Source organism: Malaclemys terrapin, chromosome 4 (assembly GCF_027887155.1).
Source record: "Malaclemys terrapin pileata isolate rMalTer1 chromosome 4, rMalTer1.hap1, whole genome shotgun sequence".
Taxonomy (NCBI): domain Eukaryota; kingdom Metazoa; phylum Chordata; order Testudines; family Emydidae; genus Malaclemys; species Malaclemys terrapin.
The window spans coordinates 146,201,108-146,488,855 of record NC_071508.1 but is presented as its reverse complement, the minus strand read 5'-3'; the positions used below and the strand labels follow the sequence as shown (position 1 = coordinate 146,488,855).

Genomic DNA, 287,748 nt, shown 5'->3' with positions numbered 1-287,748 from the left:
CAATACTTTATCGCTGTCTTCCCTCCAGTTGCTTTGAATGGATTATTTTAATATGCACAGTGCTCCTCAGCCATTCCCATAAATAAACCTGGGTAATTAGGGGTCATGGGGGAGCCTACATGCTCTGGATCTGTAAATACCCTGTCTTGCACGGAGACCCAGTCTTGCTCATTCTCATTTCTTCAGCTGTGCAAAAATTCCCCGCAGTCTCCCTCCTTGCTCAGTGCCCCAGGCGGCGTGTTACTTGCCCTACCAATCCTCAGACTGCTCTTCCAGCCTGCAGTGGTGCTGGTGCCTTGGGACACAGAGAAAGGTTTGTGTGTGCACTGATTTCTATGCCGTAGCCTGCTCTGCCACTCTCGAGACCCAGCCCTTTGCCAGGCACCCGCAGCTCCCATTGACATCCGTGGGAGCGGCTGCTCGGCCCCTCTTAGGATCAGGCCCCAAGTGTGAACTGTGGAAAGCTCTTCCCACCTCTTCCCTATATGTCTTTGATTATTTATTTATGCTGTTGGCCATAGACCCCCCCACAACGCCTGCTCTGCGCAGTGCCGATGGGGCAGCAGGGTGAGCCGCCTGCAGCGTCTCTCTGTGCCCATAGCGCTGCAGCCTGCTCTGTCTCTTGACTGGCCTGGTCCAAAGGCCATTAAAGTCGATGGAAAGCTCCCAGGAGCTTCTCTGGACTTTAGTTCAGGTTCTGTGTGTCCCGTTGACTCCATTTCCCACGTACTGGGCTTTGAGAGGAAAAGGTGGCTTTGATTCAGTGGCTAGATTTGGAGGGCAGCGCATCCCCTCAACTTTCGGTGAACATTCTTCTTGGCCCTGTTTGTTTCTCCTGTGCTGGCCACCCCATGCATTCCTGGCAGAACCCCCCGGAGCAGCATCCCATGTATTGGAGTTCCATAGGCAGGGCATTTGATCCAAGCAATGGTGTTCCCAGGCATCTGTGGTTCTGAGGTTATTCTGCATAGAGTCAGAATAAGTCACTATTTTGCCATTAAGAACATGGTGATGACATTCCTCCACCTTGTATGAGCGTGGCATTTTATGGCCACTTGTGTAAGGATTAGCAGGACTTGAACTCAGGCCTACAGAGTTCCTAGGCAGCCCCACACTGGCACCAGTTGCAACTTGGCTACTCCCTGTGACCCACAGTCTGCAATGGTCGCACACCCCAGGATGTTCTGCCTTGAGTGATCTGACTGACAGGGGTTTTAACAATCACTGATTGGTGCCTAGACTCTATAGAAGACCATGGGGAGTACCAGGAGGTGTCCAGGCAACAGTGTAGATCCTTAGCTAGCGTCCACACCTGTCCTGCTTCTTTGTTCCTAAACTCTTTGCTCTGACTTGGATTCTGACTCCTGATTGACCCTCTGGACCTCCAACCTCCAATACCTGATACCTGGTATTGACCCTTGGCCCGATTCCTGACTCTGTCTCAGACCCTTGGCCTAGCTCCTGACTCAGGCTTGACTCTGATACCGGCTCTGACGCCTGGCTTCAGTTCCCGGATCTTAAGCTCCTGCCGCTAGTCCTGCCTGCCTTTGCCCAGGACTCTGGCCTCTGACCCTAGGGTTGTCATAGGAGCTGTAAGTACCCATCTTGAATGTCAATCATATCCTGAGCCAACCCAGCTTGTGTCCAACTAGAACAAACTACTAGTGTAGCTAATACAACAATTATGTAATACATAGTCAAAAAGTATATGAAGGTGGTGTTACTGGAACATGCGTGGACCCTGGTGACCTGAATGTTAGCCCATGGCATCCAATGCAAACAACACTAGGTAAGTAGCCATTCATTCCTTGGGTTTGCAGGCTTTGCTATCATTCAAATGTTTGCATGTTGATTTCCTCATGAAAGAACAATAATCATGAAAGACATTGATCACTGGGAGAGGGGGTCTAGACCGAGCTCAGAGTGTGGGCAATAAGATGTGCAAATGAAATCTAGCTCAACCCTCTGCCTCAACCCTCTGCCTCCTCTGCCAAGGTATTTTTTACTTGCAATTTTTAGGGCTGGAGGTTTTTTTTCCTTCTTCTTTGTTTAAATGTTCATATTCTGTAATAACAGTTCTGCCGGTGTCTAGGAGACAGGTTTCCACTTTCCCGGAGACCAATGGATTGTTCATTACAAGAAGCAGATTGAATGCTTGGGGGTTGGGGGTGGGGGATAATGAAAAAACGCTATATGATTTCTTGCTTCAGATGTGCTCTTAGGTTATACCTGCCCATTGTGGAAGGGACTGATGAGGTAAGATTAGGAGGTTTGCAGAAATCCTTCTAAATTGGAAGGGAGACTTAATTATGGTTTATTGGCATGATAAGTTCTTAGGAAAACATCCTGTAGGGAAACTATTTTAAATCACAGGGCTATAATAGAATCACTCTGGGAAGTCACTGGAACGCAGTAGTTTTGTGGAAACCACAATGTCATGATCTTACAATGATTTAGAAAAAGACAGTAGTTCATTCAGACTCTGATTATAGATATTCTGTACCAATTATGGGCAAGCATGACTCCTCTGTGATGTTTACGGTACACGCAGCATTAGAGAGTCATTCAGGCTACAATTTCTGGAGGAAGAAAGATCAAAGCTATTGCCACTCCAACATTTCACTGCAGTACTGGCTTTTCAGTAGGTCAGATTGGCCTGTCACTGCTCTATAGTTCCACCTATTGCAAAGTCAGAGAATCATAGACTTTAAGGTCAGAAGGGACCATTATGATCATCTAGTCTGACGTCCTGCACAACGCAGGTCACAGAATCTCACCCACCCACTCCTGTAACAAACCCCTAACCTATGTCTGAGTTATGGAAGTCCTCAAATCGTGGTTTAAAGACTTCAAGGTGCAGAGAATCCTCCAGCAAGTGACCCGTGCCCCACGCTGCAGAGGAAGGCGAAAAAACCCCAGGGCCTCTGCCAATCTGCCCTGGAGGAAAATTCCTTCCCGACCCCAAATATGGTGATCAGCTGAACGCTGAGCATGTGGGCAAAACTCACTAGCCAGACACCCAGGAAAGAATTCTCTGTAGTAACTCAGATCCCACCCCATCTAACATCCCATCACAGGCCATTGGGCATATTTACCGCTAATCGTCAAACACAAATTAATTGCCAAAATTAGGCTATCCCATCAGACCATCCCCTCCATAAACTTATCAAGCTTAGTCTTGAAGCCAGATATGTCTTTTGCCCCCACTGCTCCCCTTGGAAGGCTGTTCCAGAACTTCACGCCTCTGATGGTTAGAAACCTTTATCTAATTTCAAGTCCAAACTTCCTGATGGCCGGTTTATATCCATTTGTTCTTGTGTCCACATTGGTACTAAGCTTAAATAATTCCTCTCCCTCCCTGGTATTTATTCCTCTGATATATTTATAGAGAGCAATCATATCTCCCCTCAGCCTTCTTTTGGGTAGGCTACACAAGCCAATCTCTTTGAGTCTCCCTTCATAAGACAGGTTTTCCATTTCTCGGATCATCCTAGTAACCCTTCTCTGTACCTGTTCTGAATCACTTTCTTTTAGACAGCTATGAACCTAACAGAAATGAACCCACTTAGGGGGATCAATAGGTTTTGGACACACAAGCTTCAGCACAGACTTCTACCACTTGAGCAAAAGGGGTAGCTGGCATCAGCAGCAGTAGGCTGTTATCTAGAACAAGGATGCAATGCACAGTTTACAACAATGCTGTTTGTTGCTGGGAAAGTTCTCAACTGCTTTGCACCGTGGGTCATTATTTGCACCAGTGTAAAATGCTACCAAACTGGAATTCTCTACTCACTTGCTCAAGTGGTTGCACTTTGCACTTATGTGAGTGAGTGCACAGGGAAAGTGCAAACCGGTGGAGAATCAGGGGCTCTAGACAGATTATTTTTTTAACTGATACTAAAACTATATTGATCTCACGCACTTTTTAAGGCCCAGACAAGAGCTCATGTCACAGCTCTCTCAGCCCAAGCGAGTGACTGGAACCCCAGAGTCTCCTTGGCCTGCAAACCTGTAGCAAAGTCAAACATTTAAGCTGCATCCTTTTCTTTGACTGGAGTTTGACCATGCTCTGTGGGGGTGGAGTCAGATCCTTTGCTATGTTCTCAGCTAGTTACCAGCCAGTGTCACCGAGCATTCATGAGCTGTAACTTCTGCTGGAGCAGGCTGTGTTTGTTCCAATAGGTTCTTTAAAAGGTGGTCGCTGGGGTAAGATTGTGCCTTTTGGCACCGACCTGAACAAGGGATTGTGCATCAACACACATATAGCCCTGGGAGACCTTGTGACTTCAGCCCACCCCTTGTCCCCAGCATTCCCCTCGTGCTAACCTCCTGCAGCGGGGCAGTAATCTGCTACAGCCCTTTGCAGGGTGCACTGAATATTCCCCCGCTCCCATCCAGCCACTTCCACCTGTCTTCATTGCACATCTTGTGACCTCTGGTGTTCTTCTGAAGGCCTCAGCTGCAGGAATCACATGGTTAGGCGACAATCAAAGTTGTCATCTAAAGACGTTTCTAGCTCTCCTGGTTTCTAAGAGAAGCTTGAAAATGTGACAGCGCACCTTCATTTCCTCCTGCCCACAGGAAAGGCAGAGCACTTGCTGGATGTTCTTTGCTCCATGGGTAAGGTGGAACCAACTTGGCAAAACACTTGATTAACCCAGCCTTTGTAAGCAGGGCCGGCTCCAGGGTTTTGGCCGCCCCAAGCAGCCAAAAAAAAAAAAAAAAAGTCGCGATTGCGATCTGCGGTGGCAATTTGGCGGGAGGTCCTTCACACCGAACGGGAGTGAGGGACCATCCGCCGAATTGCCACCGAATACCTGGACGTGCCGCCCCTCTCCGGAGCGGCCACCCCAAGCACCTGCTTGCCAGGTTGGTGCCTGGAGCCGGCCCTGTTTGTAAGGACTGAGTGACGGGGTCAAGACAGGTCGGACCAGGTTTGGGCTGAGTAATGATGAGTCACATTGAGTATGTCCATGCTGCAATAAAAGATGTGCAGCAGCGTGGCTGCGGCTGGTCCGGGTCAGTGGGTTTGGGCTGCAGGGCTCTAAAATGGCCGTGTAGATGCTCAGGCTGGAGCTTGGGCTCTGAGACCCCACAAAGGAGGAGGGTCTCTGAGCCTGGATGTGTACACTCCTGATTTAGAGCCCCGCCAGCCTGAATCAGCTGACCGGGCTCCGAGACAGGGTCCTGCAGGCTTTTGATTGCATCTTCTTCCCGCCACCTCCGTGGCTGGCTCTTTGGCGGCACGGTGAGGTGTTACCCCAAGGGGAGTAAGGTAACGCTTCAGGGAGAAAATACTTGAGAAATGGTAGGGGGAAAGAGAGAAAAGGAAAGCCCCTTTTCTCAGAAAAGCAAATTCAGCTCTCTTCCGTGTCTGTCACCAGTGGATTTAGCTCACAATAAGGGTGTCCCTCCCTAGCTGTGGGATGTAATAAAAATGAAGAAAAGACAAGGTAATATGGTGCAAACAAAGGTAAGTGTATTAAGGGTAAAGGTACAGAAAACTGGAAAAAATGGGGGGAAGAAACACAAACTTAACCTTACAGTGATTCAGTGACTGGCTTTAGGAGCTTGAAGCTCAGACCCACAAAACCTCCCGTGGCATTTAGAAAAACAATAAATGAAACGCCAATACAGAAACCTTTCCTACGATTTAGGCGCAGTGGACACAGCGTACAGGTGCGAAGCCCAGGACCTTCTACCCTCCGGCTGATTTAGAGCCTTCGAGGAGGACTACTGGGGAGTCCCAATGACTGTTGGATTTCGTCGCAGGCGGGGAGACCCTCTGGGATGATGGACACCAGGAAAGCAGGACCCTCCACAGGTAAGATGAATTCAGTTCGCTGTGGCGGGGATAGTGATGAGAGGCCTCTCCTTCCTCAACCTCGCTGCGGGATAGATGGTACTCTTCTCTCTAGCTCTGGAGCGTTAGGAAGACCCGAACCGTGCACGTGCTGCCGCTGGAATGGACAGCCCCGCGCAGGCGCTGAGCAAGTTCTTATATAGACTTTGAGGCGGGAAAAGTTCTCAGGGAATAGAGTGTTCGGGGTTGGTTTTGGCAGGAAAAATTGGTTCAGTCTGGTTTGAGCCAGGGAAATCCAGTGTCTCTAACAGTAAACAACTCTGCTTACAAAGATGGAGTCCGAGGGTCACCGATGATATACTCCATATTGGATTTCATTAAAGCCAGTCATTTACATAACCTTTACCTTAGACACACTATTAAAACAGCTAATTAAACACATTTAAACAGTACCAACACAATATTTCTTACTAACAGAGGCATGACAGCACGAGCTCCTCTGTAATCAAACTGCGGGACCACCCGAGTAGTAGTGTTCTGAGCCAAGCCATAGCTGCACCCTTTGGAAAGCTGGATCGGGACCTAGATAGTGTGATGGTGGGGAGAGGCTCGAGGTCCAGGAGCAAGCCCGGGGCTGGGAGCTGGGAGACACACAGCTGAGTGGCGCCATGCAGCGCTGGTCTCTCAGCATGGTTAATGAAGCTCTGCCTGCTTGCTGCTCCGCCGATTGCTAATGAAACAGTGGGCATGCAAGGCGGCTGCTGCAGCTGGGGAGGGGGCATACCGGGCGCTGGTCACTGAGTGGAGTCAGAGGACTTTGGCAGCTGGGAAGAGGGCCGCATGGAGATGGCAGAAAGCGGAGCGCAAGGACCTACAAACTAGGGCTGGCTCTGGCAGGAAGGGCCTCTGGGCTCTTTGTTCTGTAGCACAGGTTTTCCTAGGCTGCACGCTCCCATGGAACGAGGCTGGTTCTAAGCACGGCAGGGCTTCATGTACCACATGACACAGGCAGCCCCATTCCATGACTGCTTCCGCCTCTCACCCCTTCGGCGGCTCCTGACCTGCTTCCTTCCTGCCAGATCACCCCTACCCCCTGCCCCAGTCTGGCAAGGTGGAGAACTGTAAACCAGCTGCATGCGGCTCACGATGCACAGTCTGGCCACCCCTGTACTGTGGGCAGGGCTACCCAGCATTCTGGAGCTGACGGGCATGGAGGTCTGGGGTTTGGGCTAGAGCGGTTGGGCTGAACTGCAGCTTCAGAGCACCGTGTCTACAGCTATTTTTAGAGCAATGGGGCAAGTCCCCCCAGCCCGAGTCTGGCGCCCCCAGGCTGGGCTGCTCCCTCCGTAACGATGTGCAGACGTCCCCTACGGGGCTCCAAAGCAGCAGCAGGACTTCCCTGAATAACGCGACAGCCAGAGGGCAGGATTAAATGGCCCTTTGCACGAATGGCCTTACTCAATGAGCGTACGCGTTGGTGCCCCAGGCTGTTGCCTTGAGCTGCCATTGTGGTGGGGCTGCCTCGTGCGCTGGGGTTGGCCCCACCGGTCCACGCTGTGCTGGGATAAGCCTTTGAGTTCCCATTCATCAACCATTCCTTAGCACCAAAGGCTCTGGACTGCGTGGGAGGTCCCTTAGGTGTTTCACCTCTGGTACTTGGGTGATGGACTGCAGAGGGGTAGGGAGGAGCTGCTGGGAAGACAGAAAGCAGGTGCCCAGCACTGCTGTTGGTAGCGTTGTTGCTGGTGGTAAGAAGTATATAGCCCTTGGCTGTGTGGTCCCTACCTGACTGCTATGACAACTGCCCCAAATCAGGTTGCAGTGGCGGAGGGAACACTGGCCTCCAAGTCAGGAGTTCCAAAAGCTTTTGGTTTTAGGGTCTTGAGATGCAGATAAGATAGATGAGGGTGAGTGCTACAGTTCAAGGCAACGGTGAATCTTTTCCTCCTCTACCACCCAGCAAGTGCACTCGCTCCTGCTCCCAGCGCTCACCTTTCTTGGGGGACACTAGTATCTCTCTCCCTCCTGACTTGGGGTTTTCCCAGGCTGCACAGTTCCCTGCCTACACTGAGAGTTGCCCCGCATGTCAGACTGCCTAAGCAGGGCTCCTTTGCCTTCTCCTCAGAGGGCTGTAAACCGCATAATTGCCCACAATTAAGTTAATGCCCGTCTCTTTCTAAGCAAGCACATTTATGCTTTAGGTAAAAGCAGTACAGAGGAAACATTAAATACAATGAAAGAACCTACAGTCATACGGGCATGCTAATGATCTTACCAGAGATCACCCCAACTCCACCAAGGGTTCTGGTAGGAGTCAGTCCTACCAACCCCACATAGGGATTTTCCTGTGGTTACAAGTTCATAACAGCCTTAGACTCTATGAGTTACTCATTGATGCAGTGTGGGCATTCTGACCCTGGGGATAGGGAATTTGTAGACAAAGCGCCAACTTCCAAAAGCTGAGTTCTTGCATAACTGGAGGGGGGGGGACAGTTACATCCCCCTAACCCCAGAGACTTCCTGGGAAACCCACTTACCTTTAAAAGTTCCCACTGTTCAAATAGTCCCGAGAGGCTCATCCCACCTCCCTAGGTTGGTGTTCGTTACGCCGCCCAGAGAAGTTCCGTACAATCCCATAATAACACACACACACACACACATTTGCATTTTTAATACAATGAGCTCTAAGATACTGAAACTGAATTCAGTCAGGTTTGGCCAGGACATTGCAGGACATTGCCACCCCCGGCACAGCAAGACTCTCTGAAGAGGTAGCTGATTCTTTCCTCTCGTTTTGTTCAATGGCATGTGATGTGGCACTGGGTAACTGAGGCACCTATTTTTTTTTTCCTGTTGCCTCTTTATGGGCTAGATCATGACCTCGCCTCCCAGTGTCACGTGGGGCAGAAGGAGTGAGCACTTCCACCCCCTACCCTCCTACAAGGCAGCCTCTCTGCTGCGAGCCTTAGGGGAGAAAGTCGGGGCTGCATGCCCGGCACTTCCCACCCACCCCCCTGGCTGCAGGTGGGGTGGGGAATAGACAAACAGGGGAGGGCAGCTGGCAGAGCCTTGGCTCCAACCCCCCAGCGGGCACGTAAGTGCAATTGGTGGGGCCATGAGTCAGAGCAGCTGAGAATGTGTGACGGAGGTGCTCTTTATTCTGGGGGCTTCTCCTGGGTTGATGTGGCCCCGTGCCTCCCCTTACCCAGAGCTGGGCCTAAGGGATCAGCAAAGCCATATGGGAGAAGCAATCTTCCTGCTGATAGGGCTTTCATGCGAAGATTCCTGGGATTTGGATTCCCCCCCTGAAGCCATCAGTAGACCCAGGGCCGCTGAGAGCAGGTTCGGGCCCCAGTGAAAAATTTTTTTCAGCCCCCCCAGCAAGGGCGGACCGGCTAAACAGGGCCGATGAGAGGGGGGGAAGCCGGGCCCCGGTAATTTGTACCAGCTTCCCGCCCCTCTCGTCGGCCCTGAGTAGACCCCGAGGGATGCAAGACAAGGCGTTCGGTGACGGCGATGAGCCTAGGTAGGCAGCGCGGTGTGGTAGCTCTGATTCAGGAGTCCAAGTGCGCGCGGGGTGGGAGTGAAACGGAGGCCACTGGAATTCCACTCCGCTCCCCTCCCCCGGCACGTCTCACTGCAGGGGAAGCTGCGCGCAGGAATCTCATTCCCAACCGGCTCTCCCTGAGCAGAGGGGCATCCGTCTCCTGTGTCATCACCAAGCACGCACGGCAGAAAAGAAAACAACGGATGCCCAGATGCTTATTTCAATTAGAGTGACTCGAAGCACAGAGTTTTCTACCATTCGGTCACGCCGGGGCCCGTTGGGAGGGGCCCTGCAGAAGTACAAAGGACTGGTGGGGATTTGCATGCATGGGGGATTTCTCGCCATCAGCAGAATGGCAACAGTGGGTTCCTGATTTGTAGCAGCTCTGGGGTTCTCAACCCTTTTTTGCTGGGACCCGCTTTGAAAATATTTCAGGCTGTGGCAACACTCCCCCCCCCCCCCCAAAAAGTGATGACCCCCCCCCCATACCTTGCCACCTTTATTTCTGCACTGCTGCTGGGGGTGGTGCTGCCTTCAGAGCTGGGTGCCTGGGCAGCAGCTTCTGTTCTCCAGCCATCCAGCTCTGAAGTGCTTGGGCTGACATCCGGAGCCCCAGCATGCACGGGGGCCAACAGACGGAGCCCCAGCATGCACGGGGGCTAACGGACAGAGCCCCAGTATGCGCGGGAGCTGACAGCTCGCGACTCCCTCCCCCATAATAACCTCGCCACCCCCTGAGGGGTCTCAACCCCCAGTTTGAGAACCCCTGGTGTAGCTGCATTTGCCTTTCTTGCCTGGTTTACTTTGCACCAGCAGCGTTCCTCTGACGACTGATCCCCCTGCATGTTCCCTTCCCCTTTTTAGGCCTTGGCTCCGCTGACTTGCAAGGTACTGGCCAACCCCTTGTTGCCTCTTTGGCCCAAGCCAGTAGCCAATATCTAAAACCTTTCTGGGTTGATATAACGGACCATCTGCCAACATGTGATACCTGGCTACTTCGTCCTCCCTACTCCTGTCATGCTCCTATGCCAGGGCTGCAAGGGGGTGACAACTCTGCCCCAGGGATGTGTAATTGGGCAGAGCAAAGCATCTTCTGCAGCACTGAGCAAATTAGAGTGTCAATCAGGGAAATGTTTTAAGCTCTTCTCTCTCCGCATTTAAACAGCACCTGAAATGGAAGTCTTCCTGCGACAGTAAATTCCAGGGGCATATTTCTAGCGTCTGCGTACTTATGGTAGACATTTATCATCACTTGTTGAGTCCCTGTTCTGTTCATTCCCTCTGAAGCACTCGGCATTGGCCACTGTCGGAAAACAGGATACTGGGCTAGACGGACCTTTGGTCTGACCCAGTAGGGCCGTTCTTATATTGTGGAAACACCATGTTTTGTTCTGAGAGGAAAGAAATAATGTAAGAATGACCCTACTGGGTCAGACCAAAGGTCCATCTAGCCCAGTATCCTGTCTTCCGACAGTGGCCAGTGCCAGGTTCCCCAGAGGGAATGAACAGAACAGGGAATCATCAAGAGATCCATCCCCTATTGCTCATTCCCAGCTTCTGGCAAACAGGCTAGGTACACCATTCCTGCCCATCCTGGCTAATAGCCATTGATGGACCTATCCTCCATGAACTTATCTAGTTCTTTTTTGAACCTTGTTATGGTCTTGGCCTTCACAACATCCTCTGGCAAGGAGTTCCATAGGTTGACTGTGCACAAAAATGCACAATCACTAACACCTAGCACTACTATCAAGCAGCCTTTTGTAAATAGAACACAACTTAAGGTAGCTGGGCCCCTCACAATAGTTAAAACAAAGCTCTACTTTTCAAGTACCGGTCTCTTCTTAAAGAAAAGATTCTGATCAATCCTATGTCCTATTGCAATCAGGGCTGGTGAGTTTGTGAAGGGTTAGTTTGGCCACTTAAGTTCTTGCTGCATCCTCAGGATTGTGACCTATGTAAGCAAATCACTTTGCTGCACGAGCTGTGGTAGAACAGAGGCATAAGTGGGTTACAATGCTCGCAAGGTACGTGCATGTAAAAAAGAATCAATGCATACTTGGTACCTTTCGCATACGTGATTCCTTCTGCTTCAGAGTAAATCTATGCTTGGCAGCTCCACATTTCGTGGGGGTTAGCTACAGGGCATACACAGGCTTGGCTCAGACACAGGTTTGATACAGGAGTAGGTGGGTGACATTCTGTGGCCTGCATTGTGCAGGAGGTCAGACTAGATGATCATAATGGTCCCTTCTGACCTAAAAATTTATGAGTCTATCCTCCATAATCAAGTAATGACAACTCATAGCACGATGAACCGCTATCTGAAGGTCAGTGAACATATCCATGGTCCAGAATACTTACCTATTGGAGAAACCAATGCAGCTAAGGGAGAACAATCAGGATTCCTTCCTAGTTTCTACATCAGCAAGAGAACTGAGCTCCAACTTCAGAATTTCTCCCTGCTGATGCATGAAATGGAAAATGACAGGCTTGGCCTTTGGTGGTGCAAGTGAGTTTGCAGGGCTGGCTGGCTGGCTGGCAGAAGAAAACTCTTGACTTGTAGCAGAAAGTTTGATCTGGAAGTTGAAGGGAGACAATAACTCTGGAACCCCCGCAATGCCATGTTTATTGAACAATTGCTCTTTAATGCCTTGCCATGTCTCCTTATGCAGCAGAATCCTCCACAGATGTATTGTTAAGACCACCCAACTTGTTGTTACTATAGATTTTTTTGTTTGTTTTTGTTTTTTTAGTTATTAAACACCAACAAAGTTCTGCACACAATGCAGGGGTAGACACAGCGCCCCCTGTTGGCGCTCACAAGGAATCCCGGGCTCACACAGCTCTCTGGATGAGGAGCAAATGGTTCCTCTCGGAATGTAAGGGTGTTTTTAATAGTCATGTGTGTAGCAGAGGGTGCTGGCCCTTTAAAGGAGGTGCTGGGTCCAGCACAGGACACAGATGTCGTCAGATTGCTTTTTGACAGACAGTGTAACCAAGTGGTTAGAGCAGTGGACATCAGACTCAGGAGTTCTGTTCCTGTCTTGGCCACCACTCTCCTGGATGACTTTAGGCAAGTCGCTTTCCCCTCTGTGCCTCTGTTTTCCCATCTGTGAAATGGGGATAATGACACTGACCTCCTTTGCAAAGCACTGGCTAATGGAAGTTGCTAGCTAAGAAGAAACTTTTTTTTTAGTTCTACAGTTTTCATTTGGCCCTCCTCTGCCTGGTGCTGATTGGCTGTTTGTGCCAATCCCTTCCTGTCCCCTTCCTCACAGTGCCTTCAGCTTAGGTGCAGGGCTGCAGGCAATCTAATGAGCACAGCTGGCTCGGAGCAGACTGCCTGATTGGTGGGAGGAGTCAGCAGGCCGCAGCTGCTGGAAGCATTTGGCCATGATGGTGTGTTTGGCCCTACTTGTTCCTAGGCCTGCCTCACTCCAGGTAACCCAGCTCTGACTCTCTGCTTTAACTGTGGCACCTGGCCTCTGACCCTGGGCTCCTTTTCCTGGCAACTGGCTCTTGCTCCAACCACGAGGCACAACTGCCCCTGTCCCAGTCTCTGACACACGGCACCTGCCCTGCATGTCTCTTTGCTCTTTTCCACGGCCCCCCTCTCTCCTCCTCTGTCTAGCTAGTCCCCCATGCGAAGGAGAACCCCACCCCCCAAAAAATATGGTGGCATAGCCTGAGGTTTGCCAACCCATCCCTCTGTTGTCTCCCTCTTTCCTGTCCTAGTCTTGTCTTCTTAGTCTGAACTCTTTGGCCTGGGGACTGTCATTCTGTTTGTACAGCCCCTAGCACAAGGGGGCTCTGATAGCAGTCAGAGGTGTTGCTCTGGGGGGGGAGAGCCAAATCCTGAGAGGGTATTGAGAGTTCCTGGCAGAGGAAACGGCCCCAGGGGAAGATCTGGCAGCCAAACCTGCTACTAGCTTCATTGCTGAGGGCCCCAGGGCCGGGGCCTGCAGGAGAGGGAGGGTGTGAGCTCTCTTCTGAGAGAAGGCCCCAGTTGGGGGTGTCGCTGGTAATGCCCGAGGGCGGCGTAAAGATTGTCAGACCCTCAAGGCAGGGCCGTGACCCACAAAAAAGCCTGGGTGGTGGTTTGGGGCCTTTGTTTACTCCAGCGAGGGGTGGAGGGTTTGGTTTAGCCAGAGCGCTAAACTCCCCAGCTATCAGGGGGAAACCGAGGCACCGCCAAAGCTGCCTGACGGAAAGGCAAGGTGCTGTGACAGCGTGCAGTGATGTTTCTTGCTCCGATGGGCTAACGCTGGTGGGCTCTGAGGAAGGAGTGAGGCTTGTCAGTGCCCGTAGCCATCCCGTAGCACTAAGAGTCGTGCTGTTGATTGAGCACTGGTTGTCAGGCTGCTGATCTTATGCTTCTCAAATGAGAGAGAAACTAGTGAGGTACGAGTTCCCGTAGGCATGCGCCAGCCACACAAATGGCTCAGGCTGCAGGGGGAGGTAGTTAAACCCATAGCACCTGCTGAGCAGGACAGCAATTGACACCCGGTGCTTCTAATTATCTTTAGTTCTGTACAGATCCCTTTCCTATAATTAACCGCAGTTTTTACATTCCAGAGGGGTGCGGTGTGATTTCTCCAGGCAGATGAACCTCCTATTCATTTGCTAGATACTCAAAGCTATTTCCTGCCTAAGAAAAGAGACTTGTTGTTAATTTTGATCACAGTCAATGGGCGTGTGTGAGTCTCAGGTAATTAACGAGGATCGAATCCTTTTCTCTCCAGAGGAGCATTAAGTTCATGTTTCTAAATCCTTCCCTAAAATCTAGAAATATGAAACCTCTGACGATGGCTGCGTTATGCATGTCCATGAAAATAGCACAGGTCTGCGCCATGCATTGCGCGTTCTGAGCTCGCTCCAAATCATTGCTCTCAAGCCTCGAGCTCTGTAACCCAGCAACCTGGATTTATTGGCAGTTCTAAGCCAACCTGGGAGGCATCAAGGGACCTGTGATGTGTAAAACACCAACAGGCAGGTTGGCCTTGCTATAGATCATTGGCGCTGTGCTGTGCTCTGGGTTTATGGGGCTAATGTGGATCCTGTTAATGGGAAGTCAAATCCACCTTGACCCTTTGACGGCCGTCTAGCAGAAGGATTGAGGAACCCAAGCAAGATGCGTTTTAAACACGCTGGAACGATGCTGGTTCTGGTGGGACCCAACTGAGAGTATCAGTTCAGGACAAATTGCTTAAAACAAGGCAGTTACAGCACAAGGCTGGGGGTTTTTTACCTCTAAGGCAATCCAAACCAGCCAAAGAGGACTTTGGTCTCACCCACTGGCTAACCACAAGTCACACAAGCAATTCCCTTAGACACTCCAGTTTCCCAGTATCACCACCAGTGCCACTCAATATGGGGACAAATGGTTGTGAAAACCAATGCCCCAGTAAAAGAAAAAAGGTTCTCTCGATCCCAAAGGACCAAACTCCAGACCCAGGTCAATATAGAAATCAGATCTTACCCACAAATCACGGTGTTGCCAATCCTTTAGAATCTAAAATCTAAAGGTTTATTCATAAAAGGAAAAAGATATGGATGAGAGCTAGAATTGGTTAAATGGAATCAATTACATACAGTAATGGCAAAGTTCTTGGTTCAGGCTTGTAGCAGTGATAGAATAAACGGCAGGTTCAAATCAAGTCTCTGGAGTACATCCACAGCTGGGATGGGTCCTCAGTCCTTTGTATAGAGCTTCTGTTTGTAGCAAACTCCCTCCAGAGGTATGAAGCAGGATTGAAGACAAGATGGAGCAGAGGCATCAGCCTTTTATAGTCTTTTCCAGGTGTAAGAACGCCTCTTTGTTCTTACTGTGGAAAATTACAGCAAAATGGAGTCTGGAGTCACATGGACAAGTCCCTGCATATTTTGCTGAGTCTCAAGGCATATCTGCCTTCTCTCAATGGGTCAGTTGTATAGCTGATGGTCCTTAATGGGCCATCAAGCAGGCTAGGCAGAGCTAACACCAACTTGTCTGGGGTGTCACCCAGAAGCATAGCATAAGTTTGAAATACAGACAGTATAGAGCCAATATTCATAACTTCAACTACAAAAATGACACATGCATACAGACAGCATAATCATAACCAGCAACCCATAACCTGGTCTTAGACACCTCATATGACCCCCTTTACATAAGATTTGGTGCCACTACAGGACCTTGGTTGCAACCATGTTCTATATGGTCCCAGTTCAAGTCAATAACGTGACACACACTGGCTACAGTGTTACTCTGGTTAATCTTCTGTGCTGTAGAAATGCCCTGTTTTCAAATATTGCCTCACGAGGTTGGTTGTGTTATCGGAGTGGCGCTTGTGTTTTGCTCTGTTGCTTCTGGAGAGGGCCTTGCTTGGGACAAGCCCTGGCTTCGCTGTGCATGCACGGAAGTGCCGCTGTCGAAGCAGGTCACAGCACGAGAGGGGAAGGGTTTGGCTCTGTGCGTTTGTTTTTTGATCCTTGGAACATGCCAGATGTCGATGGGGTAACTCGGGATGCTTAAGCAAACATTCTTGTCTCTCTGCCAGCCCTGCCTAAGCCAAAGGCTTCCTGCACTGTGTAGCAAAGGAAAGTCACTTCCGGTCCGTGCCATCAGTGCCTTGAATGGACATCAGTCTCCTCTGCTTTCTCTTCAGAGGCAAGTCAGCTGGGATCTCCCTGCTTGTTCAGTGTGTACCGCTTAGCAAAGCGTGGAAAGAATATTCACTTCACTGTAGTCACAAAACCTATTGGTCCTAATGTACACCCACTTTACAGCCCTCTGGCAGTGCAAAGGGGCTTAGTATATGGTGGTGCTGGAATTAGGGGTGCTGCCACACCCCTTGGCTTGAAGTAGTAACACCAGCACTCCCACTATAAAAAGTGTTCCAGCACCCCTGTTAGTACAAGGGTTTCTCCAGAATAAGTGTCCCCACATGAGGCGCTACACCTTTATAACTAGTGATGCTGGGAAATGTCCCCCCGTAGACTCAGGCTCGCTGTATTGAGCGTCGCGAATTATCTTCGTGGTTGTCTTTTCAAGGAGTACAGAAAGGCAACAGCTTTATCTTCTCGGTTTGAGACCAGAATGACAGCATTTCGCCGTTGCACTGGACACTTCACACCCCTTGGCTCATCTCTTTTCAGGCTTGTTTGTTTTAACTGGGGAATCCAATTATTTCATCATTTTTAAAATCGCAAAACATCTGTGACCGCTTCTTGTGTGTTAATGGCAGAGGCTTTCGGTCTCCAATGGCGAAGGCCTTTGGGAAATGACCAGGAGTGCTGTAAACACCACAAGAGCTATTTAGCCATGGGGGGGGGGGTGGCTTTTGTACATAATTCACCGGTTATTCAGCCACAGATGAGCTGCTTTGGAAGCTTCTGTGTCTCTGAAATCTTGATTCTATCGTTCTTTGTATATCAAAGGGCCAGTTCCCTCCCCAAAGGGGGTTGTTTAGTATCAAGTATCAGGGGGTAGCCGTGTTAGTCTGTGTCCACAAAAACAACAAGGAGTCCGGTGGCACCTTAAAGACTAACAGATTTATTGGGGCATAAGCTTTCGTGGGTAAAAAACCTCACTGGTGCATCTGAAGAAGTGAGATTTTTTTACCCACGAAAGCTGGTGCCCCAATAAATCTGTTAGTCTTTAAGGTGCCACCGGACTCCTTGTTGTTTCAGTCTAGTATGTTGCTAATTATTCCTGTAACAGCAGGGCTCTGAGGCCTCACCCAGGTTAGGGTTGTGCTAGGGACAATACCGATCGACTGAATGATGACTGCTGCCTCAAAGAGCGGACAGCCTAGAGGCAAGACACAAGAAGCGGGTGACACCCCCACAGGTGGGGAAGGGAAGCCAGGGTAATGGCAGTGAGTGTGTTTTTGCAGAGGTTAGCTGTGTGCAAGAATTCATAGTTGTAATAAAGTCACCAGTAGCAGAAATACCAGCTCAGGCCCTGCCGCACCTCCAGGCAATATGAGTAAAGCCCCCAAACCAGACTGGGGGAGGGGCAGTAGTGATACAGAGCCTGAATCAGCATGTGCTTAAATGCTTTGCTTAACTTTAAGCACATTTTTAAGTCCCATTGACATCACCAGCAATACTCACCTGCTTAAAGTTAGGTACCTGCTTGAGAACTTTGCTGAATCGGACCCTTTATCTCTCATCCCCAGCGCGGGAGAGCAGAGAGATGTGGTGGAGTAGTAAACTAAGTATGGGGGATCTGGAGGAGAAAGAGAGTCTAGAGAAGCTATTCCAGACATTGGAGGTGGCACAAAATAGCTTCAGTTTTGCAACTGGGAATTTGATTTTAAAATCTGGGTGAAAAACATTAAACCCGTAGACTCATAGCAGGGCAGGGCTGGAAGGGACCCGTCGTCAGTTCCAGCTCCCTGCACTGAGGCAGGACTCTGTAAACCTAGACCATCCCTGACAGGTGTTTGTCCCACCTGTTCTGAAAACCCTCCGATTCCACAACTTCCCTTGAAAGCCTGTTCCAGAGTTAACTACCCTTAAGGTTAGAAAGTTTTCCTAATATCTAACCTAAATCTCCCTTGCTGCAGATTACTCCCATTACTACTTGTCCTACCTTCAGTGGACATGGAGAACAACTGATCGGTCCTCTTTATAACAGGCCTTAACGTATTGTAAGACTTTTTATCAAGTCCCTCCTCAGTCTTGGTCCAGGTTTTTAAATCTTTCCTCACGGGTCAGGTTTTCTGCATCTTTTTATCACTCTTGCTGCAGGCTTCTGGACTCTCTCTCCCATTTGTCCACATCGTCCCTAAAGAGCAGCGCCCAGAATTGGACACAGGACTCAGCCGAGGCCTCAGTGGTACCAAGTAGTTCCCATGTCTGACCTACAACACTCCTGTTAATACACCCCAGAATGACATTAACCTTGATCTCAGCTGCATCACGTTGTGGACTCGTACTCAATTTGTGATCTGCTATAACCCCCAGATCCTGTTTGGCATTACAGCCACCTAGACAGTTATTCACCATGTTGTAGTTGTGCATTTGACACTTTTCCTTCCTACGTGAAGTACTTTTCACTTGTCTTTATTGCGTTTCACCTTGTTGATTTCAGACCAATTCTCTCATTTGTTAAGGTCCCCCTAGATATGCCCTCCCAGTTTGACAACAAACCACTAATAACCGCTCTCTGAGTACGGTCTTTCAATCAGTTGTGCACCTACGTTGTGGTAACTTCATCTAGCCCACGTGTCCTTAGTACGCTTATGAGACTATCGTGTGGAACCACATCCGAGCCTTACTAAAACGGATATATCCTGTCTACTGCTTCCCCCATGCGCTGCGTGATGCATGATGCTCTGTGCCCTGTCACTTGTTAACTGTACCAGATTCCTAGGTATGATTTATTTGCGGTCTGAGCCCTTTTTGATCATCTGCCCACAGCTTCTCCATGTGGGTAGGTCCATAGCGCTGGGCTCATTTCTGACTACAGCTCTTTGTGTCTCCCGCTTTCCGAAATAGCAGCTGGGCTAGTGGCTACCAATGCTGGAGGTAGACCTGACATAGACAGCCCCATCCTTGCCTCTGCTGCTTGTGGACCAACCCTTTTGCACGTAACTTTTTTGAGGTGGGGAGAAGAGTCTAAACTGGAGATGGATCTAAAGAGAAAGGAAATACTGGCGCTAGCAGGGTTGTAGTTTGGCAGTAAAACCTGCCCCTGATCAGAGGTCAGAATGTGACCAGCCGTTACATGGGCTCCTTACCCCGATCCGTCTTCTCCAGGTGAGTCTGATGAGAGTCCACTTCATTTTAGCTGAAGCTCAATTTTGTGAACTGTTACAGGTTAAAGGAAGGATTGAGCGAGGAGGCTGAGAATACCGAACCCATCCCTTGGTTAGAACCGCCTCCTCTTTTACTTTTCGAGTCCTCACTGGCCTTTGTACCAAAGATACAGATTTCACACTGCGTCACAACAGGGTGATATATAGCTATCAATGGATTACCTGCAGAAGAGCAAACTAATCCCATCTCCCCAAATCAATATTGTTAGGGGCATGAAAGGTGATCTCGGGGAAGATTTTATGGTATGTGTGGAGCAGTCACATGCCTTAACTAGCATCAAAAGCCACTGGCTAATCGGCAGGGGGAATGTCTTGGAAAATTACTGTTGTGCCAAAATTGTCTTGAATGTTCACAAAAATAGTATCGGGGGGTAGCCGTGCTAGTCTGTATCCACAAAAACAACAAGGAGTCCGGTGGTACCTTAAAGACTAACCTTTATTTGGGCATAAGCTTTCGTACCCTAATCCCTTCCCTGCCCAAAAACGATTGAAGTGGGAACTTCTTCCAGCAACTTTAATCTGCCAAGCATCTGTATTTGTCCGTTATTCCATGATATTCATTTCCACTGGAGGAGAAGTTATTGTGGAGATGGGAATTATAGGCAATATGGGCCCTGGCTCTTTAAAATGAGGCTCAATGGAGAGGTTGAACTGGCTTCTGATTTACACTTTAAGGCAGGGGACAGCAAGCATTTAATTAGCACCGCTATGGATTTCAGATAGGAGAGGGGAGTCCTTCTGGGTCTGGGGGGGGGGCAAGCTACTGCTGACAGTCCCTGAGCATGTGGGTGCTGCTCTGAAAGATCTGTTGTGGCAATAAAATGTGTGAAAGGATGGGAAATAAAATATCCCCACACACCCAGATAACCTGGTCACAGAGGGGAACTGTCCTCAGAAATACGGACTAACATGGGGAGAAGGGGTGGAGACACATGCTTGTGTGATGTTAGGATTTAAAGGGGTAGCTTATAATTTTAGGGGGGTTCCTGGTGCTGCATGCAGGCTAAGGCGCTCTGGAGGGACGTGTGCGATCTGGATCTTTCAGCAGTCAGTCGGCAAAGAGCCAGCCTAGAACGAGAAGGGATGAGTTGTAGCTCTCTGCCTTAGGGAGCAGCCTGCTTTGTCTCTCTCTGTTTTTGGTTCTGGTGTGCTAACGTTCTGGATTTTAAGAAAGTGAGTCGTGTTACACTGCAACCTTCCAGCAAAAGCATTTTGTTTGTTTTTATTAAACATCTCTGTATGCCATGTACATAACCTGGGACCAGGGCCGGCGCTTCCACTAGGCAACCCTAGGCGGTCGCCTAGGGCGGCAGGATTTGGGGGGCGGCATTTTGCAGTCCTCGGCGGAAATTCGGTGGCAGGGGGTCCTTCCACTCTGGGTCTTAGGCGGAAATTCGGCGGCGGGTCCTTCACTCGCTCCGGGACCCACTGCCAAAGTGCCTCGAAGACGCAGAGCGGCAGGACCCCCACCGCCGAATGCTCAGAGGAGGAGCGCTGCCCCCTAAGGCGGCAAAAACCCTGGCGCCGCTCCTGCCTGGGACAAACTTTAATTGCCAAAATGCTAATGCAGACTAGGGCTCCTGTGGCTAGCAAGGTCCCACGTGGCCAGATTAGTGTAGCCTGGATAATTAGAGGTGGATGCACTTCATTTCAGAGGGGTCGGATTTCTAAAAGTCAGGTGCAGCTAACCTCATGTGAGCAGATGTGCAATGAAAATACTGATCCAAGCGACAAGCCTTTCCTTCTCCATCATGTTACACAGACTGGTCCAGATCCCCGGCTGGGGTAAGTCAGCATATCGACATCGTGGTCCATTATGCCTAAGACTTGGTTTGCTTTCATGCTGTTTGCTCTGTTTGGGGATCTTAAAGTGTCTCTGAACAGCATTGTGATCTTGGGCTGGTGTTTGGGGAAATTCCCAGTCTCTTATTCAAAGTGAACCAAAACCTTTGGCCTCTAGGGAGATGAGTAGAGGGGTTTGGTGCCAGGGCGGCAGCTGGCATGATGCCCAGGGAACAAGAGATAGTCACGGAGGAGAATAGAGTTTAGGGAGATTAAGGTAACTGGGGTGGTTGCAATTAATTCAGTGAGAACCAAACTCTCACGATATTGAAACATAAGTGAGAAAATGGGCTACTTTCTTCTACTCTAAGGGCAGGGAAACAAGCATACGGATGAGGAGACAGGAGGCTTTAAAGAAGCAGCCGCTACTGGAACTCTGGAAAGAGAACCATCACGTAGAAGCACCTTAGCAAAGAGTAGCAGAGCTTGGATGAGTGTGGAGTCTCCATAGCACTCAAGAAAGGAGACCACCTTGAAATGGGTTAACCAGATGCAGCGGATGCACCTTCAGGGCACTGAAGAGAGCAACAAAGAGGCAGGCCCAGAGGGTGGGCCAGGTTGATTCATGGAAAATGAACAGAGACCTGATCAACTGGAGAGAAGTGAGAGGGAGATCAACTCATGGGACAGCCGTTCCTCACCGTAAGCCTGGGGAAAACCAGGGGTGGCCACCTAGGCAGAGTAGCTGTTCAGGCTGGGATCCAGAGTGGGAGAAATTCCAGCTGGAGGAAGAGAGGCTGCAGCTGGAGGAACAGAGAAACCTGGTTGGAGAATGAGTAGGAGAGTTCAGCACATGAGAAATGCTGAACTGTAGCTGTGGCTAGTATCCCAGCTATAACATGTGCTTTGGAGCTGGTAGGTAGAAGTTACTTCAGTTACAGCCCATCTCTACATCTAGTTTGGAGCTGCTGGTTTTAAGACCGTCTAAAATGATGCCAGTGCTCGTGACAGGAAATCTGGAGCTGCCGTTTATTTCAGGTGATCAAAGCTGGCTTGGTGCACAGCCTGGCCTCTCTTCCTCCCCTCTGACACCACTCGCTCACAGGAGAAACAGAAAACACCTCTTCCTTTGTTCTTTGAGACGATAGTTACAATCCACGCAGATGGATTTTATTTTGTGTTCAGTAATTCGATCCATTTGGTCTCAGGATGTGGCCAAGAAGGGTGAGCCAAAGAATGCAAGTTTAAAGCAACTCAATGTTATGCTGTGTTTCTAGCTGAGTTTGGGGGTTTGGCTGAGACACGCAGTTTCCATGGCAATGGAGATTTTTGTTGTAGCAACAGAGTCCTTATGCAATGGCCTCTCAAACACAAGGTCCTCGGGTGAGTTCTGGCTGGAGACATGAGTAGGACTGGCTCAGAGGGCGTAATGAGCCCTGGAGGGACGAGGTTCAAAGCTGACTTAGGTCATAAGTGAAGGCTAGATGGTGCAATCCCCACGTGGCTGAGGAGTGCCATGGCCGCTCTCCCATTGGAAAGCACCCGGTCTGTTCCCGTACGCAAGGCAAGGTATTGAGGTGTGTCACTCCCATTCAGCTCAGTGGGAGTTAGACACCTAAAGATCTTGGCGGATCTTGGCCTAAATGCTCATTGGGGTGAATAAAGGCCGCACAGTCTGACCCCAAGTGAGTCTGATCCCCATAAAGTCCATTCCCACAAAGCCTCCACGCTCCTCAGCACTCAACTCGGTCTCGGCTTAGAAAAGTTACTGCTGCACTACAACCAGGGCCAGATGGAGGGGTGTTGGCAGAGCCGTGGGGCAGGCCCACGCTGGATTTAGCTCTGGCTATCGGCCGTAGAGTGTCCGTCTCATTTTCACCAGCATTCGCGCTCCTGAAAATTACTTCCATGTTAGATGAAAAACGGCAATGGGAATGTTGAGCGGCAGTAGAACAGCTGGATGGCAGATGTGCTAGGAATGTCACTCAGCCGTTCTGAACACGGTTGCTGTTTTCTTATCCGCCCACCTTGTTTGCTTGACTCTGCTTATCATCACATTCTTACAGGGTGAGGAATCTGAGGCGGGGACTGTCTCTTACGATGTGTGTACAGCTCCTAGCACAATGGGGTCCCGATTTGGGCCTCTCTGTGAGCTGCTGAGTCTTCCCTGAACTAGAGCCTGGTCAAGCCCCATGCAGTGACAAGTCATTCCTGTGCAGGGCACCAGCCAATCCTGGTCTGGTGACTCAGGCAGGTGTAGAAGCTTCACAAGAGATACAGCAGCTCAATCTCAACATCACTTCCTGGCTTGAAACTCTCCCCTGTCTGCGAACAGTGACAGAGTCCACAGGCCTCAGCCCCCTCCGGGCCTGACCTTGCTCCAGCCTTCTGCCCAGACCTTCTGTTGCCTGCTCTGACCTCTGGCTCCAGTTCTGGGCCCGGCTGTCGCTGCACTGACTACTACGTCTGGCTGCCACAGCCCCAACCACTTGGCTTGACCCTCCCCGTCTTGGTTTCTGAGCCTGGTTGCCAGTGCAACACACACTAATAACCTCCGCAACAAAAGGCGTGAGCCTTAGAAATACTGTACAGGTCATTTCTAGTATCTGGCTCGCTGTGGATGGTTCTGGTATCCCAATGACAGGGAAAATCCTACTGCTGCTTCCCAGCAGGATATGCAGGGCTATCCTCAGCTGATGCTACCGTACTTCCCCACCACCCCAAATCCTCTCGACACCCATGAGAGCTTTGGGATCTGGGTAGAGATGAAATAGGGTCCTTGCTCAGCCTATGAATGCACAAGAGAGGTCGGGAATGAAATGATTATTTTCAGGGAAGGCGTCTCGTTAAATAGAAAAATGTCTGTCGGTGCAACTTAAACACTGTCCGCGTGGCACCACTGCTAAATCCTAACAAACAGCGGAAAGTAGCTCCACTCGGATTTACGTTGTCATTAAATGAAGCCATTTTGAAATCTGTTCTACATGGTGCAGCTTTCCTTGTCCTGCATTCTTCCTCTGAAATGGGCTGTTTTCTACTCCGTGCAAGTGACTTGGCTTTTGCCTAAGGCAGCCAATATGACATAAGATCTTCACTGGAATAAATTTAGGGGGAAAACAAAGGGACTGAAAAGCAGAACGCTGGTAATGTTTCCCCTCTGATCATTCGTGCTCTAATATCAAAGTAGACGATGTAGGCAGGAGACAGAGGGGTGAGGCTATTGCATTTGAGATTATCATTTCTATGACTTATTTCCAATGCAATGTCAGGTCTGACGGGGTCACGCTGGAGGAAACCCAGTGTCTTCATTATTATTGTAACTGGGGTCAGGCCGTTCCTGGAACATGTCTGGGAACAATCCAGAGAGTTTCCAAAAAAACTGACCTCTTCTGGTGGGCTTTGGAGTTGGTGGCATGCAATATTTACCGTGTCCTGCGAGGAAAAAGTTAACCCCCTCTTCCTAATTTTACCACAGCAGAGTGAAATGTTCCCTCAGAGTCATTCGGCAATATACGTCTTGTAAACATCAAATTTCTGCTTTATTACATGTGATGTCAGCCTGTCTATTCAGATAAGGGCCAATCCTGTCCCCATTGAAGTCAATAGGAGCTTTGCTATTGACTTCAGTGTGCATAAAATCAGGCCTCTAGTCTAAAACGTTTCTAATAGATCAAAGGGGGATTCCCCCAGGATGCCAAAGGGGAGCGTCTGGTGCACATGTTAAACTTAGAGAATAAGAAGATGGAAATGTTAAAGGGCCAGTCCTCATGCCTGTCTCTCTATCACATAGCTTCCTGCTTTTGTTGAGTCTCCACCTGCCCCCCGCACACTGCATTCATGGGTAAAATGAAATTCAGGGAACACATTGCAGCCAGAGATCCCATAGGTCTCCTGGGAAACCATTGCACATAAAACAATGTTGGGGTGTGCGCGTGTGTGTGTTAACGCTGCGTGAATGTGCCAGCGGGCGTTGTGAGATTGAAGGTCTCTTTAGTCACACTGAAGACCTACAACATGGACAGGAGTGCAAAATTACTCATGCTGCCTAGCCATATACCTCAGCTTGGAGACACCACTTCTGTGTGCAATAGAGAAGGTTCTGTCTGTGTGTTTTATTCAAGGGTACGTCTATACTTACCTCCGGGTCTGGCAGTAAGCAGTCGATCTTCTGGGATCGATTTATCGCGTCTTGTCTAGACGCGATAAATCGATCCCGGATCGATCCTGGAAGTGCTCGCCGTCGACGCCGGTACTCCTGCTCCGCGAGAGGAGTATGCAGAGTCGACGGGGGAGCCTGCCTGCCGCGTGTAAGTTCGAACTAAGATAGTTCGACTTCAGCTACGTGAATAACGTAGCTGAAGTTGCGTATCTTAGTTCGAAGTGGGGGGTTAGTGTGGACCAGCCCTCAGTGTTTTTTGTCCAATCAGAACCAGACTGAAGCACTTTACTCCTCAATTAATCCCATGGAAATGAATAGAAGTACTTGAGGGTTGAAATACTACTTATCTAGATTGCAAGCTTTTGGGAGCACGGCCCATCTCAGTTGGGGGGGGTGTGTGCAGTGCCTAGCACATTGGGCTCCAATATCTGAGTGGGGCTTCTAGGTGCTTTGTAGTACAAACAGTTAATACCAACTCCCCAGCCCAACTATTAAATTATGAAAGCGTCAGTTAAGCTCGCCATCTGTTTTACCTAATCCACTAAAGTTTGCAGAAAGCTTTGTATGGAATCACTCAATTGAAAAACAGTTGGTGAAATAGGTGGTGCTAAGAAGATCTATAAGAAGGAAGGCAATTGTAGCTTCCATTCTACTACCTTAAGTAACATCCTAACTAGAAATAGAACAGTAAAGGAACACCTCTTTTGGGTTTAGTATTGTACAGTAAGCCCCTCTCTTCACATAATGCACAGTCAACCTGTGGAACTCCTTGCCAGAGGATATTGTGAAGGCCAAGACTATAGCAGGGTTCAAAAAAGAACTAGATAAGTTCATGGAGGATAGGTTCATCAATGTCTATTAGCCAGAATGGGCAGGGATGGTGTCCCTAGCCTCTGTTTGCCCGAAGCTGGGAATGGGCAACAGGGGATGGATCACTTGATGATTACCTGTTCTGTTCATTCCCTCTGGGGCACCTGGCATTGGGCACTGTCGGAAGACAGGATACTGGGCTAGATGGACCTTTGGTCTGACCCAATATGGACGTTTTTATGTTCTTATGTCAATGTCATAATCCTTCATCTACCACCAGGAATACTTTATGGTTTCAATGAGAACATACAGTGCTTTGCTAACCAGTGAGGGAGGTGGGTAATGCTAAGGAAAAGCACTAAATTCCTAAGTCCAATTCAGAACAGCTAAATCCAGTGGCTGTCTTCATTGTTCTCAGGGGATGCAACTCGATCTCAGACCCTCAGCTGGTGTAAATTGAAGTAACCCTGTGGATTTGGGCCAGAGTGTACATTATAAAAACAGATCGGGATTAGCCGTGTCATTCAATTCCTTCATTTTTAAGCAAAATCAGAAAAGTAGCCCTGAGCTCTCTAACACAAGCTCTCCTGGTATGTCGAAAGTGAAATTCTTTATACCCCAAAGGAATTAATCAAATCAACTGCTGTTTCCCCTAAATCAGACTACAAACCATTGTCCTTTTGCACCGAGGACAAACTGAAGCAGTACGCTTCCCATTTAATGCCACAAGTATCACAGTTGCTGTGACGCGACCTCACCATTACAGCTGAGGACCCTTTAATCCCTTGTCTAGGCATGTAAAACCACAGGACTCATAGGAATGCATGTGATGTTTCCGGGAGCCTTTGAGACGAAAAGAACATGTGGTAGATCACTAGAGCAGGAACCCCTTGAAGAGAAATGGAGTTAGTTAAGGAAACAGTGCATGGCTTTGTGCGTGAAGAATCTAAAAACGCTTATAATGTGCCATTCGGAAGACAGTTGAGGTGATTGTTTTCAGTGTGAGACCGTACCGCTTGGAGGGAACGGGCCCGTGGGCCCAACATCATCATACTGGTGGTTTTCTGACAAGTTCAAAGGGGGGATGGGAACCGTGGGAAAAAGCAACCTCTGTTTTTCTTATTAATGTTTAAGCCTTTGCTGCTGATAAGCAGCTTTCAAATTTTGCAAACACAGATGGCTTTGTGTGTGGGTGGGTGGGTGGGTGGGTGGGGAATATTCAAGGGTGGAAAGGGGTTTTTTTGTTTGTTTTCTTTTCAGAATGCATCCACTGTCTTTGTGGAGTGGACCATTTTAGTGCTGTAAATCCCTCAAAGTAGACTTTATTTTACTTTTTACTCTGACCGGACTTGGCCTGTCTGTAGGCTGCCGAGAGTAGGTCAAGCAGAGGTCGTATTCACGTTCATAGGGCCAAAAGCTGGTCAAACTGACTGGAATCAGAATGACTGGATCTTGCAGCATTTTTTATTCCAAGCAAGTCATCCTAAACCCTTCCAAACCAAAGGGTAAATTTGGGCTTGTCTACCCCTACCCACCGAATCAGCGGGCAGCGATCAATCCAGCGGGAGTCGATTTATCGCATCTAGTATAGATCCGATAACTCGACCGCTGAGGGCTCTCCCGTCGCCTCCGGTACTCCACCAGAACAAGAAGCGCAAGCAGAGTCAATGGGAGAGCGTCAGCTGTCAACTTACCGCAGTGAAGACACCGCGGTAAGTAGATCGACCCCGCATGGTATTGTAGACAAGCCCTGTAATGCTAGTGGCACCCTTTCTAGAGTGTAAATGTGACGGTGTGGAGCAGACTGCTTTGGCCACTGGGTTGCTATGCCACAGGCTGATGGTTCAAGGCTGCATGAAGATATCTAAAGTTGGTGCTCAGCTATCTTGAGGATGGCCACTGTACAAAACCCTGAAGAGAAACACTTCCCATGGGAGTTAGGTGCCTAAATAACTTTTGAGAATCTAGGCCTTAGGGCCAGATTCTTAAAGGTATTTGGGTGCCTGAAGATGCAGATAGGCACCCAGTGGAATTTTTCAAGAGCACCTAGGCTCCTAACTCCCATTGGCTTCAGTGAGAGTTAAGTGCCTCTCTCTGAATGTTTCCCTTAGTTAGGGCCTGTTCCAACTCCTGTTTGGTGTGGAGGTGTGGGCCAGAGATTGCCTGCAGGTAGAATACAGATAACCTCTCCCGTGTATTTTATGGAAGTAATTGGCTACGAAGAAGCTGCACCGACTGAAATGTGCTCTTTCAGCTCCTGTGTAATTAAACTGTCACATGTCTGTCCACTTGCCTGCCTGCAGCCTCGTTCAGGAGAATACAGCCGAACTGTACTTCCATCGGCACATTGTTTGGGTAAGGGCCCAACTGAAGACCCATGGGAGCCCTTCCACTGACCTTAACAAGCTTTCGATCAGGCCATAGGTGCGAATTCAGCCTGTGGCCTCCAGCTGTATTTGACCTTTGGTGGTTGCCATTAGAGGAAGTGATGCTTGTGGTCCAGCAGTTATGAAATGATAAAGCACCTGTGATGTTTTGGAGAGCACCCAGACCAGTAAGGCGGTCTGTCTCCACCTGCCCTGAACTTTGGGGTGTGTTGGTGCCGTGCGGTTATGCTTCAGAACCCTGTCACCAGCAGCTAGCCCCCAAGCATACAGTCTCATCCTGGCTCTCACAACCCTAGTTACTCCGTGCACGGTAACACCAGCTGCCCTTCCAGTCTCGCGTCTCCCCAGAGTTGGAAAGTACCAGATGCTCGAGCCGTTCCCTCTGATTCGTCATCTCCGAAAGCATAAAACCAGCCCCTGCCCCACCAGTTATCATTCCTCTTGGCACCCACACTCCATGCAGCTTGCGCACCAGAGACCTGCTTGGGGTAAAAATAAACAAAGTTTATTTACTAGAAAAACTCCAGATTCAAAGATGAAATTGTAAAGGAAAGCAAACACATCCAAGTGACCCAGAAAATACACAGCAAGGTGCAACCTCAGGCTTCATGCTTCCATATGAGATCAAATCTCTTTTCTTCTACAAGTTACCTATTGCCTTTGAACCGTTTCCCAGCATACCCTGTAGCTCTAGTGGGGAATTCAGTGTTTCACAGACAGCTTCCCGCCTAGAGGCTGTCCCTCAGGTTCTGGAGGAAAACCTCTGATTCCAGCCTCCTTTTCAAAAGATTTTTTTTCCTTTTGCTCTTCCTATGTTATTCAGAGCGGGGGAAATCCCCTCTGAACTTGAGAGCCAGGATGTCTCAGTGTCTTTCCATTAACTCTAATTATTGTCTTTTCCTGGGCGTGGACAATGGATGGTTACTTGGAGCCTGTTCCTGTGTAAACACATGGTTTTGTGAGGTGTCCCTCCCTGCTAGGAGGTGTAGCTAAAATTGTACCACAGATCGGGCAGTTTCCTATATACGTAGATTCATAGCCACAGTCTGTATACATATCTCTGCGTCCGACGAAGTGGGCATTCACCCACGAAAGCTCATGCTCCAATACATCTGTTAGTCTTTAAGGTGCCACAGGACTCTTTGTTGCTTTTTACAGATCCAGACTAACACGGCTCCCCCTCTGGAACATATCTCAGCATGACCATCAAGCTCAGAACATTACAAGCTGTCATAAAATACCATACTCAATATACTCTTATAGTACAGTAATATACAGTATGCAATCCATTTAACTGCTCATTTTGGGGGTTTAAACCTTCTATTCTCCCCTTGGGGGGTGTCTGGACCCTGGGTCCAAAGAAAGAATTAGATATGTTCATGGAGGACTGGTTCATCCATGGCTATTAGCCAAGATGGTCAGGGATGCAACCCCATGCTCTGGGTGTCTATAAGCCTCTGAGTGCTAGAAGTTGGGATTGGACAACAATAGGCCTGCTCTGTTTATTCCCTCTGAAGCGCCTGGCATGGCACCGTCGGAAGACAGGACACGGGGCTAGATAGACCATTGGCCTGACCCAGTATGGCCATCCTTATGTTCTAACTGTAGATAGTTTTCTGTTAGCTGCACGAGTTGCCAGCATTCATTGTGGGAGCAGGTTGTTCTGTGCTTGGTTTTAATAGTGGTGAAAAACTGAATTTTAACAATGTGCCTTGTATGAAAAATCAAAGGGGACACCTGGGAAAAAAGGCCCCATCTCTCACCTGTTGCCTGACCAAATTGTTTGTTTAAGCAGCTCTCTTAATAAAGCAACTTCCTCTGTTCAAAGCTGTGAACAAGCGTTAGCTGCTGCCTTCACCGGCCGATTTTCTGAGCTCACTGCTTTGGAAAGCCTTGGGCCTGAACAGGACCCTATAAAACCAGACCGAATGCTAAAGCACGTCAGCTTCCAGAATTTACCACCGCAATAAACTCAACAGCCAATAAGTGGTGGTGAGAAAGTTAAAAGGGGCAGGCAATGGTTGTGTGTTTGGAAGGCGCAACTCCTAATCTGCTCTGGGTAGCCCAGAAAACACTGTCCCATGTCAGACTGACAGCTTGGCTTATGCTGCTAAGGAGGAGGAGGCCGTTTTACTGTAATTACATCATAAAACCTAGACCGGGGCGCATCCCCTGGCAGGCTAGCGTGCTTCAGAACAAATGGAGAAGGACAAGGTGAGTTACATACAACCTCAGTTACCTCTAAAGTGATCCTAAAGCTCCTGTCTGGGGCTTCCAGGAATTTGAAGCAGTGAAAGTGTTAACTCAGTGGGGGAGTAATTTTGCCCAAAGCAATTAGAGGATGAAGCATCTAGCCCGGGACACCAGATCGGAGCGTCTGGAGCGGCCTGCAGCTGGCTATTAGCCAAGATGGGCAGGGATGGTGTCCCTAGCCTCTATTTGCCAGAAGCTGGGAATGAGCGACAGGGGATGGATCACTTGACGATTCCCTGTTCTGTTCATGCCCTCTGGGGCCCCTGGCATTGGGGCACTGTCGGAAGACAAGATACTGAGCTAGATGGTCCTTTAGTCTGACCCAATATGGCCGTTCTTATGTTCGATTCAGGTGCTGTGGCTTGGTGGTATCTCTCCGGTGAGATCCTGCATCACACTCCTAGATCAGATCACCCCAGCACTTTGGGGACATGTGGTGTTAAGCCATGGAGTTCAGAGCCTGATCTGAGTCATCTCTAATCGGAAGGGCGTGTCTGTGTCTGTCTCAGCCGCTCGGCATATGTGCCTGACTTCAGACCTCTTTCTCTCGCTCTGCTGACCTGAGATGTGAAGTTAGCTGCTGAATAGGGAAGGGAAGTCGGGCTGGATCCTGGTACCCACGCTGCTCTCTTTGCACTGCTCTGCAAAGCACAAAGGGAGTGAAAAGCACCCGCATCACATCTGGCGTGGGGAAGTCCCTGGTGAGCGTAGAGCTGGTTTGGTCAGCTCCTATGCCACCCTTTCCTCAGCCCCCAGTGCAGGGTGCTTCGGGGCAGAGCGTGCTGGGGAGGGGGCCTGGCCAGAGAATGCACAATGCTGAAGCTCTCCCCAGCCTCTCCTCTGTTTTGCCAGAAGCAAGGGATGGATCACTTGATGATGACCTGTTCCGTTCATTCCCTCTGGGGGCACCTGGCATTGGCCACTGTCGGAAGACAGGATACTGGGCTAGATGGACCTTTGGCCTGACCCAGTCTGGCCGTTCTTGTGTTCAGCTGGCAGGCAGCTCCTTGACATATAAAACCAGCTCCAGGGTCAGGGAGCTGCTCCTGGCTCTTCGCTGGCTGGAGACCAACAGACAGGGATCAGCAGATGATCAGGGCCCTGTTGCCATATCCACTTCTCACTCCCCCAGCCCCCAAATGCCAGGGAGATAAAGAACATTGCATCTATAGAAAGATGTGGCTTGAGGTGTACTGGGGCTTTAGCCACACAGCTCCTGCTGATCTTAACAGGATCTGGGTGGCTAAATCCCCTCGCTGGCTTGGACAGTCTCAGCTGTGAGATCTCTAAATCCCGTCACTGTTTACAGGTAGCATTTCAGTGACCCCGTGCAACAGGAGACAATTAAGACTCACTCGGCCCCTCTGTCCCATTCAGAGATCTATGCTGGGGGTTTATGAACGCTATAGGGGTCAGGGCTAAATTAACTCATGTCTAGGGTTACCATATTCTGTGCCTCCAAATGGAGGACACTCCACGGCCCCCGCCCACACCCCCGCCCCAACCCCGCCCCCTCCCCAAAGTCTCCGCCCCCTCCCTGCTTCCCGCGAACATTTGATTCGCGGGAAGCCTGAAGCAGGTAAGGGGGGTGTGGGGGGAGGCGCGGCCCAGGCTGGCCCCCCGGCGTTTCCAGCCTGGGTCGGCTCGGGCCCTGAGGTGCCGGCCCTGGCCCCCGGCCGACCACCCCCGGCCCGCCCAGCACTGCCGGCCCCCGGCGGCCCGGCGCACCCCCCGGCTCCCCGCCCTGCAGGCCCGGCTCCCTGGCTCCCCACGGGCTCGGCTCCCCAGGTGACCGGCTCCCCGCCGGCCCGGCTGACCGGCTCCCCGCGGGCCCGGCTCCCCGGCTGACCGGCTCCCCGCGGGCCCGGCTCCCCGGCTGACCGGCTCCCAGCCCGGACCCCGGCCCGGCACCATGCCCCCGGCCCCGCACCGGCCCCGCACCGCCGGCCCGGCCGAGCACCGCCGGCCCAGCCGAGCACCACCGAGCCCTCCCGATTTTCCCGGACATGCCCGGCTTTTGGGGATTTCCCCCCGGACGGGGATTTGAGCCCCCAAAAGCCGGACATGTCCGGGAAAATCCGGACGTATGGTAACCCTACTCATGTCCTCTTCAATTTGACCATTTAAAGTTTAAACAGCCTGCCCTTTGTTAGGACGGCTGTTTGGTAATAGACACCGGGGACCAAATTCAAGCCTGTTTCAACTCCTTTGACTTCACTGAAGTTGCATCAGGAATTTGGCCCAAAGTCCATACGAGATTGAGCTGTTCTTCGACTCACTTCTTTACAGGTAAAAAGCTTTTGTCTTTCTCTTTTGTTGGTGGGTCAGAATATTAGTAAGAACTAATTGAGCCATACAGGCACTGACTGGGAATAAACCATTCCGCAGGGTGAGGGGGGACCGCAGGGGTCATCTAGTCTAACCCCCTGCCAAGATGCAGGATTTGTTGTGTCTAAACCATCCCAGACAGAGGGCTCCAGCCTCCTTTTGAAAACCTCCAGTGAAGGAGCTTCCACAACCTCCCGAGGCGTCTGTTCCAGTGTCCTACTGCTCTTACAGTCTTTTCCTGAGATAGAATCTAAATCTGCCGCGCTGCAGTTGGAACCCGTTGCCTCCTGTCCTGCCCTCTGTGGCAAGAGAGAACAACTTTTCTCCATCTTTTTTATGGCAGCCTTTCAAGTATTTGAAGACTGCTATCATGCCCCCCCTTGGTCTCCTCTTTTCCAAACTAAACCTACCCAGTTCCTTCAGCCTTTGCTCACAGGGCTTGTATTCCATCCCTCTGATCATCTTTGTCACTTGCCTCTGGATCCTTTCCAGTTTCTTCACATCCTTTCTGTACAGCAGTGCCCAAAATTGGACACAATACTCCAGCTGAGGCCTAACCTGTGTCCAGCAGAGCGGTACTCTCCCCTCCTGTGACTTGCCTGCTCTGCCTCTGTTAATACAGCGCCCAATTGCATTTGTAATTAATTTATTTTTTTGCAGCAACATCACATTTGAAAGTATAAAACTAAGCAGGATTTGCACTTACTGGGCAAGCAGTTTAGATGGTATAAATTGGGCTGGCTTGATTGAAGTCAGCGGAGCTAGCCCCACTTCTGACTCTTTTCCTCCAGTCCATGATTAGACTTCTGCAGACTCCCAAAGAATAAAGAGCTTGCTACCGTCAGAGTAATGGCCCACGTTCCGAGTGTAAATCTAGCCCAATGCAGATAACAATGGTAGTGGGTTTCTTTTCTCTCACTTGTCTCAAAACGTAAACAAGAGTCTTAATAAAAGCCGACTTGGCCTATTCTTAAGCAGCCAGGGACCTGAGGCTTAATGTGCGGCTCACTTATGCTTACTCAAGCATAATGCCAGTGTCACTCGTGGTATGTTGTTCAGAATCCAAGCACAGCCATTCATTCATTGCTGCTAACTTTGTCTCTCATTCATCAGCGATGAGCCTTTTATTCGGGCTCCCTGCTGGTTTTCGTGACTTCTGAATTGGTTACAGAAAACAAACAGATTCTTCTGCTGCAAAACATGTAGATTCCTGGCATTGCACGTGGCTAAATGCAAAGGGCCAAAGTCTGCCTCGGTGTAAACTTGAGTAAGCCCACTGGGGCGGGAGAGATTGCACTGGGTGGAAATAAGGACAGAATTTGCCCCAAACAATAAAATGTCATGCTATATTTAGCTTGATTTGTATGTTAAATTAGCATGGTACTCATGGCATACACGCTACCTGACTCCATTCCCTTATGGTGTAGAGGTCAGGTGTTTTCACCATTGTGTCCTAGGTTCAATTCCCAGTCAGGGAATGTTTACCTTTCTGCAGATGTGCTTTTGGTGGACAAATAGTACAGAGACTGGTACTATATGGAGAGATGACCCGGCTCCATGGAACCTGGAATTATCCTTTAGATTGCTGTAGTGCCTGGGGAACCATTCAAGGGTCAGGCAAGGGTGTTGCCCTACAGAGGTTACAGTCTAAGAGTATGTCTACACTACCGGCCGGATCGGCAGGTAGCAATCGATCCAGCGGGGATCGATTTATCGCATCTAGTCTAGACGCGATAAATCGACCCCCGAGCACTCTCCCATCGACTCCTGTACTCCAGCGCTGCGAGAGGCGCAGGCAGTCAACGGGGGAGCGGCAGCAGTCGACTCACCGTGGTGAAAACACCACGGTAAGTCGATCTAAGTACGTTGACTTCAGCTACGTTATTCACGTAGCTGAAGTTGCATAACTTAGATCGACCCTCCCCCTAGTGTAGACCAGGGCTAAGTTTATTTCAAGACACAACAGGGGGAGGACAAGGTAACAGTGAAAAGAGCAAGTTATCAACTGTGCCAAAGCAGGAACTATAGAGAAAACTCCGACTCCTGGCAAGAGAACTTTGGCTGTATATGTGAAAATCACAGTTCAGCACCATTGGGATGCTGCATTGTAGGGTCATTTCAGTCCTTTCCTTTATCTTTAAAGGGAAGTCATTAATACTGCAAACGTGTAACATAACAAGGGCTTCAGAGAGACAGTGCCATCACTTGATATGGGGCCACTCTCTGCAGAAACATAAGTTATCTTTGTAAATATCTGCAATCTTCCTGGTGAAACATTCTCCAGATTCTGTCTGGTTTGAGTCTGCCCCCATTGTTCTTGCCTAGCTTGAAGCCCCTCATTGCAGCTCGTTGCATGTTAGGCAGGGTAGCGGTTGAAGAACACAGTAGACAGCATGTGAGAGTGGTGCCTGGGTGATAAGGTCCAAGGCAGAGGTTGTTTGCAGGCTCCCTGATGTACTGGAATTGCTTGCCCACCCTGGGATTTACTCAGTGCCACTAACTGCTTATTGGCAACAGACCCTGAAATGCCAGCAATGCACAATGCCAGAATTCTTGTCCCAATAGGTTAGAGGCAATCAGTAAAATCTTTGCCTTGATACTTCTCCCCCGCTGATCATTTCCATTGGGGAAATTCCCACTAGCTGGTTGGCGGTCACTAAAACAGTGTGAAGTTCTGTTAATTGACGGGTGAGTTCATACCTATCAATCTCAATGGGTGGTACCTCAACCCATAGCAAGGTTTCACTCTGATGATAACAAAAGATAGTGCTCTGCACCTGGGCAAAAGGGGTGGTAGAACCTTCTATGGAATTGTTGCATAGCAAATAGCAGCCCCAGGGCTTGCTAGAGAAAGGAGGATTGGAAGAGGTAGAGTTCTTGGTTTTGTTTTTTCAGATCTCCAACCCCAACCTGCAGCTGCATAATAAGGATACTGACAGTTTACAGAAGATCAGCTTCATGGGGGATCTGCCAGGGAGTTTAACTGATGGAGCTGTGACGGAGCAGGGAGCAGGGCAGATTTGACCTGGGAATGTTGCAGGGGGATTGCAGTGGGGATGGGGGACTTCCCTTGAAGGAAGCTACCTGAGCTGTAACCTGAGCCAGGAATGGGGGTGGGGAGAATTAACACCTTCTGCCCGGGAGACTGAACAAAGGAGAGGAGGAGCTGGGGGGAGCAGGAAGAGAGGAGCTGCAGGAGGAGTTTTGGTTTTTAGTTTCAGGTTGGGCTGGGTGGTGCAACGCAGGGAACCCCAAGCTGGGGTCTAAGCTCCCTGAACCTCCCAGAGGGACCTAATTGAGGGGGTCTGGTCGTACCTACACGCTCTGCTTGAGACTGTGTTCCTGTCCTTGAATAAACCTTCTGCTTTACTGGCTGGTTGAGAGTCGCAGTGAATCTCAGGAAGAGAGGTGCAGGGCCCTGACTCCCCCACGCTCCGCAACAGGAGCCAACTTGGGGAGACAACAGCAATGGAGCAGTCAATCGGAAGCTATGGCATTACATTCTTTTCGCAACCCAGCCCAGGCCAGCACTTGTAGCTGCCAAATAGAGGGGCCTGCTCTTGCAAAATGCATAGCAAACAACCCAAAAAAACAAAAATGTCTAGTTTAATGCTTAGTCCTGCCACGAGTGCAGGGGACGGGACTAGATGACCTCTCGAGGACCCTTCCAGTCCTGTGATTCTATGTCTTGTAAGCCAGTGTAAAATGTGTGCCTGTCATCACCCTGATTATCCAACGTGGGTGTTGTAGCTGGAGCTCATCAGCATTTTGGCCAAAAAATGGGGTGTAGGTGGGAAATAACAAACTTGTGAATTTTTTTTAACCCTCTCTCGTTGTATCATAGCTCTTGTTCCCATCCTTCATATGTCCAGGCTTTCTGCTCTGTGGGGGATGGGCCGTGACTTCCTATGGGCATTTGGGGCACAACTGACATTTCCAAAATCTATTTAAATGACTCACCCCCAACAGGGGCTGCCATCCTAACAAGCACTAGCAGTGCTGGCTCCAGGCACCAGCGAAGGAAGCAGGTGCCTGGGGTGGCCAATAGAAAGGGGCGGCACTCCGTCCATTATTGGGGCGGCATGTCCAGGTCTTCGGCGGCAATTCAGCGGCGGGTCTTTCACTCCCTCTCTTCCTCTTCGGCGGCAGCTCAATCAGGTTTCCCCCCACACACACCCCTTCACCGCTTGGGGCGACAAAAAAGCTGGAGCCGGCCCTGAGTACTAGTTAGAATAGCTTGTCCCGTTTTGTTTCTCAACCATCCTCTAGTACAGGATATTTAGCAATGTCTTTAAATTAAAAGCTTTATACTTATGCTTTCCCTCTGCGGTATAATTCATAGACTCATAGATTCTAGGACTGGAAGGGACCTCGAGAGGTCATCGAGTCCAGTCCCCTGCCCGCATGGCAGGACCAAATACTGTCTAGACCATCCCTGATAGACATTTATCTAACCTACTCTTAAATATCTCCAGAGATGGAGATTCCACAACCTCCCTAGGCAATTTATTCCAGTGTTTAACCACCCTGACAGTTACGAACTTTTTCCTAATGTCCAATCTAGACCTTCCTTGCTGCAGTTTAAGCCCATTGCTTCTTGTTCTATCCTTAGAGGCTAAGGTGGACAAGTTTTCTCCCTCCTCCTTATGACACCCTTTTAGATACCTGAAAACTGCTATCATGTCCCCTCTCAGTCTTCTCTTTCCAAACTAAACAAACCCAATTCTTTCACCCTTCCTTCATAGGTCATGTTCTCAAGACCTTTAATCATTCTTGTTGCTCTTCTCTGGACCCTCTCCAATTTCTCCACATCTTTCTTGAAATGCGGTGCCCAGAGTTGGACACAATACTCCAATTGAGGCCTAACCAGCACAGAGTAGAGTGGAAGAATGACTTCTCGTGTCTTGCTCACAACACACCTGTTAATGCATCCCATGTTTGCTTTTTTTGCAACAGCATCACACTGTTGACTCATATTTAGCTTGTGGTCCACTATAACCCCTAGATCCCTTTCTGCCGTACTCCTTCCTAGACAGTCTCTTCCCATTCTGTATGTGTGAAACTGATTTTTTCTTCCTAAGTGGAGCACTTTGCATTTGTCTTTGTTAAACTTCATCCTGTTTACCTCAGACCATTTCTCCAATTTGTCCAGATCATTTTGAATTATGACCCTGTCCTCCAAAGCAGTTGCAATCCCTCCCAGTTTGGTATCATCTGCAAACTTAATAAGCGTACTTTCTATGCCAATATCTAAGTCGTTAATGAAGATATTGAACAGAGCCAGTCCCAAAACACATCCCTGCGGAACCCCACTTGTTATGCCTTTCCAGCAGGATTGGGAACCATTAATAACAACTCTCTGAGTAAGGTTATCCAGCCAGTTATGTACCCACCATATAGTAGCCCCATCTAAATTGTATTTGCCTAGTTTATCAATAAGAATATCATGCGAGACTGTATCAAATGCCTTACTAAAGTCTAGGTATACCACATCCACAGCTTCTCCCTTATCCACAAGGCTCATTATCCTATCAAAGAAAGTTATCAGATTGGTTTGACACGATTTGTTCTTTACAAATCCATGCTGGCTATTCCCTATCACCTTACCACCTTCCAAGTGTTTGCAGATGATTTCCTTAATTACTTGCTCCATTATCTTCCCTGGTACAGAAGTTAAACTAACTGGTCTGTAGTTTCCTGGGTTATTTTTATTTCCCTTTTTATAGATGGGCACTATATTTGCCCTTTTCCAGTCTTCTGGAATCTCTCCCGTCTCCCATGATTTTCCAAAGATAATAGCTAGAGGCTCAGATACCTCCTCTATTAGCTCCTTGAGTATTCTAGGATGCATTTCATCAGGCCCTGGTGACTTGCAGGCATCTAACTTTTCTAAGTGATTTTTAACTTGTTCTTTTTTTATTTTATCTGCTAACCCTACCCCCTTCCCATTAGCATTCACTATGTTAGGCATTCCTTCAGACTTCTCGGTGAAGACCGAAACAAAGAAGTCATTAAGCATCTCTGCCATTTTCAAGTTTCCGGTTACTGTTTCTCCCTCTTCACTGAGCAGTGGGCCTACCCTGTCTTTGGTCTTCCTCTTGGTTCTAATGTATTGATAAAATCTTCTTGTTTCCCTTTATTCCCGTAGCTAGTTTGAGCTCATTTTGTGCCTTTGCCTTTCTAATCTTGCCCCTGTATTCCTGTGTTGTTTGCCTATATTCATCCTTTGTAATCTGTCCTAGTTTCCATTTTTTATATGACTCCTTTTTATTTTTTAGATCATGCAAGATCTCCTGGTTAAGCCAAGGTGGTCTTTTGCCACATTTTCTATCTTTCCTAACCAGTGGAATAGCTTGTTTTTGGGCCCTTAATAGTGTCCCTTTGAAAAACTGCCAACTCTCCTCAGTTGTTTTTCCCCTCAGTCTTGATTGTAGTATAGGTTATGCATAATGTTGGAAGCATAAAATATTCCATATCCATTTTTTGTCTATATTGAAGGACACGAGATGTCTTTTAAAGGGGGGGCAGTGGACCAGAACCTCAGTTGGTGTAAGCCAGTATAACTCTGTTGACTTCACTGGGTCTCTGTTGATTTACATCAGCTGAGGATCTGACCCAGTGTGTGGTGAATTTTTGCAAAGAAGGCTTTTTAATCGGACTGTCTGCTGCAATCGATGGACTGAAATCCAGTAGGGTGGCCAGCACTGCCAAATCAAGGAGCTGGCCGGCTCCGACAGCTCTCGTGAATACAAAGCACTCATCTTTTCTAAAATGCTGAAGAGACATTCCATCAACTTGACCTGCTGCCACACAATGCTAGAAAGTTAATGGTCTCAGAGAAGATTTTGTCTTTCCCGGGCATTTTGCACTGCAGCTTATAAGTGTCACCATCTAGCGAGGGTTTCCTTGGTGTGGTGGTAATGGCAGATGGAAATGACTTTGCCCCTTTGCTGGGAGAACAGCTTGGTCAAAGGCCAGTACTTCTCCTGTCCCTGCATCCATCTGCAAAGACCTCAAGAGGCTCTGTACACACAAGGGTTCCTAGGCCAATGGACAGCTTTCCTTTGGTGACCCTCTGCACATTTTTCAAAACGTTCAGCATGTGCAAAATGTTTGCTCAGCCAAGACCTCCTTTTCAAGGCTCCCTCGTAAGTCATTGCACTTGATAAACTAAAGATAAATGTGCCACTTATTGAAATACTCTGGAGCCTGCTGGACTTTGATCATGCAGTCTGCCTGAAGAGTTGTTTATTTTCCTGTTTGTTTAATGTGCGTCAGTGGGGAGGGTTCTGCTGCCTCCCATCACCACAATCAAAGCCTCAGTCTAATCTCTCTGGAGGTCTGTTTCTGACTCGCAAGAAAAATGGCTGTCGTGCAAGCCAAGGGGAGGAATGAAACTCCCCTTCTCCTTCTGCATGAACATGCGTTCAGGACATCACGCCTGACCTGGCTAAGTCAGATAATGATGTGTGAGGTCAAAATTGTGACTTGACAGCTTTCCATCAGGGTGGTGAGACTACAGTATTGAGGGCCCTATAATATCATGTCAAGGGGACTTATTTTTCCGAGGGAAGGAAGCTTATTTTTGCATATCTTGGCGTCTCCATTCTATTCCTTTTGAAATCAATTAGAATATGGATTGGTCGCACACGGTCCTCTTCACTGGTCAGCCCATCTTTTTACCATTTAGGCCTCCAAATTGACAAAGCACATGCTAAGTTAGATAGCATGAATCTTTCAACCCAGAAGCACCTGCATTTACTTACAGAGACCTTCCTTTCTCAGACCTTACTCTGGAAGGCAATGTTCTAGGTGGAACAGGTGCTCTGAAGATACTGGATGACACAGCTCAGTAACTACTTAGAGGACAGAGCTCTTGAAGAGGCTGTGTGAGTGTTTCGTGCATGTGCACCGCCTCAAAAAGGGCCCACCAGGAGAAAAAGCTGCAGGAGAGTGACTCGCTCAAGGGAAAATAATTATGAAAGACAAAGCAAAAGGGAATATTCTCAAATGTATCCCTTTGACTTGCCCATCCAGCCCAGTTTCCCATAGATGAAGGGGGGGGATGAGTCACCCACTGGTCAGCGTGTTACAGGTCCCCGCTGTGCCCGATCCCCAGAGGATATGAATCTGTTACAGCCACCAGCTATAGCACCTTAGCAGTCTGAACTGCTTCAAGCTTGGGAGGTTCCTGGTTCAGTCCCCAGTGTGTCTGCCAAGATGGTGTCCATCACATATGCATGCATGCCTGGGGAAGAGCGGGAGAAAGTGTAGATTAGAACCCGTGAAAGAGCTGAGGCTCAAAGGGCTTAGAAAGAAGGGCCAAACCAAAGCCCCAGCACTTGAGCTGCAGTTTTCCAGTGGTCTCTGTATTTTAATGGGCTGAACCGAATCCTCTGAATGTGAACTACCCTGAGTTTTGGAGTGTTTGAACCCTGGATCATGGTTTTTGCAGTCTGGGCCCATTCTAATTGGAATCATTCATGTAACGCAGGTGAGAACTACGTTGCTATGGTTTAGGTTTGATGTGATGGGGTGTTGGCATTTTCCTTTCCAGAGTGGGCTGGATTGGCAAATAAATGGGACCTACTTGAAAAGGAATATACCCTTTTGCTTTGCCTATGTCTTTCACAACTGTATTTCTCTTTGGTAATTCTTTCTCCACTGAAACCAAGTACTAATGCCCTGGGAGACTTACTTCCCCCTGAAAACGACTCAAAATATCAAATAAATTCAGATGGAATCTTCAGTTTTCAACCTCTCCATTCTCTGTTGTATGGATTAACCCCTGTTCCCCCACTATCTTTTCTTATCTACTGCAGGATCTACTGCATTTCAATGCAGAGTGGAACCTCGTGGTCTGATGTTCAGAGCAACGGGCATGAAGTCAGTGAGAGCTGTGGGTACTCATCAGCTTTGAAAATCTTGCCACCAGTTCTTTGAACAGAAACTGAATGGGATTTAAATTCTTTAGCTAAGGATATTCCTAGAGCTGGCCAAAATCTTTCACACAATATATTTTTTTATCCAAAAATTGGTCTTTTTTTTTTCCCTAAAACAAATCTTTTCATGGAAAAAATGTGGACATTATTGAAATTATATTTCCATTCCATTTATTATTATTATTATTATTTATTTGTATTATTATATGTAGGAGCCACCATCATGGATCAGGACCCATTATTCTAGGCACTGAACAGACACACAAAAAGACAGCACATTTGAATCAATAATTTTACTGAAATAACTTTCCAACTCATTCTTGAACTGGGAAAGCTGACTTTCTGGTTAACATTTTGTTTTGGCCAATTGAAATTTTTAATAATGTATTGTGAAAAGCAGAAGAGGGAGCCATTTTAAACCCTAGAAAGTAGAAACAACTTCAGAAACTCTTGCAAAATTAAACCAGCTCTAGATATTCATGGGACAGATTTCTGCCAGCAAGGAGTTCCACAGTTGAAGGTGTGCAGCAGCCCAATATGTATCTCCAACAGATTCCAAGTTTTAGATTAAATAGTAGAGAGCAAGATGGTAAGGGACATCCTGGTACATAATTACACAATAAGATGTACGAAGCCAAAACTTCCCACCATTTTAAAATACAACCCAGGATTTTAATAATATACTCCGACTCAAAAAAACCTCACTTGCCTCCAGATTATGATTCAGATAATCTGCTAAAATGCCATGGAGTAAGTGAGGTCTCTAGAGACTTGATGCTCTACTCATGCTGGTTAACTCCATCTACTCTAATGAAATTACTCCTTCAGTACAACAATGCGAGGGGGCGTTGGGTCCTTAGCTGGAAGAGCATCTCATGAACTTTCTGCTGCTCTGGTAAAAAATAGAGGTGGTTGGGGCCTTTCAGATGTAATATTTTTCTGTCAGAAAATAATAATTTGTGGTAAATTGCTGGGGGGGAGGGGGTGTTTAGTGAAATTTTGTTTAGGAGAAAAAAATGGAACAGAGCATTCTGATAACATGGTCATCTTCGGGAATGGAGAGGAGTTCTTTTGTTTTCTCCATTTTTGACTGCTAGAAGCTGAGACTGGATGACGGAACAGATGGCTCAATAATTGTCCTGTTCTGGTCAATACCTCTAAAGCAGGGGTTCTCAAACTGGGGGTCAGGACCCCTCAAGGGGTCACGAGGTTATATGAGGGTTGCGAGCTGTCAGCCTGCACCCCAAACCCGGCTTTGCATCCATCATTTTATAATGGTGTTAAATTAAAAACACTTTTTTATATATTTATAAGGGAGGTCACACTCAGAGGCTGGCTATGTGAAAGGGGTCACCAGGACAAAAGTTTGAGAACCACTGCTCTAAAGCATCTGGCACCGGCCACTGTCAGAAGGCAGGATACTGGGCTATATGGTCCTTTGGCCTGACCCAGTATGGCCCTTCTTAGGAAATGACCATTAACAGTTTCAAAAATTAAATCGTGTTTTTTCATGTTGAAATCAGAATAAAACACTTTGATTAACCTGAATCCATTTAAAAAAAAAACTTCATTGTGTGGGAACTTTTTTTCCTTTCCATTTCAGGAAGGGAAATTCTAAACCATGGAATTTCCTGCAAAACAGAAAATCTGCCCAAGTCTAATGAGTAATGTCTTGCAGTCTTCCAGAGGGGATTGCATAAACCATGGACATCAGTTCTCCTCATGAGACCAGCTCTCCCACACAGAGTCCCTAGTAATAGCTAACCCCATTACATCTCCCCTCTTGTGAGTGATGCTTTCTCCGTGTCTTTCATTTTGGGCTGAGTTTGGTTCCAGTTGACTAGCCTTTATAGCTGTGGGTTGGCAAGAGGAGGCAAATAAGAGCAAGAGAAATGTGTGGAAATTTGTAATGACAAGGGTGTGGTGTAACAAACTGAAAGGACGCCCCCGGTGTACCGAGAACTGAGCCAGAGGGCCAGATTCGGATCTCTTGTTATGCTGGAGCAAATCTGGAATAACTTCATCAGTGTGGATGGAGTTACTGCTGATTTTGCTCCAGTGTCAGGGAGATCAGAATCTGGCCCAGAATATTGTACTGGGCCGGTTGTTTGGCCAAACTTACAGGAAGATTAAGTATTAAGAGGGGAGGACAGCAAGCACAGTCACTTCGTGTTCTCAGTTTTCCAGAAACAACAACAGAACCAAACCCACTCTCTTTTTCTCCAGAAGAGCTTGTCTGTCATTGGAGCAGGCCGGGAATGAGGCCTGGAATGGAAAACGCTGCCCAGTGCACAGAGGGAATCCAGGCACAGCTGTGTGGTCAACGCACGCCCCAACCCAGCTCACACCATTCTGCTCCCACGGACGCAGACAGGAAAACTCACCATGCCCAGATGATGAAGCTCCCTGCAGGAAACTGCTGTGGGGTTTCAAGCTGTTGGAAACCTCTTGGGCTTGGTTCTCCCTCCCCCCCCCTTTTTAGGGGGGGGGGGTCATGCTAGTTTTGGGCACTCTCAAAGTAACCAACAAGCTGGAGCCTGGGGTGGAGGGACAGGGCTTCCTTCCAACCCAGCCTTTTAGGCACACAGTACCATGAAACAAAGAGTATGATGGGAGTTATGCTAGCATAAAACTGGGGTAAACGTGTTGGGGAAACCAAGCCCAAAGCCTTCCACAGCCCTAGATGTCTCATTCCCAAAGTGCTAGTAGATGACTTAGATCAGAGGTCCCCAACCTAGGGGGAAATGGGGGAATGTTTGGGGGGGTGTACAGCGGGACCCAGGCCAGCCCCCACAGGGGGTGGGAGGGAGCGCCACCCAGCCCAGCTCCACCACCCAGGCACGGCTCCACTCCGCCCCCAGCCCAGCTCTGGCTGCAGCTGTGCTCCACTCCATCCCCTGCTCCGCCCCCAGCCCAACTCTGCCCCCAGGCCAGCTCCACCTCTAGCCCCAGTCCTGCCCCCAGCTCTGCCTTCAGCCCAAGCATCTCTGCTGAGCCAACTTTGCAATAATGGAGGGGGAGCATGGACAGACTCCGTTACTGTAAGGGGTGGGGCGCAACAGGAAAAGTTTGGGCGCCACTGACTTAGGTCCTATTTTTCCATCCAGGGCTGCAGATTTTGATGCTTATAATTGAAAACAAAGTAAGCAAGAGCACGATAGCCTGGACCAGCGTTTCTCAAACTGGGTCCTGGGGATCCGTGAGGGTACTCCAAGGGGTCAGCCAGCCCCACTGATCAACTCCCCTCCCTCCCAGTGCCTCCTGCAGGCTGGGAGAAACTGGGACAGGGGGCGCTTGGGGGAGGGGGCAGAATCATGTCTGGGGCCATCAGCCCCACTGATCAACTCCTCCCCCTCCCTCCAAGTGCCTCCCTATGCCAGGGAACAACTGTTCAGCAGCATGCCGGAGGTGCTGGGGGGGAGGGGGAGGAGCGGGGATGGGGTGCGCTCGGGGGAGGGGGTGGAAAGAGGCAGGGAAGAGAAGGGGCAGGGGTGGAGTGGGGGCTGGAAGAGGGAGGGTGGGGCCTTGGGGGAAAGGGTGGATTGGGGGTGGGGCCTGGGGCTGAGTGGGAGGCTTGGGGGTCCGCAGAAAATTTTAAAATCAAAATGGGGGACCTTGGCAGGAACGGCTCCAGACACCAGCCGAGCAAGCTTGTGCTTGGAGCGGCAGATTTCAAAGGGCGGCATTCCATCTAATCCTTTTTTTTTTTTTTTTTTTGGTTTGGTTTTGTTTTGTGCTTCGCCGCTTTGGCTGCCCCTGCAGGTTTTTTCTTTTTGGTTTACTGCTCCTGCCGCCCTGTGGGGGCGGAGGAGGGGAGCGCCCTGCAGCAAGCCTCGCAGGGCAGCTCGCGTCCTTCCCTGCCTGCCGACCGGAGCGGCGCGGAGCCCTCCCAGCAGGCAGCACAGCGGGAGGGGCCGCGTGGCAAGCACCCGTTTAAGGAAGCCTGGCCGCCCACCTTCTCTCTCCCCCCTCCCCACTAGCCAGGGTGCACAATCCGCTGCCCGGGGTCTGCAGGGCCGGGAGTCCCCCTGCACCCACGCTCCCACTGCCCCGCAGGTATTTTTTGTTTGGTTTTATTTTTTCTTTCCTTCGCCGCTCCGGCAGGCGGACCAGTTTGTTCCTGTCCCCCCTCGCACCAGGTTTGTTCCCCCCTCTCCCCCCTTTGCTGCTCTGGCAGCTGGTTTGTTCTCCCCCGTCCCCTCTTTCACCGCTCCAGCCGGGGGCAGGTTTGTTTTCCTCCTCCCCCCCTCCCACCTTGCTGCTTTGGGCGGCAAAAAAGCCAGAGCCGACCCTGGACCTTGGGTTGCTAAAGTTTGAGAACCGCTGGTCTAGGCCAACTAACTGCACAAGTGGTTTTATCCAGGGTATGGTCCTGTAAGGAAAACACCTCCGTCAGTACTACAAGGGGATGTTCGTTGGGACAGAAAGGTGGCACATTCCAAACCAATAGAAGGAAATACTTTTTTCAATCAGTGCATAATTAGATTGTATATAATTGCCACAGGACACTGCTGAAGTCAAGAATTTAGTAAAATCCAAAGAGGGATTAGACTTTTAAATGGATAACAAGCCTAGAGTTGTTCTAATTAACACCAAAGAGCAAAACATTTTGGAAGGGAAATAGACACTCCTGCTTCAGGGTTTAAACCAATCTCGAACTATTTGGGATTAGGATGAGGCCTCCATAGGAGCAGGCTATTGTAGAGTTTCTTGCACCTTTCTCTGAAGCATCAGGTGCTGGCTGCTTTTGGGGACTGGATACTAGATTAGATTGGCCACAGGTTTGATGCAGTCTAGCCATTCCTGTCTTCCTATGTGGACCTGCGTTAGCAATTCAGTTCAGTGAGACTTGTTTGGCGTGACGGGTTATACGAGTATTGCCAACGTATGGAAAAGAGGACTGGTATTGTGCCTTCTTTTACAATCCGTCTGTTACTTTCCTAGACTTCACTGATTCGCCCGTTTTCCTCCCCTGGCTCTGAAATGCTGCCTCTGTTATAGTTTTTCCCTGAAAAAGGATGACAGCTTTCAGCAGGGCTGTTAAAGAACTACACTCTGAAGTCCTGTTCTCATGATGTAAAGTATTTCTTTTGATTAGATTCAAGTTTGCTGCCTTCAGATAAAATCAGTTGCCCCTTTGCAACTCACCTTCTCTAAGCTATTCGTTATTTTGTATTCCCTAGAGTATGGCCTCTCTTAACTTCTTTGTCCCTGGACAGTCTTTAACCCAGCGCAGTGTGTGTTTCATCATAAAGTGCAATGGTGAAATAAGCTGGCTTTCCCAACCAGACCATAGCGCTAAAATATTTGAGCTTTCCTATGGTTGAAATATTAACAATTGTGGCCCAATTCAATGAGCAAATTGTAGTAATTCATGTCCTGTGCTAACTTCTTTATGTTGTTCAAGTAAAGTTGTTACATCTCCGAGCCTCTCAACCCAACGCGAGGAGACCTTATTCCAATTCTCTCTGATCAGTAGCTGAAATGATACTGTTCCTCTTGCCAACCCATTTATTTTTAAACTAATTAAGGGCCTTAATTATTCACCATTCCTGCATTCACTCATGAAGGATGGCCACATCGGCAGAATACTGAATATTCAGAGCTACTTACTTCCAACAAATGTGGGCATTCTCAAACAGGTTTGTAAATGCAAAAGGAGAACTAGAGGGGTAATTTGTAAGAAATAACTCGTTAGAATCGGGTTAGATGATTCTTGGCTTTTTTCCCTCATCTGTTCTTCAATTGGCTGCAAAGAGATGATGCTTTTCTCAGCCATATCAATTATCTGATACGATTTGCCAGACAATTTCTGTGACTATCTCTTGGTCTGCAGATTGTTCACGAACGGTTAGTGACTATTCGATATTTGAGAGTCAGGCTGCTTTGAACGGACACGTAAGCTTCGCTTTTCAACAGTGGCTAGTCACTTTTAGCTGCCCATAAAGGGGCCTGACTTTCAGAAATTGCCAAGGGAGTGGGGCATAGGTGGCCTGGCCTAGCAGTCACGGCTGGGCTGGTGTCACCAAGTGAAAGACAGGCATGAGGTGGTAAGTCAGTGAGCAAAGATCAGAGTAATCGCTAGAATCAAAAGGTGAGAGCCAGCGTCCGAGTCAGGCTGGGCTCAGAGACTGGAGATCAAGGGATGTGAAGTCTGAAGTCTCAGCAAGCCAGAAGTCTGTGAGGCTGCCCAGACAACTTCCTGAGGTACCATCCAGGGCTAAGTAGTGAGCATGGGCCAACCAGAAGACAACAGGGTGCTCTCATGCTGGACCCTTGGCTGGCACTTCCTGCAGCACCTAATCATTCCTACTGCTCTTAGAATGTGGCTCTGCATGTCCTCCTAGAGGTGACGTGGGTTCTAGTCCCGTGGAGCCTTACATCACCACCCCCTGCAGGGGTGCCCTGCCTCTGGGCTGCTGCCAGGCCTGGTTGTCCAGATGGGCTTGGTGAAATCTTCTTAACAAGTCAGGGGCATGGAAATGGACAGCAGGTTCCCAGGAATACTCTTCAGGACCGCAGCCCTGGCAATCCATGAGGTAGTGTAGTCTCCCGCTCTGCAGTTTAGAGCCGAGAACAGCGTGGAATATATATTCCTCATGCGCTTGAACCTGGACTGATGGGTGTGGCTGTTGGGGACTGCTCGGGAAAGAGGTCTTCCATGTGAGGCTTCAAGAGGGACACATGGAAAATAGGGTATGTCTTAAGGGACTGAGGGAGCTGCAATTTGAAGGTGCTGGGGTTGATTTGCTGACAAATCCAGAAGAACATCCAAGGAACTGGAGGTCTACCTTGCGGGATAGCCTGTTCGTACAGAAGTGTTTTGCTGCAGACCAGACCTCATGGACCACTGTGACAGCTGGGCCTTCCTGGCATTGACGGTCCATGTACCACTTGTAGTCTTTTTTTGGCATCTTTGAGGTGGTCCTTAAGCTTCTGGGTATGATGAATTTATTGGATCCAGTCTCTGGCTGCTGGATTCGGGGAGGCTGCTGGCAAGGCTCGGTGGACCTTGTAATTTGCAAAAAAGGGACTCTGTCCAGTGGAGGCATGGTTGGTGGTGTTGTATGAGAACTCTGCATAAAGCAGGAGGGAGAACTAGTTCAGATAGTTGACAAAGCCCCTTAAGTATTGTTCTAGTACGTGGTTCACTCTCTCTGTCTGCTCATCTGTCTGGAGCTGGTGTGCAGAGGAGATAAAAGAGCAAACATTCAGTAACTGGAGTGTTTCACACCAAAAGCATTAGACAAACTGCAGGCCTCGGTCCAAGGTGCCAGGGGTACTAGATTGCCAAGTAGCTTGGCATGGAGCATCCTGGTGCACATACAAAGGTCACGAGTTAACTTAGTCCTGGACTTCAGCTTGCATATAGGGCCACCAAAAAAACAGAAGACCATGCAGAAAGTCTTAAGGTGGCCAAAATGGCCCTCCAATGGAGTGTCACAAAAGAGGTGAAGCATTTCTAGCCGGGGGCACCCCAGTGGAATGTGTATGTGCCCATTGAGGTTTGTGACTCTGTCCTGACTGGAGCATTGCATTTGGATTCTGGTTCTCATTTGCTCAGGCTCTTTCATCACCTCCTGGACTATGGGGCCACACTGTGAGGTGGATTGGATTTGATCAGGCAGGTCTTGGAAGTTGCAAGGTTTTGGGAGATTGGGTGGTGCTTGGTTAGATTCTTCACCCTCTTGGTAGTATTCCTCTTTTGGATAAGGCATCAGCTTTCCTTTCCTGATTCCCAGTTGATAGGTGATGAGGAAGTTGTACTGAGAGAAGAATAATGCCCACTGGTGCTGTGTTTTCAAGGCTTGAAGCTCATGCAGATATTCCAGGTTCTTATGGTCTGAAAAGACATGCACCTGGTGTCTAGCCCCCCCTGACTCCCCCCAGAGGTGATAGTGTCACTCTTTGAAGGCTGGTTTAATCACGAGCAGCTCTTTATCTAATATCTCACAATTCCATTCTGCAGGGGTGAGTTTTTGGGAGTAGTATGCTCAGGGGTGATTTGTAGGGCTCGGGCAGCTTCAGCATCTATGAAATTATCCTCAGCCCCTGAATCCATTAGGGCCCTCTCTGGGGGAATTGGCTTACATGACCATATGTGTACTTGGAAGTGTGGGGAGGACCCAGATGTCCTGGATCGGGTTTCCCTCAAGGGCTATGGGGTTGTTTCGGAGCATGATGCCCTGGAGGTACCCAGGCTGGCCCCCCATATGTCCTGGGCTCATTCATTTCCTGATCCTTTGCTGGTTGAGGTCTATGATGGGCAAGAGGCGAGGCACATCATGGTGCTTCTCAATAAAAGCATAAGTTATTGAACTGTCACCGTTCCTTCTCTTCCAGGGTCAAGCATCAGTGGGCCAGATCAACCTGCATTGGTCTGTGGTTAGGCCCTAGGGTTTTCAGCATGGGGTGTGGGCAAGGTTACCCTCTTCTCCTCCTTTTGCTCACGTAACTGATTGTCAATATGGAGGGAGAAGTCCATAAAAGCATCCAAGCTGGCTAGGATCTCAACGCAGGCTAGCTCGTCCTTTACCTCCTCGCTAAATCCACGCCAAAATTGGTGCAATTGGGCCATCTCATTCCACTAAATGTCAGCCATGAGTTGCCGGAACCGGGCCGAGTATGAGGCAGCTGGTCCTCACCCTTCCTTTGTGGTGCGGCTTGAGTGCATTTCTTAGCACCTCTAAATCAATACTTCAAATAGACTAGAATAAAAATGTCTTTTGAAAAATGTGAGTGAGCTCTGTGCTGTTAACAAGAAGGGACTAATCTAGCTTTCTCAGGCACCTCTCAGTGCCTATCAAAGCAGACCTGCTGTTTATCCCAAGAGGCCCATCCGTGTAAGACTGCACTGGGGTCTAGCAAAGACTTGGCCGAGAGCCCTGAAGTCGCTTTTACTTGTGACTAGCATCCGGTTTAACTCCAGGATCCTGATTTCTTATTTACCCTAAGGCTGCCCCATTACACCACTCCAAAGCTGAAAGTCTACTGTATTCATACATTAACCTAATGTCCTACCTTTGGTTGTTCTCCCCTGGTCCTAATCTGATCTCTCCCTAATGTTACAACAGTGTTACTGCACCAGCCTCAGTGGACTTGCACCTGGTTTACAGCAGGCCCTCTCTGATAGCATCTGACAAGCACAGCCATTAAAGCCTGGGTTTAGTTTTGCACGTGCACGGTAATAAACAAGAAAAGCAAAGATGTCTGGTTCAGAGGGGTGACATTTCAATGTATCCGGTAAGGCTAAACAGACATTAAATATCTCCACGGGTGGGCTGCCGAATGATCACTTCCCAGCCCATCCGTTACCTGGAACGAGATAAGAGTATCGGTGAGGAACACTATTAATCAGTCGGCTTGGTGGTCTAATGGCAGCCCGACTTGTTATCATGAACGGCGTCAGAATTCGGGATATGCTCTCAGCAGGGACTGGGAATGCCTTGGAAATGTTGTTTTGGGCCAGGTCTACACTAGAAACGCTGGCTGGTGCACCATGTCCCTTAGGGGTGTGTTATGGCCACACCTCTATACTGGCAAAAACCTATCAGAGAGGCAGTTATTTTGGCATGAAAACGCTTTGGTTGGTGTAGTTTATTTCACGTGGGGAACCACTCTAAGCACATCTCCAGTATAGCTTTACTAGCCAATCTTTTCCAGTGCAGAGAAGCCTTTAGCCTTCAGGGAAACAGCACCATCCACCCTTTTGTCCTGACCCTCGGGTTGACCATTAACACTCATTCAGTCTTCCTTAGCTGGAATGAGGACTGGCTCAATGTAGGAGGAGGCTAGAGAAGCAGGGGGACAATGTCTGTTAGCTTCCCAAAGGCCTGATAGGCTCTTAAGGGAGTTGGGAGGGAGGGGAACATTACTTACCAGTGTTAATCAGTTGTTGGCCAATGCCTTAGTTTGCATTAGGCTTATGACGCCATTCCCATCTGGTGGCGTGTATAGGTGGAGCCCATGCTCCCTTTATATTGGGGCTACATCCTATGCTTAGGTGCCTACCAAATTCACAGTCCATTTTGGTCAATTTCACGGTCAGCAAATTTTAAAAATCATAAATCCAGATATTTAAATCTGAAATGTCACGGTGTTGTAACTGTAGGGGTCCTGACCCAAAAAGCAGTTGTAGAGGGGTCACAGGGTTATTGTAGGAGAGGTTGCGGTACTGCTACCCTTACTTCTGCGCTACTGCCTTCAGAGCTGGGCCCTGGGCCAGCAGCCTCCACCCTCCAGCCACCCACTTCTGAAGGCAGCAGCACAGAAGTAAGGGTGGAATATACTGCAGTCCCCCTAAAATAACCTTATAACCCCCCATGACCTCCTTTTGGGTCAGGACCCCCAATTTGAGAAACACTGGTCTCCCCCATGAAATCTGTATCGTACAGGGTAAAAGAACACAAAAGACCAGATTTCACGGCAGGGGGGAGACCAGATTTCACGGCAGGTGACATGTTTTTCATGGCCATGAATTTGGTAGGGCCCTACCTATGCTGGACATGAATTGACTTTTGTCTTGCAGGCCTCTGATATTGCACTCTATATGTTTATGGAAATATGCTTAGGAGTGTAAATATGACATAACTGGAATATGTTTTATGCTAGATATGCCACATAACATATCTTTACAAAGGTTATGATCTACTGAATATATTCATCCTATTCATATGCATGTATCATTTTTATATCTGAAGTTATGAGTGTTGGCTCTATGCTTGTATTTAAAGCGTTTGCTGTAGGAAACACATAAGGAAGGTTTGGCCAATATATTGTGAAGCGTCTATTCAAGTTATTGGAAGTACTTAACTAACAATGGACTTTGGGAGACGCCAATCCACATCTGAGCTTTCCTGGGAACGTTCAAACTAACATGTAAACAATGGCGTTGGTCTGCAAAAAGCTGAATCATTCATGGACATGTGACTTGCCCAGGTGGCTACAAACTCCATCTTGTTGCTGTGATTTTGCACAGAAGAACAAAAGGGTTTCCGCCCACAAAAGAGAGAATATAAAAGGCCCTGGAAGCCTCTCCATTTTGTCTTCAGCTGGCTCAAGAGATGGCCTCTCCACCCCAAAGAGATGCCTGAAAGAAACTGGAACAAAGGACTGTACCTATGGGGGGTGTGAGTGATTGCTGGACCCAGGCCACAAACTACAACATTGGTCTGAAAAGGACTGTACCTGAGATAACATCTAGGGTGAGAAGTTATTTGTAACTAGATCCTTAGTGTATTAAAAGTTAGCCTTGCGTGTTTTGTTTTATTTTGTTTAGTAACCTACCTTGTTCTGTCTGTTATTACTTGAAACCACTTCAATCCTACTTTTTATACTTAATAAACTCTCTTTTGTTTATTAATTAACCCAGAGTAAGTGATTAATACCTGGGGGAGCAAACAGCTGTGCATATCTCTCTATCAGTGCTCTAGAGGAAGGACAATTTATGAGTTTACCCTCTATAAGCTTTATACACAGTAAAACTGATGTATTCGGGTTTTAGGCTCCCAGAAAGACTGAATACTGGGTGCTGGGAAAGTCCCTGTTAACTGAGAAGTGAATCTTAGTTTCTGTGAACTGCAGAGGGACGTGGCCCAACCTCTTGGTCTCTGTTGGAGCCAACTGGAGTGTCTAGCACAGCAAGACAGGAGTGGAGGGAATAATAGGGTTTCTTCCTCCATTCCCCTGTGGTACATAGCAAGCAGGACATTTGGCCAGACGTTGTGCCAGACTCTGCACTGCTTATATCCTCCAGCAAATGCCAGAGCAGCAGAAGTAACTGACAGTGGTTGGTGACCTTCTGAACCAGGCATTCCATCCTTTGGCCACTGAAATAGTTTTGGCCCGTTTTTGTCTGTAAAAAAGGAACCCAGGCAATGCTGTGAGAGCATACACACCCAGGGTAAAAGTAAGAGCCAGATCCCCCATTTCTGTAAATTGGTGTAACGCCACTGAAAGCAATGAACCAATTTATGCGGAGCTGGCCAGCTGTGTTTACTTAGCAATGTCCAACAACCTGAGCCCTCCTGTTATCTGCGGTTGCTTCCAGAGCTCCAAGGATCCCTTTGTGCAAAGTCTGTAGGATCTATTCAGTGGGGATAAAAAGCATCCAGACTTCTTTGGGGTTGAGATTGGGCTGGAAATATATTCTAGCAGGGGTGATAGCACTACCATTCCCACTCTTTGTCTGTCTCGTCCATAGAGATTGTGAGCCCCTTGGGGCAGGAAATGTCTCCTACTACGCGTATGTACAGCGCCTAGACAACAGGGACCCTCTATCGTGGCTGCGGCCTCTGGCCCTGCTGTAATACAGATCATGAAAAATACATTTCCGCACTTCCACTTCCAATAAAAGTGACCCGCCTTCAAACTGAGTTTGTTGAATTTGGGTCAGAAGTTTGAGGTGGCTTGGGTCAGTTCTTGCTTGTAACCCATGGAGGCTCTTCATGCCACACACCACCAACTGGAGAAGCTTTGGCCAAGGAGAAGAGAACAGTTGAGAGATCACTTCGCTCCTACCCATGGCTCGTCCATGGATGGACGCTCCCAATGCAGCTGGTTGTGAATGTGCTTCGGAGCTGCAGGGGAGGAGAGGGATGAGCTGCCTGGGATGTTCTGTTTTGAGGCCGTCAGTTGGGAGTGTTTGGTATTCTCCTTTCAAAAGCCCTCCTCACTTCTCAGCAGGCCCCATGCCTTTGTCTGGGCCACTTAATTGACTTTGTGGCACAGATGGGCGTCAGTTGCAGAATTCACAGCGAGATTCAGATTGTGAAGACCCCCATGTTTGGGGTTGGTCCAGCCTGGGGCTCAAACCAGCTGTTGCTGGTTCCAAATACAGATTTCAAACAGACCTGGAATTAATTGGAGATCTAGGTTTTAGCTCCATCTCTAATGAACACTGTCATTACTGCAGTAACTTGCCCAGGGGAACACCAGAAACTGTGGCAGGTGGTCCAGCAGCTAGGACCATTGAGACTGCAACTCAAGAGACCTGGGTACTATTCCTGGCTCTGCCACTGACCTGCTGTGTGACCTTGGTGGAGTCACTTCACCACTCTCTTTGACCTCCTGCCCCTTGCCCATTTAGACTGTAAGCTCCTCAGGGTGGGGACTGTCTCTTCTTATGGGTACGTACAGTGCTTAGGACAAATCTAGAGTACCTGGAGATTTTAGATGCCTCCGTAATATTACTAAGAAGTGGCACAACCTGGAGCTGTTGCTGGTGCCCAAAGTGTGAGCTGCAGGGATATTTTACATAGAGATTTCTACCTCTAGAACAAGTGGGCAGTAGAAGCCCGCAGAGGTTCCCGGCCAAAGCATGAGTGTCTGGCTAGCCTGAGCAGGGCCCAAAATGAGAATGTTAAATGACTAAAATTAACCGTTGGCATCTTTGCCATCAGCTGGATCTAGCGGCCGCGTTTCCAAATGGCATCTATTATTATCAATACATTCCTGGCAGCGCAGGGCCCTACTTACTGGAGTGATTGTGTAATAGCTGGGGGGAAAACACAACTGTCAAGGCACTTTTCGTGGAAATGGCAGCTTTTCTTCCAAAGACTGGTTCCAATGTAAGCACACAGCGCAGCGTTTTACTTCTTGGGCATTCGACAAACCACACCGAGTTTTTGATTTAAAAAACAAAAGTCAGAAATGTGATTGTTGAGTTTAGCAGTGGACGCTGATTTCCCCACCTGAAACTGTTGTTGCCTTTCGGACCTGATCCTGCTTACTCTGAGCTCAAGACAAATCTGGCAACTGCCTCCATTTGAGCAGGCCAGGGACCTCTGTGAGTTTGAGCTTGCAAGGCAGAATGACCCGTGGCCTGAGGCTGCCTCTGTAATTACTGAGTTGGAGCTGCTACAGGGCACGACTGGAGCAGGGGAGGACAGTCAAGGCTCTGAATCAAGCAGCTAGTGTAGGGAAAACTTATGAGGACCAGTGACCTGAACAACTCTTGCTCTCTCTCTGTTTCAGCTGGGAGGGATCAGCTGACACTCTGGCGAGCAAGCAGCTAGACAATCAGACCCGGTCTGCCCACCTGCCTGTGTGCCACTGCTGAGCCAGCTGGAGTACACATCTGGATACTAAGGATGGGCTGGGGCGAGTGATCCCTTTCCTCCCATTGCTTTCGTGTTATCTCCACCCCCTCCCTGTTCTGTATTGCTAGTGCTCTGCACCCAGAGTAGAACGAATTTTATGGGCCTTCCCTCAGCAAAGCACTGACGCACATGCTGACTCCCCAGTGGAAGTCCAGGGGACTTGAGCACGAGCATCAGTGCTCTGCTGAGAGAAGGCAGACAGCTGGAGAGGTGAAGGATTTTTCTCTCCAAGTATATCGTCAGAGACTTTGGGATCTTCTCACCTTCTGCAGGGCTGCTACTCAAGGAGATTTTGGTGAGGTCAGGTAATCACATTCATCAGTTTCCTGGGATGTCATGGGATGGGAGAATGGGTGGGGCAGAGCTCAGGCCTGCCTGCCCTCAAATTCCATATTATTGTAGCTACCACTCCAAACTGGAAACCCTGTGAGCCCACATTTTCTCATAAGAATTCCAGTATGCTCTGGTCTGGGCCAGGCTGAAAACTGGATTAGAACAGCCTGTTTGATTTGTCTTTCTCTACAAGCCAGATGGGAAAGAGCACAGGTTAAAAAATAGTTCAGTGTATTCAAGTTGGCAGGGCCTGTGAAATTCATCCTAGGGTACTTAAGGAACTAGCTGAACTGATCTCAGAACCATTAGCCATTATCTTCAAGAACCCACGGAAGATGGGTGAGGTCCCGGAGTGCTGGAGAAAGGCAAACGTTGTTTTAAAGATAGGTACTAACAGGATCCGGGGGATTATAGAGCAGTCAGCCGAACTTCAATACTTGGAAAGATACTAGAATAAATGATTAAACAATCAGTTTGTAAGTGCCTAGAGGATAACAGGGTGATAAGCAGTGGTGCAAGTAGGGTGGTACGGTACACCGTACCAGTAAGATATTTATAGCCGGTACACCGTACCAAAAGACACAGAAGGAGAAGAATGTGGGGCATCTCCTCCCATATGGCTGTATCGCCCCCAGCCCTGCCCCCAGCCCTTCCATGCAGCTGCGTCTCCTGTCTGGGGTCTGTAGAGCAGCCCCACCAGAGGACATGGTTGGGGGCGGGGCTGGGGGCGGTACAGCTGCGCCGGAGGAGCTGCTGGCGTGGGACTGCCTGGCAGCCCCACATTCTGCTCCTTTTGCCGCTGTGGGTCCCAGGAGAGCCCTGAACTGCAGGGTTCTCCCGGGACCCGCAGCAGTGAAAGGAGCAGAATGTGCAGCTTAAACTGGCAGGCTTATCTAATGGGATCCTGCAAAGGTCAGTCTTGGGTCTGGTACTAGTTAATATTTTCATTAGTGGCTTGGATAATTGGGTGGAGAGAATCTTTATAAAATTTGCGGATGACACCAAGCTGTGAGGGGTTGCAAGCACTTTGGAGGGCAGGATTAGAATTCAAAGTGTCTTTGACAAATTGGAGACTTGGACTGGATTCAACAAGATGAAATTCAATAAAGACAAGTGCAAAATGCTGCATTCAGATGCACGACTACAACACAGGGAATAACTGTCCTTGTGGTAGTACTGCTGAAAAGGATGTGGGGAGTTATAGTGGATCATTGGTTGAAAATAAGTCGATAATGTGACACAGTTGCAAAGAAGGCTAATATCATTCTTGGGTGTATTAACAGGAGTGTTGTATGTAAGACACTGGAGGGAATTGTCCTGCTCTACTCAGCACTGGTGAGGCCTCAGCTGGAGGACTGTGTCCAATTCTGGGCATTACACTTTTGGAGAAATGAGAACAAAATATAGAGAGTCCAGAGGAGAGCAACAAAAATAATAAAGGTTTAGAAAATCTGACCTGTGAAGAAAAGTTAAAACAATCTGGGCATGTTTAGTCTTGAGAAAAGAAGCCTGAGGTGGGATGTGATAACAGTCTTCAAATATGCTAAGGGCTGTGTCATAACTATAAAGGGAAGGGTAACAGCCCTCCTGTGTATAATACTATAAAATCCCTCCTGGCCAGAAACACCAAAATCCTTTTACCTGTGAAGGGTTAAGAAGCTCAGGTAAACGGGCTGACACCTGACCCAAAGGACCAATAAAGGGGACAAGATACTTTCAAATCTTGGGGCGGGAGTGGGGCTTTTGTTTGTGCTCTTTGTTTTTGGTGGGTGTTCGCTCTTGGGACTAAGAGGGACTGGACATCAGTCCATGCTCTCCAAATCTTTCTGAACAAGTCTCTCATATTTCAAACTTGTAAGTAATAGCCAGGCAAGGCGTGTTAGGTTTATCTTTGTTTTTCTCAACTTGTGAATGTTCCTTTGCTAGAGGGGGGTTTATCCCTGTTTTGCTGTAATTTTGAAACTAAGGCTTGAGGGGGTTCCTCTGGGCTCTTTGAATCTAATTACCCTGTAAAGTTATTTTCCATCCTGATTTTACAGAGATAATTTTTACCTTTTCTTTTTAATAAAATCCTTCTTTTAAGAACCTGACTGATTTTTCCATTGTCCAAAGATCCAGGGGTTTGGGTATTTGATCACTTTGTAACCAATTGGTTAGGATATTATTCTCAAGCCTCCCCAGGAAAGGGGGTGTAAGGGCTTGGGGGGATGTTTTGGGGGAAGAGGAACTCCAAGTGGTCCTTTCCCTGTTTCTTGTTAAATCACTTGGTGATGGCAGTGTACCAGGTTTTAACCTAAGCTGGTAGAAATAAGCTTAGGGGGCTTTCATGCAGGTCCCCACATCTATACCCTAGAGTTCAGAGTGGGGAAGGAACCCTGACATGGTCTGTTATAAAGAGGATGGGGATCAATTGTTCTGTGTATCCACTGAAGGTAGGACAAGTAGTCATGGGCTTAATCTGCAGCAAGGAAGATTTGGATTAGATATTAGGGAAAAGTTTCTAATTCTAAGGGTAGTTAAACTCTGGAACAGGCTTCCAAGGGACGTCGTGGAACCCCCATCATTGGAGGTTTTTAAGAACAGGTCACACAAGCACCTGAGAGGGCTGGTCTCGGTTTACTTGTCCTGCCTCAGTGCAGGGGGCTGGACTAGACGACTTCTTGAGGTCCCTTCCAGCCCTACATTTCTGTCATTCTATGATCATCTTCCAGTACCAGCTGCAACTATGGAGCAGAAAGAGACAGACTAACTTGTTAAAAAAACATCAAATTAATTAAACTTTTGTGATGCCTAAAAAGAGTTTATTCTGAGTTCAGCGGGCATTTTGGAACAAAGTAAGGGGCTGTTCTTGGTCTTAACTGGTTCATTGATTCATCCACTTAATGAATACCTGGCACCAATTCGGCACACTGCCAACCCTGCCTGGGAGATGACTAGCTGAGTAAAGTTTTAGGCTGTTTGATTTTCTCCAGGCTGGGGGAAAAGAAGAAAGCCTTATTGTTCTCTTGGCCAGAGAAGAACAATGTGTAGAAATGGGAGGGGAGGTGGCAGGAAAGCGGCTGAGTGCCATCGGTCAGAGGTGGGCGGAGGGGCGATATTTGTGGAACTGCTGTCAGTAAGATTGTTTAATAATAAACAGAAAGGGCACAGTCATTCATTTTTGCAGCATTTTATACGCATTGATAAACACGTTCCCAAACTTGAAGAGGTTAACGTCCAACTAAGACAAGGCAAATAAATGCAAGACAATGCAAAGGCCCACAGTTGGGGAAAGGAAGAGTTTGGGGGTTAGGACTGAGAGCTGGGTGAATAATGGATTTTTTTGGATTCACTGGAAATTCTGAAAGATTTGAAAAATAGTTTTGGGGCCAAACCAAAATTGATTTTGTGTGTGTGTGTGTGGAAATTTTTAGCGAAAGAAGGATTTGAAGGAAGGGTTTGAAGGAGGCACCACCTGGTAGAGGAGGAGAGAAAGGCAGTTGCATGAGAGTTATGTTGCAGGCAATAGACCTGAAGCCTTGGAGAGAGCAGAGTATTATGGGTAAAGAACAAAGGAATCTGGAAGCTACTGTATGTGTGAGCGAGGTAACCATGCTGCAGTGGTGAGTAAACAGCATATTGTTAAAGCTCCTGTCTCCGTGCTTATCTCTAACATCATGTGTCAAACATACCTTATCTCTAATTATTATTCTCTGCCACTAGAGAGGGTGCAGATGGGCCCTGGTTTATACAGGATTTCATACAGTATACTGCATTGTATATCTCGCCTATCCCTGCCTCTACAGACCAGATCCGCAGCTGGTGTGAATCAACACGGCCCCCCTGAAATATGTCTGAGCTTCCCAAAAGCTCAAAACTCACAGCAGTTGGTTCTGTTTGGCACCTATCCAGCTGGCTGGGTGTCCCTCCAGCTTGCTGTGACAAGTGTCTGATAGCAAAAGAGCTGGTTTTCTACCAATTAAACGTGTATTACATCCAAAAAGCTGTGTTAAAAGAACATTATTAAGGTTGCAATGTCAAGCACTCAAAAGCTACGGAACGCCAAAATTAAGATTGCCCATTCAACCTGAATTCTGTCCCCTTGTGTGTATACGTTATAATACAGTTTTTAATTACATAATCAGACCATTTTTTTCTGCAGGAGCCCTCCACACTGCCTGGGTGCCACTGAGAGCACAGGAGAGACAGTGTCCCTGCTCAGTGCTGGTGCCCAGTGCCCTAGAAGCAGAGAGAAGTAATTGCAGGGAAAGTCTGGCTCTGTCCATGCAGCCCTGAACTGGAGCGTGTTCAGTGCAGATGGAATCGTTGGCCATTTTAGCTGTTAAATTCTAACAAGTCTCTACTGAGCATGTGCAAACTGAGATTTTTTTTTCAGGGGTTTATAATTTGGACGGATTTTCGCAGCGATAGCAAAAGGCATATGCCTGACAACCAGGACAACCTCTCTGCCAAATTTCAAGTCCCTGCTTAAAAGCATGAAGGCACTGAAGTGTGCCAACAAGATAGTAGTAAGAATTTTTTTTAACATGGGGGAAATATGTACCCTGGTTCTGAGAAACTACTGAACTGTTTTAGCTGAAACTTTCCAGAAAAATACATATCAGGCAGAAACCTGGCCTGAAAAATTTCAGCCCAAACTGTTGGGCAAAATTCGAAGCAACTGACGACAGCCTCTTATAATGAAAAGCTTTGGGCAGCTGTTACCTTGGGCATTGCTACTTGCTCTGCTTATAAAAGACGGTTACTCACCATTGTAACTGTTGTTCTTCGAGATGTGTTGCTCATATCCATTCCATTAGGTGTGTGCGCGCCGCGTGCACGATCGTCGGAAGATTTTCTACCCTAGCAACACCGGCGGGTCGGCTGTGGAGCCCCCTAGAGTGGCGCCTTCATGGCGCTGAATATATACCCCAGCCGACCCGGCGCCCCCTCAGTTCCTTCTTGCCGGCTACTCCGACAGTGGGGACTGGGGGCGGGTTTGGAATGGATATGAGCAACACATCTCGAAGAACAACAGTTACAACGGTGAGTAACCGTCTTTTCTTCTTCGAGTGCTTGCTCATATCCATTCCATTAGGTGACTCCCAAGCCCAACTTAGGTGGAGGGGTCGGAGTGAGACATTGCTGTGTGCAAAACCGCTGATCCGAAAGCAGCATCGTCTCTGGACTGCTGCACTAGTGCATAGTGAGCTGTAAATGTGTGGACTGATGACCAAACCGCCGCTCTACAAATGTCCTGGATCGGAACATGTGCCAGGAAAGCAGTCGAGGAAGCTTGGGCCCTCGTGGAGTGAGCGGTGAGGTGCGGTGCTGAGACACCTGCCAGGTCATAGCAAGTCCGGATGCAAGACGTAATCCAGGAGGATAGGCGTTGTGAGGAGACCGGGGAGCCTTTCATTCGGTCGGCCACTGCAACGAAAAGTTGCGTCGTCTTTCTAAAGTGCTTTGTGCGGTCAATATAGAAGGCCAGGGCCCTTCGTACGTCCAGGGAATGCAAACGTTGATCCTGGCGAGTGGCATGTGGTTTAGGATGAAAGACCGGGAGAAATATATCCTGGTTGATATGAAAAGGAGAAACCACCTTAGGGAGAAAGGCAGGATGTGGACGAAGCTGCACTTTATCCTTATGAAAAACTGTGTAAGGGGGCTCAGATGTAAGCGCCCTGAGTTCAGTAACGCGCCTTGCTGAGGTGATGGCTACGAGGAAGGCTGTCTTCCAGGATAGGTACAGAAGTGAACAGGTGGCCAGTGGCTCGAATGGAGGACCTGTGAGCTTGGAGAGAACCAGGTTGAGGTCCCACGTCGGGACGGGCTGACGTTGTTGTGGGTACATCCGGTCTAAGCCCTTGAGGAATCTAACGACCATCGGGTTAGAGAATACCGAGGACGCGAGTTCCCCTGGGTGAAAGGCCGATATAGCGGCCAGGTGAACTCTAATTGAAGATATCGCCAACCCCTGCTGTTTTAGGGAGAGGAGATATTCCAAAATGAGAGGAATGGGTGCCTGCAACGGGGACGTGGCTCGTTGTTCGCACCAACAGGAGAACCGCTTCCACTTGGCCAGGTACGTGGTGCGTGTTGAGGGCTTCCTACTGCTCAGCAGAATCTGTTGGACAGAGTGCGAGCATTGCTGCTCTGCTTGGGTGAGCCATGGAGCAGCCACGCCGTGAGGTGGAGTGATTGCAGGTCGGGGTGACGCAGCCGGCCGTGGTCCTGAGAGATGAGATCCGGACATAATGGAAGCGGGATCGGTGTCTGAACCGAGAGCTCCAACAGTGTGGTGTACCAATGTTGTCTCGGCCACGCTGGAGCGATCAGAATTACCTGTGCCTGGTCTCTGCGCAATTTGAGCAGTACCTTGTGGACCAGAGGAAACGGAGGGAAGGCATAAAACAGGTGGTCTTTCCAGGGAAGGAGAAACGCATCCGAGAGGGAGCCCGGAGCTCGACCTTGTAGGGAGCAGAACACGTGGCACTTCCTGTTGCCTCGAGATGCAAACAGGTCTATCTGGGGAAACCCCCACTTCTGGAAGATGGAATGTATGATGTCCGGACGTATAGACCACTCGTGCGTCTGGAAGGACCTGCTGAGTCGGTCCGCTAGAGTGTTCTGGACTCCAGGGAGGAACGATGCCGTGAGATGGATTGAGTGGGCGATGCAGAAGTCCCACAGGCGAATGGCCTCTTGGCATAGAATTGACGAACGTGCTCCTCCTTGCTTGTTGATGTAAAACATGGCCGTGGTGTTGTCGATGAGAACTAACACACAACGGCCACATAGGAGATTGAGAAATGCCTGGCACGCCAGGCGCACCGCCATCAGTTCCCGAACATTGATGTGCAGGGCTAACTGGGGTGCAGTCCACAGGCCCTGGGTATGGTGTTCGTTGAGATGGGCGCCCCAACCCAGAGATGAAGCGTCTGTGACCAGGTGCAGAGAGGGTTGTGGGATGTGAAAAGGCATCCCCTCGCAGACCACATTGTGATCTAGCCACCAGGTGAGGGAGGTCAGGACCGAATTCGGGACCGTGACCACCATGTTCAGGCTGTCCCGATGTGGGCGGTATATTGATGACACCCAGGTTTGAAGTGGGCGAAGCCGAAGTCTGGCATGCCTGGTTACGTACGTGCAGGAAGCCATGTGACCCAGCAGGGTGAGGCACGACCTCACCGTGGTAGTTGGGAAGGTCTTGAGCCCTTGAATGAGGTTCTTGATGGTGCCAAAGCGGTTGTCTGGCAGGATGGCTTGTGCACGTCTGGAGTCTAGAACTGCGCCGATGAATTCTATTCTCTGGGTAGGTTCTAGAGTGGATTTGTCCTTGTTGAGTAGGATGCCCAACTCGTTGAATGTGTGCACTATTATGTGGACGTGAGCTTGAACTTGCTCCTTGGTGCGACCGCGTACCAGCCAGTCATCTAGGTACGGGAACACCTGTATCCCTTGTCGACGAAGATACGCTGCCACGACAGCCATACATTTCGTGAACACTCTTGGGGCCGAGGATAGGCCGAAGGGAAGGACTGCAAATTGGTAGTGCACTCTGCTTACCATGAATCGCAGGAAGCGTCTGTGAGGCGGGTAAATTGCGATATGAAAGTAAGCGTCTTTCATGTCGAGGGCGGCGAACCAGTCTCCAGGATCGAGGGAAGGGATAATGGCCCCCAAAGAGACCATGCGGAACTTCAACTTTACTACGAATTTGTTGAGTCCGCGCAAGTCCAAGATGGGCCGCAGACCTCCTTTGGACTTGGGGATCAGGAAGTAACGGGAATAAAATCCCCTGCCCCTTAACTCTATCGGAACCTCCTCTATGGCCCCCAAGGCCAGGAGTGTAGAAACCTCCTGTATAAGAAGTTGCTCGTGAGAAGGGTCCCTGAAGAGGGACGGGGAAGGGGGGTGGGAGGGGGGGATAGAAGAAAACTGGATAGCGTATCCCCTCTCCACCGTGCGGAGGACCCAACGGTCCGAAGTTATAAGGGACCAAGCACGGTGGAAGTGGGAGAGGCGATCCCGAAAGGAGGGGGCTGGATCCTGGGGGATGACTGGGGCGCCGTCCTCGACCGCACCTTCAAAAGTTCTGCCTGGGGCCTGAAGGTGGTCTAGGTGGCCCCTGGTTCTGGCCGGGTTGAGGGCCGGTCCACCTTCTTCTACCACCTCGCCCTCGCCTCCGGGCCGAGTCCTGTCTCTGGCGAGGCGGGGGGGGGTAGAAGCGCTGAGGCTGCGGCCTAAATGGTCTGCGCTGAGGGCCCGCAACATGCATCCCCAGGGAGCGCATGATTGTTCTCGAGTCCTTGAGGCTCTGCAGGCGAGAGTCCGTCTTGTCCGAGAACAATCCATGTCCCTCAAAGGGCAGATCCTGTAGGGTTTGCTGCAGCTCCGGAGGCAAACCCGAAACCTGAAGCCAGGAGATCCTCCGCATAGCGATACCCGAAGCCAGGGTCCTCGCAGCCGAGTCCGCTATGTCCAAGGAGGCTTGCAAGGAGGTCCGAGCCACCTTCTTACCCTCCTCTACCATGGCTCCAAACTCCTCCCTGGACTCTTGGGGAACCAACTCCTTAAACTTCCCCATAGAGTTCCAGGAGTTAAAACTTCCCCATAGAGTTCTCAGGAGCGCCTGCTGGTTCGCCGCTCTAAGTTGCAGCCCTCCGGCTGAGTAAACTTTACGGCCAAACAAATCGAGTCGCTTAGCCTCCTTTGATTTAGGCGCTGCAGCCTGCTGACCGTGGCGCTCTCTTGCGTTCACTGATGCCACCACCAGTGAACACGGTTGGGGGTGGGTATACAAGTACCCGTAGTCTTTAGACGGGACAAAGTATTTCCTTTCCACCCCTCTCGCTGTGGGTGGGATAGAGGCGGGAGTTTGCCATATCGTAGCTGCATTGGCCTGTATCGTGCGGATCAGGGGTAACGCCACCCTCGATGGGGCATCCGCTCCGAGGATGTTCACGATAGGGTCCTGCACCTCCACTATCTCCTCCGCCTGCAGGTCCATATTACGGGCCATCCTACGCAGGAGATCCTGGTGAGCCTGAAGATCTATCGGAGGTGGACCTGTACATGATGTGCCCGCCACTGCCTCATCCGGAGAGGAAGAGGAAGATGCCTCCGGTGGTACAGGATCCAAGGGAGGGTCCTGGTCCCCCTGCTCCTGGGCCGGAGCATCACCTGTGCTTGGGTCCATGGTGTCGGGTGGCGTGGACACGGAAGCCTCCATGCCCCCTGGCGGAGGCCGAGAGATGGTGGACTCCGGGGCCCTTCTAACGGAGTGGCCCGAGCGAGAGGTCGAGGGTATCGGAGCCCCTTGCTCCTGGTGGTACGCCCACGGGGTCCAAAACGACCAGTGAGATGGGCCATGAGAATGGTCCTCTGTCATCTCCTGCCAATGGCCCAAGTCCCGTTCCTCGGCTTGCCCTTGAGGGGGGTATGCCGATCTCGACAGGTCTTCCGAGGAGCGAGACACCGATCTTGATGGCCATGGCGGTGCCGAGATAGACGAAACGATCCCCGTGGGCTGCGGTGCCGCACGGTGCCGGTCCGGAGATGATCTATCTCTACGCGGTGCCGGCGAACGGTGCCGGGACCGCGATCGGTGCCGATGACCTCGTCGGTGCCGGGAGTCGGATCTGGACCTCGACGAGGACCTGGAGTATGCCCGGTGCCGGGAGCGGCCTCTCGACGCCGAGCGTCGACCGTAGCGGTGCCGAGAACTACGTCTCGACGTTGATCGGTGCCGACGATCATAGCGGTGCCGAGACGTAGAGCGGTGCCGCGACGAAGATCTTGGCCGCGAGTACGACTGGTGCCGAGGTGATATTCGGCGCCGGGACTGCGAGCGGCGTGGGGACCTGCTTCGGGACCTGGACCGGTGCCGAGGTTCCAGCCCTTGCGATGGAGGGCGCATCAAGGCAGGTTTCCCCCTCGACTGGACCGGGCGAGTCAACGGTGCCGTCGGTGCCGGTGGTTGAGGCGGTGCCGGCTCCGTGAGAGCTATCAAGTCTCTCGCCGCCGCGAAGGTCTCTGGAGTCGACGGGAGTTGTATCACCGCCGGTCTCGGTGGAGACGCTATCTGCACCAGACTCAACGGCCTCGGCGCCGGAGTCGACAGTGCTGGAGGCACCTGTTTTCGGTGCTCCACCGGCGGACTCGGCTCTACCCCCGGCACTGGGGGAGCCGGCGTCTTCGGCACGGAGGCCCCCGTCTTATGGGCTTTTTTATGCCCCGGGGATAATGACCGGTGTCGAGGCACTTGCTGCGCTTGCGGTGCCGACGAGGTCCGGTGCCGGGGAGGCTTGTCCGACGCCACTCGCGTGGTCGGCATGGCCGGTGCTGCCGGGGCACTGCGCACCGAGGCGCTAGGTGCCGGGGCCTGGCTTGTAGAGGGAGTGTCCGGACTAAGTGCCGCCTCCATCAGGAGTTGCCGGAGCCGAAAGTCCCGCTCTTTCTTGGTCCTTGGTCTGAAGGCCTTACAGATCTTGCACTTATCTGTTTGATGGGACTCTCCCAGGCACTTCAGACAGGAATCGTGCGGGTCGCTCGTGGGCATAGGCTTAGCGCAGGAGGCGCACTGCTTGAAGCCGGGAGCGTTGGGCATGAGCCCGGGCCCGCGGCCGGGGGAGAAAGGGGGAGACGACCCCCTTAATCCCCTGGACTACTATAACAACTATAACAACTTTTTAAAAAACTATTTAACTATTTAACTATAAACACTAGAACTATAACTATAACTACAACTGCGAATAACTAACTAAGCTAGGGAGAGTGGAGAACAGCTATGCCGCGCTCCACAGTTCCAACGACCGTCAGGGGCGGTAAGAAGGAACTGAGGGGGCGCCGGGTCGGCTGGGGTATATATTCAGCGCCATGAAGGCGCCACTCTAGGGGGCTCCACAGCCGACCCGCCGGTGTTGCTGCTAGGGTAGAAAATCTTCCGACGATCGTGCACGCGGCGCGCACACACCTAATGGAATGGATATGAGCAAGCACTCGAAGAAGAATAGGATCATAGTGCTGTAAGGGACCCCCAGAGGTCAGCTAGTCCAGCCCCCTTCTCTGAGGCAGGGTTAAGCAGGGCCAGTGCAAGGAAGTTTTGCTCCCTAAACGAAACTTCCACCTTGCGCCCCCGCCCCAGCCCTGCGGCAGCTCCCCGCCCCCCCCCTCCGCCCTGAGGCCCCCCCCACGGCAACTCCCCCCCTGCCCTGAGGCGCCCCCCCCGCGGTAGCTCCCCCCCTCCGCCGGGGAGCAGTGTGGCATGCCAGCTCACCTCTGCTCCGCCTCCTCCCCGAGCACGCCGCCCCCACTCTAATTCTCCTCCCCTCCCAGGCTTGCGGCGCCAAACTGCTGATTGGTGCCGCAAGCCTGGGAGGCGGGAGAAGTGGAGCGGAGTCTGAACCACACGTGTCAGCGTGCCGCCGGCAGCCCAGCCCAGGAACACTGTAAAAAAAAAATTGGGGGCACCGCTTTTTGGCGCCACCAAATCTCGACGCCCTAGGCAACCGCCTAGTTTGCCTTAATGGTAGCACCGGCCCTGGGGTTAAGTAACCTTGACCATCCCTGACAGATGTTTGTCTAACTTGTTCTTATAAACCTCCAATGATGGAAATTCAACAGCTTCCCTTGGTCACTTAGTCCAGAGCTTAACTACCCGTTGACTGGAAAGGTTTTCCTAATATCCAACCTAAATTGACTTTACTGCAAATTAAGCAGATTACTTCTTATTTTACCGTCAGTGGATATGGAGAACAATTGATCACCGTCCTTTTTATAACAATCTTTTACATATTTGAAGACTGTTATCATGCCCTCCCCCAGCCTTCTCTTCTCAAAACTAAACATGCCCAGTTCTTTCAATCCTTCCTCATAAGTCACGTTTTCTAGGCCTCTCATTTTTGTAGATCTCCTCTGGACTCTCTCCAATTTGTTCTCATCTTTCCTAAAGTGCAGTGCCCAGAACAGGACCCCATCAGGGCCGGCTCCAGGCACCAGCTTCTCAAGCAGGTGCTTGGAGCGGCCGCTCCGGAGAGGGGCGGCAGGTACAGGTATTCGGCGGCAATTCGGGGGACGGTCCCTCACTCCGCCTGGGAGTGAAGGACCTCCCGCCGAATTGCCGCTGCAGATCGCGATCACAGCTTTTTGTTTGTTTGTTTTGTTTTGGCTGCTTGGGGCGGCCAAAACTCTGGAGCTGGCCCTGGACCCTGTACTCCAACTGAGGCCTCACCAGTGCTGAGGAGAGCACAGTAATTACCTTCTGTGTCCTACGTACAGGACTACTACAGATGTAGTGTATGCATGTTTGTCACTTAGTCCAACAGGCAGCGCGCTGCAAACTGGAATCATAAGAACGTAAGAACAGCCATGCTGGGTCAGACCAAAGGTCCATCCAGCCCAGTATCCTGTCGGCCGACAGTGGCCAATGCCAGGTGTCCCAGAGGGAGTGAACATAACAGGTAATGATCAAGTGATTTCTCTCCTGCCATCCATCTCCACCCTCTGACAAACAGAGGCTATGGACACCATTCCTTACCCGTCCTGGCTAATAGCCATTAAATCGTGACTGCGTTCCCTTCCTCCAAAGCTTTCACAGCCTCCCCTGGCCTGGCACCTTCCTCCGGTCTCTCCTCGGGTGCATTCTGTTATTTTCCCCATTATGTCCCAGGCCAGCGGAGCCCTCAGAAATTGCAACCACTCATGAGGTGCAGCCTTCAGCCAGCCCCTTGCCTGGGGTCTGTGCTGTAACGGCTAATGCCCGAGCGTGAGCCTGGGGAGGTGGGAGTGGAGCAGTGCTTTCTATTGTCTTGCCCGTGGGCCCAATCCAAAGCACACTGAAGTCACTGGGAGAGTTTCCATTGATTTCACTGGGCTTTGGAGCAGGCCTTACATGAGGGGCATCTGAGACCCCCCCCCCTCTTGTGCTGCAGACACACGATGAAGAATGAGCTCTCACCGGGGTCACCTACGAGACTCAGGTCCAAAACGCATGGCTTCTCCCTTCCCAGTACATAGCGAGAGGTTCCACTAGTTCAATGAGTAGAGCAGAGGGAGTTGCTATGCCCCACAGGTCCATGCTCCACTAGGTACTCACAAAGCCTGTGTGCAGATCATCTGGGGTTCAGCGGCGTTCAGGCAGCAGGCTGTGTGAGCTGGAGCAATGCGCATACCCCTAGATGTCACCACAAACGCCCATTCCAACCTGCGGTTCAACCCTGACCCATCTGCCTTCAAAATGGCGGCAATTAGCCCGGATGCTGGAGACCCGTCTGTCTTGCACTGCTGGCTAATTTCTAAGGCCGTGTCAGGAAGATCAATAATGCTGTTTAATCAGGCATCTCTTGGTGTTATGGCGATTGTAGGGGGTTAAGGAAGATTTACTGATGAATACCACAGTGCGGTCTGAAAAATGGTGACCAAATTAGGTCAAAGGAGATAAATAAAAAGTTCTTTGAGGCACTCTCAGTAGCTTTAAAAAGGGAGAGGATGGATGGTCCCGTGGTTAGGGTGCTAGCTGGAAATCTGTGTTCAGATCCCTGCTCTGCCATAGACTTCACGTGCGACCTTGGACAAGTCACCTCGTCCGTCGGTGCCTCGGTTCCCTGTCTATAAAACGGGGTAAATAGCCCTGCCTACCTCACAGGCGCATTGCGGGGATAACTAAAGATGGTGATGCGCCCGGTTACCATAGCGCTGAGGGGTCATAGAAGTACCATAGGTATGTTCAGGAGCATGCTCAGTACAATGCAGTCACTAGGAAGCAGTGAAATCTGGGCTGTTGTCATCTGCCTCGAAAACAAACCAGGGCTGTTTTCGAGAGCAAAGCAGCACCTTCACTAGTAGCAGGGGGACTGGATTCTACCGAGCGGCGTCACCGCCCAGGACACTGGCTTCCAGTTGCCTCCAGTGTCATTTTATGTGTCACCGCCGATCTGTGACGTGACAGGTTTCAGAGGAGCAGCCGTGTTAGTCTGTATCCGCAAAAAGAACAGGAGTACTTGTGGCACCTTAGGCCTTGGCTACGCTCCGGACTTCCCAGCGCTGCCGCGGCAGTGCTGTGAAGCGCAAGTGTAGTCACGCCACCAGCGCTGCGAGCTCCGAGGGGACTAGCGTGCAGCGCTGCAGGCTCTGATTACACTGGTGCTTTACAGCGCTGCACTCGCTGCGCTCGGGGGGGGGAGGCGTTTTCACACCCCTGAGCGCAGCAAGTTGCAGCGCTGTACAATGCCAGTGTAGCCAAGGCCTTAGAGACTAACACATTTATTTGAGCATAAGCTTTCGTGGGCTACAGCCCACTTCATCGGATGCATCCAGTGGAACATATAGTGAGGAGATATATATACATACAGAGAACATGAAAAGGTGGGAGTTCCTCTACCAACTCTAAGAGGCTACGTAATTAAGATGAGCTATTGTCAGCAGGAGAAAAAAAACGTTTGTAGTGATAATCAAGATGACCCATTTCAGACAGTTTAACAAGAAGGTGTGAGGATACTTAACATGGGGAAATAGATTAATGTGTGTAATGGCTCAGCCATTCCCAGGCTTTATTTAAGCCTAGGTTGATAGTATCTAGTTTGCATATTCATTCAAGTTTCTCGTTGGAGTCTGTTTTTGAAGCTTTTCTGTTGCAAAATTGCCACCTTTAAATCTGTTACTGAGTGGACAGAGAGGTTGCAGTGTTCTCCTACTGGTTTTTGAATGTTATGATTCCTGATGTCAGATTTGTGTCCATTTATTCTTTTGCGTAGAGACTGTCCGGTTTGGCCAATGTACATGGCAGAGGGGCATTGCTGGCACATGATGGCATATATCACATTGGTAGATGTGCAGGTGAACAAGCCCCTGATGGCATGGCTGATGTGATTAGGTCCTATGATGGTGTCACTTGAATAGATATGTGGACAGAGTTGGCATCTGCAAGGATAGGTTCCTGGGTTAGTGTTTTTGTTCTGTGATGTGTGGTTGCTGGTGAGTACTTGCTTCAAGTTGGGGGGCTGTCTGTAAGCGAGGACAGGTCTGTCTCCCAAGATCTGTGAGAGTGAGGGATCATCTTTCAGGATAGGTTGTAGATCTTTGAAGATGCGCTGGAGAGGTTTTAATTGGGGGCTGAAGGTGACAGCTAGTGGCGTTCTGTTATTTTCTTTGTTATTTTATTCCCCCATGTTAAGTATCCTCACACCTTCTTGTCAAACTGTCTGAAATGGGTCATCTTGATTATCACTACAAAAAATTTTTTTTTCCTGCTGACAATAGCTCATCTTAATTAATTAGCCTCTTAGAGTTGGTAGAGGAACTCCCACCTTTTCATGTTCTCTGTATACATATATATCTCCTCACTATATGTTCCATTCTTTGCATCCGATGAAGTGGGCTGTAGTCCACGAAAGCTTATGCTCAAATAAATGTGTTAGTCTCTAAGGTGCCACAAGTACTCCTGTTCTTTTATCTGTGACATGGTTGATCATTTGAATCAATGGAAGGCATTGGGCTCCTTTGATTGATGGACTTGATTTGAGTTCCAACATTCTTTAAAGATGATTTCTCATCAGCTTGATTTCTGCTCATGTTTAATCAAGCTCTCTTCAGCCTTACAAGCTGTCTACCCCCCACCCCGAGTTCAATTCCCCAAGCTGGCTTCTCTCTCAAAACATCACTTAATCAGGAAGATCTGGTAGAAAGTGTATCCGACTTCTGTTAGCAGCAGGGGTTAAATGTAATAGGCTGACACAAAAGAATCATCAAAATATATGAGTAACAGAACAGAAAAAAGCTTCCTTTTTTATCTTGGATGAAAGGAGACTGAATTTCAAAGCTGTCCCAATAGCAAAGTAGGGTCTGAGCTGTGATGATGAATAAGAGATCGCAGACAGGGCAGTGATGGCCGGATGACAGCTATTGTTCTTGCACCGTGAAAACAATCTCCCTGATATATTATTAAAACACAGTACTGCACTTTCCCCCGGCCCTTCTTTGCAAACAAGGGGGACGCTAACTCTGCCTGCATTGAGATTAATAACAGCACAAACAGCCACTGCAGGAATTTGGAATTGTACTCGGAAATGATCAGGGCTTTTTGTTTGCTTTACACTTTTAGGGAGATTAAATAATATGGATGCAGGTGATAGTGTGGTTTAGTGGCTACTGCACAGCCCAGGAGCCAGGACTCCTGTATTCTCTTCTAGCTCTAGCACTGACTGGCATGACTGTGGGCAAGTCCACGCTGTGCACATCGACCCCCCTCTGACCCTGGCCATGGCCTGACTCCGCCCCTGACCTGCCCCCACTCCTACCCCTTCCCCAAAGTCCCCGCCCCAACTCCGCCCCCTCAATGCCCCTATTGGACTACTTCCCCAAATCCTGGCCCTGGCCCCACCTCTTCCCCGCCTCCTCCCCTGAGCATGCCATGTTCCTGCTCCTCCCCTCTGCCTTCCGGAGCTTGTTACGCTACAAAACAGCTGTTTCGCGGCAGCAATCGCTGGGAGCTAGGGGGAGAAGCGGGGACGCGGCGCACTCAGGGGAGGAGGCGGAGGCAGAGGGCGGTAGGGAGGCGGGGAGGGGAGCTTGGCTGCCGGTGGGTGCAGAGCACCCACTAATTTTTCCCCATGGGTGCTCCAGCCCCGGAGCACCCACAGAGTCGGCACCTATGACTGTGCAGCTGAGGTAGTGACACCAGGTAAAACCCCTTGTGCAGGTGCAATGCACCAGTATAAACTGGGACTTGTGCTGCTTTCCCCAGTGTGAAGACAGTGCAAGTCCCCGTTTACACGGGCGTAGTTCATCTGCACAAGAGCAGCTGCATCAGTGATTAAAAATCCTATTATAGGCACAGCCCAATCTCTCTCTTTCCCAGTGCAGCCATCTGCAAAATGAGAGCAGTGATCCTGAGTCACCGGGGGGTTGAGATCGTGAATTAATGTTTGCCAAGCACTTTCAGCTCCTGGGATAGAATATCAGCAGTAGTAGGAAAAGGGGAAAGTATTTATACAAATCTGGAAAAAAAACATCCAGAACTTAATAAATCTGCCTCTTTTTCTCTCACTATGAACACGGGTTCTTGTTTATTGAGGTCATTACTCCTGAAAGGGGTAAGCTCAAAGTTTGATCCTCAGCTAACTGGCCAGATCCTCACCTGGTGCAGTTCTGTTGCAGTTAATGGGCCTGATCCTTGGCTGGTGTGAATTGAATTAGCTCTGTTGTGTCAACGCGCCTGATGAGCTGAGGGATGGCACAATAAGTATTTTTAGCTAATGCAATTGCTCTTCCTGAGGTTATTGGGAAAGTTTTTTAAGTTCTTGGAAGTAATTTCAGACTAAAAGAGCTTCATACTCACTCAAAACTGGGTGACTGGACAACAAAATGGCGGATGAAATTCAATGTTGATAAATGCAAAGTGATGCACATTGGAAAACATAATCCTAATTATACATACAAAATGATGGGGTCTAAATTGGCTGTTACTTCTCAAGAAAGAGATCTTGGAGTCATGGTGCATAGTTCTCTGCAAATATCCACTCAATGTGCAGCGGCAGTCAAAAAAGCGAATAGAATGTTGGGAATCATTAAGAAAGGGATAGATAATAAGACAGAAAATATCATATTGCCTCTATATAAATCCATGGTACGCCCACATCTTGAATACTGCATACAAATGTAGTTGCCCCATCTCAAAGAAGATATATTGGAATTAGAAAAGGTTCAGAACAGGGCAACAAAAATGATTAGGGGTATGGAACGGCTACCATATGAGGAGAGATTAATAAAACTGGGATTTTTCATCTTGGAAAAGAGACGATTAAGGGGGGATATGATAGAGGTCTATAAAATCATGACTGGTGAGGGGAAAGTAAATAAGGAAGTGTTATTTACTCCTTCTCATAACACAAGAACTAGGGGTCACCAAATGAAATTAATAGGCAGCAGGTTTAAAATAAACAAAAGGAAGTATTTTTTCACACAATGCACAGTCAACCTGTGGAACTCCTTGCCAGAGGATGTTGTGAAGGCCAAGACTATAACAGGATTCAAAAAAGAACTAGATAAATTCATAGAGGATAGGTCTATCAATGGCAATTAGCCAGGATGGGCAGGGATGGTGTCCCTAGCCTCTGTTTGCCAGAAGCTGAGAATGGACGACAGGGGATGGATCACTCGATGATGACCTGTTATGTTCATTCCCTCTGGGGCACCTGGCATTGGTGACTGTCAGAAGACAGGATACTGGGCTAGATGGACCTTTGATCTGACCCAGTATGGCCTTCTTATGTTCTTATGTTCCAGACTGTAGAACGCAGCAACAAAACACAAAACCTCCCTAAAAGGTTGACTGTGTTGATGTTTTTCAATAGCCCTTGATTTGGCTCCCAGATTGTGTCAGTTGAGAGAATTAGGGTAGCAGGTTGTAATGGGAACTGCTGAGTTTGGAAAGTTTCCTTCTCATGTGAATGCTCAGTGTTTGCCCGGGTGTGTTTCCAGGTTTAGGATACCCTCCAAAGGCACTGCAGTGGGGTGGAATCCCTGGGAACAGTAGAGGATTAATTAGAAACGTGCATGACAGTAGCCAATTCAGCACAGAGGGAGCCCATTTCTGAGGTGCTGAAAATGCTGTACTAGAGGGCAGACTGTTCCTAGACAGCTGGAGAGAAGCACTGTTGATTATTGTAGCACTGCGCAAGTGGTTTCTGCATGGATGTGCACTCTGAAAGTGAAGGCCAAATCTGTTTGAAACCATAAAATACATAGGTGCCCAGAAGCTAGTGAGCTGGTTCAACAGAATGCAGTCCAGGTGCTTATATAATTTGGCCATAAAAGTTTTTCTGTAATGAAATTTGGCTCATGAGAACATCCATCCTATGTTGATCTGAGCAGCAGAGGGGGTTAAAAAACCCCAGCTATTTTTCATGGGAATTTTTAATTTTATGTGTGTTTTTTTAATTTCTGCAAAAAATATATTTTAAATAAATAATGTCAATTAATAAATATTCCTGAAACTGCACACTGAAAAAAAGGTCACTTTTCAAAAACCTTTTTCAGTAAAAATATTTGGGTTTTGGTTAAAAAATAAATTAAGGGGAGGCAATGGGTGGGCTTCCTGCTACCTAATCCATGGCCGCAGGCTCAGAGACGCAGCTGCGATTTTGTTAAAAATAGCTACCCCAGCACCAAAGGAGGAGTCGCTGTAGATAGGGAGCCGATGGTTTGATTCATAGAGTTATGGATTTTAAAGTCAGAAGAGACCATTAGATCATCTCATTTGACGTCCTGCATGTTACATTTTAGCCGGTTACTCTTGCATTGAGCCCAGTAACTTGTGTTGGATTAAAGCATCTCTTCCAAAAAAGGCCTCCAGTCTTGATTTGAAGACACCAAGGGATGGGGATACACCCCTTCCCTTGGGAATCCATTCTGGTAGTTAATCACCTTCCCTGTTTAAAAAAAAAACAGTTGTGCCTTATTTTTTAAGGTCAGGTTTTTAAGATCAGGCTTGACAAAGCCCTGGTTGGGATGATTTAGTTGGGGATTGGTCCTGCTTTGAGCAGGGGGTTGGACTAAATGACCACAAGCTAAATATGAGTCAACAGTGTGATGCTGTTGCAAAAAAAGCAAACATGATTCTGGGATGTATTAACAGGTGTGTTGTGAGCAAGACACGAGAAGACATTCTTCCGCTCTACTCTGCTCTGGTTAGGCCTCAGCTGGAGTATTGTGTCCAGTTCTGGGCACCACATTTTAAAAAAGATGTGGAGAAATTGGAAAGGGTCCAGAGAAGAGCAACAAGAATGATTAAAGGTCTTGAGAACATGACCTATGAAGGAAGGCTGAAAGAATTGGGTTTGTTTAGTTTGGAAAAGAGAAGACTGAGAGGAGACATGATAGCAGTTTTCAGGTATTTAAAAGGGTGTCATAAGGAGGAGGGAGAAAACTTGTTCACCTTAGCCACTAAGGATAGAACAAGAAGCAATGGGTTTAAACTGCAGCAAGGGAGGTCTAGGTTGGACATTAGGAAAAAGTTCCTAACTGTCAGGGTGGTTAAACACTGGAATAAATTGCCTAGGGAGGTTGCGGAATCTCCATCTCTGGAGATATTTAAGAGTAGGTTAGATAAATGTCTATCAGGGATGGTCTAGACAGTATTTGGTCCTCCTATGCGGGCAGGGGACTGGACTCGATGACCTCTCGAGGTCCCTTCCAGTCCTAGAATCTATGAAAAAACCTCCTGAGGTCCCTTCCAACCCTGATATTCTATGATTCTATGATTTCTAATCTGAATTTGTCTGGCTTTAACTTCTAGCCATTAGTTCTTGTTCTGCCTTTTTCTGCTAGATTGAAGAGGCCTTCAGTGCCAGATCTTTTCTCAAGGTGATGGTATTAATGTAATCAAGCCATCACTAAATCTTCCTTTTGATAAATTTACCAGATTGGGCTCTTTCAGTTTCTCACCATCAGGCATTTTCTCTAGCCCTCAAATCATTTTAGTGGCTTTTTTTCTGCACCCTCTCCAATTTTCCAACATCCTATGAAAATGTGGACACCAGAACTGGACACAGTATTCCAGTATGGGTCACATCCATGCCCTTTACAGAAGAGGGATCACTTCTCCTGGCTATCCCCCTGTTTATACATCCAAGGATCACATTTGCCCTTTTTGCCACAGCGTCGAACTGGAAGCTCATGTTGTGTGGTTTGTGCTCTATGACCCCTAACTCCATTTCAGAGTCACTGCTTGCCAGGACACAGTCCTCTCTTGGGAAGGTGCGACCGCGGCTCTTTGTCCCACTAGGTATAATGTTGTATAATGTCGTTTGAATGGGCCCAGTTTACCAAGCAACCCAGATCTCTCTGCATGACTCCGCTGTCGTCGTCATTATTTACCATACCACCAATCTTTGTGTCATCCACGGAGTTTGTCAACAGTGATTTTATATTTTCTCCCACATCATGGATAAAAATATTCACTAGCACTGGACCCAGTACTGATCCCGGTGGAACCCCCTAGAAACACCCCCATTTGATGACGTTTCCTGGCTGACAACTGCTTTTTGAGATCATTCAATAAGCCAATTCTTAATCCACTGAACGTGGGTTTCATTCATGTTTGTTAGTGGTGGGATTGGACAGATGCTTCCCTCACTCAGGTGCATACGTATGCTCTGAAAATGTGAGGCCAGATCCTCAGCTCTGCGTCAATCCCATTGCACGGGCTCCAGTGGTGCAGAGAAGACCATGACACCTAAGCAGGCAGTCATGGAGTCCCCTAGCCCAGCAGGGGAAAGGGATCATGCATAAAATCTTTCTAAGTGTCCAAGTGACTAAGAGAGAGGACTGGTTGAACTATAAAGGCGAGTGGAATTTAGCAAGAACTTACTGAGATGCAAAAAGTGGTTGGCTGTTCACATGGATAAGAATATCTAGAGTTATCACAATTAATTATATGAATTTTGGAAGGGCTATTAAACTTTGGGCGTCAGGGCTTAAGTGAATCTCTATTAGAGAACAAGATGAGGTCTAACCAAAGGGGTAGATTACCCCATTTCTGCTACTGTGGGGTTCTTACATCTTCCTCTGCTAGCCAGGATACTAGACAAGATGGACCTTGGGTCTGATCCAGTCTGCAAATTCCGCTGTTTCACCCACGGTGAAAAAAACATTGGGTGCTCAACACCCACCAGCTACCCGCCAATCAACTGTTCAGCGGCAGGCGAGAGGTGCTAGGAGGGAGAGGTGGAAAGAGGCGGAGTGAGGGCAGAGCACTGAGGGAGGGGGCGGAGCAGGGGTGGGAAAAGGCAGAGCGAGGGCGGGGAACGCTCAGGGAGGGGGCAGAGCGAGGGTGGGGCATTGGGGGAAGAGGTGGAGCAGGCAGAAGGGAGGTGGAGCACCCACCCAGAAAAATGAAAGTTGGCGCCTGTGGTGGGGAGGAATGGTGGTTGGCTGCAAATTGAGTTAAAAGCCTTCAAATCTGCTGTGTGTGGCCGTTTCCAAACAAATTGGAATTATCCAGTAGCAAATAGCGAAGGTTTCGTGCATTGACATGTGTCCCCCACTCATCCCAAAGCGGTGCCTTGTTGCAATGTACAACGGGCGGCGAATACAGAGTGATGCCAACGTGGTGGAGCAGTGGGATTGGAGAATCCACTCCAGTTAGCCAGGCTGCATTGACCTTTGGGACGTATAAGAGCTGTGGTCAGTGACTGCGGTGACGTAACTCCGGGCTATATGGGACAGGGACAAGAATGAATTTAGCCAATGTTCTTGCACAGCTGGAGAGAAGCAATGGTTTAATTGGAGTCACTGCCAGATGCTCAGACTAATGAAAGCCCCTTTAGGGACTGAGCCAGCGGTTGTAGTGGCGGAGACAGTAGTAAGGCACAGGTGTGAAAGCCGTGAGCAGCACAGCCGTGTGTGTTTAACCTGCTCACAACTGCCAAAATGCACGTACGCCGCCATTTCTTAGGCTCACTTCAGTGACGAATAATGGTTTGCTCAGCTGGCTAGAACCAAATGGGCTCTTCCCTGTTTGCAGTCGGGAATTCGTGTTAGCAGGTGAAATCTTGACTCCTCATCTAGTCCTCAGTGAATCTGGCTGTATTGGTAAAACTGGTTCCTTTGCAGTCAGAGAGGATCCTATCGCTACGGTAATGATAGACAGCATGGCCTACTACAGCCGCTATTTCACTCTGCTCCCAAGCATGCTAGAACTGCATTTGCATCACCGACCCCAAAGCTGCCGTAACACCCATACTGAGATTCTCCTGATGACGCTGAGACCCATGCTAACAATACTAGCTCTTGTATAGCACCCATCAGCCATAGAGCTCAACATGCTTTACAAGGGAGGTCAATAGCATTATCCCCATTTTACAGAGTGGGGAAACTGAGGCACAGGGAGGCGCAGCAACTTGCTCAAGGTCACCCAGTGAAGCCATGGCAGCACCGGAAATAGAACCTTGGTCTTCAGAGTCCCAGTCTAGTGCTCTATCCACTCTCTTTGTCCCCCTCTAGTGGCTGGTCCACAAAAAGGTTTGAATGTCACACTGTTCATACTAATGTACTTAGTCCTTTGGCGCAGGTGGTATAGCCTCATGATTTTGGTGCTGAAGGTCCTGTGATCAAGCCCTGCTGTCAGCCATGACAAGGTTGGTTACATCTGTATCACAGCATCATCCTTGCCTCTAGTCCCTGCTCAGTGGAACCACTGAAGACCCTGAATAATAGACTGTAGACCAATAACGATGGAATGGATAAATATCCACCCCATTAGCTCCTTTCAAACCCCCATCCATTGTAAACAGGATCCTCCCCAACCCACCAGCACCCTGATCAACCCACTAACTCAAGGAAAGCCTGGGAGAATAGAGGGCCCTTGTAATGTAGAGAAATTGGAAAGCATCCAGAGGCAAGCAATGGAATGCAAGCCCTGTGAGCAAAGGCTGAAGGAACTGGGTCTGGTTAGTTTGGAAATGAGGAGATTAAGGGGGGACATGACAGGGGCCTTCAGATACTTGAAAGGCTGCCATAAAGATGGAGAAAAGTTGTTCTCTCTTGCCACAGAGGGCAGGACAAGAGGCGATGGGTTCAAACTACAGCAGAGCAGATTTAGATTACATCTCAGGAAAAACTTCCTAACTGTAAGAACAGTAGGACAATGGAACAGACCCCTCGGGAAATCCTGGAAGCTCCTTCACTTGCTCTGCTGCGTTTGTGAAACACGCCTGAGTAATGCAGTTGGCAGCTATCGTAAGCACTCCTGAGAGTCTATGGCAAGGGACAGTAGCCATCCTGCAGCCGGGTTCTTTAACCAGGGCACCGATGCTACAACTACGCCAGCAAGGGAGTAAATTTAGTCACATGAGCAATCCCGTTGACTCAGATGAGTAAAGTTATGTGTGGGTGTCATGTTTTGCAGGATCAGAAGCCCTAGGGTTTAATTTGACCTCAAAACTGGATCCCCTGAGCAGCAGGGGCAGTGGAGAGCAATAATACGTTTCCTGAATTTGCAAAAGGCAAAATATTTGGCAGTTTTGTCTCTGAATTTTCCACTTCTCCCGGGAATGAGAAAGTCTTTGGTCTTTTAAAGTAAAAATTGCCTGCCTTATATCTGCCAGAAGAAAAAGGCAATTCCACTGGCAAAACGGACTTGGGCCTCTGGGGCAAGGAGTGATTAGCCAGTATCGCCTGTAGAAATGGCTGGGGCCCTGGTCTTGCAGGGAGCTCCATGCAGGCAGCCCTGTGAGGCCCAGATAGAGGCCTGTTTAAGTTAACAGAGCTCTGTGTGGGCGCTGTAGTGTATCGGACACGGGGAGTATCCCTTTAAATACTTTGTGAGCCCTCTAGTGGTGCTCACCGTGTTCTCAGTGTTAGTAGCAGTCCACAGCACCCAGCCAGAGCAGCAGTGTATACGTGGGGCGCTATCCCTTGCATGTTGTGTACGTTCAGTCAATACAGTTTTGTGCCGCCCCCCCGCCACACACACACACACACTGCCCCTGTTGCATCTTCATATTATGTTTGTTGAGTAAGGCGCAAAAGACCCAAGGTGTGCAGGGGTCCTCATGCATGGAACTCACTGCAGGATCAGACCCTAACTTTGAAAAATCACCCTTTGGTGAGTGTTACCAGGGGTTTTTGGAGAGGGGAATGAATGCAAATTGAATATCAGAGGGGTAGCCGTGTTAGTCTGAATCTGTAAAAAGCGACAGAGGGTGCTGTGGCACCTTTGAGACTAACAGAAGTATTGGGAGCATAAGCTTTCGTGGGTAAGAACCTCACTTCTTCAGATGCAAATTGAATAACTCTCTCCCCCAGGATGGGATGATTTTCCAAAAACTCCAGTTTTTACGGGTGAATGGGGCTGTCTCACGGAGCACTGGCTCACTCAGGGTCCGATGAAATGCAGCCCAAGCCTACAAGCAATGCAGGACGTTTTTTGTGGGGTTTGTACAACCTGCAGGAATGAAGTACCTCAAGCCCCAGCCCTGCTCTCGCCAATTCCCAGCCCCTCCCTCTGATGGCTATCTCGCATGCCAGTAAGTCATGCTCCGCCGGAGATGGGGATGTACTAACCTCATTATAAATGGCAAGAATAACCCTATGAACTTAGGGTGCTCTGCTTTCTGATGACCCCTCAAGTGCTTCCCAGACCATAGGGATAAGGAGCAGGAAGGCAGCAGCTATTCTGTTCCAGCAGCACAACGCGGGAGGAGGTTCGGAAGTGAAGGTTTAAAACCAACAAAAGGAAGTATTTTTTCACACAATGCACAGTCAACCTGTGGAACTCCTTGCCAGAGGATGTTGTGAAGGGCAAGACTATAACAGGGTTCAAAAAAGAACTAGATAAGTTCATGGAGGATAGGTCCATGAATGGCTATTAGCCAGGATGGGCAGGGATGGTGTCTCTAGCCTCTGTTTGCCAGACACTGGGAATGGGCGACTGGGGATGGATCACTTGATGATTCCCTGTTCCGTTCATTCCCTCTGGGGCACCTGGCATTGGCCACTGTTGGAAGACAGGATACTGGGCTAGATGGACCTTTGGTCTGACCCAGTATGGATGTTCTTATGTTCTTATGAGTGAATAAGAACTCCTCTAGCTGGAGCTCCAGGCGGGGTTAGGCAAGCAGAACACAATTACCCGCTTTGGAACGTGTCCAGCACTGACTGGCAAAGACTTGTTTCAAAACCAAAACAGTTTGACCACCAAGAACAACGACCTGCAGTAGGTAGCGCAGTTATGAGGAGGGCTCCCAAACCTTCTCCTCTCATTGCTCTAACACCACCCATTTGTGTGGCAGTAGAAGTTCTGACTTGATGGAGCAGGTGACCGCCTGAAAGGGAGTTTGGGGCAGGGCCAGTCATCTTGTTCTGTATTTGTACAGCACCGAGCATAGCAGGGTTCCGGGCTGGGACGCCTAGGTACTACAGGAATAGTAATTCTCATTTTAGTCATGGCCGGGCATTGAACCCAGAACTCTTGGTGCAAACACAAGCTGGAGCTAAAAGAACAGCCTTCCGAGCTGCCCACCCATTGCAATCAATGGGACCCCTTGCATTCATTTCAACAGGCCTTCTACTGGGTGGTGTAGCAGAATCAGACACTCTGTGGATAGATCACACACACTGACAGCTGGGTTTCCTTTGCTTCTCTTCCATACTCACTCTGTTGTGGTGGATGGTGGGAAATTGTTCTACCTTTGCCTAGCCAGCCCTGGAAAAGGCGGCTTTAACCAAGATCTTAACTTCTGGCACCACTGCTCCCTTGATTAAAAAAAAAAAAAAAACCCATCTGAGCCTGACCTTAATTGTTATCTTTAAATCAAATGAATTAACCTGAAATCCCTGATCCTGCTTAGCTGGGCCAGTTAGCTTAGTCCGCAGTTGTTTTTCAAAACCATCTTCCTCCTAGACTTTAAAGCACCAGGAGAAATCCACTCTTCCGAACATGTCAGCAACGTACATGAAGAGACTCTGAATTTTGATCGTTTCATGCGGCGGAAATTAGTTGCCAAATGAGTTCTTAGCAGGCCTGCTCTGCTGCTTGTTCTTGGAAAAAGTTATGTTAAACACTCTATCTCCTGGTATTAGACTTAAAGGAAATGTGATTACACATCTGTCATCATTTTACTCTGCTGTGTTGACTGCTCATATTAAGCAAACCACATTCCTGCTCTGCTTAATAAGCTCTGCTGTTCCTTTCCTCTTCGGGGAAGCAAGTTCCAGCTCGCTATAGATGTATCTTTTGATCTGCTTGGAAGAAGCTAAGCTATTAACCAACGGACAGCCCCGGTGGGAGAGTTCACTCCATGTTGCTCCTTCCTAAATTGGTTTTACTTTTTGTTTCCTTTCCATACATCTCATTTGGCTAAACAGCAAAATAAGCCCGACAAGGTTGTCCCTTGGTTAGCTTGGTTCTCTAAAAGGTTTTCGTGGCAGGACTCTCTTCTTGTGAGCAGGTAAGAACATGCCGTGAGAAGTTGGAAGCTAGTCAAAAAAGAAGGGGGCAGGTCTGGTTCTAGTAGAGCAATAATTCCCAGTGACTAATACAGTAGCTGAGGCTTCACCAGAAGCAGAGATGGAAATGAATGTTTTACTCGGCTCCGAGAGAAAGGCACTTGGAGGACTATTTGTCCCTGCCCCAGTGCTGGCCTGAACTTCCTGAAGGATGAGGTTCCAGACTCAGTCCAAGAGGGATCTGTCCTGAGTTATTTAGCCCTTTCAAAGACACTTAGGTTTTTCTCTTGACGGTTTTATCTTCCAGCTCAATTAAGTTACCCTGGAGTTTCCCATGGACCAGACGCAAGAACCCAACTCATAAATGTCTCCAGCAGCAGGTAGGAAAATGATCATAAACCTTTAGAAGAATGTCTTTGGAAGGGAAATAAAAACCAGCAGACAAACCTTTAGGTTCTCAAAGGCACCGGTGATGCTAACCTGTTTAAACATGTTGTTTTATATCATTACATAAGCCTTCCAAGAGGGCTCAGGAGGCACTGGGGGAATGGCTTTAACATATAAGGAGACACTGTACTCTTCTAATTTGTTGTTAGCAGATAGTGTTAAAGGGTTTAAATGCCCGTCAGGGCGGGGGCCGACTCCGGCAATGCAGCTGGGGATTTTAATGGGGAGCAACTGCAGACTCATTGGTCTTTTTCTGCATTTCGGCTGAATGAGGCTTTGGGCCTTTGCACCGCAGCTGGGTCGTCTGAGGCCCAGCCCCGGTAGACAGACTTGTGCTAGCATGCTAAGAAAAGCAGTGTGGAAGTTGCAGTTCGGGCGGTGGCTTGGGCTAGCCAGCTGAGCTCGGACCCAGGGTGTGGGGTGGGTTTGGAAGTGGCTAGTGCCAGCACCGCGGCATCCATGCTGTGGGGGAGGGATAGCTCAGTGGCTTGAGCATTGGCCTGCTAAACCCAGGGTTGTGAGTTCAATCCTTGAGGGGGCCATTTAGGGAACTGGGGTAAAAATCTGTTTGGGGATTGGTCCAGGGTTTGGACTAGATGACCTCCTGAGGTCCCTTCTAACTCTATGATTCTGTTTTTAGCTGAGCTAGTGCGAGTGTGTCTATTCATGCTGCCTTATGGGCGTGACAAACCGTGCAAGTGTAGCCGAAGTCTGCAAGAGACAGACTTCTCTGGGGTATCTCTATGCTGGGGTATCTGTCACAAGTAGTGATTTGGACCCGGACGGGGCTTTGTGCTGTGTTTGGGGTTTGATCACCAGTGTCCAATTATCACTGGGATATTTTAGCTCAAGACGTGTGATCCATGTATTGCATCACGGGTTGGCCTTAAGAGCAGTCACTTAAACTCATGACTTGCACTCCCCCATCAACACCTTGCGCAACATTGTTTAGCTAAAAGCTTTTTTTAAAATGTCTGACCGCTTGTGAGAGGCAGCTGTAAACCTTTCCAGCCTGAAGTTACCGGAGATCTCGGAAACACAATGGAGGCACTGAAGGGCTATCAGTTATGCTGCTGTGAAGTGCTGTTCTGCTGGCTTATCGACAGCAATGGGTGCATATATTGCATGTCAAATAACGCTTTGCTAGGACAATACTATATGGGAAGAGGAAACAAAATAACATGAAAACGAATATTATGAACTGCACCCCAAAATTACCAGGGTGCCTGAGAATTACAGAACCAAAAAGAAAATTAAGTGCCTGTAGGAAGGAAAAATCACATGGAAAATGAGAAGGGTTTTGTGTAAGTTGGACTTGTACCGCTTGCCTCAGCTCCGTGACTGCTGGGTCTGTGTAGAATAAAGGGCAGACGCCGTGGTTCACCAGCTTTGGGAGGCTTTTAAAAGCAAACCTGGCTGGATAAAGTAGGGTCAGAGCTCAGGAGGAATGTAAATTGATCGAGCATTAGCAAATGAGGGCAGTACTTCCTGCAATTGGAAATGTCTGTGTGGAAAGGACCCAGTGCTGAATGCATTGAGGCTGATCCCCTTCTCAGTTAATTGGGAGTCACTGAAGTTGACGGAGTCGCATTCAGATCAAACTAGCCTGAGATGAGAATCAAGCACATTGAATTGTTTTCCTGCCCCCCCCCCCCATATCAGATCCTGATACCCTCCTCAGGCTGAGTAGTACCTTACTCCAGGGGTAGCTTAACTGAAGCGAATGGGTCTGCTCCCAAAGTAGGGCTCTGGTCAGCGTGAGTACAGAGATCAGAATTTGTCCCAGAGTGAGGGCTCCGGTTATTCCTGGAAACACTGCGTTTCCCTTTGAGTTTCTCTGGGGACGGCTCACACTTTTGTGATTCTCAGGGAAGCAGCTGGAAAGGTGGCCTTGGACACATTGTGGTGCTGGGGAACGTGACACATTCAGTGATATCCGGTCCCAGTGCCAGACTGCCCTGCCACACCACTGCTGCTCCACCCCGGGGCCTCCCGGGGGTACACCTGCCACATTCTGGGATGGGCCCAAATCTCCACTAGGAACCAGGCCAGGAGCTCATGCTTTGCCTGAGCCAGATATAAGCCGCAGAGCCAAATTCAGCCCTGGTGCGAATGGGCACTGCTCCACTGACGCTAAACATAGCCCACGATCTATTGTGAAGCCCTCTGTGCTTTCCTTAGCATTCACCCCCATGCTTCACCTTGTTCTCTGTGATCTGCACCACTTGTCTCACTCCCACAGCCTCTCTCTCTGGGTGTGTCTACACTGCGATTGGACACCCGTGGCTGGCCCGGGCCAGCTACCTCAGTCTCGCAGGGCTTAGGAGGCTAAGGCACTGTTTAATTGAGGTGTAGACATTTTGGCCCCATCCCTGGGACCCTCCCACCTCGCAGGGTCCTAGAGCCCGGGTTCCAGCTTCAGGCTGAATGTTTACATTGCAATTAAACAGCCCCTTAGCCCAAGCCCGAGTCAGCCGGCCCTGTTAATTCCAGTGTAGACACACCCTCTCTGCAGGCTGGACTGCTCCCTGCTGTAGGCACTGCTGCTCTCTGCAGAGCTGACTGGGCGATCTAGCTACACAACCTCCATTCGTTCCACTGAGTCGCAGAGGAGTTCTGCAAATCTTTGCCTTTACTTGTCTAAAGCAGGCCTTGTAACTCCTCCTTAGTGCTGGTGGCATCTGTGCATCCATTGCTGACAATGAACACCAGCAAAAGCCCGCTCTGAGGACAAAAGGCCGAATGAAACGCACATTCGCTTCTCTTTTCTTGTTGTCTGGACTTGCTGTGAACGGAAAGCTAGAGAACTGGTATTCCCGGACCTGCCCTGGAAATAGGGGAGTTGTGGTGTATTGAAAAAATCTCAGTTTAAATTGTAGACTGTTGCTTTAAATTTCCGGTCCTGCTTGCCAGCGAATGGGATCGACATGGTAGTGTGCCAACTGGGCCTAGCAGTAGTCAATCTGCAGCCAGCCAGCCTATGGTAACATGGAGGAGCTATGCCTCTGTTGTAGGAAGCAGCCTGCTTTGTCTCTCTCTGATCTGGGATTCTTGTGTGTTCTGAGTTCTGAAATGAAGTAGGGTTATGCTGCAATCTTCCAGCAAGAGTTTCTTACGGTTTTTATCTAATTTCTCTGTTTGTAAGCCGTGAAACATAACAAGAGTCGCATCTCAAGGGAGCAACCTCTGTTTCACCCTCTCTCACGCATTCTGTATTAACGTCTTGTTGGAAAGGAGCTGACATCTCAGGTCAGGGTGAATTGAAATGAACACGGGCTGAGCCTGACAACGCAGGATGCTGGTCTTTGGTCCTTTCCACCTTCTCGCTCAATCTGCTGGAGCACGTCAATTTTTTTTTTAAGCTGTAGAATACTTTGAAGGAAGACCACAAAGGTGCGTGCTTAATGCTATGGCCTTTGCGGGACATGAAAAATAAGCATTGCTCAGGGCATGCTGTCAACCTCTCTTCACGCAGCTTCTGAATGCCTGCTGCACGCACAGCCTGCTCTTTAGAACGACAGAGTCCGCCCGGACAAGCACTCTCCAGCGATATGTCTGTGTGTAAATGTTAGCATTGCCGCTCCTTTCCTGTAGGCCTTTTAAATGGTCTTCAAGCAACCCACAGCAAGTGCAACCAAACCTAGAAACCAAGGCTGTGACATTTGCAAAACCATCTCCTGAAACCCAAACCTTTTGTGCTGACATCTCGCGTTCGTTTTACCTTTTGAGGAAGAATTTTCCAGGCACATCATTTAAAGAGAAATTTGTCAGATTCTGGGGTGACTGACAGTTTGGCTGAGGTACATTTTATTCATGTGAATCAGGCCGAAGTGGTATGAGCCATGAAAGGGGATACAGATACAGAGTTCAGGCACTCTACGCTAGCATAAAAGCCACCATGTCGGGAAAACTGATCTAGAGACAACGTGTGTCAGACTATATGGTCTGTGTTCTTTTAAACAAAAAAATGCACCATCTGGTCCGATCCAATAGCAGCAGCAAAAATGTCTCCATTTCAAGGAGCCACGCTTGATAAACAGGAAGTTGAGTCTAGCTGACAAATCCAATTAATCTTTTGATTCTGCTACTGCTTGTGGCACTGCAGTGACAATTCGGTGTTGCTGGGAGCAAAAGCCCTAATAGATGAGCCAAGCTGGAGTGGTACAAAGGAGGCCTGATTAGGCCACAACTGGAGTCCATTTCTGGGCGCCACATTTCAGGAAAGAGGTGGACAAATCGGAGAAAGTCCAGAGAAGAGCAACAAAAATGATGAAAGGTCTAGAAAACGTGACCTCTGAGGGAAGATTGAAAAAATTGGGTTTGATTAGTCTGGAAAAGAGAAGACTGAGAGGGGACATGTAAAAGATTGTTACAAGGAGGAGGGAGAATAACTGTTCTTCTTAACCTCTGAGGATAGGACAAGCAGCAATGGGCTTAAATTGCAGCAAGGGTGGTTTAGGTTGGACATTAGGAAAAATTTCCTGTCAGGGTGGTTAAGCACTGGAATAAATTGCCCAGAGAGGTTGTGGAATCTCCATCATTGGAGATTTCTAAGAGCAGGTTGTACACACACCTGTCAGGGATGGTCTAGATAATACTTAGTCCTGCCAGGAGTGCAGGGGACTGGACTAGATGACCTCTTGAGGTCCCTTCCAGTCCTATGAGTCTGTGATTCTATGTTAATGTGTATAATGCCACTGAACTGCCTAAGACACCTGCATGGTGACATGTGAGCATTGCATGGGACCCGATGTGAGCTTTCACTGAAGTGGGAGTTGTACCAGTGACTTCAAGGGAAGGGCCTGTCCAATGTGAGATGTGGGTCTAAGCAGCAGTCTTCCTACAAAACCTCTGTAAATACAGCAGAGGGATGAACCCCAGGGAGGGAGAAGAGCTGTTTGAGCTAAAGGACAATGTTGGCACAGGAACAAATTGGGATAAACTGGCCATGAACAAATTCAGTCTAGACATTAAAGAAGGTTTCTAACCGGCAGAGGAGTGAGGTTCTGGAACGGCCTCCCAATAGGAGGAGCAGGAGCAAGAAATCCTAACTGGTTTTAAGATGGAGCTTCAGAAATTTATGAACGGGGTGATTTGCTAGGGTCACCGGGAGCAGCTGGGACTGGACTCAGTAGCTCAGGAGGTCCCTTCCAGTCCTATATTTGGAAAATTGTTCTGGGGTTCTGGAACCGACCCGTATGTGTCCCATCTTCCATGTTGCAGGCATTTCTATTACATCCAGCTGCGTATGGGAGATTTGGGTTGGATCAGGGTGCTCTGTACTAGAAACGTGTTTGTGTACTCCTCTTTTCTGCCTACTGTGATACTTAATTTTGTTTACATGGTGAAGGATCTGAGTTACCCCCAGGAACGTGGTGTGTGAATGAGCACTTCTTGGAGTCTGCATCTTTACCGAGCCCTTCCACTCTGTATTTTACTTCCCAGCCTTCTCATTTCATTACATTTCTATCATGGTCTAGAGCAGAGTCGGGTGAAATTTTTTCGACAAAACGTTTTTTCCCTGAAAAAATGCAGATTTGGGTCAACTGAAATATTTCCCCCCAAAATTGAAATGTTTTGTTTTGACCTTTTCTAAACAAAACGTCTTGGTTTTTATATTTGAAATGACTTTTTGTTTCATATTATACTTCAATTTTATTGAAAAATGTTTTAAAATGTAAACAAAATAAAGTGTTTCATTTTGGGTTGAACTACATGTTTCATTTGACCCAAAACAATTTTTTTTAACTTTCTTGGGTTGCCAAAAGAAAATTAAAATAATTGTTTCGGGTCGACCCCAAACAAACTTTTTTTTTTCAGTGGTTCGGTTTGGCCAGCAAACGGAAAAATCAGATACTTGCACAGCTCTAGTCTAGACCTAGGTTGCAGGACAGAGCCTCAGATGGCGTAGCTCAGTGCAGGTTCCTCAGTGTTCGGGTGCTACCTCAATTGAGGATCTGGCCCATGTATATTGTGTTGTAAGCGTTGCCTACAGAAAATTGCCATTATAGTTCTAAATAGTTTATTCCACGTTAGCTACACAGAAAAAAACATTTTCAATGTTTCATAAGAACGGCCATATTGGGTCAGACCAAAGGTCCATCTGGCCCAGTATTCTGTCTTCCGACAGTGGCCAGTGCCAGGTGCCCCAGAGGGAATGAACAGAACAGGGAATCATCAAGTGATCCATCCCCTGTCGCTCATTCACAGCTTCTGGCAAACAGAGGCTAGGGACACCATCCCTGCCCATCCTGGCTAATAGCCATTGATGGACCTATCCTCCATGAATTTATCTAATTCCTTTTTGAACCCTGTTATAATCTTGGCCTTCACAACATCCTCTGGTAAAGAGTTCCACAGGTTGACTGTACGTTGTGTGTATCTATGCATGTTGTATCTGTTTTTGAATAAAAGCTTGGCCTAGAGGAATTGTATCTGGCAGAGGTCAAATTATACTTAAATTAAGGGAAGCTTTCTAGATGTTGATGTATTCACAATGGCATGGTTTCTCATTGCTTCAAGTTAATTTGTGAGGCTGTCTGTGGTGCCATCTTTAAATATTTATCACAGAGGAGGCTGGAAGTTACTAAATGTTTCCAGCCAATTTGTGGCCCAGATAAGAACAGAAAAATGGCCCTACTGGGTCAGACCAAAGATCCATCTCCTAGCGTAGTATCCTGTCTTCTGATAGTGGCCAGTGCCAGGTGCCCCAAAGGGAATGAACAGAACAGGTAATCATCAAGTGATCCATACCCCGTCGCTCATTCCCACCTTCTGGCAAACCAGGCTAGGGACACCATCCTTGCCCATCCTGGCTAATAGCCATTGATGGACCTATCCTCCATGAATTTATCTAGTTCTTTTTTTAACCCTGTTATGGTCTTGCCCTTCACAACATCCTCTGGCAAGGAGTTCCACAGGTTGACTGTGCGTTGTATGAAGAAATATTTCTTTTATTTGTTTTAAATCTGCTGCCTATTAATTTCATTTGGTGACCCCTAGTTCTTGTGTTATGAGAAGGAGTATTCTCCCGTCAGTTACATTGCTGCAACTGCTTTGAAGCCAGTGGGATTGCACTGGTGTAAATGAAGGCAGGATTTGTCCCACAGACTGTATGAGTGAGAGTTTTCTGGCCATAGTCCATTGAGAGTTTTGCTATCAGACTGGGAAGAGCTTTCTGCCGGTGTCAGGAGGAATAATACAGAAATGCAGGAAGATTAAAGAAGGCTACAAAGCTGAAAATGGAAACTGCTGCCTGTTGATCATATCCAGGATAAATTATCCAGGGCTGAATGGGAAATATGGAAATGATCTGGACGCTGCTTGCCCTGTTAGCTTCTTTGTGTGCTATTGCATTGACATGTACTGGCTCTGTAGACACCAAGTCAGAATGACTCTGAGTGCCCCGCATACAACGATCCTGCAGTCCTTGTACAAGTGTAACTCCCACAGGCGTTAATGGGAGTATTGCCTGTGTGAGGACTGGGCCCCAAGTTGTTTTAAAGACATTTTCAACATGACCGAGTGATGAAAAAAATATGTATTTCTATTATGGCAGAAGCGGAGAATGAATCTGCCTTGATGAGCTTAGCAGAGAAGTCACCTGAGAAATAAATCGAGCAGCCACGCCTATTTTCTCTGCTCCCAGAGTTAAGTGGTTTAAAACTCATCTCTGGTGAGAGAACAGCTCCCTTTAATTCAAATTCCTTGGATCTGCCTGAAGGCAGCTAAGAAGTATGAGACCCGATTCTTCTTCTGCTTACACCAGTTCAGGCTGGTGTTAAGCTCCATTGACTCCCATAGTCAGTTACTCCTGATTTAAACCTCTGTGAGTGCAAATCAGGCCCCTGGGCTCTTTTGCAAGATGGCAGGAACCGGTCATGGATTTCTGGGTAGCTGTTCTGGGAAAACAAGACAGCTAATTGCCTGGGTGGACGGCCGGTCTCGGAGGAAAAGCCTGCTTTGTGGAACAGAGGAAAGAGCTGCTTCCACCCACAACTCTTGCTCTTCTCTCCCTCGTGTTATGAAGACAAACGGGTTTCTTGGCTGTTCCTTTTCAAGTCCCTGCATGTCTCTGAACAGCAGGGAAGAGGGCACACGTGGGAACAGGTGGTGAAATGGATCTGTAAACAGAAGGCAGAGGGACTCTGCCAGGCGTTCTCGGCTCTGAGATGCTCTAGAACCTTAGAAAAGGCCCATGTGCTGACGAAACAAGTTCCCACACTGCGAAACGACCCACCTGCTTCACTAGGAGCAAGGAAGGGTGAGATCCTGGCCTGACTGATGTCGACGGCGAAGCTTCCATGGGCTTCAGTGGAGCCAAGATTTCAGCCACAGTTCACAAAAAAGTGTTTTCCTAGTTCAACCAGATCCTGTTCTTTCAGCCCTTACTCACGTGAGTAGGTTTTCTTCACAGGAGAATCTCCCTTGCTGCAGATTTCTGCTTCTCCTAGCGTCTTCACAGGAGTTCTCCACTGAAGTCAATGGGGCGTCTCACTGGTATAAGGTCACTCAGTCACATAAGGCTTGACAGGTTAAGCCGTAAGTGACATCTTGTGACATCTCCTACCGTCTGCGGACATGGAGAACACTTGAAGACTTATCAGGTTCCCCCTGGCACTTGAAAAAGTGTGTGAATAAAAACGTAGGGCCAAATTCTGCCTCCTTTATCCAGGCTGAATAGTGCCTTGCTGTGCACTGATATGAATGGGCCTATTTGTGGCGTAGGGTATGTCTCGGTGTGAGTGTAGCTGGTGGGATCTGGCTCACAATAGAGATTCACGGCATTTGTCGCTGGACTGCACTTTCCAGTCCCAATTGGCTGCCGGGAGAACACTTGGCTAAAAGTAGAGTTGGTCGAACAAGTCTGCATGGGACAGATTTCTATTGGAAAAGGCTGTTTTATCACAACTCGATGTTTCACAGGAACATGTGGATTTTGACGAAATTGTGGATGGAAAAGTTTCAGACTGATTCAAACTCAAAAGGGAATATTTTGTTTTGACTTTCTCATTTTTGTTCCGACTTGTATGGGCTGTTATATTTCTTAACGTTTTGAGATTAGGCAATAGTACTGCAGAAAAAGGTCTGGGGATTAAGGTGGATCACAGACTGAATATACACCAACAATCTGACGCAGTTGTGAAAAAGGCTAATGTTCCGGGACATGTTCACAGAAGTGTCGTATGTAAGATATTGGAGGGAATTGTTCCGCTCTACTCAGCATTGGCAAGGCCTCAGCTGGAGTACTGTGTCCATTTTGTGTGCCCCACTTTAACAAAGGTCTGGACAAGCTGGAGAAAGCTAGAGGAGAGCAACAAAAACGATCAAAGGTTTAGAAAACCTGACCTATGAGAAAAGATTTTTAAAAACTGGGTATGTTTAGTGTTAAGAAAAGAAGACTGAGGGGGAACCTGATAAGTCTTCAAATACGTTAAGGGCTGTTATAAGAGAATAGTGATCTGTTGTTCTCCATGTCCGGAGACGGTAGGAGAAGCAGTAATCTGCAGCAAGGGAGATTAAGGTTGGATATTAGGAAAATCTTTCTAACTAGAAGGGCAGTTAAATACCGGAGTAGCTTCTAAGGGACGTTGTGGAATCCCTTCACTGTGGTTTTTAAGAACAGGTTGGACAAACACCCATCGGGGATGGTCTAGGTTTACTTGACACAACCTGCCCTACATTACTTTGATTTTATAATCATCAAATTGAAACATTTTGATAAGTTCATTTCCGTGTTTCTGAATCAAATTTTTCCAGAAATTCTGTTCCGTGAAAAATTTATACTTTTCGTCTCGACACATTTCAGAATGTCAGAATTCCCCAGGGGATGGAAATTCTGTTTTCTGACCAGTCGATCCAAAACTAAGGAAGCTACACCCAGTCTTCAAAAGCACACAAATTACACCCCAAATGATGCACCTGTGTGCTCACAACCTGAGCCAATGGTGTCCCAATATGTGGATGTGTCCTTTCGAGATGGAGGCTTGGCCAATATTCTCCCAGCTGAAAGCATTGTGATGAAGGAACCATGTTGAAGCTTCCCAGTGCAGCTCTCATGTCCATGCTCCATGCAAGCAGGGCCACAGCGGATATTGGTGCCAGTGGTGGGTTACTGACCCTTGGAAGATTCTGGATACCCGCTAAATGAACCCATGACACATGGAATGGAATGGACTTGGGGGCTAAATGTTGAAAAGTTATATTTACCTGGGATAGTAGGAACAATGATATTGTTGTTATACTATCGGTTAGATCGTGGGACACTTTAGGCCAAATTCTCGGCTGCTCTGAAGTGAAACAGTTTCATTGAAGCCACGGAGCACTTGGGATATACAACCTGGTCGAAAGCCTACTGAAGTAAATGGAGAGTCCCATTGACTTTACCAGAGCAGGGCCAGTTTATACCAGCAGGGAATTTGGTCGATAGGTTAGTCAGGTAGTTATAGCATAGTTATTAGGGATGCTCCAGGAGAGACTAGAGATTTAGGAAGAGATGGACCAGAGTCTCTCAGCTTGCTGCACAGGCCCTGATCCCAAACCGGATGCTGCTAGGTGAGTGTGGGGGGGAATCCCATGGCACCAAGCATGCACCTAAAGGCTGCTGGAGGGCGATCACCCCCTCTGTTCCTCTATTAGCTCCGTCACTGCTTTAGGGCTGTTCTTTGTAAACAATTAAGAGCTGTCTCCAGCTCATTTCCTTCCATGTCCTAGCAAAGAAAATTAACTAAATTAATAATCTTAGTAATTTTTGTGAGTTTGTTTAAAGCAGGATTAGGGCTTTAATCCAAGTTTAAGGAAGATATCTACTAGCTCATTTCTTCATGTCTGTGCACAAAGTTTCAAAACCAACGTAGCCTGGTAAAGGCATTTCTCAAGCGTTGTTGTGGTACAAACTTTCTGTTACTACAATGTAGTGCCAAAGTAGTGGTAGCTGGATGGATAGAAACTTGTTCTGACTGAATTTTAATCTTTGGACCATCCAATATTATGGACATCAGACCCAGTAGTTGCTCAGTTTTGTTCTCCATGACTTTGTTGTAGAGAGACACCAAACATCTTGCATGATACTTTGCCTCTTGGGCCACTAACTCCCATGCACTTGGTTTTGCAAGCAAGTGCTGGTCTTGCAGCTGAAGTGCACACTTGCAGACTCAACTATCGATGCTGAGAGTGGAGGCTTCATGGAGGTCTTCTAAAGTTGCATTAATTTCACGCTTCTTTTTCTGGAGGTCCTTTGTGCTGGTCACTTAAATACGTGTGTTTCCTTTGCAGTTCATCAGCGTGATCCACAGCTTTATCCATTTTAGCCTTTTCAAGTTTGGTCCTGTCAAACTTGACGTAGCAGGATTTGTGCCAATGTCCATTGTTCTCGTTCAAAGTCTTTTCAATACCATCACCATCCTCTACATACATCTGTGGATATTGGAAGTGCATTCAGCTTCTGGAAACATTTGTTATTTTCTAGTAGAGTTTGATAGCCAGATCCAACATGCTCTCTTTTTTATTCTGATGGATTACTCAACTCTGCACCTGTGTCTTCCTGACAAAGCTCACACTTGTCCCAGTCAGGGACGGCTTTAGGCCGATTCCCCTGAATTGGGCCCCGTGCCTAAGAGGGCCCCATGCCCTAAAGAAGAGCACCTAACTTAGGTGCCTTTTTAATTTTTTTACTCACCCGGTGGCGGTCCGGGTCGTCGTCGGCAGGTCCTTCACTTGCTCTGGGGCTTCGGCGTCATTTCAGCGGCAGGTCCTTCAGTGCCGCGGAAGACCCAGAGCGAGTGAAGGACCCGCTGCCGAAGACCCGGACCACCGCCGGGTATTCGAATTGGGCCTCACACGTCCTAAAGCCGGCCCTGGTCCCAGTCAATAGAGGAATGGATGGACTTGGCTGTCAGACATGCTAGTATCGTTTTGACATATTTGAAGCATTAATATTAGCCAATAGTAATCTAATATATTTCGCTGCTGTGTACAGGTAATATTACCCAATCGCCAAGCAGCTTTCAGGCAACCAAAGTAGCATCTGAAAGAAAAGAGAACTGGGATTAAATTCTCCCAAGACCACGCTGACCATCAAAATTAGTACAAAATGTGTCCTTACACCAGTGTTAAGGTCATGTTGAAGCAAAACCAAGACTGCACCCCTTGTATGTCCACCACTAAAACAACAACTTTTCCAATTATGATGGTGTTGTTAAAATGGCTGCCACAGGCAACACGGCATGAGTTGGTGATGGTCCCATATCTGAAAATCTTTATTGGGTCATGCCCTAAGACTGTAGCACATTTCATGCTTTTATCATAACACCCACAATTCCATTTTTCCCCCACCCCGCCATAAATCTGATCAGCTGATGGTGCCTGGCTTTCCTGGTGGAGGCAATGTTTTGATTACGTTATGAAACCTGGGGTGTGCACATCAAAGAACTGGATATCCTTTTGATCCCTAGAAAGGCTTCCTTATTGTAATGAGCATTTTTCCAGTGTATGAGCCTTCTGTCTCCATTAGAGATGGCCAGAAAATGGAAATTCTTTCCCACAACAAATTTCACTTTTTTGCAAAAAACCAACCAAACAAAAACATCCTGAAGCTGGCTGGAATTTTTTGCTTCCCAGCTGTCCTCCTGGAAATCTCTTGTCAATTTCACTTTATCTCTCAGCAAGCTCATCTGAGAGCCTACCAGAAAGGCAACAGGGGGGCTAAAATTTTGATTTTCCAGATGGGAAAGTCAACGTTTCTTGGCCAAATAAAAGGCGGTAAGGGAATTTTTCATTGGAATGACTTTCCAACAAAAAGCCCCTGACCAGCTCTAGTCTCCAGGTCTATATGGTGTCTACAAGAGCCAAGCAGAGCAGGACTTCCTTTCCATCAATTCCATTCAGCCAACAGGTGCCACTTCTTGGGCGGTTAAAACCACTTGGTCTTTGGCCTTGTCCCTTTCTCACACTGCTCTGGTTGTTCCCAGAAATGCACTGCCTGGAGGGCCTTATCGCATTAATAATGGTCAGTCCCCCAGACACTCGTAAGGAAGGATAGTCAACGAGCTGGTGAGCACCAGATTCACGCCGTGGAATAGTTGCTACAAGGCTATATGCACTGGGGAGCTTGCACTCAAGCCACAGAAGAGCATCGGGAGGAATTACAATGGGCTGACTTTATTTAGAGAGAAGTTCATAAATAGAATAAACTGCTCAGAGCAGCGATCAGAGCAGCTAATAGGAACAGTCTTTAACTGAAGGTAGTAAAGTGCAGTATTTGGGGGAAACAGCTGCTGTTAGAATAACACCGGGTGACCCCACTGGCCAAGTGGTTCCTGACCTCTCTCCTTTCCTGTCCTGGATCCTGTCCACATACACTCCAGTGCTGGTTGAGATGGGTTTAGCCACAATATTTGGCTCTGAATTTCAAACACCCCTAAGTCTGGGCAGTGTTTAGACCTGGAGTTTTGCTGTGTCTTTAAATAGAGATGCCTCACCCATTTTCAAAAAATGCTGGTTTAGGCTGGGTTTTGGATTTCAAACACACCTCCCCCTTCCCCACCCCTCTTCAGTAGTCAATGTTTGGATGTGTAGGGGCTGGGCACGCGCCATCATTTTGTGGTGTAAGGGAGTGTCCTGCTTTTCCCCTTCTGGACAGAGAAGGAAGGAAAAAGCGGCTGCATCTGCTCCAACTTCAGTCAAACTATAGTTACGTTAATCCTGGAGCAAATACAGGGCTTCGTAGGAAGGTTGGAATAAGGCAGGTGTCCGATTGAACAGCCCTGAGAGCAATAAACACAAAATATGTACAATAAAAGCTCTCCTTGTGCCAAGGAATGTTGCAAGATGAGATTCCAGGTGAGATCAGAGGCCCAAAACGAGATAAGGCTAAACTGATTTCCAAACCTTATGCAGCACACTGCCATAAATTCAACCCATTGATTCCCTTGACAGCGAGCTTTAGTTGCATTGTTCAGCTTTTTGGATGCCTGATTAGTAACTTCATAGAGATGGGGCCTTGCCATTTTCTAAGCATGAAGATCAGGTCTGTTTCCTATTCTGTCTTTTTATCACTGAAGGGTCTTCTGTTGTAAAGCCCGAGTGCTGAGGTTTAATGGAGGCTTTAATTATTCTTTCTATTATAAAAAAAAAATGTGTAAATATGGAGCCGGACAATAACAGGGGTTATTAAAGCAAACAGACTATAATTGATGCACTCCTCCCTCTCAATCATATTTTCCTCTCATCTGTTTGTATAAAGCCGGCCAATCCAGTTGGGCTTTCTCTAGCCATGTGATGCAGTATCTCTCCCTGGAGAAACCCACTGGCAGAGAGAATGAGTTTTCCAGTCCAAATCAACCAGAGTTCGCTTTTATTGTTCCATTCTGTAGCAAGGAATGCATCATTTGTCACCAATGATAACCATAAAAAGTCTTAACGAGGCTTTAATAAAGAGGAATATCTTTTCTCCATGCTGTTCATCCATCATGTGTCCATTAGCAAACCCAGTAAAAACAGACATGCTAAATGACCTACAGAGTATAAATCTATCTGCATTTTTTTCTCTCTTTCCCTTTGTTGGTAGTGAGAGAAGAGAAATATTGTTAGCCATGTATGTGATGCAGAAGCAAGCCAGACTCTCCTGTACTGAAAATGTACATTAAATATCTTTGCCATAACGACAGTAGCTGGACAGAGTCAAACACAATTATCTTCTGCAACTAATTTATGAAATAGAATACGAAAGGGAGATTATAATGATCAGTTTAGGCTTCATTTCAAACCAGCGTGTTGGAGGATGGCGTGGTGTTGGATTTTGTCCTTATAATATTGAAGGAGGTCTCCTACTGCACAATAAAACAGATTTATACGTCATTAAGGAAATGCTACATGTACCCTCCAGCTTCAGAATTTGGGGAGCTGGTCAAGATGTTTTGAATGAAAAGGGTTGTTTTTTTTCCTGATTGGAAAAAATGCCCTTTTTGTAAAAATGAAAATGTTCACGAAAAACGGAAAATGTCGTCGTTTTAAAAAAAAAAGATTGAAAACATTTTCCAAGTGGCTATTGAAATGTTTTGTTTGCAGAAATCCGGGTTTTTAGTCAATGAAATATTGCAATGATGTTTTGATTAAAAACATTTTAAATATCAAAAATGTTGGCAAACAATGGTTCAATTTCTAATGTTTTGGAGAGAAAAAAAAATCCAACTTTGAAACTTGGGGCAAAACTGGGTTTTCACCTTTTAATCAGCGCTCGGTGTTTTTCATGCAGAATACCTGCATTTCCCACTGGCTTCCCTGGGAGTTGCCCTGGGTAATAAAGAGTTGTCATTACAGATGTTGCATTACGGGGTTTGATGAAATCAAGAGCTCTGTTGTCTTATACCCGGGAGTTTTCTGAACAGGAGCTGTCCTGAAGGCAGAGCAAAGAGACCCATTTATAGTCATCCCACCTGGCAAATATCTGCTCTCTTTAATAGCAGTGTATGGGTGTCCTGTGTGGTGGGAAGGGTGCCTCATGGGATTGTGATGGGTCTGTTCAGACATATACATTTTCATCCTCCCCTTCCCTTGTCTTGAAGAAAGTCCCGGGGGAGCAGCGTTTGCTGGAAGTTATTTTATTTAGAACGGCCCTAAAGATGGACTTATAGCTTGGGAGAGGGGGAAAGGTGTCCTAAAATGTAAGGGTTTAAGAGAGACCTGGAGAGTAGGAGTCTTCATTGCGTGCCACTCTGTTAGGTTCTCTAGCTGGTGTCGCTCCAGCTGGGCAAGGAAATAATACAAGGTGGCAGGTTCGAAGCAGCCCCACCTCTCGGCCGTGCCTAATGAGCAGTTGCTTGTGCATTACTCCTGGACGTGCTTGAGGATGTCGCAATTGTACATGACACATAGCCCTAGATTATATGGCTGGCTTCGGAAGGGAAACCACAGAGCTCCTCCACTGCAGGAACTCCCTGTTGCTTTTTCCATCCTCTGAAGTCCAGGTTGCAGCTGAAATCTCCTTGGCTGGGCACCCATCCGGCTGGCGGATAATTCCGATTAGCAAGGTGGGGGTTGGACGGGAGAATGACCCCTTTACTGAAGTGGCAGTGTCTGCGGGGTGATTAGCGCCTATACATGTCATTCATATCATAATAACCATCCTTTACGCTTACATAGTTAAGCTGAGTTATGTCCCACGAAGGGCAGTTCAGTAGTTTTGTGGATATGGTATTCTTTGCTTCCTGTCTCCAACCCTTCAGTGCCGTTGCGGTGCACAGTTAAAACAGCTGCTGTACTCTACCTCAGAGGTGGCTGTATTGCAGTGGTGGGCAAGCAATATCTAAAGCTCTGTCTAAACGCTGGGTTTGAATCTGCTCTCACTTACACTGATTTTACCCCTGTGTAACTTGACTGACTTCAGGGAAGTTGCTCTGGGTTTACGTCTGTGTACACATCTGAGAGCAGAAGCCAGCTTGATGGTCCAGATCCTTAGCTGGTGTAAAATGGTGTAACTCCATGGGTTTCACTGGAACTATTAATAAGAGTGGGGGGGTTACAATCTGGGCTGCCCTTGCGCTTGGTGCATAGAGACGGTTTTCCCCTATCTGAGCCAAAGGGCATTATTATCTCTGTAGCTAGGAGGGACGTCTAACGCCTTGCCCCTTGCACAGCACCCTGTCCCCAAGAGGGCATGATGGGATATTTAGGTCCAGCCACTCAGCCAGCTGGTGCTCATGGCAGCAAGTACTGGGGCCTGGGGAGAGAAGCTCCCGCCTACCCCAGCCTGCCCTGGCTGGCAGGAAGCCTGGAGCTGAGACGGCGCTGAGATCACTCACTGAGGGTATGAGCTGCTGACCCATGCCCAGCCCATGTGTATCACTGATGCTTTGTGAGGGCCATCCTTGCCCTGGCACGAGCTGAGACCGTAGGGCCAAGGGGAATATTCCAACAATGCCTCTAAATCTTCCAAACTGAAACCTGACCAGGCAACATGGCACTCAGCATCTCTGCTTTCCCTCCTGGCGCAGGGGTGGAGCTGTAGTTAGCAAAGCGATTCCAAACCTCAGAGACGAGGTCACACCATAGGTAAGATTCCCTTGTGATATGTCCCATGTCCGAGAGATCCGATCCATCTTGGAGAAGTGCTGTGCTCCGGGCTGACCCAGAGCAGCACAGACCGACTGCTTGCCATGGGACGTGACTTCGGAGCATGTTAAGCAACAAGCCTGTTATGGCTAACGGACTGTGGGAGGAAGGATGGTCTTAGGGTTATGGCACTGGCTGGGACTCAGGAGATCCTGGGTCATTTCGCTGCTCTGCCGCAGTCTGCATCTTGGACCTCAGGCAGTTCAGTCGATCGCTGCGTGCCTCAGTTTCCCATCTATAAAGCTGAGATGACAATACTTCCTTTGTCTGTCTTGTCTATTCAGACTGTAAGTTCTTTTAGGGGAGTCTCTTACTGTGTGTATGTACAGTGCCTAGCACATGGGCCCCGATTTCAGCTGGGGACTGTGCACTACTGTGATATAGGTAATATTACTCCAGAAAACGGGTAACTGCTTCCCTGAATAACAAATATTGGGCCAAATTATGGTCTGTTTTACCAGTGTAAATCCAGGGTGGTTCCACTGACACCAGCTGGGTCACTCCATAGATGTAGCCAACAGGAGAATTTGGCCCAGCTTCTCTGACAATGTTTGCAAGGCTTTAACGTGCATCCCGATGCTTGGAACGGAATCCCCCGTTCCAGGGCTGGCAAGAGGCTCCTCTGTCTTTGTGCTCAAAACCGAGAAGGGGTTTGTTGATGGTGGCTAAGGGGCCGAATCATGATGAAAAGGCTACAGGCCAACACAATTTCATGTATTGAAATTAAACAATCTGTTGCCTAGATAATAGCTCTAGGCAAGCCTGAAAACTCAAAGACCAGAGCCAAGCCAAGCCTCCTCGCTTGACTCCAGCTGCCAAAACACAAGCTGAGTCAGTGCCATTGAGTGCAAACATCTGCAAAGGGAAATACCCAGTGCTGGGTTGGGTTGAGGAACGTTCCAGGGTTCCGTGCCACAATGTTCAATGAAAACGATTGAGGCTTCTGCATTTGTGGACATGAACTTAGGCTGAAATTAGGCGCTTTTCTGCACGAAATCTCAGCCCTTTGTTGATTTCTCAGATCTCCTTGGACAGGACCCCTCTTCCTGCTAGCATGAGTGGAGGTCCTGATACCCAGACCCCACCGGTCATTGCTAGAGTTGGTAGCACTGTGTTAAGAACGTGGTTCTCCTGGTGGATTCATTAAAGAGAAACGCATTAAGCTCGGAGAGTCACAATGGTGACTCACGGTACCTCTGAGTGACCGCATACGTATCGGTTGATTCGGGGCTGCCGCGGACGGGAAAAAGGGCTGTGCATTCAAGGCAGGGTAGACGTTCTAAGTGCCGTCCGTTGAGTGCTGGATTTTGCGGGAGCCAGGAAGTCCTGCCAGCAGCGATTCCAAAATATGCATTGTGACATCTTAGGCTACGTCCTCACTACGGGGGGCGGGGGGTCGATTTAAGATACGCAAATTCAGCTACGCGAATAGCGTAGCTGAATTCGACGTATCGGAGCCGACTTACCCCGCTGTGAGGACGGCAGCAAATCGACCTCCGCGGCTCCCCCGTCAACGGCGCTTACTCCTACCTCTGCTGGTGGAGTACAAGCGTCGATTCAGGGATCGAATGTCACGTCCCGACGAGAAGCGATAATTCGATCCCCGAGAGATTGATTTCTACCCGCCGATTCAGGCGGGTAGTGTAGACGTAGCCTTAGATGGAAAGAACTTAAAAAGGTGATTCTCCCTTTCTCCATTAGATCATAGGCCCCCTGGCTTCTGAGAGAGAGAGAGTGTGTGTGAGTGGGTGTGTGTGTGTGGTGTTCACATTGTTGCATTCAGGGCCGCTGAGAGCGGGTTCGGGCCCCGGTGAAAAAAAATTTTCGGGCCCCCCAGCAAGGGCCGAGGGGTGGGGGAAGCCGGGCCCCGGGCCCCCTTCCAGACCACCAGGTCCCGGTAATTTGTACCGGCTTCCCCCCTCTCTCGTCGACCCTGGTTGCATTAAAGAATAACATGGTAATAAGCCATGCTATGGCTCTCAAGGCTCATCAGCTAATGTTCCATAATGTAAGGGTGTGGAACACCTTCCATACGGGGAGAGACTAAAAAGATTAGAACTGTTCAGCTTAGAAAAGAGAGAACTATGGGGGGATATGATCGAGGTCTATAAAATCATGACTGGTGAGGAAAAAGCAAATTGAGAAGTGTTCTATTTACCCTTTCCTACAATACATAAACTAGGCGTCACCCGGTGAAATGAATAGGCAGCAGGTTTAAAACAAACAAGAGGAAGTACTTCCTCACACAACGCCCAGTTAACCTGTGGAACTCGTTGCCATGGGATGTTGTGAAGGCCAAAAGTATAACTGGATTCAAAAAAGAATTAGAGAAGTTCATGAAGGATTGATCCATCAACGGCTATTAGCCAAGATGGTCAGGGATGTAACCCCATGCTCTGGGTGCCCCTAAACCTCTGACTGCCAGAAGCCGGGAGGGGAAGACAGGGGTGGATCTCTCCAAAATTGGCTTGTTCTGTTCACTCTCCCAAAGCTCTGGTACTAGCCACTTTTGGCGACAGGGGACGGACTAGATGGACTGTTGGTCTGACCCAGTATGACAGTTCCCCAGGTTGGGAAAAGACAGAGAGAGGCAGCCCAGGAATGGCCGTAGGAGGGATAGAGGAGCGGATCATAAAGAAATGGAGGTGGGGGAAAGGGGGAAAATACCGCTTAAAGTCACTGTGCCGCAGGAGTGCAAGGGCATCTTTGAGTTTGACAAGGAAGGACTATGCTTGCAAGAACAGTTCAGTCCATGCAACAGCCGTGCCCAAGGTGCTGGTAAATCAGGCTGTGACTGTCTACATGGCCAGTCCCTCACTCCAAAACCCAGGTGCAGAGGACAACATTCTTTGTGTGCCGTTTCCCACCGGGGCTTTTCCAAGAAGCACTGACGCGGGCCTGTCACTGGGGTGGCAACGATGGTAAAAATCTCCGCACTTCCCAGCCGGTTACAGCAGGGAAAGTGCTCCATGTAATGAGACCGTAGCACCTTTTCTTGGGGAGAGGCACCTGACCACAGTGCTTATGCTCGCTCTGGACGGGCTTCCCTTACAGTAATATCCAACCACTGAGCCTGGCTTTACCGCTGCGCCTGCGCTGCGGGAACAAAGGGAAATCTTCCCCTGTAAGAGCGAGTGCCAGACGTTCCAGGGGAGCGCTCGGCACCCAGGGAATTGGGCAGCAGTTATCGGTGCCCAAAGGCTAAGGCTGCACTGTGATGCTGGGCCACAAGAGCAAGTAGGGGAGATGCACTGCTCCAGAGGGACTGCAAGCCCAAGCCTCTCCGGAGATCCAGCAAGCACATAGGAGGGGGCACGTGCTGCATGCTCCCCTTGGACAATGCGGCTGGCTCCCTTCGGCACCGCTAGCCAGTTCCACAGAACCTGAGCCTGTCCATGGCCCTGGGGCATGGGGCACATTGCAGGGGGGGGGCTCCCTGCAGCCTCCCGTCACACGACGGCAGGCCTGCACCAGGGCCAGCCTTGCCCGTAGTGTGATGCAGCATGTTCTACTGTGTCCTGGCATCACGTGACGGCAAGGCAAAGGCAAGGGCCTCAAGGAGGGGGAAGCGTGTTTGAGCCATGACGGTTCATAAAACATCATCCCTGGTGCACATCAAGCCAGTGGTGTTACGCTGAGGGGGCACCAGGCTCCCGCCGTGTAAAGCATCAGTCTTTTTACCCCTCTGCACTAATGTACGCCCCCAGGTCCCCCGTCTGCAGACTCCCACCCGCTCCTGGGTTTGAGCCCAAGAAGACTGATCTTTCCCAGCTGGAGATGTCAGCTGCCCGTGTCACAGCAGGGACCTGCTAGCTGGTGATCGGGGGCAGAACTGTTCCTTTTTGAGCTCTTTGCCGGTGGATCTTGTTTCAGGGATTCTGCGCTCCCCACGTACCCAGCGCTGGGAGCGGATTTGGGAAGAGCTCTTTGCCCGATGGCCACAATCCTGCTGTCACTCTTGAGTGAAGCAATCTGCTACACTCATCGCCCAGGAACGAGATGAACCCTGAGTGAGCAGGAGCGGAGGGGGCGGCTCACCACCTACTTCAGCTGAGCTTTCAATGACTTGTTCGGCACTCCAAATTCCTGTTGAGCGGCTTATTGCAAGCATCCGAAATAAGGATCCTGCGTTCCTGAGCGGCGCTTTGGGAAGTGGCTTCATAACAAGCATCACAGTGGGCGCGTTACCCAGTTAGTATTTCCCAGCTGGGTGGGATGAAGGCCTTTCCTGGCTTGTTCCTACTACAGCAGTGTGTAGTTCCGCTTCAAATCCAGCAGCGGAAGATTTGCTGCAAGCTATGCTGGGTGCTAACTCTGCCGGGCAGGGATTGCTGGGGACAGATTCGCTTTGTAGCCCCATGCTCTGCTCCTGCTGCAATAGCTTCTCTCGCCCAACTCCACCAATTGGGAGGGTTCTTTCAGACTCACCTAACAAAGCTGCCAGCCCCACTCCAACCTCCCTCTCTCATTTGGTGACCGGCCCTTTGTAATCAACTCGTTCCAAGCGGTTCAGAAGGGCCTCATGTAACCATCCACCAAACCAGCAGGTTTAAGATTTCAAGGCAGGGGCAAAGCACCGAATTGTTGCTTTGTCAGGAAACCAGTTAAGAAGCGGCAGGCTCTGCAGTGAAGGGCGCGGGAAGGCAGGATTTTGCGGAAGGGCAACGTCAGCGGCACAGTTCTGCTTTACTGCAACACGGGCCACGTGGCAATGACCATACTATGGGCGAGATAAACGCACGGGTGGATGCCGCCTCCCAGATGTCTCCTGAACGGAAAAGCCAGGGGAACAAGCTAGCCGCTTCCCAGTGCGCCCGAGCCAAAGGCCCCTGGGGAGACCATATTGGGCTTTGGATCAGGCCCTTAATCATTATGAATTGTATTATTTGGTGCATTTTTCAGCTGCCCATCCCCGTAGTTTGTAGGTGCTGCTTTGTTTGAGAAGTACGTCCTCCTTCCGTCCAGAGAAGGAGCGAAGTCTCCTCCCCTCCCCCTCTATTTATCTACTTACGAACTCAAAGGAAAGGGCCTCTGCTGTGACATGTGCTGCCTGCACAGATCACGCAAAGCCCCCGTTATCCATCATGCTGTGACGCAAGACTCATCCCTTTCGGCAAATATTCCCCTCGCAGCTAAGCTGTGAAATGGGCCTGATCCCGGAGCACTGTGACTTTTATTGCCTTTGTTTAAGTCCAGCCTTGGTAGGTTGCTGTGCTGTATGAGCCGCTCTCCGGTGTGAGAGTGAGATACGGTAGGAGTCCAGCTTTCTAATCCCCCCAGTACCCTTCCTCTAATGCCAGTGTGTCTGCCCCGCTATTGGGCTCCCTTTGCATTGAGTCCTGAACTCAACTGTAGCCAGGCAAAACTGGCCTCACGCAAGCCGTGCAGATGATCAGTGTAAACCCAACAGAAGTCACTGCGCCTATTTTACAGATGCTCCTTTGGACTCTCCCTCCCCGTGCTAGTGCGAGGGGCTGATTCGAGTTCAGTTCAGGCTCTCTCTCACTGAAGGTCAATGTACAGCGCTTTTGATTCCAGGGCTTGGAAGTCCTGCTCCGGAGGAGTAAGGCGATTGGTTCATGCTGAGTGCATTTCCTGTTTCAGCCTGTGCTCCGGGAGCCTATTCTCATCCCCTTCCATTAGAGGAGCGAAGAAACTTGGCCTCTCCTAGAGGGGAATTTTCCAGCACGGGTGCTATTGGCCAACTTTAAGGTAAAAAGAATGTGCATTTTTCTCCTTGAATCAACAGCAGCCCGGCAGGTGAGAGTCACTGAACCAAAAGCAAACAAGAGACGCACTAATCAGATTATTAAGCCACAAACAATCCCGGCACCTGACCCGCTTTGTCTGCCTTTGTTCAGGCTGTGAGCACTGGGGAAAAGTGCCTGTGCATTTACAACTTCCTTCCTGGCACGAGGGCTCCGCTCCCTCCAGGTGCCTCCTTCCCTGGGATTATTTCTTCACATGGTGCCAATCACACCTGCAGGCTGATTCTTTCCTTTCATTCCTCCCAACAGTGTCGCCCTTTTTTCAAACGCTGGGCCGCACAGGCACAGAACCTGCTCCTTCGAACTCAGCCCAGGTCACCGCCGCTTAAATCGAACACAGCTCACAACACCGGCGCCTTTGACCAGACCCATCACTGCCCCTGTTACAGGGATTGTTCTTTGAAACGCCGAGGGATTCATTCAGCCTGTGCTGCTGCTGGCATAACCCTGGACTCACATTATGATCATGCCAGACTCTTATGTAGCACTTTTCATCTGTCAGTCTCAAAGGGCTTACAAAGGGAAGTCAGTTTCAGGATCACCCTTCTACAGATGGGGAAAGTGAAGCAAGGAGAGGCAAAGTGACTTGTGCAAGGTCACCCAGCAGGCCAGTGGCTGGGACTAGAACCAGGGCCGGCTCTAGCTTTTTTGCTGCCCTAGGCAAAAAAAACCAACCAAACAAAAAAAAGGGGCAGATGGCCTGCCGAAGCAAACAAACAAACGCCAGCTGCAGGGAGCACGTGGAAGGCGGTCAAAGTGGCTTCCAGGGGGGTGAAGGGCGGCACCCGCCCGCTCCCTCTGCCTGTGGGCTGCCAGGTGCTGCAGCCCGCTCACAGCCAGGTGAGGGGCTCCCCCCTCCGGCCTTGGGGTGTCTCTCCCGGCCGGGCAGGCGGAGCCCCTGGGGGCTGCAGGAGGTGCTGGCTCAGCCGCTCCTTTAAAGGCGGCTCGGCCGGGCTGGGCTCAGAGCGGCACGGGAGGCGGAGGCCAGTGCAGGCGGCGGGGAGTGGCGCGGTGGCACGGTGAGCGGCGGGGATCGCTAGTTCGTGCCCCTGCAGGGCTGCGTTGGCCGCCCCAAAATTGGCCGGAATGCCGCCCCTTACAATGTGCCGCCCCAGGCACGTGCTTTCTCATCTGGTGCCGGCCCTGACTAGAACCCAGAACTCCTGAGTCCAAGTGCAGTGCTCAGTCCCCTTGGCTCCAGTGTCCCCCAGTCTACATGGACGGGAATAGCAGTGGTGCTCATGACACCTACTCCACTGGAGGCTGGGAGATGATTGGTTTAGCTCCAGACTGGGTGGTGCTGGCCAGGCTGTGATGGATGGGAAATGTGATGAGCCAACGGCCAACATTAGTGAGTCTCCTGTGGAGAGCTGGGTGCAATTTAAAGCATCTCTCTTCTGGCCACACGCTTGGGAAGGCCTGCAGTGCAAATGCTGCCTGCCTTCCTCCAGAGGTAGTTGCTCTTGGGGTGCAACAGCTCTGTTGGTTCAGTGGGGGGACAAGGTCAGTTCGAACCTCCTGCCCCACAGGGGGTGAATGGCGCTTGCCAGTGTTACCAGCAGCTTTGTCGATTTCCATCCCTTGGAATCTAATGTCTCTGTCTGCGTCCCAGGATACGAGCCTGGTCCTCACTGTCTCGGGGAAGCTTTGTGGGATCTTGTGGCCAGCTCGGAGGAACTCGAGTCATGGGTGGCTTCTGGCCCTATTGGGAACTTTTAGGCAGTGGTTATAGCACCAGCTTGGCAAGAAGGGGAGACAAGGAAACAGCTGGATTCAAGCCCACTCTTGCGGCGGAGGCTCTAGGTCGGACGAGTTGTTTTCCTGGATCTGCCCCAGATGCGGTCCAAGATGGTGCGAAGTTGCTCTCCTGAGCTCACCACTATAACAGAAGGAAGAAATCTCCCAGGATTTGGGGGGGGAAATAACCATTTAGTAAATCAAATAATCCATTTGTCTGCCCAGTACCAGGATTTATTTCATTCTCAGCTGTCCCTAAAAGATGGCTGTTGAGTGTGGCCATGAAAATCTCCAGTGCTGGTGGATTCCCAGACCATGTGGTATCCCTCTACCTAACCATGGATGGATAATGTTGCTCATCACAGTGGTAGCTGGGTGCATTTCATAGAATTAAGAGCAAATATACCAATAGTGTGATGCCAAATTTTCCAACCCAGTTAGGTAAATGTATTAGTTCATTTTTATTTCCTTTTTCCTTGCCTCCATCCACCCCACTCCTACTTCTTTATTTCTTTTCCTTCTTGTCTGCACCTCTTTTTCTTCATCAGGGGGAGGGATAGCTCAGTGGTTTGAGTGTTGGCCTGCTAAACCCAAGGTTGTGAGTTCAATCCTTGAGGGGGCCATTTAGAGAACTGGGGTAAAAATCTGTCTGGGGATTGGTCCCCCTTTGAGCAGGGGGTTGGACTAGATGACTTCCTGAGGTCTCTTCCAACCCTGATGTTCTATGATTCTCTCTCTGCTGATCTCAGTTGCAGCTAGGGAGTTAAGTCATAGATGTGCATTTTGCCCTTGGATTTGCAGGCCGTGAATTTCTGGTCCTGCAAACTTTCCCGAGCCTTGGCCCTCTCTCCAGCTCCCATGAGCGTAAGCCTTGAGGTTGGCAGCGTCATAGCACCTGACCATTGTCACAGAGCGAGGGGCTGTGGTGGCCGGTGCCATGAAGACAGCCTGGAAGATAAGGATCCTGTCTTTGGGCTTGACCCAGTGTTCTTGGGGGAGCCAGTGGGAAGAGAGGAGGCCATGTGCTCTCAGGCTGGGGTTGCTGAGGAGATGGGCTATCGGGGCTGGCCTGAGGGGTGGGTGATCAGGGGTGACAAATCAGCACATCTTTGGGCAAGGCGGGGGCAGGGGGGCACCACATCACTAGGCTCGTCTGCCTTTTTTGCTCTGCTGATTCAGGAGGGAGGGGGGTGAAAACGGGGTAGAAGAACACCCAGGGCCAGCTCTGTGGGCTGCTGCATTCTTGACTCACTGAGGGTTTTCTGGTGTTCAGGAGCTCAGACCTAGGTCTAATGAACTGCATGAATCCTGCAGCCTGCAGGTCCCAAGCGTGCTCCAGTCTCCATGCACAGAGCAAAATTGGATTGGGGAGATCTTGTTTGGAGCTTTCCCCTCTGTCTTCAGCAGCTGTGCTGGCTGCGGTGCCTGGAGCCGTTTGAAGTGCACCTCTGCTGTTTTATTCCACTTGCTCTTCAACAAGAGTCCACTGGGAAAACGGCAATGAACTCCCAGGCCTGCATTCTACTCAACAGCTGCAGCTCTGCTTGTGTTCCGGGGCAAGGCACCAAAGTCTTTGTCAGTTTTTCTTCCACTAGAAACTGCCGTTGGAACTCAAAAGATTTTTGCCGGTTGGCATTATCCAGATTACGGCTCTTTTGCTTTCTAGAGCAGGAGAATCTGCCTGCTAGACAGTGTCTTATGGATGGGCACTAAGGAATCAGGACAGTGGTACTTGTCTGGCTTCAGATGGCACCAGAAACCTCACGTGATCACTAGTGAGAAATATTGTGCATGGATGTTCCAGTGATTTCTCATTAGAACCAGGTTTCATTTGCACTTGCCCACCTCCTGATTTGATTTTCACCAATGTTTGTGCAACCGGGGTTTTATTCACAAGAATATCTAGGGAAAGTAAATTTGGGGGTTGTAACCCAGATTGCTTTCAACATGAAATCCAGTTTGTTCGGGGCAGAAGTGGATGGACTGTTTATAAAGATTAAGTCATCCAATCAGGGAAGAGACACAGTACCATGTGACAGTCACACAGCTCAGAGAGCGAGCCAGCCATTCCTGAGATTTGTTCACCCAAACCACTGGTGGAGATATTTCAAACATGCCCCAGCTTTGCTCATGTTGAGTGAAATCACTGGCAAAATGCCCATTGTTTTCAGTGGATCAGGTTTGTAAAAATTGTAGTTTGTTTGCAGAAAATTAGTGACTAGGAAAATGGACTAAATTCTCCCACATGATTCTCCCAGCTCTGTTCATGACCCTGGAGGGGTGTACACATTCGGATTAGCAATGGGAACTGGAACACACCTGTCAAAACTAGGTTCTCTAGACAAAATCTGAGTGGGTGGCAACCTTCCCACCCAATATGTGTGGGCTGTATGAACATTCATGACTGTTCAGTCATCGGGCTCATGTAATAAGTAGGTTAGCCATAGTCTGGGCTTACCCAGATGGGTGGAGAATATTTTTACAGCAGAAAGATCTTAATAACTGTGAATGAGGCATAGCTAAGTAGACAGGGTTGATCAGGTGATTTACTGAAGCTAGCTAGGTGGGGCCATTTTCCCTACATATTTATACACTTTATTTTCTGGGATTGTTTCTAATGAATCAAATTAAGAATTATGGAGCCCACTTGAACTTTGTCTCCTAGGGTGGGCGGTAACTGAAACACTCACTGAACATTTGCTGTCCCTGATCGTTCATTTCCTTAAAGAGAAGGCGTGCCCCTTCTTGCTCTGTGTGTGCGATAGCTCGTCTGGCATCAAACACGCCAGGTGGAAATTGCACTCCTCCTGGGGCCAGAGGGGAAAGGAATGAAAAGGATGGGAAGCATTCAGAAAGGCTTCACTAAGATCCAGCCCTACTGTACTTCCTCGTCAGCCAGCCAACCTCTTGATCTACAGTGACAGGGCTAGATTCTCCATCCCAGCTGTGCCCAGCCTGGGAATGTCAGCTGGCTGGTGTGGACATCTAGGAGTGGACAGTGTTTCACGGAGCACCATGTTCCCACACTAAGGTATCAGTTTGTTTATACAACTGTCTTGGCAAATGGAGGGGTCTCCTGGTTGCCAGGCAATCATAGGCCAGTGATACCCAGGCCCTGGGAAACCCTGAATGCTACAGAAAGATGGGCAACAGGGATTCTATGGGATGGTCTGTATAGGTTTCAGTCCATCAAATGAGTGGCAGGTAGGGTCAAGCCACAGATCACACCATCACCGATCTAGGGTAGGTGAGGCCAACAGTAGGAATTCTTGTTTAGGCCTAAACCAGTTTTCCAAATTGAGATTAACTTTTTGTTCCACAAATTTTCATGAACCAACAAACAGGGGGTAGGGGTGGGGGTGGGACTGGTTCAGGTCACTGAAACATTTCCTTTGAATATATTTGAAATGTTTCAGTTTTGACCTCTTTTTCTTTAACTTTAACTTTTTTTTATTTAGAAATTTTACTTACTTTATACTAAAGTCATTTCAAAACAGAAACCTGAAACTTTTCATTTCAAAGGAGTCAAGATGGAATGTCTTGACAATTTTGAAACGTTTTAGAAGGATTTTTTTCAAGTCAGGAAATTCATCAAACCAACCTTTTCCCATGAACAATTTCAATAAATCTGCATTTAATGGCAACCAAACTTGTAATCGCATCGAAAACAGATATCAAATTAGATTGACAGGCTCTATTTTCCATAATCGCAGGGTGATTTGCATTAATTACATTACCCTCCTTTCATTCTTTATTAATCTTCCCATTCACCTCTGGCCACACTAACCTGTGTTTTCCCAAAGCCACGTCTGAGTGTATGTTGTGGGCAGGGGAGGATAACATCTCCACTGGCCCTGTCTCCTTTGCTTTTTGACTGCCCACTCGCTTGGAGCTAGGTGTGGGCTGAGCGATGGTGCTGGGCACTGTGTGTGTGTAGTAGGACCATTATGACGGCTCTGATATTTCCATGTCAGTTGTCCATTTTTCTGCTACATTGTACAATGTGCTAGTGAGGCCATAAGAATGATTCATTCCGCTCACAACCCAGTATCCACCGCACATGGCAGGTATTTTGAATGAAGTTCTGTAGGAAAAGAGAGAAGAGATTGTTGTAGGATCTCTACATGTATTACGCTGGATTTGAGGGTGAGGTTGCGCTACATTCATAGCTATAGAGAGTCCTGACTTTAACTCTTACAAGTTAGAGATATGAATTAACGATCTTAAAGCTGGCTACAAATACACTGAAACAGAACAGCAGCTGGTAAGAGTTTAGGCTATTCAGTAGCAATTGAAAGAAAAATTGTCAGGTTAAACTGATATCCAGTTTCATTTGCAATCAGTTTCACTTTCAGGGTCTTAGCGCTGCAATGTTTGGGTTGTAAACACTGCCAGGAAACTCTTTTCACTGGAATTGTTTTACAAGTAGCAAACGTTGCTAGTGTTCTTAAATTCTCCAAGAGCTTATTCTTCTAAAACCTACATTTAGGACCAAATACGAGTTGGTAGTGTTCCTTTAACAGGATATATAATATTTAATTCAGAATTCTCCTGCTCACCTCAAGAGAAAAGTCCAAATTTCATTGGCATTTGCTGGATAAATTCTAGTTCCTTAAAGGGACATGGTTAAGTTAAATAGAATCATAGAATATCAAGGTTGGAAGGGACCTCAGGAGGTCATCTAGTCCAACCCCCTGCTCAAAGCAGGACCAATCCCCAGACAGTTTTTTGCCCCAGATCCCTAAATAGTCCCCCTCAAGGATTAAACTCACACTCCTGGGTTTAGCAGGCTAATGCTCAAACCACTGAGCTAGCCCTCCCGCCTAAGGCAAAAGTGTGATTTTAAAAATAATCTACTAGTGTTACAAGTGACGCCCACTCACTGCAACTAAAAGATCAAGGGAACGTGTTTCCGTTTTTCTGAATAAAGGGATTTCTTATTCTTCACAGTTGATCCCTTTGTGCATGTGGCAGCAAACCCTGTTGGTTCTGGTTCCAAGTTTACCCATGTATCATCCATTAGGCCCCAATCCTGCAAACTGTTCTGTGACCACACCATGAAGTTCGTCACTCCCCCCAGGAAACTGATTGTAAAAAGATCACAGAGGGCTGGTCTACACTGGGGGGGGGGGGGAATCGATCTAAGATACGCAACTTCAGCTACGCGTAGCTGAGGTCGAAGTATCTTAGATCGAATTACCTGGGGTCCACACGGCGTGGGATCGATGGCCACGGCTCCCCCGTTGACTGCGCTACCGCGACTCACTCCGGTGGAGTTCCAGAGTTGACAGTGAGCGCATTCGGGGAGCGATATATCGCGTCTTAACGAGACGCGATATATCGATCCCGGATAAATCGATTGCTACCCACCGATACGGCGGGTAGTGAAGACGTACCCAGAGATGCATCAGGGGAACTAGGACAGGTGTGATAGCTCAGACTATGAACTCATTTTTATTCAAACTGACTAGCTCGCGAGTTTATTTATCTGGATTTATACAGCTGATGGTGTCCTTTTTAATACTAAAATAGTCTTGTCATTAAGGCCCTTCTTGAATTGCGGGATGATTGTCAAATAATGGTGGCTAAATTGCAAACACAACATGGAAAATTTTGGAAAAGTAATAATGGACATTAATTGTGGTAATTCGGAAAAGCCAGAAAAGACCTATTTGTTTAAGAAAAATTTGATGGAACAATATAAACACTCAAATATTATGTTATGCCTGCTTTTTTTTTTTTTGATAACCAGACATTTTGATGCAATTATATCACAGTCATTAATGTGTGGGGTTGACAGCAGGACCCCGGCTTCCAGCTGCCCCGGGCTGACAGCAGAACACCCCCCATGTGTGGGGCTGACAGTGGGAACCCCACCGCCCCGGGATGACAACAGGAGCCATACGGCTGACAAAATTGCAGCAGAAGCCTAATATTGTGGGAGCCACAATATTGCCAATTAAGTAGGACCTTACTTATCATGCAGTCATCAGAATCAGCAACATTGGTGATAAAAATTGGCTCCTATAAACTAAATATAAGGGGGAGTGAAAGAGGTCAGCAGTAAGGATTGGATCGTTGGCGTAGCTCTCTCGAAAAGCGTCTCTGGTTTACACCACTGAAGATCTGAGCCTAAGAATTAAAATAAGTAACACACAGGGCAGCATGCCGTTTTCAGCCAATCTCCTCCTTTGGAGTTTTCACCGCATGTTTGCAGTAGCAGCTGCATGGTTAAGGAGGTCACAGCCGGGGCAGATCAGACATAAATATCAGCACTAACAGCACTCCGGCTTGCAATCAGGGTGCGGAGACCAAAGTCAGGATGGGCTTTGAAGCTGAAGTGCAGTGACCATTTCACAATGCCTCTCAGGAACGGGACTTTAAATAGAAAATAAAATACGTGGCTGTTTGTTTTCCGCTATTCCCCTCAGAGCCAGGAGCAAGAGGCCCCACTAGAGCGATCAAAGACTCTGAGGGAGACTTGAGGAGCGTCCGAACACAGCACGTTGTCTGGGGCTGAACAAACTTGTGGAGCAAAGCCGGTGGGAGCTGGCTGTCACTTGGCTTTATTTCCTGACTCCAGCGAATAAGGTCTGCTTTCAGTGGGATGAAAATGTCTCAGTCTTTACACCTGAGCAACTGGACTATCCATGACTGTGTTAGAGAAACGTCTCTGATATAAGTTAGGACCCTGCTCTTTCTTTCAGTCCCCACCATCCCTCCTGGGCTTTCCCCCTCTGTTTCCTTTGAACAGTTTGCATGGTACTGGCTAACTTCCCGCTGCTGCTGCCTGGGTGTGCTAAGGTGGAGGGAAGGATGCTGGGAAGACTTATCCAGCCATTGTTGAGCTTGGAAAATAGACGATATTTTACTGACAAAAAATACCCACTGTGTTATTCAACCTCAGCGAAGAATAAGTGTGTGAAGGAGGGCCAAATAAAGCAGCTCTGTGATGCTCCTAGGGTGAGGAAGGATGGAAGCAGCTGGCTTTCTTTACCTTGGCGCAGTGAACTAGAAAGCAGGACACGAGCCAACAGAAGATCTCTCTGAGGAGTAGGCCCAGAATGCAGGAACGAGACCCAGGCTGGGGTTTTCAAAGCAGCCTATGACAGTCAGATGTCCAACTCCAAGGCAAATCAGTGGGAGATGCGTTCCTCTTAATGAATCCCAGCCTTCATGGAATGAGAGCACATCCCTGCAACCTACCTGAAAATCCGAGGTGTGGGGAGAGAGTGCATGGCTTGCAATGGCCTAGAAGTTTGTGGAGTACTTTGGATGAGACCGTTACCTCAGACCAGTGCCCAAAGGCAGTTCCCTAGGAGACACAGCACAGGTGGTTTGGACCAATAGCAGGAGGAGAAGGCTCTAATCCAGTTCGCTTCACACAACTTTAAATCTAACGGTGACTCGGGAAAAGTGAGGCACAGAGGAGATACTGGCATAGCATCTGACTGACTCTGCTCATCATGGCAGACAAGGGGGGTGAGGTAATATCTTGGACTGGACTGAGAGGGACAAGCTTTCGAGCCACACAAGAACTCAATGTGGCTCGAAAGCTTGTCTCTCTCACCAGCAGAAGTTGGTCCAATACAAGATATTACCTCACCCACCTTGTCTCTCTAATATCCAGGTACCATCACAGCTACAACCACTCTGATCATCATGGAAGATACATTCTGATTTGGGGTTTCTCAGAGTTACTTGCCTGTAGAATTCCTCCTCCTGAGCGGGGAAGAGAGCATGCTGGTCCAGGGTATGGCCACAGGGTGTCCATTTTAGATACTGCAATTTTTGGTGTCTATCAAGCTATTAGAGTTGTTTTGAAGGCTTCATACCTCTGTCTGCCTGTAGGGCTGTGATGTTGTCTTTGTAGCAGAGAAGATTGTGCAAGAATCCTGGGACTTGCAGATCTTCAAAAGGAATATACACTGCTCACCTGTGCTTTCCCTGAGCAACCTGCCCTATCATTGCAAAATTCCAAATCTCGCTTTGAAGGACTGCTATTTTTCCTACTGCAGCTAGTCCTAAAGCAGCAACACTGTTTAATGTGTAAAGGTATCCAGGTATGTATTCTCCCTGTGCATATGTAGGGAAGCCTTGATTTCTAGCATGAGATTTTGATTGCCCGTGTTCATGCCACGTATGGTATATCGATCAGTGTGCAAAAAATAGGGGGAAAGTCATGTTGCTTGATCATTTTAGGACTGTACAACGTCTCTGGTACCCATATATGAGAAGGTACCCAAGTCTTCAGAACATCTGCATATAAGAAGTAGGAAGGCATATTTGATCATCTGATGTATTCTGATGTTCCAGGGTATGCTTAGTTTAGTTATCCTCTCATCTAAGTAATATGGATGAATTGTAAAGTTTTCAAAAACAACGAAGGGTCCAATCTTCCATTGACCTCAGTGGTGCAGGCTCAGGCCCTATGCGACTTCGGAGTGTAAGTCATAGTGGGACGTAGGAGGCTGTGGCCCAGATTTTTAAAAGTAGTTGGGTACTGGTCCACTCAGCGCTGTCAGGCCTAAGGCCCAGATCCTCAAAAGTGCCTAAGTCCAAACGGAAGCCATGGGAGTTAGGCACCAACATAATTTGGAGGATCTGAGCCTTTGGTACTTTTAAAAATATTACCCAAAAAAATTCATGGCTTTCTCAAACTCAGTCATTGCATGTTAAACCTATACTCAGGCTCTTAGAAAGGAATTTTACAAAGCAGAATTATATATATTTAACCCCCCCACACACGCACACCAGCGACTAGCCACCCTCATCAATGTCAATAATCAAACAGAATTTTTCAGTCATGTCTTAGTTCTAGAATATGGCTGACTGGACGTCACTGGCCCACGTACTGAAATAAAAACCACTCCAAAGTTACTGTAAATGGCCCAATTCATGCTGAGAAATACAGATAACTTGTCATTCAAACTGCTCCTGCAGCCTCCCTGCACCCCTGCTGTCCATTCTGCATGGCGTTTTTTCCCAGTGAGAAATGGGTCAGCCACATTTAGGGGTGAAAGGGGCTGATGGAATGAAGGTCACCCTGGTGCATCCCCTTTCCATCAGGTCTGGTGCTGCAGGTAAGCCTGTGTCTCACTTCCCTTCACCCAAGTGATGAACAAGTCCAGACTGACAGTGTTTAATTAGACTCGCTTTCCGTAAAGCCACGCTCTGTCAAGTACATCTAGGGCTATTCACCATTTCAGTCTTCGTCCCTCCGGCTCCTTCAGGAGACCTTCTTGTCCTGCACCTGAAAAGAGTCTCTGGTCTGCGCAGCCTTCCCTGTTCCTTTTAGGGGTTATCCCTTTTCAGCCCCTCCTTAAGCCAGAATCCCTGGCTCTCCTCTGTGGACTTGGGCTGTATTGGTTGGTGGTGCCACTCTTTCTTCTTACCCAGGAGCTGAGTTCTCGGTTAGCCAGCTCTGGGGCCTCTACCGGTTTCTCCCCTAGCTGGCCTCTTTTCCTCAATTACCCTTTAGGCTGCTCGGCAGCCCACCCTTTCCCTGTGGGTATCTCCTGGGGTCTGTCCTGCTGTAACAGAGGAGGTAGCCTTTATGCTGGTCCCCAATTGATTGGGGGAGAGGGGAGCCTTGCTCTACCCTCTCTCCAAGGCTCCTGGCCCTTAAAGATATAGCAACAGGATTATCTTCCCAAGCACCACTCGTTCCTGGGACAACTTCCTCTCTGTCCATATCCCCCTTTGATCCTTCTATATATAGATATTGGACCTTTCAAACTCTTAAAGGGCCATCCATATTTCAGGATGGGCTGACTGCTAGGAGCTCAAATAACTGGTTTAAATTCGGTAGAAGCAACGTTCGCCCCAGCGCAGAGGTGGCTTTTCTGTGCGCTGCTGCATGGGCCTTGTGCTGGTTCTTGTGCACAGAACTGGAATGGCTGGTAGGTGGGGGCCAATTCTGCAGAAAGAAGCTGCTACCTAAGGAGTATTATCCCCTTTTGCTGGACTTGTGGCCCAATGCAAATGAGAAGCCCTAATATTTTTATGTAGCAGGTTTATAGTCAATAGATTTGTAAATAGGAATATTTAAATTTGACAACGGGTCTGGTCCTGCTCCACCAAAGAGAAGTGGAGTTTTGCTATTGACTTGGGTGGCAGAAGGATCAGGACTGATGTGATGAAGGTGTTTTCTGAAATGAGCAGCAGTTTGGAGTCCTGCTGTTTAATTTCTAACACATAACAGGGAGGCTGGTGGAGCATTGAGTGCTGAGAACTAGAGATGGGCATAAATCTGAACCGCTGAACTCAGGCTGAAGTTCCTATCTCAATGTGAATGCGATTGCTGGCTCTTTGTGGTGCTTGAATTCCCAAGTGATGTGCCTCTCAGAGAGATTGTAGGTAGGCATATAATCGGCTGAACGGCAAGTGAAAAGACAGTTGCTCCAGGGCTTTGGGGACATTTGGCTCTGAGTCCAACTCAGGATCCTAAGTTGGTGATTGTGCCCAGCTCAAATCAGAACCAAACTCTGCCTGTGTAACTGGGTTTGTCTCTATTTGAAAAATATGGACTCCCTTATGGGAATCAAATTTAGATTAATTCCCAGCCATATTCAGCAGCATCACGTACCGGGGCTTTGCTAGGGAAGTGTTTGGATAAAGACCTCCAGCAGAAGAGCAGTTCTTTGATGCTCCGGCTCTCCAGCAGTGAACTGGCTCGTTCCACGATGGACAAAAGCCAGCCAAAAGATCATTTACCCACTTTGTAATTTTAGTGAGTTGCCGTAGAGATTTATGGAACGAGGCCTCAAGTCTCCGTGTTTCTGGGTGCAGTTGTGCACATGTTGCCACTGCCAGCAGGGTCTGAGACACAGGAGATCTGACCAAAAAAAAAAAGGAAACGTCATTTCTTGTCTCAGTCACATGACCTGGGTCAGCATTCCCAAGGCTCATGCCCTTGTCCCATGCCAGGAGTCAATAGCCACTGACTCCACGTGCTACTGTTACGTGCACAATTAGCAGTGGGTGCAAACACTACTCTATAGGCATCGAAGTACCTGAGTGCTGGACACGGAAATGTGCAGTGGGTGGTGGCTGTGTCCACAATTAACTGTAGGGGGCGCCATTTTGTGCCTGGACAAATGGGAACCACTTGGGGTGGTGTGAAAAGGCCACCATGTTTGCGCAGGAGGGTGCTGAAGTTCATGAATCTGCTCCAACCTATGCCAGGTACAGCAGGCCTTTGTGATCACTCTGCTGGCCAGGGAGCAGCAGAGTGCACCTTGCTCCGACTCTGCTCTTTCCAGCCCCATCACTCTCTCTCGCCCCACCCCAGCTGGACTTGATGTGCCCTCTGCACTGGGAAGGGGGCCAGCCCAGAATTCTCCCCCACTAGGGGAATCCCCCATTGTTCTTTGAGAACAGTTTCAAGGTGGCTTTGTGCTGCTCCACCAGAGCAGAGTGACCTTGGCGGGGCCTGGTGTTTGGTCTGGGCCGTACAATGTACATATTCTGTAAGGCAGTGGCTCTCAAACTTTTGTCCTGGTGACCCCTTTCACATAGCAAGCCTCTGAGTGCGACCCCCCCCCCTTATAAATTAAAAACACTTTTTTATATATTTAAACACCATTATAAATGCTGGAGGCATTTGGGGTGGAGGCTGACAGCTCGTGATCCCCCCATGTAATAACCTCGCGACCCCCTAAGGGGTCCCGGCCCCCAGTTTGAGAACCCCTGCTGTAAAGCTTATGAAAACCAGTCCCGGGTAAGTTCACACTGCTCCCAGCCCAGTCGGACCTATGGCTTGGCATTTCAGGGCACCGTTCTGATGGAAATCGATAGGCAGCAGGTTTAAAACAAACATAAGGCAGTGCTTCTTCACAGAATGCACCATCAACCTGTGGAACTTGTTGAGGGGGGATGCTGTGAAGGCCAAGACTGAACGTGGGTTCAAAAAAGAATGATCAGATAAATTCATGGAAGATAGAACCATTAATGGCTATTAGCCAAGATGCTCAGGGTTGCAACCCTATGCTCTGGGTGTCCCTATGCCTCTAACTGCTGGAAGCTGGGACTGGACGACAGGGGATGGATCACTCGATAATTGCCCTGTTCTGTTCATTCCCTTTGAAGCATCTGGCACCAGCCGCTGTTGGAAGACAGGATACTGGGCTAGAAGGAACATTGGTTTGACCCAATATGGCCGCTCTCATGTTTTTAACAAGTGCTTTTTGCTGGTAGGACAGGAACTTCTCACTGAAGCTTGCTCATGCATGATGGCCGGACACTAGGGGGGTCACCCTGCCATTGCTCAGGGGTAAAAGTAATGACATCATAGACCTGCCCCTCCCCCCGGCCTCATTTTTTCCAGGGGATGGGTCTAAAGCTCTCATAGCTGGGGCAGCAACTACTGAGTCCTGTGTTTCTAAAAATACCCCCTGGATTGTTCTGTGGTGCAGATCACGGAGAAGCAAGATTATGCAGGCCGTGCAGGTTAAAAAGAGGTTACTGCAGTACGCCCTGTCCCGCACGCCATGCGTATCACAGCTGGGCTGGTTATGCCACAGTAGTTAATGTTGTATCAATGTCTCCACCTTAATCCCCGACATTGAAGAGTTTATAACTTGGCCATAAAAATTCACTCGGGGCTATGCTTTTAACACGTCTCATTCAAAAAATGGCTTTTTTTTTTTAATACCCAAAGCTCTCAAGCTACAGTGTATCAGCCCAGAATGGGGACCTAGTGCCTTTGGAGAACTCATTTAGAAAAGCGGCTTCTCTAGATCCATAATAGTAACTTCTTCTGCATAAAATTCATAAGGACTTTCAGTCTGGGGATGAGCGCACACGAGTCCTCGTCACTGACCCAGCAGTGGCTCTGCGCCAATAATCTTCTTACTCTATTCAAATACTAATTGATATGCTAAGCTGCTAACGGCTCCTTGAGATTATTGCGAGCCATAATATCAAGAAGAACCCAGCCATCCCTATGGCCCAACAATGCACTCACTATGTGAAATTCGGGACCCACCCTTTAGTCGTAGAACCACATAGTTTCACCAGACTAATGCACATCCGTCCTTTGGAGACTAACGTGTTGTGTGCCGCAGGCAGAGAACCGGAGGGACTGAGGCGCACCAGTGCCCGAGGTTTCCGCAGTGGCAGGGAATGAGACGTACTTTGTTGTGCTAGCGGGAAACCCAATGCTTGGACACAATAGCAAAAACTAAGAACATTTGCCAAGCAGGGGCATCTAAAGGCTATGGATGCTGATACAAAGGGTGGGTGACAGAAGTGGGGGTGAGGTGGTAGGAGCCCATGAAGCCGGTGGTTTTCTCTCTACATGGCTCCTGGAAAAGGTTTCCTATAGAGGAGAATATTCTGCCACTGAGGCCACAGTAAGTACAGACGGTCTAGCAGTGGGATGAACATGGAGCTGAGCATCAGGCCATGTAGGTTCTGTCACTGACTTTGCTGTGCCACTTTGGTCAAATCACAGAACCTCCCCGACCTTCGCTTATATTCTGTATGGAAAACAAAGATAATAGGTCAGATTTTGGCCCTGGTCTAACAAGCTGGTATTCCTCTGGTCTGGGGGAACCCCTGGGTGGCACAGAGCTAGTTAGTGCTGGCTCCAGTTCACTCCTCCTGGGTTGAGGGGCGTGTCCAAAGTCCGGCTGTGCTCCAGCAATCCCTGTCTGGTGTCACAGACCTTTGGGGGCCAGGCCCAGCTGCACAAGTTAGAGCAACCATCAGATGTCTCTACCTTGTGCCAAGGGCTGAACTGGGTAAGGAATCAGGGTGGCGTAAACTACCCTGGTCTCCCACTGCAAGCCCCAGCAACTGCAGCAGACCTAGGGAGCTGGAGATCATGCTACTTTGTAAAGCCAAGATCTATAGATGAAAACTTCTGTGTAAGCACCAAGTACTATTATTAATTACCCCGGGAGGTGGGGGGGAGTAATGCAACCTCCCTGTAATCACTGGGGACCGAAAGAAGAAAGCCAGTGATCCAGAAATGTATGTTTAACAATCTGTAGGCAAGGTATAAATCAGGGGAACAGTGGTTTATGGAAATAAATCCAATCCCCTGCCAAATGTGGTAACAGCAGAGAACAAAACAAGGTCATTAGAACCACTGAATACAGCCCCTGATGTATCTGTCATCAGTTATAGCTCCTAGCATTTGCTAGACTTTGTTTATGCTACGGTCCCTTCTCATATGAAGTGGTGAAATTAATCAAAAGTCCCTCCTAGCAGCCTAAGCTCAAATGATTTAAGGTGAGTTCTGTTTAATAGATCTTCGTTTGGCCCAACATCCTTGAACTGTGGTGAACAAACAGTGCATGGAAAAAATGTTTACTATAGACAGAGCCCTCCTTCTGCCCCCCCCCCCCCCCCCCGCTGTGAATCACGCCTGCCAGGAGCAAGGGGTCAGACAAATAACAAAGGGCCCGAAGAGCAGAGCTGGTGCCTACTCTAGCAAAGAGACCGCCTCAGGGTATTGAAATGATTTCAGCCCAAGGGTCAGTCTAGCAGATGAGCTACAGACAAAGGACACGGGGCTGCTCCCGAACTGCGTGCAAGTGAACATGCCAAAGTCTCCTGTGTGGGACTGAGGGGATTGGACACAGAGAAACATTGAGGCTGGGACTTTCAAAGGAGCCAAGGGAAGTTAGGCACCAAACCCCACTGCATTTCAATGGGAGTTGGGCACCTAACTTCCTTTGATAATCCTGGATTAACGGTCTAATCCTGGATCCTTTGAAATCAATGGGAGAGCTCTCATTAACTTCAGTGGGCACAAGACTTGGCCCTAAAACATGACAATCCTGAACTAGCATCACCAGAACCTCTTCTAAGGCAACATTCCTAAGTCTGGACTGGCGGTGGATGGTGGAGAAACGCCTAGAGACATTTCTAACTTCATCAGGTTCAGTTCTTGGATCCCAGTCAGAAAAGACCCACACCTGTCACTGGTTTTTAAGCAGAACTCTCGGTGGATTTCAGTAAGAGGCTCTTCTTGAAAACGAATGGCCCACAAATTGCCAGGTGGTTCTCTCTGCGTTCCTTTTAGTGTATCAAAAAAGCAAAGGGTTTCTGATGACCTGCTCGCTGGCTTTTTCCATGAGTCCCTGGTTGCCCTTCACCATCTGCAGTCAGCACAGACAGGCGTCAACAGCTTTTTCCATTATAAATGAGCAAGAAATGAAAGATTAAAGGATGCCTGACTCAGGAGGTGTTTATCTTCCCTTCAAAGGCTGCTGGGTCCAAACACAAGGACATACCTGCTTGCTTGGGGGAAAACATCGCATTAAACAACCCTCTCCATGAAGGGTTGTGTCTGTGACGTGAGGAAATGACAGCACTGCATCCAGCAGGAGGATTGTGACCATCCCTAGTGTTTAATCACAGGACAGCAAAGTGCTTCTCAAAGCTGGCTAAGAATTGTTATCCGTGTTTTAGAGAAGGGGAAACTGAGGCACAAAGCCATTAAGAGAGTTGGCCAAGCCAGGAGCAGGGGTCACGAATAGAACCTAGGTCTTCTGAGGCCCAGTCCCCTGCTCTAACAACACTTCATTATAGGGCAGCTGAGGTTTTCCCCTCTCTTTCCCTGGTGCCGTGCCCAGTCTGCAGAGGATGGGAGTCTGTTACAGCCCTTGATGGAGATGCTGGGTCTTTAGCTCAGGCCATAGAGCCATGCTTTCAGCTCTGGAGGTCCCCAAGGGGCTGGCCAAGATGGCAGTCCTCCTGCTAGCAGGACCCAGGTGACAGTGGCTGATTACGGCGTTAGTGTAAATAGGGAGTGACTCCACTGCAGGGAATGGGGCAGCCTGGGCAGGGAGAGGAGCAGAAAAGCCACGTGATCTGGCTGTGTCCCCCCCACCCCCTTGCTGCGTGCTGGCACTCGCAGGCGTTTCAGGGAGGCGTGGAGAATGCTCATGGAACCGGCTCTCAATGGCCCTTCTTCCATCGCTCAGCCCGGCAGCTCGTCGACATTGGCCCTGACAATCCCACTTCAGTGAAATGCGCCCTCAGCCCCAGAGCAGAGTGCCGTGTCGTGGGCGGCTAGCGGCAGCAGCTGTGAGGGGATGAAAGGGATGGTTTGTCCACTGCTCTCGAGCTGGGTCAGGAAGGCTGGCCGAAGGGAAGCCAGCTCTTTCGCTTTGTTTTCACTGTGCTTTCAAACAAATCTGCCCCTCCCCTGGCATGTTTCCACCCCCAGCTGTTTGGTGCAGCTCCCTGGATCTCTGCCAAGCTCGCCCCCAGCCTCTGAGCCTCTCTTTTATCCTGTTTTCCATCTGGATGAAGCTGCTCCCGCCAGCTCCTCCCCAAGAAGCAGGACACACCCTCGGTGTTGCCGAGCTGAACTTCAAGCTGCCCTGAAGCTGCTTGTCCGTCCCGACCCTACGGGGGAAATTCTTTCCTGGCTGCTTAAGTCTGAACCGTTGGAACGAGCCAGAGCTCGCGTTTCAGAGCGTTTGGAAGAGCTTCTTCTCTGGTTGCAGCGAAGTCAGCAGGGTGGGCTGAGTCCGTGCATGCACGACGCTCAGCGCTCTGCCAGCGACAGATTCTGGGGTCCTGGGAAAGTCAGTTAAGCCCAATGTTTTCAGCAGTGCCCCCTCTCTGAGTGCGCCCCAGCGCTCAGGATGACAGACCTCACTGCTTCCCTTCCCGAACGTGAGGCGCACTTCTTCCATGGCCTTTGCTGATTGAAAAGCGGAGGACAGCGTGGCTGGAAGCAGCCACCCAGGAAATAACTGCTGGGCCAGGACTAGGAGAATGTGCAGAGCATATGCAGCGCAGCGAACATGGCCATGAAGCCCCCCCACACACACACACCCCATGTGCAAATGGCCCATACCATCCTGATGTGGTAGCACTTCCCAGCCCCTCTGAGCTCCCTTTGCTCTGCAGGGAGTGCACAAGGCCCAGGCCATGGAGAATCAGGCCTCTGGTGTTTATCCCACAGTGACAAGGCACTTTTGAATCTGCTGTTTCAACCGCATGGTTCAAACCCTTCTCTTACCGCACCAGTGCGACACCATGGAAGTGAGCTTGGCCCTGTCTGACCACACAATGGACAGTTAATTCATTCAGAGCGGAACACTGGGATCGTCTGGGTTGATCTGCTCTGTGGCAGCGGGATTTGCTAGCCCTTGTGCTCCAATGCAGTTCACCAACAGGGAGCTGGAGCACGAGCTCACGTTCCTCTTTCAGCAAATGGATTTGTTCTGCGAGCAGATTGTAAATATGGCAGAAGGCCTGTGTCTCTATTTCTCGCCTTCCTGAAATCAGAGGGGATGGATTCGGAGGAGGAAAAAAGCCTTGAGACATGTCCGCATGGGACTGACCTGATGACACATCTCAGCCCTAACGAGAATGCAAAAATGCAACCTGAGTTCTCTTCCCGCCCAGCCTGCGTGAAGGGTGGCAGTAAGGCACCTCTCCTAGTGACTTTAGGAATGTGAGACTCCTGCAGATGTTTGGAGCAAGAAGCCAGCTGCCTCCCACATTCCCTAGATTGGCTCCTCGCTGGGAACATCTGGGCTACCTTTGACTCTTCACACCTCTCCTGCCCCCTCCCCACAAATCATCTTAGCTTTTTGATTTCAGTATCTTTCCGAACACATTAGAAGCTGATGCATCACCATCACAGGGTGTGTGTTAATTCATCACCCTGGCTTTAGTTCCCCACATTCCCCTTGGATGACCTGCAGTCACCTGCGCCGTTCATGTAAAGAGACCTGGGTTTGAGAGATTGGGGACTGTCTCCCCTTGCTTTGCAGTTAGCACATTCTCAACCTCCCTGAATAAAACCCTCCAGCGGATGTCAGTTGTTCTCTTTCTCGGCCTCTGGGCCAGATTCAGCCCTGCTGTGATGAGTGCAACTCCTTTTAAATCAAAGATCTCGCCTCCTGCATTCACCAGGGCAGAATTTGATCCAACACTTGTCTCTCTGAAGGGTGGGATTTTCCAAAGTGCTTAAGGAATTGAAGAGCAGAAGTCCCATTGGATGTGCTCCTAAATCCCCTAGGTGCTTGAAAAAGTACCACTCAAAATGAATAGCCTTCTTTAGATCAATGGGAGGATTTTTTTTCAGATACTGTTTCAAGGTCTCAGTACTTTGGAGGATCAGTACTTGACCTGCCTTATTTAGTTGTGGGTACCATGCATTCAGGCTATCTGGTCCCTTGCTGTGCTCGCATGGATCTAGGGAGGCTGAAAACGTGTGTGCTGATGCATGCATGGTCCCATTCTCCCATAGGCAGGCCGGGAAAAGTCTGTGCAGTTCAGGTCCTGGGGGCCCTGTGCCTCTCTCCTGCAGAAGTGGCAGGAGTCCATTCCCTCGGGCAAGGGGTCTTGTCAGAGACAAGGGGGCTTAACTCAAACACTCCACGCAGCCCCTGGAAAGCCTGTCTCCTGCAGGAGCAATGCGGCCAGTGCCCCCTCAGACCAGACTTTCCTAGGAACCTCCTAAGGACAGGCAAGAAAACCCCATCAGCAGGGCTGGTGCAAGGAAGTTTCGCGCCCTAGGCAAAACTTCCACCTTGCGCCACCCTCCCACCCAGCTAACCCAGCCCCCCACCCGGGGAGCCCGCAGCTAACCGCGCCCGGGGAGACACACACACCCACACACACTCCCGCGGAAGCTAACCCCGCCCGGGGAGACTCCTTTCCCCCCTCCCCCGCGGCAGCTAACCCCGCCTGGGGAGCCCGCCCCAGCTCACCTCTGCTCCGCCTCCTCCGCTGGGCACGCCGGCGCCGCTCTAATTCTCCTCCCCTCCCAGGCTTGCGGCGCTGATTGGAGGAGACTTAGAGCGGGGGCTGAGTGCTCAGCGGAGGAGGCAGAGTGGAGGTGATCTGGGGCGGGAAGCGGTTCCCTTGTGTGCCCCCCCCCATTACTGCGGGCGGCCCTCCCCGAGCCGCCCCTGCCCCCCTTTCCCCCCCCCCCGCTCACCTCCACTCCACTTCCTCGCCTGAGCGGGCTTTTAGGTGCCCCCAACCACTAGGCGCCCTAGGCGGCCGCCTAGTTTGCCTAAATGGTTGCACCGGCTCTGCCCATCAGTCACTACAGCCTGCCCTGCCTGCAGTAATTCACACGCTTTACTCCTTGGGTTTAGCAGAGACCAGCTGTCTCCATGCCTTGCCCCTGGCTATATCCCCTCCTCCCTGGCCAAGCTCCCTGGCTTGCCTCCTGTGCAGGGGATGCCTCTGGAGAAGGTGGCTCTCTGCCACTGGAGGAAGCCCCTGGCCCCAGGAATGTTCCCTTCCCCCATAGCCAGATCTGCTGGTTTAACCGCTCCTTCGCACTGCTGGGTACCGCCCCCATGCGAGGGTGATGCAGAATCGGCCACTGTCAAGTGCGGGTAGAATTTATACAGGCCCTACACAAGCAGCTGCTTCAGGCTGGCCCCCATCCTGCCTGCCGAACTCACCCGATCTCTCCCAGTGAAAGCCTGCTGTGAGGGACCTGCCTGTCTTTGTTAGAGTCTTGAACCGTGTATCCATTCAAGAAGGGTGTTGATAAATGGGAGAGGGTTCAGGGAAGAGCCATGAGAATGAGTGAAGGATTAGAAAACATGCCTTATGGAGATCGACTCAGGGACTTTGATCCATTAGCTGAACAAAGAGAAGGTTCAGGGGTGACTTGATCAGCGTCTGTATCTACCTACATGGGGAACAAATATTTGATGATAGGCTCTTCAACCTAGCAGAGAAAGGTTGAACACAATCTGGTGGCTGGAAGCTGAAGCTAAAAAATTCAGACTGGAAATAAGGTGTACATTTTTAACGGTAAGAGTAATTAACCGTTAACACAATTTACCATGGGTCATGGTGGAGTCTCCATCAATGACCATTTTTAAATCAAGATTGGGTGTTTTTCTAAGAGCTGTGATCTAGGAGTTATTTGGCAGAAGGTCTCTGGCCTGTGTCATACAGGAGGTCAGACCAGATAATCACAGTGGGCCTGTCTGGCCGTAGAATCGATGAATCAACCACTCAGGAGCTCTACTAGACTTTAGGGCCCAGAACCTCAAACCTATTTAGGTCCTAACGTCCACTGATTGGTCCTGCTTTGAGCAGGGGGTTGGACTAGATGACCTCCTGAGGTCCCTTCCAACCCTGATATTCTATGGTTCTAAGGTCCCAGGCTCCGTTAGTTGGCCTGAGAGCAGTGCCTGCTCCATCGGTTGTTCGGGGCTCTTTCACCAGAAGCAGGGACCCTTACAATGGTTAGTCTGTAAACATGGGTGATGATGCTTTGGCAGCAAAAGTAGGATTGTCGTTGTCTGCGTTACGAGATCTTAGTTCTCTAGAAATACCCAGCACAGCAGCAATGTCCTTTAAGGAAGGGTTGCACCTAGGGAGTGCAAGAACAGTGAGACCCCTCTAGGAGAAAGGAGGGAAGCTGTGTTTAATGATGAATTTAAGAAATAAGGCAAACTGGTTCCAGAAAACATGCATGACGTCCTCCTTATTCCGCTGCTGGGTCTCCCGGCTGACCTTTAATCTAACCTTGATGATCGCTATTGCAAGGTTTTTCTGAGTATAACAGAAGATGTGTTTCTTTGGATGCAGATTAAAGCTGAGTATTTTGTGGAGGGAGTCAATTTCAGTGCCTCCCAGTTATGCAAACAGATCAGTATTGTAAAGATCCACTAACGATGCAGCGGGGTAAAAATGAAAGGGCACAGGCAGAAGACAGGGTTTCAGTATGCAGCATTAAATGGCCTCTGTAAATTCCGCCGCCACACCTTGGGCTCTGATTTTGGTAGAGTGAAATTGAAACTGGCTTGCACTTGGATGCAGGGTTGCCAAATGTCTAATTGCATAAACTCAAACACTCTTGCCCTGCCCCCTGCCCCGCCCCTTCCCCAAGGCCCCACCCCGCCCCGCTCACTCCATCCCCCCTCCCTCCATTGCTCGCTCTCCCCCACCCTCATTCACTTTTACCAGGCTGGGGCAGGGGGTTGGGATGCGGGCTCTGGGCTGGGGCCGAGGGGTTCAGAGTGTGGGAGGGGGCTCCGGGCTGAGCCTGGGACAGGGGCTTGGAGTGCAGAAGGGGGTGCATGGTACAATCTCTGGGAGGGAGTTTGGGTGCTGGAGGGAGCTCCGGGCTGGGGCAGGGAGTTGGCGTGCAGGAGTGGGTGTGGGGTGCAGGCTCCAGCTGGGAGGAGCTTACACTGGGCCAATGGGAGCTGCGGGGGCGGCACTTGCAGAGGCGGGCAGCGTGTGGTCCGTCCCCTGTCCCACGCCCCTCCAAGGGCTGCAGGGACGTGCCAGCCACTTCCAGGAGCAGCGCGGGGCCAGAGCCAGGAGCCTGCCTTAGCCCCACTGCCCCACCGGGCTTTTAGTGCCTAAAATTTCCCAGTTTGGCTTCAGTAGCCGCCGGGAGATATGGCCTGATTCCGGGAGACTCCCGGAGAAACCAGGAGGGTTGGCATCCCTACGTGGATGGGAGATCTCCAAAGAAAGTTCCAGTCTCCGCATGGTAGTGATTCACTTGGTGTCATTCTGAAGCAATGCCTAGCATTAGGGCCCTCAGGAGAGATCTGTCCAGGTACCTAAATTGTCCCCCTTGCAAACATCAATGGATGTATCCTCACCAGACCCTCCATGAGTCCAGGAAGGTGCTGAGGCACAGAGATCTTAAGTAACTTGCCCAAGGTCAGACAGGAAACGCGTAGCAGAGCTGAGAATTGAACTAGGGTCTCTTGAGCCATTTAATCACATGGCCTTCTAGGAGAAACTCTCTGAGAGGGACAGGATGGTCCAGTGGTTAGGCCAGTAGCCTAGAGACCTGGGGTCAATGCCTTGTGCTGGCACAGACTTCCTGTGGGACCTTGGGCAAGTCACTTCGGACCAGCTTTTTAATGGTATTTAGGTGCCCAACTCCCATTGAAATCACTGACTAAAATATCTTTAAAAATCTGGCCCTTAGACTCTCTGTGCAACAGCTCCCTTGCTGTCGCAGGGAGATAATAGCACAGCCCTGCTCACAAGGTATTGTGGGGATAGATACAATGCTGAATGGGGTCCTGAAAGTATCTAAGATAGATCATAGAGTTTTCTTCGGCTTGGCCTGCTCCTCTGTGTTTTCCCATGGGATGAGTTGATTTGGTCCAAGACTATTAAAAATATTGTATCACTTCTCAACAGGGAGACAGTAAGTGCATTCTGCTCCCCTAAATACTCCCTGTGTTTTCAGTGAGACATGTTCTTCTAGACCACCTGTGCTAAACTGCAGTTCTGTCCATTGCCGTATTCCACTCCAGAGGTGGCTGCATTTCACTAGCCGTTGAAGTCATTCTTGTACATCTTACATGCAGTAGGTGAAACTTTTGGAGATTCTGTGGGAGGAAAGGTCCTATCTCACTATAAGCTATGATTATTAGTTATGATATTACTAATAATAAATCACACCAGCCTGGGTTAGGCCTGGGGGCTCTTTCAGCCAGCACTGTTACCGTGTAGGCATTTCTTCATGAGAAGGTACAAATTGTATTCTCCTGGATTTTGTTCGTCTTTTCTTTTTCTTTTTTTTTTTAAGTAAGGCCTCTGAAGAAGTCTGGCTCTAAGGAAGTGCTGTGTAAACACAAACCAATGCAGAGCTGAAGTTACTGACGTGGAAAACAAGAAACACCTGGAATTTCTCCCTGCGTCTCTGACAGACTTGAGGCTCTTTGTTCTCTTGATGATTTTTTTTTTTTTTTTTTTTTTTGCAAACTCATTGGAAACGAATGTCCAGAGCTGCTAGCGAGGGATTGTGGTTGGAACTAGACCCCCGGGGTGGGGGTGGAGGGAGCCTCAAAAGCAGGCTAGTTCTAAAGGTTTTCACTTCTAATCAGTCAGCCTTTGCTTTATCCACCACAGTCAGCCCCTACGTCCATTTTGGATCTGACAAGAGATGAAAGTTGTGCTTTACTAAACTCTTTAGCATGTAGTAAGTGGACGTATCTATAAGCTATTCCTCCTTCCAGTGTTGTCTGGTTTGATGGAGATGTTTGATTTTCATCACATTCCATTAAACACACATCGTATTCCACTTTCCATTGTCCACTAACGTCACTAAAGCAGAAATAGGCATGCTGAGATATAGAGATTTCCACTCTTGCTGGCCTCTGGTAGGACTCTCAGTTGAGGGCTTGGATTGTCCTTAACTGTGAGGACATGAAGCTTGTTTGTGGCATTGTTATTTTTCCAGACATGACATCATGGAGCGGGGCGGGACCTGGCTATCAATCTCATTCTCTCTTGCTGTACCTGATGTCTCACTGCAAGCTGTCACTAGAGCAGGGCAGATGTCGCTCTGTGAGGAGAATATTACAATCACACTAGGGGAAAAGGCAGACCTGAAAAGAATGCCTTTCTAACCCGCAGAAGGCAAAAAGAAAGAGAATCTAAAATGCCCCTTATGGATAAGCCTGACAAAGGGATGAAAGCCATAAGGCGCTCTAGAAATTACTCTAAAATGCCATGGAATTTCACAGAAAACGAGATTCTTTACAATAGAGATTCTATTGAATTTTTAAACCAACAATGCGGGTTAGAGATGCCACCTTAGTCTTAACAAAGCAAATGTGCATGCGCACACACACACAAGTGCATGCGCACACACGTGATTAGTGTCCAAATTCCCTCTCCCACTGCCCTGCAGTTTGCCTTGTTCATTAACTTGAACCACACTCAAACATAAAATATAGTATCAACTTTTTCTGGAGCTTTGCTTGTTCCTAGAGTTCCTGTAGAACCTCCTTTCCCCTTCTCCTAGTTCCCTCAGCCTCAGAGAGAGGCTTGGCCAACCCCCAACTCCACACCCCACCCCTTCCCTTATTTATAGATGTAGGTTGGACCTAATAGGGCTCACCTGGTCTCGTGAGTCAGCAGAAGTAGCTCTGCATCTCTCTGCAGGAGACTGGAACTCCAGTCACACCAGCCTGTGGAATTGAATAGAAAAAGTCAGCTCTGCTGTAGAATTCTAAAGGCTGGTTTTAATATGCCATCATTCTGTATTGATTTCCGCAGGACTTTTCCATATGGAGCTGACCTAATGACCTACAAGTCAAACTAGCCCAACTAACGGACCCAGATTCGAGGTTGCAGGTATTTTTTTTTTTATTGATTTTATTCTTCTTCTCCAAGTTTCCTTACCTAGAATTGGTCTACCGAATGATGTCAAGAATTGCTTTTGTGTACCAGGGGTTTTATACAACATCTGGCCCGCAGTAAGAAATCGTTTTCACTGTGGAAATCCTAAACGCCTTTTGCTTTAAATTCCTTTCTAAGCACGTGGCAATAGACCAAACATTTCCTGGTGATGCCGTAAGAAGGCTGAGCTGCCCAAGCCACGTAGCAGGAATACGAGGCCCAGACAGTAAAATTCTGAGGATGATGCCGTTCTGTGTGGCACCGCTCACGTTGCACCCCAGTCTGGCACGTGACAATGTGGCTGGAATCACTTGCTCCAGCCTTTTCAAGACATAATTAACTCAATCCCTCATGGAGTTCATTTCAGTGAACATCAGCTTATCGTCCGATCTAGACAGATGCCTTCCCGTGATTTCCTGGTATGCTCATCCGTCCTCTCAGATAGCAAATACCTGATGCATTTATCAGTAATGCAGGATTGAGCTCTGCAAAAGCAATAGGAAAGTTAATTGCATCTACTATATTAAATGGGCATGCTCTGTCAGAGCTGGGCTCCCTAAATTACTACCCAGGCTTCATGGACAGAATGAAGAAGTAAAATGAAGAACTGTTGCTAGTTAGCTCGGCTCACACTGTATAACCCCATTATAATCCCAATCTATCACCTGTGTTGTTGGTTTGTAAAGCAAAATCCAATACACCGCAGCAGAACTGTTCAGAAATATACCTCGATAAAGGTGGGCTCTGAAAACAATCAGGATCTGAAGGCGTAAGGGGCTGCATTCAATTAGTTGTGTGAGAAGGATGACGTGCTTCCCCAGAAAGGAAGTAGTGTGAGCTTAGTGTAGTACTTTTGACTTCTTTTTGATTAATAAAAGAATTAACCATTCTTATTTCAAGCTGGCCACTCTCAAGTCAATGGGCGTTTCGGCGTTGACTTCAGTGGGTCCAGGATTTCCCCCCAAGTGCCAAGCTACCAATGGCAAGACTTACTTGGGGATCAGACATTACTCCAAGGCCTGAACTTGTTTCCACTGAAGTCCATGGTAAAACTCCCATTGACTTCAGTTGGTCTCAAATCACAGTTGCGGGCCACACTCCCACACCCTTACTCATGTCTGGGTGGCAAATGGTCCCCGTTGACTTTAGTGGGACCACATATGGGACAATCCCAAGTGAGCAAGGGTATCGAAATACAGCCTCATGTGTGGTTGTCAGCGCCTCGGGTTAGCTTCATCCAGTTGTTGGGATAGTTGTCTTCTCATCAGAGAGTATATGTGTGGCACGTGGTGCGGGGATGGGGGTGAAGATAGATGTGATGTCTAGAGCAGCTCTTCAGTGTAATCTTGACAAACCTGCTCACATGTGCCATATTCACTCGACCTGTGCTATGCTGCTTTCATGGGAGTGAATGTTTAGAAGAAACAACTCACCCCAAATATCAGGGGTAAGGGGGGGCCCTGGTCTCCCTCATTTTGTGGCGGAATGATCAGCTTTGCCAACTACACACAGGTCTTTGACGCCGGCTGAGAATCTGGCCCACGGTCAGCCTAGCTCCATTAGAACCAATGCCAACTTATCCCAGTTGAGAAACCAGCCCGGAACTTTTACTCCGTTTCTTACCTGCATACCAACCCATGCTAGTTATGTCACGAATAAGACAAAAGTGTATGTACAGTAGGCGGTTGTCTGTATAGCCTAGAAAATGATTGATTGTTTCTAAGCAACCTCTTCAACCCCTGTGAGAGGCAGGCTTGCTCCTTCACTCCCTGTGCCAGTGGAGAAGACAACATATTCCATCCATGGGGGATGGAGGGAATAGAAGATTTTAAGGCCCGGCTTGACAAAGCCCTGGCTGGGATGATTTAGTTGGGGGTTGGTCCTGCTTTGAGCAGGGGGTTGGACTAGATGACCTCCTGAGGTCTCTTCCAACCCTAATCTTCTATGATTCTATAATCAGAATGCCGTACATTGATCTTGACTGAGCCCCACCTCACTGAATGCTGGGGATGATGTTGGTGGGCTCTGAGGGGGCCATGTCCAGCCCCTCCTGGCTGGAGGGTAGCTCTCAGCATGATGAAGTCTGAGGACGGCGTGGGGAAGTGGGTGAAATGGTGGGAGTCGCATCACAGCGGCAGATCGGCTGGGTGCTTCACAGCATAGGAAGCCAGTTGAATGGTGATTAATTTGTAAAAGGTAATTGAGAAACTTAGACCGTGCCTCACAATCAATCGAAAGGGCTTCCTGCCCTCGCTCGGCGCTGGGCTCATGTGAGAACGGAGTGAAGGAAAACAGGGTTCTCAGATGTTTGACCTTTAGCCATGTGGCAACATTCTTTGGACTGAGATGAGTGGTGCCGTGTGAACAGAGAGTAACGTAACGTCCTGTAGGGTGTCTTCAGCACATTCCCAACTGTCCACTCTGGATGGACTCTTTTATTTTTCCTTTTACTGCTAAAGTGCTGATTACTCTTTGATGGTGAAATTTGTGCAGTTTATCTGCACGGGGGTGGGGAAATCTCACTTTCGTTGCTTAGACTGGTATTTAACAAACTCAGCACGTACTTAGGAGTGACAAACTTTCAGTGTTTATTTCCTGGAGGCCTTGTCAGTGTTAATTCGATGCTTGTTTGTCTGAAAACTCAATGCTTTCATGAGGTCATTCCCCTCTATTCGGCCTCTGTGAGGCCTCATCTGGAGTACTGTGTCCAGTTTTGGGCCCCACACTACAAGAAGGATGTGGAAAAATTGGAGAGAGTCCAGCAGAGGGCAACAAAAATGATTAGGGGGCTGGAGCACATGACTTATGAGGAGAGGCTGAGGGAACTGGGATTGTTTAGTCTGCAGAAGAGAAGAATGAGGTGGGATTTGATAGCTTTCAACTACCCAAAAGGGGGTTCCAAAGAGGATGGATCTAGACTGTTCTCAGTGGTACCAGATGACAGAACAAGGAGCAATGGTCTCAAGTTGCAGTGGGGGAGGTTTAGGTTGGATATTAGGAAAAACTTTTTCACTAGGAGGGTGGTGAAGCACTGGAATGGGTTACCTAGGGAGGTGGTGGAATCTCCTTCCTTAGAGGTTTTTAAGGCCCGGCTTGACAAAGCCCTGGCTGGGATGATTTAGTTGAGGATTGGTCCTGCTTTGAGCAGGGGGTTGGACTAGATGACCTCCTGAGGTCCCTTCCAACCCTGATCTTCTATGATTCTAGGTCTTACCAACTCCACACATTTCTCTTGCAAAGGCTTGTGCAAGCCATAGGGACGGCACCGCTCGTGTGGCTGCACTAAATGCAGGGGAGGGTTTACAGAAGAGCCTAAGGGAGTTGGGAGACCAATCCCACTTAAAGGCAGCACTTCCCCACTAATTGTTTGCTCGTAATGGGACTGCTGCATTAGACACTTTTGAAAGTCCAGCCCCCAGGTGCGGTCCATATGGCCTTTAAAAGTCCTGCTTTCCCCAGACAATAAAGGGCCTGATTTTTTGCCCTTAAAGTCAGTGGGTCTCTTTCTACTGACTTGCTTGGGGATGGGTGTCGCTTTCTCGAGTTTCCATCAACCAGAACTTCCTCTTGAAACAAGTCTCCCCTTTACAGCTCTGCTTCTTTTCCCCCTGCAGAAGCTACCCACTTAGCGCCCCGCCTCTTCCACATAGCTGGAGTTTGTGGCACTTTTAGACCAGTGCTGAGAAATGTAGTCAAGTTGGGAAGGAATCTTGCAACCTGTTGTTTCTCTGGGAACAGAGAGTCACTTACGTGTAGAATCAACAGAGACTTCTTTCTCCTGACTATGTTCTGATCCATGCAAACATTCCTTCTCACAATGAAATCCCTCTCTGCCATTAGGAGAGGAAGGGGGGGGCTACTTCATATACTCACCCATCTGGGGTTTTTTTACCCTCCCCTCCTTTCAGTACCGATGTCTGTCTCTTTCTCTCCCTTTCTGTCTGTGTGATTACGTGTATTATGGACAAAAAGCCTAAGTTAAAAGAACATTAAGGCTGCAAAGTCCAGCACTCAGAAGTTAGAAAAGGGCAGAATTCAGGTTGCTGTGCAGGGATATTTGCTGACAACAGACTCGGGAATCTTGGGCTCCATTCCAGGTTTGTGCAGGGGGTATGCTCTAGTGGTCACAGACTCTTCTGACCCTATTTCCCCCAAGCCCTACCCCTTTTACCCTGTCCCCATTAGCTTATCCCTGTACCAGTCCAGTCTTCCCCTGTTCTTGGCTCCTTGCCTAGCCAATTGCAACTTAGAATCATAGAATATCAGGGTTGGAAGGGACCTCAGGAGATCATCTAGTCCAACCCCCTGCTCAAAGCAGGACCAATCCCCAGACAGATTTTTGCCCCAGATCCCTAAATGGCCCCCTCAAGGATTGAACTCACAACCCTGGGTTTAGCAGGCCAATGCTCAAACCACTTCCCCCACCCCACCTCTCCCAGGTGCCCATCCCAGTCTTCCCTTCCACCCACAGACCCCTTGTACCAATCCACCCCCTCTATTCCACCCCCCTTCCAGTTCTTGCCCCTTGTTTTTCCATCAACCAGCTTCCTCCTCCTCCACGCTGCCTGGACCACAGCAGGGGAGCACTGACAGTACAGGAGAGACAATCTACCTGCTCACAATTCCTGTGTCCAGCCACAACAGCCACCTGCAACCATTTGGAGGAGCAATTGCAGAGAAAGTTCTGCTCAGCCCTGGGCTGGAGCATGCTCAGTACAGACAAAATCTTCAAGGAATTTAGCTGCCAAACTCCAACAGGTCGCTACTAAGTGTGGACAAGCTGAATTTTTCAGAGGTTTACAAGTTGGCCAAATTTGGGCAGTTTTTCACAGGGACAGCATAAGGCACATCCCTGACCTTCCTGCCAAATTTCAAGGCCTTATTTCAAGGCACTAGAGTTTTGCCAAAAAAGGTTGTAAGAATGTTTTCAAGATGGGCAAAAACAACATATTTTTCCCTAATCTTGCCCTTGAAAATGATTGACAATTTTTGCTGAAACTTTTCAAAAAAGTGCAGCCCGAGGCAGACGCCTGGCATGGAAAATGTCAGTCTCAACAGCTAAAATTTGTCTAACTTATAAGCAACTGAAAACAGGGTCTTATAATGGGAAGTGTCAGGCAACCTTAACTGTAGGCATTGTACCAGCTCCATCTGCACACATAGATAAAAGATACTGCTGTAATTCTATACTGATATCTCTAGCTCATATTAGAGAGATAAAATTAGAATCAGAGACGTCTATTTTATACCACTCTGTAAGCTGGTGTCAGTGCTTCTATTCTAAACCTTTATTTTCCAGAGCTTTATATCTGGATCATAAAAACTGAGGAGAGAAACAAAGCACAGAAAAGACGTTAGCAGCTGCCGCTGCTTTTGCTTTGTTGTGCTCGTATAGCTCATAAACAGCTTTGTTTTCCAAAGTGAAAGTATTCAGGCCAGAAGCACACTCTTCCCTTTTGCTGTCGGGTATTTGCTTTAGAACACAGGAGCTGATGTCGTTCCAACAGTAACAACTCATCAAGATTTTTAGGATGCAAACTCAGTGCGACTGTGCAGCAGTGATATTGACACCACAGCAACGCTGTAGCGTCTACAAGCTTGGGCCCCGATCCTGCAAGCTCAGACGTGCAGGCTGCCTCCTGCAACCGTGAAGAGTCAGCGGCAGGTCAAGACCTTGGGAAACCCATCGTGCCATGATAGACTGTAGTGGATCACAAGCTGCCGTTCTGTTCTGGTTAGTGTATTGCACCCATCCCCGTGATGTCCCCGTGAAGTTCCAGAAGGACACTGAGTGACATGAGTAGCAACTACCCTTAGCTTCTTTCTGTCCCTCCCTTCCGCGCTCCCTCCCTCCTTTCTTCCTGGAAAAATGGCATGTGGATTTTTTTTAAAAATAATTTTTTAAATGTGTATTTTGGGGTGCTGTGCCCTGTGCTTACATTAGTGAAGGCAGGTGGGGAAAAATGCACGTGGCACTTGGAGTGGAAGGGGGTGAGGTTTGTGGCAGGCCCTGTGGGAGTTTGTTCTACAGTCTGGGAGAAGCCCCCCAAAACACTCCTCTCCCCCACAGACAAGTTTTGCCCTTGCAGCGGAAAGCTCCGCTGTGCCTGAGGAGTGGAGTTGCTGACCATGATCTTCATCCTGATGTTTTAGGTGATCTTTACCCCAGGCCTGGTGGGAAGGACCAAGGAGGAAACCCTGCTCTCATTGAAATCAGCAGCAAAACTCCCACGGACTGCAGCAGGGCCAGGATCTCACACCCGACTTCTTGAGTCTGATGTGATAGATATTCGCTGGGAAGCCAGGGTAGAGAGCAGGTTGGATGTGCTCGCAGCAGCCCGTGTTGCTGAGGAGACGTGCTGCAATGTTCTGTGCTGATTGCAGATGCCTCAGGGCTGACTGTTTCATGTCCAGGCAAATTGCATTGCTGGGGTGGAGAGTACCCCATGCAAATAGGAGCAGTTTAAAAACAAAATAGTATTTCCTTCTCTCTCTCTGCCCCTCCTACGAAGGGCGTAACCTCACCGTTCCACTGCCCTTCTCTTCCTGGGTCTCCTACAGACTCTGCAGTGAGGCGTCCCACAGCCTAGCCAGAGAACCGATCTTCAACTTTCCAGACTGCGCCCATGAACTGAGCTCCTGGCTGAATGTTCTCTGCAGGCCCAAACGCTTTGTACCATCGTACATTTTACATGGGGCCGAGTGTGCCGAGCGTGGGAGCAAACCCTGCAAGCCCTGAGTGCTCGCCCTGCAGTACATAAGTCATCTGTAAGAAAGCAGAACGGAGCTTCGCAGCTGAAACTTTTCTCTTGGCTCCTCCCCCGCCTCGGCCATGTTTAAACCCTAATGAAGAAGCGGTGTGTGGGATCCAGTTCTGCTGGGCTCTGAGAGTCTCTTGCGTCAGGGAGATCTTGGTACTGCCCTTTTATTCCTTTGTTAAGGGGCCTGGTTTATTTCCCCAGCAGCACATCCCTCTGCTAGAAAAGGGTCACGCATGACGCTGCGGGGTTGTTCTTACAGTTCATAGAGCTTGGATGTAATCAGCGGTCGTGCGTCCCCATTGTGGTTAGATGTTCAGCTGCGTGTGTGTGTTTTCCCTGTGTGCTGCCCCAGCTCTGCGCAGACAGCCGGCACAGCAGACCTGGAGTGAACCGCCCAATGACTATGAGCTCCGTTAAGGTACGAAGGCGCCCAGCCAGGTTTATTGTTAACGAGGCCATAGGCGCCAACTCTGTGGGTGCTCCGGGGCTGGAGCACCCACGGGGAAAAATCAGTGGGTGCTCTGCACCCACTGGCAGCCAAGCTCCCCTGTATGTACTGGAGATCCCGCTCTTTGTACACCCTCTGAGTGTGACCCAACTCCGTTGATTTCTACTTAGATTCTTAGCAGTCTGGGGCAGGGACTGTGTGTGGACACATATGTACTGCGCCCAGCACCATGGAGCGCCTCGGTGGGACCAATACATCCTGCTGACGATGGTGATTTCACTGGGGTGGTTTGGGCCCCTCACACGTAACCCTAACCCATACCTCTGCCTCTGATTGCTCTTTGCTCCCCTGCCCCACATCTCTGCTCCAGCAACGCCCCCTTTAGATGACTGAAACTCTCTGCTGATGACATTGTAAACTCAACTTTAGTTTGCAGGCTCCTTGGGGGCAGGGAGCTCATGTAACTAGCACAAAGTCCTGTGCACTCCTGATAGCGCCGCATATGATTCCCTAGATCCTGCTTCCTTGCTGCCTCCCAACTTTGCCTGCCTGACTTCAGGGGCCCTCTGAAGTGAATTTTCCCATTGATTTAAGTGGGAGCATGACTCAGGCGTCTGCTTCGCCCTCCAACCCAGCAACTCACCCACACACGCCGGTCTAACTAGCTAACCTCGGGGGAGGTGAGTCAACCTCCAACTCCCTCCTGCTCCGCTTTAATTAGACAAGAGTGTGATGAACAGCGCTCCAACTCCCAGAGCGGTTCCAACCCGCAGGCCCTGGGAAGAGTCATAAAGCTCCCTTTACATTTGCATCCTCGCTGGGGCTTCCTGATTCTTCCGTGCTGCTGTCACTTCTTGTGGGAACGATTCCCAGCTGGTCCCTCCTGCTTTTCACCAGCGGGGTGACCCAGCCCTATTCATGGGAGTGTTGCCGTTGACTTCAGTGGCAGCACGCCTGGAGCTTAAGCGAGCTGTTGGGGAGGCAATCCTGGAAGCTTTTCCACGTGGCTGTGATGCTCTTAGCATTAAACCTTGACCAGAGCCCTTTACAAACCCCAGCTGGGGGAGACCAGTGAAAGCAGGAGGGGAGCTCTCCCTCTCTCGCTCTCTCTTGCAGTCCTCCTCCCCGTGTCTGGCCTTTGCCCTCTCCCCTCTGGCAGCTGGGCAGAAGCGTCTCAGAGAGGCTGATGAGGTGGCTGCAGACAGAGCTCCTGGAGGCATGCTGACAGATGCAGGGGGAAGTCGGCGTGGCAGGGGTCACTTTGTTACATTTTTCCACAGGGCTTACTTGTAATTTCCCTGCATCAGACGTCAGCGCCTGGCCTCATTTACCATCACTTCTCTGCAAGCCTTCGGATCCCTCCCCTTGCCGCGCTGTTCCCGCGTCACACAAACGACATGTCAGCTGAAGCCCTTTCGGAGCGAGAGCCGACCGGCTGGCTGGGGCCTTTTGGTTCCCGCTGCAGATCACCACGCCCAAAATTCTGGCCCCTGCGCACCGCCCAAGCAGCCAGGCGGCATTACTCCGGGGACTGAGGGCTAGAAACCACTGCTCCCGGGTGGCTGCTGATGCAGACTGTGAGCTGGCAGAGCCTCCAAATGGCTTCCCCTCTTCCCCTATCAGAGCAATGTCAGAGGATCAGCCAGATCCCCATTGCACTGGTGTGCAGGGAGCTCTCACTGGGCTCGGCTCCATTGCATGCAGTGGGTACAACCCCCAAATCCTGGTTTCCCCTGCTTTTTGCACAGCGGAACTGCACTGGCACCGGGTGCGTGTGTGGATGGATATAGATAGTAGAGTGTGTGTGTGTAGATAGGGTGGGTGGTGTCCATGCAGGGGATACAAAATCCTCCTCTCCATGTTTTATTTACAGTGTGCATTTCTTGTGCCATATTCGGTTACCGCCCGGCTCTACTCTGACATTGTGCAATGAGACACTTGCATTTATAAGAAGACAGGCTGATTTCACCTTGGATACATCCAGCTTCTACGCTGCTGCATTCTGCCTGCCCGGAACCTGGTGGGCCAAAGAAAACGGAACGCAAGGAACACGTATAGTACAAGCTGAGATCGCTGGGGTTTGCTGACTATCCCAGCAAAGCCTTTTTGAATAGTTCAGTAGAGATGAGGTATTAGGAGGAGGAGTATTGTATTGTTTCCTAAAGCCACACATGCAGATCCAGTTATAGCTTTGGGGCCAAAGGCAGTATGGTTCTTGGGACAGAGACTGGGTTTCTCACTGCAAGTTTGTACAGCGCCTAGCACAAAGGGTTGTGATCCCTGATTGAGCCCCTACATGCTACAGGTCTTATTATTAGCAAGGGGTATGTGCCTGACAAAGATATGCATCTGATGGTTTCTCAATTCCTTTTGTGCCTGAATGTGTGAAAGCTCGTCCTCGTATTTTCAAACCGTGTCTCTCCTAGCCAAGCCTGCTCAGGATAATTTGGCTCCATCACCTGTAATTCCGTTTGGCTGACTGGGGCAGTTGGCTGCCCGGCTCTTGCTGGTTTTGAGCCTCCTCCGTTTCTGTCTTGATGCATCAGGATTTTTGATCTCTAATGGCTGTGTGGGAAGGGAGCGAGCACAGGGTAGAAGGTCCCTGCAGCCTGGAGCAGACCCCATTTGCCAAGACAGGCAGTGCGGTCGAGTGGAGCAGGCCTGAGACCGGGAGTGAGGAGACCTGGCTTCTGCCACTGCCCGGCTGGGTGACCGTGGGCATGGCCCTTCTGAATCTCGGGTACTCGTGTGGCCGCCATCGGTGTGATAGCTGAGCCCCCAGGGGCTGTGTGGTGCACCTCACATGGCTGGGAGTGTGCTTGGGCCTGGGGCCGGAACCCATGGCAGCCCTGCTCCCTGCCAGGGGTGGAGGAAACCTTGAGCGAGCAGGGAGTGGGGGTAAGGAGCAGGGGGAGGGGCTCTGGCACGGCTGGCACCTGCTCTGGCTCCTTGGCCCTCTTGCTGCTGGGGCAGGGGTGCTTGGTCAGCATGCTCCAGACTGCAATGGGAGCAGGGCTGGCTGTGGGGCACAAAGGGGAAGACCCTAAATCCCTTCCCCCAAGGAAGCTTTGAGCCACCAGGGAGGGGTAAAGGAGTGGGGTGAGGGCAGAGGCAGGGGTTTCTGGGAGGGGATGTTAGCAGGCTCCTGGGAGGGGCGCAGGGGCTCATAGGGAGACAGGCAGGGGGTCTGGGAGAGGTGTAGGAGGATAAAAGCAGGGACCTGGGAGGCAAGGGGGACAGGTGTCAGGCTCAAGGGGACAAAAGCAGGGGCTCTTGCTACCCTGGGTTTTGTGTGGTTTTTAACTCTAAAACTCTTGAAAGTTAGCAGGTGTTCAACCTGCTGCACTGTGTGCCCGTGTGTATCATCTGGACATGCATTCCAAATACTTTATGCTTTTCAGTGCAATATAGTGTAAGAAATGTCAAGAAAACACAACCCAAGAGTAAGCCTGAACCCAAAAATATGGTGTTCAATGGAGTTCGTAGACTGCTCAGAACAAAGATTTTGAGGGAACGTGGCGGATCCGCTCACAGTCTTGTAATATATTTCTCCCTACAACCCCCGTAGGGCTGTTGTCCACATTGTACAGATGAGGAACTGAGGCACAGAGAAGCTAAGTGACTTGCCCATGGCCACACAGGGAGTCTGTTGCAGATTAGGGAATTGGGTCTACCTCTTCTGGGCCCTAGGTTAGCATCCTATCCATTTAACCACCCTTCTACTTCTCCTTTCTGGGCCTGTCTTTCTCCTCCCCTCCTATCTGTGTCAGACTGCAAGCTCTTTGGGACAGTGACTCTCTCTTATTATGGGTTTTCACAGAGCCTCACACCATGGGGCCCTGATCTCAGGTGGGCTTTCTGGGTGCTGGTGTAATATATATAATTTACTTGGGCTTTCTGCAGGGGCTCAGGATTTGACCCACCGTGTAGGTCTACATTGTAAACCCAAGTCTGGGGGACTGTGCTTGTCGACTCGGTGGTTCCAACCCTGCTCTTGAGCACCCACACTGCATTGTAAACCTAGGCTTACAATTGCTGCAGCTGGTCTAACAGCATTGCTAATGCGTCCACACTGCACGACACAGACCTTCTGACTCCGGTGTGCAGCTTGAGCTGCGTCCACACTGCAAAATGACATGCTTGGGCCCGAGCCTCATGCTTTGACCCACCTCCCAGCAAGGTCCCTGAGTCCTTGCTGACCCAAATCAGGCAGAAGGGGCGTTGAGTTCAAACCTGAGTCAAAGCCTGGGCTTAGCGTGCAGCATAGAGACCCCCTGTAGTGGAGCAGCTGCCCCACTCCCTGAGAGTTTGGGCTGCAGCAGGCCAGTGGGCCTGCATAGACAGGGAGCCAATCGGGGAAGGACTTATAGGGAGCCAATCAGGGCCCAGATTGGAGGGAGCCAATCAGGGCCAGGCTCAGCCCTATAAAAGGCTGCTCAGGGAGACAGCAGTCAGTCTGTCCAAGGCCTTTGATAGGGGAAGCGCGCTCTCTCTCTCTCTCTCTCTCTCTCTCTCTCTCTCTCTCTCTCTCTCTCTCTCTCTCTCGAGAGAGAGAGAGAGAGAGAGAGAGAGAGAGAGCTGGGAGACTAGCACCTGAGGCAGTGCTGGGCAGGCCTGGGGGAGCATAAGGTAACACCAGCCCAGTGTCTGCCAGGCTATAGGCCCTGAGGGGAAGGGCCTAGCTGGTGTGAGGGGCCAAAGGGGAAACAGCCCAGGGATGTGGACAGATGGAGGGAGAGAAGGAGGGTAGGATGGCTGCCACTAGAGGATCCCTGGTTTGGGAGCCAGAGTAGTGCATGGGTCTGGGTCCCTGCCCTGGTAGTACATGCAGCTATTGGCTGTAGGGAGTGGCCATCATAGACCCACCAGATCCCTGACAAGAAGGGATTAGACTCAAAGAGTGTGGTTGGACATGATGGCTGGACATAGAAACTGCTGATCACCCTTTCCCCCACCCCCGGAAGGGGGCGAGGATGGACTAAGGGGCACTGCCGGAGGGCAGCGTCTAGAAGAGGACACCACATGCTTGGGAGCAACGCTGGTCCAGACACACCAACTGAGGGTGAGATGATGGATGGGACACCACTAGGAGGGGTGCTCCACTGGACAGAGCTAATTCCCAAGACCTCCAGTAGGAGGTGCCGTGGTGGTGAGTCTCAACCCTGTCACACACCCACAATGACAATTGCACACAAGGCAAAGCTAACCAAAGGCAGGTTGTCTTAAAGTGTCAACTGTGGCAAGTTTTGACAAGATCAGATCCACAAACTGGTCCTTTTAATAAACAGTCATAACAACTCTCTCCAGCACATTGTGCTGCACTCAATTAACAGCACTCTAAGCTGTCCATGCTTCTCTTACATCGCAGTGACAGTTCTATGTAAGACCACTTATCTTTTCAAAATGCTTCCCACAGTGGCTTGCTCGGGATCTGGATTTGGATGTGAAATCTAAATTAGCTTCAATTTGTCGTTCACTCTCCCCTGAGTGCTGTAGGTTCAGACAAGAGGCCGTCTTACAGCAGGCGTGTGTTTAAAAGCCTACTGCCTGCTTCTCTAGCCCGGTGACAGGGTGCTCACAGCAGCACTCTGATCAGGGATGTGGCTGCAGGCTCAGCGGGAAGCCGTTCACCACTTCCCAGCGGGGGATTAGAGCACCTGGGTGGAAACTGCCAGGCTAAGGTTATAAGTGGGAGGAACAGGAAGGCTTCCCTGCTCTGCAGCGCCTCCTTGTGACAGAGCCACTCCACATGTGAGGAAAGGGCTGTGTCTAAATGCCGATACACTGCTCCTGGCATAACATAATCCGCAAACCAAGAATGAAAACAGGGCCTGGGAAAGAGGATTTGCCCCCACCCACTGTTTTCTTTCTTTCTTCCCACAGAGGGTTTAACTGATTGCCATATTTGGGATCTGCAAGGAATTTTCCTCCAGGGCAGATTGGCAGAAGCCCTGGAGGTTTTTCGCCTTTCTCTGCAGTGTGGGGCACGGGTCACTTGCTGGAGGATTCTCTGCACCTTGAGGTCTTTAAACCACGATTTGAGGACTTCAGTAGCTCAGGCATAGGTTAGGGGTTTGTTACAGGAGTGGGTGGGTGAGATCCTGTGGCCTGCGTTGTGCAGGACGTCAGACTAGATGATCATAATGGTCCCTTCTGACCTTAAAGTCTATGACTCTGAGTGTTTGCACAAGCAATCTGGTCCCATGTAGGGTACATGGTAAAACTGGGGGGAGAGGGATACAGCCCCACGAAAAACTCAAAATAAGGTAGGAATTGAATGAGAGAATACTATAAGAAGGATGTGGAAAAATTGGAAAGAGCCCAACAGAGGGCAACAAAAATGATTAGGGGGCTGGAGCACATGACTTCTGAGGAGAGGCTGAGGGAACTGGGATTGTTTAGTCTGCAGAAGAGAAGAATAAGGGGGGATTTGATAGCTGCTTTCAACTACCTGAAGGGGGGTTCCAAAGAGGATGGATCTAGACTGTTCTCAGTGGTACCTGATGACAGAACAAGGAGCAATGGTCTCAAATTGCAGTGGGGGAGGTTTAGGTTGGATATTAGGAAACACTATTTCACTAGGAGGGTGGTGAAGCACTGGAATGGGTTACCTAGGGAGGTGGTGGAATCTCCTTCCTTAGAGGTTTTTAAGGCCCGGCTTGACAAAGCCCTGGCTGGGATGATTTAGTTGGGAATTGGTCCTGCTTTGAGCAGGGGGTTGGACTAGATGACCTCCTGAGGTCCCTTCCAACCCTGATATTCTATGATTTTTTTCTGCCAGATTAAAAATCCTGGAGCCCTGGGCTAGCTCTGCTGTCACTAGAAAGCCTGAGCATATTGCTCTCATGTGCCCTGTACTGTGTGTGTAGCTCTAGGTTAGAAGCAGCTCCGAATCATTTAATGATTTGATGCAAAGCCCATTGACAGCTGGATCCTTATAGCTGTCTTTTCAACCGGCTTCAAACCAGCCTCTAAATTTGCACATGCAGAATAACTGGCCGGGCCAAACGTTTGCATGTGCAGTTACCCAGTTTGCATGCACAAACAGATCTTTGCATATGCAAATCAAGTAGTTGGCAATCAGGCTCCTTGATTAGTGCAAACGTTTGGTTGGTCAGTGTAAATGTAGATTTTTCCAATCAGAGGCTGAGGTTATTCCAGGTAATATGTGGCTTTTAGTCATTTTCTGCATAAAATAGTGCAAGTGGATTTGTTTAATCCGCAGGGGGAGGGAAGGCTTTGAGTTAGACTAGAGTTGCCACTTTCCAGGTTTTCCCTGCTTTGGCCCTCTTTTGAGTGACTGTCAGGGCACGTCCGTAAGGATGCTCTTACACGTTACCGGTTGTCCAGTTTTGTGGGTTCAGGATCATGCCTGATGTCCTGGCTTTTTGTATCTGAGTGGAACAGGGCGGCAACTCACCGCTGCGGCGCCTCCTGCTGGTTCCTGGGAATTAGCTGTTTCCAGCTCTGGAGCGCCCTTTGCAGGCCGGTGTCCCGTTTGCCACTGGGCCGGAGTCCCTCTTGGACCCCGGTGTCCCTTTCAGGCTGGGGTGCTGCCCCCTGCAGTATCCCACAGATCTGGGTTTCCCCTCCCCAGGGAACCTTCACCCTCTATCCCCACCTTGCCTCAGTCTATGGCCACTGCCAGTCATCACCTAGCCCCCGTTCCCTGGGGCAGACTGCAGTGTAAGTGCCACTCATCATAGGCAAGGGGGGTTTGGACCTGCTGCCTTTGCCTACCCCTGGGCTGCCCTCTGCAACCCCCAGTACCCTTCTTGGCCTTTAGCAAGGCCTGCAGCCTGGGGGGTTTCTAGGCCGGAGCTCCCCGGCTCCTTTAGCCTTCCCCCAGCCCAGCTCCAGTCTCTGTTCCTTTCTTTGGCTTCCAGGCAGCCAGGCCCTTCCCTCTCTACCGCGAGAGACTCTGCTCTGGCTTCTGGCCCCAGCCCTCTTATAAGGGCCACCTGGGCCCTCATTAAGCCAGCCGTGGCCTGTATGGGGCGTGGCCCCCATCTGAGGCTGCTTCCCCCCAATCATCCCCACTTTTCCTTCCCTGCCACAGCCCTCTCCCCGGGCTGTTTTAAGCCTTTTAAGGCAGGAGCGGGTGAGCAGCCCGCTACACTGAGATGTGGCAACCCTCAGTTACAAACAGCTTTCCAACAAAAGACACAGATGGAGGAGACACTGAACTTGCTGGCCCCTAAACGTTTTGAGTTAAAATTAAATCTCCCCCCAGATTAGAAATGAAGCCAGCAAACCGAGAAACTCTGATTACCAGCTATATTATTAAACAAACCAATCTCTAATAGACCACAGTTGTGCAATCCTTCAAATGCATTGAATTACTCACATAATTTAGACTTATTCGAACAGTTCCTGTATGTCTAATAGTAAACATCAGAAATTAGGTTTAGTAGTTAGTTAACTACACATTGCTACACAGAACAGTGAAACCAATATCTGCATAGGCACCGACTCCATGGGTGTTCCTGGGCTCAGGTGCCCGCCGAAAAAAATACAGGGTGCTCACCACCCACAAGCCAGTCATAGGCAGCATATGACTCTTGCATTTGGGGAGGCTGGGTGGGAGCGCTGGAAGCTCCCTAGAAGTGTGGGGGGCCACCAGTGCCCGCCCTGTGACTCTGCCCCCCCTCCGCCCTGTGACCCCGCCCCTGCTCCGGCCCAAGGCCCCGCCTCTTCCCACCCCCCAGGTGCCCTCCACCCACTGAGATACCAATTCTAGACACACATTCAATAACTGGAATATAACAGAAGTGTATAAATATGCTGAAAATAGCTTCCCCCCCCCCCAAAACTGGCGCAGTTCCTCCTCCCCCGAACACACCTCTTCAAAAGCACCCACCAGGAAAAACCAAAGTCAAAGGTGGGTAGTTGCCTTAGAAAAACCTAAGATAGCTGGGAAGGTACAATGGGAAGATACAGGCACACGCAATACAATTCATCTTATGCTACTGAACCTAACAAGTCAAAATGAGTTCCCCTGACTTTAGGGGAGTTTTGCCGCTAGCTCCAGCGGGCCCAGGACTTGATCCTTAGTGTTTAACTTCAATACATTGGGGGGAGGGGAGAGAATCATCTAACGTTTAATTAAAATTGTCTAATTAGGGTGGAAATTCAGCCAGGGCCAAGGGCTTCTACATGGCCTATGCCCCATTCAGGCCTCACATGTAGGGCCCAGGAGGTGCATGGCAGCTCTGCACCGGAGTGATTCTTTTTTCACTCAAAGGCCCGATCCTACAACTGGGTCCATGCAGGCAGCCCTCTGGGCAGGCCTGGTGTTCCAGCGCCTTCAGTACGTGAGCAGGCCAATGGGCCTGGTCCAAAGCCCACTGAAGCCAGTAGAAAGACTGAAAGGGCTTTGGGAACAGGCCGTGATGCCCCTCCTGCAGCGCTCTGGGTCTGCACCGGTGCTTTGCAGAGCTGAATATTACTGTGTGACGACTGCATATGCAAACATGGCCAGTGTGTTTCACAGCATGAGAGCTCAGGCTCCTGGATTGCCTCTAATTGCACTTCTTGGCTGTTAAATAAATAGAACTGGATTATTAAAATCTATTTCCGAAGGTCTAATATTTATTGAATAGTCTAGAGATGGATCCTTGTACATAGCCGTTCATATCCCAGCTAATCTAGTCTAATAAGCAATCTGCATCTAATTAACATCTAGCAGCTGCTTCGTTAAATCTAAATGCGATCCTTAGCAGAGCCCCTGCCTGTAAAGCCAGGGTGAAGTGCCGCACAGGCATTCTCGCTGCCAACCGTGGCAGTAAATGCCGTGAGGAAAACTGCAGCTCTGGCATCTTGCTCCCACGCAGAGCCTAGGACACAGCACTGACAAGCTTAATCTGCTCCAAGGCTACCTACTAGCTGTGGGATTCCTTGCGCTTCGGGCCAAGCGTCCTTCGACTGGGCTCCGACCTAGCATCTGAAGTCAATAGGATGCTTTCTGCTGACCCCAATGAGCTTGGATTAGGCCTCTGGGGCATGCTGAGAGCAGTTTGCATGAGGCTTTTATGCTGGGGGATACGTCGTAAAGAGCAGGCACATAAGTGCCCAAAGCAGGCCTGCTCAGTGCAGTCATCCTACCCCCCTTTCAGCCAGCGTGAGGGGCACTGCAGGTTTCGAAGCCCATCGCGGACCCCTGCTTCAGAAAGCTGGAAGAAAAGAGAAAATGTCGTGCCTGGAAAGAGAAGAATCCCCCGTGCACTCCTGTGCAAGCTACTTGGGTCTCAGCACGTAGAATTGTAGGACTGGAAGGGACCTTGAGAGGTCATCTAGTCCCGTCCCCTGCACTCATGGCAGGACTTAATATTATCTAGACCATCCCTGACAGGTGTTTGTCCAACCTGCTCTTAAAAATCCCCAATGATGAAGATTCCACCACCTCCCTAGGCAATTTATTCCAGTGCTTAACCACCCTGACAGGAAGTTTTTCCTAATGTCCAACCGAAACTGCCCTTGCTACAATTTAAGCCCATTGCTTCTCATCCTATCCTCAGAGGTTAAGGAGAACAATTTTTCTCCCTCCTCTTGTAGCAACCTTTTGGGGAAGTAAGAGGATGTTGCACACCCAGTATTGCTCTCTGGAGAAGATGGGTACCCCCCCACACACACACACACCTTCTCTTCCTACTTGCTAGCCAGAGGTGGGGGGGAGGGCAGTGTTGTGTTCACCTCCTAGTATAGACCATCAGCAACTCATTCCTCCTCCTCCCCCAGAGCAGAAAAGGAATGGGTGAAGGATTGTGCCAGAGAGGGGTTTCTCAGGGTCGCAGCAGCTCTTAGTGTCACATCCGGGACATGGGTGGTCTGGCCTAGCGGGTTCTCGTCTTCCAGATCCTTCCACAGGGCCTGAGGGTGCAGCTGATGCACTGCCCCTTGCTGTGATTTGCCTTGGCTGTCCATCCCTTTCCTCTCCTTCTTGTTGAGTAACATTCTAATTCTGTGCTGTATTTATGTTGTTTTATGGGCGCTCAAACGGGGAACATAAATTCTCACTTGCTGCTTCCAACCGGCGGAGATTTACTGGCTGTTCCGTTACGCTGCCTGTGCCTGACCCCGTAAGATTGATGTTTTGCACAACGAGGATCCAGAGAAATGTCTCTCTTGATGGGAGTGTGTAAGAATGTAATTGGGCCTCATTAAACCCGCCTTCACTTGGGCATCTGTTTGTGTACATGCAGCAGTGCCAGTTTTGAAACGAGCGTTCGCACCACCAGGGGATAGAGGACAGAGCAGTTTGCCCTTTTTAGATGGAGAATAGGAATTGAAACCTGGCTTTTCCCAGCTTTACATTAGCTTGAAAGCAGCACCAAGAACAGTTTACGCAATCGCTTCTTTGAACCATGCTTCTATACACTGGGAGAAATTCAGATCTTGGTTACATTAATGTAACGCCACTGAGTTCAGTGGTGTTACTCTGGATTTACAGCCCGTGTCAATGAGGTTCAAGTCTGCGTTCTCCACCTCTCTGTTGTGGGAGACAGGCAGGAAGCTGATGCGTATTTTTATTGTTTCTGGAAGTTGCTGTATATTTTTAGTGTCTGGAAGTTCTGCGCAATCCACTGTCCATAACTCCAGTACAATAAACAGTGGTTCCACATGCCGATGATGGCATTTACTGCAGCTCATGGACACTTGCTTGAGGGTAGCAAGAGGATTTGTGTTGAGACTGATCAAGTGCTCAGTGAGGATCCTTGTCCATAAGTGATGAGTGGGTGACACTAGTGAAATGCTCCATGCTGTTTCTTTTATCGTCTTTTCTAAGGAAAGAAATACCACAAATGCTACAGTAAAGGCAATACTGTACAGTGAACATCCAGGGCCAAGTCCTCGACTGATGGAAGTGGATGTAGCTCCATCAATAGAGCTACACCAGCAGATGATCTGGTCCCAATTTTTGATGGCATCTGCCATGAGATGGATTTTTCATGATCACTGACAAGCTAAATGTAGAAAACTCAGAAGAGCCAGGCTTCACTGACTTGCTTTAGTGGTAGTGTTCAAATCAGGCACTATCCTGTCTTCACTTCTTCTTATTGGTCTTGTGGCAGTGCCCTAAAGCCCCAGTCATGGCTCATGGCCCATTGTGCAAGGTGCTGTACAAATACAAAGCAGAGAGACAGTCCCTGCCCAGAAGATCTAAGCATCGTGTAATGATTGTTTCAAAGAAAGTCTGTCTCTTGCAAATAGTCTCATAATCTGCACATTGATTGAAACAGCCTGGTTTTAGCAGTGTTTAGGGATTGGTTGGCTCCAGAAGGTCCCCTTGTTCATTTATCCAGAGAGATTGATGACAAAAGGTTGTCCTACCCACCTGTGACAAAGAGACTTTGTTGGCTAAGAGTTAAGAGCCTTGGAATGTCTTACCTTATTTCTTCTTACGATGGTATGTAATGTACCTAGTGGCGTCCCCTCTATCAGGTGGTAACCTCATTTGGGCAGGGGCCTCATTTGGGAAGGAACTATATAAATATGATTCCTTCTGGAGTATTCCTCACAAATGAGCATAGGATCTTAAATATTGGGGCTTCCTTTATCTGTGATCTTCAGGCTTCACTGTACCATGAAGTATGCCTAATATCGACAAGGGCATCAATATGTATGTACTGCTCATCCGCTGAGCTACATAGAAACTAATCATAGAATATCAGGGTCAGAAGGTCATCTAGTCCAACCCCCTGCTCAAAGCAGGGCCAATCCCCAGACAGATTTTTACCCAGTTCCCTAAATGGCCCCCTCAAGGATTGAACTCACAACCCTGCGTTTAGTAGGCCAATGCTCAAACCCCTGAGCTATCCCGCCCCCCTAATTAATAATGCTTCAGGAGCTGATCCAAAGCCCATTGAAGACAACAGGAGTGTTTCCATTGACTTCGGTGACCTATAGACTCTAAGGTCAGGAGGGACTATCCCTGACCTCCTGCACATCGCAGGCTACAGATCTTCACCCACCCACTCCTGTAATAGACCCCTAACCTCTGGCTGAGTTACTGAAGTCCTCAAATCGTGACTTAAAGGCCTCAAGTTACAGAGAGTCCACCATTTACACCAGTTTAAACCTGAAAATGACCCGTGCCCCCTGGGTTTGATCTCACTGTACAGGCCTGAGGTCGCTGTACAGCACTTCTTGGGCAAAATCTGTTGCTGATGAGTGATTCTTCTATTGTGCACGCCCCTTCTGAACTGACAGGAATGAGGCAATGTGTAGGGCCAGGTAGTGTGACGAAAAGGTCCTTGCTAATCACTAACACCCACTTCTGCAGGAGCACATTTGTCAATTGTTGAGCCTGATGGAACATCCAGAAAAGTAGCCTGTGTTGGGCATAGGGGGATAGATGTTGTTGTTGTTTCTCCCAGGGCACAGAGAAAATTGTGCCTATTGTCAGTAAAGGCTTGATCCTGTCCCATTGGAGACAATGGGAATTTGATTAGGATTTGACCAGCATTGAAGAGGTTAAAATCTGGTGTCCATGTGCTGGGGTAAATCAATGGAACCCCAGTGAAGGAGGGTCTGGCTGTGAATACAGTCCCACTGGACCATCATATAAAAAAGTAGAGCGGTGAGCCAGCTATGCTGTAGTTAAGGTTAGTGATCTCAAAGGACTGCCCAGAATCCTGGCAAAGCCACGTGACATCTGCTGCTTGCCTGGCCTTGTTTAGATTGACAATTTTCAGACTGTTGTATCAATGACCCACTAGTGAACTGGTTGATACCGACACAATGAGTCATTGTTCTGGCGCAATTCCCTGCTCTCCAAACACATTTTTTTTTCACCTACCTTTGGAATGTGGGACGACTGACCTTGCGAATAAAAACTCAAGCAGGAAAAGCGGGGCCGTCGGTGGCTTTACTACGGAGAGGACAAACAGTGGGGGAGCATTTTTCCATGCATGGGGTGACCAAATAATGATTTTAAAGTGGAAGGCCAGGGGCAGTTTAAGACAGATATCGTAGTTGCTCATGGGTCTACTAAAGTTGCCCCCCCCCCCCCCACACACACACACAGCTTGTGTTTATACACAGTGGGCTAACACCCATGTGACTGACAGCAGTGTGTGTACACATTTAATTGCAGACACAAATCCCCAGCTCACTGAGAACTATGAAGATTAAAGGATTCTGGGTGTCCACAATTTGCTATAACACTGAATCAACAAAGGATGTTGACATTCCTGCTATTCCTTACAGTCTTCAGCTGTGTACATAACGGCATTGAGCTGCTCACAAAAGGCATTACATACTTACGGGTGATTAGACTGATAAAACCAACCTCATCTGAAAGATGCTGGTTTGCAGTGGATTTCTGTTGGCCGAGTACAGTAACGGAGAATTATTAGCGGTGTTAACAAAACAAACGAGCGCTTACTCTTCATTATTCTGAAGCTGTTACAATAAGTTCAGCAACTACTCTGCAGAAATAAATAACATTGCAGGATGCAACAAACAGGTTCCCAAACACCAGATCAAATGAATAATCCTTACTCCCGCTGAGCTTTAGAAAACTGGCCTGGACTCATCCAGAAATCCCAAATTGGACAGCTGAATAGAGATGTACATTGTATCTTTTTGGTTCCACTTTATGATTGAATCTGGCCATGGAAATAGAAACACTCTGCACTCTAGAGGGTTGTAATCAGTGCCTCAGGATAAAGAAAGAGGGGAGAAGGGATACAAAGCAGGATGTAGCATTCTTGGCTCTCTAAGCTGAGGGGTGAAAACATTCTACAAAATCAATCTAGGTTTTGGGGTGGGGATTGAGTCAGTGGATATTAGCTACTAGCTTGAAGAAGTGTGAAGCAGGCACAGCCATGGTGATGGATGCAAGAGGGAACAAATTCACTTATAAGGAGCAAACACTTTGGGATTGAACAGAAAGAAACAGAGGATGGACAGTCTCCTGGTTAATGCACGGAACAGAAGTTAGGGGTCTATTACAAGAACGGGTGGGTGAAGATCTGTAGTCTGTGATGTGCAGGAGGTCAGACTAGATCAGCAGCTCTCAAACTGTGGGTTGGGACCCCAAAGTGGGTCGCAACCTCATTTCAATGGGGTTGCTAGAGCTGGCTTAGACTTGCTGGGACCTGGGGCCGAAGCCAAATCCCGAGGCCTTGAGGCTCAGGTTGGGCTTCGGCTTTGGTGCCCCCCACCCCCCGCCTGAGGCGGTGTGGTTTGGGCTTTGCCCCCCCCCCCCACACACACACACACACGTGGGACAGCAGGGCTTGGGCGGGCTCAGGCTTTGGTCCCCCCTCCTGTAGCATGTAGTAATTTTTATTGTAAGAAGGGGGTTGCGGTGCAATGAAGTTTGAGAACCCCTGGACTAGATGATCACGATGGTCCTTTATGACCTTAAAGTCTGAGTTCATATCCTAGTTCTGCCATTCTCTTCCTGTGTGACCTTGGGCAAATCATTTAATCTCTCTGTGCTTAGTTCCCCATCTGTAAAATGGGGATAATGCTTGCTTGCAGCCTTTGGCTGTCTTGTCTATTTAGATTGTAAGATCTCTAGGGCAGGGCCTGCCTCTCACTAAGTGTATGAACAGCAGCTGGCACAATGGGGCCCTGATCAAGATGGAGTTCTCTAGATTCCACTGTAAGACAGATGATGATGATAGTGAATAAATAGATTAAGTGCAGGTATTGTCTTTGTGTAGTACAATGCTGCTCTGATTGCATGGAGTAAGATTATAGGGCTGGAAGGAACCTCTTGAGGTTACCTAGTTTAGCCCCCTGCGCTGAGGCAGGAACGGAAAGGTGTGAAAGAATCCCATGTACCCATGAACTCGAAGCATCATGCTCATGAATAAAATGTGGCCCACTACCTGTCACAGCTGGGTCATGGGCAACCAAATGCCACAGTCACGAGACAGGAGTCCAGAGTCAGCTAGGTCGGGATACCAGGAGGTCAGAACCACAAGTCAGGACCCAGAGTCAGGCCGGATCAGGATACCAGGGGTCAGAGGCAGGAGACAAAATGGAGGTGGGGAACCACAAATCAGATGCTTGGACTCACGCCAGGTCAGAATGCTGGGAAATCCAGCCGGGGTAGCAGGAAGCACAAGGCATGCAGTCCAGAGCAGGGCAGAGTCTAGTTGATCAGACAGTTTCCTGTTCCTGCTGCTGGCTTAAGTAGGGCCAGCAGGCCAATCAGCCGCTCTAGGGACTCTGCCAATCAGACCCGAGGGGCGGAGCCTCACACTGGGGCTGGGCTTTGTGGGTCCCGCATCAGCGTTTCCAGCAGGCTGCCAGGTGTAGGCTTGGAGCATGGTTGCTCCCATGAACCTTGGAGGGTCGTGACAGAGCTGCTTGTTAATGTGAATTTCCATTGATAAGGCAGCACCATTGCCAAGACAGACCAGGTCACCACAAGGACAGTATGCGCACAAGCTTAAAAGTGGATACAGACTGAGGAGCATTCAATGGAGCTGGCATGATGGAGCGGAGAATGCTGGGTCACAAACAACCAATACCAGATTCCCAAAGTAGACCAGATTCCAGGCAGCTGGAACTTGCAGGTGGAACTCAGAACAACTGACAAAACTTAGGGACGTTCTGCCTCAGTAAATGCATCTTCTAGGCTTGGCACTGGCTTAACTCCTCTTGGTGTGTGACGGCTCGAAGCATGGCCTCTGACCTATTGCCCTGGTGTCACCAACCAGAGAGGAAGTAGAGGCGTCCTCTTCTAGGGCAGCAGAAGCTTTGGAATCAAGACTAGCAGAACCAGTAGACTGTTCACTAAAGTGTTGTTAAACCACTCAGCCCCTGGTAGTGCAGTATGACTTTGTCGTGTCTAACCTATACCATGGCAAAGGGTGTCATTTCTGCACTCATGGATAGTGGGTAAAAGATGATGGTACAGCCACATGTCACTTGCAAGGCTTACTTATCATGGTCAAAAACTGTTGTTTTTCTGATGCATTTCTATGAAAAACATCCTGAAACAATGCCTCGAAGCTAGCACCTAGACACCGGGGCCAGGCATGAACACTCCACCTGCCCAGCTGAATCTAATACATGCTGTTGACCCTTGGGCCAGGCAGTTAACCAATATCCAGGGCCTTAGTGTATTTCTGTTAGGAGGAGAAACTGACTATTCGAATCAGGTTTTTTCTTTGGTATAAGCCTGTTTTCTTTACAAAGAATGCAAAATCCTGCTTCCCTGAACCCTGGAGGAACCCATGAAAATTCCAAGCCTGCCTTTCCAGCCAGCTCTCTGCCCAAAAGAAGCACTCTCTTCACTCCCTCCCAGGGTAACATTCACCCTGTTTCTCTCATTGTCTGTTCACTTTCTAGTTCCTTTCACACACTTTCAGACAGACAACTGCCACCAAATCAGTGCTCTAACCCTGCATGTACAGTCAGTCTCCAGGGAAACTTCTGAGGTCTCATGGCTCACCTACTACGCAGGTTTTGCCCTAGTGGTCCTTGCCTTGGGCAGTGGCTTTGATTGTTCTAGCTATTACTAAACCACAGGGCATTTAATTTGCTCACTCATTTATCCTAAGTGAAAAGACAGTTAGCACACCCGTCATAGAATATCAGGGTTGGAAGGGACCTCAGGAGGTAATCTAGTCCAACCCCCTGCTCAAAGCAGGACCAATTCCCAACTAAATCCTCCCAGCCAGGGCTTTGTCTAGCCTGATCTTAAAAACTTTGAAGGAAGGAGATTCCACCACCTCCCTAGGTAGCCCATTCCAGTGCTTCACCACCCTCCTAGTGAAATAGTGTTTCCTAATATCAAACCTAAACCTCCCCCACTGCAACTTGACACCATTACTCCTTGTTCTATCATCTGTCATCAGCTTCAGTGAGGTCTGTGACTGCCCATATCTCCATTGAAATGAGAGGTGGCATTGCCTAATGGATGGAGCACTGGGCTGGCACTCAGGAGGTCTGGCCTGCTGGGTGACCTTGGGCAAGTCACCTCTTTGCCTCAGTTTCCCCATCTGTACAAATAAGGTTGATACTGACCTTTCATGAGTGCTTTGAGACCTGCTGATGAAAAATGCTATGTAAGATCTAGGAATAATTATTTTAAGTCACTTGAAAATGGCACTTAGAGTCCTAAGTCATTTAGACCCAGATCCTCAAAGGTATTTAGATGCCTAACCCTGGGCCTTAGGCACTTCTGAAAATTGTATCCCTCCTATAGATATTGATGGATAGATTAGAAAACATAGTAAGATTGCCCACGCATTTTATCTATTTATTCTTGAAAAATCTATATTATAGGAAGGTAAGTCTTGCAGCCAATTGAAGTGTCAGTATAAGAAATACTACCTCCCCCGCCCCCAAGTAAAAAGTAAATATTACTGTTGGAGTAATGGGAATATTAGTATTCGAAGGCAGCAGTTTAGAAACCCCCTTAAACAGTAAAAACACAATATTAAGATCCTGGACTAGATGCCAAAGGCCCAGTCAGCATAAATTTCAGCTTCCCCATGCTGCTAACTTTTTTTTAAGATCTCATAATTGGTGCGTTAGTCACGCTTGTGGTTTGAACTGTACTCTGATGAGATGAAGCGAGATGGCAGCCAAGTTTAAAACATGCTGGAGAATTCATAAAACAGAAATCGGTGGCATTTCTCAGTGGAGCTGAAGTAAAACAACAAGACAGTGTGAAAAAGCACCAGGTTTCTGGGTAGAATCTGTTGGTAATATTTTGGGATATGTCCCGTTTTAGCACGGGAGTTTTGGTTATTTTAAAACCATGTGGCAAGATTCTAATCTGGGTTACGCTACTGTAAAACTGAATCTCTCCAGTTGGAGAAAGTCCATACTGACTTCAATAGTAACACCATGTAAATCTGAGACCAAAATCTGACCTCAAGTGCCAAATTCCTTTCACCTGTACCGCCAATGAAGTCAATGCATTTACACCAGGGATGGGCCAAACTTTGTCTTCATTTAATTCTGAGTGTAGTTACATCAGTGAAACGGGTGTGGTTGAGGATAGACATTTATCCCACAGTGACATTTGGGGGCAAACAAGGAGTCGTTTGTTAATTTATGGTGAAGATTAGCCTCTAAATAGAATATTGTGTACCCAGATCAGAGTAGCAATCAGACACACTGCTTTTTAACTCTTTGATTCCTTGATGTTAACTTGATACTTCATGTGGGGCAGGAGGGAGAGAGAGAGAGAGAGAGAGAGAGACCCCCTGGTGAAGAGTTTCTCTTGAGCTGTGTAACTGCCAATGACAGAGGTAGAACAATGTAATTGATCCAGTGATGTGAACCAAAGTGAAGGCTCTGATCCTGCAGTCAGATCTGCTCATGCAGACAGACCCTTGTGCTTATGCAAAATCCCACTGAAGTCACTGGCGCTCCATGCGATTGAAAGGCCTGCCCCACATCCAATTGCAGGATTGGAGCCTACACATGTTAGGTGTATCCAGATCTCGCCTCCCCTGGACCCTCTTTTGTCAATGATGATATCACTACAGTCATTCATACCAAGGAGTGTCTAATAACTGAGACAGACAGGCCTCTCAGTACTATGTCCAGTAGTCAACAATGCATTATTCTCTCTGAAGCAGTACCCAAATGGTTCATGACCACTGGTTTTATGCCCTGCCACTTAGCTACTCCCTGTTGAAAACAGGGATCTTTACAAAGCCCCCCACAAAGATATAAAAAGTTTCTGCTAAGAATAAATATATTAAGACTCTTGTACTTTATATGATTGTCTTAAAACTCTGTGCTTACAGCAACATCTTGTGTATAAAGATCTGACAAAAGATGATACTTTATAAAATTGATCTAGGGTAAGTGGTGAAATGGGTCAATCATTCCTGGGGGCTAAATGCCTCCCCCGGCCCCGTTACTCTACTATATTGGTTCTATTCCCCGTTAACATAGCGCCTCTACAACTTCAGTACCAGAGGACACAGTAAAGCTGTTGCATAAGCAAAGCCAAGCACAAGACTCCTGATCAATCTGAAGATGACAAGAATAAAATAGAATCTTTAGCCATACCCCAAATCAAGCCCTCCACTGAACTGCATCAGGTAAAGAATTGGAAATGGCCTTCTGCCATAGCTTTAGACCTGAGATGGTGGTATTAATATTTCAATTGCATTAGCTGTGAAAGGCTCCAGCCCTGGCGAACACCCCCCCCCCCCCAGATGTCTTCAGATCCCATGAGCTGCTGCAGCAAATGGGGTTCCCCCCCCACACTTTTGGCCAAAAGGTTTCCAAGAATGGAACTCGACTAGAAGAGCCATAAAGAGGGGTGGTTCTGAAAGTTGTAATCGGACTCAAAACGCCTCCCTTTTACTTCTCCTCTTCTCCCAGCGGCACTGTGTGTAATGTAGCATATTATAGGAGGACAACAGCCCCAGGGAAACAGCTAGGGTGACCAGATGTCCCGATTTTATAGGGACAGTCCCGATTTTGGGGTGTTTTTCTTATATAGGCTCCTATTACCCCCCACCCTCATCCCAATTTTTCACATTTGCTGTCTGGTCACCCTAAACAGCTAGCACAGGCAAGTGTCAGCATGACATTGCAAAAATACATCCCCAGAATGTCCTCACGGCAGCCATTTTCTCTTGCACTCTGTTCTAATCCTCCTGGCTGTCATGGGCAATAGACTTCCTTAACCCAGGTACTAGGGCAGGCAGAAATGGAATGGACACACAGGAGCCTGCAGTGTCCTCACATGGCAAATACCTTGACTTTCTGTCCTCCTAAATGACTGCAGGATAATTGATGCCTTTTTCAAACACAGTCATTTGGTTTCCAGAAGGCTAACTTTTTAAAATACCTTCTGAAGCTCTAGGACTCAAATTGCCTGAGCCTTGTCAGACTCTGGCCTTCAGCCAGAAGAAATGTTGCTGGTCTCAACTGCAGAACTGAGACAGCTTGTCCATCCTCAGCTTGTCACACTTAGACTCAGCAGGATGATAAAAATTCATTTTAAGCCCAAATTAGAGCCATGGGAACCCGGGAGTATTTGCCTGGAAAGCAAGCTTGCTCTTTTTTAATCCAATAACTTGCCATCAAAGCCTGCAAGAACACGGAGATCTTAAAGTCAACAGAGAAAAGTGTTATATTCTTAACACATCTTAAAGCTACTCCAGGAGAGGTTGTTGCTGCAGTGATCTCCTCCAATAAAATGTGGGGGCAAGGACTAAAAAACTGACTGGTAGAGCTGGTTGAAAAATGCTAGTTGTTGGGGGTGGGTGAAGGGTTGTTTCTTTTTTTGTCAGGAAGTTTACAAAAGATCTCTTCCTGCAAAATATCCTTTCAAAAATCTTTCGTTTTTTTTAGAGAAAAACTAAACAGGAAACGGGGGAGTCGGTGGGGGGGGAATCTTTTAAAAAAAATGTGGGGGGGTAACTTTTTTTGGAGGGGGTTCAGTAAAAATGTTGAGTTTTAGAAAACCAAATACCAACACAATTTTATCAGACACCAAAAGAAAATTCCATTTTTGAACAACTGAAAAATGGTCACCTTCGGTTTTTGAAAATCAGATTTTTTTTTTTTCAGTGCTTTTTAATAGAAAAATCAGAAAATTTTGAAGGGAACAAAAGTCCTTGCATTGCACTGAAATGTTATGCTTTCAAGAGCTGCATGAAAAGTCCTGGTCTCCAGATATTCCCTCTATTATCTAGGGGTTAACCTAAGAAGGGAAGCAAGGGCAAGCCAAGTAACCCTTTAAATCTCTGGGTTACCTTTTCCCCCCCATTGGTTTGGCACTCATTGAATTGGTCCCTGCCTGTTGCCCCCTTCTCAGGCAGTGCTAGGCCTGTTATCCAGGACTGAAGGACTCCTTGGGGACTCATGTTCAGAGCATTCTTTTTCTCCACTGTGTTCTAGCTTCTCCTGCTGAACTGTCATTTCTCAAAAAGAACAGGAGTACTTGTGGCACCTTAGAGACTAACAGATCTGTTACTGCCACAAGTACTCCTGTTCTTCTTTTTGCGGATACAGACTAACACAGCTGCTACTCTGAAACCTGTCATTTCTCAGCATCCATCATCGTCTGTCAGGACCCACAGCAGCATGGAGAGAAGCAACAGATCTTCCTGATTCCCCCTTCATACAGGCAACGTTCGAACGCTGAGCCAGTCTTTCATGCAGATCATTTAGCTGATGATTTTTGCTTCTCTTCGTGCTCCCAGCAGATCCCAGAGCAGACCGCTATTTTGGTTACTTTCCTGAGCTTGGGTCAGAGCCAAAAAGTAAACAACCAGCATAAATATAGGGCCCAGGTCATTCGCTTGCGTAAATCGGTGTAGATCCATTGATTTCATTCATTCAGTGGAGCTGTGTCGATTGAGGCCAGCTAAGGATCTGGCCCTAGATTTTAAATTTTTTTTCTTTGAATAATATAAGGTAGTGTTCCTAATTTTAGGTAAGAAAATTTATTATTTAAAAACACAGGGCCAGAGTCTTGTCTGGTGTAAACAATGTAGCTCCGTTGAAATCTATATTAACTTAGCCCAGCTGAGAATCTGGCCCACGATTCTTAGCCCGATAATGCCCTTTTTAAGTGCTTCCATTGTGCTCTGAGGTTCTCTGAGCTCTTCCCTCCACACTTCTGTTCCCCCAGCTGGTGTCCAATACAATTCACCACAATAATTCTCTTCAGAGCAGGGACTGTCTCTTTTATTCTGTGGTTATACTGCGCCTGGCACAACTGGGTCTTGACCCAGGCTCTTAGTGCTACAAATATATAATAATAATCTATGAAAATATTATTGTTCCTTGATCTCTCCTTCGCCACCATCCTCTGTCCCCTTGAGCCTGGGCTTACGTGCACCAAACAAAATCCTGTTTCGAATGCACTAATTTCATTGTGAATGTTCCATGTGCTTTCAGTGGCTCCACTGAATCCCAGTGCAGTGCAGTGGGGAACACGCTGCCTGTCCAGAAGTTGATTGACAGGCCGTCCGGTGTATTCTCTCTCTGTAGTGAGTCGGCGTCTGTACAGCGCTTTGAACATGTGAATTGCTGTGTCAATGCTCAGAACGGTGATTATCTGGAGCCTAGCAGGTAGGTATCATTGGCCTTGGACCCTGGTGCCCTGGCTAGCGGCTCCTGGAGATTACCTCAGTTCTCACACTACAACAGGAACAGAGAGTAGCACAATATGATGGTTCTGAGGCATTGAATGTTTGGGGAAGGGGGTGTAATTATAAGATATACACCTCTACCCCGATATAACGCTGTCCTCGGGAGCCAAAAAATCTTACCGCGTTATAGGTGAAACTGTGTTATATCGAACTTGCTTTGATCCGCCAGAGCACGCAGCCCCACCCCCCGGGAGCGTTGCTTTACCGTGTTATATCCGAATTCATGGTATATCGGGTCGCGTTATATCGGGGTAGAGGTGTATAAATAAAACAAAACCCAGCAATGGCTACTGGCCATCTATGCTTGTGCACAACCAGCCTCTGGGACCCACACTGGGAACATATGGGTTGTTGGTTGTCACTCTCCATTGCCTGCTCCACGTAAACGTTTATGCGTTTGCTACTGCTCCCATGTAAGAGACTTAGGTGCCTAAATACCGTTGGGGATCTGAGCCTTGCTCTTTTGCTGGAGTGCCAGAGCCTCATGCTTTTAACTCTGGAGGTCCTGGGTTCAAACCCGGGGGTCAGCCCAAGCGGGGTCAGCTACCTCCGCACAAGACATTGCCATCTTTGGTCCTATGATAAACTCTCTATTGTCAACGGGAAGACCGCCTTCTTTGGTGGAAGCCTGCATCGGGGTTAATGGAGGCTGAAACAGCAGAGGGTGCTCTTACCGCACCCGCTAGGAAGGAGGGGGAGCTGCAGGGGAGAACTGTTCCCTCAAGCTAGGCATTGATGGGACAGCTATGCTCCACCTGCTGGCCTTCCTTTAACCCCTGGGTATTGGAGTGTCTTATCCTCACCCTCCCTCTCGCTCTGCCGTGCTGGCTGGGGCAGGCTGGGCTTGGATGGCCTGGTACTGAAGGTACAGGGAAGGGAGATAGAAGTTAAAAGATCTGTGAATTCTAACTGAACTGCATGGGCCAAGCCTCTGTCTTGGCCATTTCTAAGGGCTGGTACGATGGATGGACTCTTACACAGTAGTGTCTGGCAAAAGGCAAGTGCTCCACTAAAGGAACCAACCGCTACCATCTGCCAAAAAACAGGACTGGCACAAAACCCTGCTCATAAAATTGCCATATGCTCTATTTGTTGGAATGACACATTTTCATTGAGCTCTCTTCCCCACTGCCAGGCAGGTGGGGCTGTCACCCGTCTCTTCACTCACAATACAGTCTCACTTACTTTACCATGACAGCACCGTTGTCTTGGAGAGCCGGATGAGCAGCCTCCTCTGAGCTGGGGATATCGTCACGGTGGACACTCTGAGGACATGAATGCCTGCACTTAGACCTAACACAAGACCTCACCTCAAGTTCTGCCCAATCTGGGAAGAGATGCCTGAATGTGGAGCTCTCAGGTGGCACCATGCAGGGCTCCCACCATACCTTTTAATGGGTCCATTGCTTTACTTTCTCTTTTTAACCCCAGCTGACTGTGTTCCCCCTTCTTCCTAGTTTTGCTTCTTCTGGATCAAACAGAGTTATGCAGGAAATCACCCCGTACGCTTGATCCTGTCAAGTGAACTCAACATCCAGCTTATAATCAGAACAGGAAAGGCCTGGAAAGAAGTGAGCAGCGTGATCTTACTTTTCAGTTTGATAAGCAGTCTATTGTAGATCTACAAGATGATGACTTGACTTCCCCTTTTGTATGGCTCCGAGCGCTAGGCACTGAGGGGGAGATAGGAGCAGATATCAAATGCAGTGGAAATGAAAATGTTAAGATGAATGCTTGGTGTTATGAGGACAGACCACGTTCGGAAGGAACCCATTTAGGAAAGTTGCGAAGGTGGTACCAATTATAAAAAAGTTACGGGAGTCCAGGCTTAGATACCTTGGCCATATGACCAGACAATAGGAAGATTTGAGATCTAGAAAACCTTCCTTATGTTGAAAATTTAAAGGAGCTCAATCTATTTAGCTTAATGAACAAAAGATTGAGAAGCAACAGGATCATGAGCTAGAAGTACCTCCATAGGCAGAAGATTTTTGCTACTGGAGGGCTCTTTAATCTAGCAAAAGCATAACAAGATCCAATGGCTGGAAGTTGAAGTCAACAAAGTTCAAACTGGAAATAAGGTGCACATCTTTAATTCTGCGGGCAATCAAATCTTGGAACAGATTATCAAGGGACATGGTAAATTCTCCATCCCATGGAGTGTTTAAATTAAGTCTGGATGTCTTTGGAAAATTATGTTGAACTTCAACCAGAAACTATTTGGGTTGGATGCAAGAATTCTCAGGTGAAAGCTCTGGCCTGTGGTGCACAGGAGATCAGATGGGATCTTAGTGATCCCTTCGGGCCTTGGAATCCCTGATTATCTACTAGGTGCTTTGCAAATGACCCAGAGCGGGAAACGTTTGCATAAAGGGCTCAGTGGACAATTTCAAATAATGATCCGAGATGTAAAAATTCAAGACCTAGATCCTCAGCTGATGTAGATCAGTGTAGCTCTGACTTCAATAAGCTATGCCAATTTACACCAGCTGAGGATCTGGCCCAAAGGGTTTATCAATAATTAGCCAATTGAAAAAAGGCCAAAACCATTGACTAAAATACTTGCCGTGAATAGTGTGCCCCGCCCTCGTGCTGGTTCAGCAGTGAGTGGTAGCACTATGACTCTCAACTTATTTCAGCAGCGTTCACTATCCAAATATGTTTAGTGCATTGCACCGCAGTCCTGAACCCATTCCTTGGCTGGTGTCAACTGGTATAGCTAGGGTGACCAGATGTCCCGATTTTTTTTATAGGGACAGTCCCAATTTTGGGGTCTTTTTCTTATATAGGCTCCTATTACCGCCCCCAACCCCTGTCCCGATTTTTCACATTTGCTGTCTGGTCACCCTAGGTATAGCTTCAGTGAAGTCAGGGGAGCTGAGCTCTGCCAGGTGACACCAGCTAAGGATCTGGCCTCGTATATATTTGAGTGCAAATCAAGAGTTCCTACTGCTCATTCTTGTGCTCAGTCCCCTAACCAACGGAACAGTACCTTAAATATCTGCACATCAGAAGGCATACAGGGCCAACATTTCCTTTGTTACACCAGTGCAGCCTCACTGACTTCACTGGGATTGGACTGGTGTGCATGACATAAGAATTTGACTCTCAGCTTCGAAATGGTTCTAAGTCCTAGGCAGCTGTAAATGATGGTCAGAACACACTGTATCAGTAGTAGCTGTATTTTCGTCTCGATTAAGGAGCTACAGACAAGATGTGAATTCCAATATACCAAGAGAAGTTGAGAATGGATCCTTAAATCTTTCTCAGTCTTTCAGACATTTCTTGTGAACTGAGGTTGGATCTTATTTCTTATCCTCTCATTCCAGTCTAACCTCGCTCTCCTCAGGAACGGATCTTGTTGATTCATTTTGCTAATCCCTGTGTGTGTTAGATATTGGCTTCCCCAGCTAGGACAGAGCATTATTACCGTTCCGCAGTGTATGGGGAGCACATCTCGAATGAGAGTGGAATATATTGAGCTACTGGAGTCAAACCAGAACCCGAACTCTCATTCGGCAAGAAGTTTACATTTATAACAGCAATGTATACTTGTGTGCTCTTGCTGTGAAATACGTGGAGGACACCAATAAGGGGAATCCAGGCTCACTTTGCCAGCAGGCAAAGGGACAGTCCGGGATCCTGGAACTGTGTGTGGTTCTGCATTTCTGACATTCCTGCCTGAGTCTCTGATGGCTGCCTGCCACTGGCCTGGCAACCCCAGCTGACACATCCAGCTATCATCGATCATCGCTGGGTAAAGTTAACAATTTAGCTTGAAGTCAACAACTCCAGCAATTTCAAACAAAGCCTAAAGGTTGAAGCAGTTTCGGTGACAGTGGGTCAGTTTCCCCTGTAACCTGAACCAACTTCTCTTTCAGGACAGAACTTTGTTTTCAGCTCCTGTGCACAGCTGGGAAGTTTTTCCAACACAGTGGAAGAAGCAGAATTGCAGATGGAATGCTAGGCGGTAGGTACAGTGGGTTGGTTAATTCCCATGTCTTCCATCTCCGGAAATCTGGATCCAAATCTGATTAAGATCACAAGCCGAATGAGTTTGAGCTCGAACTGGTCATGCTTGGACATTTTTTACTAACAGCAAAAGACTACCCCGTAATTTGCTGCAACTGATGGTCTGTCTGAGAGGCCTGGCTCAGCTAGAGATCACAACTTTAATAATAATATTATTATTATTGTATTACCATAGCCCTAGACTCCAGGAGCCTGATGTGCTAGGTGCTGCACAAACACGCACAAAAAGATAGTCACAGCCTCAAAGAGCTTCCAATCTAAGTCTGACAAGAGTCAGACGGATCCAGGCAGACAGAGGGAGCACAAGGAAAGAATAAGACCGCATTGGTCGGCGTGATTGGCAGTGCTCTCAGCACATAAGTAACCTAATCGTTGTCAGCTTCATTGTAGGCATCAGAGCAAAGGAGAGTTTTGAAGGTGGCTAATGAGGTAGCTCTGCAAATGTTTACAGGGAGCTTCTCCCAAGCGTGAGGGACAGCATGGGAGCATGCCCGAAGTTGCTCATTTGAAAGCGTAACAAGGGGCTGATTGGGACGAGCACTGACAGATTGAAAGTGAATGAGAGATGACAGTCAGGGTGGGGATAGGCCAGGAAGGACCTTGACAGTGAAGTATCAGAGGGATAGCCATGTTAGTCTGGATCTGTAAAAAGCGACAGAGTCCCGTGGGACCTTATAGACTAACAGAAGTATCGGAGCATAAGCTTTCATGGGTGAATACCCACTTCATGCTCCAATATGTCTGTTAGTCTATAAGGTGCCATAGGACTCTTTGTCGCTCTTGACAGTGAAGACAAGCTGCTTTTGTTGCAAGAGAGAAGGGGAAGGCGGCAGAGGAATTCAAAGAGGGGGTGACGTGGTCAAAGCAACAGGCTAGGAAAATGATCTCCGCAGCGGCACTTTGAATGGAAATGAGTGAGGCCAGGTTGCATTTGTCACGGCCAGAAAAAAGGATGTTGCGGTAATTGAGACATGAGATCATGACAGCCGGGACAAGAGTTTTAGCACTGTGGATGGGTAGGAAAGGCTTAGAGATCTTAAGCAGAAGATAAGAAAAACCTAAGGCCTTATTGAGTAAGAAAATTGCACTGGTTTGATGTAAATTTGGGTTTTAAACTGATTTAGTTAAACTGGCGCAAACCCGCGTGTAAACAGTTTTATTTCTGTTTAGCTTAAATTGATTCCTAATCCGCTTAAGTGAAATCGAAATAAGTTTGATTTAGGCCAAAATAAGTGTGTCCACACGGGTTTGCAAGAGTATATTAAAATCAGTTTAAAAACACACCTATAATTAACAGGTTTCAGAGTAGCAGCCGTGTTAGTCTGTATCCGCAAAAAGAAGAACAGGAGTACTTGTGGCACCTTAGAGACTAACAAATTTATTAGAGCGTAAGCTTTCGTGGACTACAGCCCACTTCTTCGGATGCATATAGAATGGAACATATATTGAGGAGATATATATATACACACACATACAGAGAGCATAAACATCTCCTCAATATATGTTCCATTCTATATGCATCCAAAGAAGTGGGCTGTAGTCCACGAAAGCTTATGCTCTAATAAATTTGTTAGTCTCTAAGGTGCCACAAGTACTCCTGTTCTTTTTACCTATAATTAAAATGGTGCAAAACTGTCACATGTAGACGAGCCTTAAGTTGCTTTGGGCAGCTCTTTGAGCAAACTCACCCAGCCCCTCCCCACATTCGCTAGAGTTTAGCCTTTGCAATCATCCACCTCATTTTTAATGAACGTTCCAATTCACTCCATACTTCACTTCCCCGAGGAAGGCAGTTTTTATCTTCCTAGGGCCACCCCTGTGATTGATTGCTATGGAAGCTGTGGACTCTCCCATGCCTTGCAAGATTGGATCCTTGATGATGGAAGTCAGATTTCCAGCATGCAGTCAGTTTCTGCTAATGGACTGAACCAGACCAGGAGGAACCAACACCAAGAGCCAAGCTTTTACACAGATACAAAACTCAAAGACAGAAAACAACCTCTCCGTTGGATTTGCCAGTAACTCTTTGGATCACCATAGGGCAAAGTTGCAGACTAAGATAACCACAAACCAAAATGTAACAGGGCTTGATAACGTTACCAGAGCAAATTCGAGTTGGTGGTATGGTGGATACAATCCTCAGGAATAAACCACTTATAGCCTAGCACATATAGCTGATGCAGCCCCTAAAACCTCAACATAATTTAAGACTGTTTCCATAAAAGAAAATCTAAAATGTATGTTGCAGAGGCTTATGATTTGAGTCCCCTCATACATGCTTGTCTTTCTTTCAGCAGTATGGCCTATAGCTGGAGCTTACTGCTGGTTATTTTCAGCTCAACCAGGTAATGAGGGAGGCTGGCGCTGATTCCATGGCAGAATAGATGGCACTAATGGATGGAATTTAGAATAACACAGCACTGCAGGAATAATGTGAGAGGCTATCAGGGAAAGTCTACCAGGGAAAGGGCACAGCTAGGTATTTTATATTCAGTCTCCTGTGTGGTTTGGTAACACATTTTGTTCCTGGAATGGTAAAATGAGTCTTCTTTTTAATTTGAAAACTGCTGATATTACACAATGTTAATAAAGATAATAATACCACAGACTTATAGAGAGGTTTTCATAAGTAATCTTAAAGCATCTTACAAAAAAGGGCAGTGGCATTCTCCCTATTTTATAGATGGGGAAACTGAGGCACTGACAAAGTGACTTGCCCAGATCATTCATAAGGCCACTGGCAGAGCCAAGAATAAAACCCAGGTCTCCTGAATTCCACTCGAGTGCCCTATCCTCTAGGCAATACTGCCTCCTTTCTTTCTGCAAAGAACCTGTGAACTCCTCTCTCAGGCAATGGGAATTTTATCTGATGGAGGAATGTGTGTGTTCATGCATGAAGATGCATTAGTGCCCATCTATTGTGCATGTTAAGTAAGACAAAGACATAATTATGTCTTTAGAATGACGGAGGCTATTTCTAGAACCAAAATATAATGAGACTGTCCTGATGAGAGCAGCAAAAGCCCAAGCTTTCTTTAGCAAATGGCTTCTAGTGTGATCCACTTACAGAGCAACTTTTATTTATTCTAAACACGATCATACAAGATTAAGGACAGAACCAGCCTCCCCCAAAATGTCCGGCTGTAATGATCTCAAGAAATAGCTTCAAGATTTTACTTATTGGCGCACTCAAGTGATCTCTTGATTTGCTGTAGCAGGTTGTGAATATTGGTTGTAAAAAGGGCACCACTCTGTGAGATAAAGAAGATAGGGAGGAGACCAGCTAAAGTTTTTTTTTTTTCCTCTCTCTCTCTGCATAAAGAGACAGATTCTAAACTGGCATAGAACAGTTACTCATGACAACAATTGAGAGGCTTCAGCATTTCTCCACCACAGTCACACTTTTATTACTATATTTTCCCCCGGGACATAAAGGTTTTAACTGTATGTGATGCCGCCTTCTGTGATCCATACTCTCAGCAAGATGTGTGCTCAAAGGAAGCCATGGGTGTGGCCTTCCCTAATTCTGCCCTCATGTGCTGGCATTGGCCCTAGTGGAAGCAGCCCATGGGAGTCCAAGGGCTGAATTTATTCCTGTATTCTCCGTATATTGCATTGAAATGTTGATGCCACTTCTCAGCTTGGATGGAGATGGAGCAAGAACTTTCCCAGATCCTCTGGGGGAAAAAAATGTCCCAAGTCTTCATTAGCGTTTACAGCAATCAATATACAGTGGTGACTCTGTAGAGAGCAGCTCTTTTTAATTAAGGTCTAAGTCATCCTTTAGCAAAACATTGATACATAAAAAAACCAACTTCTTCCCCCCTTCAAGATGAATAGAACTCCTTTTTTAATTACATGGTCCATGCAAGGATTTCTCAGTAAGGTTTAATGTAACTGGAAACAAAAGCATTTGGCCTTGCAGCCGAGCCAAATAATGCTAATGACACGTTAGCCTTGCTACTGATCTCACCCCCCAGCGTGAAGAGGGGGAGTTTCTTCACAAAAGACAATGGAGTTACACAGGTGTGAGCACAGAATCAGACCCCTAGTTATTTTGTCAGCCCTTATTCACACACAGTCCCCTTACTACTTACTCATGGTGAATAAGGCTTGTAGAATAAAAAGTGATTGATTCCTCCTTAAACAAGATACCAGTTCATGGAGCTATTTTATACCACATACCAGTGGCTCTGGAAGTTTATAAAGATGACACATTATTAAAATGGTAACCAGTTACATTAGCCTTGTATTATGTAAAACATGCACATCCCCAGTATAGGCAAGTCCATTGATACTGAACACGGTAGAGCTCCTTCTCTATCAAGACAATGCAGGAAGCTTGTATTGCTGCTGTTCTTGCTGACCCGGTCCTAAATTCATATTGCTGCTGGCATTGCTCTACCTGTGGTGAAGTGCTTTCCAGGGTTGGGGCCTATATGCTCTTGTGGAAAGAGGACTTCAGTCTCTAGTGATGTCAACCTAGCTAGCACCTTTCACAAGGACAAACTTCGTATCAGTGTGTACAATGGAGATGATACTGAATTCCTTTGCAAAGGGCTTTGAGATCTACCAATGAAAAGCACTAGGTAGTATTAGTAGGCGAAGGAGTTGAAAAAGAATAGTAAGTGAAGCTGGAAAAGGAGATGTAAGAAACTTAAGAACCTCCTGATGAGGGCTTTATGAATTTTAAGATATTAGACGGAAGAGCATTAAAATTTATATTCAGTATAGTCTTGGGTGAGTGGTACCACAGCTTTAATTATCACTAAACAAAGCTTTTGTTTGGGTTAGAACATACTATATTGGTGAAGCTCTCAGTCCAGCATCTCTCTACACACCATAGGCCTGTATTATTGTCAGATGTGTTGATACATTGTGTGCAGTAGTTTAGACTCTATTATATCAGTACGTTATTTGAGGCTATCTTTTAATTATAGGTACGCACCTAACACAACAGGACCTCAATCACTGATTGAGAGTTCTAGGTGCAAATGCAAATATTAAATAATAATATAAAGGGAAAGCTCACATGTCGTTGTTAAAAAACCAACCCTCTGGATTTAATTATTGTGGTATAATACACATGGTAAACCTGATTATAACATGAAAAAAATCTTAACTCATTATGTCAAATTTTTTGCAATGGCCTATAATTATAAAGTATATTGACAATGGATTGTGCTCTATCCCATCACAAACTGAAAATGCATAGAATTAAAGATGTTTAAAAATAATCTCCGTACTAAATGGTTCAATTAACTTTGGGTTGCCAGTTTTTTCAAATGTTCTTTAATGGGCTTGGTACTCATGGGCAGATGAATTCATTTTCTACTCTGGGTCATTGCTTACATTTTTCAACTGGTTAAACAAAATCATAGGAAAATCTGCATGAGAGAAGCCAGCTTTCTTCATTGCATAGTTGTGTAGCTATTCTTGCCATCAACAATGCTACCACTGAAATGCTGTTGCAGAAGCAACTTGACCGGCAGTGACACAGGATTGAAGAAAGCAGCTGCTAGGTCCTGCAGACTCAATTCTGTTAATGTAAATATATCCTAGTTTGAAATATTTATATTTATTTTAAGTGAATGATATATTTAGCCACAGTAATGGCTCCCTTTCTGAAGTTTGCAGAGAAAAGCCATTGTTAAGACTCTATTACATCTTGTCCAAAAATAAATTAATTTATTGCAGTTGCATTTTCCATCTATGCTTCCATTTCCTGTTTTAATAGCATTAATTCCAGAATTTTTAATGGATCTATTGTTTGTGTAAAAAAAAAAAAAAAAAAAAGGGCGGATACCAGCTAAAGTTTTCTCTCTCTCTCTCTCTCTCTCTCTCTGCATAAAGAGACAGATTGTCAACTGGTGTAAACTGGCATAGAACAATTGGCCTCCACTGGCAATACTGGTTTATGCCAGTTGAGAATCTGGCTCAAAAACTTTCACTTAGCCATTTAGCATATATGTAAATTAAATGTGCATGTTAACTGTATTGCTATATGTACTGTACATCCTGTTATAATCCTAGATAAGAAACTCCTGTAAATTATCCAAGCTTTCGAATGATACTTCATTTGCCCCATCTAATCATCTCAATTTCTTTGTAGCAAGGTTTCATACCCCAAGAAAATGCAGTATTCATAATGCATAAAATGTGCAAGCTCAAAGGTTGTAAATGATGTGGAAAGGGCAGGCTAAGAAATGTGTTTATGTTCCAAGATATTAAACAGAACTAATTTATCTTTCCATATGAGATACAAAACTACTATTTGGCATCAAATGTGTCTTAAGAGCTAGCAATATAGAAATGATCATGAACCAATCCTATGAGGAACATAAAAAATATTGAAGATGCCTTTTCCAGATGTCTGACCTGCAACACTTTGTTCAGTTAAGCACAGGTGATAAAATATTTGGTGAACTGAGCTAAAATTAATGATTGTTCTCAATAGAACTCCAAGAAAGCAATGGTTCTTAAAAAGAAGAACAGGAGTACTTGTGGCACCTTAGAGACTAACAAATTTATTAGAGCATAAGCTTTCGTGGACTACAGCCCACTTCTTCGGATGCATATAGAATGGTTCTTACCAGATCAGTCCACTCATATGGTAGAATAAAGTAGAACATATTTTTCCTGGTACTGGCCTCATTTGTTTGACTAATCCAAAATCTATCAGGGACATCTTTGCCTACACAATTAAATGTCCACTTTTTGTAATGATTCCCCTTTGAACTTCAATGCAACAAAGACATTTCTCTTGCAGAGAGCAATATAACAAATTCAGTTAACTAACCTTGTCTGAGTACCATTGAAAAGCAATACAAGAAAATGCTTACATTCATCCCTGTTCAGCAAAGCACTTAAGTAGGTGCTTAAATCCCACTGGTGCCAGTTTAGTGTTTTGCACAATACTAACGCTTTCCTGAGTCATGCCCTAAGGTACTGCCCAATATGAGTAAAGGTGGCATAATTGGACTTATGACATGACTGTTTTAGTGATGAGATAGGTGCCTGTGATGTCTATGGGTGGGGGGGGAGGCACATACAGGGGTCCAGGAACATGGGGGGGAGATGTGTGCTAAGAGCCCTTGAACCAAACTGTCAGCCCTGTATATAATGGAATCCGCTTCAAGCCAGGGGGTGCAGCTGCACCCCTAGTTCCAGCCCCTATGGGCATGTATTTGCATAATATAATCAGGCAACACACATTGTGGCTCTGTGCTGAAAACTACTCCACGCTGTAAGCCGCTCTCAGTGGAATTGCTCTTCAGTTTGGTTTACAACCTAACGACTGTTTGCTCTTCAAAACCGGGCACAGCTGTACTCGTTCTGGCTTTGTTGGGCTGGGCTGGGCGGCTTGCTCCAGAATAACAGGGGCCGCGCTTGCACCCCACTCACAGCAGGATTCAGGCTCTGAGCCCCCGCAGTGTCCCGGGTTCGCGCTGACCCAGGCCGCCTGCGGCTCAATCCGGAGTCACTCCCGGGGCTCAGTGTAGACATCCCTGCAGAGGCTGGGGGCGGGTCAGGGCTGTACCAAGGACGGCCCTGCGGAGGGGTCCGAGGCCCTGGGGGCTGCCTGCGACGTGTCGGCGGGGGGCGCTGCGCTGCGCTGCCGGAGCGCCCGGGCCCTGCCCCCGCCCGCCGCCTCTCTCCTCCCCCGCAGCCCAGGGCTTGGTACGTTCCCGGCTGGCGGCGCCGGGGGCCGCGTTCCGGAGCTGGCCGCGCTCTGGGGCCGGCGGGAGGGCGGAGCGGCGGGGAGCCGGGCGCGGGCAGGCGGAGCGCGGCAGCCCGGGGGACGCTCGCCCAGGTACCGCAGCGGCTCGAACCCGGCTCGGCCGGGCCGGGGACGCGATCGCCTGCGCGGGGTGGGCGAGGCGAGGGGACCGGCGTGGGAAGGGAGCCGCGTCGGGGGGCGGGCGGCGGCCCGGGGACCCCCTTCCTCGCCCTGCCCGGGTCCCCGCGGGGGAGAGCCCCGCTGGGCCGGCGCCCCCGGCCCCTTCCCTTCCCTTCGGGGGATGCGCGCCCGGTCTGGCGGCGCTTGTCCCCCAGCCTGGATGGGGCGTGGGGCTGCGGGACGGGTCCCGGGCTGCCCCGGCGGCTGGCTCTGCGGAGCAGGGCACCGGCGCGGGTCCTGTTGCGGGAGGGGGCTCGGCCGGGCTCGGGTTGTCCGAGGACCGCGGCGGGATACAGCTGTGGGACTAGGAGGCGAGCTTGGGGCACGGGGTGTCAGGGTAATGCCTACCCTGGAGCAGCCAGGCAGGGCTGCCCTAATCCAAGGGTCCCTCCTATTTCTAATCCAAGTCTAAAACAAAAGCTTCTTTGAAGCAGCGATTCGCTTTTCGTCTTGTGTTTACACGGTGAGGTCCTGGCCCATGCCCGGGGCTTCCAGGAGTTACTCGAAAACTAATAATGAGGAGAGGTATGGACTTCTCTTGGCACTTTGCATGACAGGCACGGGGAGTGCAAACCTGAAAACTCTTCAGGGCAGGTGTGTAGACAGTGTCTTGAACATAGAGGGCGCTGCTAAAATGCAAATAATTAAGAGCCATCGTTTCCAAAAGTGGCTAGTGATTTGGGGTGCCTCTGTGTTTGGGTGAGACCTTTAAGGGACCTGCTTTGCGGAAGGTGGGTGTTTCAGAAAATCAGACCCTTATAGGTATGTCAAGTTGAGAACCCATTGACCCCAATAAGGATCGAAGGCATAAACTGGTGAAAATATGTCAAAACAAGGACATTTTAAAGCCCAAATGAAGGCTGGCAGTTTTTTAGACACATCACCTGTTAAGTTGGTGATGAACAGGAACTTTGAAATTTTTGCTAAAGCCAGTCGGTCTTGGTGAGAGATTTAATATGACACAAATGTAGCAGCAGAAATAGCTTCCTTTGGAAATAAAAGTCAACCCAGTTAGTAGATGCCATTATTTCTAGCAGTGTGACATTCAAAACACTTTTTGTTTGTTTGTCCTATAAAAGTTTGTGTTTAAATGTTTGTTCTTTTTTTATTTTGAATTTGGTAAATAGAAAAGCTGAGATGATGTAATAACATACAGACATTTTCAATGTTTTGGTTTCATATGCATCTATTTTAATTTTGCTGTTTATTGCATGAACTACTCTTTATTGCCACAGGGTGCAATTTTAGAGATTAGTAAGTGGTGTTGGAGAAACTGCAAGTTGCTTCATTTTCCAAGAATGTTAGTCATTTCCTTTCAGTGATTTCAGGGAGTCGAAATTTAACAGCATCGGTACTTCTACAGGAAAACTTTTCATAGATTCTAGGACTGGAAGGGACCTCGAGAGGTCATCGAGTCCAGTCCCCTGCCCGCCTGGCAGGACCAAATACCGTCTAGACCGTCCCTGATAGACATTTATCTAACCTACTGGACTGTCTACCTACTTTCCAAGCTGGACTGTCATTTCGGCTCTCTGCATTTCCTAGCCTAGCTCACAGAAGCAATTCTTGCTCCTGCACAAGTAGGCCTATTGACATCAATATAGCAGTTCGTTAGCCTTATCCTGCTCCCATTTTAATCAATAGTTCTGCTAACCATTTTGGGGGGGTAGGAAAGGGGTCCTAAAGTGAATTATTAGTTTGATGATTTCATATCACGTTATTAGGATTTTGTAGGAAAACACCTTATAAGTAAACCGATAAGACAGTTCTGTTAAAACATGTGACTAATAAAAGAAATAAAACACATGAATCCTCTCTGGATTATGGAAGTCTGGTAGATAAAATTGCTTAGCCTTTTAATGACGCACTTTGGTGAGAAAGTGGAAATTTAGGTCCCAATCCTGCAAACATACTTAACTTTCTTCATGAGAGTAGTCCAATAGGGAGCAAGTTACCATCTAAACTGGGACATATTACCCCAAGATTTCCTAGTGTAACTAGTGATTTTTGAGTGCCTCCGTTTTGGGGCTGTTCACATGAGTAAAGTTATGTGAAACTGAGTCTTTGCGGAATCAGGGCCTTAAATATTTACTTGTACTGAGTATGGAAAATGAAGTAATACATTTTTAGAACATAAAATGAGATTTTTAAATCTGTATTTAAAACTCTTATTGGAGTAATATATCCATCCGCAAGAAAGACGTCTACAGCAGAGTGCTATTATCTGGTTATTGTATCTGCATGGTATCTTCTCCAGACAGCAAAATACCTAGAGTTTGAGTTAGTGTTTTAATTGACTTGCAAGAGTACATAAAAATCTGACCAGTGGGTGACCACAGCAATCAGCACGTCTGTCACTTCTCATGGAAGAACTGCTGAAGCAGACAGGAAGGCCTGGTCTTTGCCTAAAAATTAGATTGACCTAGATACATTGCTCAAGGCTGCGAAAAATTTTGTCCTGTGTGCGATGTAGTTAGGTCGACCTAACCTCCACTGTAGATGCAGCTTGGTTGATGGAAGAATTCTTCTATAGACCTAGCTACCACTTCTTGAGGGGTGGATTTACTACAGTGACAGAGAAACCCCAGTAGCATGTCCTGCTGTAGTGTAGACATGCCCAAAGTGTGTGTTAGCAACATTGTTGCAAGGGGGAAAAGTTGAGCTGCAAGTTTAGAGTTGCTGTAGGGCAGAGGTTACGCGTGGTGGGGGGCAGTATGCTGGGTCGCATGCCCCCAGGTTAACTGCTTGGTTTGTACTGAGCATGTCCACATGCTTTGAGCATCCTCAGTAACACTGCTGAAGCCGGGGCTGCCCTCACTCTGCCCACCTCCCCCCCAGCCCCGTCGGCAGGCATGGGTCGTCTCTGCTTTAGGACTTAGCAGCTCTTCTAAAAATATATATGTATTGTACACAAAAAACTATATTAAAAGAACAATATTAAGGTTGCTAAGTCAAGCATTCAGAAGTTAGGAAAAACCAGAATTCAGGTTGCCTGTGCAACCTGAATTTGCCTCCTTGTGCGTGTGTATTATGATACAGTCTTTAATTACATGCCTAGCCCAGAGCTGCAGTTGCAGGGAAAGTATTGCTGAGCTGTGGGCTGGAGCGCGCTCGGTGTGAACAGAAACTTTGGTGGCTTTTAGCTGCTAAAATCTAAGTTTCTACTGAGCATGTGCAAATTGAGATTTTCCCCGCTCCCCCCCCAGAGGCTTATAACGTGGCTGAATTTGGGCTGTTCTTTATGGGGACAGCAAAAGGCACATCCCTCTGCCAAATGTAAGTGGTTTTTTTTTTTTTTTTTTTTTTGCTCCAAAGCCTGGGGGTGCTAGAGCTTTTCAGCAAAAAGGTCAGAATTTTGTAACCTGGGTAAAACAATGTATTTTTCCCTAGTCTCAGAAATGACAGAACCATTTTGGCTTTAATTTACCCTACCCACTCCCTCCCCCCATCTCCCCCCCCCACACACACACACACACAAAAAATCAGTCTAAGGCAGACACCCAGCATGAAAAATTTCAGTCCAAATGGTTAAAGTTTGGCAACTTTGTCATCAACTGAAAACAGGGTCTTATAATTAGAAGTGTCAGGCAACTTTAGTGAGAAGTGGTGTTACTTGCCCCACCTGTTTAGTCAGTGTGAAGAACTTGGCTAGTGTAGCCAAAACATTTGAATATGTTGGTCTTGTTGGGACAGGAGTCAGCTTTTTTGTATGTGGCTGGTGTATTTTACTTTCATAAGAATGTTTTTGTGCCAGGCCCAAAGCTTTCTTTCCAGCAGAAAAATTACAAAACTGTGCTGATCGAACTGCCAGACCATTTCTATTCCTAGGTTGATTTAACAACATTTATATAAAATCTCTGACTCTTTTAAATGGAGGATAAGTTTGTGGATTAGTTTGGCCTTTTTGGACAAAATGCTTGGAACTGAGGCAATTTCCTTGAACTCGGCTACTTTTAATGGCGAGTTCAGATTTGGACACGTGTACTTTGTTTCCAGGATCACTTTGTGAGAGAGTTCTTGGTCATATTCATTTTTAACTTTTAGTTTATTCAAACTAAGAATTCCCCAACGAGTCCTGCAACTTGGCAGGGGGTTCGACTAGATGACCCTTGCGGTTCCTTCTAACCCTATGGTTCTGTGATTCTAAGAAATTTTCTTTTTAAATCAAAATCTGCAAGCAATTATTCCTTTACATGAAAGTCAGTGCTCTGAGAAGATTAATTCAGACCAGATGTAAAAATATGTGAATTTCAAATTAAGATGATCTCAACGCCTTCCTCCCTGTTTTTTAAATGCTGTGGACCCCATGTGGAATATACAAATTATGGCTGTTAAAATATCTGCCTGGTGGTTAATCTAGCTTTATGCGCTTTCTGGAAAGAGGGTTTATAATGTTTTTTTTTAAACAATCCGCGTTTCCCTGTTTCTGCTGAGGAAATGAAGTTTATTAACATTGTCAATTGAAACCAAGCACATGGCTGTTCTGGTTTAGTAGAAGTTATTTCCAGCTGTAATGTAAGCAGCCAGTAACCTAATTTGTAGTGTGTGCTCATTGTAAGGATGCTAAATTCATGCAGGATTATTTAAGAAAAGCAATATTGAGTCACTTGTAGAAAAACACCTCAATGCCATTTTGTTTATGGCCATTTGGTTGCTCATTTATGGAATGCCATTGAAGATGATTTCAGGGATTAAAAAGTAATTCCTTGTGGTTTAATCTGTCTCCCATTTGAAGTTAGGGCAAAGCTGTCATAGACTTCAGTGAGAACAAGATTGGGCCTCAATCTTGAAGGATCAGATTCTGTTCATTTCAGCATAAATGGAGTTCACTTTATTAGGGTCTATCAAAAACCCATTAAAGTCTTTCTGGGACCCCAAGGTGGGTTGCGACCCCATTTTAATGGGGTTGCCAGGGCTGGTTTAGACTTGTAGTGGCTCGGGACCAAAGCCCAAGGGATTCAGCCCGGGTGGCGGGGCTTCAGGTTACAGGCCCCCTGGCTGGGGATGAAGCCTTTTGGCTTTGGCTTTGACCTCTTCCCCACCTGGGGCAGTGGGGCTCAGGCGGGCTCAGGCTTTGGTCCCACCTCCTGGGGTCGGGTAGGAATTTTTTGTTGTCAGAAGGAGGTCGTGGTGCAATGAAGTCTGAGAACCCCTGTTTCAGCAGTTTTTGGATTAGGCCCATCATGTGCCTTCCAAGGAGCTTTTGGTTATCTTGCAGAGTTGAGACCCATTGGACTATTTTGTAGGCAGATACTATCTTTCTCTGTTGCAACATACTAAACTGTTCTGGCTCTAGTTCTGTAATGTTGGATGGGGGAAAATGAGATGTAGCTAATAAACAGCTGAAGAAAGTGCAGCTGATATTCATCCTGGGGAAGTCTAAACAAGGAAAAGGGCAACAGTTGTCAATGCGGTTATGAAGAGTAGTAGGAACAATACACAGAAGACTTTCAACAATATAAACATTCTAGCAGGAAAGAGCATTGGAGGAAAAAAATATATAAACAAATTAAAAGTCCTTTTATTGGACCAAAAAGGAAACATTGGTTCTTGAATTGTAAGGAGTTCAGGGCAGGATTCTTAACTATAATCCCAGTAAACAGAAGGTGGAGAAAAGAATGGTCCATTTAAAAAAGTGATGGAGAACTAGAATTCTTAGTTGGGAAGTTTCAGAGTAACAGCCGTGTTAGTCTGTATCCGCAAAAAGAAGAACAGGAGTACTTGTGGCACCTTCGAGACTAACAAATTTATTAGAGCATAAGCTTTCGTGGACTACAGCCCACTTCTTCGGATGCATATAGAATGGAACATATAATGAGGAGATATATATACACACATACAGAGTTTTTTTTTCTCTTAATTAATTGGCCTCTCAGAGTTGGTAAGACAACTCCCACCTGTTTATGCTCTCTGTATGTGTGTATATATATCTCCTCATTATATGTTCCATTCTATATGCATCCGAAGAAGTGGGCTGTAGTCCACGAAAGCTTATGCTCTAATAAATTTGTTAGTCTCTAAGGTGCCACAAGTACTCCTGTTCTTCTTTTAGTTGGGAAGAGTTTCCAAGAGATTTACTGGTATGGGGCAGCATCTCCTTTGTGAAACATCTGGATGAGAGTAATAACCCCAGTTCCAGTCAACTCATTAGTCTTTCTGTGGGTGCTCAAATACTACAATGATGTAAATATTTAAGTAGGGGCCAGGAGCTTGGACACAAGTAAATGAATCAATCTGCTGCTCTGTTGCAAAACCTAGCAGACCAAATGGAACTAGAGGAAAATTTTCAACTGGACTTTCTAAGGAAATGTAAAATGTCCTATTTTTTTTTTTTTCTTGACTGACACCAATGGCAACAGTTACGTTAGCAACTAGGGACAAAATGTTTTTAATTGCGGTCAGCACGTTACCTGTATGGTTTACTCTTGCCGTCACTGTGCTGGTCTGTATATAGCCTATGTAGGTGTGCAGTGCTTAATGTGTGCCAAGGCTGGGCCCCGGCACCTCTGGGCTTGGCAGTTCATAGCCCTGGCACCTCTGGGCTTGCTGCACCAGTTATGAAGGTAGAAAAGTTGCCCCCGCACCTCTTTCATTACAAATTAAGCACTGTGGGTGCGTGTAAAGCAGCAGTCGCGGACTGTACATTACTGATGAGGAAAAGGATCTATACCCAAATCCTCCAACGTATTTAGGCCTCTAACTTGCATTGATTTAAATGGAAGTTACGAGTTAAAATATCTTTGAGGTTCTGGGCTTGAGAGTATGTTGTGGAAAAATCCTTGAATCCTTCAGCTCACTGTTTGAGTTCAATGGAAAATAAACAAGGTACAGGAATGTGTCACAGACAGAGAGAATCATTTCTTTGGATTTGTATTCTGTTGTGCTAGGCACTGGGGAGATATTGTCTAGAATTCTTCAGTCCATTTTGGACACCTTTCCATTGGATATTTAAGATATTTAAAGACAATTATCTGTACAATGTGCAATCATAACTGGGTTCTGAATATTTCCACTTATTTGTGTTGCTTATTACAGTTGTGGATAAACAAATGGATTCTGCCTCCTCCTGCAGCCAAATCATAACACTCGAACATACGACATCCCAGACATTCCCGTGGCTGTGATTTCATAAAACACTGGTTATTACTTAATTGTAGAAAGAGAAGCCGTGGAGGGAGACGTCTCTGACTCAAATGCATGCTTTCGCATATTACTTGCAGAGTTCTTTTAAAGAAGCCAATTCTGCACCTTCACACTGAGTAGCTGTTACTCAAGCGAGTCATCCCAGTATCTTCATTGAACGGCTCCCATGAGTAAGGGATGTCTAATGGGGTCCATGGGAAATAATCCTTTTGTATACATGTTCTCTCTTTCCTGTTAGACTCGGTGTGAAATGCTCTATGTAAGAGATGACATACATAGTTACGAGAGAGGCTAAAAGCTTGAACTTATTCATCATCCTTATTTTGGGCCAGATAGGGACAAAGGGCATCACCGCAGTGACTTGAGTGGGCTCGCTTGTGGCGTTAAGGCCAGATTTTTAAAGGTATTTAAATGCCTAACTTCCATGGAAGTCAATGAGTTAGGTGCCTAAAAATCTCCCCAAAGGTACTGTTAATTATGAGCAAGATTCTCCCTCTCTGGCCTCAGATGTATTAGTTCCCACTCTTCACACAGGGAGACACAAGCTGGAATGAGGGGCCCAGCGCCCCTTGATGTCGTCTGGAACTGGGCACCTTGCTGCCCGAGGCACTTTTCTAAATCCCACCCATAGCTCCTTGCCCTGCAGAGCTCCTGCTCTGAAAAAGAAAGAAGACAACTTGGAGGTGATGGATGAAATCTTGAGAAGGGTTTTAATAAAGCCAGCTGAGCCCACGTGGCTTCAAGACTGAGCTTGATAATTTATGGCGGGGATGGTCTGATGGGACTTCCTACGATGGCCTGTAACTGATCTGTGACTGCCAGCAGCAAATATCTCCAATGGCTGGTGATTGGACATTAGATGAGGTGGAGTTTGAGTTACTACAGAGAATTCTTTCCCAGGTGTCTGGCTGGGGGGGTCTTACCCACATGCTCAGGGTCTAACTGATCGCCAGATTTGGGGTTGGGAAGAAATTTTTCCCTGGGTCAGATTGACAGAGACCCTGGGGGTTTTTCGCCTTCCCTTGCAGCCTGGGACACGGGTCACTTGCAGGTTTAAACTAGTGTAAATGGTGAATTCTCTGTAACTCAGTCTTTAAACCATGATTTGAGGACTTCAGTAACTCAGCCAGAGGCTAGGGGTTTATAACCAGGGTGAGTGGGTGAGGCTCTGTGGCCTGCAACTTGCAGGAGGTCAGACTAGATGATCATGAGGGTCCCTTTTGACCTTAAAGTCTAGGCATCTATAAATAGGAAATCCAGAGGGGACAGGATATTTTGACTAGATAACTTAGAGAGGGAGAGAATGCTGAAGGATTGGCCATGTGGCTAAAATAAACAAACGGGACAGACTTGTTTAGCTGAGTGCCGCCTTCTCGTCCAGCAATTCCTTATGTCTGTTCCCCCCTTAACAATATCATCCGAGCAGATTGGAACTTCTGGATACAAACACAGTGTAAACTGTGCCAGCTGGCCTGGTACATGATACCCCCTGCCTATTAACTGCAATACTAATTGATCCACTTAGCTCTTCTAATTCTTCTCTAATACCCAGCAGCCTCCATTTTAAACATCATTATGTCTCCCCTCCTAAGCTCCTGCCTTGTAGGATAATGGTTTCCATCCAGATACAACAAGCCATCCTTAAATTGCACTATAATTGTGCTCCGCTTACCCATTCTATTGATTAATATTACATGGGTCATTTCAAAACAGGAAGAGTTACAGCCTTCAGAGTCTCCTCGCTAATTGCAGTTCTGGGGTGAATGTACCACTGCCTGTGGAAAAATATTCATTGTCCATGTAATGCCATTTTTATGCTACGCCAGGGAGAGCTCAGCTTTGCTGGGATTTATTATAAATCAGAGGGAAAGATATTGTATGTTGCAGCAGCGTTGGGTCAAATAGTAAGATTTTGTTCCTGACATTTTACTACTGAAGAAAATTAAAAAATGATAAACAGAGCTCTGCCTTGATATCGCTATTTAATCATTTGTAGGGGTTAAGGGTTTCTCCATAGCTTACTACTAACTGTTTCATTAGTTACGGCTATAAAGCAAAGCAACACATAGGAACTTCTGTGTCCTAAGGATACACTGGAGGGAAACAGGAGCCGAAAAAGAGTGGCACACTTACTATGGTGTAGGAAGACAACTGATCATAGGTCCTGAACTTGCTTCCCATTTGATCAGAGGCAAAGCTCCCCTAGATTTCAGAGGGAGCAGGAGCATAAAGATGAAGTGATCTCTCTCTATGTCTGATCTCGTCTATACCCTCCACTGTAACTATGCAAAATCTACACCAGCTGAGGAGCTGGCCTTTCATGAGGGATAGCTCAGTGGTTTGAGCATTGGCCTGCTACACCCAGGGTTGTGAGTTCAGTCCTTGAGGGGGCCATTTGGGGATTGATCCTGCATTGAGCAGGGGGTTGGACTAGATGACCTCCTGAGGTCCCTTCCAAACCTAATAATCTATGATCTGCTCTTGCAAATTTCCCATTGACATCAGTGGGAGTTTTCCAGGGTGCAGTATTGGGCGCAGTGTTTAATGCCACGCTCCTCTCCAAGGAAAGGGGACAATCGGAAAAGGAGCACCAGTTTAGAAAAGGGCTGTGTGTGTTTACAGGTTGTGCGGTTTTGTTTAGTGTCGTAGCTGTGGTAAGAAAAGGCAGGAGGCATCCTTCAGTGGACAACGTTAGTGAACTTCTCTCAAGTGAGATTTCAAGGACTTCTGTGATTTCCTAGACGAATTCAGCAGGGTCCCAAACTACTACAAATTGAGCACCGTCCTGCAGCCCTCACCCATGTGAGTTCTTGAATGAGCAGTCTGACTACACTCAGTGGGGAAAGGCTGCAGGATCAAGCCCAGGGTGCCCCAGAATTAAATATAGTCAGTAGTTCTTGGCATGTTACATTCTTGGTGCTGGTTTGTTACTTCTGTATAAAGACAGGGGGCTGGGATTCTGGCCCTAGGTCCTTATTCCCTACTCTGGAGGCATATTGGGGTTGTAAAGGCACTGCAGCTTGCTGGGGGGTAACCCTCTTGGTACCAGAGCAGTGCAGGACTACATGCCCCCTGACCCTCGCAGGAGCTGGTGATGGGGCAGTGTCTGGGGCTGGCGAGGGGTTTCTGCAGCACTGACTGCTATGAAGATTCTGGGTTGCTCCAGGCTGTGGGGCAGCAGTGTGGGTAGGGCTGCTGCAACCTAGAGCAGCCCTCTGTTGGCTTTCATCTATGCCAGAAACCACATCAGCCCCCAGCTGACCCAGAATATGGGGGCTGCAAAAATGGCTGGCAGCCATCTTTGCCCCTGACTCTCCCCCAAGTTGTTCCTTGTGTGTCATGCCCCCTGGACCATGTCCCTGAACCATTCTGTGCTCTGGGCATGATTCTGCGATGTGCTGAGCGCTCTGAGCTCCCACTGACTCCGTGGGAGTTGAGAGCATTCAGCGCCGTGCACGATCGAGCCCATAGTGGAAATGTAACCACATAGGCTGGCAGGATCGGGCCCTTCCTCACTCAGGCGTTGCCCCTGGTTCCTATGAGAGCGCTGCTGCAGCAAGAACTGCTGATGTGAGTAGGAGTTGGTGGAACGGGCCCAGCATTAGTCTGTGTTTTGTCTGGGGTTTGTGCAGCCAGGCTGCGCGCCTCTTCTGGAGACGGTGGTTGAGTTGTGAGTGTACCCAACGTCGCTGTCATCAAGGCAAATCCCCCCCGCCCCATCTGTGCTAATTGCTTCCCTTCCCTTTAAAGCTGTTCAGACACATCCGTGCCGTTGTCTTCAGCTGACTCGGCTCACGGGACTCAGGCGTAGGGCCTGTTCTATTGCCATGTCCATGTTCAGGCTCGGGCTGCAGCCAGAGCTCTGGGACCCGCCCACCTCGCAGGGTCCTAGAGCCAGGGCCCCCGCCTAAGCCCGAACGTCTACACTGCGATTGAACAGCCCCTACGCCTGAGCCCACGTCAGCCGCGTGTGTCTAGTGGCACACACACACACTGTTCCACAGAGGCTGCCCTCCCCCCCTCAGTCTGGGATAAGGATAGGAAGCACAGGGGAGTAGGGAGGGCCGTGGCCCATGGAAGGTGCGATGTTGAGGGCCCTACTGCCTGAAGCTCTTTGTCTAGCTCCATAACGAACAGACTTTGCTCAAGCATAGCTCCTGCCAGTCTGTGCTTGACTGACTTGGTCCCACAGGTGCATCGTGGGCAGCGGGAGCTTCCCTACACTGGCCCACAGCAGTTCAGGCTCGATATCCAGGGAGCGCCGGATGCTGCCAAGCTTTCAGAAATAGGTGGCTGCTCCCCTGGGTGCCCGGTTGTCGAACCTGGGCAGCACCTGCTGCTCCCACGGCAGGGGCTCAGCATCTCAAGCTGGGAACTTCCGGATGTTCGGTTTTTGCAGCTTAAATAGAAAGCATTTTTATCCCCATTCTCCAGATGGGGGAACTGAGGCACAGAGCGGACAAAGTGATTTACTCAATGTCACACAGGGAGTCTGGCACAGAGCCAGGAACTGGACACTGATCTCCAGCACGCCAGTCCCTTACAATTAGTACCAAATCCCTCGGGCATCCAGCCCCCACGGAGCAAGGTCTAAAACAAAGACATCATCTAGTCCAACCCCCCACTCAAAGCAGGACTAATCCCCAGACAGATTTTTACCCAGTTCCCTAAATGGCCCCCTCAAGGATTGAACTCACAACCCTGGGTTTAGCAGGCTAATGCTCAAACCACTGAGCTATCTCTCATGAAAGACCAGCTCCTCAGCTGGTGTAGATTTTGCATAGTTACAGTGACGCTACGCAGATCTATACTTCGCTAGTTGATACAAGATGAGGCTCTGGACCTTGAAAACTGCCAAGCGTTCTGCATCCAGACCAGCACAGATACGATTGATACTGTGTTGTGCAGCAGGAAATGTTCTCCCTTTTCAAGATATCGGTTTGTTTTGTTTCTGTGTTTGAACAGAGCAAATGACACATGATTTCAGCCAAATCTCCTTTGCAAGTAGCGTCGCTGACGGTCTGTCCCTTGCTCTGTGTTTTCCAGTGAGAAGGGGTGGCCGGGGTAACCCGTCTTCAGAGGTGTCTGAAGCCCTGGGTGCTGCAGGAGGGACAGGAGAGCAGCTCCACAGTGATCAGTAGAGAGTGAAACTTACCAGGAGTTGAGGAGAAATACGGTGGTTATGGGGGCCAGGTCAGTGGATTTACACCAGTTTTAGGGAAACAGCATAACTGAGAGGAGAACTTCCGCTGATACCGGGGGACTTACTCAGTTTTCAGTGTTTGTCTGGATGTTCAGGTTTTTAAAAAATCTTTCAAAGCTCATTCCTGATTCTCGATTGCCCTGCGTCTTGGTCCTGATTCAGCTCCTCTTGGTGGCAATGGGGGGCCTTGACATCAGCGGGAACTGGATCGGGGCCCTTGTGCACTCGTTTTTATTTGTGAAAAGCCTGGCTGTGCACTGGAGTGAATGAGTGCCCAAAGTGCAGGGCAAAGGAGAATCGGGCCCCATGTGACTTCTGCCATTCCCCCTCCAACAGCTCCCCAAGCGCTGTTTGCTGAACACCTAAGCTGGGGTACACCTCCCTGGGGTAACAGCATTGGCGTTACTGGAGTTACGCTACGAATGACGTGTCCAGTGATTTTTATTTTGTGCTGCAGCATATGTTCTTCCAATATTTACATTGGATAACTTCTATCATGAGAAGCAGGGCTTCCCTACAGGCTTTGCCCCGAAATGTAAGGATTCAGCTGCCCAGGGTAGATCGGCAGCACTTGCAGAAACACCTATTTAAATCCTAAGAGTGCCACCCCTTTGATCATAAATTAACAGTCCTAACTTAGCTTGGGCAGAAACCGACTTTGGCACGAGAATTCCTGGCCTTGATGTGGCTGGAAGTTCTTTCCAGATATTCCTGTTAATCCCTGGGGGTCATGCAGACATTTCCAAGGAGAGAATATACTTTACGCCAGGCAGGGAGTGAAGGCCTGAGCTCAGTAGCAAATCTGAGCTGTTGTCGGGGCTGATGGACGGCGGTGGAAGCTGGGCACCATCAGTTTTCTGTGTGCCTCTTTTTCAGGGGCCGGGGTGCACCATTTAATTGCAGTGGGGCTGAGGTAAAGAAATGAAGACAACTGAAATGATTGCCCCTCATAAGGGTAATTTACACGCATCTTATGCAGCTGGAAAATGGAAGTATGATAAATTACATGGCTTTAGGGCCAGCTCCTGCTTTTGCATTGCGATTGTGGGTCCAAGCCTGTGCTCAAATTACTGGCTGTGTCTTTGCTAGGGACTCTGCTGTGTGGTAAAATGAACAGTCATGGGATTTTCTCCTACGAGAAATTCAGATTCTTGTATGTGTCACAGGTACAAATTTAGAGCAGTCTTGAGACAGATGTAATCTGGTTGGGGGCTGAATCGGAACCCAGCCTGCCCCAGGATCATGGATGGGGCAGCAAAGGAAGGCTAAAGCCATCTTTATTGCTCAGCTCCTCCTTCCTGTTTGTTTATTATTTGTAGTGTGGCTGGGATCCCTAGTCATGGATCTAAGACCCTGTTGTGCTAGAGATGCTGTACAGACACAGAACAAAAGAGCTTCCCTTTAGCTCCTGCACTGAATATAGCTCTGCTGGGCCTGAGGATTTGACCCTAAGACATAACCCTCAAATCCAGTTTGTTGCTTTCTGATGGAGTAAAATAAAACTGCAATGACAGATTCGTGCTGGGAGGGCTAAGCAACTGTCAAAGGAAAGTGATTGGCCGCTGGGAGTAGCCACTGAGCATTAAGTATCCTGGTCAGGTGACTAATGGTAATTCAGACTTCCCAAGGCTGTTTCCATAACCCTTTTTGGTAAGATTGGTAACTAACCTGTGCAATTATCTGCAGGTCAAAATGGCCACCGACTCTTACCACCTATATGAGACTTTTTTTAATTGATAAATTAATGAACCAGTTGGTATGTGCCATTGTGACGCTGTACTTCTTGTCAGAGCCTATCTTGATATTGTCACTCTTGGATCTGATTGATGACCATTGGAGCTGGGCCATTCGGATTGACCCTATGGAAACTTACATTTTTGAGCAGTTAACTTTCTTAAGATCTGCCCTTTTGAAGGGTAAAACCGTATTCTGCCTTCATCTTTCCCAGAGCAGTCCACAGTTTGACTTGTCCTTCTTAGCTCACTGTGTAAGAACATCAGCTACCTTTCCATCCTCTCTGCGCTGAGGCACGTGCTCCGGCAGCGCTCCCCTTGGCTTCAGAATGAGACATAAACCCGATGGTGCTGAAGGATGTCCTGGATCAAATCCTGTGGCTGGGTTTCAGAAAGGATCTGGAGAACGGTGACCGTTGCTAACTTTTGTAGATAAGGGTACTCGAGTCATACAGACAGTTGCAGAGCGATTGGGCCAGGTTCTGATCTCAGCCTCAGTGTTGTAGATCTGGAGTAACTCTCTTGACTTTATTAGAGCCAAGAAAGTTTATAGCAGTATTAAGATGCTCAGGATCTGACCGTCATCTGCTATGATCAGAATGAATTGTTTCCCCCATACACAGCAGTGCATAATTGGCTATCTTGTGTTCATTTTTCCTTCCTCAAAAGCATCAGTTATCGGCCACCCCCAGAGGTGGGGTATGGAAACTGATGGTCCAATCATCTAATTCAATATGACAAATCCTCTATTTCTCTCTTTGGTTTTCCAACATCCAATCTCTGGCTTTTTGTGGCAGATGAAGTAATCTGATATTTATAATGAACAGTTCTTGTTCCAATGAAGGTCCCTTTCATCTGCTTGAATTCAGTACATGGAAACTTTTTTTAATGCATGCAGAATTGGAGACAATTTTAATTATGTGGCAACCGCAAACATGAATTAACCAAAAGCTGGATTAGCAGAAGTTGTGTTAAGTGAGGGGTTTAAAACTTGTAACAGTAGCTTGCTGCATACCTACATTGAAATGATGTATCATAAAGCAGACAGTTTTTAAAATTGAAAAATAAAAAATTCCTCCAGAGTGAAATGAAGCATGGTAAATTTCATCTTTCCACACTCCCTCACTTGGACACTTGATCCTTGCTTTACTTTCCTTGCATAAATCTTTATTGTATAACCCTCAATTCATCCATTCCTTTTTATCATATTAGAGGCTCTTAATTCTTAAGAGCTTAGCCAGTAGTCGGTGACTAGTGAGTTCGTTTAATACTCTAAGGCGGCTGCATGAAAAACATTTGGCAACATTTGAAGCTGGCATTTAAATGTTGTAAAAATATGCAAGGACTTATTCAGAACTCCGTTTCTCGTGTCCATCAATGATAATCCCTTTGCTATTTAAATACAGTAGGTGGAAAATCTGTTGTAACACTCCGAAGAGGAATAAATGTGTCACTGAGCGATCGGCAGATAAACCCTGGAGCTAGTCTGCACTGCTCCGATGCCAACCGGTTGGCATCGGAGCAGTGCAGACTAGCTCCAGGGTTTATCTGCCGATCGCTCTGAACTGATGTTCTCAGTGTTCTCCCTTCAGCGTGAGTTTTAATAATGATCACAGAAGGCGCTCACAAATAGCATTCTCATGACGCCAACTCGGTGTGTTCTGGCAGGGAATGTGATTGGGGTGAAGGAAGAAATCTGTGTTTATAATGAGGAAAAATGATGCTACAGTGTGAGGAAATAACCAGCCTTCTATGGCCACAGGAAACACATGAGCAGAGCAGACGCCCTGGTTGGGTGCTCCAAGGTGAAACTCATGGAGTTTCCTTTGAGGGCTTGACTCAGGAAATTGGGGACCACAGAGGAGCTGGGGGCGTGGACCTCCAACCCTGCAGTAGCCAGGGATCTGCAGAAAGCTCTGCTCTCAATCCCACAGATCCCAGAGCTGTGATCTACCTCCACGTCAGCAGCCAAGCGACCACGACTTTGCCCCCTGTGCAGATATGCAGCACAACTCCTTGAGTGGCAGATAACACTGCTTGGAACACCAACCGTTCCCGCGGGATGTCCGGAGAGGGAGGCCTGACCCTCTGGAGTGGGAGCTGAAGGATTTCCATGAGCTCGGAGATGAGGGAAAACGTGTCCTGGAGCTAAACTGCCCCCACATTGCCCCCCCCCATTCATCCACCACAGGATGAGCATTAGCTCCTCATAGACTGATTTTCTCTCCCCCCCCCCCCCCGATCCAATTAAAGTCAGCAGAAGCTGTGGGTGTTTGGGTTTTCTGGAAATCAGGCCCTGGGTTTTTAATGCCTCCTTTGATCAACTAATGGCTGGAATTCATCCAGGGCAGTTGAGTGTGTCAGGACCCTTCTTAAAGGTAACAGATGCAGATATTTTAGGGACAGAATAACCAAAGTAAAATGTGCAAATTCCATTCTTAACTACCAGATAATAGGAATTTCATGGTAGAATCACCCACTAGTAAACAGCACGGCATATATGCCAAAGGGAGCTCTGTGGAAGACCCATGCATGAAGGAATCAAAGATTACATTGTAGAAATAAGAAGCAGATGCTTGAAAAGAATTTTCTATAGTCCAGCATTCTCCCTCCCTCCCCCCACATTGGATACAGGCTGCATCATCATTGAAAGGAATTTTTTGTGCCTGGTTGCTAAATCTGACATGGCCTCATATTGCAGATGGTTGTCGTGTGTCCCCCCCCCCCCCCAAAAAAAAAAAAAAAAAAAGCAAGTGTATCTTGGCATTTAAAATTCATGAATTTTAGAAGTGTGCACAGCCTGGTTGTAGGGTGCCTTTTAAAGACACTTGTCAGCCTAAAAGTTGAGCTTTAATGGACCAAAACCAAATGCCTGCATCTCTTTCAACATGGAAACCGATTTTTGGGGGGCTGTATCAGACTAGTCGTTTTGATGGTTATTTGTATTACCGTAGCACCTCTGAGCCCCAGTCCAGGACCAAGGCCCCACCGCGCTAGGCGCTGTACAAGCACAGAACCAAAAGACAGCCCCTGCCCCCAGGAGCTGACGATCCAAGTGTAAGAAAGGGGGATGCAGACAGGCTGGCGGAATACAAGGAGACAGTGAGACAATATGGGTCAAGATGCTAGGCACTCAGGGCCGGCTCTAGGCACCAGCAAAACAAGCTGGTGCTTGGGGCGGCACATTTTTAGGGGTGGCATGGCTAGTGCCAGAATGCCGCCCCACTGCCCCTAAACATGTGCCCCGGCCGCCCTAGCTCACCTCCGCTGCTGCTGCCGCTGCTCGCGCGCCACGGCGCACGAAACAGCTGATTCGCGCGCCGCTGCTCCCCCTCCCTCCCAGGCCCTCAAACCTGTGAGGGATGGGGAGATCCTGAGTGGCTGCGGCGCGCGAAACAGCTGATTTGTGTGCCACTGCTCGCCCTCCCTCCTAGGCTTGAGAGCCTGGGGGGAGGAGGCAGGGCTGGGGATTTGGGGAAGGGGCGGAGTTGAGGCGGGGCCGGGGGGTGGGGTAAGAAAAAAACGTGGTGGTGGGGGGGGGGGGGGGCGCGGCCAAAATTGATTTTGCTTGGGGCAGCAAAAATCCTAGAGCCGGCCCTGTAGGCACTGGTCTCAGACTAATCAAGTTTTTTGTAAGCTCCATGGCAAAAGAGAGTTTCGAGGAGGGATTTGAAGGAGGCCAGTGAGTTAGTTTGGGGGCTGTTTATGGGGAGGTCCTCCCAGACGTGGGGCAGCATGGGAGAAAAGATGAAGGCGCTTGTTTGACAGTGTAGCAAGTAGGCAATGGAGGCTGGTGTCCTGGGTGGACTGTAAACGGGAGTCAACATAGCAATAGTGAGTGAGAGATGACAGGTCGGCTGACCATTTGCCCCCTAAGTTTCAAATTCACAGGGAGTTCTTGGTGTGTGGGGAGCTATTGTTGTTTGAAAAAGAGCACAGCCTATGGGTCCCACTCACATATCAAGGCCCCTTTGCACTAGGCCCTGTACAAACAAATAACAGGAGAGTTCCTGCCCAAAGGAAGTCATAAAGCTAGTTTGTGAGAAGGCGCAAGAGGGTGTTGCAGACAAATGGAGTGAGGGAAGAAAAATGGGTACAGGATTGGTCCCTAAAATTTAACTTCTGATAAGCAAGGGACGACTTATGGCCAGTGTCCTTAGTAAGCTGCCTCTTTGTTATTGGACCATTTTAATTAATCTTTCCTGATTAATGAGCATTTTTAGTTCAGAGGAATTGTGTTCATGCACCCAAGCTATGCTCTAAAGATCTTTCAAAAGTCACTCTAGCTGCTTCCTTGCAAGTAAAAATCAAATGATCTGGTTCTTCTGATGTGCGCATCTCCTACCCTTCAGAGCACCTTCTGGCATTTTTGACTGTAGCATTTGGTGGAACAGGAACTGCTGGATGAATGTGAGTTGACAGGTAATAGCTGCAGGTTGCATCTCTGAATGTCGAATGGTATTGCTGCCCTGGGAACGGCGTGAACTTGCCTTTATAAAAGGATACTCTTCATGCTTTCATTTTGTTTTTTCTACTTCAGCCACACAGCTGTGACAGTGTATCGGTGCTGCTGTCACATAGATGCTCTCTACGTCACCAGAAGGGGTTTTTCTGTCACAGGCATTAATCCACCTCTCCAAAAGGTGGGAGCTAGATCGAAGGAAGAATTCTTCTGTCGACCTAGCAATGTCTAGTCTGGGGCTTAGGTGGACCTAACCACGGTACTCAGGGTGCGACATTTTTTCATAACCCTGAGCCATGTCACTAGATTGATCTAATTTTTAAATGTAGGCCAAGCCTTATTCTGCTAATATTGTTATGAAATCCTAGGGCAATGGGGGAGCTGGCCCCCGAGAATTGCTACAGGCCGCTGATTTTTTGGCAAGGAGGAAAGCTTGGGGTCAGGAATGGACTGCAACTTCCATTTCCAGAGATGGCAAAGACTAGTCATTAAACACAGGAGACGTTCTTTTGCCTTCTTGGGTTGACTGGGTGGCTGCCCGTTCAGCCACTGCCCAGCACCGGTTACGATTTGACACATGGACTTACCACTGACACGATTTGCGGTGATCGCAGCAAGCGGGAGGGAAAAGGAAGGACTCTGGAAGAGAGCAGGGGTCTGTATTGAACAAATCGGCCCCTGGACTGCCCCAGGAAAGCCCAGGGTCTGCTGGGTGATTAGTGGGGAGGGAAGGGAAATATGACACCATCAGCAAAACCCCTTGCTTTGCATCTGACATTCCTTCTCTTGCTGAAAGTTCGTACCCTGAAGCCGTCCAGTGGGATGAAATAAGAACCAGACCTGTTTAGAACCACTCACCCCACCATTACACTTTGCATTCTCCACCTGCTGCCCCTTCTCTGGATTTCTCAGGGCTCCAGGAAAGGAGAACCTCTACTCTTTGCCCCAAAACTCAGTCATTGTATCTGTGTTTCCATCCAGCATTTATTCCTAGTTTATTATCTTGTTATAGCTGTGTAGCAAATACAATGCTCCCTTGTTCTGGTACAAGTAGGATCCTTCGCCAGGGCTTGGCAGCCTCTCTCCTGCACGCATTCTCTCTCTGGCGCCATTTCTTACTCTTCTTTATTATTGGTATTGCAGTAGGGCCTAGAGACACCCCTCCCCCCGAGTCTCTGTGTTAGCAGCATGTGACCAGTGCCAGAGGGCATTGCACACAGACAGGGCAGCTGGGCTTCTCTGGGGCTCTCACCAAATAGCGTTTCCTATTTTGCTGTTGTTACTCATCGGTTAAGAGCAGGGCTGATGCGGGATTAAAGCAGCCAACTCCCATCCTGGAACTCGGGATGCCAGTGGAGACCCAACTTGTGCTATGTCTGGAAGTGCTTAATATTGCAAAGCAACTAATCCTTCTGCATGCCTACAGTAAGCAGTAATGGCTAATGTTACTGGGTCTGTCTAGCTTCACAGACCAGAGCCAGTGTTCTTAAAGTTACCCCGTTACTGGTAAAGTTAGCAATGGTGTTTTGGATGATATTTTCTATAGGTACGGGGCTAAATCCTGCTTGCCTTAGAGTGGGTCAGTTTATGAAGCTGTTACTCATCATTATTAATTATTTTATTATACTGTGCAGGAGTCTGTCATGGTCCAGGACCCCACCGTGCTAGGTGTTGCACAGACACAGAACAGAAAGACCATCCCTGTCCCATAAGCTTACAGTTTAAGACAAGAGACAACAGACAGATGGGGAGCGTCTCCTTGTTTCCGGGTAATGTTGGTCAGCATGACAGGTAGTGGTCTCAGCATACCACAGGCTAACCACCATGGGTAGTTCCTTACTCTAAGCAGCCTTCTTGCTCTCCTGACAGAAGGTCCTATTCCTGGAATAAGCTTGATGCGAAGAAGGGTTCCCCAATTCGGCTCAGCAGGACTGCTCATCTGAGTATGATTTGTGGGCCTTAGGCTGTAATGTAATCTCTCCCTCTGGGGTTTAGAGCTGTGCAATGCAAAAAACCCAACTCTCCTTTTTCAATTGGTTAATAGCATCAGCCCTAGTGAGGAGAAGAATCAACCCCAATAGCTGTAGGGCAAAAAATAGTACCAGATATTGTAGCTGGCTAAGAGCCACGGTACCACAAACCTGATGACTCCCAAATCAGACCAATCTTGCTGTCCGCAGTTCTGTGGCTTGCAAAGAAAACCAGCTCCCATCCAGTACAGTAATATCTCACAGATGGTGGGGGGGGGGGGAGAGACATATGTTTGCCAGGATACTGTATGTGAAAAGCACAGTGGGCCAGGAGTTTCAGAGGGGACTAATGATTTTGGGTTTCTCAGTTCTGGGGGCCCGACTTGAGTCCCCTGAAGCAGGCCAGATTTCAAATGGCTGACGTCCTGCCCATGGGTAATCAAGTTCTCTTCGGGTATCTCCGTTTGGGCCCCTAGAAAGTCAGGCACCCAGAATTGCTAGTCCCTTTTGAAAATATTAACCGGTAGTCTTGAGCATGGTGAGTGTTTGTTCACACAGACCTCAGCAGTCCAGGCTCGGCTACTCCTGATAAAGAGTCTCTGATCAATTTGCAGTGTATGTAGCATGCATGAGATACCTTATTTGCTTTAAATAACGTTGTGTGATGCTCCTGAATCATTCGCTGTGAAGTCTATAAGAGAGAGGGCGTGGCGGGAAGGAAACTGACCTAAACTCAGCTCCTTGCAAAGAGACTTTTTACGCTGCAGCTGAGCACTGTGGGGAGTCCCGGCTGCCAAATGGAGACCAAAAGGGACAGGAATGGTAACGTGTTTTTAGGCAACAGAGAGGCTGGCTGGTGGTCGACAGCTTGTTGCTCTGCCACAGACTGGGCTGTGTTAGTGTTGCTTTCCCCGAGTTAGTTTCTTCGCTCGGTATCCTAAGGCCATTGGCTTGTTCTGCAGGGAGTGCCTTAAACGGCTCTCTGAACCACATGGTGGTAGATGTTTGCTTCTGCATCAGGCTGCGCTGACTGTCTGAACAAAGCAATGCATGCGTGCTCTGCGGCTCTAGCTATTTTCAGCTCGTGTATCTTTTCTGGCCTTTTAATTTCTAATTTAAATGACAAGACCAGTCTCAAGTCTAAGCAGGAAATATGATATTAACTTGACGCTCTGTGGAATCGGAGCTGTATTCTCTCCTGACTCCGAGAACAGTTTTTAGTTTAACCTTTCCAATGCCAGCGGCTAAATTCACCAAACTTATTGGGTGCGCCCCTCACTATCAGCAAGTGTTTATCAGTAAGGAATCCTCAGCCTGCGGGAACAGAAACCAGGAGCTTGCGACAGTTGTGGCTGGCTCTTCTTTGTGTGGTTCCCTGACCTCAGGTTTAGATGAAGTTTGTATTCCTGTCTGTGTCCATTGATATCCCTTTACTTTTAGCAGTTGGTTTTATTTCCTACTGCTTTAAAGAGACCCTTTTTGTATCTGAGCTAACTGGAAACAAGGAACTGGTTACAGAAAAAGCAATTTGCTAAGTCTGCCCTCTTCAGTATTCCCTTTGCTGTTGTCTCTGAAGCCTGTATTTTAATAAGGACCCGAATCCCTCACAGTTCATCTTGTCTTTGCTTGATTCGTCAGCAGAGTAACTATCCGCCCAGCCTCTTACTTATTTAAATTAATGTGATGCCACAGTTTAGCACTCGTGAATTTTATTGTAGGATCACCTAGGAAGAGCAGGTGATCTGAAGAACGGAAATATTATCTGAGATAAAAGCCAACCAGGTTAAAGTCCCACTGTGCAAACTGAGTAAAACTTCCAGCAGTGCCCAAGTGACTGAGCAGCCTAAGACACATCTGAAAATGTTACCCAAGTCTCATTTTCGACAGTGATTTAGCCATTTAGAAACCCAATGCCCACTGACTTTCAATGAGAGAGTGACTTAGGCACTAAGGATTCCAAGTCACTTTTGAAATGAGACTCCTAATGAACGTAGATGCTATGAAAAATTTTACCCCTAGTAAATGAAAGTTCCCTTCTCCAAAGAGCTTATGATTGAAAGTCTTCACTAATTTGCAAACATTGCAAGAAGTATTATGAAATACACTTTCAGCTTTCAATTTGTTTATTTTAAATCTAATATGTACAAAGATCTTTCCTCAAACAGGAAGCCTTTGTTTTAAGGGACACGATCAGAAAATTGTATAATAGCTCTTCAGAATGCCCTCTGGACCAGATTCTCAATTACACTACATGGCCAAGAGCATAACTGAAAATCGGCTGTCTGCTTACAAAACCTCCTTGGAAACCTAAATCACTTTTCTCCCTTGCGGTTGTGATTATGATGAGTATTAGTTTAAATTTATGGCTGAGATTTTGCAAGCTGAATTTCATCCTACACACTCGACTTTGCCAAACCAAACTGATCCATCTGAAATTTCACATGCCGGATTTTAGCCCAGGATAGGTTTGTCCCAAACTTTCCAAAAATATTCTGATGGGGTATTGCGAAGATTTGGGGGGCTGAAATATGAGATAAGTTTCACTTTTGGAAACTGTTCCCATGGTTTCTATTGGCTCACTTCATTCAAATAGCTTGGCCTCGAAACTCCAGGCTTGTGTAATAATGTTGATCCCCGTGAGGAACAGTGCCTTTGGCTCGTTTTGTGTGGAACTAGTTGGCTATTAACTGCATTTTCAGTATTGCCAACCCAAATGTTGAAAAATAATGATTGGTGCCCCCAAAATCATGAGGTTGTCTTAAAAAGCATGAGATTTTAAAAATAATAAATGTTAGGGTTTTTTGTTTGCATCTGAGTTAGGGTGGGCTTGGATTAGATCTTCAGGCTTTTCCCTTCAGCCATAAGGGCTAGAAACTCACTTTGATTTTTAAATGGAAGCTGAGATTCTCACGCAATCGGTCTACGTCAGGAAATGGGGCTTTAAGAAAACACCAAATTAATAGTGAGAACTGGCAACCTTGAGGTTTTCATGTTCATAGTAAAGTCTGTGTGGCGCAGGCATGGGGGGAGGGGCGGGGAACCATTGCTCAGGCCAGTGCACCGTTTATAAAAACCTGTATCAGTCAGATGTGCCCATATAATGCTGCTGCAGAGCTTCTAAGCTAAGAAGGAAGGAATTGGGAGCTATTGAGGGTGAGGTAGCTCCAGCAGAAATTCGAAACCTTGCGGAGCATGTCTTGCAATGCTAAGTGCTGCAGGGCTCAGACTGAGGGGTTCTGCAGGAGTAGAGCACCACCGTAATTAGGGACTGCACTGTCTGGACTAACGAGAGGGAGAAAGTTGGGAACTGTAGGTTGGCTGAGATCCGGAGAGACCCGAAAGGGAACCACACTCCCACTGATCACAGCTTCTGAACGCCGCAAGAGCAGAGCTCTGTCAAGCACAAGAATTCTGTGCCGCAAAGCACTGGAGCAGCTGGGTATGATCAGAATCAGGTCTGCTGCCTGTAGTGGGAAAAATAACCGGTTACTGCTTTTGGACTCCTGTTAGATTTGCAGAGATAGCCCAGCCATGGGAGAGCGAGCTGGGTTCTCTTCCACCTTATCACATGATCAACCAAAGGGTCTTCGGGTTCAGTCAGTCACACCTGTGTAACCTCCAGGCGGGGGCGGGGGGTTACAGAACTGCCACTAGCGGGTAATGGGAAGGTCGGGGGTTGCACAGGTATTGCTGAGGAGAGGCCCTCTGTTCCAGCTGGTGTGAGACGGAAAGAGCTTTGTTCAGCATTCAGGGCCCAGGCTGTGGTGCTGGTGTAACCCACGGCCGAGTGTGTTTTCCTGGTCCCCCTCCACAGCCACTCGACAGCTATGGAAACTTGGTTCTTTAGGTCAGCAGTTCTCAACCAGGGGTTTCAGGGGGGCCTTGGGACCCCACGACTGAAACCCAGAGCTCAAGCCCTAGCACCCCCCCACCACGGGGCTGAAACCCCAAGCCACGGAGTCCCTCGCTACAGGGGGGAACCCCCGAGCACTGGTTTCTTTCCCCCCCCCCCCCCCACTGCAGTGCCAGAGCAGGGCAGTCCCTGGGGAATCTCCACTCCCCAGGCCCATCCCCTCAGAGGCGGGAAGCCAGAGGCGGGCAGCTCCTGCTCTGGCTGGTGTCATGGAGCAGGCACCCACGGCATTCCCCGTTCTGCTGCTGGTGCACGGGCTTGCGGCTGCTCCTCACCTCGTGCCGCTGGTAAGAGCCGCCCAGGCAGGGGGACCCCGCTCTGTGGCCAGCAGAGCCCTTGGGGAGCAGTGACCACAGGGGAGCCCTCCTGGCACCCAGCTCCTCGCTACCCCCCCCCCCCGCCCACACACAGCCCTGAGCTACCCACTGCCTGCATCCTGAACTACCCCCCTGCCCACACACAGCCCCTAGCTACTCCCCATGCCCGCACACAGCCCCTCGCTACCCCCCTGCCTGCACACATCCTGAGCTACCACCTCCCTGCATCCTGAACTACTCCCCGTGCCCACACACAGCCCCTCACTACCCCCTCCCTGCATCCTGAGCTATCCCCCTGCCCACACACAGCCCCTAGCTACTCCCCATGCCCGCACACAGCCCCTCGCTACCCCCCTGCCTGCACACATCCTGAGCTACCACCTCCCTGCATCCTGAACTACCCCCTCCCTGCACACAGCCCCTCACTACCCCCTCCCTGCATCCTGAGCTATCCCCCTGCCCTCACACAGCCCCTAGCTACCCCCCTGCACGCATCCAGAGCTACCCGCCCTGCCCGCACACAGCCCCTCGCTACCCCCTGCCTCCACCCTGAACTACTCCCCCGCCCACACACAGCCCCTAGCTACTCCCCATGCCCGCACACAGCCCCTCGCTACCCCCCTGCCTGCACGCATCCTGAGCTACCACCTCTCTGCATCCTGAACTACTCCCCGTGCCCACACACAAACCCTCGCTACCAGCTCCCTGCACCGTGAGCTCCCCCCCACACGCATCCTGAGCTACCCCCCACACCCGCACACAGCCCCTCGCTACATCCTGCCTCCACCCTGAGCAACCCCCTTGCCCGCACACAGCCCCTAGCTACTCCCCTTGCCCGCACACAGCCCCTAGCTACCCCCTCCCTGCACCCTGAGCTACCCCTCTGCCCGCACACAGCCCCTAGCTACCCCTCTGCCCGCACACAGCCCCTAGCTACTCCCCCTGCCCACATACAGCCCCTAGCTACCCCTTCCCTGCCCCCTGAGCAACCCCCTTGCCCGCACACAGCCCCTAGCTACCACCTTCCTGCACCCTGAGTGGTTTTCAAACTTTTTGAGCTGAACCCCTACCCCACACAGCCCAGACAGGTGGGTGACCTGTGGAGGTGAGTCGGGGGTGGAGGTGGCGCTGCCTTCCCGGACCCTGCTGTTCAGAGCTGACCCGAGCCCCGCCTGCCCCCACCCAAAATAGAAGTCAAACTATTCCTGTGTCCGAGGGCCCACCCGGAGCCCCAAGTCTTCCCCTCCTCCCCTCTTCCTCCCTGCCCCCCGGGCCTTGGAGTTTTTATAGCATTTTGAGGGGGGTCTCAGAACAAGGTTGAGAACCCCTGCTTTAGGTCATGCTGGAGCAGCTCGCGCTTTTAGGTCTGGAGGGGCCCAATTCGATCTCCGGTGTGTCAGCTCAGAGGGTGGCCTCACATTAGCACTCGCTAAAATCCCTGGACATATTTAGCTTGTAAACTGAGCATACTTGCTGCGGAGCCATTGAGAGACTGTTTGCAGAATGCTGTCAAATGCTGTCCAGAGTCAACAAGCTGAAAAAACAAAGCTCTCTTCCTCTAATCTCACTTCATAATCATAATTTGAGTATTACTTATAGAATGGACCAACAGGAGTTCAGGCAGAAGTGATTTTCCACCCTAGATTGATGGTGTCCCTTATAACGAAGGCTTTTGCCTTTGAATAATTTGCATTGAATTAGAGCATGTGTCCTTCAGCATCTCTAGTGCTTTCCTGACTGTGAATATAGGAATCCCAGAGCCAGTTTTTGTATCACAGCAGCCATTCTACACCAGTGACGTTAAATGCTGGAAGGAAAAAAAAAATCTTGGATTGAAATTACAGGGGGACCGGGAGAATAGTAGAGGGTCACATACTTCGTTGCGTAAGTAGGCCAAGCTGTATACCCGGCCAGGCCCTCACCCTCGCTGTGACCACCCGTCCCTTCCCGCCTACTCTGGGCAGAAACCTGTTGATTTTGGTGAAAACTAGATGAACCTGATTTCCATTCTGCTCCGTCCCACCAGCCTCGGTGAGGTCGCTGTCTCTTCCCCCCCCCCCCCCCCCCCCCGCGTATCCCGGGTGACCAAATAATGAGTGTGGAGGAAATCTGAGTTCTCCAGTTTGAGGTGTCCGGGCTGTGGGTACAGGGCAAGTGCTGTTTTGTTTTCCCCTGTAATTTTTAATGAGCCTTGAAATTAACGTGGCTGTTCTGTGTAGACTCTTGTTTGTTCATAGTCATGACTGATTATGTCAGGTCAATTCAGGGAATTTCATTGGCAACACTCAACTTGTCCCCCTTGGGCCATGTTACCTAGTGTCATGTAATTGTGTACGCCCAAATCCTGAGACCAGTGTTTGCCCCGTGTGGACAGGCCAATACCTGAGCAGATGCAAGAGAGGGAGGAAGACTCCTTCCCCATGTGGGCGATACAGAGGCTCTCCAGCCCCCTCCCGATCATAGGAAGATGAACACCCTGCATGTCCACCCACCCGTCATGGTGTGGTGCAGGAAGCCCATGCAGAGTGAGGCACTGCTCAGGAGTGTGTCCCCCACTGTACAATCCCTAGCTCCCTTTCTGCCCAGTGGAATCAGACCAGTTCTCCTGGGGGGACTCTGTGGCCACAGAGCACGGGGGCTGACTTGCCCTTACCGAAAGATGTCTGCGTAATGCCTACGTTCAGCAGCTCAGAGCTGAGTTTAGCGTGGGGCCCTTCTCTCTGAGTTTCCTGATTTTTGTTACTGCAGCGGTAAGGCTGGGGTCTAGTGTGAGGCACGTTCAGACTAGGCAAATGAAACTGGCACGGAGGCCAGCGCTCTCCTTCAGTCGGAGGCAGATATCCGCTGAAGGAAGGGGCAGCCTCCTCAGGGCAAGCGTCAGTCAACAGGGTATAAAAAGGAAGAACTAGTCTCTTTGCGAGACATTTGCATGTTTCATTCTGTAGGTTCTCTGTGCCTTCATAAATCACCACGGTGACTTAAAACTACTTGTTCAGAGCTCACCCTTTAAAAGAAAACGCTTTTGATAACCGGATAACATTACCACTGTGTTGCCTAGTTATTCTTTATAAATACCATCAAAACTGCTCCTTTTCTTCTTATCAAAGGCAAAACTGGAAAGATTTTTAAGGGCAGCTGTGGTAAATGAATCTCATTCTATTCAACCGAAACCTCCGTCAGCTGGAGGACCCCTTCGTTTCTGTGCCTAGCGTATGCTGGGCACGTACTCTGAAGTGTGTTTCATAAGACATCTTGCCTTGAGCTGATTTTTTTCTCTCTCCTCTTTGAGGGCCATAAATTTGTTAGTCTCTAAGGTGCCACAAGTACTCCTGTTCTTTTTGAAATACTCAGTGAAGAACTTGCTGCAAAGGAGAGAGAGCCCAGCTTTTCTCTGCTATCCTATTTAAAGCTTCTTTGCGTATCCTAGTGTAACAAGTGGTGCCATCGTCTCCATCGGGGTATCAAAGTCCATAACAGAAGCTGGCTCCTCCAGTTGAAGAGAAAAGAGCCCGTAGGAACTGAGCAGCTCCTAGCCAAGATCCATGCATTTTCAGTAACTGCCAAAGATAATGCAAATCTCGGATTGGCCTCTTCAGTCACATGAGACGTTGCAAACCATCTACATCCTAGGCTGCAATTCCCACCATCTCTTGCAGATGAAAGGATGCCAACAACAATTTTGCATTTCCTGGTTCAGACGCCCACAAAGCGCAGGGGAGTGTCTGAGCAGAGGAGATGGTGATAAATGTGCAGTTGAAGCCAGTTTCCAGGTTCTTTTTAACTATTCCGTGACCATTACAAGAGTTTGGTTAGTTTAGGGCCTGTCAGTGGTAAATCTCCACAGGTCTGTTTTTCGTATTACCGTAGCATCCAGAGATCCCAAGTATGATCAGGGCCCTATTGTGCTACGCATTGCACTAACACCTACTAAGTGACAACCATCCATACCCTGAAGAGCTCTCAGTCTAATTCAGAGGTGGACAAACTACGGCCTGCGGGACTGTCCTGCCTGGCCCTTGAGCTCCTGGCCGGGAAGGTTAGCCCCCGTCCCATCCCCTGTCACCCTTCCCCTGCAGCTACGCCGACAGCGCTCTGGGCAGCGGGGCTGTGAGCTCCGGCCGAGCGGTGCAGCTGCCAGACATGCTGCTCTGAGCAGCATGGTAAGGGGGCCAGGGGATTGGATAAGGGGCTAGGGATCCCGGGGGGTGGTCAGGGGACAGGGAGCAGGGGGGTTGGATGGGGGTGGGGTCCCGGGGGAGTGGTTACGGTCGGGGGTCCTGGAAGGGGGCAATCAGGGGACAAGGAGCAGGGCGGGGGTTGGATGGGTCGGGGGTTCTGAGGGGAGCAGTCAGGGGGTGGATAGGATGCGGGGGCCAGGCTGTTTGGGGAGACACAGCCTTCCCTACCCGGCCCTCCATACAGTTTTGCAACCCCAATGTGGCCCTCAGGCCAAAAAATTTGCCCAGCGCTGGTCTAATTAGATAAGACAGAGGGCAGGTGGGGAGACGGAGGCACAGGGAGGTGCGGTGACTTGTCTGAGGGTGCACAGCAGGCCCATGGCAGAGCCAGTACAAGATTAACCAGGTTTAAGCCTAGAAGGGACCACTCTGAGCATTTAATCTGACTTCTTGCATAACACAGGCCAGGGAATTTCATCCAGTGACTAGCCCAGCACCTTGCAGTGGAACTAGAATGAATCTTTTACAAATCTTGATTGAAAGACTCCAAGTGATGGAGAATTTACCCCCACCCCTTAGCAATCTCACCCTCACTGTTAAAGCCAATTTATTTCCAGGTTGAACTTTGCTCTCAGTCTGAACCCAGGTGTCCTGAGTTCCCCGTCCAGTACCCTAACCGTTGGACTGTGCTGCCTTGGATGGCACGTGTCAGATGTACAGTCATGGCACTGAGTGTGAGCGCAGTATAAGAACTTTGATACACTAGACTAGAAGAGAGGGACCAAATTGTGTCCTTCATTCTAAATGTAGCATTCAGAACATCAAACAAATAAGTAAAGGAACGAGAGGGAATACCTGTTAGATATGGGATCCATGGGGAACAACAATGGAGATACATCTTTGTGGGAGAACGGAGACATGCTGGGGTCTTACTGTGCAGTGCAGTTTATAAGTGTCCTGATTTGAAAACAAGTGAAGTCAGAATCTAAGGACACAGGATCTTTTCCTGGAAAAGGCCAGAAGCAATAGTAAATTCTGCCCTTCATAAAGTCTCGCCTGGGTACCTGGAAAGATAGTGCTGCCCTCGTCTGCTAGCCAGCCTGGAGGATTGTTGCTGCAAGACCTCCCTGCTGGGAGGGAGATGGGTTAGCATCGCTATGTGCTCTCCCTGACACCAGATAGAAATAGAGGAATCTGAATCACATTTGAGGTGCTTGGAATCTGAGCACGGTCATATTCTGGGCTTTATTACAAGATCAAAATGGAGTTGTAAGAGATGGTGAATTTTACACTTTAGACCGTTGCAAATTATATCAGTAAAGCAACTGCAGTAATATCTCCCATCTGACTGGAGCCTTTCAGCTGCTCAATTGCAAAATGTTGTATGTAGTGATAATTCATGTCTCAGGGCTTATTCCACTTTCTCCTTTTTAAAGCTGCTAAGAAAACTGTGGTTTCCTCCCAGTGGTGAGACTTCAGGTGCTTCGAATTTAACACATTGGAAGTGGGTCAGTAGAAACATTCCTTCTATTTTCTAGGTGCGTTAATTACCAGTCGATAATTCCTGAAAAGAGAGACTGCGCAATTTAATTCAAAATAAAGAGCCAGGTCTCCAGCTGGTTGACGTCAGTGGAACTGTGCTGATGTACGTCGACTGAGGATATTTGACGTATATTTTAAGAGGAAAGTTTCCTGAGGTTAAGACCATTTAAGGAGTCGAATTTCAATAAGACATTAATAACTTCTAAAATCCCTCCTATAGACCCGTTTTGATGGGGAGGAGGGGGACACTGAAATGGGAAGCACTTACGCTAACTGTAGAGGAATGAATAAATCGCCTCTGTAAAACCCGAAAGGAAAGAATTATGAGCTTCCAATTTATAGTCTCGTAAAAACAGAAGCGCGTTTTGATTTTTTTCGTTTGTTTAAATCCTGAAATAATCAGAGGTCAGAATGTAAGTGATTGTGGCAGAAATAAATGGATTCAGTTCATCAGAGCTATTGGGTGTGTGTTGCTGAGCAGTTCTAAAGGTACCAGCCATTCTTTCTGCTAGTTGCAGCAAAATAAATCCAAATGCACTGCTGTTTCTTTCCAAAAAGAACTGTTTTGTTCCTGCTGTATATACATTTCCCCCTTCTTAATATGCCAGTAAAGCCTTTTAGAGGCTTGTCTGAAACCAAGCCAGAAGACTAAAACTGCCAATTCAATGCTTTTCAGGGTTAGCTGGAATTTTTGCCCACTGTAATTAATGTCTCTGTGAGCTTTCAGTCCTAGGAGGTTTCATGGTTCAGCGTAGGTCTCTGATGCGTACTAGGTTGGCCTCAGACCTGTTTTTGTTCATATGGGTAAAATGGTATGTCCTGTCGTCTTTGCAACAGGGCCTGTATAGGTGGGAACTCGGAGTGGTATCCAAGTAACATAATGGATGGGTCATCATTAAGCAGATGAATAGCCCAAGTCAGTGGGACTGGCAGCCTGTTTTAATGTTATCCATGCGCTTAAATTCCTTGCTGAATTGGGGCCTTAATACAGTTGGGAGCAAAGACCGAGTCCAAATAGTTTCCGTGAGTGACTGTTTTAACAGAGTGCCTTGCAGATCACTTAGGGCTTCTAGCTTTAGAATGGAACGGATTGGGTGGTAAAAGTCTGCCCAAGGTAAAGCTGATTTAATAGTATGTTTTGCCTTGTTTGAAACCTCACCAACTTGTCAGGCTTTAACATACCACTCCTAGGAGTGCAGACTCTGCATGCAGACAGTGCGGGGGGCGGGGGAGGAGTGTCTGTATATTGGGGAAACATACGGAGCAGGAATTAGCGCCTTGATCTTGTAAAACATTTACACGTTGAACTCAATGAGACGGCTCATGTATAAACAGCTGGGGGGGGGGGGGGAGGAGGGAGGGTGTGAGTGAGAGTGAGAGAGATCCAAGCCATCGAGGCCAAAGACCAACCCAGCACAAAACTGCCAGTGTTCAATGTTATTTGGAGGATCACAGACACAATGTATGCTTCCCAAAAAAAAGGAAAGTTGAGACCTGGATGCCGTGGTAATTTAATTTACCCTTTTCAAAATCACTAAATTGGGTGAGATCGCTATCATTTTTCAAGTGTCTGAAAGCGCCTATCTGTGCTAATGAGGTTGGACTGAGAGAACCCCTTATAGACGATGTCGTTTGACTGACATTTCAGTAGCCGTGTAGTTTTTCATGAAACAGGTCTGTAGAAGTGGGGCAGTGAAATTTCAGCATCATTTGCTGCTGTCTGCAATACCTGTTATGAAACTGCTATTCCTTGGTAATTCTGTCTGCCTCTGTACCTTTAGAACTGGGCTGGAATGTTTTAAATGAGAAATAATAAATCCCATGTTAATCCTCCGAGAGGCAGATGGTCAGAACATACCTTGAAGATGCATTGGTAGCATTAGAGAGGTAGTATAGAGGCTACCGCATAAAACAATGAATTGCATTTCATCAAAGCAAGCTAACTAAATACAAATACGTCTGCATTGAGAATTGCAGCTGTTAATTCCACATCACTTTGTAGATGCGTAAGGGTGCTAGGAAATTAATGTAAATCCAGCTGGCTTTTTGTTGCTAGGTGTAAGTGATGGGTTCCCAACCTGAGGGGGCAGGTGCCCGAGAGAGAAGGGTGGGACCAGATTAACCCAGGCAAACATGCACTTCTGGCCCCTCTACAGGCCAGCTAAACTAGATGCGTTTATACTAACCCTGCCCTGCCCTGCCCAGCACAGCTGCACTAATGATTTAGTAACCCAAGTACAGCCAGCTTGCGCTGCGTGGATGTCGCTTAGTTAACCTTCCCCTTTCCAGATCAGTCAGAGACTGGCTTCTGCTGCACAGACGCTGCCCTGTTAACCCCCTTGGGTCCATCCCGCTAGGTTTCCTGGCTGGCTCCCGTACATGGGCACTCACTGCAGCTCCCCGTACTTGTAGCTGGTCTTGAGGCTGTTGCTGAGCGAGTCCTGCGGGCAGAGTAGAGGGGACGCGGGCTGCTGGAAGCTGCCCGCATAGGAGCTGGCCCCGTAGAAGCAGCAAGGAGGAGCAGCGCTGGCCACCCCACTGCCTGCTCAGGTTTGGCCTTGTGACACTGGGCCAGGTTGGAGTGGTGCTGTGACCCCGTGCGCCAGGTCGTGATGCCACTCACTCAGATTTGGTGCATCCCCCCACAGCCCCCTTGTGACAGAGGGGCAGCCAGGCCGAATTTGAATGAGTGGCATTGTGACCTGGGTCACAGGGTCGCAGGACTGATTGGGTTGGGCTCCCCACGAATTGGCGCCCTAGGTACATGCCACGTGTGTCTATGCGTTAATCCAGCCCTGGAGCGGGGAACCCTTTTCGGTTGTAACATACGGTCTCAGGATGGGAGAGTCTGAGAGCTACTGAGGGAAACGATTCCACTCAAATGCATCCCAGGGTCTAAAGCTCTGGAGCCCTTCCTCAGTTCAAAGAAGGCTGTTGAGATTCCGTCCCTGTTGATATGACCCTCACGTATTCTCTCCTCCCCAGCTATGGCACCCCCAGAGAGAGAGGCCAGAATGTCCCTCCTGTGACGGGTTTGTGATGAGGAGAAGCTGTTGGCTGCAGAGTGCTCTGAACCTGAGGTTTCTGCTGGGTCTCGGAGCGCCGCGTTGAACCACTAGAGAGAGCCCAGAACACAATGAACAAACTGAACTTCCATAATAACAGAGTCATGCAAGACCGCCGCAGCGTTTGTATTTTCCTTCCCAACGATGATTCTCTCAACATCATTATAAATGTAGGTAAACGCCTTAACCCAGGTATGTCCTGTGCATTCGTCTAGCATTGGTCTCCTTGGACATTGTGCCCGCAGCCGGCATTGTCCTGATTGCCTCAGTTTTACTGCTGGAGTCTGTCTCGCTTTATCACACTCTGACACCTGTGACACAGGTGATCTCCAGTCTGCTGCTTGACTGACAGATGAGCAGAATTATTTGCCCCGGGCAACTTTCCTTGCAACATATTGTTCAAAATTAGTTTAAAGCAGGCTTTTTTTTTAAGAAGTCCACTTGACACGCAGTTTTCCTTACTTGTCTATGTACGTTTACATCAAACAGCGTGGAAAAGTGGTAACTGGAGGGCAGGCACAAATGCTCAGTTAGTTACTTTTATCACTCGTTTTTTGTAGCCTCTCCATTTATATAACATGCATTTGATTTAGGACACAGAAAATGTGTATCTAACAAATGTGTTTGTAAAAGAGGTCAGTCTTCTGTTGTTTTAAATGTATTCCTCCATTTACAGTTATTCACATTTGCAAGTGCATCAGGATTTTACTGTCTCTGTCTCATTGGGCTTGATGCTCGGAGAATTCATTCTTCGTGCACGGCTCTAGCTAAATCCAAGTGACGTTATGTTAAGTGTAGTCTATTCCTTTATGTATCATTAGACCTGGGTCCAGTTAAGCCCTCTGACATGTATGCCCACCCCATTGGTTTTGAAAGGACAAACATAGAGGCAGAATGGAGGCTTTTGACAATAATATGGGCAACTTGGCTCTTCCAAAGGGCCGGGCTGGAATTTATTCTGGAGAAAGAAACCAAAATTGTTCCACTCTACAGGTTGAGTTTCTAAATGAGGAGTTGTGTGTCTGATTCCCTGTCCCTGTGTAAATTACTGCGCACAGCACAGGGCAATGGAGAACCAGGCCCTTTCGGACAACTCCAACGGGAAGAAAAACTGTACTGCAAATTAACAGGGACAGCAACGTGGGGGTCACTTTTAGTTCGCTTTATTCTTAAACTCTCGTGAGTCCTTGACAGTGTAATATATGGGCTAATGGGTTTTTGAACCACAGCCTTCTACTGGCTGGAATTGGAATTGTTGGACTGTGTCGTAACTAAGCCCTAATACTGATACCATTAAAGAAGATCCTCTTTTAGCACAAGTGGTAGGTTTTGTCCCTTCTCAGGGACTCTGCAGAACTAAGGTCCTGGGCCTTTGGTGGTTCCTAGGCCTAACACCAGCCCTCTGCACAAGGCTGATTTTCATTCTTGGAGAAGACCAAAGTTTAGTCCTTCCTGTGCAGTGCTGAGTGGCCACCACCTACAGTATCGTGACAACCTTGAGGTCCTAAGTGACACTGGATCTGTTGCACTGTAGCCAGGGCCTGTAGGTGTGAAAGGCCTTGCCCGTAGCAGACATTTTATTTTGTTAGAGGCAAATATTTTGTTAGACTGATATCAAAAGTAGTGACCATCTTGGCCTACCTTTGGGAAGTTAAATGTCTGTCTCGTGCACTGGGTAATGGGATCAGCTGGAATTTGGAGTATGCATGGTATAAAACACATAATGTATGTGCCTAATATTTTACATTTCTTGGTACACACTCAAAGGTCCCATTGACCTTCAATGGAAGCTATGAATGTACAATGGCTTCAGGATGGGGCTTGATTAAAGATCGTAAAACACCCGAAAAACATATTGGCAGATTCTCATTAATGTTTTCAATCTTTTGTGTTTTTTCTGCTGCAGGTTAAAATATTATGTCGTGAGTTACTTGTCCAGGTGTGCGACCTTCTGAGGTTAAGGGATTGTCATCTCTTTGGACTCAGCGTCATACAAAGTAAGTCTCCGTCTGAACTTGCGTACTTGAAACAATGCTATGTCACATACAGATGCGCAACAGAAGTATCCGGGTTGCCAGGATAAGAATAAACCTGCCACGTCATGAGTGAAATGTTGATAAACCACTTGAGCGTTATTATAACAAGGGATGATAAATATAAAGTATTGTTCATTGTAGCACTGTCCCTCTTCACCCGGAAATCCCCATTCATTGTGTGCCCTGATTGGTGACAGGATAAGGCCCTGGTTTGGAGCTGGCCCACGCCTAAGTTCTATTTTCTTGCAGTTTCCTATATATTTTGTGAGTTCAGAAAAACCGCCATGTGCTCTCTGATACCGTCTCGTCACCAGGGAACCCAATCAGTCCGCAGTAAAGTCAGTGAGAGTTGGATCAAGCCCCGGGTGAGCACTGCTGCTGTTTAATGAGGCACTCCCATGTACTTTTCGTAGTTCCTGAAGTGGTGTTAAATCACCGCTTTAGAAAACAAATAATTCTTCTTGACATCTTGAGTCAAAATGTGTTTTGGTTTCCTTCAAAGTACCCCACAGCTTTTATACTAGATTGTTTACATCCTTATCTGTTCACCAAGCAGCATCTCTTGGAGGGGTGTTTGCTAGGCACTCCCGGAGGGCGGACGAACCACACAAGACCGAAATGTCCGAGGAGTTGCAGTGTGTGCGGAGTGCCGTGCTGCATTGAGACCCCAATTCAGCACATCCCCAAGTAGTGCAACAAAGCGCTTGAGTACGTGGTTAATTCTCATTGAAGTCAATGGGATTTAAGCACATGTGCAATTGCTTGGCTGAATCAGGGTCTGAGGGTACATCTGCACTGCATCGTAAACCCAGGTCTGTGGGCCCCGGGCTCGGCGGTTCAGTCTGCATCTTGATCTGCGTCCACACTGCACAATGACAGGGCTTGGACCTGACTCTCAGCAGGACCCGGGCTCTGAGCCACCTGCCTCGCAGGGTCCTAGGACCGGAGACCTGAGTGCTTGCTGAGCCGAGTCAGGCTGATTTTGTACGTGGACAGGAGGGGGACTCGCGTACATAGAGTGCCCTGCTCTCTTCTGAAGTTACTCAGCAAGAGAAATGTAGGGGTTGGGGTTTATTTGAGAAGCTTTTACTATCTGGTGAAGACCTTGATCATGCAAATCAAACTGGGGGACTGGGGTCTACAGGGTTGCATTAGTTCTAAAGGCTTTGATCATTCATTTGGAGCTCCAGCCCAGATTCTCAAGGGTATTTAGGCGCCTAACTTCTAGTAATTTCAAAATACCCTTGAGGATCTGGGCCTTGCTTCCTTGCCCAGGAAAAATCCAGCTCCCGGTAGCAACTCCCATGTTTGAGATCCATTTAGCAATGGAAGGAGTTGAAGGGGGCTCTGAAAGCAACACCTCCCCTGCATACGATTCAGGCGAGGTCTAGTATAGAATTCCCCCATGTTGGAGACAACATTTTTGTTAGATATAACACGGTTTCACCTATAACGCAGTAAGATTTTTTTTTTTTGGCTCCCAAGGGCAGCGTTCTATCGGGGTGGAGGTGTATGTAGAAAGTCCACAGACATTCTATTACTGGTGGTATGAGACTTCCAGCATGTGTCACTCATCATGAAGTCCGCATGATCAGTCCCCTTTTTTCCTACGTTTTATAGATAGGTACGTAAGGAGAGGGTCATCCAGTTCCTTGGTGTGATTTGGTGGTCTTTAACAGATACCAATTAATATCCCATCTTGTGCTTTATCTGTTAGGACACTGACCCATAAGCATTCAAGATCATTTTCTTCTAAGTTATCAGTGACACAGAAACAGATAATGCCATCTTTGACATAGGGTCCCTTCCCCCTCCTCTTTGCCCCACTCACGCCTTCCTAAATAGGTTATAATCACTGATTTTAATATTCACATCATGCAAATCATCTTACTAGGTTTCAATAATACCAACTAGGTCAAAGTTCTGCTCACAAATGAGCAATTCCAGTTCCTCTCGTTTGTTACTCAGGCTCCTAGCATTGCTGTACAGGCAATTCAGGAATTTCTTCTCTTCATGTCCTTTGGTGTCTTGATTTTGTGCTGAGTGCTTATATCGTCCCTCTTTTTACCCTCCCCTTTATTATTAGTTTAACACCCTCCTCAGGGATCGGCTGGCTTGAGTAGTCAGGAGATTGGTCCACCTTCTATGGGGACACTGGGAGCGTTGAGTTGAGTTAAGATTACTTCCATCTCAGTAGAAGGGGAACCAATATTCCACTTAACCAAAACTCTACACCGCTTACCTAGCCAATGGTTCGCTTGCCAGATCTTCTGCCTTCTGGCTTCCTTTGCTCGTGGGACAGGCAGAATCTCAGAGAAGATCGCTTGGGCATGCTTCCAAGTTCCCTGAAGTGATCGACTATCTGAGATCTATCCTGCAAAGTGGTGTGATTAGTGCCAAATATGAACCATCACCAGTGGATCCTTGCCTGTCAGCTTCAGAAGCCTATCCAGTCTTAGAGTGACATCTCATGTCTTAGCTCTAGGAAAGCAGCACACCACCCTGTTGTCTGCCTGTCCCTTGGCATATGTTCTTTAGATTCTTCTAAGTACTGAACCCCCCAACAAGGATTGTCTGTCTCCCTTGGATAGTTGGAGAACTTTGTGGGCAAGCTTAATATTCTTGCAGGTTGGGCAAGCTACCAACCCCAGATGTGCCCTGTACATCCCTCCGTTCCCTTGGACCAGCTGGATCTTGAGAGGTTTCTTTCACAGATTTCACATTGAGGACCTGGTATCAATTGGAAACTTCTAGCTCTGTGGAATTCCTCCTGGTCCTCTTCTCTCTCGTGGCCACAGGCTGCCCTTCCTTCATCTATCTCCAGCCACGTTGGATGCTTCTGTGACCTCTTGCTTCTCGTGGTTGCAAACCACCAGATCACTTCTCTGACGTCCTTCCTCTCCAATTCCCTGGTGGCCAGCTCCTTTCTGCCGTGAACCTGGGGTACTGGTGGTTCCCAAACTTGGCTGTCTAGAAACTCCTCCATGTTTCTACTTGCTCCTCCAATCCAAGAATCCTTTTCTCCAGCACAGCCACCGACATGCACTTGAGGCACAGCTAGTCCCTTCTGGCTTCAGGCAGGAAAGAAAACACGGCACATCTGTTGCAAGTCGCCACCATAGTTCCATGGCTGGCCATCTTGAAATCACATATACAGCTGAACCTGGAAAAAAAGAGCCTCTCACACTCCCTCCAAAACTGTCCTGTTAGCTGCCTCTGTTTGCGGCTCTTGAGTTTCACCTAGCAAGTGACTTTCCTGTAACACGTCTCCCTGCTTAGCTCAGCTCTGCCCCTCAGGGAGCGATTAACCACTCTGGGTATGTCTATACTGCAGTTAGACACCTGTGGTTGGCTCGTGCCAGCTGGCTCAGGCTAAGGGGCTGTTGAATTGTGGTATAGACGTTCCAGCCTCAGGCTGCAGCCCGGGCTCTGGGACCCTCCTGGGGTCCCAGAGCCTATCCTGCAATTCAAGCCCAAACGTATGCACTGCATATAAACAGCCCCTTAGCCCAAGCCCCGCAAGCTTGAGTCCGCTAGCCCAAGCCAGCGGCAGGTTTTTATTTGCAGTGTGGACATACCCTCAGAGACTTCAAACAGTGGGGCTGAACAAAGCACCAAGGATTTACTGTGCTGAACAAAGCACAATAAATATTTCTTGTAGTGCTGTAGTTATATAGAAAGCAAGAACGTGCCGCGCCACACTACATAGTCACTGGCCTCTACCCGTGAGGGCTGGCTCTTGCAAGGAATCTAGAAAGATGCTTCTAGAACCTCTAGGGTAGGGTTACCATACGTCCGGATTTTCCCAGACATGTCCCGCTTTTGGGGGCTCAAATCCCCGTCCGGGGGGAAATCCCCAAAAGCCGGGCATGTCCGGGAAAATCGGGAGGGCTGGGTGGTGCTCGGCCGGGGCCGGCGGTGCGGGGCCGGGGGCATGGTGCCGGGCCGGGAACCATGGGCGCAGTGCCGGGCCGGGCGCGGGGCCGGACGGGGAGCCGGGGGCGCGGTGCCGGGCTGGGGTCCGGGCTGGGAGCCGGTCAGCCGGGCCTGTGGGGAGCCGGTCAGCCGGGCCGGCGGGGAGCCGGGCCGGCGGGGAGCCGGTCAGCTGGGCCCGCGGGGAGCCCGGGGGTGCGCCGGGCCGCCGGGGGCCGGCAGTGCTGGGCGGGCTGGGGGTGGTCGGCCGGGGCCGGCACCCCAGGGCCCGAGCCGACCCAGGCTGGAGCCGCCAGGGGGCCAGCCTGGGCCGCGCCTCCTCCCCCCCACACCCCCCTTACCTGCTTCAGGCTTCCCGCGAATCAAATGTTCGCGGGAAGCAGGGGAGGGGGCGGAGACTTTGGGGAGGGGGAGGGGTTGGGGCGGGGGTATGGGCGGGGCTGGGGGCGGGGCCGTGGGCCGTGGAGTGTCCTCCATTTGGAGGCACAGAATATGGTAACCCTACTCTAGGGCATGCGAAAGGTGAGTGTATGGAATACTTGCCAATGCCATGGATGAAGATCTGATATTTTTCCACAGGAAATAGGTGGATTTGTTGTTTACGCTAGAGAGTGTTTAAATAATGCTGCATTTTCTTCTTTTGAAATGTGTTTGGGAGCTTGCATAACTGTGGGTGTGAAATTTTTATAGTATGTTTTTTAAAAGAAATCTTGGGGAACCATTTGCATTCTCCTTTCTTATCCTCTTTCTAATGCAGACAATGAACACGTGTATATGGAATTATCACAGAAACTCTACAAATACTGCCCAAAGGAATGGAAGAAAGAAGCTAGCAAGGTATGACCGTGAGTTGGGTTGAGAGGGGCCAGTTATTTCCTCTCTACAGATTCAGTGTTTCACATATCTGGAGCTGTTGCACCTTAGGGGAAGGTTTGAAGGGTGCATAATTTATAAGATGAAGAGGAAAATTTGAAGCATGCAAAATTAATTAAAAACGAATCAACTGCTACTGATGAGAGTGGCACAGGCTGCTCAAAAAGACTTCTTAATGTGTGTCCCTCTCTACCTGCAAAATAAGAGGGAATCTGAAGTTCTCAATCATTAAGTGATTTATAAATGAAAAGCTTGAGAAAATAAAGATTACCTAGATGGCAATTGAATACTGCTGGATTGCAGGATGGTCTGGGAGGCTAAATTACGGAACGTTTGGGGAAACCTGGGAACTACATTAGGACCCCAGAGCATTAGCCCTCATGATCACCGGCAGATCTGTCAAAACTAGTCAACCCATATACCAAGCTCTGAAGTAGGAGATGTCAGACAAGAATGGTTAGGGGATGGTTTCTTGTAATGAGAGACAAGAGGTCACTGAAAGGAAAGCAGTGGGGCTGAGTGTGAGTTGAATCTCTGCAAAAAAGTTCCAACCTAGACAGATCTACGGCATCTCTTGTAGGTTGTAGATTACAGGAAAAAAATACATTTAAAACAACAAACTCCAAACATGACACTGGTGTCTGTCTCCTCTTCTTCCCTCCCCCCCTCCCTCCCCTTTACAGCTGCTGGAAACTAATTTTTTTTAAATTCACAGAATTTGTGAAAATGTCATAACTGGAATCTTGCGGGGGAGGGGAGCGAGTTTCAGAACAACATGAATTTTTTCTCTTAATTTTTTTTGCAGAATTTTCCTCAGAATTCGCCCTTGCCCCATTTTTGAAATCCAGTAACTGTTGAACACAAAACCTTTTCCATTTTGAAACGGAAACTGAAACTTTCTCATTTTGAGAACTGTCCTCCCCTGTGACTAACCTGGCCATATGAAATTGGCAACTCAGAAAAAGATTCATGAAAAATGAAGGTATAAAATATATCGAACAGTCAACCGGGTAAATATTTTTTCCTTGGGAAGTTTTCCCCAAAAATGGAACATTTTGAAAACTTCAAAACATTTTTATGAAAAATGTCCAATTTAGAAAAACAGCCAGACTTTGATCTACATTGTTCCACTAGCTCCACCTTCTCTGGTTTCCTGGATGTGGTGGTCATGATAAATTTTGCACTGAGAAAATCTGATACAAAACATCAAAGATTGCATTAGCTTTCTGATTTCACAGCAAACTTTGCAAAAAATTATATTCTCAATGGTTTCTTTGTCCTCTGTGGAAAGAACTCTGAATATTTTCTCTCCATTGCAGGGCATTGACCAGTTTGGTCCCCCAATGATTATCCACTTTCGAGTGCAATATTATGTGGAAAATGGCAGACTGATCAGGTAAGGGGAAAATATTCCAAAGAATGCCTTTTGCACCAAAAAATGCTGTATTGTTAATGGAAAAAATAGAAAATATCTTCGGTTATTCCTGTTTGGTTAGAGTTCATTGCATGTATTGTAATTTTGTTGTAGACCCTCAGTAACAGCGGATTGCTAGAAAAAAATTATTTGTAACTAGCCTTTACTCGATCAGTTTCATATTTCTATCCTTATAAAGATTAACATTAGCAAAGTGCTCCTCTGTGGCTGGTCTGAGCGGGGAGAAATCATTTTGTTTTTTACTTTAGCAAAATACAATGAGTCTTTTGTGATCTAGTTTGGGCAGGTTGGTTTACAACATATTGTATTTTTCCATTGTATAGCAAAAAGCAGGCAGAATTCAGCTTTTGTTCAATTAACAATCTGTGCCACTGAGCCCAACTTCTCAAAAAGGAGGGTGACGTAGCTCATCCCAATGCATGTAGACATGCACCCGTGACTGGGCCTGCGTTTTACTATAGCAGTACGTGCACAAGCCCGTATCGCCGCAGCTATCCGTTTGCTTGTTGCATGGCCTCATCTAGCCTATTAGCCGATGTGTGCCTGCAGTTGGGTGTGCATGGTTGTGTGTGCAACTTCTGCACAACCCCTACCTCTTGAAAATTGGGGGCTCTATCAATGTAAGTCCTTGATCACCGGGACTACTGAGATGTGTAAATAACCCTGTTGGCAAGGTCTGGTCTGGGTGAGATCAGACTGGCCCGAAGATGTCAGGAATAGGTAAATCTTTAATTAATGGGGATCTCCTAGAGCTGGAAGGGACCTTGAAAGGTCATCGAGTCCAGCCCCCTGCCTTCACTAGCAGGACCAAGTACTGATTTTGCCCCAGATCCCCAAGTGGCCCCCTCCAGGATTGAGCTCACAACCCTGGGTTTAGCAGGCCAATGCTCAAACCACTGAGCTATCCCTCCCCCCTGCAAATAGGTCTGTGCAGTAGCTAAAACTGCAATATGTTCCTCCTGTTAAGCCAGTCACTGCTTAGAAATATGGTAGAGTCTCCTCCAGCACAGCTCAGAGCTGAGCTGTTTTCAGATATTTTACTTGCCAACCGTAAGAGGGACTGGCTAGCAGCTTCAGTCCCAGAGGTAGGGTGACCAGATCACTGACGGGAAATATGGGGACGAGGGGGGAGGGGGCGACTCGGCTCCTTACCTGGCCTGTGGCGGCCGGCGCGACATGCTGGCGCGGGGCGGGGAGCCGGCCGGGGTCCCGTCCAAGCTGATAAACTTTACATGGCCACTCGAGCAGCCCCGAGCTGCTCTCCCCCGCCGCTGCTGGGGTCCGGGGCCCCCCCTCTATCTCCTGGGGGAGCAGCCCCCTGGCCAGCCCCCTTTGCCCGCCCAGTGCCCCTACTCACCAGCTCCAGGAACTGGAAGCCGGCCACCACCCCCTCCCTCCAGGCTTGCCCCGCCATTACAGCTGCAAGCCTGGGAGGGAGGAGGAGTGCCACATGCATGGGGAAGAGGCGGGGCCAGGGCGGGGATTTGGGGAGGGAGCCAATGGGGGGTGGAGAGGGCAGAGTCGGGGTGGGGCGGGGCAAGAGCCCTTCCGGGAGGGCAAAATTGCTTGTTTGTCCAGTGTCCCGACCGCACATTGGTCGGGACGCGGGACAAACAAGCAAATATCGGGACAGTCCCGATAAAATCGGGACGTCTGGTCACCCTACCCGGAGGTACAATAAAGGTAGAGAGCTATTGTGATTGTGATTGAGGGTTTGCAGACTACTGGGAATAACCATTTTAATTCGAGTGGGAAATTGTTCACTAAAGAAAACAGAGGAAAATGACTAAGAACCTGAATCAGTCATGTATTGTTTACATGAACTTTTCACTGTATTTCTATCGATGGGCAACCCCCTGTCCTTTGCACAGGCAGTACCCACACAGATGTGTGCACAAGAGAAAACCCTGGCCTAGGAATTCCTCTGCTACGATGGGATTGTGTGGTGTTCATGTAGTTTCTCTAGGGTAGGGTTACCATACGTCTGAGTTTTCCTGGACATCGCCTCTTGTTTGATCCTCCGCCGTCTGTCCAGGCGGATTTTTCAAGTAGGCGGCAATGTCCGGGTTTTTTGTGGAGCAGACATTGCAGATCCAGAAAGAGCCCCAATTGGTCCACTTCCCGATAGGTCCCTCCCCTGCATCCGCATCTGATTGGTCCTTTGCAGCTGCTGGATCCTGTCCATCCAGGCCCCAGCTCCCAGCCCTGGGGATGGGGAGAGCCCCACAGGGAGGCACTGACTGTCAGCCGTCGCTGTGTACCGGGTCTGCGCCAGCCACCATGACAGGGAGCGACGCTGCCCCCCACCTCAGGAGTGAGGCCCCAGGTCCCAGTGCGGGTGAAACGTCACTGAACAAACGAGGGTGAATGTAGAGCCGTTAAAAGATGCTAGCTCTGTCAGTAGCAGCCTTCAGCCCCGAAGGAGCCCCAGTCTCGGTGCATGGCAGGGCATCCTCCGCACGAGCCTGTGTCTCATTGCTGCTCCTGGGGCCTGCCCCTCCTCCCCTGGCAGCACAGCTCCCTCCTTGCAAGGAAAGGTAGAAACCAGAGACGGAGCTAACATTACAACGAGCACCTGGCTGCACCAGACAGCCCTTTCCCTCTCCTCTCGTACCTGCCCAGCGCGCACAGATGTAAGGGCGCCTGTGCCCCCCGATCCCCACTGTCCTGTGCTCAGGCAAGACCTGCCTAGACTCAGCCAACCCAGAGATACCATGGGGAGGGGAGGAAGGCGGGTGCTGTGAGAGACCCATTGGAGCAGTGGATGAGACGGGTCTGGGGGGCAGCTAACTTCGGAGTAAGTTGGGGAGGGACATGGGAATCAGGCAGGATCCCTCTGGCTGCCCTCTAGCTATAAGCTCCAATTCCTTCCCTAAGCTGTCCCAACCACATCAGTGCCCATCAGTGGCCGTCCTGCTCCCCCAGTTCCTCCCTGCAATCCCCGGCCTCCTTTCTCAGCAGCCTTGCTCTGCACCCCCGAATCAGCCGTGAGTTCTGCTCCCAGTCTCAGCTCCCTCCCTACACTGGCGGGGCCCCACCTCCCCGCTGCCCTCTCCTCAGATGCCCTCCCTTGAGTGTCGTTCACGCCAGCACCTCGTGCTAGCTGCCTCGCTGGGGTCAGTCACAGGCAGAGCCTCTGAGGCGTATTGGAGGCTGGAAACTCTGCCCCTACCCTCTTGCGGGGAGCTCTGAGATGGGCCCGGAGGCGCATTTGGCCCCTGTGTAGCTTCCCAGCGCTCGCAGACGCCCACCGCCCCAGCGTTTGGAAATGACTCTGTTTTGCAGGGGGAAAGGTGCTGGAGGCGGCAGCGTGCCGCTGAGCAGCCTGGTCTGCGTCACAGGCCCGTGATCCGCGGGGCAGGTTCGTTCTGTCGTGCATGCGCTCACGGTTCTGCTTTTCTTCTCTCTCCGCAGTGACAGAACAGCCAGGTACTATTATTACTGGCACCTGAGAAAACAAGTGCTGCATTCCCAGTGTGTGCTGCGTGAGGAGGCCTACTTCCTGCTGGCAGCCTTCGCACTGCAGGCCGACTTGGGGAACTTCAAAAGGAACAAGCACTATGGGAAATACTTTGAGCCGGAGGCTTACTTCCCTGCATGGGTAGGTGCTGTGGGCTATGCCGTCTTGTTGTTCCCCAGGCAGAGAGCCTCCGCGTGCACGACTGCCTTCTTCCCCTGCTCATTTCCAAAGGGGTGAAGTGCATTGGGACGAGAAATACCTTAAATGGGAGCTTGGTAGGGGAGCGGGAACCCAAGCGGTCGTAGCTGCTGGTAGCATTGCTCTGATCCATTCCACGTGGCAGGATCCCGCGTCAGGGCGGGGGTGGAAGGTGGGTATGTTTGTGCATAGTGGGAAATGTGTGCTGGACTCATGATCGGGTCTGAATGCAGATGCTGTGCTTGGGCATCAGGGTTGCGGTGTTTCCCCTGCAGCATAATGCTCGCTGTTCGTTGTCCCAAGACGCCTAGGGGGGATTATGTGCCGGGGTGGCCTATGGTAGCCGGGGGCTGGACTTGATGACCAAGAAGATCCCTGCCTGGCCTATGTTCCTGTTACATTCAGTGCACTCAGATTTCCAGAGAGAGGGAAGGGCTCGCAGCCCTGAGACTGGAAAGGCCTGCGGACTAAGCCACGGGCTGGTGGGAACTCCGCAGCACGCAGCTGGCCCAAAGCAAGGGCCTGTTTTCCCCTGGAGCTGCAATGGATGGACTAGAGTTATGTGTACGGCTAGTAATAGTGAGTGGTATGGGCTGCAGGGATGGCGAAGCCAGGTTGTACATTCAGCGTGTGCACACTCGGTCCTCTGTACCCGCACACACCCCATTGCCCTGCAGGGTCAGCTGGGCCCGTGCTGAGCAGGCCAGGTCTTGCTCCACCACCCATCCGTTGCTGGGCTGCCAGAGCTCCGGATCTGAGGCCCTGATTCTCCCGCCCTCGGCACAGCTGCTCGCGTGTCCCTCCGGAGGTGGAGGGAGCAGCCCAGTGTGCTGAGAGGGGCCGATCGGCCCCAGCTCATTCGGGGGGCTCTGGTGGATGGGGGGGTTTGTGTGGTTCTTGGGCTTTCTGGAGAGAGCGAGTTGTCCCCTCCTGCACTCTGCCCATCGCCGCCCCCGCGGCTCCTCGCAACTCCTGTCTTCACGTGGGACTGGCAGGTGCTGTTAAGACCATACTCTGACAGTAGGTGCAAGTGGTCCATTTCCTGCTGTATTGTTTGATCGCGTGGAGCCTGTGACTGTCTTGTGGCTAGCTGATAGGTGGTGGTGTTGTTATTGGGTGAGATCCATGCAGGACACACTTCAGAGGAGGCTGCAGCCCTGCCTTGGAGATGTTTACAGTCTGTGACCATGGAAGGTCTGTCCAGAGCAGAATGTCCCCAGTGGTACTGCAGGGCCAGCATAATCTACAGACGAGATCGCGCCGTTCAGCTGGAAATCCACGCCCTGAATTTGTTTTAATGGGCTTAAAATTGTACATAAGGAAACCTACAGGAACGTATCTCGCTCAAGCCTGCCCACCTCCCGGCCCAGCCGTTTCCTCTGGCAGCCCCCTTCCTGCATGGCCACGGCGCAGGCAGTGCGAATCTTCTCCTTTCTCTGCATCGCTCCCCGCAGCAGAAGCCAGCCAGGGTGCACGTAACCAAAAGCCAAGATGGGGCCAGCCTTTGTCCTGCACCAGAAAACAGGTGTGAAGCTAAAGGGACACAGTCTACGTGTGAGTCGCGTTTCAGTCCCCGTATGTTGTCGTACCGGCACCTGCTGCAGTTAACAGAGTGCGGTCGCTGAGAGACGCTGGTGGGGAAAAAGTCATTGCTGTCCATTTAGTCAGCTGGGTTTTTCACAGCACCTTGAGTATAGTCAGTTTCGCTGTTGTCTCCTTTAGTAGCCCTGGTCCAGACAAGCCCTTAACTTTTAAGTATGCAAGTGGTCCACCGGGACTACTCAGGTGCTTAAATTAAGCATGGGCTTAACTGCATTACTGGAGCGGGCCCTTAGTCAGTTTCCCCTTTGCTGAAACGACTAATAAACATCAGCGGGGGAGCACCAATGCCTTCATAAAATCCTGCTAGGGTGATTTTTAAATGCCAGGTGATCCTGTTTAAAGGGGGCTCTACCAGAAACAGGGTTTTTAGTTTTTTTTTAATTAAGGCAAATTGTTATAAACATGTCAGGCTAATGTGGCCTTTTTAGCAGTGTTTTGGGACTCCTCATGGTTCTTCAGCTGCATCCAACCTGCATGTATCATGCACTCCAGTCTTGCAAACCCTTATGCACACAGGTAACTTACCCTTGTGCATGTTTGCAGGAGCGGGGCCTTACTTTGATGATTAGTGCACGGACGGTTCTTTCTCTTGGCCTCTGGGTTAACGTTACCACTTGCCGTCTCTGATGTGCTTGGCTGGCTAGTTGTGAGCTTTCGCTGCATGTTAAAACACTCCAGATGACACCCCCTAGTGAAAACATGAGTGCACTCACAGTGTAGACTGATTACACACTTAGAGCAGGGTTGAGCCAGTGTCTCCATTTCAAACCTTCCTTTTCAGGAGCTTACATCCCACCTGGTTTAACAGTGCATCAGGATGGAACAGTGTACCCCAGCTTCAGCCCAGCTGGGAGTTGTTTAAACTTTAAACCCTTTATAGATCTGTCAATACCCTGCAGACAAATGAGCTCTTTTCTCACTGTCCCTGCTCTCTTGAAAATGAACAGAAATGATATGTAACCCGTCTGTGACACCTGACAAGTGTAAACTGTCACACTGCAGCCATTAACTAATCTCTCATGTGCCACAATAGTAACAATCCCATTTTACACTTAGGGAAACTGAGGCAGGAGAGTAGTGACACTCACTCAAGGCCATATAGTGACTAAAAGGCAGAGCTCAAGGCTGTCTCTCCCTGGGCCACTTCCTATCATCCACCTCCCACCCAAAGCCTTGAAGTCTGAGGCAAGGTAATAAAGGAAAAGCAAATAACAGCAGCTGCAGCCCCACAAGACTCAGCAGGCAGGCATTAGGCATTAGCACTAGCCAGCCATGGAGGGGTAGAGGGGTGGAGTGGTCTGGGCCCAGAGCTGTTCCTTAACCCCTTCAGTTCTGGAGTGGGGTTTATACACCCCGTCACAGTGCCCCCACTGTACCACTGCTGTACGTCTGTCCTGAATGGAGGGCAGGATGGCAAGTAGAGCTCTTCACAACGGCTTTTCATGAAAATGGAAGTTTCCATGGGAAATATCCCATTTCGATGCCTTTTGGTGAGGGCAGGGGGGAGGTTCATTGAGAAATGAAAAATTTTCAGCAACTACCTTGAATCCTTATCAGAGCTCTTCCCTGCACCCCTTCAATACGTCAACGTCCTTTCTGAAGTGTGGACGCCACAACTGGACGCAGTGTTGCAGTAGTGGCCTCGCTGGTGCCATTTGCAGTGTTAACACCTGCCTGCTTCTAGTCAATATGCCCCTGCTTATGCTTCCAAAGTTTGCATTTGCTCTTCAGCCACCGCATTACCCTGGAAAATCATCTTCAGTCGCTGGCCACCCTGACCCTAAAGTGACTCGTTGGTGTCAATGCTTTTGCAGTCAGGGCCAACTCTAGGATTTTTGCTGCCCCAAGCAAAATCAATTTTGGCCACCCCCCCCCCCCCCCCCGTTTGTTTCTTACCCCACCCCCCGGCCCCGCCTCAACTCTGCCCCTTCCCCAAATCCCCAGCCCTGCCTCCTCCCCCCAGGCTCTCAAGCCTGGGAGGGAGGGGGAGCAGCGGCGCGCGAATAAGCTGTTTCACGTGCCGTGGTGCGCAAGCAGCGGCAGCAGCAGCGGAGGTGAGCTAGGGCGGCCGGGGCACATTTTTAGGGGCGTCAATGTGCCACCCCAAACACCAGCTTGTTTTGCTGGTGCCTAGAGCCGGCCCTGTTTGCAGTAGCCATTGGATGTGCAACATGAAAAGGTTAATACAGACGTAGGCACTGTTATCCCTTTCGATTGCCCCCCTTATTCTCTTTAACAGAGCTCACTGGTTTCGGCCAACTCCCGGTTTAGCTAAAAAATAATTACCTCGTTTTCTTAGCCCAGAGTCACTGCATGTCCCACACAGCATCTAAAAACTCACTTCAGAAAGTTGTTTTAGTACGCTGGGGTGTACTTGAATGGGCAGAATGTAGCCAACTGGTCTCATAACCAGTTGCTGAAATGCTTGACGATCCCAGCCTTAAAGCATTACCAAGGAGCCTAAGGGAGTTAGGCACTCAGTTCACATTGAGTTTTAATGGGATTTGGGGGTTTGACTTTGAAATCGCTAGCCGAAAATGGAAGTAAACATCTGCTTTTGGGGAGTCAGTCCTATTTCTTGAACACTAGGATAATCCCGCTGCAACTTTGTGGGTTCCTGAGAGCTTTGTGAAAGTGTAGGTCACTCTGTGCTCGTAGGTGCTTTGTCCTTTTTCTTCGTTAAGAATGGGGCAATAAGCTGTTTGAAAAATGGTCATGAATAACTGTCTGTAGTGGATCACTATATTTCTCTTTGTGAACACGAAGGCCTTATCTACACAAGGAAAGGTTTGCCACTACAGCTGTACTGGTAAATCCTCCGAGTGGAGATGCAGCTTCTAAAAGTTCTTTTGCTGGTATAACTATACCACTTCCTCCAAACAAACTACGTTGTATCGCCAAAAGGACTTTTTTGCTGCATCTACACTAGGGCTTTTTCTGGCAGTTAGGAGTGTAGGGTTTTTTTTCCATACTTAACCAACACAGTTGGTTAAATGAGGCCGAAGGGCAAAGCTCTTCTTCAGATCCACACATGCTTATCGCTGACCATGGCTTTCAGACTGAGCGACATCCAAGTGAAGTGCTCAGCTGGTACTGTTCGGATTCTGCTAAATACCTAAGTAGGCTTTCTGGGAGACTTGCCTGCTTCCCTGTCTCAGAGGGCAGGACTCAAGAACAGCCCTTCGCGCTGTGATATTTATCCACTTTTTATCACCTGGAAATTGCTTAAATGAAGTCCTTTCCAGGAGCACACGTTAGGCCACATCTTGCTGCCAGTGAAATAACTGACTGCTTTCTCAGAGGTGGAGTCTATGAAGAGTGGCCGCATCTCTGCATACAAATACTGAATGATGGATGTGAAGATCTCTGTGCAAACTTTCGCATCCAGAGAACCTTGTGTGCACGGTGAGCATCATGGAAGAGTCAAACTTAATAAGAATAGAAAATAAAAATACACACCTCCCCACTCCCGTGTTTTAGCCTCTTTTTGCCAGAGGATGTTGTGAAGGCCAAGATTATAACAGGGTTCAAAGAAGAACTGGATAGGTTCATGGAGGATAAGTCCATCAATGGCTATTAGCCAGGATGGGCAGGGATGGTGTCCCTAGCCTCTGTTTGCCAGAAGCTGGGAATGGGTAACGGGATGGATCTCTTGGTAATTACCTCTTCTATTCATTCCCTCTGGGGGCACCTGGCATTGGCCATTGTTGGAAGACAGGACACTGGGCCAGATGGACCTTTGGTCTGACCCAGTGTGGCCGTTCTTGTGTTCTAACTGTTCTATATCCGTATGTCTAAGGCCTGGTGCACACTAATCCCTCATTTCGAACTAAGGTATGTTATTAACGTAGCTGAATTCAAAGTACCTTAGTTCGAACTTACCGCGGGTCCAGACGCGGCAGGCAGGCTCCCCCGTCGATGCCGCGTACTCCTCTCGCCGAGCTGGAGTACTGGCGTTGACGGCAAGCACTTCCGGGATCGATTTATCGCGTCTAGACAAGACGCGATAAATCGATCCCAGAAGCTCGATTGCCTGCTGCCGGACCCAGAGGTAAGTGTAGACCTACCCTTTGTCCAGCCTCTGAAATTGCAGAGGAGAAAACCCACTACTCAGCATGAATATAGTCTATAGCCACTTATAAGGGCCATTAATGTAAAGTGATCTAGAATTTCAGTCTGTGGGGGTGATACATTGTGAGAAAACGGTACCGTTTTATTATGTTGCTAGGTCAAATTCTGCCTTGAACTTACCTCTGTGAAACTCCATTGACTAGTGGGACTGGGTGGGTGAACGGGAGAGTGAGGGAACAAAACGGGATTGCTTCCCCAAAATGTCCAAGGGCGTTGGGGCAAATTGCCATAGGCATGTCATTGGAGTGGAAAGTGTCTCTGTCTCTCTCAGGCTTGGCCTGTGCTGTGAAGTTCTAGCAGAGCAGTTAGGCTTGTGGAAAATTCACACACCCCCCCAAGCAACAGAGCGGTGCTGTCAGAGCCCGGCTGGAAGAAGAGTGCTTTCGCCGGGCGGGGCGTTGGCACTGTATCGACAGATGAGGCTGCAGTAACGGGCTATGCCAGCCTAGCACGCACACTGTGGAGTACAACACGCTAGCAGTGCCATGACGCAGCGTGGGGACCATCTGCAGCTGAAAAGCAGGTGCATGGCCGGCCTCGAATGCCACGGTCCCTTATTGCTGGGTTTCGGGGATCTAACCTCTTGGCTACAGTAAACATGAATGGAGAAGAGAGCCCGTGCTTGGCATTTCATGCTGTTGGAGCCGTTTGTGACGATTCCAGGATCATCTGTCAGGTTGTTGGTTGAGGCCCCGCATCCTGCAGCAGAAGCACCGATGTTCTTCCGGTGATACCCCCGCTACATCTGGCAGCCAGAATGAATGAATCCAGGGCAGCCATGTTGAACCTAGTGGTTGGAATGTGGGTCTGGGAGTGGGGAGTGTTGTATTCCCAACACTGCCTGTTCACCCCTCCGTTCCTGCTTCCACACCTGCAAAATGGGGGTGATCGGTAGCTGTCTGCAGCAAGGCTGTGACGGTTCAGGGCCGTGGAAGGGCCAAGTATTGAGTGGAAGCCCAAGGTACATGGCCCGCTTGGTTAAACGCTGCATTCTGCATGGTTCGGAAGGGAGCTCGGAGCCTTTCCACAGCCAGGGTTTGGGCTTTGCAAACGTGCTTTTGTGATCGGGAGGAATTTCAGCCCTGTGTAGGAACAGATCCACTGAGAAGTAATAGCCTCCTCGCACTGGCTAAGTGCTGTGCAAACCCTGACTAATGAATCCTTGCAACAACCCCCTGTGCTGAGCTCCTGGGAAAATCTGGCCCCAGTTGTAGGAGCTGAACTTTTCTGAAAAGCTGTGACCTGACCCAGAGCCTGCTGGAGTCAGGGGGGGTGGGTCTCTCCATCGACTGGTGCACTTTGCCCCAGGCCCTGTGTGCTGCCTTGCTCTCCCCACCACCCCAGAGCTTTTAGAAACCTCCCCCGGGAGGTAGTCCCTCTACCCTTGGCAGGAGAGAGGTTTAAGGACACCTGGCCCAGGAGAGAGGGAGAGCAGGTCGTCCTATAGCTTTATAGCGTTAAAGGCCAGGAGGGCCTGTTAGATTGGCTAGTCTGACCTGCTCCGGGGCATAGGCCATGCAGGGGCCTGCACCAGCCTCTCTCCGACTGGAGACGGGTGGATGGCGAGGCCCAGGCTGCGGTGGGGGAAGGCTAGCGCTCTGTGGCGGTTTCCTTCCTATATCTCCGGGGCACTGGGTGCTGCAGCCACCCTTTCCCTGGCAGTCCAGGAGCCCTGTCCCCCTGGGAGCAGTGCCGCTGGTGCGTTATCCCTAAGGCGGGGGCTGGGTCTCTTTGCCCCCATCCAGCTCTGGGCAGCTGGAGGTGAAATAAAGCCTGCTGAACCAGGGAACTTGCTTGGCAGCACTGCAGGGAGGAGGCTGTTACGCCCTGGTCTGTCTTTAAAACTCTGGACAGTGGATCTGCTTTAGTACTTCGCTGTTGCCCATGATTTTATTTCCTCGGTGCTAAGTAACAGCTCCTTAGCTGTGCGGCGCTAGTGGGAGGAGCCCAGTGGCTTCCCGGTGTTGCCGGTTCAGCCACAGAACATGGTGACAGACAGTAGCCGGAAGGATGGCCAGTAGTTAGGTCAGTAGCCTATGGCTTAGGAGACCAGGGTTCCATTCCCTCCTCTGACACAGACTCCCTGTGTGAGCCTGGGCAAGTCACTTATTCTCTCTCTGCTGCTGTTCCCCATAGGGATATTAGCCCTGCCCTGCCTCACAAGGGAATCGTGAGGTGCTCAGATATTGTGCAGATATCGAAGAGCAATAGACTAACAGGTGGTACAATAGGTCATAACCCCACATGGAAACCTCACTTTAAAAAAGTAGTTTGTGTTTTCCTGCCTCTCAGAAGCAGCAGGCCAGTTACAGGCTGCTGCTTTCATCCCAAGAGCAGGCACTGAATGGTGTCTCTTGATTTTCTTCTCACAGGTGCTGACCAAGCGAGGGAAAGACTACATCTTAAAGCACATTCCAAACATGCACAAAGATCAGTTTGCGCTCACAGCCTCTGAAGCACATCTTAAATATATTAAGGAGGCAGTCCGGCTGGATGATGTCGCTGTTCATTACTACAGATTGTATAAGGTAAGAGAGGGCAGCCGAGCTGCAGGGCAGATGATACGCTTTTGATTTGGGGCGCTTTTTATTAAAAAGGACAGCCGCTGAATAATTTCTAGCATGCTTTGGGAAGTGCTGCATTTGAGATGTCGCTGGATCGTTATCATGGATCAGTCTTAGAGGCAGATCAGTGATGCACTTAACTCCGAGAGGCCGGATGTTGCTGCTTTTTATAGTACTTTTCTTTTTAAAAGTTAAGAGGAGACGAGATGAAAAGCAGGCATAATATACCGCTGGGATGGGTTAGCTGGATGCTGTGCAGCATACAAGATTTCCGGGGTAATTTCTCACCCTCCCGTGACAAATGTTACATTTCTTTCCTCCTGGGAATGAAGCAATGTGTTTGATACAGCCTGATGTTTCACACGGCGTTTTGTAACAGTCCTCACATTAAAGAGAAGACGTTTGTCGGCTGGAGAGCAGGGTAACCGCAAACTGCAAATACAAATACGATGAATTCCAGCAATGGAATGAATTATTAAAGAGGATTCGAACGCTGAATACTGTGGAGATGGCATCTGGCTGGAAACAGCTGCGAGATTTATTTTTCCATGTTGTCTGTGCTTGAAATGACCAACGTTTGCTCGTCCTTTTTTGTGTATTCTTCCTCCACGTCTCTCTTCCTTTTCCCCCCAGTGCATTAATAACCACCACCCAGTTACGCTTCAACAGAGGCCGGCATTAGCTCGGATAGAACCATTCCTAATACTGCTGTGTTAACACGCAAGCCATGACTCTCTTCTTGCTTACGCAGCTGTAAATCAGGAGTAACTCCATTGAAATGCAGTTACACGGATATAAAGCCAAGTTAGGCCCCGATTCAACAAAGCACTGACATGTACCTAAGCACATACTTAACTTCAAGCAAGTGCTCTGCCGAAATCAGGAGTCACTTCACTGAAATCACTGGACCTGAACTGTTCAATTGAGTTTTTAAGCCTTTTTATTGCGCTGTTGTTCCAAATCCTCACCTGGGGCCTGATCCTGCTCCCATTGATGTCCATGGCAAAACGCCCATTGACTTCCTTGCAGTGTCATAAGAACATAAGGACGGCCATATTGGGTCAGACCAAAGGTCCATCCAGCCCAGTATCCTATCTTCTGACAGTGGCCAGTGCCAGGTGCCCCAGAGGGAGTGAACCTAACAGGCAATGATCAAGTGATCTCTCTTCTGCCATCCATCTCCGCCCTCTGACAAACAGAGGCTAGGGACACCATTCCTTACCCATCCTGGCTAATAGCCATTAATGGACTTAACCTCCATGAATTTATCTAGTTCTCAAGCCCCTTTTTTAAATCGGCGACGCTCCGCTGCTTTCAGTAGAGGCATGCCAACTTCCACCGGCTGTGCAGCTGGCCTGTTGCTGGGATAAAAGGATTTTTCCAATGATGGGTTCTTTGGGGCAGTTCTCCTCTTGTCGGCATTCTCCTGCCTGTAAGAGGACTCAATACGTGTCAATCGCTGGAGCTTTTGAACTAATGGTCCAGATTATGCATTGTTACATGCCTGTTTTTGGCTTGGCTGTGTGAATGCCGGGGGGGAGAGAACCCTTCCCAAATACCCATTTCTTTAATGAATCTCAAATCCTCGGTTCAGAATGGTAGGACTGCTCCGCTGCAAATGCACATCTGGAGCCTCTTCCTTTCGCACTCTGGCACATGGGTGTGGTGATTGTCACCGCCCTGCCCTTCCTGTTCCTCCTCCCCTAAGATAGTGACTTCTGGCTACTCACCTGGTACCCCTGTTGGGTGCAAGTAATCTGAGACTCGGGGGGGCCCCCCCATCCCTTTCCATCCATACTCACTGACCAGAGTAGCTGGCCAAGTGACTGGGGTTACGGGGGGTAACTTGCTCCTCTCACCACAGCAAAGGAGAGCCATGGAGGATCCCAATATCTCGGTCTGCTCCTGGGCACTACAGTGATGCACCAGCCCTTACACAGGGCACATTGTAATGTCACGATCCAGCCCTTGATGGTTGTAACAACGACAGTCCAGCCCTGGATGCCTGTAACAGTAACAATTCTCAAGCCACGGTCTTTATGAAACCCATACGGATGATGCCCAATAATGACATCACACACCTTCCAACACGGGTGTTTGCCTGGATGGATAATGCCTAATGTGTCCTGAATATCCAGGGTTAACATGCATCAGAGACTTTTCCAGCCCTGCCTCGGCGTGCTCTCCTTCCTTCCTTAAGTTTTTGTCTAAATATCAGAAAATGGGTTGTCTTTATTTTAAAAGACAATTCAGCTTCTCTTTTAAAATGTCTTCTGCAGAAACCTAAAGGTTTTTACACCCCCTTTTTTTGGGACTGTCTTTAATTTCTGTCACTTTTCTGTGAGTCTGTTTTTGGGGGCTGAGTTGAGAAGTTTGCTTAGATTTATTTATATAAAGTGCTTCAAATAAACCCAGCAATTGATGTGCATTTTTAATGACATGACTCCTAGTATAGAACATTTGAGACTGTGTTGTTACTGCGCAGCAGATGGAAGCGATTAGAGAAGATACCTACGCAGTAGGAGTAGATTTATTTACTGTAGGTCTTTCAAACACGTCCAGTATTTGGAACAGATGCAATAGGCTTAAGCGATTCAGGAAGTTGTGTGACCTTTGGCTCCAGGTTTCAGAATCTTTCCCGGTAGCAAATGGGAATGCAAAAGTGTTGGTTCAGAAATGCAGAGGAGTTGTGCTTAGTATATTGCTATAGAATTCGAAACTAGAAAATGTTTGGGTGGTTTTGACAGGGAGTGGAATGGAATTCTTGATGGGGTGCGTTCATGCCTGTATCTGAGAATCGCAGCACTGTCAAAACTGTGGGTGTATCACCGATTCTAGACCATGTTGTTTATTTATAAAATCTCTCACTCAGACCCGAATCCTTTTTACGTACTGTATTCAAGAAGCCTGAGCCATCCGCATGCAATTATTAAATAGCATAATGCTACAATTGTTCCCCGCAAAATGACAGCCTGAGCTATTGCCTTTCTTCTCTTCAGGGATCTAGTGTATGATGTTTATTTTATATTGAAAAGTATTTACTAAAAGCACTGTGGATTTTTTTAGGACAAAAGGGAAATCGAAGCCTCATTAACCCTTGGGTTGACAACGCGGGGCATACAGATCTTTCAGGTACGTAGCTGAATGTATCCATCAGCCAATTTTTGCTCTCATTTATGCTCTCATATCTTGAGCATTTCTCACTGAAATCAAGCTGTCTGAAATGAAAACAGTGATACATTTTTCTCATCTGATGACCTCAGGTTTCATGGTCTAGAGCAGGGGTCAGCAGCCTTTCAGAAGTGATATGCCGAGTCTTCATTTATTTACTCTAATTTCAAGTTTCGCGTGCCAGTCATCCATTTTAACGTTTTTAGAAGGTCTCTTTCTATAAGTCTATAATATAGAACTAAACTATTGTTGTATGTAAAGTAAATAAGTTTAAGAAAATGTTTAAGAAGCTTCATTTCAAATTCAATTAAAATGCAGAGCCCCCCGGACGGGTGGCCAGGACCTGGGCAGCGAGAGTGTCACTGAAAATCAGCTCACGTGCCACCTTCGGCACCTGTGCCATAGGTTGCCTAGAATTAGTGGCTTTTGCTTCACCAGTGGGAGTTGGCCCTTTTGACTCCTCCTGCTTATTTTTCAATCATTTCTTTTAAAGTCAGAAGTTCCTCCAATACTTTTGAAGGAATTCAACAATCGCTGTCTGGGTCAATCATCTAGTAAAAATGAATAGTAAGACACTAACTGCACTAGAAATGTGCTAAGCTGCTAGCCAGTGCGCCAAGGAACAAACGGGGGATCTCCAGTGCCAACAGCATGAACTAAAGAGTCACAGCTCCCTAGCTGAGCTCTGTAACACAGAGGGGGACCTGCAAGACACGCACACACCAGTAGGGATCCTAGACAACTTACAGTGTATTACAGCACTTGGATTTGCACAGACAAACGTCTTCCTAAGCAAATTGCAAAAAGGGTGCAAATATTATGAATTGCTTTGACTCTGTGAGATGTCAGCTACAGAAAAGTCAGTCAGCAGAATCCTCTTCTCTGAGCTGCGCTTTGGATCTGCGTTGGATATTCTGCACGCATTCCAGAGGCTGTTTTCTCATTGATGTCATTGGGATTGGCAGGCAAGGAATGAATGCAGGATAACCTATGTGCATCACAGAGAATTTTACCCTTTGGATGGCTTCATGAAACTTAAACCATGTCTACGCTAGAGACCTTAGAGGACAGGGCTTCAAAATTTGAGCATGCCGGGGGAAAGAAGTTATCAGCTGTGTTTCAGCTTGTTCCTAAGTCAGTAAAAGTAATGAATCTGTCTCGGGTTTCCTAAATCCCATTCTCAGTGTGCAATTTGTTTCTCAGAATTTAGATGAAGAAAAACAGTTGCTTTATGACTTCCCCTGGACAAACGTGGGAAAACTGGTATTTGTGGTGAGTACAGAACAGTAAGGGGTTCGTAACATATGTAAAGAAAGGTATCTTTCTTTTTTAACAGTGAGGTTTCCTCCCATCGTTCATCAGCTTCCCATTGACCTGCAAACTACCTATAAGAACATTAGAATGGCCATAGTGGGTCAGATCAATAGTCCATCTGGCCCAGTATCCTGTCTTCCGACAGTGGCCAATGCCTGACGCTTCAGAGGGAATGAACAGAAGAGGGGTATTTATCGAGTGATCCATCAGCTTCTGGCAGTCAGAGGTTTAGGGGCGCAGAGCATGGGGTTGTGTCCCTGACCATCTTGGCTGATAGTCATTGATGGACCTATCCTCCAGGTCCTCTGCTTACACTTTTGGCCTTCACAACATCCCCTGGCAAAGAGTTCCACAGGTTGACTGTGCGTTGTGTGAAAAAATACTTCCTTTTGTTTGTTTTAAACCCGTTGCCTATTAATTTCATTGGGTGACCCCTGGTTCTTGTGTTATGTGATGGTGTAAATAACACTTCCCTATTTACTTTCTCCACCCCGTATATGATTTTATACCTCTACCATATCCACCTTTCGTCATCTCTTTTCCAAGCTGAACAGTCCGTCTTTTTAACCTCTCTTCATATGGAAGCTGTTCTGTCCCCCTAATCATTTTTGCTTCCCTTTTCTGTACCTTTTCCAATTCAAATGTATCTTTTTTGAGATGGGGCAACCAGAATTGCACGCTGTATTCAAGATGTGGGATTCCTATGGACTTAGAAATGGTCATAATGCCACTATATGTCTTATTATCCATCCCTTTCCTAATGGTTCCTAGCATTCTGTTTGCTTTTTTGACCGTCGCTGCAGATAAAGTAGATGTTTTCACTGAACTGTCTGCAATGACTCCAAGATCTTTTGGGAGTGGTCACAGCTCATTTAGACCCCATCGTTTTATATGTATAGTTGGGATTGTTTTCCAATGTGCATTGCTTTCCATTCATCAACACTGAATTTCATCTGCCATTTTGTTGCCCAGTCCCCCAGTTTTATGAGATCCCTTTGTAACTCCTCACAGTCTGCTTTGGACTTAACTGTATATCTTACAAATCTGTGACTGTCATACGGCCGGATTCTGATCTCAGTTACATACCTGTAACTCCACTGAAGACAACCCCTTTCAAAAACCTGAAACCAGTGGAATTACTCCCTGCGTACACCAGTGCAACTGATCAGAACCTGGGACAGAAACGGGCAAGTGTTACAGTGCTCTTAGGACCGGGATGTGAGACTATAAGCTGGGTTGTTCACTGATGGGTTGCAACAACAGTTTCCAAGCCATGAAGGAGCTGGCTGAGCTGGGTGGGAGTCTTGAATATTTTAGACTTAGGGTTTTGTGTTAACAGTGGCCAAAATGTTCAGAGGCCGGGTGCTCAGCGTTGCTGAAAAACAGGCTCTTTAAGGTGTCACAGATTTTGGCATCTAAACTCTGAGGACCCCCAAATCACCAGCTACTTTTGACATTTTTGCCCAGATACATTTTTGAGGAATACCGCTTCATGGACACACAATAGACTGCAAAGACATTCATACCTTTTATCGAGCTCTAAGATTATGGATACGCTCTGCACCTGATTGGGAAAAGTCTGTTTCCTTTAGCCTCTTACTTTTTATTTTTTTTAGCCCAGCCCCACTCTGCACTCTAGACCTAGCAACAGCAAGAAGCTGACTCTCAAGTGTGAACTTGTTTTGAATTGAAGAACAATAAAAAAATGTTGCTGTGAGGAAAATCAATATGAGCAGTCCTGGTTTGATTCTTTCCCCCCATAATGGTACAGGTATGAAAGCAGTTTTAGAAACTCTGCTTTACTGAAAATTTGCTAGAATCTCTTCAATCCATCGAGTTGCCTGGTTGCTGGGTATTTAAATGTGAGCATCATAAAGCCAGTACAATGTGCAGTCAACCTGTGGAACTCATTGCCAGGAGATGTTGTGAAGGCCAAAACTGTACCGGGGTTCCAAAAAGAACTAGATAAATTCATGGAGGACAGGTCCGTAAATGGCTATTAGCCAAGATGGGCAGGGACACAACCCCATGGTCTGAGTGTCCCTAGCCTCTGTCTACCAGAAGCTGGGAATGAGCGACAGGGGATGGATCACTTGATGATAACCTGTTCTGTTCATTCCCTCTGGGGCCCCTGGTATTGGCCACTGTCAGAAGACAGGATACTGGGCTAGATGGACCTTTGGCCTGACCCAGTATGGCCGTTCTTATGGCCTTAGTAGTAAAGGGGGAAATAATTCATCCAGAGTAACTCATCTGTTATTTCCTTTAGATCATTACAGCTAAAGCACCAAATGGAATGGTCGGGTTGGGAACTTGTTAAACCGGGGCCGCTCTTACTGGCATCAGTGGCAAAGCTCCCCGTCACACCAAAGGGAGCAGAGATGGTGCTAGAAAGATTCATAGATGTTAAGCCCGGGAGACCATTATAATCCTCTTGTCTAACCTCCTGCCTGACACAGGAGCATTAAGCATCGTTTGTGTATTAAATTGTGTAAATGCATCTGTTTGTTCTCCTGCTGAAGTGTCTCATGCACTTACTACTTCCCCCTGTGAAACTGAATAATTAACTCAAGCCAAACCACCTGCCTGGTCTTGCAGTGGGAACCTGCCAGCCCTGACACTGGGCATGGATTTTGGCAGCGTTGTGCAAACCGTGTTTGTTTCCTATGTTTGATTTTGAAATGCAGTGAGACAATGGGCCTGGGGGTAACTGATTGTTCTGCTAGTAACTTCAAGGAGTCTTCTTAAATAGAGCAAACTTCCACCATTTCCTCAAAGCTCCCTTTGCCCTTCACAAGGGACCAGCGGGAACAGAGTAATGGGTCTCTGTATGCAGGGCTGGACGCCTCCCTTTACAAACCTTGGCCGTGCAGATACCGATATTTCCTCCTTGTTCCGCACAGGGTAAGAAATTTGAGATTTTGCCAGATGGTTTGCCATCGGCCAGGAAACTCATCTACTACACGGGCTGTCCCATGCGCTCCAGGCACCTCCTGCAGCTCCTCAGCAACAGCCATCGCCTCTATATGAATCTGCAGCCAATCCTGCGGCAGGTCAGGAAACTTGAGGAGAATGAAGGTACTCGGCTGTGTTTTAATCTGGCTGTACTGTGTTTTACTGCTCCCCCCTTCCTCCCCCGCAGCCTACAACAGTCTGACTCCGAACGGTGGAGCTGCAACCTCTCATCTGGCTTGAGCTGCTGTCTAGAGCTGGGTGGAGAAAGGCTATTCCAGGTCATGGAGGAAAAACAAGAATTTCAAAATTCTCCATGAAAGGGGATGGAGCCCCCCGGGACAGTCTGCCTGGTGGGCAGGCCCAGGGCCCCGGAGACCCTCTCAGCCCCGGGGCAGTCTGCCTGGTGGGCAGGTCCAGGGCCCGGAGACCCCCTCAGTCCCAGGGCAGTCTGCCTGGTGGACAGGCCCAGAGAACCCCCCCAGCCCCGGGGCAGTCTGCCTGGTGGGCAGGTCCAGGGCCCGGAGACCCCCCCAGCCCCGGGGCAGTCTGCCTGGTGGGCAGGCCCAGGGCCCGGAGACCCCCCCAGCCCCGGGGCAGTCTGCCTGGTGGGCAGGCCCAGGGCCCGGAGACCCCCCCAGCCCCGGGGCAGTCTGCCTGGTGGGCAGGTCCAGGGCCCGGAGACCCCCTCAGTCCCATGGCAGTCTGCCTGGTGGGCAGGCCCAGAGAACCCCCCAGCCCCGGGGCAGTCTGCCTGGTGGGCAGGCCCAGAGGTGCTCCAGAGCCGCAGACCCTGGAAGCCCTGGGGTCCCCAGCGCTGCGGCATTCCAGCTGGCAGGGTTTCAGTGGGTTCTTGGGGGAAATCGGACCACGTGAGAGAAACATTCCCATTTCACTGAACTGCCAAATTCCAATGAGAAGTGTTTCCTCGGCCCCTTTCTGACCAGCTCTCCTGCTGTCCCCGGCTGCAGCCTCCTGCTCTAGCGATGATTGATTGGTGTCAGGGCCTTGGAGCTGAGCGGTTTCAGGCCGAGGACGCTGCCGCAGGGGACTGGAAGGAGCCTCTCTGCGCACCCTCCTCCCAAGAGCGTTCGTTCTGTCCCGCCGTTAGCACCCAGACAGGCTGTGGCCTGTTGCTGCTGGCTGAGGTGCTGCTTGTTTCCAGCCTTCTCAGGTGCCTCTCATCTCTCCAGCCCCTGTAGCGTGGCTATCTCCGCCCTGGGCTGGCAGGACTGCGGCCTCCCCCCAAAGAGCCAATGCGTTTTACAGACCGGAACGTTTAAAAACCCCTCGAAATAAACCAATCCCTCGCGGCAAGTGTTGGAGGCGATTGCGTAAAACTGACGAGAAAGCGACCGGCCCCCCTGACATGACGGAATTGACGCAGCGGCACAGCCATCCGTGCCAGGGCCCAGCGTCTTCTCCTGCAGCACCCGTGCTGCTCAGCGTGCTCTAGGCACGAGCCGGCCCGGCTTGCCTTACTCTTGTGGTTTCCTGCTCTGGCTCACGTGCCGTACGGTTTGTGTGCACAGGTTTCTGAACGAGTTCCCGCCCGTGCTGGGAGGAGGGACTTGGACTGTGGGCTGCTGGGCCGGGCAGCTCCTCACCTCCTGGTGCTCTTGAAATCAGGGGGAGTTTCAGCCCCGGCTGTTACTATCGAAGGGGCAAACCCCTCCGTGTGAGGGCCAAAAGCCATCTCCCCACTGTGCTAGGAAGTGCAGAGGGAATCCGGAGCCATATGACACCCAAGGAGTCAAGCCCCATGACGGAGATCAGACACCATGGTGATGGGCACGGTCTAGGAGCCTGAGAGGAGGCTGGGAGAGTGCAGGTGGCATAGCCAGTGGGGGTGTGCCATGGGGGTCATGTGAGTCCCCAAGCCGGGGGTTATGGTGGGGGATCAGAGCTACTGCCCCTCTATACCCCATGGGGGTGACGCTGGCCGGCTTGCACAGCAGACAGACTGGGGCTGAAGATTCAGCCCTGCACCGTTGAGTGCCCAGAGCCGTTTCCATGGACTCCGTGCTGTTTGCCAGCACTGGGAGCAAACTGCAGAGAGCCGTGTGTAGAGGTGCACGAGCCTGTGCCGTTCAGCAGGACGCAGTCATGTTAGCAGCTCCAGCATGAGAGAGGCAACCAATCTCCTTGTGTCCCGGCCTGAGTTCCCCAGTGCACTCGGCCCCTGGCCTGCCGCGCTGCCTCTTTCAGCGAAAGGCAGCCAGGCAAGGACCGGGCCTTTGCCCTGAAACTCGGCCTGCCTTCAATTTCCACCATCCTGAAGCCTAATGGTTTGAATTTACTCTGGCGCGCTGCAATGCCACTAGAAATCCCTTCCATCTCCATCCGAGGAGCTGTGTGGGGATCCAGTGTTGTCCAGCGTGTTCCCAATCAGAGCCCGGCCTGACGCGGCCTGCAACTCACTTAGATCAGGAATGTGTTCCCTGCGGGAAATCTGCTGCGTGCCGTTGTTTGTGTGGGCTGAACGTCAGCAGAACAGGCTGTGCGATAACCACACCGGAGGCAGATGCTGGCCTACTGATAAGGCCGCGGGCCATCGGAGAAGTCAGGAGGAGGCCCTGTGCTGTGATAAACACAACCCTAATTAGATAGCTGCACTGCATCAACAGAGCCTGACTGGGCCTTAATGCGCGGGGGGTGGGATTGTGCATCAGGATACAGAGATTACAGGGGAGGGTGCACCCTTCATGGTCCCGTTTAGCTGGTATTTCACAGGCTGGGGGCTTGTTCTGGCTCCATCTCCCTCTTCTGGCCCCCTCTGGGGCTGCACATCACCACAGAGGCGCTGGGAGGGAGTAGTGTCAGTGCTCCCTTTGCTGCCGGGTCTGACCCTTTGCGCTGCCTGACCCAAGGTAGTCTAGAACTACCAGGGAGGGCTCCGGCCCTGCCGGGGTTGGGGCTCTTCAGAGGGGGAAGGAGGAGAGAGGGATGTCAGAATCCAGCCTGGGGAGGGCAGCTGGTCCCCACTTGTGTGCTCCGCCAGTTGCTCTGAGGGCCATGGCCCTGTCTGCTGGGATGCTGGGAAGGGCCTGTCCCTGCACCGTTGCCTAGCAGCTGCCCAGAGGCAGGAGACACAGGATGGGTAAGAGAGGGAACAAGCAGCTTCTCGCCCCCAGGCGCAATCTGGCCCAGAGTCGGTATGTATCCCGGGTGCATTGGCACCCCTGGCAGCCCGCCAGCTCCTGTGGCGGGTGACCATGCTGCTGGCTTGCCTTGCAGAGAAGAAGCAGTACCGGGAGTCTTACATCAGTGACACGGTGGACCTGGACATGGACCAGCTGGAGAAACGCTCCCGAGCCAGTGGGAGCAGCGTGGGCAGCGCCAAGCACAAGCGCCTCTCGCGGCACTCCACGACCAGCCATAGCAGCTCCCACACCTCCGGCATTGAGGCGGACACCAAGCCCAGGGAGATGGGGCCAGAGGACAGCTTCCTGGGCACTGCCGTGCACCGCAAACTGAAAACCTGCAGCTCCATGACCAGCCATGGCAGCTCCCACACCTCCGGGGTGGAGAGCGGGGGGAAGGACCGGCTGGAGGAGGACTCTCAGGATGACGGTGAGCCGAGCGGATGGCCCTGCCATGTGCGCACTCTGCAGTCTGTCTCACTGGCTGCTGAGTTGCGATAGATCTGTGACCACCGTCAGGGGGATTGCGCTCCATCCGGGCACAGCTGAGCCCCTGAGATAGGCTGCACGTAGGAAAGAATAGATTTCTGGCTCAGACTGCTATGTCAATGCTGCTGGCAGGGAAAGCGCTTTGTGTTGTACCCGTTCCAGGCAGCTCGGCCTCATCAGTCTAGTATCCTAGCTTGAAATCGCTTGCGGGGATGCTAGAGACACCGGAGGGGGGGTGGGGGAGGGAAATCAGGGCTGGGCTGTGAGAATCCTGAGCCTCGCTGTTGCATTGCAGCATCCAATCAGAAGCAGGCACGGCGCTGAATATTGCTGGTAGGATGGAGCACTGGCCAAAGACAGCCAGGGGGGCAAATGATTTCCCCCCTGCATGTCACTCCCACAGACATCCCTTTCCAGCATCAAAATGCGGGTGATTGGGCCCCTGGGAGTCCGTCCGCACTGGCGCTTAGAGGTGGGTAGTGCGCTAAAAACAGCAGTGTGGACACTGTGGCACAGGCAGTAGCCCGGGCCAGCCACCAGAGCTTGAATCCAGGCCACTAGGCCAGCTTGGACTTGTGCCCGCCCATGCCGCAGCGGGCACGCTGCTACTTTGAGTGCACTGGCTTGAGCTGAGCTAGTGGGGGTCTGTCTCCCCGGGCTGGGAACAGCACCTCCCAGTTGCTGTGTGGATGTCCCCTGAGCTAGTAAGGGCCGCACCTAGCAACCATGCGGCTTAGAACAATAGACGCTACCGTAATACACTGAATAGATGATCAATTTCACAAGCATTTCTGCACTCGTGACTGGCATTCCGTGCTGCTTTTTAGGACTCTGCAGCTGTAATGGACTCAAGAATTGTCTTTATGCGGCAGCTGCTGGCCGGTAGGGACCATTGTATAGTGCAGAGAGCCTCTGGTGGGTTTGTTTTGTTTTTTTGTTTCAGGCACTCTTTCCATGTTAGAAAATCATTCAATCTTTTCTTCCTCTTCAGAAATAGAAATGCTGGTGGATGACCCCCGAGAGCTGGAGCAGACAAATGAGTCGCCCCTCGAGGTTAGCCCAGACATGTGTATCTACATCACTGAGGATATGCTGACATCACGGAAGTTTAACGGACACTCGGGTAAAATGCCGTGGGGAAATGCCTGACCTTGCTTTCTATCATGACGGGTGAAATCACTCCGAGCACATAGACAGAAGTGCTGGAGATGAGAAGCCATACAAAAAAGGGTCATCTTGACAAATGCCACAACAGAGCTGGAGTCAAATTTTTCAGATCAGATCCCCATGAATTTACCTTTGGGGGTGAGATCAAAGCACCAAGCGAGACAGTCTACTAGATTGCTTTGGGGGGCGAGGGGAGGAGGTGGTCAATAGCTCCCTTTCCAGCTCCCTTCGTCTCCTTTCCTTTGTGGGGCCGCTTTGGGTTCGATGGTGCAAATTCCAGTTTTAATTTGGAGTGAAGTGAAACTTGCAACCGCTCAAGGGACTAGCAACCAAGGGTTTGCACAGTAGCAATGGGTCCAACTAAAGATCAGATGAACGTGTACTGGAAACCATGGCGATGCTTTAAGATAAGGGATTGCCAGGAGTGGGAGGATCTTAAAAGCCCATTTCACTTCAGTAGCTTGTAATATATGGACTGTATCTTTTGATCAGTACATCTAGGGTGAAATTCACCTCTTGGCAGAAAGTCTATTTACCACATCGCTTCAGTCCCAACTAATCCCTCCAAATAAAACTTTATGCACACGGGTGAAAATAGACACACAGCCAAATTCAGTCCTGGTGTAAGCGTCTCTCTCTCTCCTTTGGAGCTACTGGAAGTTTAGCCCACTTACACAAGGCAGAATTTGGCTCAACAGGCAGTCCCAATTGTTTTTCTTGAGTCCAAGAGTTGAGGAACAAAACCTGTCATATCTTCAGAACGGGTGTGCGCATGCACAGGTCCCCGATTGCACGTGTGGTTTCCGTCATCGCGTGCGGATCCCATCTATATGAGCGTGCAATTTACCGTGGCGCAGTCGCAAATAGTTGTGCAGATGCACGTATCCAGAGTTCCGGAAAATCTGACTCATTTACGTCTGTAAAATGGGTTCTTAGGTGAGGTCATCAGTTGAGCCAAAGGCTGTTTGTTTGGAGGATTTTACTTTTCTGTGATCCTTTCCCATTTTGAACGACATCATCGACTTGAAATCTAGACCATTTCAGAAATAAGTTGGAAGATGCAGGCTCTGCACCTGCCCTGGAGGGTGTTTGGCACTCGCTGTCGTTCTGCAATCCTATTTTCCTTTTATTAAATGGGGTTTTCACTCCTTTGTTGCTGGGTGACAGGCCCACAATTGAAAGGAGATTGACTGACTATCCAGGGGAAATGGTGAAACTGACTCTACGCACAAGGCCAGTAAAGGCACAAACTGGAAAAAATAGGGAGGAATCCTCTCTTTCTCTAGTCTCTTGTAGCTATAGCAACTGTAGGTGTTGCTTGTAACAATCGCAGGTGAAACCTCATCAGACAAAATTGTGATTTGTTTTTAAATATCCCTTTAGTTTCTTAATTTGTGAGAGTTACTTTCTGAATTACTAGCACCAGTTCTAATGATCTTTACACAGGGCCCTTTCTTCTTTCATCTAGATAGAAAGTAAAACCTTTCTTGTAAACGGGGTTGTTAAACTGACCTGCATGGGGGTTTTGCCATGTTGGCCTTCACTCCAAATGAAGATACTTTAACACATTTTGTCTCCATTTTCATAGTTTCTTTCCTTGATCTCGCTTCCCTTTCCTGTCTGCACTCAAAGGACAGGAACGCTTCAGCACTTCTCCTCTGTCAGCTTTGCCCTTTGTCAGATGAAAGCCACCCTGCCCTCTGGAGAGACTGTGTCAGTGAACTGTTGCTACACCCTGGAGCCCTGACCCAGGCGTGCCGGAATTTATATTTCAGATTTTCCCGGCGTGCCTAGAAAAGGAGAACTTCCTATTCCTAAGTACTAATGACCTTTCAGCTTCACCCAAGTGCAGGAGATTATGGGGAGGGTTTATAACTGTTTAAGATTAGGTAGCTCTAATGCTGACAATAACACCTGATGCATTCTTAAGGTGAGAAAACTGTGGACTGAAGTTTGAAGTTCCAGCACTATAACGTGAACACCGTTAGCCCATCAGCGTACAAACATATAGGGCCAGATCCTGAGCAGGTGTAAATCAGTGAAGCTCTGATGGAGTCTCCTGGCATTGTCATCCCGGTTTTCTCCCTCAGTCACAGGCCACCTATAAGCCAGAGTTGGAATCCTGACCTCGCTGAAGTCCATGACAAAACTCCTACCAACCTTAGTAGAACCCTTCACCTTGGGGCTCCAATATAGTGCCAGAGCTACAGAGGTTCATTCCATTATTTTCTTTCTTCAGGAATAATGAGTTATTGGCTTTGTTTACATTTTGCGTAGGAGTTAATTGAAACTGAGTCTGTATCTTTTAATAATCTCAGCTTTCGACTGTGGCTAGAGAAGCAACTCAAGGAGCCAAATGTGGAGGCAGGGAGTATGGTGAACTCTTTATACGTAGTTTCTCCACGTGCTTCTGAAATCCTCTCTGCTCCGCTGATGGGAGTTGTATCTTCTGAGGAGCTGGAGAAAGACACAAGTTAAAGTGGGGCAGGGAAAACCTCAACCTCTTGCATCATCTTAGGGCCTTTATTGTGTAACTCACAATTACTTGGACCTATGTATACAGTGACGTTCTGTGTGTAAGTAGAGGCGTCGAAGATTAATATAAAGGGATCTAATGTACATTGCACCTCTGAATTTGGTCCTGTGTGCCCGAGGGAGGCTACATTGGCGTAACATACGTGTTGAAGAGACACCAGTGCAGACTCCCTCTAGATTGATTTATGAATCTGGCCCCGAGTAACTAAAGAGGATCTCTTTGGATGTGACAAAATGTTGATACCGAGTATTTTCATCTGTGCAATTTTAAATGTGGCCTTCTGTAAGGTGACTTAACCAGACCGCTACATCTCCTAGCAACCCAGAAGGTGACTCTAAATCACTCCAGAATTTAGATCTGCTTCTTGTTTCCTAATTCAGGGTTAATCGTAAAGGAAGTGAGCTCATCCACGTCCAGCTCTTCAGAAACAGTGGTCAGACTTCGTGGTCAAAGCAGCGACTCGTTGCCCCAGGTATGCCTGCGTTGAGACTTCAGACATACGGCTTGATCTAAAGCAAACAACGTGTCTTGATTAGACACGGACAAACCAATCTGGAGGGGAGGAAAAAAACCGTCCAATACCTTACTCCAAACTCGGATGGAATTTCTTTGAGTTTGGGTAAATTTTAGCTTTTGGGGGTGAAAAAACATATTTCCTTTTTGCAAACCTGGGCCTTTTGGAAGCAGGCGGCAGGGAGGGCCTTTTCCCGCCGCATTTCTCACCCCACCAGAAACAGGGAATGCTGGAAATCTTACAAGGACAGCAGATCAAATCTCGGGATCCCAGAGACTTTCATAGATTGGAATACACCAGTCCTATATCCCAGTTTTTTATCCAAACCAAACCCAGAGCCCGTCTGAGGTGACTCATCACTAATCTTGATCCCCACTGGTGGTGTGTTACAATGCCCAGGAGAGTTTCCTTTGTCCAGAGACATACAGCAGTATCGGCTTCAACAGTTTCACTTAACACCCCAGCATCACCCATATCCTGCTTTCACTTTGTCTGCAGAGACCATTCCAAGGAGCCCACGGGAGTGTCTGCTTGAGCTGGAAATCACACCTTCCACTCCAGAATAGACATCCCCTAACTCGGGGGTGGCCAACCTCTGGCTCCGGAGCCGCATGCGGCTCTTCAGAAGTTAATACGCGGCTCCTTGTACAGGCACCGACTCCAGGGCTGGAGCTACAGGCGCCAACTTTCCAATGTGCCGGGGGGTGCTCACTGCTCAGCCCCTGGCTCTGCCACAGGCCCTGCCGCCACTCCACCCCTTCCCGCCCACCCCTTGAGCCTGCCGTGCCCTCGTTCCTCCCCTCCCCCACCCCGAGCCTCCTGCACACCATGAAACAGCTGATTGGGAGGTGCGGGGAGGGAGGAGGAGGCGCTGATCAGTGGAGCTGCCAGTGGGCGGGAGGCGCTGGGAGCGGGGCTGGGGAGCTGATGGGCTGCTGACGTATTCCTGTGGCTCTTTGGCAAGGTACATTGGTAAATTCTGGTTCCTTCTCAGGCTCAGGTTGGCCACCCCTGGCCTAACTCTCAGTGCTGGATCTGACTTGTTTGCTCTCCTGAATGACTGTACCAGACTGTTATCACTGTCTAGAGATGGGTCCAAACCAAGATCCCAGATCTAGGGGTTATTTGAAATCCAACCCCACATCTGGATTTGAATTGGACAGCTGGCCCCTATCTTTAGAATGAGTCCAAACAAAACCTTGTTTCTAAACACCTAAGGTGAGTCTTGACCCTACTGAAGTCAATGGGGGTTTTGCCAGTGACTTTTTAGTAGGGTCAGAATTTGACCTGAATTTTGCTGACTTGGCACCTAACTGCTATTTTTGCCTTTAAAAATCTCCCCCTCAGTCCCTGGTCATATTCGCCATATCTCCAAATGTATATGTAACGTGAGAGTTCTATTTAAGGTGAGCAAAGAACATCAAATGCATAATGGTGCTGTCTGGCTGCCGTATCAGGTGCTCCAGTGATGTAGTTTTTAGATTCATGACTGATTCTTGCTAACGCTCTTCCTGTAACCTTCTCTTTTGTACAGACCGTCTGCAGAAAACCAAAGACTTCCACCGACCGGCACAGCTTAAGCCTGGATGATATCCGGCTTTACCAAAAAGACTTTTTGCAGCTAGCGGACACTGCTCAGAGCTACACGTTTGGCTGTGGCCACGAACTGGATGAAGACGGTCTCTATTGTAACGGCTGCTTGGCTCAGCAATGTATCAATATCCAAGAAAGTTTCCCAGTCAAAAGAACGAGCAAATACTTCTCTTTGGATCTGACCCATGATGAAGTTCCAGAGTTCGTTGTTTAAGCTCCACAGCTTTACTGTGGCAGGACTGGCTACCTGCACTATTAGAAAGACTTGAAATCTATCGGTGTTTCCTTGAAATGTGTCTGGTGCCATATGTTTTTTTCCCTCCCCCTACACACCTTGCTCTTTGCTACTACAAATCAAGGCCTTAGCTACCATTGCACTTTGAGTAGTACCCAGGCAGTAGGGATAGAGATTGTGTGACATGACAGAGCCTTGTCTAGGTTAATCGGTCAGAGGGAGAGAGACATTCTCTCTCTTATTTGGAAGTAGTTTTTGCAAAACACGGATTGTCTTATTTCAGTTTGGAGAAGCACAACATCGTTTCTTTATTTAACCTAATCAAAGATAATCCGAAGTTTCTTCTTCCTGCCTCGGGAAAGCTCTTGAGTCTAGTCGGGTTTGTCTTTTTTTGGTTTGGGGGTTTTTTGCTTGGGGGTTTTGTTTTTTGTTTTGTTTTTCCTTAAAGATGCCTTTGCCTCTTGTTGTATAGCCATCGCTTTAGCTTCTGTAGACGCTAAAAAGAAAATGTCAGTTTCTTTGTTGTGTTCTGTCAAGCCAAAGAAATGTAAATCTCCTAAATGCCAGTATCAAGAAGATGAGACTTAAGCAATAACTAGACAAGAAACTCTATGCATGTTCATAATACCTTGGAAAACGGTGCGTTAAGTTGCAGTTGACATAGTGTGTGATCCCAGTTCTTCCAAAAATTTACTTTGGAATATAGTTCCAAACAGAGCTTTTGTTCAGCATTTTGTAAAGTTTACAAAAATCAGATTGATGTTACATGGGAACTTAGAAAGCTTCTAAACGTCTTCTTTATTTTTTTTAAAGAAAAATGAAAAATAACATCATATATAATGATGTAGCAATAATGTTTGCTGACCAAAGTACCTTAAATATATATAATATACATATATAAATATATAAAATTATATATATGTTTATATATGTTTGGATCTTTATATAGACCCTTTTTATTTTTGTTCTAAAATACTTTTTTATACAAAGAATATGCTTCCTTCCTTTAATAATACGTATAGACAATCGTTGTTGTTTTTTTCCTAAACACTAACTTTCTGGAAGGTGAAAAAATACTTTCCTGTTGCAAATAATATGTATGCAACTGCATTGTTAGCATGACTGTTTTCAGTTAACATAGTTTTGTTCTTACTTTAAATAAGGCTTTTCATGCATCATTAAATACTTTCCAATTTAAATAGTTCTGATGAAAGGATGAAGATGTTCTATCTGAAATGCAGCAGGTGCAGCTTTCGAGATGGAGTGTCCTAATGAAATTAAAATGAACAGGTATTATGATATTTTACCATCAGTAAATATGGGGCAAAGCATTACAACTAATATTTACAGCACAACGCCTTTTTTAAAATGAATATTTTAATTAGGGATTAAGTATTTTACAGCCATAGTTTACCATATTTTGATTATATCATATTTTTAACTGGAAACTTTTCTTAACAAAAGGTTATTTTATAAATAAGGAGTGTGATATTTTTATAAGAAATGCGGGTGTGTTTTTGCTAACATTAAGGACTTTAGTTTTTCGGTACAGGGCAACGTAATCAGTGTTATTGCTATATGGGAGACAGTATTATAGAGCAAATAATGAACACTGCAAAATTCGCGACAGCATTGCTGCCTGATACATTTTTTGCTAGAAAACGGGCCAGATTTTCCATAAACACTGGCTACTTTTCATCACTCTGCTGCCAAGTTTGTGATGGCTTTATGTTGCCAGAGTGGGGAAAAGCATTCAGAACATACCAGTGAATTTTGCCCATTATGTATTAGTGTTTGCATTGTGTGTAAGATAGATAGCCAAATGCTGCCATGGTACTCTCTAGCCCGTGCAGGGAGAGTGAGCAGTGACGCATGCAGGCGGCTCAATAGGGGGCAGTATTCGGTGGCACCCAGCACCTCACTGCAGTGTGCTGTGTAATAAGACCACCCTCCAACTGCTGGCCACCGCTTCCTGCAGATGATAGGAGATGTACAGATCACCTGTGGAGCTAGATTCGCACCGCTATCCTCTAGAGCATCTCTCTTAGCCTCTTTCTTGCTAGCAATGGAGAGGATCTGCATCCATTGAAAGCGGTTTTCCCTTCCACAACAGCACAAGCCAAAGCCGGATCTAACTCGGGTGTGGGCAAAGTCTCCAAGCCTTAAAAGTCCACCTTACTGGCATTGGAGTTTCTTCCCTCTCTACTGAGTCACGTTGCGTTCCTGCACAAAAGATGATCCCCCTCCTGCAGAACAGGCAAAATGTTCAGGTTCTAGGATTGTATCTCTGGGGATGACCACAGATCTATGTACATGGATGTGTTTGATATATATATATATATATATATATCTATGCGCACACACACAGAGTATATACAACATTATATAATATACACAGCTATATCACTTTGAAGTTATCAGAGTTCAACTCTCAAAAATGGAAAAGAGAAATTATTCTGAATTCATGGGGTCAGATTTATTTTTTTTCTTGCCAACTGATTGGATAAGCCAAAGTTTCTGTGGTCAAAAGGATTGTATGAAATACCTGCTCCTCTGTCAGCTTATTCCCCAGTGGTGGTGTGCAATATGTAAGGTTTCCCTCCTACCCATCTTCACGCGTTCATTGTTGGCAAACCCGTTTTCCTTGAAATGGTATGTGCTGCACGTTGGTATGACCCTGGCCAAACTGAAAGGTGTAAAGCACCCATATAATTGAAGAGACCCCAACATGATATGAGCCCTATTTGTTCTTGTTATTTATTTTGTTAAAATATAGGGGGAAGGATGTAATTAAAGGGTTAAGTATGCAAATAGTGCTTTATGCAGTCGAGAAAGCGGGCTACTTTCAGTCCAGATTCTGCAATCCAGTCTGTACAAGACAGACCTTTTGCAAGCATGCAGAGCCCCAAAGTTGTTCATGGGCTTCCATGAGGGTCTCCTGATATGGATCCAATTGTAGGATCAGGGCCTTTTGCTTTATACTCCAACCAAAAAGAGTCCAAAATCATTCACTTGATTTCACAGACGTGGTGGTTTTGCTCAAGTTGTGTTCTACTTGGATTCACAAGCAATTAACTTACATGAATAGACAGCATTGACCCATAACAAGACACGTCCTTGCTTTTATCATAATACTCATAATTTGTTGCAAATCAGTCTTTGTAAGGCGGGGTGCAGGCAGTTGAAAAGGCAATATCTTGTATTCTACACTTGGTACTAGAAAGCTGTGTGATATAAAGATGTTATTTATTCTGCATCGGTTAGAAATCTCAAGATGGTCAATGTCCGGATTTGGTGTCTGTTGCCTTCTGACATGTACATTGATACGTTTGCAATAATGAGCTATATGCATGCACAAACTAAGTAATCCTTTCTGTGAAAGGATCTTCCTGTCAGGAGCATCGGAGAGAGGGAGTGTGCTTGTGAAAACATAGCGGAATTATTTTGTTACATTGAAGTTTGTTATGTGCCTTTCATGGTACAGTTAGAGATTACAATAAAGTGACCGTTGTTTGCATTACTATGAGTCTTGACAATATAAAAGAAAATTTAACTAATTGGTGAAGGTTTGTGAGTTCTTCAATGAGAGAGTTGCAGAGAAATTATCCCTCATGCGAGAATGGACGAGGCCAATACTGTGATTCTGCATCTAGTTCTGGTGCCCACATTTTTGAAGGGATGTTGAAAAACGGAAGAGGGTGCAGAGAAGCTCCACAAAAATTGAGGTCTCAAAAAAATGCCTGAGAGGGAGAAAGCTCAATCTCTATGAGTGTATCAAAAACCAGACTGAGAGGAGACCCGATTGCAGTTCTGTAGCTGGTGTCATACAGGACATCAGACTAGAGCAGGGGCGGGCAAACTTGTTTTTGGCCTGAGGGCCGCATCGGGTTTCGTAAATTGTATGGAAGGCCGGTTAGGGGAGGGAGTCATGGCCTGGCCCCCACCTCCTATTTGCCCTCCCCCCCCCCCCCGGGACTCTTGTCCCATCCAACCCCCCCATTCCCTGACGGCCCCTCTGGGACCCCTACCCCATCCACACACCTTCGCTCCCTGTCCCCTGACCGCCCCCAGACCCTCACCGCCCCATCCAATCCCTCCTCTCATTCCTAACAGCCCCCCCCCCGGGACCCCTGCCCCATCCAACCACCCCTTCTCCCTATCCCCTGACAGCCCCGGGAATCCCTGCCCCTGCCGCCCCATCCAACCCTCCCCCCTTCCTGACTGCCCCCCCGGACCCCTGTTCCTGTTCCCCCCCCGACTGCCCCGACCCCTATCCACACCCCCGCCCCCTGACCACCACCCCGAACTCCCCTGCCCTCTCTCCAGCGCCCCCTGCTCCCTGCCCCCTTACCACACTGCCTGGAGCACCAGTGGCTGGTGGCGCTACAGCTGCGCTGCCCAGCTGGAGCCAGCCACGCCACCGCACCGCACAGCGCACCGGGTCAGGCCGGGCTCTGCAGCTGCGCTGCCCCAGGAGCTCGCAGCCCCACCGCCCAGAGCATTGCGCCGGCGGCGGTGGAGCGAGCTGAGGCTGCGGGGGAGGGGGAACAGCAGGGGAGGGGCCGGGGGTAACCACCTGGGCCAGGAGCTTGTGGGCCGGGCAGGACGGTCCCGCAGGCCGGTTGTGGCCCACGGGCCGTAGTTTGCCCACCCCTGGACTAGATGATCCCAATGGTCCCTTCTGGCCTTGGAATCCGTGAAGATATTGGGCTCTAAAGGGTTCTGTAATCTAGCAGAGAAAGGCAAAACAAGAACCAATAGCTGAACGGTAAAGCCAGACAAATTCAAATTGGAAATAAGGCTGAACATTTTTAACTGTGAGGGTGTTTAACCACGGGAACAAACTACCAAGGGAAGTGGTGGATTCTCCATCCTTTGGTGTCTTCAAGATTGGATGTCTTCCTGAAAGAGATGCTTTCACCAAACACAAGTTTTTGGGCTCAATAGAGGGTAACTGGGTGAAATTCTCTAGTCTGTCGTACACGGGAGGTCAAATGAGAGAAGGTCTCTTCTGATCTTAACATCTGTGAATTCTACAACATCCTTTGGGGTTCCATCTGTGTAACGTTGAGCTTCGTAGAGTAGAGATTTCCTTTGGCTCACAGATTCCTTCTTCAGTAGCTCTGATTGTCTGCTCTGGCACCTTTGGGACTGAGTCCAAGGAGGGGGGTAGGTTCCTTCCTTCCTGAACATAAATGACATTTCAACCAATCCAGCATCTTATGCCAGTGCTGAGAACTCCTGGCGCATGATTTATTGAAGTACTCCCATCGCATCAGATGATGTCTGGCGGGGGGGGGGGGGGGGGAAATAGCTTATGGGTAGCAGGTGTGTTGTGTCGTGATGTACCCCATTTGATTCAGGAAGAGAGAAATGTCTCCAGAGCAAAGGTCATTTAAGTAGAGGTCACCGCAGATGGCAGACGTACGCTGTGTCAGGTCAGCACTTCAGAAAGGGCGGATAGCCATAGGCCCAGTCATTGCTATCTATGGTTCTTGGCCACATTACCGTGATGTCTCAGCACCTCACCATCTGTCATCCTCACAACTCCCCCTCTCCACACGAGGAGGGCAGAACTACTATCCCCATTGTCTAGGGAAACTGAGGCACGGACCAACTAAGGCCCAGATATATTAGTACCGAAGCCAATGGGGTAGGAGTTAGGGGCCGAGACACCTTTGAGAAGCTGGGCCTAAATAACTTGCCCGAGGTCACGCAAGATGTCAGCAGCAGAACAGGATTTGAGTCCCTGAGGCCCAGGCTAGTGGTCTAACTGCAGCCCACCCATCCTGTCTGGATTGCTCTCAGCTCTCCTGTGTGCTCCTTCCTTCCACCGAGTGAGAACAACGCTCTGTGCCCCTTGAACAGACTCCAGCACCCCTGCTGTGTGAGTGCAGGGCTGTCCCGCAGCAGCCGGGACACCACGCTGGATTGGAGAGCGGCGCCCTGTCCAACATGGTGTGAACGTTCCCTAGGGATTACACAGAATTCCCCCAGCGGGCGTATCCTCCTCCAGTGAAACCTGCAGGAGGAGAACAGCCCCCCCTTCCAGTTCCCCCTCTTCAGGGGGCCCGCATTCCTCCGTCACAACAATGAACCTCAGCTCTGTCCCCAAACTGCTAATCCTCACAGACTTGCAGACAGGCCCCTATGATCCGGGCCCCTCGGCCTCCATGCCCTACCCACGGTTGTCACCTCTCCCCCTCCACCTCTTGACGCAGCCTCCGTGGATCTGATTGCCTCCCTGGCTGTGTCTGGATCCTGCACCCTCCACAGCAGGAGGCCTTAGAGCTGCATTTCCTTGGGAAAAGGTAGGGTTGCCAGGTGTCTGATTTTCGACCTGAACGTCTGGTTGCTGGATGCTAAAAGTCCAGTTGGCTGCAGTAACCAGCCTCCGCCACTGGGGGGCAGGAAGAGCAGCTGCTGATGCTTGATAAAGCCAGGGGTTTGCTTCCAGATGGGGCTCCAAGAGATAGGTGCCACCACCTGGAGGGGGGATCTTGTCCGCTCCCCATTCTGCCCCACCATGCCCCAATTGACCTGGCCTGGCTCCTCCTTGCTACAGAGTCGGGGACCAACCCCTCCCTGCCCCCTTGCTCTGGGGACCGACCCCTCCCTCTGCCCCACTGTGCCCTGATCGGCTCTGGCCCGACTTCTCCGACACAACACTCAGCAAAGGTCTGAACAATGGATATCTTGTATTCAGAGTCCATGTAGTACAGAAAAATGAATATGATCCTGTTGTAGGGAATTTCTTGCCATTTTTTTAACTTCTGACGTGTAAAGAAGATGCAAAGGTTGTAAGAAATGATAATGCAGCATCCAGTGACGTCCAATAATTTAAAACTTGGCTCCTAACTGTATATTAAAGCGCACACAAAAAAGCAAGCTGGTTTTCAGAGGTTTTTGTGGGTGCTCAGCACCCCTGAAAACCTACTTTGCTTTATTAAGGTGTCCAGTTGAGATGCCTGACTTTAGGCAGGGAGGTTTGAAAGGTTTTACCTAGCTCCCTTAGACTGGATAAATTATTAGGTTTCAATAAACCTTTATTGAGTCTGTTCTAATGCTTTTTGTTATGCCTGGAAAAATTGTAATTAAACATCTACCTTGCGTTTATGCAAATCGTGTTGCCCAGATCAGAGCCAATCGAACAATAAAATCTCACCGTCGTTTTCCTCTGTACGATGTTACCAGTCTCTGATTTAATTAGATGTCAGTGGGGAGATTAAGTGAAATCAGGAAAAGCTCAGTCCAGTTGTACATTGAAAGAGAGAGAATGGGGAAGGGGAGTGTTAAAAGGCTGCGAGTTGGCTACCTAGGCTCCTTTGCTGAGCCGATTGGGGAGCTCCATCTCAGCTCCTCCCAGCCTGTGTCTGCAGGAAGCAGGTGATTCCTGGGCAAGGGGGGAGTGAGTGAGGTGGGGGGTGGAGAGAGCGATGGAGAGGAGGGGGGAGAGGAATGAGCAGAGGCGGGGCAGGGCAAGGGTGTTGTGTTTTCAGCAATTAGAAAGTTGGCAACCCTAATAAAAGGCCACCGGCCATCTTCTCTGTGGACTCCCTGGCCCATCCCCCACGAGGATCCTGATCCCACAGAGAGCTGTCCAAAGAGTCACGCTATAGAAGCAGGCGCTAATCCCTTTTACAACGAGGGTCAGAGTGGAGGAGGCGTCATCCAGAAATCTCCAGGGCATGGGCTGGCCCTTTGGTCCTGCCCCGCCCAGGGGGCTGGACTTGATGATTTCTCAGGGTCCCTTCTCCCCTACAGTTCTATGATTAACCCACTTGCAAGGTCCACAAGCCAGGTTCTCCGGGGCAACAATCCAATTCTGGCCCCCGCGCCTCTCTGAAGCAGGGGGTTTTTGTGTGCAACAATCATTTGTGTTTAAAAATAAACTAAAGATCCTAAACAATGAACTCTGTGTGTGTGCGTGTGCAATTACATGACAAGATGTAGGGTATGCCCAAATAGAGCTATGAGCGTAATTATTAATCATTATTTGTTTTACTGTAGTGCCCAAGAGCTCGCCCTATGGACCGGGCCCCAATGCAATTCTAGGGGGAGGGGAATTACTTTGGGATTGACTCAAGAACAATTTTTTAAAAATTATTTTTGGTGAATCAAAACATCAACAAACATGGTTCAGCGTCATACAAAACACTTTTTTTTTCTTTTAATTATATTTTAAATGAAATTGGTCATTTGGAAAGGAGCAGTCGTTTCAAATCAGCATTGGAATGTAGCATGTAGAAGACGTTGACGTGAAATGGGTTTTACTTTTTTGAAAACTTGTTTAGAGGGGTTGGTTTGGGGGTTGTTTGTTTTTTGGGGGGGGAGTTGGGGTTTTTTTGTTTGTTTGCTTTTTTTACTGAATCAAGTCACCAAAATTGACATGACTGCAGGAAATGTTTGTTGATCTGAAGCTGCATTTTTTTTCACCGAAAATGTTTTGTGTGAAAAATATCACCAAGCTCTATACCCAAACACAAGCCTCTCCTCTTCCTCCCCCCCCGCCTCCAAAAATCCTGAGTTCTCACTCCTCCCAAACTCCCCTGACTTCGAGGGGAGCGGCGCTGCCACTTCGAACCTGCACACACTGGCTGAGATCGGCAAGAGCAACGAGTGGTTTTGGGAGCCTCCATTGCTTGGGGCCCAGGCTGCGCCCTGACTTCAATGGGCATTTGGTATGAATGAAGACCCCGGCGCTAGAGCATGGAGAGCTACGTGGACTGTCGCTGATTTAGGGGTCATTCCGTATCCGCAGTTCCATTGTATTCCCTCTTCTGCGCATAGGGGCTATGGCTGGAAGGCGCAAATCGTTCTAATGCCTGAATGGATTTTACCGTGTCAGTAATGTAGCCATTGCTGCAAAGGCAGGCACCAGCACACAGTCAACAGAGGGGCCTTGGGGACACTGAGGCAAGTGTATGCAACAGGGACCTCTACTTTTCATGCTGATGGTAACAGCCCCTTGGAAAGGACAACCAGCTGCTAAGAATCAGGGGGCAGCCGTGTTAGTCTGTATCCACAAAAACAACAAGGAGGCACCGTAAAGACTAACAGATTTATTTGGGCATCAGCTTTCGTGGGTAAAAAACCACTTCTTGCATCTGAAAGCATCACGAAAGCTGATGCCCAAATAACTCTGTTAGGCTTTAAGGTGCTAGCGGACTCCTAGCTGCTAAGAATGTTCAGCTCTCAGTCCTTCTGCCTAACGCTCGGATCATCTTGGCACCGTAACAGTATCTGCCTCCCAGTAGGTCAGTTGTGAGAGGCCGGTACCCAAATCCAGACACCGCATAGAAGTTACGTTGTGCCTTAGAAGCAGTGCACGCTGGCCAGGGCCGGCTCTAACTTTTTTGCCACCCCAAGCAAAAAAAAAAAAAAGAGTGCCATCCTCCATAGCGCCGCCATAACACACCCCCTCAGCACCGCGCCGCCACCCTCCCCCCGGAGCACCGCACCGCCGAACCCCCCCAGCGCCGTGCCGCCAAACCCCCCAGCCCCCCGTGGAGCACCGCCGAACACCCCCCCCCGCGCAGAGCACCGCACCACCGAACACCCCCCAGCGCCGTGCCACCAAACCCCCCAGCCCCCCGCGGAGCGCCGCGCTGCCGAACATGCCAGCCCCCAGCGGAGCGCTGCCAAACCCCGCCGCCGAACATTCCCCCCCCCCAGCCCCCTGTGGAGCGCCGTGCCACCAAACTCCCCCAGCCCCTCGCGGAGCGCCGAGCCGCCGAATAGGCCAGCCCCAAGCGGAGCGCCACCGAACCCCCCAGCCCCCGTGGAGCACCGCCGAACACCCCCCCCCCCCCCCCGCAGAGCACCATGCCGCCGAACCCTCCCGCCGTCACACACACCTCCCGCGGAGCGCTGCCGAACCCCCCACGGCGGAGCAGCGTGCCGCCGAACCCTCCCGCCGCCACACACACCTCCCACCGAGTGCCGCTAAACACCCCCACCGCCGAGCACGTGCTTGGTCGGCTGGTGCCGGGAGCCGGCCCTGACGCTGGCTAAGAGTGGCAAGAGTGACAAGTGATTTTGCAGGTGCCTCCACTCAGCTGAATGTTCAGACTTTGGGTGCTCAGTATTTTCAGAAGCTCAGGCCTCTAGATAGTCAAAGCTTGGCCACCCTCATTTTTAACAAGGATGTAGGTCAGCCTAGGCCGTGATCGCCTGAGCCGTTCCATCACACGGAAGCCAGTGGTCAGACCCCTGGAGAAATGGGGGAAAGCCGAAATGCAAAGCACACAATGTGCCATTGGGTTAGTCGATTGCTCTCTAAGCCCTGTGTAAAGCTGCCATGCATGCAATGGTATCGGCGTATTGCGGCCAGGGCCGGCTCCAGGCACCAGCTGACCAAGCACGTGCTTGGGGCGGCACCTGGTAAGGGGCGGCCAATCTTGGGGTGGCGGGGGGCACTCAGGGTTTTTTGTTTTTGGGGGGGGTTCAGTTGGGTGGCGCTGGGGGGGGGTTGTTTTTGTTTTGGTGGCTGGGGGGGGATTCGGCAGCAGCACTCCGGGGGGGGGGAGGGTTGGCAGCGCGGCGCTCCGCGGGGGGGGGGTGTTCGGCAGCGCAGCTTGGCAGTAGGGGTGTTTAGCGGCGCTCGGTGGGAGGTATGTGTGGCGGCGGGAGGGTTCGGCGGCGCTGCACTCCGCAGTGGGGGTGGGGGGGTGTTCAGCGGCGCTCCGCGGGAGGCTGGGGGTTCGGCAGGGGGGTTCAGTGGCACTCCATGGGGGGCTGGCGTGTTCGGCGGTGCAGCGCGCTGCAGGGGTTTGGTGGCGCGGCACTCCACAGGGGGCTGGGGGCGTTCGGCAGCGCTCTGTGGGGGGCTGAGGGGTTCGGCGGGGGGGGGTTCAGCAGCCCTCCGTGAGGGGCTGGCATTTTCAGCGGGGCGGCGCTCTGCGGGGGGCTGGGGGGGGTTGGCGGTGCGGCGCTGGGGGGGGTTCGGCGGTGCGGCACAGCGGCGCAGCACTGAGGGGGTGTGTTATGGCAGCACTATGGAGGGCGGCACTCTTTTTTTTTGTTTGGGGCGGCAAAAAAGTTAGCGCCAGCCCTGATTGCAGCTGGGTGAACGGGACTCCTGGCTCCTGAACAAAGCATTTGCTTGCTTAATGAGTTTAAGCAAATATCGTTTTTTGTCTTGTTTTCTTTGCCTCAAGAAACCATATCCAACCAAGTCTGGATGTTTTGATGAGCTCAAGCAAGCAAGCCTCGGGGACAGTGAATCTGCCTACGCTGCAGGGATGGGCATGCACGGCACATGAAGGTTTGGCTCAAGCTTGAAGTCTGGGTGGCGTAACATGGCAAAGAAAGTGTTGTTTTTTCCCCTGGCATCTCACCTGCTGAGGCCAAAAATAGCCTTTTCATGATGCTCTGACCGAAAATGAGATCCTAGCACAGGAGATGACTCTGAATTCCACTCCCTGAACCTGATCGATGTCCTCAGAACTGTGTAAAGAGCACCATTGCCTTCTTGAGGCGCAACATTCCCCCTGGAACACCCGCTTCTTGACATCGCTATACAATAGACACTTCTGAAGCTACACGTCTTCCTGCAAGCAATGAACCCGTTTCAGTCCCGGGGACAATCCTGCATCTGGGCAGGGGGTTAGGCTAGATGACCCTTGCCGTCCCCGCTAACCCTACGGGTCTATGTTCAATGACAGCTCTGCGACCTTATTTTGCAGGGGGACAGTGCATTTCTTCTGAGTAAGAGGTGATTTGGGTCTGCGGCTTGAGGTGCATCCACACTCCAGAATGACAGGGCGTGGGCCCAACACTCAGTAGGACTCGGGCTCAGCCCTACCCCATGGCCGAGCCCTAGGACCTGGGTTCTGGGTGCTTGCTGACCCGGGTCAGACAGATCTGTGCGTGGAGGGTAGGGGCCGTTGGGCCTAAACCCAAATCTGAGCCTGGGTTTACAGTGCAGTGTAGACAGACCCTTACATGGGTGAGGCATCGATGGAACTTCCTATCAATGAGACAACTTCTAATTCTTGCCGGAACCATCAAGGTCTAGATAATACTCAGTCCTGCCATGAGGGCAGGGGCCTGTACTAGATGACCTCTTGAGGTCCCTTCCAGTCCTACGATTCTATAACTCAGCAAGGTGATCTGGGGCAGCTCCTCAGCGGCTGGCAATCACTAGCGTTCCTGGGACCGATGGTGGGGAGGGACCCTTAAATAATGAGTCTGGCCAGGGGCTGGCCCACTAGCAGAACCTACGCCCCCAGCGTTTTCTGCTCTGTGCTTTAGGTAGAAAGTGATGATAACGTAAGTAGCTTGTGCGTATAGGGCAGAATTCTTAAGGCGCCTCAGAATGACTCTTCCTGCTGTTAGTATTAACTTTAAATGAGGCAAAACAGCTTCAGGGACATCAATGCAACAATATGGTGGGTTTCTTTATGACGTGCACCAGAATCAGAAACATGCTAGTTATGGTTTAGCAGGAACCGCAGGCAGGGAGAGCCCTCGAGTCCGTGGGATATCACTAACTCTCTGGGCTGTGAATGGCCAGGCCTTAACAGGGCATCTGTGTGAAATGGAAACAAGCGAAGGAATTGTACTGTTGAATTTCCTGGCTGATGCACGTGACAGGCCAGCTCTAGAGAAGCGGTGTGCATGGACAAGTATGGTGCATATGTGGAGGTGATGCATTTTCAGCACCAGATGGTAGACCAAGCAATAATAATAATAATACCACTAGCTCTTTTCATCAGGAGATCCTAAAGCACTTCACAATCTTGGCTGTATTTATCCTCACAACTCCCAGGCCAGGCAGGGCTCTTATCCCCATTGCACAGATCACAGACAAAGTGACTTGCCCAAGGTCACACCAGAAGTCTCTGGCAGAGAAGGGAATTGAGACGGGCTCCCTTTGACAGCTTCACATACTCTCTGCCCATTAATCCCTCTCCTCTGGACTTAATCTAATACTCCAGCTCCCTGATCAGACCCCTGCCTCTGTGGGCTGTGTTGACTTTCATCCTTACGGCTGTGTCAATAAGGTTAAGTTCCTGGTTAAACAACAGTCGGATCTGTGAGTGTCCCGCTATCCCTCTTCAACATGTAGTTCTGTTGTGTTTCTAACGGGAATGATCTATGAGTGATCGATAGGCCGAAGTCCTGTAGCAAAGATGAGCTGTGTGACATGCCAACTGGGACAACCACCGCGTGGGCTTGGGAGAGCGAAGGAAAAGATGGGTTAAGAAAGGAGAGACTGTAGAAAAGCAGGAACAGTAAAAACAAGGACACCACGTGGGCCATGATCGGAGAGGAGGGGAAGATGCAGTCCAGTGGGGGTGTGGAGAGAGGACTGTACCTCTGAACTGATTAAACAGCAGTTGGTCTAAGGGGGGGCTATTATTCTACAGGCTTTGTTTTTCCCCTGAACACGGAGAGCAGCCCATCTGGCAAGAATGCTGCCCACACCCCAGGCAGCCAGCGCTCCAGGGGGTTCAGCTCTCCAGTGACTCAGACCGAAGGCAGTTTTGTACCTCTTGGGCCAGATCCTCCCCAGGTGTCGAGCAGCAAAGCTCCACTGAAGTCAGGCAAGATCTGCTGATTGGTATCCGCTGAGGATCTGGCCCCCCGCGTTACTGTCTGGCTCTTGCAGCTTCTCCTCCAGGCAGGTGGCCAGCAGCAGGCGAGACTCAGCCAGGAGCCCTAGCCCTGGCGTGGGAGTGGTGCTGATGTGTGGCCGTTAACAAAAACGCCTCTGGGAGCCCTTTCCCGCCGTGCATCACAAACCAGCAGATGGCATCCCTGTAACTGGATCCAGCAGGGGCCACAGGTGGGAGTGAGGACAGCATCTGGCCCTTTAACGGCATCACTGGGGTTCGCCACATCACTGTATTAAAAGTCCCTTGGGCGTGTTTTCCTGGTGAGCCTGTCGGGGCTGTGCTGTCAGAGCAGGTCTCCAGGCTGGTGAGCGTTAACCTCTTGTCTCCTGCCCAGGCCCCATGTGCTGCTAGCGCAGTTCCCTGCTCCGCGAGGGGGAGCTCGGATTTCGGAGCCGGGCTGAAATTCCAGGCACTCCGTCTGTTGTGATTTGTTGCACCCACTGCGGGGCAGCGTTTCCCTGAGGCCTTTTTGTCACTCGCGCACGTCAGCACAAAGTGTGGCTGGGCACGAAGGACTCTGGCTGGGTCTCACCTTGTGCCCTTGACCACAAGGTTCTAATAAAGGTGGAAGATGCAAAAGCCAAAACGGGGAGGAAGGAGTGTGAACCTGCCTTTGATAAGACAATCCATAGCACTAAATCGTTGTCCCACGCACAAGGAGGCAGGGCCAGCTGCAGGGAGCCACTTTGCCTTGTGCCCTTCCTGCGCTGGGGGCAGGAAAAGAGTGGGGAGAAGAAAGGAGCCAACTTTGTGCCTCCCAATGTCAGGGCCTGTGCAGCCATGACCCACCTCCCAGCTTAGAGCAGCTCCCGGGCTGCTCTATATTGAGGTGTCTTGCAGAGGCTGGCTGTGGGCCATTATGCCAGCACAGAACAGCTGGAGTTGGTGCGTCAGCCACAGCTTCTCATCCCCCGTATGTCCTCTTCCCATCCTGGCCTGACCGCTGCACCAGGGCCTGCAAGTTGTCTATGCTGGAAGCTGGAACCTCACTAGGACAGGAGGAGTCTGTCATGTCCACCCTCTTTGACGCCCCTTCGTTCTCCAACCTATGGCAAACCTTGCCATGGTGTTTCATCTGGGCATACCTGAGAGAGCCCATCTGCCCGTCCTTTCCTGTCCTCCCCTCCCACCAGCCACACACATTTCTCCCCTTCCCTCCTTCTCCTTCTGCTGTTCTCTTCCCCCAGCCCTGCCTGCTCGTTGCCGTTTGGAAGGTGTCGGGGGCTAGACACGGCTTTGGGGCTGTGTTCTCTCCTTGGCCCCTGCTGATTATGTACAACACATGGCCTAGACATCCGTATTTGGCAAAAGGTTGCAGAGGGGAGTGAAGCAAAGGGAATCTATGGGTGCGTGCACATGTGTGAGCCTACATACCTGCTTGCAAATCAGCTGGTGTGTAACTCAGGGCAGACTCTGGACCAAACATTGTTTATTTTCCTATTCTCCCTTTACAAAGAGACCAAGGCCCTTTTCTTCCCTTCCTTGGTAAGTCCTGAGGCCACTGAATACATCGCCAGAGATCTCTTGTTCCCCGTTAGTGCCGGTGGGGGAGAGGAGTGCAGAGGGGTGACCCAGCAGCTGGTCCTTTCGTTTAGTTATAGATATAAAAGCAGTTGATTGAGACGGGTTGGGGGCAGGCCCCTTCTGCAGTGCTTGGCTCGCCAGGCCCCAAACCAGGGTGTGTCTACACTGCAAAGAAAAACCTGTGGCACCGACTCTGAGCCGGGGTCAATGGACTTGGGCTTACAGGGCTAATAATAGCAGCATAGATTTTCCTGCTCGGGCTGCAGCCTGGACTCTGGAAGCCAGCCACGGGGGAGGTACCCTCCGGTGCTCTTCACAATGAGTGCCAGGTACGTGGGCTTTGCCAGCCCTTTACGCTGCCTTCCTACAAACAAGGGGCTTTACAGGTTCGTTGCTCTAAAGGGCTGCCCCAGGGTAAATCAATTAGGACGGATTGTGATCTCACTTCCAGGCGTTTGAAAGCGCTGCGACTCCTGATTTCACTCCCAATCAGACCCGTAGAGATGAGCCGCACTCCCTGTACCACTGATTGCTGTGATACAGCTGATCCCCCTCCCGCCCCCAGCCACGGGGATAGAAGGGTAGCAATGGGCTTTAGCATGTTCTGAGTTATTATTTGCATTGCCGTTGCCCCGTTGCACTAGGCGCTGTACAAACATAGCACAAAGAGATGGGCCCTGCCCCCTGGAGCTTTACAATCTAAGTACAAGATGAGCCAACAGGCGGCTACAAACAGACTGTGGGGGAGGGACAAGGTAACACAGGGAGATGCAACTGATCTGTGTGATAAGCAATGGCCCAAAAGCTTATTTACCTGGAGCTGGTAAGATCAGCTCGCAGTGTGGCAGAGACTCTGACACCACTGCCCGTCCCGTTCCACCCGGCCGGTGTAGCAAAGAAAGGGGAGGTGGCCAACAGACACTTCAGCTACACCAATCCATGGTTGCAATGTCGGCCCCTTGTGGCCATTAGCAGCCACTGTAAGTCGGAGCAGCGGCTCTCAACTTTTCCAGGCTCCCGTCCCCCTTTCAGGAGTCTGATTTGTCTAGCGGACCCCAAGTCTCACCGCACTTCAAAACCACTCGCTTACACAATCAGCGCTAAAAATACCAAAGTGGCCCAGCGCACTAGTACTGAACAATGGCTGACTTTCGCATTGCTACCATACACTTTTAAATGAATCATTTGGTGTATAAATACTGTACTTACATTTCAGTGGAGAGTACACAGAGCAGTATAAACAAGTCATTGTATGACATTTTAGTTTGTTCTGACTTCGCTAGTGTTTTTTACGTAGCCTGTTGTAAAACGAGGCAAATAGCTGGATGAGTTGCTGTACCCCCGGAAGATCTCTGCGTACCTCGGATTGAGAACCAGTGAGTTAGAGCACTTCTCAGGCTGCTGTACCTCGATGCCGAGAGATCAGCCCTCCAAATGGGTGGCAGGGGGTTCCGGGGAGGGAGTACATAGGTGACCGTTGCAGCCCCGGCTGACTTGCTGTCCTGCTGTAGCTGAGAACCTGGCCCCAGGTATTGGTAACAATTGACTAAGACTTACCATTAGAAAACAGATACATGGAGAGTGTTTTGGAATATGGGGGCAGAGTTAAGGTTGTTTCCACAAACTTAGAATTTCAGGCTTTCAAACCTTCCAACGAACCAAACCCCCGCCACAGGCCGAGAGATCTAGGCAGTATTGTCAGCTCACACGTTCCATCAGAAGAGTCTGGTTTCAGTCCCTTATGACTTTGCCAAACCTTAGCCCTTTACCCTTAGCAAACAACACGAGATGGGCGCATTCCCGGCTCTGGCGCTGGAAGGGTTAACAGAGGGACCCAGCCCCCCCGTGCGACTGTCAGAGTGAGCACGCAGGCCTCTGTTTGCACTAGGGGCTGAGAAGCCCTTTCTCCTGCCTGTTTCGCCCCCCTCTCCCTGGCCTGGTTTTCCTTTGCCCAGTTCTCCCGTCACCTGATCTGTCACCCAGCGTTCCTTGCTGGGCTGCACGGGGCAGCTCCATCGACGTCAGTGGAGTTCCACCCTTTTTTAGCAGTCGCTGATTTGGCCTCTTTATCCCAATCCTGCTGGAGCCTGGGAGTGGGAGCAGTGCAGCTGGCAGTGCCCAGGGAGCAGCAGCACTGGCCAGCTCTGGGCCCAGCGATGGCAGCAGAAGCGGCAGAGGAGGTGCTCAGAGGCCATGGGGATGGGCACCGATATAGGGCAGGAGAAGCGCCCCTCCAACGCTCCAGGCCTCACTCTGGTCTGTCAGTCGCTGAGCCCTTCCCCAGGGGTGGGGCTGTGTAGAACTAATGGGGCTAGGCAGATCGGGGAGTGGTACAAGGATTAGTACTCCTGTTCTTTTTGCGGATACAGACTAACACGGCTTCTACTCTGAAACAAGGATTAGTGTTACTCCCAGTCTTGAACCCCCCCCCAGGCCATCTTTAAGGTGCAGCCATCTGCCTCCCTCCCCATTTGGATTCCTCAAGGAGCCAGTGGTCCTCTAAGAACCAGCTGTGCCCCCACAACCAGAGAGACCCCTACTGCTTCCACTGGTGTGGCTGCACCAGCCCTTTTATCGGCTTCTGTGATGTCATAATGCCCCAGGATGCACTGGGCCATACAGAAACCCCACCCCCTTAACACCAGCTGGGGCAGGTTAGGCTCAGAGGCTGCTGAAGTGGGAGCTGACGCTTTTCCTTCCCAGCTGATCCAGGCTTAGAGGGTCAAGGGCTCAGGGGGACGACGTTGGGCTGAGACAGGTAAGATGGGGCGCTGGCTGGGGATTCGAGAGACTTGGCTTCAGGTCCCTGCTCTGCCCAGGCTCCCTGTGTGACCCCGGCCAATCGCTGGGGTGCTCAGTGCCACTGGTCTCCAGCTAACAGCACAGCCAGCTCCCATGGGTGCCGTCAGGGTAAAATCTACTGTGGAGTGGGCTGCCCCCGGCCAGTGTGACAGTGAGGACCAGGGACGTCCCTAGAGAGACCAAGGACAAAAGATTCCCCCCCTCTTCTACACTGACCGAGGCGCAGCTCGAGCAGTGGGTCTGGCTTTCATTACGCTTCTCTCTCTCTCTCTCTCTCAAGGCCTAAAGTTTTATTCAGCCTCCTCCCCGAGCTGGGAAAGGACACGCACAAGGCTTTTCAAATAGAAAACCATACCGTCAAAGCTCAGGTTTCCCAGCCCGGGCCTTCAGCCTGCAGTCCTCCAAGGTTTAGCCTTGGCTGTCCCAGTGTTTCAATGACATAAGAACCGCCACCCTGGGTCAGTCCATCTAGGCCAGGATCCTGTCTTCTGACAGTGGCCAATGCCAGGTGCCCCTGAGGGAATGAACAAGCCAGGGCAATTATCGAGTGATCCATCCCCTGTCGTCCAGTCCCAGCTTCTGGCAAACAGAGGTTTAGGGACACCCAGCACACAGGATTGCGTCCTGACCATCTTGGCTAACAGCCATTGATGGACCTGTCCCCCATGAATTTATCTAATGCTAATACCTACGCTCAAACTCGGGTCCTGTTTTTCTCTGGCCCTCTCCAGTTCTGACTGACCCCAGATGCTGCTTTCTTCAACCTGGCCTTTCAGAATTAAATCAAGGCAATTACCCAGATCTCTTTTTTGCCTAATTGTGAAGACACCCAACTGTTTCCCACATGTCCTCGTTCTCTGTTGCTCATGGGAAAGACACGGAAGTGGGACAGGAACTAGACAGCAAAAATGCTGCAGCATAAATCACCATAACACGGGGGAGCAGGGGCATAAGACAAGAGGATCTTTCGGACACTAGTTGTATCACAGCCACTCATTTAACCATGCCACTAAGACTTATAAACTACAGAAGCAGGCCCTACAGCGTCGCCGAGCGCCAGACAAACCCGTCACAGCCGAGCCGGGAAGTGACACCGCCGAACACATCCTGCTGATGCTGATCATGCCACAAAGGCCGTCTTGGACTCAGGTGCCTACTTGGAGTTCCTGTAATATTGGATCCCTTCCATTGCAAGCGGACTGCTTCCACCTTCCCCTAAGGCGAGAGAGAAAAAGAGGACTCCAATGCCATCTTGTGGTACTAGATGATCACAACAGTCCAATGCTGCTCAGTTCTGAGAATCTGTCATACAAACCATTGTGAGAAATAATGAACGTCGGTGAGAAGGGTAGGACACCGGGACTCTGAAAACCCAAGTTCTGTTCACAGCTCTGCTGTGTGACCTTTGCCAAATCAATTCCCCTCTCTCTCTCCTCCTGCTGTGTGTGCCATTAGACTGCATTTTGCTAAGTGCTAAGACTCTCTCTCTGTCCAACACCTCGCCCGGTGGGGCCCTGATCTCGGCTGAAAGAGGCAGCGAACAGAGAGAGACTGGCATTTCACTACTGCTTAGACTGCAAGGTAAGTCTGAAATGAAAATGAAGTGTGAGTTAGTATGGGAAATTGGTAAATGTCACAGTCAAATGAGGCAGGAGTGGGAGAGGTGTGTCTAAAAACAATCAGGCCCTTGCAAAGAAAGTGACCTGGTTTGTTTGTGTTTCTCGCCCCAAATCTGGGACCATCACCCCATTCTGCTGTCTTAAGCACCAAATCCTGTGGCATTTACTGCTGGCACATCCCCCCGGGCACTAGGGTAGTGGCTGTAACGAGAGCCTGTCGCCATCATTGAACTAGTAACAGGGTCTGAGGGGCAGAAGACTGGGAAGGCAAAGATAAGGCTCCATCAGCGGCACTGCTCACCCTGCCGGCTCAGCTGGGGGGAGGGTGGATTTGAGGGGGGCTGCAGCTGATTGAGCAGATAGAAGTTAGCGCTAGAGGCTAAGGACTTGATTTGCAGAGGTGCTGAGGTGCCATGGCGCCGATTGGCCCCGACTGGAGTTGTGTGCTTGGCACCCTTCCCAATCTGTCCCCCCACCCCTGGCTGCTGCATGATGGGTATTTCTGGACTAGCAAGGGAATGCCTCTTGGCTGAAACGCCAGCCCTTTGCAAAGATGCTGGGAATGGCATTGCTCAGGCCATTATTGGGTGCGCCTCCTACTCCAGCATGGGTAGAAATTCAGCCCTAATTCTCATTGGCCAGAAGGTCCAAACAGACTTATGAAAGTGAGAGAAGATGTAGTTCTCCTCCTCTGGGTAGAAGCGACCAGCATGCTCGGAACGCATCAGGAGCCTGCGTCAGGGCAGCTGCTAAATGCTACCAGAGATGGTGACTAGCAATCGGCACTGTGCACATGCCGTTTGTGCCATTCCTTGCAATAGGGGAGCTGCCTGGGGAAGGAGAGGAGGTGGGGGCCCTCAATCCCTAATCTCCTGTAGACCTGCCGTGACGTGTAATGGGCCAAATCCTGTCTTCAGTCTCATTCTGGTTTAATATTTATATTGCCCTTGGCTGCTGCCACTGGCACAAAAACCAAACGGAGAATCAAGGAGCTGTAACCAGCTGAGAGCTCCGTCAGCCCCCTGGAGACAGTGCACAGCAAAGAATGTGGGCTTCCAGGGCACCTCACCCGAGGACACCAGGCAGCGGGCTATGATTTTGATCCGAGTTCCCTGATGCCCCTCCCTACAAAGTGGGGATGAAGGACAATCTTGCTCCATAGTATTTTTTTTTCTGATCTGCTTTGAGGTGGTAAAGCCTTTGGAACAATTGCTAATGCTTAAAACATTTTCTTCGGCCGTAAATATGACTTGAGGAGATTGGCATTAATTTTCCTCTCCGACGAGGTCAAGAGATTGTGACAGCAGAATTAGAGGGCCTCAAATACAGCAGCCAGGGGCATTATCGTGGGCTGTTCTCTGTACTGCGTTATGAAATCCTCCCAGTCTTATGTGTGGAGGGAAGTTGTCTGTTTTCCAGGAGTAGCATGTGAAGTCACCAGTCTGTGCTGAGCCCTTTTCACTGTTCCCTACTATGGGAGGAGACCCGGTGTCTCCACTTGAAACCTGCATTTGTGATGCATGTAAAACACAAACCAGCGAAACACAGAATGGCCGGTGAGTCCTTGGAACATGTTGGGGACAACTTTTTGTTTCAGAAAGTGGCGGAAGTAACCAGGGTCAGCCATTTTAGACTCGATTCTGACCACTATGGGGAATTGGGTGTGAATCTGAAGGTGGCAGGCAATACGGATGAAAGTGATCATGAAATGGTAGATGGCGTGATTCTAAGGAAAGGCAGGAGTGAGAGAAGCAGAATAAAAAAAACCCCACCAGATTTTAACAAACTCAGACTGCTGGCAGGTAAAGTCCATGGAAAGAAGAAAATCTAATGGGAAAAGGAGTTCAGGCAAGCTGGCAGTTTCTCAAAGACAATATTAAAGGCAACACAGCAAATTGTCCCAATGTGAAGGACAGAGAGAAAGAATAGTTAGGGGGCAAAATGGCTCCACCAGGAGCATCAACCTGGAAATCAAAATGGAGTCCTACAAAAAGGGGAAACACAGATGCATTGCTAAGGAGGGGTACAAAAAGATTAACACATGCAGGCAGGGACAAAATCAGAAAGGCTAAGGCCCAGAATGAGTTACACCTAACAAGGGGCAAAAAAGCAGGAAGAAAAGATCTTATAAATACATTAGGAGCAAGAGAAAGACAAAGGAAAGTGTAGGGCCTCTGCGTGGCAAGGAAGGAGTGCTAAGAACGGATGGCAGCAAGAAGGCAGAGGTGTTCGATACCTATTTTGCTTCAGTCTTCCCTGTAAAAAGGTAAATCGTGACCAGAAAATGAACAAAATGAATATTAACAACAGGGGGAAGGGCACCAGCCACCACAGGGAAAGAACAGGTGAAAGAACGTTTAGAAATGTTAGATGTATTCAAGTCAGCAGGGCCTGATGAAATTCATCCGAGAATCCTGAAGGAACTAGCTTGAGCTAGTCGTTAGTGATTATCTTTGAAATCTCATGGAGGCTGGCTGAGGTCCCAGAGGACTGGAGAAGGGCAAACAGTATCTATCTTTAAAAAGGGGAACAAAGAGGACCCCGGGAACTATAGACCAGTTAGCCTAACTTTGATACCTGGAATGACATAGGAATGAATTATTAAACTATCCATTTGTAAGCACTTGGATGATAATAGGGTGATAAGGAATAGCCAGCATGGATTTGTCAAGAAGAAATCATGCCAACCCAACCCAGTTTCCTTCTCAGATGGAGTTACTGGCCTAGTGGCTAAGGGGAGGCAGTACATGTGATAGATCTTGATTTTAGTAAGACTTTTGACACAGTTCCACATGACATTCTCATAAGCAAAGTAGGGAAATGTGATCTAGATTAAATTACTATCAGGTAGAAAGACTGTACTCAAGGAGTAGTTATCAGTGGTTTGCTGTCAGACAGGGGAACCTATCTAGTGGGGCCCCACAAGCGTCTGTCCTGGGTCTGGTACTATTCAATATTTTCATTAATGACTTGGATAATGGGCTGGAAAGCATGCTTATAAAATTTGTGGTTGACACCAAACCGGGCAGGGTTGCAAGTGTAACGCCCACAGACCCTGGTTGTCGGCAGGCAGAACCGAACCGGGGATCTTTGGAGCTTAGTGCACAAGCCTCTACAGAATGAGCTAAAAGTCAATTAGCTCTTAGCTAAGGCTGGAGAGCAGACGCATTTCATCTCTCTCTCTACGTGGTCTCGGTGCCATTAGATGGGACAGAGCACCACACCCAGGAGGTGTGTGGTTACATAAGCACTTTGGAGGGTAGGATAAGAATTCAAAATGACCTTGACAAAATGGAGAATTGGTCTGAAATCAACAAGATGAAAGTCAATAAAGACAAGTGCAAAGTACTTCACATAGGAAAGAAAAATTAAATGCACAACTACAAAATGGGAAATAACTGGCCAGGTGGTAGAACTGCTGTAAAGGATCTGGGGCATATAGTGGATCACCAACTGAACATGAGTCAACAATGTGACGCAGTTGCAAAAAAAACCCCAAAAATAGTCTGATTCTGGGGTGTATTAACAGGGATGCTGTCCGTCAGACACAGGAGGTTGTCCTGCTCTGCTTGATACCTGTGAGGCCTCAGCTGAAGAATGGTGTCCAGTCCTGGGCAGCACACTTTAAGAAAGATGTGGACAAACTGGCCAGAGTCCAGAGGAGAGCAATAATGATAAAAGGTTTAGAAAATGTGACCTCTGAGGAAAGGCTGAAAAAACCTGGGTCTGTTTTGTCTTGAGAAAAGAACATGGGGGAACCAGATAACAGTCTTCAAATATGTTAAGGGCTGTTATAAAGAGGACACTGATCAATTATGCTCCATGTCCACTGAAGGTAGGACAAGAAGTTATGGGCTCAATCTGCAACAAGGAAGATTTGGGGTTAGATATTAGGAAAATCTTTTTAAATAAATAAATGGAGATATCCTATCTCCTAGAACTGGAAGGGACCTTGAAAGGTCATCAAGTCCAGCCCCCTGCCTTCACTGGCAGGACCAAGTACTGTTTTTGCCCCAGATCCCTAAGTGGCCCCATCAAGGATTGAATTCACAACCCTGGGTTTAGCAGGGCAATGCTCAAACCACTGAGCTATCCCTCCCCCCTATAATAATAGTTAAATATTGGGACAGGCTTCCAAGGGAGGTTGTGAATTCCCTATCATTGGAGGGGTTTCAGAACAGGTTACACAAAGACTTGTCAGGGGTGGCCTCAGTACAGGTGGGGGAACTGAACTAACCTCTCCAACCCTACATTTCTATGCTTCGGTGTAATAGTCAATCTGAGTACGTGCAGAGAAAAGGGAGGATGCTGGTTATTTAAGCTTCCAAGAGCAATGCTCCTATATGTGTTTCCTGGCCCCAGCAATGCAGCCCCCAGCCAGAACTCCACTCGGACTGTGGTTGGGCCAGCCTGGGTATTTTGCTCTTTTTCCTGAATATTCTTGTCTCCATCCTCACTCGGTGGGCCCAGGCATCTAACAGAGAGCTGGATTGTCTGCTTCATCTAGCTTTATAGGCCATCGGAATTGCTGTATTGGATTGGCCCATTAGTCCATCTAGTCCAGGGTCCTGTCTCCAGTGATGGCTGGTACCAGATGCCCCAGATGAAGTTGCAGGAAACCCCACTGTAGGCAAGGTTGGGATACATGGGCATGTCAGTGCGGGATTGTGGGCCTGCTGCTTGGTAGTCTTTGACTGGCATCCTTTTTATTTTTTCTGTGTCAAAATAAAATATAATAATTCTTTTCGGGGGGGGGGGGGAGAGGATATTCAGACATTCAACCTGAGATTTTCTCTATTTGCACTAAACTGAAGTGTTCTGCTGATGGCCAGCACCTTCTCCCGTTCGAAGGGGAGGAAGGATGCTCTTCTGGTTAAACCACCAGGCCTGATAAGCTAGTCAGGGGTTGGCAACCTTTCAGAAGTGATGTGCCGAGTCTTCATTTATTCACTCTCATTTAAGGTTCCACGTGCCAGTCATACATTGTAATGTTTTTAGAAGGTCTCTTTCTCTAAGTCTATAATATATAATTAAACTATTGTTGTATGTAAAGTAAATAAGGTTTTTAAAATGTTTAAGAAGCTTCATTTAAAATTAAATTAAAATGCAGAGCTCCCCGGACCGGTGGCCAGGACCGGGACAGTGTGAGTGCCACTGAAAATCAGCTCGCGTGCCGCCTTCGGCACGCATGCAGGGCCGGCGCAACCCATTAGGCGACCTAGGTGGTCGCCTATAGCATTAACATTTTGAGGGTGGCGACCGCAGCGGCCGGATCTTCGGCCACTCCGGTCATTGTCGGTATTTCGGGGGCGGGACCTTCCGCCGCCTAGGGCGGCAAAAAAGCTGGCGGCGCTCCTGCACGCTGCCATAGGTTGCCTACCCCTGAGCTAGATCATGGGGATTGCATGGCTAGCGCTCTGGGACCTGGGGCATGTGGCAGAGCCCAGGCTTTCCGACGTGTCCGATGCCTCCATTTTTGCACGCCTGGCTGGAGACACGCCCGGCTGGAGACACGCCCAGCAGAATTAGAAAACAACAGGTACAGGCAGCAAAAACTGACCCTCAGCAGCCAGTCTCCAAGTCCAACTCAACTGACTCACGAGCTCATGTGGCTCACGCTATAATAGCTGTGCAGACGCTGCAGCTGGAGCCCACGCTCTGGAACCCGGCATGGTGGGAGAGGGACTGAGAGCCCGGGCTCTGGAACCCGGCATGGTGGGGGAGGGGCTCAGAGCCCGGGCTCTGGAACCCGGCATGGTGGGGGAGGGACTCAGAGCCCAGGCTCTGGAACCCGGCATGGTGGGAGAGGGACTCAGAGCCCGGGCTCTGGAACCCGGCATGGTGGGGGAGGGGCTCAGAGCCCGGGCTCTGGAACCCGGCATGGTGGGGGAGGGGCTCAGAGCCCGGGCTCCAGCCTGAAGGGCTGCACTCCTTTTAGCCCCGCTGCCTGAGCCCAAGTCAGTTGACCCGGGCTCTGAGACTCGCTGCTGATGGTTGGGTGGTTCTTTTTGCTCGGTAGACAGACCCGAAGAGTCTTGTGCACGTCCGTGAAACGCTCAGGCAGGGTTCCAGCCATGGCACTGAAGGGAGGGTGATTTAAACCCACAGAACTGGCCACTTTAAACGTGTGACTAGAACTGTCACTGTGCCGGTTTTATTCCCTAACCACGAGGTGCAAAGCTCCCTGTGAGAGGGAGAGCAACTGCCCGCGCTCGTTGCTGGGGCTCAAACCCAATGCAGCTGGCGTGCACGACGCGTTGCCCGAGTTGACAGCCTCTGACAGGCCTGATTAGACGCACGAGAACCATTCCGCAGGCAGGGGAGTAATGGGCGCTGCGGCAGCGAGCTATTAGCCAGAGTTTCAGACCAGCTGCCGCAGGCTGATTAACTCACGACCTGGTAGCTTGCAATGGCAAGACGACCTGCTGAAAATAGCCCAAGCAAGCCACTGGGAAATGGGGCTGGAGCCATGTGGGAAGGTTCGCGCTGAGGTCTCTGCATTGGACCATGAGCAGGTTGGAGCTGGCCTGGGGTTCACGACAGGTTTAAGAAGGCGAGAGAGAGTAGATTCACCTCCGGGAGTTGGAGGGGAGTGTGAATTTAGCACCGCAAGAGCCTGCCAGGGATCTCTCCCCATCCGATGCTGCATGGAAAGTGCGTTCACACAAGTCTAGTCCTTTCGGAGCGCACGGCCGCTGTGTTACCCGCACAAAATTCTCTGTTGTTCGCATACTCTAGGGCACCCACCCTTACCCTGTTCCTAGGGCTCCGGTGTAACCTTCTTAATTTAGGCATCTAACTTTACCCCTCCGTGGGCTCTACTCCTCTGGGCTCCGGGTAAACACCCATTCCCTCTGGACTCCCGGCTTAATCTTTTGCAGGTTTATGGGGTCTTTTACCAGTGAAAGAGCCTTACACAGTAATATCCTACTTCACCTCTATTTATTAACAATCACCAAAACAGAATGCACACACTACACATACAATGCTCACCACTCCCAATAAGAGAGAGAAACTTTTCTTGCTGGCCAGCAGGGCTGGCTCCAGGCACCAGCCTGGCAAGCAGGTGCTTGGAGCGGCCGCTCCGGAGAGGGGCGGCACGTCCAGCTATTCGGCGGCAATTCGGCGGACGGTCCCTCACTCCCGCTCGGAGCGAAGGACCTTCCGCCGAATTGCCGCCGCAGATCGTGATCGCGATCGCAGCTTTTTTTTTTTTTTTTGGCTGCTTGGGGCGGCCAAAACCCTGGAGCCGGCCCTGCTGGCCAGTCAGGATCAAGGTCATCTGGGGGACTCCAGCTTCTGCATGGTGTCATTGGCAGAGCATTGAGGTCTGGCAGCTCTGATCTTGGGGCTGTGTCCTGGAGCTGGTTCCCAAAGAACTTCCTTTGGGACCCCCGTCTATATAGTGACACTTGAGTTCTGCTTAGCTGTACCTTAACCAATCATTTCACTAACCAATCCTAACATATTGTAACAAAATTCTCTAACCAATCCTACCCCACCACCTTAATTGATTTACACCTAACAAAATGAATTATGTAACAGACAGAAACAATGAAAGAACCGGACAGAGATCATACAGACAAACAATAGGGAAGTGGGGACCATAATGACAAAACAATACAGAAATGAGGATTTCACAACCACAATGGTTGAGAAGTGGTTTCTTGCCAGACAGGATACTATCCAACTAAGTTTCCTTTAACCACCTTAAGATCTGTTTCTTTATCTGGTGATAGTGTGTGTCATTAGGACAGGGTCTCCTTCTTCACCGCCTGATCTTCTGTTGTTTTAATGTCATTTAGATGGAATGTGAAGATGTGACTTCCTGCTTCTCAGTTAATGGCTGCAGCTCTCCTAATATGGCTGCCGACATAGGCCTTAGGCCTTACCATATGGCTACAGGAGAAGGCCTTATCCTTCCCGCCATCAATCTAGCTATGACAGGCTCTCCGCCCTCCCGCCAAGGGCTTCTGACTATTTCTCCCCTCTCAGAGTCCTAAGTGAAGCAAACGAGCAATCCAAGGGCAGCAAAAGAATTAAACAAAAAGGCGAAGAAGACAAAAGAAGCCCGCAGGCAGGTCTAGCCAGGATATTTGGCCTCTCGTTCTTCAGAGGGGCCCTGGACAGGTCATAGCCCCCCCAAAGCTTGCTGGGGCTCCAGTGTTACCCCGAAACAGATTTTAAGGTGTATACTTTCTGCGGCCGCTCAGAAGATGGGCTAATCTGCAGGCCCTTCCCTCTCCCATATCTGTCCCCAGGGTAGTTAAGAATAAAACCAACAGGGTAAGGTGCAAATACAACAAGATTTATTAGACCAACGTGGTCTTACAAGCAGAACCCTTGTTACAAAGCTAAATAACATAAGCACAAGTAATAACAAAAGCACAAGCAATAACAAATGGCTCGGTCGTTAACAGCAGATGCAAATGGACTTGAAGTCCGGAGCCCACGAACCTGATAACCAAAAGACAATAAAAGGAAACTACAGTACCATCTCTCTCCATGTCCTAGGCTCGAACCCCAATCATCCAAGGGATGAACCCCGACTGTCCCATGGAAAGAACCCCGACGCCGCAACGAGGATGGTTTTGGAATCCTGGACAGAACCAATGAAAACTGGAAACACTGGACCACCGGAACGCTGGAACAGGATGCGACAATCACCAGGTACGTGGCCTGTCTTCTTTCTTCTGTCTTCCGTCCCCTGTGCGTCATCCTGAGCGGTAGTGTGCGGACTCGCCGGTGGAAATGGAAACAGATGCATGCAGTGTGTGACACCGCTGGAACCTGACACCCTACGCGATACTCCTGGCCCCAGTGGGGCTGCCACCTACTCTGTGGTCGCTGGGCAGACTACGCAGTCACATGATCCTAACCGCTCCCTGCCTTTCCCGCTCTAATTTGAAAAAGGCAAAGGGAGGGGCAGGAAGCTCTCCATGAAGGAGGGCATCCAAAATGGAGTCCTACTTGTTGTTTCTACAGAACAAGATGGAGCCTAGAGGAGAAACATACCAAAGCAAGAGTTTACCTCAACGCCAGGACAAGCTCTACGAGACAGTCTCCTCCCCCTTTTTGGGGACAGAGGATCTGTGTTCCCTCTTCCTCAGAGCAGAGCAAGGAAGCTCAGAAACCTGCTCCCTCTCCCTCTCCCTACTGAGCAGTGTTTGCTCCTTTTAAACTCCCCTTCCAGTCCTGGCATGACTTGCAGGTGCAGCAGGGTGAGGCGACTCCAGCCCAAAGCAACTCCTGACCCCTTTCTGTGCTGGTGTGGGTTTATACAACCCCATCCCAGAGCCATCATCATTCCCTGGCCCAGGACCTGTGCTGCATCCCGCTGTCAGTGATCCTTGAGATACCAGAACCACGTCGGCCTTCCTTTAACAACAAAATGCTTGGAGGAGGGGACCATCCCCCCGCACGCCCGTTCCGCGCTTGGCTTCGCTCTCTGCAGCCATGTATTTAAGCTGTCCTCGTTTCCATTGTCTCGCCAGGAGTTTCAGTGCAGCTGGGGAATGCAATTACTAAGCAGTGAGGAAATCCAACCATTATGTATGTACAGGGACTGTGCTGCTGGCAGGCCCGGGGCTAGCTCATGCCAAGGTCTCAGCTGGACACTCACAGATACGCAGCTGCAATCTGCCTGGCTCATCTGTGGGTTAATAGTGACACACTAGGTTCATTAAAGCGTTACAGCGGTGCAGCTGCACTGATGCAGTGTTTGAAGTGTAGACTTGCTCTAAGACAGTAACTCATTCATGTGTCTATATTTGCTTGCTTTAACCCTGTAAATAATGCTCCAATTTCCTTTTCCTATATAGGTACTATAGGATTGGCTTCAAGCGTTGTCTTTGGTGTGAGACCTAAAGTGCAATTGACCTGGGGTAAGTGACCTGCCTTTTGGGATCAGGACTCATCTGAATATTGCTGTGATTCTTGGAGTAAAAGCCCAGCTATCACAGAGCTATGCTCACCTGGGTAGTAAGACAGACCCATATACCCAAGGGGAGTGTCTGAGCCTCTGTATTAAGGCTGTTAAAGGGCCTGAGGAGTTTGCCCTTGGTACAGTGGGTTGGTGAAATTGAAGTTTAGATCTCACAACCACTGTGGGGCTTGTGCCCTGGTTTCTAACAGCCTGCCCTGAGGTTGATACTCATGCTTTTGTGTCACCATTGGGAGCGTCACATGATGGGTACATGTGGGCACCTCCCTGAGAACAAGCAATTCCCTCAAACACTCCAGTTCCCTTGTGTCACGTTATTGATTTGAACTGGGACCATATAGAACATGGTTGCAATCAAAGTCCTGTAGTGGCACCACATCTTGTATAAAGGGGGTCAAATGAGGTGTCTAAGACAAGGTTATGGTTTGCTGGTTATAATTATGCTGTCTATATGTGTGTATCAATTTTGTAGTTCAAGTTATGAATACTGGCTCTATACTGTCTGTATTTCAAACTTATGCTGTGCTTCCGGGAAACATCCCAGACAAGTTGGTGTTAGCTCTACCTAGCCTGCTTGATGGCCCATTAAGGACCATCAGCTATACAACTGACCCATTGAGAGAAGGCAAATATGCCTTGCAACTCAGCAAAGTATGCAGGGACGGGCCCATGTGACTCCAGTCTCCATTTTGCTGTAATTTTGCACAGTAAGGACAAAGAGGTGTTCTTACACCTGGAAAAGACTATAAAAAGCTGATGCCTCTCCTCCATCTTGTCTTCAATCCTGCTTCATACCTCTGGAGGAACTTTGCTACAAACTGAAGCTCTGAACAAAGGACTGAATGACCCATCCCAGCTGGGGATGTACTCCAGAGACTTGATTCCAACCCGCAGTTTATTCTATCACTGCTACAAGCCTGAACCAAGAACTTCGCCATTACTGTATGTAATTGATTCCATTTAACCAATTCTAGCTCTCATCCATATCTTTTTCCTTTTATGAATAAACCTTTAGATTTTAGATTCTAAAGGATTGGCAACAGTGTGATTTGTGAGTAAAATCTGATTCGTATATTGACCTGCATCTGGGGCTTGGTCCTTTGGGATCGAGCGAACCTTTTTTTCTTTTACTGGGGTATTGGTTTTCATAACCATTTGTCCCCATAACGAGTGGCACTGGTGGTGATACTGGGAAACTGGAGTGTCTAAGAAAATTGCTTGTGTAACTTGTGGTTAGCCAGTGGGGTGAGACCAAAGTCCTCTTTGTCTGGCTGGTTTGGTTTGCCTTAGAGGTGGAAAAACCCCAGCCTAGGGCCAGGGCCGGCTCCAGGCACCAGCTTGTCAAGCAGGTGCTTGGGGCAGCCGCTCTGGAGAGGGGCGGCACGTCCAGGTATTCGGTGGCAATTTGGCGGACGGTCCCTCACTCCGCCTGGGAGCGAAGGACCTCCCGCCGAATTGCCGCCGCAGATCGCGATTGCGATCGTGGCTTTTTGTTGTTGTTGTTGTTTTGTTTTGGCTGCTTGGGGCAGCCAAAACCCTGGAGCCGGCCCTGCCTAGGGCTGTAACTGCCCTGTTTTAAGCGATTTGTCCTGAATTGGCACTCTCAGTTGGGTCCCGCCAGAACCGCCTCGTTACAGTGGCGTAGTCGTGCTAGGATCCACAGAACCGGGTCAGTTAAGCTTTGGGTCAGAACCCCACGCTATCCAAATTTGAATGTTGGTCTTGAGAGTTGGTTGGTTAAAGATCAGTGACCATGAGCCAAAAAGCAACAGCAGAAGCAATGAAACTGCAAGCCCTGATGGACAGCCTGCAATGTGAACATGAACAAAAACTGGCAGAAATTCGAAGGAAAGAGAAGCACGCCTTGGCTCAGTTAGAAAAAGAAGCTGATGAGAGAGAAGAAAAAGCTCATAAGGGCCGTCTGGAGCTTCTGGCTGCTGCGGAGAAAGCTCGACAGAGGCAACAGGAGATTCACAAGATGGAACAGGAGACCGCCAGACTTCAGCTCCAAGTCCAAAAAGCAAGGGAAGAACAGCAGAAACTGTATCCTCTTGAAAATCCAGTTTATAACTATGTGGATATGTGGTATTACTCTGGGCAGTTTGCTATGGCCATGGAGAGGGGGATTCTAACCTGGTGGGTAATAGCTGTTTGTCTGTGCAAGAAAGCGGTGTGGCTGTGAATGAAGTTTCTGAATGTCTATCTAATGTCTCAGAAGTGAATCTGGAATTCGATCAAGCACAGAAAAAACTCCTTGGTCAGGAAGATGTTTCTCTGGAGCAGATGAAAGTGGATGGTCAGGTTGAAGCCCTAACTGAGGAGGGGAAGAGTAGAATTTTGATGGGTGATGGATTGGTGGCCAGTACAGCTTGTAAAAGGGAACCTGAAAAGGGTAACTGTGATTTGCTGGAAGTAGCTCAGTGTAGTGAGAAAAGCAGCAGTTTGTCTGTTGGGAGTGGCCATGTGCCTGGTAAGGAAAGTTTGGATGAGCCTAGGCAGCCTTGTGAGCTGATGGCTTTGTCTAGTCAGCAGTTTGGGAAGGCAAGGATAGTGGAAGATGAGTGTCCCTATATCTTACCTGTTTCCTGTGTGGAGAATTGTGACAGTGAAGGAATGGAAATGTGCCTGTGTCTGTCAGGGGTATTGACTTGCCTATGGAGGAAGCTACCTCGGTCTCCAAGCAGTTGTCTGTGAACAGCCCTGTGTGCTGGGACAAGGGAAATGAAATCCCAAGCTGTGTCTCCAGCTCTTCTTTGTCTGTGGAGCAGACAGAAGGTGCCTTTCAGCCTGTAATGGTTGAGAATAGTGCAGTTGTCTCAGAGTTGGTTTTGGATTCAACTAAAGCCCAGGAAGGGAATGGTCCCAAGTTTGTGTCTGCTGGGGAGAATGGCACTGTAACTAGGTTGCATCCAGATGGTGTCTTGGCAAAATCCCAGAGACCAGACAATTCTGGTGCTTGTATTTTGCCTGTTGCTAATGTGTGGTTGGAAAAGGGTGTAGCAACTCTGTCTGATCAGGGTGATATCCTAGCCAGGGCACAAGGAAAGCATGAAGGTGATCTAATTGTGTTACCTAATGACAGTTTGACAACTTGTAGCACAAAGGAAAAGATTCCTAAACTTGTGTGTTGCAAAGGGAAGGAAAATGCTTCTAACCTTTTATCTAGTGAGTCTATGAGTTTGCCTGAAAGGGGATTGTGTAGAAATCCGCCTGATGGGCCAAAGGTGATCATGGATGTGAGTAAGACCCAGAAAGAGTCTGTTGTGGCTCAGGGAAGTGTTCATTTCGAGCAAGCCCTAGGTGAAAAGGGTAAGAGCAGAATTTCTGTGAGGGGTGAATTGTTGCTTAGAGAAGCTGCTAAGGAAAGAAATCCTCATGGTAATCTGTGCAAGCAGCTTGATGCAACTAAAGGGTGTGAAAGTGAGTTAATCAAGGAAGTTTCAGTTCCTAACAGCCAGAAATTTTCTGTTGTAAATGGATCCACTGACTTTCCTTTTGAAAAATCCAGTGCGGATAGCTTTGAGAAGGTCTCAGATGGAGTAAAATCTGTTAAGAAAGTTAAGCAGTCCTATAACCAAGTGGCTGGGTTTGGCCAGCTTGTTGGGAAGACAATGGTGTTGGAACAGAAATGTCTCCATTCTGATTCTTTAAGTGAGCAGTCTGTGCTTCAGGGTCTGAGGACAGATTTGGTTACTGGTGTGTCAGAGCAGAACAGTTTTATGGCTAAATGCTTGAGGATGCAGGGGAGAGCAAGCAAACTCTCACCCTCAGACTCTTTGGATTTGTGTGGTATCTCTTTAAGACAGAGTCCAGCTTTGGAAATGATAGCAGTTACGGATATGAAAACTAGTGGACTGGCTCCTGTCTGTGGTAATGCAAATTACTTGTCTGGCTGGAAAAGGAAAGACTTGCTAATAGCTGTTAGCACAGAGAGCCCACCCCATCAGCCAGTGAATTCTGTTAAGCAAGAGAAATCAGGGTTTGTTCCTGTAGGACAAGGAGAAAAAGAAGAACTTAATTTTGCAAAGGGAAGCCACAGGTTAACCCTAAAATGCCAAATCCCCAATGGTATTGAGCCAAAGGTGTGGCATAGCAAACATGATTGTAAATGGACCCTTGCAATGGATTTATTGTTATTGCTAATGGTAATTTTGGTAACTAATGTGTTGCTATTACCAAAAACTGTAAAAATGTGCAATGTGCCTAATCTTTTGGAAGATCCCCTGAATGTGGTAAAAGAAATACATGAGAACAGACGTTATGTTAAAAGGCCTTGTTATCCTGATGTTGCACTGTTAATGCCTGTAAACAGTACTGGAACTTTTCACAGGGGAAAAGACGTTCCAGACCTAATGTGCTGTATGAAAAGGGAAACCGAGGCACACTACCATATTGCTTCCATGGCTAAATGCCAAGATTCCTGTACTATGAACAACATTAATATCTACATTAACTTAATGTTAATCGGGTTCCAAACATCTCATCTCTATCTTTTTCCTTTTATGAATAAATCTTTAGATTTTAGATTCTAAAGGATTGGCAACAGCGTGATTTGTGAGTAAAATCTGATTCGTATATTGACCTGGATCGGGGCTTGGTCCTTTGGGATCAGGAGAACCTTTTTTCTTTTATTGGGGCATTCGTTTTCACAACCATTCATCCCCATAAGGAGTGGTGCTGGTGGTGTTACAAGGTGTAACGATGCGGTTCTGGCGGAACCCAACTGAGAGTGCCAATTCAGGACAAATCGCTTAAAACAGGGCAGTTACAGCCCTAGGCGGGGATTTTTCCACCTCTAAGGCAAACCAAACCAGCCAGACAAAGAGGACTTTGGTCTCACCCCACTGGCTAACCACAAGTTACACAAGCAATTTCCTTAGACACTCCAGTTTCCCAGTATCACCACCAGTGCCACTCGTTAGGGGGACAAATGATTATGAAAACCAATACCCCAATAAAAGAAAAAAGGGAGAGCCCTAACCACTGGGCCATCTTTCTTCTTGCACTGCTATTAACAGCTGCCCAGTGTGCAGAGCAAAGGAGAACCTGCTTGTCACCGCTCCAGCTGAGCACCGTCCACCTTGGCCACTCACTAGATGGCTGTGAGAGGATCCTGCCGTTGACTCCCCGGGTGTTTCAAGCCCATAGAGCCCAGGCCCTGATGCTGCCTTAGGGTCTGCAGGCACTCACAGGTTGCAGATCTTCTATCTGGCACCCTTCCTATGAGCTTAGACCAAGCAGCCTGCTGCCTAACTGCTGGAACCAAACTTCCCCTGTATCTTATGCCCACGCTCTCTCTGAACTCCGGCCGTGCACCATACTGGCTGCAGTTTAAGGCTCTCAGGGGCACAGGAGAAGGTGGCGCAAGAAATGCATACAGACTTTGCACTGGATGCTAACCCATTATTGCTCTTTCTTTAATAGCACGACAAATACACAAACCTATCCAAGGATAATAATAAACCCTACGCACACTTCCCTGCCTCAGTTTCCTCACCATTCCAGGGCACTCTTTAGGCTGGGGTCAGGGTCACGTGGAGCTGTCCAGGGTCCTTCATTTCACAGTGTATGGCTTGGAGCCTTCTTCCCTCAGCTCACCTACTCTGACCTTGGCCAGTCCATTCCCTTTCTCTGGCCTGCCCAAACTTCCTGTATGGCTCCTTTTTGACCCATTCCCCATGAGTCTTTGTATAACCGCCTGCTTGGTCACCTCTGTCCTGCTGAGAGAATTTCCATTCTCTCCATTTCTCGCACTTCTTCAGACAAGAGGAGGAAGCCTCTGCTACCAAAGACATTGTCCCAAGGGCCTCAAATAGACAGTTGTTGAGTTCTGACAACCCACCGCTGTCCCTGGGTTGGGAGATACACGCTTAAAGGCTTGATAGCAATGTCGGATGCACAGAGCCAGAGAGGCCTTCCATGATACTGCAGTTTCATAATAGTAACTTCAACGTATCAACCAGATAAGTTATACAGAGAGACTCCCCAAAACCATTACACTGCCCCAGAGCCCCCAGAAGGTAGAGCAAAGGGATGACACTTAATCTCTGCAAAAAAACAGCCCAGCGCTTGCCATGTTAAAGAACAGAACTGGTTACCAAGGGCTTGATCCAAGGCCCATGAAAACCCTTCCATTGACTCAACTAGACTTGGATTAGCTGCCACGTGCAGGTGCCCACTGCAGAAACATCACTTTATAAGGGTTCAGGAAAGGGATAGTCAATTATTTTTGTGGTGGTCCAAATTTCTTGGTCAAGGGAGACTCAAAGTCCAGACTCCAGAGAAAATAATACAAAACATAATAAGTAGATAAAAAGATTTTGGGGTCTGTTCAAAAGCATCTGGGAGTCCGGATTTGGCTCACAATCCGCCTATTGACTACCCCTTTGGGACGTGGAAGGGGGTGGCATGCGGGGCGTCCCATAGTTATTTGGCTAATCAAATGAGACCAGTCTGCCAATGCCCCATCTCTTTTCTTTGGCGTTGGCTTCCTCTCCGGAGTGTGCTTCCTGGTTTTATTTCTTCTTTTCTTGCTTTCTTTTGTTTTTCTTCTTCCTGCATCCGGCCAGAGACAAATGCACTTGAACGGCCGTCCAAAAATATCCACTTTCCGCAGGGGATTCCGGGCTCTCTTCCTATTGTCCGCCTGAAACACCTGGCACGTCACTTGGCCTTGCGAATGAACGCCAGGAGCAGAAGCAGCATTTGAATAGTTAAGAGTGAGTCATGGGCCAGCTGAGCTCCGAATAGCACTGCAGGACAAAGGGAAAATTTGGGCAAGAGGGGGGACCAGTAGGTGGCAGGCTAGGAAGAGCCAATGGATGGACCGGGTTGTAGGATCATCTGTTTACAGCAGGTATGGGGAAGGTTTGAAGTCACACACATGGGCATGCCAGAAGAAGTGATTCTACCCGTCTCCTCAGCTTCCTGCAGCTGTGGTTCTCATGAGGCCATCAAAGGGGTCTTGTTTCAATTTGGGAGCCAGGACAAGTTCACACAAATCTGTCTTCCGGTACTGGTGAGGTTATGTCCGCAGTCTGCTGTCCCAACCATAAAGGAAGGATCTGTGCCCGCCCGAAGGAGCAGTGGCAGTCTAACATAGACAGTGCAGTCCAGACGCAGGCCTAGTCTCAGATGCCCCCTCTGCTTTCTGGGGTGGGCATCCATATGGTTGTTGGGCGTGCAGGAGGGAGTTCTGAGAGCAAGGAGTGGCGTGGCAGGAGGACTCAGGACGTGGGTGGGAGGAAGAGGCAAAGGAGGTGTTGAAGAGGTCTGTGTGGGAGAAGGGACATGGGAGTGGAGGGAAAAGATGTACTGGGGTTTGAAGGTGAGCGGGAGAGGGTAGAACTTGAGGCAAAAGGCAAGAGAGATGTGGGGTGGGGTTGGATTTGCAAACACTTTTTTCCTGGTTTTTTTTTTATTGACCTAAACATTGCAATTTGGACAACATCGCCCTGCCCCCCATAGAGGGATTGGGAAGCAAGTGCGAGAGAGTGGAGATAGGGGGAGATACTGGAGATACTGTGCAGTGAGGGGGCGACCAAGAGCTGCAGAGAAATGTGGGGATGGCTGGATTGGAGATCACCAAAGGGTGGAGGGATGAATGGTGGGGGGAATGGGAGATGTTTCTACAGATACGGCAGCACCCCGAAGCTGAGAGATCAGTCTTCAGAGTCTCAAACGCCCCGAGGAATCAGGAGGAATTAAGGGCACCTGGAACCAGCAGTATCTCCACCCAGCACCTGCCCACCACTGAGGGATGAATTCACCTCCTGAACCCCAGAATGGAGTCTTCGTGTCCTTTCTAGTAACCTCCAGTGCCAACCCCCTTCCTTGTAGGGTGAGCTCCTGCTACCTCCCCCTCAGTGCCCTTGACAGCTGTTCCACCTCCAAACCACAGCTCAAGTTATCAGAACCCTCTTCTCCACCCCCACCCAGGTTGGGCAGGGAGGCGGCTCTAGCAGGGGGCGCAGGAGGGATTCTGGCAGCAGTGAAGTGGGTTGCGGGGAGGTTGAGATCTTGCCCCAAGTCATCCCAGACACTAATGCTAAGCCACAGGATGGCAGCATCTAGTGTCAGTGGAGTCCAAGCACTATTTCAACCCCACAGTTTTGGATGAACTTCCCACAAGGGGAGGTGAAGAGCCCCCCCAGCAACACACACACACACACACACACACCACTCCTGGTGGTGGGAGGGGAACAGGAGAAAGGACAAAAGAAGTAAGAGATGAAGAGAAAGGAAGGAGGGATGGAGGAAAAGGTAAAATGAAAAGGACAAACCCTAATGTCCCCAGTGATTCTATGGGACAAAATCCCAGGGAGGGAATAAAATTCTGCCACCTTGAACTAGTGTTTTCCATGCCTAGAATTCAGCTGGCACCAGATGGATCAGGCTGAGCAGGTTTCACAACCTCTTGGAGGCTCTTACCTTCTACACAGGGACGTCTGTTTTCTAGTAAAATCAGTAAAAGGAAAGGAGAAAACTCGAAAGAGGCTCCTGCTCGCACTCACATACGTGAACCCTAATACTCTCTCAGTCCTCAAAGAGAGACCTCGAGAAGGAGACTTGCTGAAACAAAGCCACAAGGGTCTCTCAGGTTTCCCTGGCCCTGCGCCCCTGTCCTGCCTGGCTGATGTCAGCATCTCTCTGTGAGGTCACCACCTCCCTAACACCTTTCACCAATAGGCTGAGGTCCTGCAAAAGGCCTTTGTGATGTCACTGCCACACCCACCCAAACCCTGAAGTGCTAATGTCCTGCTGCTGGCCTGACACTTTGAAGGTTTGAGCTACTCTCTGTGGATCACCCCACTCAATGCGTCTTCATTCTAGGAAGCAAGCCGGCTAGACGGTAAAACATCAGAGGCGGCTCCCAATGCTACACTCAGTGTTTTCAAAATTAGTAGACTTTATGGCCAGAAGAGACCTTTAGAGCATCTCATCTAACCCCCTGCATATCATAGGCTTCCTGTATAGTACAATAGTTACTTTTTGGGCACACACATTCCAGAAAGGCATCTAGTCTTCCTTCAATGACATCAAGAGATGGAGAATCCACCACTTTCCCTTTTAGTGAGTGCCAGGGGGCTCCATTTCCCCTTCCACTAGCTCCCCATTTACAGTGAGCCAGAGCAGTACCTGCAGCAGGGAGCGGGAGTTGCTGATGGCCTCAGAGGCACAGCCCCTGCAGTGTCTCAGGCACCTGGCGCAAGTGCCGGATGATGCGGAGCTGGTGCATCACTTTGGCCGTGACATCCTCCTGCTGCAAGGGAACGAGAACCTGTCAGAGACTCAAACGCCCCAAGGAATCAGGAGGAATTAAGGGCACCTGGAACCAGCAGTATTTCCACTCAGCACCTGCCCACCACTGAGGGATGAATTCACCTCCTGAACCCCAGAATGGAGTCTTCTTGTCCTTTCTAGTAACCTCCAGTGCCAACCCCCCTCCTTGTAGGGTGAGATCCTGCTACCTCCCCCTCAGTGCCCTTGACAGCTGTTCCACCTCCAAACCACAGCTCAAGTTATCAGAACCCTCTTCTCCACCCCCACCCAGGTTGGGCAGGGAGGCGGCTCTAGCAGGGGGGGCAGGAGGGATTCTGGCAGCAGTGAAGTGGGTTGCGGGGAGGTTGAGATCTTGCCCCAAGTCATCCCAGACACTAATGCTAAGCCACAGGATGGCAGCATCTAGTGTCAGTGGAGTCCAAGCACTATTTCAACCCCACAGTTTTGGATGAACTTCCCACAAGGGGAGGTGAAGAGCACCCCCAGCAACACACACACACACACACACACACACACACACACACACACACACACACACACACACACACACACACACACACACACACACACACACACACACACACACACACCCCCCCCACCACTCCTGGTGGTGGGAGGGGAACAGGAAAAAGGACAAAAGAAATAAGAGATGAAGAGAAAGGAAGGAGGGATGGAGGAAAAGGTCAAACGAAAAGGACAAACCCTAATGTCCCCAGTGATTCCACGGGACAAAATCCCAGGTGGACTATAAAATTCTGCCACCTTGAACTAGTGTTTTCCATGCCTAGAATTCAGCTGGCACAAGGTGGATCAGACTGAACAGGTTACAAAACTCTCCGAGGTACTTACCTTCTACACAGGGACGTCTGTTTTCTAGTAAAATCAGTAAAAGGAAAGGAGAAAACTCGAAAGAGGCTCCTGCTCGCACTCACATACGTGAACCCTAATACTCTCTCAGTCCTCAAAGAGAGACCTCGAGAAGGCGACTTGCTGAAGCAAAGCCACAAGGGTCTCTGAGGTTTCCCTGACCCTGCGCCCCTGTCCTGCCTGGCTGATGTCAGCATCTCTCTGTGAGGTCACCACCTCCCTAACACCTTTGACCAATAGGCTGAGATCCTGCAAAAGGCCTTTGTGATGTCACTGCCACACCCACCCATCCCCTGAAGTGCTAATGTCCTGCTGCTGGCCTGACACTTTGAAGGTTTGAGCTACTCTCTGTGGATTACCCCACTCAATGCGTCTTCATTCTAGGAAGCAAGCCGGCTAGACGGTAAAACATCAGAGGCTGCTCCCAATGCTACACTCAGTGTTTCCAAAATTAATAGACTTTATGGCCAGAAGAGACCTTTAGAGCATCTCATCTAAGCCCCTGCATATCATAGGCTTCCTGTATAGTACAATAGTTACTTTTTGGGCACACACATTCCAGAAAGGCATCTAGTCTTCATTCAATGACATCAAGAGATGGAGAATCCACCACAGTCTCCTAGGATGCACCATGCATCTCAGTCAGAGGGGACGAGACCCATGGTGCATGGGGGCGATGTAGTCCAGTGAGCTCAGCCCGTCAAGGAGCTGAACTACAACTCCCACAAGCCCATGCAGCCCCCCGCAGGAAAAGGTGGTATAATGTTGAATATTTCAGTTCACGTTGAATGGAGATTTCGGTTCAGTTTTTCCCACTGGAAAATCAAACCATGTTGGATATCGGCTGGAAAATTCCCAACCTGCTCTAGCCCCAGCGAATGGACCCAGCGAAGGGCTACGTGCTGTGTGGGCTGCCCAGGTGGGGCCTGTTATTTTGGTATAAACGCACATTACACGTCATGCAGAATGCCTGGGCACCAACGAGAATGAGACCGACTAAGCCACCTCCTGCTCGGCGTGTTTAACTGGATCAATATACAGACACTAGACATCTGGTCCTATTTGCCCTGGATTCTTCACTGGCCCATCCTCTTGTTTGGGATGCAGTGATTCAAACATCAGACCCAACCGCCTCTCAGATACCGAAACCCACATGTGACCAGCATCCCCAGGGGCTCTGGCACTTCCCCCGCCTAAACAACCAGGATCTTTTGCAATGGACCAGGCCGCTCTGAAATAAGATTCCCTTATGGCCTGGACTGGGTTTGAAGTATTCAGGTGCCTTTTCTCACTCCTATTGCCTTGTTCTGGTCCTCCCCAGGCCACTTTGCATACAGCTGCCCTTGCTGTGAGGAGGCTGAAGCCTGTTGACTGACTGTGGCCTGCTGCTAGCCAGCAGGGTAACATTTGCCAAGTGCTGGATAGCGGGAGCGGCTCAAAGGAGGCAGATGTAAATGTTATTCACTCCAGGGTACAACATGACTCAGGAAGGAGATTTGCTTGCCTGGTTCAAGGGGGCGTACTGAGTGGATTCGAACAGTAATGGACTGACGGGTCAATTACTCTCATTGTAGCGTTTGAGCACAGGTGAGCTTAGCTGAGGCCACCTGGGAATCCAAGACTTTACCCTTTCAGTTGGGTTATTTCTGTGATGCCGACAGACCCCAGTCGTTGGTGGGCAGGATTGAACCTGGGACCTCTAGAGCTTAGTGCATGAGCCTCTCCTGCATGAGCTAAAAGCCACATGGCCCTTAGCTAAGTCTGTAGAGCAGATTCATTCATCTCTCTCTACGTGGTCTCGGTGCCACTAGATGGGACAGAGCACCACACCCAGGAGTGTGTGGGTTCCATTTCCACTTTCTCATCCCGCCAGCCATCGGACTGACGATGGACTGTAGGAAACAGCTATTAGCGATGGGCCAGCGTCACCCACTCCAGATCCAAATATTTTTAGAATTCAGGGGTGCTCCGGGCCTGGCGATGCTTTGAGCCCATCTCCAGTTGTTACTTATGTTCTTCATCATCATCCTCAACCTTATCATGCCCCTTGACTACTACACTCTCTTCATCCCTGGCCTTGTCGCCAGCCACGGTGCCCCGTCCTCCCACCCACCCCAAGCCCATTGAGAATGCTGCTGCCAGGATCCAACTCTTTGTGTCCTTTTGCTGGCTCCCTCTCATCAGCTAGAGCAAACACAGGCTCCTTGCCTACAAAGCCCTTACCGTTCAACCCCACCTTCTCCATACGATCTACTAGTTTACTAAGCCGTCGGCGCCAGCCTTTGTTCTGCCCGTGATGGTGGCCTCAACCACCTGCCTGTCCACTTCTCCTCAAGTATCTTTCTGACGATCTCCCTCCTCCACAAACACACCACAAATATGGGGGGGAAGCCCTGTCAAGATCCATAAAGCTGCCACTCTGTCCTCCTTTAAACCCCCCTCAAAACCTGCCTCTGTCACGAAGCCTGGGCCATTGGCAAGACAGGGGGTGAGCTGTGACCAGTCTGCTAAACTTTGTTTTAGCTTTCCCCAGGCCTCCCATCCAACCCACCCGGTTGGTCTGTTTCAGGCCCCTGTTGTGGCCAAGCTGATGTGTAGCCTGTGAGCTCGCTGAGACAGGAC

At 48.9% G+C, this 287,748-nt stretch overlaps 1 protein-coding gene and 1 long non-coding RNA gene across 6 annotated transcripts; both read left to right on the top strand.

Moving 5' to 3' along the window:
- Window positions 1-82,999: 82,999 nt before the first annotated feature.
- FRMD6 (FERM domain containing 6) lies at window positions 83,000-248,993 on the top strand. 5 transcript variants are annotated; one of them, XM_054027374.1, is made up of 16 exons: window positions 83,000-83,182; window positions 83,488-83,560; window positions 132,230-132,307; window positions 208,042-208,291; window positions 210,028-210,118; window positions 214,848-214,927; window positions 216,283-216,359; window positions 219,813-219,999; window positions 228,162-228,317; window positions 231,420-231,485; window positions 232,728-232,796; window positions 235,742-235,916; window positions 239,028-239,363; window positions 240,414-240,545; window positions 243,506-243,597; window positions 245,174-248,993. In XM_054027374.1, the coding sequence occupies exons 4-16, from the start codon at window positions 208,193-208,195 to the stop codon at window positions 245,444-245,446; spliced, it is 1,833 nt and encodes a 610-aa protein (XP_053883349.1). In that variant the 5' UTR covers window positions 83,000-83,182; window positions 83,488-83,560; window positions 132,230-132,307; window positions 208,042-208,192; the 3' UTR covers window positions 245,447-248,993. The 5 variants fall into 5 exon arrangements, with proteins under 5 accessions (XP_053883349.1, XP_053883350.1, XP_053883348.1 ...); XM_054027375.1 differs by lacking the exons at window positions 83,000-83,182; window positions 83,488-83,560; window positions 132,230-132,307 and adding an exon at window positions 174,353-174,375; XM_054027373.1 differs by lacking the exons at window positions 83,000-83,182; window positions 83,488-83,560; window positions 132,230-132,307 and adding an exon at window positions 174,445-174,508.
- A 15,784-nt stretch (window positions 248,994-264,777) lies between these two features.
- LOC128835600 (uncharacterized) lies at window positions 264,778-274,976 on the top strand. The gene is made up of 3 exons (XR_008444676.1): window positions 264,778-264,996; window positions 273,549-273,704; window positions 274,856-274,976. It is a non-coding gene; the product is annotated as an uncharacterized LOC128835600 (long non-coding RNA).
- Window positions 274,977-287,748: the final 12,772 nt, after the last annotated feature.

What these genes read in the sequence shown, in the direction of transcription:
- FRMD6 (XM_054027374.1), top strand. Translation starts at nt 208,193, where the DNA reads ATGAACAAACTGAACTTCCATAATAACAGAGTCATGCAAGACCGCCGC. An exon ending in GGAAGAAAGAAGCTAGCAAG is followed by an intron (nt 214,928 to 216,282) that starts GTATGACCGTGA and finishes TCTCCATTGCAG; the next exon opens with GGCATTGACCAGTTTGGTCC. An exon ending in GGAGGACTCTCAGGATGACG is followed by an intron (nt 239,364 to 240,413) that starts GTGAGCCGAGCG and finishes CTTCCTCTTCAG; the next exon opens with AAATAGAAATGCTGGTGGAT.